The 288358-nt window shown below is 42.0% G+C and overlaps 1 protein-coding gene across 2 annotated transcripts; it reads left to right on the top strand.

Moving 5' to 3' along the window:
- The first annotated feature begins 7654 nt into the window (after positions 1–7654).
- On the top strand, positions 7655–133499 carry LOC124622258 (UDP-glucosyltransferase 2-like). Of its 2 annotated transcripts, none has more exons than XM_047147919.1 (7): positions 7655–7804; positions 36729–36913; positions 49011–49192; positions 53114–53573; positions 63323–63545; positions 102066–102285; positions 132255–133499. In XM_047147919.1, the coding sequence occupies exons 2-7, from the start codon at positions 36731–36733 to the stop codon at positions 132532–132534; spliced, it is 1548 nt and encodes a 515-aa protein (XP_047003875.1). In that variant the 5' UTR covers positions 7655–7804; positions 36729–36730; the 3' UTR covers positions 132535–133499. The 2 variants fall into 2 exon arrangements, with proteins under 2 accessions (XP_047003875.1, XP_047003876.1); XM_047147920.1 differs by having other exon boundaries at positions 7655–7773.
- Positions 133500–288358: the final 154859 nt, after the last annotated feature.

Raw genomic sequence — 288358 nt, forward strand, 5'->3', positions numbered from 1 at the left:
TAAATTGAGACATATGGCCGCTGTAGACATTTTTGGTCCGATTCCCAGAACTAATAGAGGTTTTTGCTACATCTTTGTCGCTGTTGAACTCACTTCAAAATTTGTTACCTTCACTCCGTTACGCAAAGCTACTGCTAAAACTGTTTCGAAAGCATTTGTAAAACATTTTCTATTTCATGTAGGGCATGTGTTGAAAGTAATTTCCGACAATGGATCACAGTTTCTATCTGCTATATGGACACGCATGTTACGAGCTAGAAACATTTCTCCGATCTATATATCCAGGTATCATGCTCCTTCGAACCCTTGTGAACGATTAATGAAAGAAATTGGTAATATGTGTAGAATTTACTGCCACAAAAAACATATTGATTGGGACACACACATACTCTCATTCCAAGATGTAATTAATTCCAAACCAAATGAATCAACTATGCTATCTCCGTCTGTTATACTGAAAAATGTTGAACCACCTAACAAAATTAAAGAATTTGTAAACTTTCCTACATTTCGTCGACTACGACACCATGAAATAATTGACATTGCGCTGAACAACATCAAACGTGCCGCAGAGCGCCGGAGAAGACAACAAAAACAGGTTTGTACACGCCGTGACTTTCACGTTGGACAGAAGATATTAGTACGTACACACTATTTATCCAACAAAATAAAAGGTAGGTGCAGTAAATTTGAACTTCCATACGCAGGTCCATACCGGATTCGCAGCATTCCTCACCCCAATGTTGTACACGTCGAAACTATGAGAACCAGAAAATCGAAAGGAAACCACCACATATCGAATATTAAACCTTTTATTGAATTAAGATACTTTATGATTTAACATGCTGTAGTGCCATTTCCTAATTTTTATGAGCACTTATGCAATTATATTCACATGAATACTTACTGATGATTGTCGTATTTTTCTTGGCAAGTGCCCGGCAAGGTAAGGTTAGCAGGTCGCTTTTCTTGTCGTTACACATCAGACCGTGCACATTTTCCATTTTTTTTATGTATGTATGATTGTTTTCCTGTTTGTTTGTATGCATTATGAAATAGTTAAGATATAGCAAACACCAGTTGACTTTGACATTTTGCCCTATGATATCTCAACATCGTGACTATTTTTACATTTTTTGCTGCTGCATTATGATATTCTGTGTACATTTTTGCATCTGAACACTGTCTATATTTTTTGACATAATACGTTTTCTGTCATGCTATGCTGTATGCTTAATTATATCACTATAAACCAGTTTTTATCTAATGGGTATATGAATTAAATGCAAGACATTAATCTTTGCTCATCATTTTCAGAAAGAAATAATGTGTAAAGGAAATAAATTAAACAGAAATGGGAATTTCACCTACGGAATAAATGAAAGAAGACGCAAAAACCTTATGAGGAAGAGAAAATGGATCAGAATTAACAAGCATTACGAAGAATATACTATACACATCGTAGAATAGCAGTCTTAACTAATTTTTTCTTTCAGAATACGAAGCGATTGATGCAGGCTGTCAGACAGAATTTCACATCTTAGTTTTAGTGAGGAAATATGCTAGAAATAAGGAATAGTTGTGTAATGAATAATGAAGTGTTTTTTTTTTGCAGATGATAATGAATGGTGATGAATAATGATGAAGAATATGCAGCTATGGATAATGAAGTTTTTCTTTACAGGTGATGATAATAATGGAGTTATGATAATATGGATAATGAAGTGATGGATAATGAAGTTTTTTCTTCACAGATGAGGATGGTGTTGAAGTTTGTGTATTTATGCTCTGTAGTTATTTAAGTATTTGTTGCAGTTCGTTTTGACAGTATGTGTTGTATTTTATAGTATGATGACTGAAGGTTTTAGGAAAGGACAGCTTGGGAACACATTTTATACACATTTCACTACCTGTTAATTCGAAGTTCACTACTTTTCAGCATAAAATGCGTTTCTTCTTTCAGTCTAATAATCCATTTTTGTGTATTTTGCAGGAGAAATTATTCATGAAATTAATGTACTATTAGCAGTTGTTCATTAAACCCATGTCATTTATGAATGTTATTACATATACTCTACTTGTTTCATAATCTTGATACAGCTGACTCATGACGAATGATGTTACACATCTTCATTTGCAGCAATAACTCAAAAGCAAATATTGTTATTAATTATCTATCCCAACGCAATGCATTGCTAGCACAAAAATACTTTGTAACTGGCAAATGAATGCCACTGATTAATGTAATAAGATGAACTATGAGGACCATGTTTACTATAATTAGATTAATTATGCCATTTATTAACTCATTTTTAATAATGACTTCTGATGGTTTGTAATTAGGCAATGAATGCCAATGGTCTCTGTAAATGATTTCTGATGGTAATTAGACAATGAGTGTCAATGTTCTCTGTAAATGACTTCTGATGGTTTGTAATTAGTCAATGAGTGCCAATGTTCTCTGTAAATGACTTCTGACGGTTTGTAATTAGACAATGAGTGCCAATGTTCTCTGTAAATGACTTCTGATGGTTTGCAATTAGGCAATGAGTGCTAATGTTCTCTGTAAATGACTTCTGATGGTTTGTAATTAGGCAATGAGTGCCAATGTTCTCTGTAAATGACTTCTGATGGTTTGCAATTAGGCAATGAGTGCCTATGTTCTCTGTAAAAACAATTCATGAATATTATTATGTAAACATTATTCTGTAATACTATGATGACTTCTGATGGTTTGTAATTAGGCAATGAGTGCTAATGTTCTCTGTAAATGACTTCTGATGGTTTGTAATTAGGCAATGAGTGCCAATGTTCTCTGTAAATGACTTCTGATGGTTTGCAATTAGGCAATGAGTGCCTATGTTCTCTGTAAAAACAATTCATGAATATTATTATGTAAACATTATTCCGTAATACTATGATGACTTCTGATGGTTGGTAATTAGGCAATGAGTGCTAGTGTTCTCTGTAAATGATTTCTGATGGTAACTAGACAATGAGTGTCAATGTTCTCTGTAAATGACTTCTGATGGTTTGTAATTAGTCAATGAGTGCCAATGTTGTCTGTAAATGACTTCTGACGGTTTGTAATTAGACAATGAGTGCCAATGTTCTCTGTAAATGACTTCTGATGGTTTGCAATTAGGCAATGAGTGCCAATGTTCTCTGTGAAAACAATTCATGAATATTATTATGTAAACATTATTCTGTAATACTATGATGACTTCTGATGGTTTGTAATTAGACAATGAGTGCCAATGTTCTCTGTAAATGACTTCTGATGGTTTACAATTAGGCAATGAGTGCCAATGTTCTCTGTAAAGTTACTCATGAACATTATTCTGTAATACTACATACATGGTACAGAAATGTTCAATAACTGGACAATGAATGAGTGCCACCCATTACTAGTGTAATTCTCAATGAAGACTAGTATGTGACTTAATGTCCTTCACCTTTTAAACTAATTACCTGGAATTACTGCAATATCCGTTTGTCCTGTATATCCTCATGATCATGGAGCACTATATTTGGTTTTTGCACTAATTCTACGTTGTTGTAACAGACAAGAACGTGGTGTTGACGCGACATGCTGTCCACCACCATGATTGATGAAGATGCTATTATGGTCCCACTGTTTGGTGTACATAATGTACTGCCAAAAGGATAACATGGAATATTACTACGGCATTTCAGTGTCTTGGGTACACTGATTAATACTTTTAGGAAAAGAACGTTAGATTGCCTCACTTGGTGTTGAGCTTCTGTAGAAAGATATGGACTTTCAGTGCAGCTGCGTGCAACCTAAAGTGCTACAACCATGACGCAATCCATCCCTTTCCTATCCTAATTCTTGTGACATAGTGAAAAAAATCATTTTGTTATCATGATTTGTATTTATGGCCTATACATTTTTGTGATTTGCAAATATGTTCTGAACTACAGTGCATCTGCACTTTTGTCATTTTCATAACATGATTTCTACTCATTGCATATACATTTTTTTATGTGTGATTTGCTGATATGTTCTCTACTCATTGTATATATATTTTGTGATCGTCTGATATGTTTTACTTCATGTTCTACACCTATATATCTGTATATTCTGTGATTGTAAAGTTAGTTAGTTAAGAAAAAATTGGTTGCTCATGGCAAGTCCAAATGACTCACCATCGCTGCCACATTTTTGCCCCCCCAGTGGAGGGTTATGAAACGCGTACGTTTCATATGTATTCATTACCAGCGATGGCGAGGCATGACAGAATCTCTGACCAGAGAGTTATTTATCGTTGCTAGTCTGCGCTTGACCGCGTGAGAGTTCAGTTGTGTGTAGCGAGTCGGCAGGAACAGTAGTTGCGAGTTGCACTCTGTCTGCAGTAGTAGTCTCTCAGCAGTAATGTGTGGCGAGTCGACAGAGGGAGTAGACAGTTGGATAGTTGTACTCAGTCAGTGCTAGTGTGTAGCGAGTCGGCATGCGTCCGCGGTGTGCTCTGCCCACGAGTCTGGTCAGGAATGTGGTGCACGATATGTATATTATTGTAGAAGGTAATGAAGCAGCATTGCGCTCAGCTAATAACGTATGTTAATTGTAATTAATTTGTTCAAAATGATGCCCCAATAATAACTTTTTATAAAGTAACTCATTTAAAGAAAAAGATTCATTTCAAGTTAAATAATATTTCCTAAGCATTCCCTCCAAGAATCAAAATTAAATATAAGCCAGCATTGCACGGAGCTATGCTGAAATATAGGAGCAGATATAGATGCAGTTTTACTGAGGTAAGAATTTTGATTTAATTATTTCACAGGGCCGTAGGTCAGCGCTGCTGTCCTTATAAAATTTATCAGGTTTAATTATTTGTGTTGAGATGTTACATTCAGTTCATGGTTCATTATTTAATTAATATTATTATGGGTTAATGAGCAATTATCATTCCTTAATTTTTGTGTGGAGTTTACATTTGGGCCATTATTATTCCTTAATTTTGCAAGCAGGTTACGCTTGGCTCATTTTTATTATTCAGTTTTGTGCGAAGACAACTTCTGGCCCATTTTTATAATCATTGACTATTCTAATTACTTGCGGGGAGGTTACAAGGGTTTATACAAGGGCGATGTACTTGAGGACAATATTATGGAAATGGAGGGGAATGTAGATGAAGATGAAATTGGAGATATGGTACTGCGTGAAGAGCTTGAAAGAGCACTGAAAGACCTGAGTCGAAACAAGGCCCTGGAAGTAGACAACATTCCAATAGAACTACTGAGAGCCTTGGGAGAGTTAGTCCTGACAAAACTCTACCATCTGGTGAGCAATATCTATGAGAAAGGCGAAATACCCTCAGACTTCAAGAAGAATATAATGATTCCAATCCCAAAGAAAGCAGGCGTTGACAGATGTAAAAATTACCGAACTATCAGTTTAATAAGCCACGGCTGCAAAATACGAACACGAATTCTTTACAGACGAATGGAAAAACTGGTAGAAGCCGACCACGGGGAAGATCAGTTTGGATTCCGTAGAAATGTTGAAACACGTGAGGTAATACTGAACCTAAGACTTATCTTGGAAGAAAGATTTAGGAAAGGAAAACCTACGTTTCTAGCATTTGTAGACTTAGAGAAAGCTTTTGACAATGTTGAGTGAAATACTCTCTTTCTAAGTCTAAAGGTGCCAGGGGTAAAATACAGGGAGCGAAAGGATATTCACAGTTTGTACAGAAACCACATGGCAGTTATAAGAGTCGAGGGAAGCAGTGGTTGGGCAGGGAGTGAGACAGGGTTGTAGCCTCTCCCGGATGCTGTTCAATCTGCATATTGAGCAAGCAGTAAAGGAAACAAAAGAAAAATTTGGAGTAGATATTGAAATCCATGGAGAAGAAATAAAAACTTTAAGGTTCGCCGATGACATTGTAATTCTGTCAGAGACAGCAAAGGACTTGGAAGAGCAGTTGAACGTAATAGACAGTGTCTTGAAAGGAAGATATAAGATGAACATCAACAGAAGCAAAACGAGGATAATGGAATGTAGTCGAATTAAGTCGGGTGATGGTGAGGAAACAGCTGATCGTTCCGTTTCTCCTCTTCTACAATTTCCCTTGTGCTCTTCCAAACGTTTAAAAACAATTGAACTGTTTCTAAACGTTTGGAAGAGCACTAGGGAAATTGTAGAAGAACTGTTTCTAAACGTTTGGAAGAGCATAAGGGAAATTGTTGAAGAGGAGAAACGGAACGATCAGCTGTTGCGGAGCATGTTTTCCAGCTGGGGAACCACAATATTCGTTTCGAGGAGACGCAAGTACTAGCGGCCACAAGCGTATACTACGAAAGGCTGTACAGGGAGGCAATCGAAATCGCTAAACACCCATATAATTTCAAACGAAAGGAGGAGGGCGTGAAATTAAACGGTATATGGATGCCGGTGTTAAAGAAGATGTGTACCACCTGTCCACTAGTGGGTGGTGGCAACGGCAATCGACGGCGACGGACAGCGGCCAATTGCACTGACGTTTTCATAACACGTGACGTCACACCGCGGTGCGGGAGCGCGCGGACACGGAATTTAGTGGCAGTCAGTAGCGAGCCAGTGGGTGTGTTGGACCTTCCATCGGCCTACGGGCCCCCTTGAAGATGTCTCCCACAGTCGGAGACGAAACGTTGGGAATTGAGACAAAATTCATCAACCAACCACGGCATAACAGCCCGGATAATTATAATGGACAAAATGTACATTACAAATACATTTCTAAGTAGACGGGGGACCTCATTTACTTTCGTCAAACGAGTGTCCAATGGACTTAATCTGTGGCTTGTGTTGGATAGATCAGGAACCAATGTAAAGGTTGTAAATCAAATCATGGAGAGATCTCTGTGGCAAAACTTGGCTAAGAGAAGGAGTACGTCGGAGAGACATCAGGGAATAGTTAGTTTGGTAAAGGAGGGAGGAGTGTGTGTGTGTGGGGGAGGGGGGGAGGGAATAAAAATTATAGACGAAGACCAGGCTTAGAATGCAGAAAACAACTTCAAATGGACGTAAAGGAGTTTGCAGCCGTTTTACAGGGATGGGTAGACTTGTGCAGCATACACAAGCTTGAAGAGAACGGGCTAACTGCGGCAGGTAAAAACACTGCTGTATATTTCCAGATATGGTTTATTTCTTGGAAAACGATCAGTTCACCTTACTGCTCGACAATCTAAGCGTTTCGAAGGCGTAAGGCCCTGCTGCTATTTTGCAATGATAGTGAATGGTTTGCATAACTAACTGGCATACCAAACACAGTCCATCGTTCCCGAACTAAGCTCCACAACACCGAAATTGTGCATCCCGAACATGTGTTCCCTCTCTAAAAATGACCAGTTCGCCGTCCCGAACAAAATATTACGAATTGTCAGTTTTGTGATCCTCCCTGATCGCAATAGCAAATATACTGGAAGATTAGTAGTATTACCACTCAAATGGTCGAATAGCTGGGTGCTGCAGGAGACACAGAGTTCACGCGTCGCTTGTGACGACATATTGCGTAACGTTAAGTGGCAGCCAGCTGCCGTGTGACGCCTTATCAGTGACTGCCTCGCGATTCGAGGTCGGCGCGACCGCTGAGTCATATATTAAGCTGCGTCGTTGCTCCACGCAGCAGTCACAGCGACCGCGAGGGGTACGGCTAAAGTCGTCACTTCTGCTGTTCCACAGACGTCATCGCAGAGCGCAAAGTGAGGGACACGTATCTTTGCTGTGTTTCTTGTAGGAGTACTATTCTTTGTTGACAACTGACGGCAAGTTCGCACGCGAAGGAGCCAATCTGAGGTTTCTTTCTGCCACATTATCTGATAATATTTCTGTAGTATTTAATTGACTAGTTAGTTCAAACATGTCTGTGTAGTATTGATCGCCTTGGGCTCCACAGCTGAATTATATTAATGTTAATAAAAAACCACTACAGATGTAGTGGTACACATTTATTGTCTAACTATCAATTTCGTTAGTAAGAACGTCATCAGGTTACACTACCAAGAGTTCTTCACAGAAATCCCTACTAGGTTGTGTCTATTGACCTAAGAACTCTAGTTATCTTACGTAAGGTTAAAGGCAAATCGTACAACATGATCATAATTATTATAAACACACCGTCGACCACATGACTGAATCATGGTGAGCAGTGAATGTAGGCAAGTTGGCGTGCTTCTGTCTGCTAGACTCTAATCTAGTAGTGAACACTAGCCTCCAGTCTAGTAGTTTACACTAGACTCTAATCTAGTAGTGTAGACTGCGTGCCAAGTTGCTCGTCGTGTCTCTCCCAGGTGGTCGACGGGATGTTTATAACACGATCGTCATCGTCGGGTTGCAGAATTTGCCTTTAACCCCACAAAAGATAACAAGATTTCTAAGGTCATTACACTGGTACGTGTGGGGATTTCTTACGAGGACTCTTGCCAGTGTAACTTGATGTACTTGCTAACGGAACGAGTCGTGACATAATAAATCTGTATCAAGACAGTTGATGTTGTAGCTTATTAATATCACTGTCTGTGTCCTGTCATAAATGACATAGATGATGATGAACTTTGTCACGTCTTCTGGTGGTATGACTTTTCATCTGCCGAAGTACCTTTCATTAGATTTTTTGGATAAATAATTTTCTTGCAGTTCACACACAACATTAGTTAAAATCTGAACGTTGTGATCTATTTAAAGGTTGTTGGAAGGGGGGACTGAATTACAGTGGTATACTGCCTCTCTTACGTCGCTGAAGTGTGTCACACGTGTGTTAGATTTTTGTGGGTGCTCGTGGTGAGTGTTTGTATAATGGAGTGCTGTATTTGTATGCTGCAAGATGATGGTGAAAAAGAAATGAAGACGGCAGCCTCGGCGTTCATTCAGCTACCACCAAGGACTGCGCCAAGCTTCATGGACGCTACTTGCCCATACTCTCACTCGGTGAGACAGTGAGGAGAATCATGTCTTTTTACATCTAACACTGAGGCAAAGTTTGTTGCTCGGGGACTAAATGCAACAACCTTCTCTCACATCGCCATGTCGACAGTCGTAATCTAAATTTATCGCCACCAGAATAGTGTTCGGATACTTCGGCTTCAGGCACCAATGCACAAGCGTGCCACATCATCCTCAGCCAAAGAGGCAGGCCCCAACATATCTGGGTTACCTAAACGCACCAGTTATCGTGCCATATTCAGCTGCACCATCTTAAAGTCGCGTGACTCTAGGGAGCTTTCGACGCGCAGAAATACTCATCCTGTCAAGTTCTCCGTGTCGTTTATCCAACAATAAACAATACACTATTAATAGTTCCCCAGAGCACATTGATGGTGATGACCACGATTAAAGTCGAGCATCTGTTTTTACGGATTTTCATGTGAGACGGAAACTGTCACGATGAAGAAAAATGAAAGTTTGTAGAAAATTACTAGCGTGTGCGCCAAGGGTCTCAACCAAAGGCTTCGTGATCTTGGCTGCAGATTTCTACATCTGCGTTATCGGTGGGAATTGTAGGACTCCGTTTGATAGGTCAGGTGTGCACTACACAAACGCAACAGCTACTCGGGTTGCAGAGTATTCGTCGAGTGCACATGAGGATTTTTATTTAGACTTGACGGTAGTTTGCCGTCCTCTGATGAACACAGGCCAATCGATATGCTGCAAGGGAAGGCAGACGACGTTCCGAGTAAAGACAGTCCGGCTGTTAAAATTTTATCAGTAAAATGCCGAAGTATTCGTAATAAAGTCCTCGCATTTACTGCCCTCCAGGAATGTTCTCGTACTCAAATTATTCTTGGAACCGAGATCTGGATGAAACCCGCAGTGGAAAGCTCTGGGACATTTTGCGAGACGTGGAAAGTGTATCCCACAAACAGATTAGAGATCGTAGGAGGGTGAGTGTTCGTTGCAGCTGACAAAAATATTGTTTCTATTGAGGTCGAAGTTGAGTGTGGCAGTGAAGTTGTGTGGTCGCGAATAACAGATGTAAGAGAAGCCAAGTATTGTTGGATGTTTTTACCGGCCACCCGATTCCGTTGTGGCAGTTCTAGAGTCATTCAAAGAACACCTACGGTCAGTAGCACGTAAATACCCAGATAAAGCAATACTAGTTGGCTGCGATATTAACCTGCCGTGTTTAGACTGGGATGTCTATGGTACAGAAAGACAGCCATGCGAAATGCTTTAGAACACGTTTTCTAAAAACTGTCTTGAGCAGCTAGCTCGGCAACCCACACGCAATGGAAATATCTCGGACCTTGTAGCTACAAATAGAGGGGACCTAATCTACAATGTCAGTAAAGAAACAGGGATTAGCGATTATGATGTCAGTATAGCAGCTATGGCCAGGAAAGTTAATAAATCAGTCAAGAAGGCTAGGAGACTTTCTGTTAGACAGATAAGCAGTTGTTAGCATCTCAAAAAATGGTGCAAATGGCTCTGAGCACTACGGCACTTAGCATCTGAGGTCATCAGTGCCCTAGAAATTAGAACTACTTAAACCTAACTAACCTAAGAACATCACACACATCCATGCCCAAGGCAGGATTCGAACCTGCGACCGTAGCAGTCGCGCGGTTCCGGACTGAAGCGCCTGGAACCGCTCGGCCATCATGGCCGGCTGTTAGCATCTTACTTAGACAGTAAATTGACATCATCTAATTCCAGTAAGATGGATATAGAGGAATGAGGGCAAGATTAAGCAGATTATACAGGGTGTTACAAAAAGGTACGGCCAAACTTTCAGGAAACATTCCTCACACACAAAGAAAGAAAATATGTTATGTGGACATGTGTCCGGAAACGCTTACTTTCCATGTTAGAGCTCATTTTATTACTTCTCTTCAAATCACATTAATCATGGAATGGAAACACACAGCAACAGAACGTACCAGCGTGACTTCAAACATTTTGTTATAGGAAATGTTCAAAATGTCCTCCGTTAGCGAGGATACATGCATCCACCCTCCGTCGCATGGAATCCCTGATGCGCTAATGCAGCCCTCGAGAATGGCGTATTGTATCACAGCCGTCCACAATACGAGCACGAAGAGTCTCTACATTTGGTACCGAGGTTGCGTAGACAAGAGCTTTCAAATTACCCCATAAATGAAAGTCAAGAGGGTTGAGGTCAGGAGAGCGTGGAGGCCATGGAATTTGTCCGCCACTACCAATACATCGGTCACCGAATCTGTTGTTGAGAAGCGTACGAACACCGACTGAAATGTGCAGGAGCTCCATCGTGCATGAACCACATGTTGTGTCGTACTAGTAAAGGCACATGTTCTAGCAGCACAGGTAGAGTATCCCGTATGAAATCATGATAACGTGCTCCATTGAGCGTAGGTGGAAGAACATGAGGCCCAATTAAGACATCACCATCAATGCCTGCCCAAACGTTCACAGAAAATCTGTGTTGATGACGTGATTGCACAATTGCGTGCGGATTCTCGTCAGCCCACACATGTTGATTGTGAAAATTTACAATTTGATCACGTTGGAATGAAGCCTCATCCGTAAAGAGAACATTTGCACTGAAATGAGGATTGACACATTGTTGGATGAACCATTCGCAGAAGTGTACCCGTGGAGGCCAATCAGCTGCTGATAGTGCCTGCACACGCTGTACATGGTACGGAAACAACTGATTCTCCCGTAGCACTCTCCATACAGTGACGTGGTCAACGTTACCTTGTACAGCAGCAACTTCTCTGACACTGACATTAGTGTTATCGTCAACTGCACGAAGAATTGCCTCGTCCATTGCAGGTGTCCTCGTCGTTCTAGGTCTTCCCCAGTCGCGAGTCATAGGCTGGAATGTTCCGTGCTCCCTAAGATGCCGATCAATTGCTTCGAACGTCTTCCTGTTGGGACACCTTCGTTCTGGAAATCTGTCTCGATATAAACGTACCGCGCCACGGCTATTGCCCCGTGCTACTCCATACATCAAATGGGCATCTGCCAACTCCGCATTTGTAAGCATTGCACTGACTGCAAAACCACGTTCGTGATGAACACTAATCTGTTGATGCTACGTACTGATGTGCTTGATGCTAGTACTGTAGAGCAATGAGTCGCATGTCAACACAAGCACAGAAGTCAACATTACCTTCCTTCAACTGGGCCAACCGGCGGTGAATCGGGGAAGTACAGTACACACTGACGAAACTAAAATGAGCTCTAGCATGGAAATTAAGAATTTCCGGGCACATGTCCACATAACATCTTTTCTTTATTTGTGTGTGAGGAATGTTTCCTGATAGTTGGGCCGTACCTTTCTGTAACACCCTGTATATCGTGACCTGGAGAGTTATGTGTCTAGTAAGTAGATAAATAATAGAAAGGACCCACCATGGTTTCAAAAGAGAACCCACAAATGACGAAAAGCAAAGGTTAACAGCGATTCGTGCGACTGTGAAAAGACCTATGCGCGAAGCGTACAGCAACTGCCACCGTCACACTTTAGCAAAAGATGTGGCAGAGAAGCCGACAAAATTCTAGTCCTGTGTTAAGATCGGTAAGTGGGTCTAAGGCTTCCTTTCAGTCTCTTGTTGACCAGTCTGGTCTGGCAACTGAAGATAACAAAACGAAAACCAAAGTTAGAGTCGTACAAACGTACCGTCATTTGATCACCGGTCAGACTCTCGTGCGGACGACACAGTAATAAGCATACCTGGCGTAGAGAAACAACTGAAAGATTTTAAAGCAAATAAATCACCCTGTCCGGATGGAATCCCAAATAGGTCTTACAAAGAGAACTCTTCGGCATTGGCCCATTGCCTATCGTGAATCTCTCGCCCAGCACGAAGTCGCAAGCGACTGGAAGAAAGCGCAAGTGACTCCAATGTATATGAAGGGTAAAAGAACTTACCGGCAGAATTACAGACCAATACCCCTGACTTCGGCTGGCTGCAGAGTCCTTGAACGTATACTCAGATCAAATATAATAAGCTTTCTTGGGACTGAGACGTTTCTGTCCACGAATCAGCATGGTTTTAGAAAGCATAGCTCGTGCGAAACTCAGTTTGCCATTTCGTCACATGATATACTGCGACCTATGGATGAACGGCATAGGCAGATGCCATCTTTCTGTTTTTCCTGAAGGCATTTGACACGGTGCTCCACTGAGGGCTGTTAACGAAGTGCGATTATGTAGATAAGTTCACGGATCTACATCTACATCTACATTGATACTCCGCAAGCCACCCAACGGTGTGTGGCGGAGGGCACTTTACGTGCCACTGTCATTACCTCCCTTTCCTGTTCCAGTCGCGTATGGTTCGCGGGAAGAACGACTGTCTGAAAGCCTCCGTGCGCGCTCTAATCTCTCTAATTTTACATTCGTGATCTCCTCGGGAGGTATAAGTAGGGGGAAGCAATATATTCGACACCTCATCCAGAAACGCACCCTCTCGAAACCTGGACAGCAAGCTACACCGCGATGCAGAGCGCCTCTCTTGCAGAGTCTGCCACTTGAGTTTATTAAACATCTCCGTAACGCTATCACGGTTACCAAATAACCCGGTGACGAAACGCGCCGCTCTTCTTTGGATCTTTTCTATCTCCTCCGTCAACCCGACCTGGTACGGATCCCACACTGATGAGCAATACTCAAGTATAGGTCGAACGAGTGTTTTGTAAGCCACCTCCTTTGTTGATGGACTACATTTTCTAAGCACTCTCCCAATGAATCTCAACCTGGTACCCGCCTTACCAACAATTAATTTTATATGATCATTCCACTTCAAATCGTTCCGTACGCATACTCCCAGATATTTTACAGAAGTAACTGCTACCAGTGTTTGTTCCGCTATCATATAATCATACAATAAAGGATCCTTCTTTCTATGTATTCGCAATACATTACATTTGTCTATGTTAAGGGTCAGTTGCCACTCCCTGCACCAAGTGCCTATCCGCTGCAGATCTTCCTGTATTTCGCTACAATTTTCTAATGCAGCAACTTCTCTGTATACTACAGCATCATCCGCGAAAAGCCGCATGGAACTTCCGACACTATCTACTAAGTCATTTATATATATTGTGAAAAGCAATGGTCCCATAACACTCCCCTGTGGCACGCCAGAGGTTACTTTAACGTCTGTAGACGTCTCTCCATTGATAACAACATGCTGTGTTCTGTTTGCTAAAAACTCTTCAATCCAGCCACACAGCTGGTCTGATATTCCGTAGGCTCTTACTTTGTTTATCAGGCGACAGTGCGGAACTGTATCGAACGCCTTCCGGAAGTCAAGAAAAATAGCATCTACCTGGGAGCCTGTATCTAATATTTTCTGGGTCTCATGAACAAATAAGGCGAGTTGGGTCTCACACGATCGCTGTTTCCGGAATCCATGTTGATTCCTACATAGTAGATTCTGGGTTTCCAGAAATGACATGATACGCGAGCAAAAAACATGTTCTAAAATTCTACAAGAGATCGACGTAAGAGATATAGGTCTATAGTTTTGCGCATCTGCTCGACGACCCTTCTTGAAGACTGGGACTATCTGTGCTCTTTTCCAATCGTTTGGAACCCTCCGTTCCTCTAGAGACTTGCGGTACACGGCTGTTAGAAGGGGGGCAAGTTCTTTCGCGTACTCTGTGTAGAATCGAATTGGTATCCCGTCAGGTCCAGTGGACTTTCCTCTATTGAGTGATTCCAGTTGCTTTTCTATTCCTTGGACACTTATTTCGATGTCAGCCATTTTTTCGTTTGTGCGAGGATTTAGAGAAGGAACTGCAGTGCGGTCTTCCTCTGTGAAACAGCTTTGGAAAAAGGTGTTTAGTATTTCAGCTTTACGCGTGTCATCCTCTGTTTCAATGCCATCATCATCCCGTAGTGTCTGGATATGCTGTTTCGAGCCACTTACTGATTTAACGTAAGACCAGAACTTCCTAGGATTTTCTGTCAAGTCGCTACATAGAATTTTACTTTCGAATTCAATGAACGCTTCACGCATAGCCCTCCTTACGCTAACTTTGACATCGTTTAGCTTCTGTTTGTCTGAGAGGTTTTGGCTGCGTTTAAACTTGGAGTGGAGCTCTCTTTGCTTTCGCAGTAGTTTCCTAACTTTGTTGTTGTACCACGGTGGGTTTTTCCCGTCCCTCACAGTTTTACTCGGCACGTACCTGTCTAAAACGCATTTTACGATTGCCTTGAACTTTTTCCATAAACACTCAACATTGTCAGTGTCGGAACAGAAATTTTCGTTTTGATCTGTTAGGTAGTCTGAAATCTGCCTTCTATTACTCTTGCTAAACAGATAAACCTTCCTCCCTTTTTTTATATTCCTATTAACTTCCATATTCAGGGATGCTGCAACGGCCTTATGATCACTGATTCCCTGTTCTGTACATACAGAGTCGAAAAGTTCGGGTCTGTTTGTTATCAGTAGGTCCAAGATGTTATCTCCACGAGTCGGTTCTCTGTTTAATTGCTCGAGGTAATTTTCGGATAGTGCACTCAGTATAATGTCACTCGATGCTCTGTCCCTACCACCCGTCCTAAACATCTGAGTGTCCCAGTCTATATCTGGTAAATTGAAATCTCCACCTAAGACTATAACATGCTGAGAAAATTTATGTGAAATGTATTCCAAATTTTCTCTCAGTTGTTCTGCCACTAATGCTGCTGAGTCGGGAGGTCGGTAAAAGGAGCCAATTATTAACCTAGTTCGGTTGTTTAGTGTAACCTCCACCCATAATAATTCACAGGAACTATCCACTTCTACTTCACTACAGGATAAACTACTACTAACAGCGACGAACACTCCACCACCGGTTGCATGCAATCTATCTTTTCTAAACACCGTCTGTACCTTTGTAAAAATTTCGGCAGAATTTATCTCTGGCTTAAGCCAGCTTTCTGTACCTATAACGATTTCAGCTTCGGTGCTTTCTATCAGCGCTTGAAGTTCCGGTACTTTACCAACGCAGCTTCGACAGTTGACAATTACAATACCGATTGCTGCTTGGTCCCCGCATGTCCTGACTTTGCCCCGCACCCGTTGAGGCTGTTGCCCTTTCTGTACTTGCCCAAGGCCATCTAACCTAAAAAACCGCCCAGCCCACGCCACACAACCCCTGCTACCCGTGTAGCCGCTTGTTGCGTGTAGTGGACTCCTGACCTATCCAGCGGAACCCGAAACCCCACCACCCTATGGCGCAAGTCGAGGAATCTGCAGCCCACACGGTCGCAGAACCGTCTCAGCCTCTGATTCAGACCCTCCACTCGGCTCTGTACCAAAGGTCCGCAGTCAGTCCTGTCGACGATGCTGCAGATGGTGAGCTCTGCTTTCATCCCGCTAGCGAGACTGGCAGTCTTCACCAAATCAGATAGCCGCCGGAAGCCAGAGAGGATTTCCTCTGATCCATAGCGACACACATCATTGGTGCCGACATGAGCGACCACCTGCAGATGGGTGCACCCTGTACCCTCCATGGCATCCGGAAGGACCCTTTCCACATCTGGAATGACTCCCCCCGGTATGCACACGGAGTGCACATTGGTTTTCTTCCCCTCTCTTGCTGCCATTTCCCTAAGGGGCCCCATTACGCGCCTGACGTTGGAGCTCCCAACTACCAGTAAGCCCACCCTCTGCGACTGCCCGGATCTTGCAGACTGAGGGGCAACCTCTGGAACATGACAAGCAGCCATGTCAGGCCGAAGATCAGTATCAGCCTGAGACAGAGCCTGAAACCGGTTCGTCAGACAAACTGGAGAGGCTTTCCGTTCAGCCCTCCGGAATGTCTTTCGCCCCCTGCCACACCTTGAAACGACCTCCCACTCTACCACAGGTGAGGGATCAGCCTCAATGCGGGCAGTATCCCGGGCAACCACAGTCTTAGTCCGATCAGGGGATGCGTGGGACGAGCTGGCCGTCCCCGACAAACCCCCATCCGGACCCCCACAGTGATGCCCTGCCTGAAGCTGGGAGCGAAGGGATGCCAACTCAGCCTGCATCCGAACACAGCAGTTGCAGTCCCTATCCATGCTAAAAACTGTTTTGCAAAGAACGTCTGAACTAATCTACAGAGAGCGCAAACAAATCGACAAAATTTAAACGGTTATTAAAATACAAGATTGCCTAGTAAATGCAGTAATGCTGCTACTTGCGCACTGCTGACACTGCTCGGCGGCGGAAGGAGACTAAGCGAAATTACACTATTCAGGTACTAAAACACGATGCTACACTCTCAAATACTATAATACGCCCGAAATTTATGAATTAAACAATGCAAGTACCAAAAACACGCAAAGAAATTAAAAATTAAACTATGTAACAAATGAGTGAGCTAGGAGTATACGACTTGCTGCTCAGCTGCTTATCCAACGGCGGCAGGGAGTATGTGAATGGTTCGAAGACTTCTTAAGTAATAGATCCCAGTATGTTGTCATCGAGGCGAGTGTTCATCGGAAACAAGTGTATCGGCAGGAGTGCCCCAGAGAAGTGTGATAGGGCCGCTGTTGTTCTTTATATATATATAAATAATTTGTTGGCCAGGGTGGGCAGCAATCTGCAGTTTTTGCTGATGATGCTGTGGTAAGCGGTAAGGTGTCGCAGTTGAGTGACAGTAGTTAGATACAAGACGATTTAGACAATGTTTCTAGTTGTTGTGATGAATTGGTGTTAGTTCTAAATGTGGAAAAATGTAAGTTAATGCGGATGAGTCGGAAGAACGAACTTGTAACGTTGGTTTCAGTATCTGGGCGTAACGTTGAAAAGTGGTATGAGGTGGAATGAGCATGTGAGAACTTTGGTGGGAATAGCGCATGGTAGACTTCGGTTTATTGGAAGTGTTTTAGGAAAGAGTGGTTCAGATGTAAAGGAGAACGGTGCGACCTATTCTTGACTACTGCTCGAGCTTTGCGATCCGCCGTATCTGATCGGATTGAAAAACACATTGAAAAAATTCAGAGGCGCGTTGCTACGAAGGTTGGATGAAAAGCAATGCCTCTACCTTCGTTAATTTGGTTTGGATAGGAATATTTTTATAAATGAAAAGCAGAAATAATCCATAGAATGTGATCTTTAATTACCAATATTCACTTTTCCACATAATCACCAGCTAACTGACTATATTTCTCCCAACAATGAACACGTTTTCTGAAGCCGTCACGGAAGAAGTCGACACTCTGTTTCTGCAACCACAGTCTCACCTCTCAACGTCTTCATCAGAAGCATAATGATGTCCCCCCAAATCGTCTTTCATTATTGGGAACAGCTGGAAGTCAGACGGTGCTAAATATGGACTGTATGGAGGAAAATCTGGACTGTATGGAGGATGCCGTATGGTGGTGTGATTCAGTCTCTGAAGTTCTGCTGTGGTGGCACGTGAAGTGTGTGGTTTGGCGTTGTCAAGCTGCAGAAAAACGCTTCCCTTTTCCTTTCGGACCCTTATTAGCCGTCGTTTCAGAGTTCGCAGCGTTGTGATGTAAGGCTCTGAATTTGTTCTTGTTCCACGATCAACGAAATCAACTTGGATAACACCACCTGCTTCCCAGAACACTGCGGCCATGATTTTTCCGGCTGAGGGCTGCGTCTCGAATTTTCTGGAACGAGTCTTTGTTTCGATTTTCCATAGACGGAAGTTTCGTCTCCGGGTCGCAATGGTGTACCCACGTTTCGCCTCCTGTCACAATTGAATGGAGAAAGACGTCACCTTCATTCTCGTAACGCGAGAGGAGTTCCTGGCAAATTTCAGGTCTGTGCACTTTCACTTCAGGAGTCAGCACCCGGGGTACCCATCGTGCACAGATCTTCCGATAGCCAAGAAAAGCAATAATGTGACCCACACGTTCTTGTGAAATACGAATTGTGCTTGCAGTTTCTCTCTGAGTGATATGACGACCAATCTGTCAACATTTTGTTTGTGAAACTAGTTGGTTGCTGTCACAGTACGTCCAACTCTTTGTTTATCACGCTGATTAGATATTCCCGACTCAACATCTTTAAACTTACTCGCCCAACGACGCACAGTACTCACATCAACACAATCGCCATAAACTGTTTTCATTCTCTGATGAATCTCCTTTGGGGATGATACCTTCTGCTGTAAGGAACTCAATGAATGCACAATGCTTAAATCTCATTGACCGACCGTCTGCGCAAGGTTCCATGCTTTACACTGTAACAACACAACCGTTCAATGGTCCTGCCAACTGGAACTATAAAGAAGAGGCTACGGAACAAGCCAGTACCTGCCACATACCAATGCTGCCAACTGTTGAAGAGTTACGAAAGTTGAGGCATTACTTTACAGTCAACCGTCGTATATTTGTTAACAGATGGTTCGAAGAACACCTAAGTGTTACGGAGATGCTCTGGGAACTAATTTGGGAATCTCTGGAGGGAAGACGACATTTTTTTCGAGAGAGAAAATTTAGAAAATAGGCATTTGAAGCTGACTGCAAACCATTTCAGTTCTGTGAACATGCATTGCACTTAAGCAACACGAAGATGAGATTAAATAAAATACGTAGACATGTGGATAGTAGTTTTTCCCTCGCTCTATTTGGAAGTGAAACAGGAAAGGAAATGACTAGTAGTGGTACAGGGTACCCTCCACCACGCACCATACGGTGGCAAGAGGAGTATCTATGTAGATGCAGATGTAGATATGTAACTGGCAAATGCTTGTGGACATATGGCTTCAAAATGTTGGCAGAAAAAAATGTGTGTGAAATCTTATGGGACTTAACTGCTAAGGTCATCAGTCCCTAAGCTTACACACTACTTAACCTAAATTATCCTAAGGACAAACACACACACCCATGCCCGAGGGAGGACTCGAACCTCCGCCGGGACCAGCCGCACAGTCCATGACTGCAGCGCCTTAGACCGCTCGGCTAATCCCTCGCGGCTGTTGGCAGACTGATTCATACTTTCTGCTTGTGCATACTTTCATTTACTTTTTAGTAGTGTAAAAGCTACACTAGAGGACTTATTACTCATATTTTTAAATGAAACCCATGAAAGCGGACTGTCCTGGCACTCTCGCATTTGCCTAAAAAGGACAAAACAGTCTGCTAACATCAATATGAAGTACATATTTACTATGCTACTGTTGTCTTGTATGCGTAGTTTATTTTCTTACACGAATATATACTGAATTATAATGCTGATAATTATTGCTTTGGATCCGTGTAGTCAGTCACAACTGCAAAGTAGTTATTATCAACATAACATTACACACAACTGGGGACGACGGGACAACAAGCAGTTAAAAGTAACGTGATTTGATACTTACAATCTCCACCATGAACAAAATGGTCACAGCTACGAACTTCCTGGAGCGTGTGAGTTACAGGGGCTGGACAGCTTCCACTCTCGCAGGCATACGTTTAATCAGGTCCTGGAAGGTTTCTTGGGGAATGGCAGCCCATTCTTCACGAAGTGCTGCACTGCGGAGAAGTATCGATGTCTGTTGGTGAGGCCTGGTACGAAGTCGGCGTTCCAAAACATCCCAAAGTTGTTCTGTAGGATTCAGGTCACGACTCTGTGCAGACCAGTCCATTACAGGGATGTTATTGTAGTGTAACCACTCCGCCACACGCCATGCATTATGAACATGTGTTCGATCGTGTTGAAAGATCGAAGAAATTGCTCTTAAACAGTGGGAAGCAAGAAGGTGCTTAAAACATCAATGTAAGCCTGTGCTGTGATACTGCAACGCATAACAAGAAGGAATGCAAGCCCCCTCCATGAAAAACACGACCACACCGTAACACCACCGCCTCCGAATTTTACTTTTGGCACTACATACGCTGAAAGATGACGTTCATCGAGCATTCGCCATACCGGCACCCTGCCATCGGATCGCCACATTGGGTACCGTGATTCATCACTTCACACAACTTTTTTGTGGTGTGCGTACTGTAAGACCTTCGGTACACACACCATCAGATTATTTGACTTGTCACTCTAACGAAGTAGGCGAGTGTCAGCAATATGTCTCGTGGTCTTATCGTGCCGTGTTTATCTTCTGCCGTTAGGTCAGACGATAGAAATGCCACTTGCACGCTTAGAGTAGCAGATTGACGGTGACCAACTTTAAACAAAACTTGATTAATTTTCACACACATTTATTTAAATAATAAAAATCATAGATATTACGTAACTTGATTCTGGATGCTGTTTACAATTGACAATTCCTTTGGTCTTGTTACGTTAATCTTATTCTCACATATCTCTGATACTTAACAAAGTGTCTATACATTTATCTTCATGGCTATGTACAGGAATATGGTAATCACATTAGGCGCAGACTGAAACTTGACTACAGGCTGGTACAGACTAATGCAGACTGACTAATCGGAGGTCTGTACCTCGAGAGTTCAGGTATCACTGCGAGAGTGTGATCCGCGAGGAGAAAAGGTTCTACGTTAGCAGCAATCTCACTGGCTGCGTTACATATTTAATACGCGGATCGGCGTAAGCAGAATTTGGTCCGTCTCTAAGACAGCGCCATCTCGTAGTGCGGAGACGGACGAGCGCTGCGCCAGCGCTGTTGTGCTTAGCGGGGTGCGCTCTAGTGGGAAAGTTGTGTACGCGCTGACTACGCGGAACGATGAACGCATTTTTCCACCGTTCAATCGTCCAATGTTTACGCTCCTTACACCAAGCGAGGCGTCGCTTGACATTTACCGGCGTGATGTGTGGCTTATGAACAGCCGCTCAACCATGAAATGCAACTTTTCTCACCTCCCGTCTAACTGTCATAGTACTTGCAGTGGATCCTGATGCAGTTTGGAATTTCTGTGTGATGGTCTGGACAGATGTCCCCCTATTACATATTACGACGCTCTTCAACTGTCGGTGGTCTCTGTCAGTCAACCGACGAGGTCGGCCTGTTCGCTTTTGCGCTCTACGTGTGCCTTCACGTTTCCACTTCACTATAGCATCAGCACCAGTGGACCTAGGGAAGTTTAGGAGTGTGGAAATCTCGCATACAGACGTATGACACAAATGACACCCAATCACCTGACCACGTTCGAAGTCCATCAGTTCTGCGGAACCGCCCATTCTGCTCTCTAACGATGTCTAATGCCTACTGAGGTCTCTGATATGGAGTACCTGGCGGTAGGTGGCAGCACAATGCACCTAATATGAAAACGTATGTTTTGGGTGGGGAGGGGGGGGGGGGCGGGAGGAATCCCGATAGTTTGATCACATAATGTATATCATCCGATGCAAAGTTCAGCCTGTCACGCCTCACGCCTATAACGAGGAGGATGTAGGATTCTCAGAGAACGTAAAAAGTAAAATTATCGACTGAGAACCGTCATCGCGAGAGTTCTTAAACATATGTTACTTATGGTGATCAGAACATATCTACGTCGTGCCAATAGTTCCACCGTAGAAGTCTCGTAAAAATGTCCTGCAATCAGCTGCCCATTACAATCTGCATACAGTACTCGGGGCCCGTTTGGTATCAACACGTGCACCCGATAGCCCAACCTACGGCGTACACACCAGAAGGCTTCCTCAGCAATGTTTCAAAACATAATGCACACTCTGTTCAAACGTGTTTCGTTTCACTTCTCTTTATTCTGTTTGCTTCAATTTCTTTTCAGTCACATTTACGTTCTATGTCTCATCTTTTTATACTGTATTATAGGCTCTATAGGCGTTTAAAATGTCGCCACTTCTATGACTGAGACCAATCACCTATTGCATTCACGCTCCATTTCCTTAAACAGCACCATTAAACACAGTAGCTTATTTTACAACAGCAAGAAAATTTCAAAAGTGGAACGCCAATGTGTTCCTTGCATTTTTCCAATTCTGCAGTGTGCCTTTTTGACACGCAACATTTTGGTCAAATTATCTTCATCTTGACAATTAGTCGCCTTCATTTCATCAAAGTGTTGTAACCATTGTGCCTGATAATCTGCACCAGAATGTCAGTTCTGACGTCACGGTTGATAATGGAAGTAAGACTAAATAAACATCAAGACACATTCATAGGATTTGTCGACCTAGAAAAAGCGTTCGAAACGTCAAACGGTGCAATATATCCGATATTCTGAGAAACATAAGGGTAAGCTATACGTAGAGACGGGTGATAGGTAATATGTACAAGAGCCAAGAGTGAATAATAAGAGTGGACCAAGAATAAAGTGCTCGGATTTAACAGGGTGTAAGACAGGGATGTTGTCTTTCGCCCATGTTGTTCAACCTGTAGATCGAAGAAGCAATGATGGAATTAAAAGAAAGGTTCACGAGTGAAATTAAAATTCATGGTGGGAGGATATCAGTGATACGATTGACTGATGACATTGGCATCCTCAGGGAATGCTGACTGGAATGTACAGTCTAATGAGTACACGATACGGATTGAGAGTAAATCGAAGAAAGACGAAAGCAATGAGAAGAAGAAAAATGAGTCAAGCGAGAAACTTAATATCAGGATTGATAGTCACGATGTGTATGAAGTTACGGAATTCTACTCGCTATGCAGCAAAATAAACAATGACAGACGGAACAAGGAGGACTAGCAAGGAACAGGCTAGCAAACATCGGCCTTAATTTGACGAAGAAAATCCTGAGAATGTACATCTGGAGCACACAGCATTGTATGCTAGTGAAACATGGACTGTGGGCAAACCGGAACTGAACAAAATCCAAGCATTTGAGATTCGATACTACAGACAAACGTTGAAAATTAGGTGGAATGAAAAGGTAAGGAATGCGGAGGTTCTGCGCAGAATCGGAGAGGAAAAAATATTTGGAAAACACTTACAAGACGAAGGGACAGATGGTAGGACTTCTGTTAAGACATCAGGGAATTATCTCCATGGTACTAGAGGCAACTGCAGAGTGTAAAAACTGTAGAGGGAGACAGAAATTGGAACATATCCACCAAGGCATTGAGGACGTAGGTTGCAAGTGCTACTCTGAGATGAAGAGGTTGGCACAAGAGATGAGCCGGCCGTTGTGGCCGAGCGGCTGTAGGCGCTTCAGTCCAGAACCGCGCTGTTACTACGGTCGCAGGTTCGAATCTGCCTCGGGCATGGATGTGTGTGATGTCCATAGGATAGTTAGGTTTCAGTAGTTCTAAATCTAGGGGACTGATGACCTCAGATATAAAGTCCCATAGAGCTCAGAGCCATTTGAACCATTTTGAACCACAGGAGATGAATTCGTGGCGGGACACATCAAACCCGTCAGAAGACTGATGAACAAAAAAAAAAAAAGAAATTTACATGTAGTTCTATAAAAATCGTTGAACTTTAAATTCGACAACGAGAAGACAAATTCGTCACTACGTTGTTACTTCACGCGTCGGCTTTTTTTTTTCCAGGTAGCAGTTCAGTTGATCTCACAAAAGAGCGTACAACCTGAGTAAAACCAGAAAGAGATGGAGTGGCTCTCTGACTCTTACGCGGGAAACCGGGTCCCTAGTTTTATGTGATTAATTTGGTCCATTCGATTGTATTTTATGTAAATGTCAAGTGAATGTACACATAAAATTTGTACATATATGTTATAGTGTTATCTGAAATTGGATCTCTTAAAATAGTACCGAAAGTTATGTAAATTTAGCGACTGGCTCCAACTACCGACAGCCGACCATCCGCGTCTCGTGGCTCGCATGCAGGGCTTTCTGCTGCCACTGTAGTACCAACTGCAGTCGCTACTCACTCATCGCTCTCCAAATGCGTCCTCGACCCGACACACAAGACTTTGGACCCATATCACTGACGTCAATATGTTGCGGAGTTTTGGATCGTGCTTTACGCTCGCGTATTACGACGTCTGTGCAGAACGAAATTCCAGTCTAGAGGAAGCAAAGCGGACGCCGCAAACAATGACCGTGCGAAGCTCGGCTCGCTCTGTTGGTCCACGAGTGCCGGAAGGCTGATGCCGCTCCCCACACTAAGGCCGTGTTCCTTGACTTCCCGAAGGCGTCCGATATAGTTGCGCACTGTCGCCTTACGAAAAAAAAAAAAAAAAAAAAAAAAACACAAGCGTACGACGTATCAGATCCACTTTGTGATTTGACTGAACAGTTATGAGCAAATAGAACACAGACATCAATTCTAATCGAAAAATATTTTCAGAAGTAAAAGTAACTTCCGACATACCTCAGCGGAGAAATATAGCACCATTTATTTTCACAATATATGTAAGTGACCTACTGCGCAACATCGGAGGTTGCATGAGGCTTGTCGCGGACGATGCTGTTATACACGGAGAAGTCACAGCGCTAGGGAACTACCGAGCGAGGTGGCGCAGTGGTTAGCACACTGGACTCGCATTCGGGAGGACAACGGTTCAATCCCGCGTCCGGCCATCCTGATTTAGGTTTTCCGTGATTTCCCTAGATCACTCCAGGCAAATGCCGGGATGGTTCCTTTGAAAGGGCACGGCCGCCTTCCTCCCCCATCCTTCCCTAATCCGAGCTTGTGCTCCGTCTCTAATGACCTCGTTGTCGACGGGACGTTAAACACCAATATCCTCCTCCTCCTCCTCCGCTAGGGAACTGTAGCGAGATGCCATAGTACCTGCAGAGTGTCAGTGCTTGCTGCAACGTCAGTATCAACAAATGCATTGTAATGCGCATGAATAGGCGGAAAGACGCTTTACTGTACGATTACACAATTCCAGAACAATCATTGGAAGTAGCCACGTTCACTAAATACCTGTGAGTGAGAGTACTGAGTGACTTAAAGTGGGAAGACCGTAAAAAACTAATCGCAAATCTGTCAACGCCAGACTGAGGTTCACTGGAATAATTCTCAGGAAGTGTAAACCACCCACGATGTGTTCAAATGTGTGTGAAATCTTATGGGACCTAACTGCTAAGGTCATCAGTCCCTAAGCTAACACACTACTTAACCTAAATATCCTAAGGACAAACTCACACACCCATTGCCAAGCGAGGACTCGAACCTCCGCCGGGACCAGCCGCACAGTCCATGACTGCAGCGCCTAAGACCACTCGGCTAATTCCGCGCAGACCACCCATGAAGGAGGTAACTTGCAAGACCTTCGTTCGACCACTACTTGAATACTGCTTGTCAGCCTGGTTTCCGCAGGCGACTGCATTGATAAAGGAAACACTGAAGATTCAAAGAAGGCAGTGCGTTTCGTAACAGTTCGTTTAGTAAGCGCTAGACCTCATCCAACTCCAATGGCAGTTGCTAGAAGGGTGCCACCTCACCGCGGTGTGGTTACCTGTTAAAATTCAGGTAATGTACGTCCCTAGGAGAGTCAATCAATGCATTGCTTTCTCCTCCTACGTATATCTCGCAGAGAGACAGCGGTGGTAGTACTAGAGAGATTAGAGAGCACACAGAGGTTTACCGCTATACTGTGTACATCATAAGGATGTATTCTTCCGCGTTTGCTTAAATCACCCTGGATTTAGTTTCAATTGGAGCGGAAGCCAAGCTGTGTCCAGTACAGTCAAGAACGATCATGAGAAAACGTTTTATGGTGTGTTACACGCATATAGGCTGAACAACAATGCGGGACAACGGCTTTACCAGAGCATTAAACTTCGGCAGCACTGGCCAGTCACTGGTCCAGCTAACCTGCAATGATGTGTGCAGTTGCAGTTCAGACGTAAGAAGAGAAGAGCGAAGAAACAATATAGCTTCTAATGTCATTTCTTTTTTAACAGAATGAAATAGTATTCGGCAAAACTGTAGCACTACCGCACGCTTCTTAGGTGACCAGACGGAAAGCATAAAATGCTCTCGTTCTCACCTGACACTGTATTATACACTCCTGGAAATGGAAAAAAGAACACATTGACACCGGTGTGTCAGACCCACCATACTTGCTCCGGACACTGCGAGAGGGCTGTACAAGCAATGATCACACGCACGGCACAGCGGACACACCAGGAACCGCGGTGTTGGCCGTCGAATGGCGCTAGCTGCGCAGCATTTGTGCACCGCCGCCGTCGGTGTCAGCCAGTTTGCCGTGGCATACGGAGCTCCATCGCAGTCTTTAACACTGGTAGCATGCCGCGACAGCGTGGACGTGAACCGTATGTGCAGTTGACGGACTTTGAGCGAGGGCGTATAGTGGGCATGCGGGAGGCCGGGTGGACGTACCGCCGAATTGCTCAACACGTGGGGCGTGAGGTCTCCACAGTACATCGATGTTGTCGCCGGTGGTCGGCGGAAGGTGCACGTGCCCGTCGACCTGAGACCGGACCGCAGCGACGCACGGATGCACGCCAAGACCGTAGGATCCTACGCAGTGCCGTAGGGGACCGCACCGCCACTTCCCAGCAAATTAGGGACACTGTTGCTCCTGGGGTATCGGCGAGGACCATTCGCAACCGTATCCATGAAGCTGGGCTACGGTCCCGCACACCGTTAGGCCGTCTTCCGCTCACGCCCCAACATCGTGCAGCCCGCCTCCAGTGGTGTCGCGACAGGCGTGAATGGAGGGACGAATGGAGACGTGTCGTCTTCAGCGATGAGAGTCGCTTCTGCCTTGGTGCCAATGATGGTCGTATGCGTGTTTGGCGCCGTGCAGGTGAGCGCCACAATCAGGACTGCATACGACCGAGGCACACAGGGCCAACACCCGGCATCATGGTGTGGGGAGCGATCTCCTACACTGGCCGTACACCACTGGTGATCGTCGAGGGGACACTGAATAGTGCACGGTACATCCAAACCGTCATCGAACCCATCGTTCTACCATTCCTAGACCGGCAAGGGAACTTGCTGTTCCAACAGGACAATGCACGTCCGCATGTATCCCGTGCCACCCAACGTGCTCTAGAAGGTGTAAGTCAACTACCCTGGCCAGCAAGATCTCCGGATCTGTCCCCCATTGAGCATGTTTGGGACTGGATGAAGCGTCGTCTCACGCGGTCTGCACGTCCAGCACGAACGCTGGTCCAACTGAGGTGCCAGGTGGAAATGGCATGGCAAGCCGTTCCACAGGACTACATCCAGCATCTCTACGATCGTCTCCATGGGAGAATAGCAGCCTGCATTGCTGCGAAAGGTGGATATACACTGTACTAGTGCCGACATTGTGCATGCTCTGTTGCCTGTGTCTATGTGCCTGTGGTTCTGTCAGTGTGATCATGTGATGTATCTGACCCCAGGAATGTGTCAATAAAGTTTCCCCTTCCTGGGACAATGAATTCACGGTGTTCTTATTTCAATTTCCAGGAGTGTTTTTACGAACAAGAGAGATGAAAATTCCTATCTTACACACAGGGTAATTTTTCTGAGGGAGCTATGTCTGATGCAAAAGCGTGCTGCAGCGATTTCACCGTACTGTTGAACACTGAGTATTATTCACAGTCAGTCGTCTTGGCTCTTTCCTCATCCAAATTCGAAAAACACATTTCAGTTCTGGAAGTGTCATTTGCTACATTGATAACGAGTCGATCAACAACAGAATCCGCGAAACCACCTAGGCACCGTATTTTCTCCTTTTATGGCGGTGCTGTTTTATATCCCGCCAGCGTTCGGCAGTGACGTGAAGAATCACCGTGCGTTAGTTCCACTACGTCTGACAGCTTAACAGTCATGTTATTTCTCGGACCAGATCCCTTAACTTGGCTCCACATCAGTTCTGTTGGATTCATAGTGTAATGAAGGGTAAAAATACTTCATTTGTACGGTGTGCTCGATGCTGTTTTTCATGTTTCTACGATACCTTTCACTCTGGTTCGTGTGAGACATGTGTGGTATAAACCAATGGACATAGTCCCAAGTAAAGAGTATTTGATTTTTTCATTATTGCCCTAAAAATTACATTGTTAAGCTTTCTTAATTCAAGCAATCTTTTTTAACAGTCTTTCATTAACTATGGGTAATTAATGCTTAATATTTGAAATGAAAGCAGGAATTTCGCGTGCAATATGCAATTAGAAACAAGAAGACGTGCGTTATTCATAAAAAAATGATAAAGAAGTTTACAATTACGAGATGTAGATATTTCAAATTGTCTAAGGTGAGACCTGTACCAGCGATCCATGAACTGCACACAGTTTAACAGTTACTACTCTACCAATTCCGCTATACATTATAATGGTCGCCTAGTCGTAGATATTGCTGTAATCGCACTATTTCACTCCCATTTACGGAGCTTGTTAGCACCTGATGTTAGGTTGGCTGCTGCTTGCTGGATCGCTGCTGTGTCTCGATGCTAATGCTGGCTCTAAATCTGGTTGTCTAGGGGTAAAAAGATGAGGTCCCGTGTTTTTTATGTGCTTATGATGATAAATAATGAGCGAAACCAACAAATATTTAAACTTCAAATATTTATTACTCTTTTGGCCATCTTAATTCCACTGTCCACCAAAGACAATGACAGAACACAAAGTAGCACTTCTTTTACATGCTCTTTGCAATGTTTATCCACCTCGAACAATAACACGCATACACTTTACCAAAGTGACATTCAGACTCCGCTCCCAACCCTTCTTGCTGCTTGTATTTATAACCTTGTCAAAGAACTTTAAAAAAGAGATATAGTTTATAAGTCACATGTACATCTGTTATCGTAATTTGTGCAGAAAAGTTATTAATTTATATCGAGTGACATAATTTAACAGGTTATTAAAATGACAGACAGATTTGTTGACTTGACAGAATAATTCTTTGTTACAAAAAGGCCGTTTTTTAGAAGTTTGTCAATTGACTTCTCTAATTTGCATAAATAAGTAACATGAATTATTAAGAATTACATTGGTTTTCGTCTAAAATAGGAGTGTTTACGTGAATACTGAGTGAAAACGGTCCCAGTGAACAAATAGGTTTCACTGGGTGATTTTTGTTTAAGGAGATCCAAAATGCGTAAGTTGGCCACTATTTTTCGTACTTCATATTAATTATTTAAGATGAATTTAGTGTTTTTACATGATGACATTTGCTGTATCATTGATCAAGTGATATTAACTTTTGTGTGGGTCAGTTATTCAGTATAGTTTAATGGGTTGACTGTTTATGGAGACATGTTATGCAATCATTGTTAACATACACAAGAACTTTTCTATAATCATAAATACTCTTTAAACTGGTTGAATTTGGAGGGTATCGCATTCTTCGGTAAAGTAAAGCCTTTAATAGGTTCCGTTACAAAATCCAGTGCATGTTTCAACTCAACTGTATCGAATACATTTTCTCGGAAAACTTCAAAGCTGATTTTTTTCTGTAGACTTACGAAAAACATAGAGAACAACCTATTTCTCGGCACTTTTTGAACAGTGTTCCACACGCATGTTTCACTATGGAAGAAGAAGTAGCCTCAGTCATTTTGAACCTGCGCATTAACAGCGCGACAATCGGAGTACAACAGTGCAGTGACTGTAACTGTACACGGTTTTTGAAATAAAAACTAAATAGCTAAAGCGTGATTAAGAAAAACGTTGCTGGCTGTTAATACATTAGAATATCTTAAAGTTTCATTTAACGTAACGTATCAAATACATAAGTAGGACCTACTTCCAAGAGCGTAACAACACCAGTGTGCGTGCGCTGCGGCTTCTGATCAGTCATCGTGTTCGTGTTCGTTTACATCAAGTTTATTCTTATAATGAACGGAGAATGTCATTCGCGACAGCAGCAGAGCGTGACAGCGGTGCGTGCACAGAGGACCCTTCGGCACACGGCATAAGGTGGCTGCCGGAGTTCACGTGCAGAAGCAGAAGTACACTGAAGCGCCAAAGAAACTGGTATAGGTATGCGTATTCACATACAGAGATATGTAAACTGGCAGAAAACGACGCTGCGGTAGGCAATGCCCATACAGTGTGATTCACGAAGATATGCAAATATTTTATTCCACAAATAAAAGAAAAAAGCCGTTACAAACATAATTTAGTTACGGAGTTACGACTAATAAAACATTTTGCCTGAAATTCAGCAAATTCGCTGATATGAAGCCATTGCAAAACTGTACGAGGTGAAAGTAAAGCACGATTTCCACTTATTTTGTTGTTATCGGTCTGCTGAATCTAATAAAGTATGTCCCAGACGTGTATTTGCCGTAGTTTTCCACAATATCCATAGAAGCAAAGATTATTATACAAGTAAATTTGTTTACTTTCGATTAGGAATTTAGAAACGTTTATGTCATTGTTGTCAACCGTTAGTGAATAGTTTCAGTCGTTTCCTAACCTTGACACGAGTTAGCTTTCTGTATTGTTGAGTGAAAGAACGCAATAACAACAGTGTAATAAGTGAAACCACATAGTACTGTGGTAATTTGTAGATTATTTATGAAATAGGGATGCCTTTCAAATTTACGGGAGAGCAATATGCCGATATGGCAAATGTGATGGTAATGCTACGGCTGCAGTTAACGAATATCACGTACGTTATCCAACTCGGAGGATTCCGAGTGCACGAAGCATTAGTGGAGTATTTCGAATGTTACAGGAGACAGGTTCTCTACCTAGCGTTCATAATCAGTACGAGCGCTCGATGCGTGAAAACTATGATGCGGATATTATGGATGACGTTCGACGTAGCCCGGGTACCAGTACACGACGTACCTCTCAATGATTATGCATTTGACAATCTAAGGTATGGCGTACACTGGAGTACAATAATCTGTATCCTTGTTGTTGTGATCTTCAGTACAGAGACTGGTTTGATGCAGCTCTCTATGCTACTCTATCCTGTGCTAGCTTCTTCATCCCTGAGTACCTACTGCAACCTACAACCTTCTGAATCTGCTTAGTGTAGTCATCTCTTCGTCTACCTCTACCATTTTTACCCTCCACGATACCCTCCAATACCAAATTGGTGATCCTTTGATGCCTCAGAATGTGTCCTACGAACTTATGTCCTACTAACTTACGTCCTACTAACTACTTGTAGTCAGGTTGTGCCACAATTTCCTCTTCCCTCCAATTCTATTCAGTACCTCCTCATTATTTACGTGATCTGCCCATCTAATCTTCAGCATGCTTCTGTGGCACCACATTTCAAAAGCTCCTATTCTCTTCTTGTCTAAACTATTCATCGTCCATGTTTCACTTCCACACATGGTTACACTCCATAGAAATACTTTCAGAAAAGAGTTCCTGACGCCTAAATCTATACTCGATGTTAAAAAATTTCTCTTCTTCAGAAATGCTTCCTTGCCGTAGCCAGTCTACATTTTATATCCTCTCTACTTCCACCATAATCAGTTATTTTGCTCCCCAAATAGCAAAACTCCTTTACTACAATGTCTCATTTCCTAATCTAATCCCCTCAGCATCACCAGACTTCATTCGACTACATTCAGTTATCCATCTTTTGCTTTCAAGACACTGTCCATTCCGTTCAACTGCTCTTCCAGGTCCTTTGCTGTCTCTGACAGAATTGCAATGACATCGGCAAACCTCAAGTTTTTATTTCTTCTCCATGGATTTTAATTCCTGCTCCAAATTTTTCATTTGTTTCCTTTACTGTTTGCTCAGTATACAGATTGAATAACATCGGAGATAGGCTACAACCCTGTCTCGCTCCCTTCTCAACCACTGCGTCCCTTTCATGCCCCCTCGACTCTTATAACTGCCACCTGGTTTCTGTATAAATTGTAAATAGCCTTTTGCTCCCTGTATTTTACCTCTGCTACCTTCAGAATTTTAAAGAGAGTATTTCTGTGAACATTGTCGAAAGCTTTCTCCAAGTCTACAAATGCTAGGAACGTAGCTTTGCCTTTCCTTAACCTATCTTCTAAGATAAGTCGTAGGGTCAGTATTGCCTCGCGTGTTCCAACATTTCTACGGAATCCAAACTGATCTTCCCCGACTTTGGTTTCTACCAGTTTTTCCATTCGTCTGTAAAGAATTCGCGTTAGTATTTAGCAGCCGTGACTTATTAAACTGATAGTTCGGTAATTTCACATTTGTCAACACCTGATTTCTTTGGGATTGGGATTATTATATTCTTCTTGAAGTCTGAGAGTATGTCGCCTGTCTCATACATCTTGCTCACCAGATCGTAGAGTTTTGTCATGACTGGCTCTCCCAAGACCGTCAGTAGTTCTTACGGAATGTTGTCTACTCCCGGGGTCTTGTTTCGACACAGGTCTTTCAGTGCTCTGTCAAACTCTTCACACAGTATCGTATCTCCCATCTCATCCTCATCTGTGTCCTCCTCCATTTCCGTAATATTGTCCTCAACTACATCGCCCTTCTATAGACCCTCTATATACTCTTTCCACCTTTCTGCTTTCCCTTCTTTGCTTAGAACTGGATTTCCATCTGAGCTCTTGATATTCATGCAAGTGGTTCTCTTTTCTCCAAAGGCAGTATCTACGTTACCCCTAGTGATATATGCCTCTACATCCTTACATTTGTCCTCTAGCCGTCCTTGCTTAGCCATTTTGCACTTCCTGTCGATTTTATTTTTAAGATATTTGTATTCCTTTTCGCCTGCTTCATTTACTACATTTTTATATTTTCTCCTGTCATCTATTAAAACCAGTATTTCTTCTGTTACCCAAGGATTTCTACTTGCCCTCGTCTTTTTACCTACTTGATCGTCCGCGGCCTTCGCTATTTCATCTCTCAAAGCTACCCATTCTTCTTCTATTGTATTTATTTCCCCTATATTTGTCAATCGTTGCTTAATGCTCTCTCTGAAACTGTCTACAACCTCTGATTCTATCGGTTTATCCAGGTCCCATCGCCTTAAATTCGTACCTTTTTGCAGTTTCTTCAGTTTTAACCTTCAGTTTATAACCAATAAATTGCAGTCAGAGTCCACTTCTGCCCTTGGAAATGTCTTAGAATTAAAAAACTAGTCCCTAAACCTCTGTCTTACCATTATATAATCTATCTGAAATCTTCCAGTGTTTCCAGGCCTCTTCAACGTATACAACCTTCTTAACATGATTCTTATACCAAGTTATGCTCTGCGCAAAATTCTACCAGGCGGCTTCCTCTTTCATTCCTTACCCCCAGTCCACATTCATCTACTACTTACCCTTCTCTTTCTTCCCCTACTATCGAATTCCAGTGCCCCAAGACTATTAAATTTTCATCTCTCTTAACTATCTGAACAATTTCTTTTATCGCATCATATGTTTCTTCGATCTCTTCATCATCTGCGGAGCTAGTGGGCATATAAACTTGTACTACTGCGGTAGGCGTGGGCTTCGTGTCTATCTTGGCTACAATAATGCGTTCACTATGCTGTTCGTAGTAGCTTATCCGTGCTCCTTTTTTTTATTCATTATTAAACCTACTCCTGCTTAGCTGAGTGGATGCCAGCACAGTAGCTCAGTGTGTTCGGTCAGAGAGCTTGCTGGTCTCTGTAAAAAAACTGAGTGAAGAGATCAAAAATGTCGACTGAAATAAGACTCGATCATTTCATTTTTTTTTTTTACTGAAGATGGTATAAACAATTTACATAACGAGCGTGTATGCTATGAAGCAAACCAACATGCACCAGTGCAATGCTATTTCCTACAGCGATTTAGCATAAACGTGTGGTGTCGTGTGGTATAATCAACACAAACTTCATTGGACCATTCATTTAAGACCAGAAAATCTTCGCATCTGAGGCGTATTTTTCATTATATTTGACCATTCATTTTCCCAAGACGTCTAACGGGCAAGACGTACTTACAATTATTTTAAGAACAAAAGTCCCGCTTGCTCGAAGATGTTTCACTTGCTGCGCGATTGCAGATGTATTTTCAGCATGACGTCGCTCCTCCATATTTCACCAACACCATTACTACACAATTAAACGAACATTTTCCCCAGAAATGGATTGGTCGTGGTGCTACACGTCTATGACCACCCAGATCGCCCGGTTTAACACCAATGAATTTTTGTGTGTGGGGATGATTGAAAGACATAGTTTTGAGGAGAAAATCAATACACGTGAGTCATTACTTGCTCGCATTATGAATGCAATAAACGAAACTAGCAACAAAATCTGTCCATACACGTGCAGCTAAATGCATTGAACTCGGTGGAGACGTTTTCGAACTTGTATTGTGAATGCACTGTGAAATTGTGTGTACACTGGACAACTTCCCTAACACTGACCTTTGTTTTTTCCGGTTTAACATGAATTCACGTGTACTATGGTATTAACACAAGCCGATTATCTGACACATCCATACTGTTTCAGTTAACATTATTACCATCACTTTTCCAAAATCAAATTCTCTACATCTTCTGTTGAAAACTTTGCGCAACTTTCTGGAATTTAAAAAACAAATTGGGCCAAGTAGTTAATAAATTAAAAAATTTACGAAATTACTTTGTTGCTTCTCTGGTTGTTCTGGAAAACTACTGCAGATACAAGCCTGGGACAGGTTTTATTAGATTCACCAGAACGATAACAACAAAATAAAAGGAAATGGGGCTTTATTTTCACCTCGTACAGTTTTTCAATGGCTTCATATTAGCGAAATTTCAGGTGAAAATCTTTTATTAGTCGTAACTCCGTAATTAAACATTTGTGAGCCTATGTTAATATGAACTATTTTGTTTAGTTTTACTTGTAGAATAACATATCAAAATATGTACATATCTTCGTGAAACATCCTGTATAAGCCACGTATCTAGCGCAGTTGCTAGATCGGTTACTACTGCTATAATGGCAGGTTATCAAGAGTTTGAACGTGGTGTTATCGTCGGCGCACGAAAGATGGCACACAGCATTCCGAGATAGCGATGAAGTGGGGATTTTCCCGTACGACCATTACACGAGAGTACAGTGAATATCGGGAATCAGATAAATCATCAAATCTCCGACCTTGCTGCGACCGGAAAAAGATCCTGCAAGAACAGAACCAACGACGATTGAAAAGAATCGTTCAACGTGACAGAATTGCAACCCTTCCGCAAATTGTTGCAGATTTCAGCGCTGGGCCATCAAGAAGTGTCAGCGTGCGAACCATTGAACGAAACATCATCGATATGGGCTTTCAGAGCCAAAGGCCCACTCGTGTACCCTTGATGACTGCACGACACAAAGCTTTACGCCTCGCGTGGGGCTGTCGGCACCGACGTTGGACTGTTGATAACTGGAAAAATGTTGCCTGGTCGGACGAGTCTCGTTTCAATTTGTATCGAGTGGATGGACGTGTACGGCTGCGGAGACAACCTCATGAATCCGTGGACCCTGCATGTCAGCAGGGGACTGTCCAGCTGGTGGAGGCTCTGTAATGATGTGGGTCGAGTGCAGTAGGAGTGATATGGGACTCCTGCTACGTCTAGATACGACTCTGACAGGTGACACGTTTGTAAGCATCCTTCTGACTACCTGCATCCATTCATGTCCATTGTGCATTCCGACGGACTTGGAAAATTCCAGCAGGACAATGCGACATCCCACACGTCCGAAATTGCTAGAGAATGGCTCCAGGAACACCCTTCCGAGTTTAAACACTTCCGCTGGTTACCAAGCTCCCCAGACATGAACATTACTGAGAATATCTGGGATGCCTTGCAACGTGCTGTGTAAAAAATGCAGAATTCCTGGTGTCAGTTCCCTCCAGCACTACTTTAGACATTAGTCGAGTCCATGCCACTTCATGTTGCGGCACTTCTGCGTGCTCGTGAGAGCCCTACACAGTATTAGGCAGTGTACCAGTTTCTATGGCTCTTTAGTGTACGATCAGTCACGAAGGATTTCCGTACAAGATCACAATCAACTGCAGTTATCACTGCAAGCTGAACAAAGAGACTATTGTTTGGAGAATATGTTGGTTATACTTTCCGGTATTGTTAAATTCCGTTCTTTTTACATTGGTATTCCTTCTACAGCCACAAATAATTGTTTCAGCAATGGCAACGTTCGGAGCTGTCCTCCTGGCAATCCTGACATTCGCTGGTGGTTCGTCTGCCGCGAAGATTTTGGTTATTTCGCCGACCGCTTCGTTCAGCCACCAGTTGCCGTTTCACATCGTGACCAAAGCACTCCTCGAAAGAGGACACCGCGTCACTTTGATGACAACAGACTCTCCAAAGGTAAGGGAAAAAATGAGACAGGTGGGCATATAGTCTACGTTCTTCATAGTGGCTGTATAACAGTGTAAAATCTGCTTCTTATATGCAGAAGAAGTTACTGCGAACAATCAACAAGTAGTGGTAGGTTCAGCTAATATTAGAGGCAGTTAATACGCTCACATCCTATGGAGTGGATTCTAAAAATACAGTGGACGTATTTTGTCAGTCTTTACAGTGAGAGCCACGTATTGAACTGAGTGTAAATTGTTTCACACTCTTCTTCTGCAATTTCAGTAGTGTTCCTCATAGTCAGGTAACTTCTTAACGGATCAGATTTCACTTTCTCGACACAAATTACATACTGTTTGGTCTAAATGATACGGCTCTTGAGCAATATGTGGCTCATTGCTTCATAAAAATAAATTAGACGATCTTTTGTGGTGCATTAAGGCATGCTAATTTTGCATGTAGTCAGTGCCACAAGAAAGTGTACGCCGTAATAACGTCCGCAGCGACATCTCTGGTAGTCGCGTCGGATCTGCAATCAATGTGCCTTTGCACAGTGTTTAGATAAACAGTGCGAGAGTTGAATGTTTCCTTTTGTCGGTTGCAGTTTAAAATGAGTGCAAAATATCTGAAGCCTCACAAGGCAGTGTTACTTGTAAATCACCCAAAGGGACCAAAGCTTTCATATGGAGCTGCTGCTAAAATTCTTAGAAAGTCAAAGACATTCGTTTGCGAAGTGGGTCCAACGATATTTACAGGTTGGAAACGTGGATGATTTACCGGAGACAGGGCTAAAGTGAGCGACAACAAAAACTCAGGACAATGAGAGCATGCGTCTTTTGAAGCAGAAACCAGATCTTACTTTGAGTCAGGCCCAAATAAAACTACGGCGGATACGATGCGACGCGATCCGAAACATCGCAGGTGTCTCTGTACAGCGTGGAAACATGGCAACGGGGTGTCCACGATGGACTGGCCTGCAATGTCTCCGGATGCAAATCCGATCGAAATGTTTGGTCGTATATTAAGATTGAGCTTCAAGGAAAGCCAATATGTACTTTGAAGCAGCTGTCATAAAATCAGGACGATATGGAGATCGTTACCAAGAGAAAGAATATGCAGAAAAAACTCGTGAAAAGCACGCCAAAGAGGTGCCAAGCTGTAATCTATAATGGTGGCAACTGAATTAAGTATTAGGTAATTGTACGATTAGTAATAACACGTATTTTCATGTAAACTTATATTCATAATAGTGTCTTTTATCTCATACGGATAGCGGCGTAAACTTTCTTGTGTAACTAACTGTATATGATGCACTCAATATATAACAGTTGCAAAGAAATGAAATAAAGCTATGCGCTGAGAGATTACGTGACTGTAGCGAAAAGTAAAGCTCAGAGAACGGACAACATCCTGTAGTCCATCACTAGACTTTTGAAGCCTGCGTGCCTGGTCAGTGCTTCTATGTACGGCTCCCACTGTCACTAGAAGACTGTTAACATCGCTTTACAGTCCTTATAGATACCTCATAGGGTTTAACAGAGGTGACTTTCAAGTCGATGATGCTGCGCTCCTTTATCGGCTTCCTTCATCGGTCGCTGTTGCAGTACAGGCCGTAGAAGGATAAGACCAATATGTGTATTAAACTGGACAAAGAAATTACTGAGCAGTCTGTCCCACCACTAGTTAATACTATTCTACGCACCTGTGTTGAAGTGAAAAAGCTTCGTCTCTGTAAGTATCCCTCTCTCAAACAGTGCTCCGAATACAACGGCGCGTATCGTGTTGCAAGCAAACGCTGGAAAATATTGTAAGATGTACATTTCGTTGTAAGAATAAAGTCGTAACAACCGAAAATTTTTGGTTTTTATTACTGTGGTACTCCAAATTTGGATCTGTCCAATAGAAAATTGCCCCATTTTTACTTTCTACAAACCTCTAGAGAATGCAAACTGATTAACAGACTGAAGTTGCATTCGGGAGGACAACGGTTCAAACTGCTGTCCAGCAATCCAGATTTGGGTGTTTCTCGGCAAATACCGGAGCGGTTCCTTTGAAAAGGACAATGCCGATTCTCTTTTCCAATCCGAGCAGATGCTTCGTCTCCAATTATTTCGTCGTTCACCGGACGTAAATTCTCATCTCCATTTTCTTCCTCTCTTTCCATAAGGTGTTTGATGAGAAGACTGGTGCTCGAATCGCAAAAGAAGTGAATCGGAAATGCTACCAGTAGCAATACGACCATCAAATAGAAGGTTGTTTAAAACCAACGACCAAAGATCCAGAGACAAATTTCTGTTCTTTCTTTATAACGGCAGTACCGCAGTAGACTTATAGAAACCACTACTGACTGTTTAGCCTTCAAAACTCTTGAGCACCATACTAATGAAAGAGTATTTCTATAACTGATGGCTTGTCCAAAATGAAGGTTTCACAGTGTCATTGACCTCGCACGCGTGTAACTCAGAGGTTACCTTCCACAAAATGTTTGGAAGAAATAAGAGAAAGCATTTCGAAATATCATACACGCACTGATTGTAGAGGAAACAACTCAGGAAAAGTACAATCATTAGTAATGCAGAGAAAGAGATTCAAGGTATCTTCCATATGTGTAAGTTACAATTACTGCAAGGGCCAATAAGGCCTAATAACTCATCAATGATTTCCACACTTGTGTGTGGTAGGAACTACCGACATCATTATCTGAATGATTACACTTTACCTGGTAAAATATAATCATTCTGGTAATCTGTTGTGGCTATGGACGCTCTCGCAACCAAAATTCTTCAGCACCAACGAAAAGCCTTCAGCAAAATCAACCGAGTCTAATGGGACACATATGTGGCACCCGAATATGATTTTATAAACGGTGTATGTCTTTGACAGGCTTTATATCGCTGACTATGTAAGACCGGAGATCCAGAGTTACTGCTTCTGCTCTGAGATTATTATAGTGTTGGAGTAAGACAGCGCTTGACGCACAGTTATAGGTAACTCTGTTGCGGGGGGGAGGGGGGGGGAATTTTGGGGGAAGAGACCAAACAGCGAGGTCATCGGTCTCATCGGATTAGGGAAGGTTGGGGAAGGAAGTCGAGCCTGCCCTGTCAAAGGAACCATCCCGGCAATTGCCTGAAGCGATTTGGGGAAATCGCGGAAAACCTAAATCAGCATGGCCGGACGCGGGATTGAACCGTCGTCCTCCCGAATGCGAGTCCAAAGTGCTAACCAATGCGCCACCTCGCTCGGTCTAGCTGTCTGTGGCGGAAATATGATGGAGTAGGCAGTCTTTGTGGTGTGCTGTGTGAAGCCACCACCGCATGTCAGTATTGTTGGACACGAAAGCAGGAGTACATATGTTAAATAATTATGATTTCTGTTTTTGCTAGCGCGTTTGTATAGACGACTTGGCTGATAATTTTTAATTGTCGAGTAACCCCAGAATGTACGTAAACTGGTTTGATAAAAAGGCTAGTTAGATATTTCACTTACGTTATGTTTCTAAGATTTGTTAACAGTTGTTGTTGTTTGGCATATAAACTTTTACTACTGTAGTAGGCGTTGGCTTCGTATTTATCTTGACCACAGTAATGCATTCACTATGCTGTTTGTAGTAGCTTACCCGCATTCCTATTTTCCTATTCATTATTAAACCTACTCCTGCATTACCCCTATTTGATTTTGTGTTTATAACCCTGTAGTCACCTTACCAGAAGTCTTGTTCCTCCTTCCACCGAACTTCACTAATTCCCACTATATCTAAGTCTAATCTATCCATTTCCCTTTTTAAATTTTTTAACCTATTTGCCGATTAAGGAATCTGACATTCCACGCTCCGATCCGTAGAGCGCCAGTTTTCTTTCTCCTGATAACGACGTCCTCTTGAGTAGTCCCCGCCCGGAGGACCGAATGGGTGACTATTTTACCTCCGGAATATTTTACCCAAGAGGACGTCATCATCATTTAACCATACAGTAAAGCTGCATGCCCTCGGGAAAAATTACGGCCGTAGTTTCCCCTTGCTTTCAGCCGTTCGCAGTACCAGCACAGCAAGGTCGTTTTCGTTAGTATTACAAGGTCAGTTCACTCAGTCATCCAGACTGTTGCCCCTGCAACTACTGAAAAGGCTGTTGCCTCTCTTCAGGAACCACACGTTTGTCTGGCCTCTCAACAGATACCCCTCCGTTGTGGTTGCACCTACGGTACGGCTATCTGTATCGCTGAGGCACGCAAGCCTCCCCAGCAACGGCAAGGTCCATGGTCATGGGGGGGGGTTGTTAACAGACCTATATTTAATTTGATGATTTGCATTTATGTTGAATTAGTGAGGTTAGATAATACTTGCTGTTTGAATGTCATTGTTTGTGACTCGGTTGTGTGTAATGTAACTTCACTTGTCAGAACGTTTATGAAGAGACAAACTTATAATGTAATTTTGCTAAAAAAGAAACTCAGAAACTCAGTGGTAGTACCGCTCCCTCCCCCCCCCCCCCCCCCCGCCCCCCACCCACGGCCCGGGTCATATGTTTTCCAAAAAAGTTGGATGTTTTCATTAATGTTTTCATTTATCAGCCAAAACAATTTCATGTGCATTTCTAAGTGTTATGACCAGCGTTGCACACTGCTGAGCCTGTAGGTAGCATATTTATATTTTTCGTGAGAGACCAGTATATTACCGCGTTACTCCGTTGCTGCTTTAGAGGTATGACAATTTAATTTATTTGTTATGTGGACAGGGACCAAAGGTGTCAATTTAACAGGGCCAGATGATTCAGTGCCTAAGAGGCTAAAAGTATTTTGCAGTGGCTGTATTTCTTTATTGGTACTGGGAGTTGCATGGCCCAATCAATTCGTGTGAAAGTTTTGCTAACCACAACACAGAGTAAGCACAGCACTTGCAGTTCCAACACGCTGCACGACGATTCAATACCCAGTCCACAAATCAGACATTCATTCAAGGTCATCGTAAATTCTAAAGTTTTTTTTTTTTTTAATAAAAGAACGTTACAAGATGTAAAATTTAAAAAAATCATGTGAACTTTTACCAAATGAAAAACTTTTTTCAATGTGATTTACTATAGTCTAGTAATAACATAAACTATATACACTCCTGGAAATTGAAATAAGAACACCGTGAATTCATTGTCCCAGGAAGGGGAAACTTTATTGACACATTCCTGGGGTCAGATACATCACATGATCACACTGACAGAACCACAGGCACATAGACACAGGCAACAGAGCATGCACAATGTCGGCACTAGTACAGTGTATATCCACCTTTCGCAGCAATGCAGGCTGCTATTCTCCCATGGAGACGATCGTAGAGATGCTGGATGTAGTCCTGTGGAACGGCTTGCCATGCCATTTCCACCTGGCGCCTCAGTTGGACCAGCGTTCGTGCTGGACGTGCAGACCGCGTGAGACGACGCTTCATCCAGTCCCTAACATGCTCAATGGGGGACAGATCCGGAGATCTTGCTGGCCAGGGTAGTTGACTTACACCTTCTAGAGCACGTTGGGTGGCACGGGATACATGCGGACGTGCATTGTCCTGTTGGAACAGCAAGTTCCCTTGCCGGTCTAGGAATGGTAGAACGATGGGTTCGGTGACGGTTTGGATGTACCGTGCACTATTCAGTGTCCCCTCGACGATCACCAGTGGTGTACGGCCAGTGTAGGAGATCGCTCCCCACACCATGATGCCGGGTGTTGGCCCTGTGTGCCTCGGTCGTATGCAATCCTGATTGTGGCGCTCACCTGCACGGCGCCAAACACGCATACGACCATCATTGGCACCAAGGCAGAAGCGACTCTCATCGCTGAGGACGACACGTCTCCATTCGTCCCTCCATTCACGCCTGACGCGACACCACTGGAGGCGGGCTGCACGATGTTGGGGCGTGAGCGGAAGACGGCCTAACGGTGTGCGGGACCGTAGCCCAGCTTCATGGAGACGGTTGCGAATGGTCCTCGCCGATACCCCAGGAGCAACAGTGTCCCTAATTTGCTGGGAAGTGGCGGTGCAGTCCCCTACGGCACTGCGTAGGAGCCTACGGTCTTGGCGTGCATCCGTGCGTCGCTGCGGTCCGGTCCCAGGTCGACGGGCACGTGCACCTTCCGCCGACCACTGGCGACAACATCGATGTACTGTGGAGACCTCGCGCCCCACGTGTTGAGCAATTCGGCGGTAAGTCCACCCGGCCTCCCGCATGCCCACTATACGCCCTCGCTCAAAGTCCGTCAACTGCACATACGGTTCACGTCCACGCTGTCGCGGCATGCTACCGGTGTTAAAGACTGCGATGGAGCTCCGTATGCCACGGCAAACTGGCTGACACTGACGGTGGCGGTGCAGAAATGCTGCGCAGCTAGCGCCATTCGACGGCCAACACCGCGGTTCCTGGTGTGTCAGCTGTGCCGTGCGTGTGATCATTGCTTGTACAGCCCTCTCGCAGTGTCCGTAGCAAGTATGGTGGGTCTGACACACCGGTGTCAATGTGTTCTTTTTTCCATTTCCAGGAGTGTAATACACTGGCGGAAAACAATCGCAGTACCAAAAACTGATTAATGTAGAGCAATGAAATTTCGAGAAAACGTTTGTCTAGGTAACATATTTAAGCGAGTAACATTGTAATATGACAGGTTAATGTAAACGCGAGACAAGTCATTGCAAATGTGGCATGTAGGTACATTAATAATCGGTGTAAACGAAAGAACGTTGAATGCAAGCATGTAAACGTGCGTGCATCGTGTTGTACAGATGCTGGATGTCAGTTTGTGGGATAAGGGTCCATGCATATTGCGCATGGTTGGCCAGTCAAAACAGGGATGGTTGATGGTGTTTGTGGATGATGCTGGACCTGTCGTCCGACGATGTGCCAAACGTGCTCGACTGGAGACAGATCTGGCGATCAAGCAGGCCAAGACAACACGTCGGCACTGTGTAGAGCATCTTCGATTATAACAGTGGTATGTGGGCGAGCGTTATCCTGTTGGAAAACACCCCCCTGCACTGTCGTTTATGAATGGCTGCACAACAGGTCAGATCACCACACTGATGTACAAATTTGCAGTCAGGGTGCGTGTGCTAACGAGGAGAGCGCTCCTGTGATCACACAAAATCGTGTATCAGACCATAACTCCAGGTTTAGGTCCAGTGTGTCTAGCATGCAGACAAGTTGGTTGCAGGCCCTCAACTGGCCCAAATCTAACAGACACAAGGTCATCACTGGCATCGAGGCAGAACCAGCTTTCATCAGAAGACACTACAGACCTCTCTCGTGCCCTCTAGTGAGCTCTCGCTCGACATCACTGAAGTCGCAAATGGGATCAGTGGAATGTACGGTACATGGCGTCTGTCGGAGCTGTCCTTGAAGTGGCCGATCTGTAACAGTTCATTGTGTCACTGTGGTGCCAACTGGTGCTCAGACTGCTGATGCAGAAGCAGCACGATGCGCCAGATTCACACGCCGAACACGATGCTCTCGGTAGGGCCACGTGGCCGTCCGGAGCACGGTCTCCTTGCGACTGTACGTTCTCGTGACCATCGCCACCAGCAGTCATGCACGTTCCTGCCAGGTCTTTCCGCAACAACACAGAAGGAAAATCAAACATCTAGTAGCCCTGCTACACGACCTCGACCAAACTCAGTGAGGTGTTGATAATGGCGTGTTGTCGCCATAAAGGCATTCTTGACTAACGTCAAGTCACCACGTCCAGTCTCAAAGGTAACTAACGCTCACGGCCGTTATAGCGCGTATTTAAAGCAAATCTGATTTGCATACTCGTAGTGGCGCTACTAGGCCCGCTCTTACGCGACTGGCGCTAAATCTGGATAAATATCACGTTTCAGATGTCGCACAACTTCTTCTTGGTGTTAGGCTTTTTTACCGTCGGTGTATGGTTCAAATGGCTCTGAGCACTATCGCACTTAACATCTGAGGTCATCAGTCCCCTAGACTTAGAACTAATTAAACCTAAACTAACCTAAGGACATCACACTCATCCATGCCCGAGACTGGATTTGAACCTGCGACCGTAGCAGCAGCGCGGTTCCGGACTGAAGCGACTAGAACCGCTCGGCCACAGAGGCACCAATACCGATGAAGATGATATCTTTAAGCGAATGTGAGTCACTGTCACTATTTGTAATTTCAAATAGTGATCAGATCTCATCGTTTTTAAAGCCTTGAAGCACTGGTAAGGAAATGAGAGACTTGATATGAGCTTTACTTGTGTAGAAGAAGACTGTTCGCGATTTGAAAAAGGATTGTATCTGGACGAAAATGGCTCAAAATGGAGTAAATAAAAAGATGTAACCTGTACAAAATCCGAGTGGGGTTCCAACCGTAGACGCTGACTCTGTTGACAGAGCAGCTAGCAATTCGGAGACACCTGAAACACTTTTTGGCCATTTCTGTCGTTTCTTTCTTCTCCTTCTGTGCAGAGGCACGGTTTGGATTGTCGCTGCATACAAAAAGTCACCCTCCTTTCGTTAGTTTCTTCCCCTGTAGAACACGCCTTTCGTGAAGCAGCGGGTAGGGTGTATCGACTAGTGAATTTGCACCTTAAAACTAGTTGTACTTAACGGATCTGCAGGGTGCACAATATATTTTCTAAGCTACTAAATGAGGTAAAGGTTTTGATAGAAAATTCCGATTATCGTCATTCATTGAATACACTTTCAGCTACCAAGTCCACATTAGTTTGTACTTTTGAACAGAACGTTAAAGCCCGCATCTCGTGGTCGTGCGGTAGCGTTCTCGCTTCCCACGCCCGGGTTCCCGGGTTCGATTCCCGGCGGGGTCAGGGATTTTCTCTGCCTCGTGATGGCTGGGTGTTGTGTGATGTCCTTAGGTTAGTTAGGTTTAAGTAGTTCTAAGTTCTAGGGGACTGATGACCATAGATGTTAAGTCCCATAGTGCTCAGAGCCATTTGAACCATTTGAACCAGAACGTTAAAAACATGTAAGCACAATCATTCGCACCAGTCATCTTACGGTATACACCGTAACATGCTATCGGAAGGATACACACAGGTTGTCTGTGGATTGATTGCTCGCGCTGTACTGTACATACTGCTAACTTTGAAGTACTAAATTAACTTTTCACATCTGGAATTCACGGTCATGTAAAATTTTTTGAAAGACATCATGTTTACGCGAGTGACTGTTAGACTTTTTATTTTCACTATTGCAATTTCGGCCGTAGTCCATAATCAAGTGCAGATGTTTTGGCTTTAAGCCATGTCAGATTTATACACGCTGACACTACTTAGCAGCGATACGAATGTGTATAACAGCAAATGACAACGACATATAAATGTGTCAGCATGTGTAAAGTTGACATGGCTTAAAGACAAAACATCTGAGCCTGAAAATGGCCTAAGGCCGAAATTGCAAGAGTGGAAACAAAAACTTTAACAGTCACTGGCGTAAACATGATGTCTTTGAAGTACTAGTTTTAGGTTACAACTTGTACAGTACGCCACACGGATCTAAGTTACTCACTAAAGTCACAGATCATACAAAAAATCTGAAATCTTCACATACGACTTTACAGTTCGACCATTAATATTTTCCGACACTCCACGATTTTTTTAATGCCACGAACGGTCAAAATTATAACATCTTTTCAGTGCTGAGTACTAACACGTCCGACCATAATAATGAGCGATCCCGAATATCGTTAGACTCAAAACTGGTTCAAATGGCTCTGAGCACTATCGGACTTAACATCTGAGGTTATCAGTTCCCTGGAACTTAAAACTACTTAAACCTAACTAACATAAGCACATCACACACATCCATGCCCGAGGCAGGATTCGAATCTGCGACCGTAGCGGTCGCGCGGTTCCAGACTGAAGCGCCTAGAACCGCTCGGCCACACCAGCCGGCCTCAAGAATGCAGCCGCCTCGCGTACAAAACGGGCGTGTAGTCAACCTCTTATGATTGGCTAGGGAGCGTCATAGCAATTCATACTGAAATTACTGTGATTCTCAGTGACTCCATCTTCGCCCGCTCACTGATCACGTAATAAGATATCTTAAAATTTGCTTACTAGATAATTACTTTCTGAGAACCCAAAAATAACAAAATAATCACTGCTTTACATATCTGAACCAATAGAGTAAATTTTTGTTTCCCCAGTATCACAAACTGCCGTATTACAGATCACAAATTTCGCTTCTCATATGGGTCACTCACTCAGTCCAGATACACAGTCCCACAGTCCACATTACACAGTCAGTTATGCACACTTACAAATATTCACAAAACACATACCGGCACATCCCGGTTAGTAAGACGACAAATAAGCAGTCTTACGTAAAATCAAAATAATTTGTTAGCTAACATGCATGCACCTGACAAGAAGTTAGTAGTTCATGTAAGCTTTACATTCTACGTTTTCAGCCGTTTTATCATATCTCTGAAAGTGCAGCAAATATGCTACTGAAATTTACACTACTGTTAGCTATTGAAATACGAATACACGGTATAAAGTTTTATTTCATTTGTTATATGGTAAATGTTGCTTTCAGTTTTACAATATCAGGCATAACAGTTCGTCTCCTGTACGGCAGTGACACATCTAGGCCGACGCCGTAAGCTGTCAGCAGGTAGCCCTGCGACACTAGCATACGTCTGTCACGGTGGACCCCTCACTCACCAGCTGTACGAGCCCAACTTCTGACTTAGGTGACAGAAGTTGTGGGATACGCCCTAAGATCGTGTCGGACCTCCTTTTGCCCGGCGTACAGCAGCAACTCGGCGTGCCTTGGACTCAGCAAGTCGCTGGAAGTCCCCTGCACAGATCTTGAGCCATGCTGCCCATGTAGCTGTCAAAAATTTCCAAAGTGTTGCCACTGCGGGATTTTATGCACGAACCGACCTCTTAATTACGTCCAATAAAGTTTCGACTGGATTCATGTCAGGCAATATGGGTGCTCAAATCATTCGTTAGAATGGGCTAGAATGTTCTTCTAACCAGTCGCGAACAATTTTGGCCTGGTTACATGGAGCACTGTCATCCATAAAAATTCCATCGTTGTTTGGGAACACGAAGTCCATGAATGAGTGCAGATGGTCTTCAAGTAGACGAACATCGCCATTCCCAGTCAATGATGAGTTCAGTTGGACCAGAGGACTCAGTCTATTCCGTGTAAACTCAGCCCACACCACTACAGAGCCACCACCAGCGAACACAGTGCCTTGTTGACAACTTGGGTCCATGAGTTGGTGGTATCTGCGCCGCACTCGAACCCTACTAATAGCTCTTTACCGCTTGGGACTCATGTGACGAAGCCACGGTTCTCCAGTGGTCTAGGATCCAACCGACATGGTCACGAGTCCAGGAGAGGCGCTGCAGTCGATGTCGGGCTGTTAGCAAAGGCACTCTCTCATTGGTTGTCTGCTGCCATAGGCCGTTAACGCCAGATTTTGCCGCACTGTCCTAAAGGATACGTTCATCGTGCGTCCCACATTGATTTCTGTGGTTGTTTCAAGCAGTGTCGCTTGTCTGCCAGCATTGACAACTCCACGGAAACACCGCTGCTCTCAGTCGTTAAATGAAAGCCGTCGGCCATTGCATCGTCCGTGGTGAAACGTAATACCAGAGATATGGTATTCTCGAGGTACTCCTGACACTGTGTCTCGGAATATTGAGTTCCGTAACGATTTCAGAAATGGAATGTCCCATGCGTCTGGCTCCAACTACCATTCCATGTTCAACGCCTGTTAGTTCCCGTCGTGCAGTCGTAACCAGGTCGTAAATCTTTTAACATGAAACACCTGAGTACAAAGAACAGATTAACCAATGCGCTGCCCTTTTATACCTTGTGTACGGGATCTGCATATTTTCAAATCCCTATCCCATGGCTCTTTCACCTCATTGTATTTTATATGTGTGATGCCTGGTGCTACGTTATAAATGCCTAAGTAAAATAGACTCTATTCAGAAATAAAAGGTACTATCACATTCTTTGAACATCGTATATTTGTCTGATGTGTTTATAACTCAGAAGAATCGTCACTCTTTCCGTAGATCCTATCCTGCTCTTTCTCTTGCCTCGCTAGCTGTACAGACTCTGCAGAATAAATTTATTTCTTTGCAGATAAATCATGAAAACTACACAGAAGTGGACCTGTCAATCTCTTACAAGCATATGCGTGGTGACTACGATTTTGTGAAGATGTCCCAAGAACCACCAACGGAGACGGTCAAAATGTTGCGTGACTTTCCAAGAGCTTCAATAGAACTGCAGATGAGTGATCCACAAGTTCAAAAATTCGTAACGTGAGTACTCTTCAGTGAACAGCCATGAGATATTTACATGTGACATTGAGTATAAAATACAATGCACTAGCAGAATGAATTGACAAATAACATATTAAAATTGGCAGATAAAGCCGCTTGGCACGTCTCCAGTTGCTTACATGTTATGGGAACTGACTATAAGAAAGAGCTACCAGTATTCTCCTCCAGAATAAGTTAAACACCCACGAGGAACGAAGATTTTGAGTTTAACATCGCATGGATAACGAAATTCTTAGAGATAGAGCATAAGCTGGGATTTTACAGGGATGTATTAATTCTGGTAGTGACTCAATACAAGAAACTAACTCCGAATAGCTCTTCTCCTTCGGAAAACGATTGTAGTGTCGCAACTACTGCATTAACTCGCTCGATTCCAGTTGTAACCGTGAGACACTAAACACTGAATATCTATGTCATAGTGGTGACCCGCGGTTAGCATCACCAGCTGTTGACAGAAAACCACAAAATAAGTTGATCGATAGGGAGAGGAGGCAAGGCCACTGCGAGGTGCATTTTTGGAGGCTACTGTGAGGACTGGACGATACACATTGGTCTCCACTCGATCAGTGTGGGCTCTTGGTGGCCATGACGAACACAGATACAAAGCCCACGACAGTTTTGTGCGGAGAAGGTGGGCGTGGGAACTAAAATGGAAACCGACGAATGCAGAACTTTCCGTACTCCTGATGATTTTCGATGAAGAGTGTGCATCCAGCTAGCTGCCATTGCCCATCCGACATATGCACTACCACTTGTTCACCAGGATGGTGTGTCATGCAAGCTTTGTTTCGGAATCATGTATGGATTTCAATCGTCTCTCATTGGTATCTAGTGTAATTTGAAGCTCCACAGCATTGGAACAGGATCCTAAAAAAAACTATTGCACAAACCTACGTTCAACACTTCAGCTAAAGTTCGTCTTAGGACAACGCACGTGCTGACTGCGCCCACCTTGCTAACACCTTCCCCCATGAGTCAGGAATCAAATAAATAGAACAGCCTGGTATGAATCCGACTGAGCCTGCTTGGCACCAGTTGAACTGCGTCGCGGCAACCTTCTCACGGACTGAGTGACTTCGGGAGAGCCACAATCGAACACTGGAATACGGTGAGTAGCAATGTATCGACTGCCTCGCTAGACAGCATGGGCTCTATGCTACATTGGACCTCCCCATTTTTCCTGAGCTGTATCACATTGAATGAAAAATGGTTCAAATGGCTCTAAGCACTATGGGACTTAACATCTGAGGTCATCAGTCCCCTATATTTATAACTACTTTAACCTAATTAACCTAAGGACATCACACACACCCATTCCCAAGGCAGGATTCGAACCTGCGACCGTAACAGCAGCTCCGTTCCGGACTGAAGCGCCTAGAACCGCTCGGCCACAGCGGCCGGCCATACTGAGTCGATGAATTCACAATAGACGCAGAGTGTTTACCTGAAACGTGACTTCAACAAACCTCATAGCCGTTGGACACATCTGCAATAGAATTAATGCGAGGAGTATTCCCTTGAGTCAGTCTCATTTAATTGTGAACATCTGATAAGCAGATCCAGTATTTTTGACCGTTATCGGTATCTCACCAGGATTACAGTAACTCAGCGAATCACGAGCGTCTTCATGTTCATATGTTCATTAACGAAAATTCATTGCTTTGGAGATCTTCTACTCAGTAACTGTACAAGCGTAACTGCATCTCTTAAAAATACTCACTCCACCAATTTTAAGATATTTCTAATTGAGACCTGTACTAAACTCGATTAATGAAAGAGACAAAATTCAAAGGTAAAGTGCGAGTTTTATTACGCATTTTCTGAACCAGTGTAAGAGCAAGAAACGCAATAAAGTCCATGGCGAGATTCTATGTACCAGAAACGCTGTGCGTTGCGAAGAGATGTACTCTAAATATTCAGAAAACTCACGTTTTAATGCGAATCAAGAAATTTCGTTCAGCCTGTATCAAACTCAGTGTGAACGTACGAGTAAATAGAAGTACCAACAGTCTTTCTTTCCTCCCAGCACCAGCCGCATATAGTATAGATAACTTGGATGAGAACTTGGGAAAGGGGGGGGGGGGCGAATCGTATGCGTCCTCCGACACAAACGTACGGTGACTTCCGTAGTAAAGACGTAGAGGTACAGTCATTTCCACTTAAATTTAACTTGCATGTCTGTTACCCCATATTCTGAGACAAAAGCGTTATATCTGCTGCACTGTCGTACCTTCTGTTTAAGCGTAACTTACGCATTGAAATATTTCAAAAAGTAGAAGGTAGAAAACCTACATCATTCATTACTCTTTTAGTACCAATAAAACACATGTTGTACTGATCGATTTTGAAAATCAATACGGTGTGTCACATATGTGCCATGAACCTAACTAGGTACATGTCCTCACTAAGATCTAGGACTTTAAAGTTAAATTTTTGTTTGTAGAGAGACTTAGCAGAATGGTAAATATGGAAAACGTGTGATTCAGTACCAGAATACGCTTATTCTCATGAGAATTAAAAACTTAAAATATAGCATACAAATTATCAACACAAAATCTGAAGATGATTTTGAGATATCACACCAATTTTGTTTGCATTACACCAAGTCTGTTGCGACATATGCAGTCCATTATCAATTACGTACACACCAGCAGATTTACTGAGGAGTGTAGTAATCTTTCAAAACGCTGTTTATAATGTGTGGGGAAACACAATTACAGACATTCTTGGAATGAAGAAGACAGTGATATGATTTGATCTGATTTTCGTAAAACAGACACGCCACATCAGCTACACACACACACAAACACACATTCCGCCACTCGATCACCTTGTATATAGGCACGCACTTGGACCGGTTGTACAAACTATGGCTAACAGCCAGTTAAGCACTGTTGCACCAGCACCGAATAAAGCCTAGCCCGAGATTTCAGTATTTTTTTCTTTTTTTACCAAGTTCCGAAAGCTTCTCCCTAGGTGGCAGCACCAGACATTTTTGGGGCACATACCGCCCAACCGTCAGAAGTCAAAACTGTGTATTACTTTAGTGTCGGGATATACAGACTTGCCACTACAGTGGGTCGCAGCCCACCTTACTACGACTACCTAAGGACCGCAACTTCAAAAATATCGTGCTATACCGAATTTGAATCCCTCTGGCCAAATGCTATAGCTAGACTGATCTCGAAAGAACCAAGTTCTACAAGTCCGCCTCTCTTTATTTCGGGATGGAATGGAAGACGATTAAAACAAACGGAAAAATTACAAGAACGGGCTGTGAGACGTTTTAGTGAAACATATGCATCTCATCAATCACGCAGTGGTGTAAGTTTTAAAAAAACCGTACCTCACAACATTTTATTGGAAAAGCTAACTGTGGTGTCACCGCTAGACACCACACTTGGTAGGTGGTAGCCTTTAAATCGGCCGCGGTCCGTTAGTATACATCGGACCCGCGTGTCGCCACTATCAGTGATTGCAGACGCAGCGCCGCCACACGGCAAGTCTAGTCTAGAGAGACTCCCTAGCACTCTCCCCAGTTGTACAGCCGACATTGCTAGCAATGGTTCACTGCCTACATACGCTCTCATTTGCCAAGATGACAGTTTAGCATAGCCTTCAGCTACGTCATTTGCTACGACCTAGCAAGGCGCCATACTCAGTATTCTGAACAGATACTATTGTGAATCATGTACCGTCAAGAGCGACGTTCATCATTAATGGATTAAAGTTAAGTATGAAACTAATTGCGTCCGCTTTCTGAATTCTCATTCCTCGTCATGGTCCAGACCTCACGTCAGTGTAGTTCTTCCCTCCTCACGCCAGCCTGCGTGAGCTCTAGTAAAACGGTGTTGGCTCTTCTGCCAACTACAACACTAACAGTTCATTTTGCTTTGGCAGTTCCGGTGAGAAGTTCGACCTGGTGATCTTCGAGCGCCTCGGCTACCTTGCGTACTACGGCCTGATCCAGAGGGTTGGCGCGCCGCCCGCGGTGGCCTTCATCACGCTGTCGCCGCCGTCGTCCATCTACCACGGCTTCGGGAACCCGATGAACCCTGCCTACATGCCCGATATGTGGCTCGGCTACTCGGATCACATGGACTTCTGGCAGCGCCTCTACAACACCTACTTCTACCTGAGGCTGATGTACATGTGGTTCTACGACCTAATGCCCGCTCAAGAGCAGCTGATGCACAAGTACTTTGGGTCCGATCTTCCACCTATCTACGAGATGGAAAGGAACTTCAGCCTCTTAATCATTAACAACCACTTCTGCATGGAGTATCCCCGGCCACATCTTCCAAATATCATCGAGCTGACCGGCATACACGTTGCGACTGAGCAGAAGCCACTGCCAAAGGTAAGGCTCTCGATACTTTGAAACACCCCCAATTAAATTTCCTTATTGGATTTTGTGTAACTTATCAAAGCCGCCAAACAGTTAATTATTATGATTATATGACCGTGTGCTTAATGGATGAAAGGCTATCGGTTTTTCTGCTGTGGTTTCGGGGGTATTTCAACCGAGTGCGGCTGTTTTGAAACTAAATAGTGGAATGATTGAAAGTTTGTCTATTATTAAGGACCATTAAGGTTGTGATGTACAAACTGATATACATTTCCCACTAACACACAAATTCGGAGGCAGTTGCTACCTTCGCCTTACACATCTAACTACAGTTATATCTTTTTATTGGTTGTTGATTTTCAGTACTTCGTCACACGCAATGCTGATGGTTAACATTCACAACAGTCCTCACTGCAATCCATAGTTATTGCTGGCCGACGCGATTGACGCGAAACACGTAATTCGGCACTTGTCACTTTCTGTTTCATATCACTCGCGAATCGGTATTAGTGAGGGTCAACCCCACGACGATCAGGGGGACGTGCTCACTCCTCATTCTCCGGTGAATTTTACTCGACCACCATTCTTGCCCGTCTTTCCCACACTCCTTTTCACTTGACACTCTCCAGTACTACTCCTCACTCAACACTCGTCTCACTGCCTTCTGCAGCGCTTGACAATCGACTCCTGTCTACTATCGACCTGGGCGTCGGATACTAGCATCTATGTTCGTGGGATCATGGATCCCTTACATCCCCGCCCTAAAAACCTTCTTTGTAGCCACAGGCGAAAAAGAATAATAGGAAAAAATTATCACATTGTATGTAAATGAAAATGAGGAACGTAAGTTCTGGTTCACATACTGAAAATTACAACGTATCACAAATAATACCCTATGGACTCCGGTAGCAAACTGCCCCTACAGAAACATCTTACACTATCAATCTATCTTAATTAGCATAGCATGGTAAATATTTTTACAAACTTATCTTTCATTCAATTACCAAAAATCATCACTTTCAAGGGTTTGCGTGGGCCATTAACTACATATTTGTTACTGGTGAAACTCTTATAATTTGCTACAGCAAAGACAAGAAAACAAGCTAGTTGAATGCCAGTTACCCCTTTGGTATATGCCGTCTTTTCATCGGGGTTCCTGCCATCCATACTAATATCACTCTAACTTATAACTCACTTGGCCAACACACATCAAACTTAAGGAAGAAATTCACAACTTATTCATTTGAGTCTTGAACACAAGCAAAATTGAATATCAAAACAAAATATAGCATTTACACCTTGACTTATGCAATTATTTTACAATCCCTCATATCTCTACAGATTCAATGATATTAAATGCTCCATTATACCACTAAATATGTTATACGTAACTATTTGCATCACTATAACTAATGTGGTCACCCAATGAAAAAGTTTAAATTACTGATCATTTCATTTTGCCAAACATTTACTGCCATCGCTAATGCTCAGATGAAAAATATAATATTTCCTGTTATATTGACATAAACCCAGATTTGCTATATGGATATTTATTAATCATTACACAGTACCAGAATTCTGGTTCGAAAGCTCTGACTCTGATAGCTAATTGGATACATGACTTACTCATTACTCATGAGTTACACATTCTGTTTTATCAGCATACCTCAGATCAACATGTATACCTACAAATAACTTGCAAATAGATGTTGCTCATGTGCTAAATGACATACCTCAAATACTTCAAACATCTCATACTCAATACACTTCATTACACATAACTCCCTCAACATAACACCAACTTCAACTGCAAATAAATATATATGTCTTCAACCTACATCAATCCTCCATATACTTCAATACTTCAAACATCTCGTACTCAATACACTTCATTACACCTAACTCCCTCAACTTAACAGCAACTTCAACTGCAAATAAATATACTTCTTCAAATTACACCAACCCTCCATATTCGCTGCAATAACTACATAAAAATACTACTCCAGGCTCCTTGGCCTCTCCGTTCATCATATTTCACATCATTTCTTCGAACAACTATCTCCTCATGTATTTGTTTCTTTATATGTTCATCTTAATTGTAAGCTGATACATTACTTCAATTTTCTTACAACAGTTTGACCTTTTCATGCCTCACAAAGCAACTCTATAAGATTGCACAAACTCTTGTTTGACCAGTTAGCTTCCCCACCACATTTTATAAACATTAGCTTTCTGATCTGGTTCTCATTTTGTTACTTCTGGCACTAATAATTTTGCAATGTGCTGACACTAAGCTGATTTTTAACTTATTGATTCTCAGACATCTCACACTCTACATCAAAATTAACTACTTATCCTTATTTTAAGTCAACTATACATTTGCACATGGTTCCTGATGGAATTATTTGGACGACCACTATCTATCCTAACTACTACAAACTAACTTTCCTAACCTAAGAATAGAGAAAGATGGTAGAGGAGTGAAACTTGAAACAAGAAATAAAGTCCCACCCAGCTGGGAGTGTACCAGTTGCCACTTGGTATACCAGCAAAAGAGTTGCTGGCTTATCTTGGTTTGCCTTATCCTCATTTTTCTAACTACCTCCTCCACAACCTTTTCTTTCAATTCATGATGCATTCTCAACTATTCACTATGCACAGACAAGAAAAAAAAATAACCTCCTAGTAATTCAAACACTCACTAATTAGCTAATAACGAAATAATCCTTCACTGTATTAGGTTAACCCTGACTGGCAAAATAGACCTCTCCATAGAACAGCATAAATTACAGAAGCCTACCCAGGTCAAACTTTAATGACTGCATTTATACACAAAATTTCAAAGTAACATAAAAACAACTTAAAAGACATATAAACATGTAGTTTATAATAAATAATGCAAATGAGACACTATTCTGTGCTGTACAGCATGAAAACACATGCATAATAGTACACCATGCTTCAGAGCAAATTTGCAAAAAAATGTTAAAAAATATTGTTCTTATAATTTCTGCAATTGTCAAATTTAATTTGAAGTTCCTTGCGCACTGTTAATTAGTCTCGCGCCAACAAATGGGCCTCACTCACCCCTCGACGCTCGTCGATGTCGCGATGTTTCGACGTTTGAAGTCGCGCTACTAAAGTGCGCATCATATATCTTCGCGGCCGAGTTTAGGTTCGTTCTGCGCATCTGACGTCACAAAACACAGTCAGCCAACGAACAGAGAACGACATTGCCAGATCTCGACAGCAGTGCAGAGCACGGGCGAGTGTCTTCAGTTTTAGAAACGTTCAGTCATAAATAAAGTAATAGAACAAAAGCAATGTCTTGATAGCAGACTTTCTTTTACAGAAAGTTTGGAAAAAGCATTCTTTATACCAATTGCTTAATATTCTATTAATTAATTAAACCGAACAAGCAATAAGACTCCTAATTCAGGCGATAGCAAGGAAAGGTGTTTGTTTCAATCTCACGAACTGCTTTTTCGCAATAAAGAATAGCGGTAATTGTTTATTTCCTATTGTACTTCGACGAAGCGTGAGTAATTCATAGTCATACCAACAGTGTTTATAAGTAGTTGCGTGAGGTGTTAGAGTCCTTATGGAGTTACATTGTTCGATGAGATGAGGTAGCGGAACGGTTAAGGTGTTGGGCTGCCAAGTGAAAGGTTATGGAGTTCAAACCTTGTGCGGTGCTTAATATTTTCTTTATTTAAAAACAATATTGGAGTGCCTTACTTCACGAATTTTATTCGTTTGAATGAATTTTCTAGTGCTTTGCCTCTTCATTAACTTTTTCGCTGCTGCAGACACGTGCTCCCCGCATTCCGCGCGATTTTGTCATCACTGCACTTCTCGCCTGTGCAGACACATGGTGTTCCCACTGCTTTGACACACTTATCATTCGATTTCACAAAAACTATTGGGCCAAAAAATTTGATTTTTACACGTCTTCTTGCCTGATACCTTCTCCCCATAAACGACTTAATTTTGTTTTGATGTGCAGCATGAAATGTAGTAAACCGTTGCACGAAATTTTGAAGAGTTTGCAGAGGTAAAAGTCCATAGCGTATACTTCCCGTATGGTCGATTTTATTTGCCACAATGTTGTGGCATGTGTCGCGGCATGTGGAACTTCTTCACTGCCATAGATTCCTTGGCTAGCCGCTCACAGTCTGTGTGATGTCATCCAACAATTACGCCACAGTCAACACTCGCAAACGCAGTAACAGTTTATGGGTCCACATCAAATTGAGCTATTTACACTGTTCAAAAGATAATTTCGGATACAAAGTCACTTGAAAACATTCTCCTGATACTCTTGTAACTGAATTTTAACTGGTTCAGTCGCGATTATGCACAAACGCGTCTTTTCTTAGAATATGAATTTTACTGCAATTAACGCAGGTTCTCGTGTCCATACTTCAATATATTGTTTATTAAGACTGCTCTTGTCATTTCAACTCGTAAAAACAAACTGTTCACTGTTTCTCAGTCACTTTTGCACTGTATTGTCTAAATAATGTGCTTCGTTCCCGCGATTTCTAATTTCACCATAAATACGTTACATTACACTGTTTCTAGTTGGAATACCATAATTATTGTCACGGTAACGACAATACCGAATTATTCTTGCACTAAAATCGTCCGATAATAGCAAATGTCTGTCCACTGAAACCAAAAATGGTGCTTAAGAAATCATTGTTCGGATCCGAAGATTGCAACTGTCCTTTTCACGGGAGCCAAGATGAAACACCCCCGTATAAATTTCCTTCTTGGATTTTGTGTAATTTATCGAAGCCGCCAAACAGTTAATTATTATGATTATATGACCGTGTGCTTAATGGATGAAAGGCTATCGGTTTTTCTGCTGTGGTTTCGGGGGTATTTCGACCGAGTGCGGCTGTTTTGAAACTAAATAGTGGAATGATTGAAAGTTTGTCTATTATTAAGGGCCATTAAGGTTGTGATGTACAAACTGATATATATTTCCTACTAACACACAAATTCGGAGGCAGTTGCTACCTTCGCCTTACACATCTAATTACAGTTACATCTTTTTATTGGTTGTTGATTTTCCGTACTTCGTCACATGCAATCTGATGGTTAACATTCACAACAATCCTCACTGCAGTCCATGGTTGTTGCTGGCCGACGCGGTTGACGCGAAACACGTAATTCGGCACTTGTCACTTTCTGTTTCATATCACTCGCGAATCGGTATTAGTGAGGGTCAACCCCACGACGATCAGGGGGACGTGCTCACTCCTCATACTCCGGTGAATTTTACTCGACCACCATTCTTGCCCGTCTTTCCCGCACTCCTTTTCAATTGACACTCTCCAGTACTACTCCTCACTCGTCTCACTGCCTTCTGCAGCGCTTGACAATCGACTCCTGTCTACTATCGACCTGGGCGTCGGATACTAGCATCTATGTTCGTGGGATCACGGATCCCTTACAACTTCTCAACGATTTTTGCGTAACTTTATGGAGTAGGAGTGTCTAAATTACAGCCATTGAAGTATCACACACTACGAGTATGTATTGCAGAGTAGTTACGCTATGTTATCAAAAGTACACAGACATCTGGCTGAAAATGACTTAACAAGTTCGTGGCGCCTCCAGCGGTAATGTATGGTGCCGGCCCACCCTTAGCCTTAATGACAGCTTGCACTCTCGCAGGCATACGTTCGATCAGGTGTTGTAAAGTTTCTTGGGAAATGGCAGCTCATCCTTCACGGAGTGCTGCACTGAGGAGAGGTATCGATGTCGGTCGGTGAGGCCTGGCACCAAGTCGGCGTACAAAATATCCCACAGGTGTTCCATAGGATTCAGGTCACGACTCTGTGCAGGCCAGTCCATTACAGGGATGTTATTGTCGTGTAACCTTCCGCCATAGGTCGTGCATATGAACAGGTGCTCCAACGTGTTGAAAGATGCAATCACCATCCCGTAAGTGCTCTTTAACACTGGGAAGCAAGAAAGTTCTTAAAATATCAATGTAGGCCTGTGCTGTGATAGCGCCACGCAGAACAACAAGGGGTGCAAGCCCCCTCCATGGAAAACACGACCACACCATAAAACCACCGCCTCCGAATTTTACTGTTCGCACTACACACGCTGGCAGATGACGTTCACCGGACATTCTCCATACCCACACCCTGCCATCGGATCGCCAGGTTGTGTACCGTGATCCGTCACTACACACAACGTTTTTCCACTGTTCAATCGTCCAATGATTACGCTACTTACATCAAGCGAGTCGTCGTTTGGCATTTGCCGGCATGATGTATGGCTTACGAGCAGCCGCTCGACTATGAAATCCAAGTTTTCTCACCTCTCACCTAGCTGTAAAAGTATTTGCAGTGGATCCTGATGTAGTTTGGAATTCCTGTGTGATCAGCAGGATAGATGTCTGCATATTGCACACTACGACCCTCTTCAACGGTCGGCGGTAGCTGTCAGTCAGCCAACAAGGTCGGCCTGTACTTGTGCTGTACGTGTCCCTTCACGCGTCTACTTCACTATCACAACAGAACCAGTGGACCTAGAGGTGTTTAGGAGTGCGGAAATCTCGCGTTCGAGGTCCGCGACTTCCGCGCAGCGCCCTGTTCTGCTCTTTCACGATGTCTAATGACTAATGAGCTCGTTGGTATGGAGTACCTGGCAGTAGGTGGCAGCACAAAACACCTAATATGAAAAATATGTTTTGGGGGGTATCCAGATACTTTTGATCACCTAGTGTATTTTGTTCCTGGTTCCCGATCCTTTACTAAGCTTGGTTTCCACTGAAATTTAGATCACACACTGCATGAGATAGTGAATGGTTTGAAGAGGTCACTTACCTTTCTGTTTAAGATGCATGGAATCCTTTCGCGTTTATTGGCGGTACAGTAATTACAGAAAATACGAGTTCATTGTTATGTTTGCACATCACGTTTCACTCCTTCACAGAGACTAACTTTGTTCTTACTTGAAGTAAAATGTGAATAACGGGTGTGTCTTGCTATTTTTGCCACCTTTGCTCTTTAATGAATTGATGCTATCTAGTTCAGTGACTCAATTTACATTATTTGTGTACAGCATTTATATGGGGATGCTAAATAAAGTGTCTCAGTCAAGACTGGTCCTCTAGTACGCTCCATCTTCCGAGTTACTCATGTCTCTTGAATGTTTGCTTCCTACTTCTTGTGAAAAAGTCTTTCACATTAATTCAAAAAGGCGGAGCCAATTTCTCTCCAATTTCAGTTGAAACAATTCCACACTTCAAGAATATGGATAAAAATGGGTAAACTCCTCCAAATTTTGTGGTCGGTTAGGTTCGCGGAAACTGACACATCAGTTTTCTATCTTATGGATTCGACATTTTTTTAAAAAAAAAAAAGAATGATATATTACAGATTAATTATCTCATAAAAGACAACTAAGGGTTCTCTTGAAGAGAATTTTATTTGATTATCTTGTTCAAGGTGTCACATGGCTACATTAAAAACTAGGAATAGTACGATGGTGTAAATTTCGGCAAAGATAAAATTTTCCAATTTTCCCAAAGTCGCAATAAATGAGGTTACAGACAGAGCAAAAATCTCAGAAACCAATGCCTAGAGCTCCAAGTTGTGTAGAGCACATACAACAGCTTGAGATTTGATCTAAACCTAATATTACACATGACAAACGCAATATAAGAAGGGCAAATGCATGTCAGGTATGTATATATATAAATTTATAATGCACACTTTAAATCTGATTTCTACGCAACAAAGAAATCATAACGATAAAACGACCAAGGGACTATAAAGAAAACCATTGTTTAATGATGTAATACCATTTTGAAACATTCCCGCATATATTTTGTCAGTGAAGTAGTATGTAATATCTAATTCTTTGGTACTAATATATTAATGTGTTATTTTATTGTAAAGCTACAGCCATTTGTTTACATTAGTCTGTTTGGCCTGCTTTGCAATCTAGCATGTACAGGATCATCTGTATTTTTACAGTACTCTGTATCTGTAATAAAAGGTTTTTTTTACCTTGATTTCTGTTTTTCTAGTAAATGCATCAGACGCACCCAGGAACCGTGATACAGCATGCATATTTTAGTACGTCTAGATTTTATGTTCACCTCAATTTGAGCTAGATGGAAAGATGGACTGAGTTTCCTACATCTTCCAGACATTTTACCTTATTCTCTTTACACATAATTAATCTGGGTTTGTTCCTCTGCAGAGGACCACACAACTCCATCCGCACAACACTCCCAAGTCATGTTCACGTCAGTCCAAAACACACTCCTGGAAATGGAAAAAAGAACACATTGACACCGGTGTGTCAGACCCACCATACTTGCTCCGGACACTGCGAGAGGGCTGTACAAGCAATGATCACACGCACAGCACAGCGGACACACCAGGAACCGCGGTGTTGGCCGTCGAATGGCGCTAGCTGCGCAGCATTTGTGCACCGCCGCCGTCAGTGTCAGCCAGTTTGCCGTGGCATACGGAGCTCCATCGCAGTCTTTAACACTGGTAGCATGCCGCGACAGCGTGGACGTGAACCGTATGTGCAGTTGACGGACTTTGAGCGAGTGCGTAGAGTGGGCATGCGGGAGGCCGGGTGGACGTACCGCCGAATTGCTCAACACGTGGGGCGTGAGGTCTCCACAGTACATCGATATTGTCGCCAGTGGTCGGCGGAAGGTGCACGTGCCCGTCGACCTGGGACCGGACCGCAGCGACGCACGGATGCACGCCAAGACCGTAGGATCCTACGCAGTGCCGTAGGGGACCGCACCGCCACTTCCCAGCAAATTAGGGACACTGTTGCTCCTGGGGTATCGGCGAGGACCATTCGCAACCGTCTCCATGAAGCTGGGCTACGGTCCCGCACACCGTTAGGCCGTCTTCCGCTCACGCCCCAACATCGTGCAGCCCGCCTCCAGTGGTGTCGCGACAGGCGTGAATGGAGGGACGAATGGAGATGTGTCGTCTTCAGCGATGAGAGTCGCTTCTGCCTTGGTGCCAATGATGGTCGTATGCGTGTTTGGCGCCGTGCAGGTGAGCGCCACAATCAGGACTGCATACGACCGAGGCACACAGGGCCAACACCCGGCATCATGGTGTGGGGAGCGATCTCCTACACTGGCCGTACACCACTAGTGATCGTCGAGGGGACACTGAATAGTGCACGGTACATCCAAACCGTCATCGAACCCATCGTTCTACCATTCCTAGACCGGCAAGGGAACTTGCTGTTCCAACAGGACAATGCACGTCCGCATGTATCCCGTGCCACCCAACGTGCTCTAGAAGGTGTAAGTCAACTACCCTGGCCAGCAAGATCTCCGGATCTGTCCCCCATTGAGCATGTTTGGGACTGTCTGAAGCGTCGTCTCACGCGGTCTGCACGTCCAGCACGAACGCTGGTCCAACTGAGGCGCCAGGTGGAAATGGCATGGCAAGCCGTTCCACAGGACTACGTCCAGCATCTCTACGATCGTCTCCATGGGAGAATAGCAGCCTGCATTGCTGCGAAAGGTGGATATACACTGTACTAGTGCCGACATTGTGCATGCTCTGTTGCCTGTGTCTATGTGCCTGTGGTTCTGTCAGTGTGATCATGTGATGTATCTGACCCCAGGAATGTGTCAATAAAGTTTCCCCTTCCTGGGACAATGAATTCACGGTGTTCTTATTTCAATTTCCAGGAGTGTATATGTACAGATAGTGTGATTAAAGGAGACGTATTTGTACCCACAGGACGTGAAGAAATTCCTGGACGAAGCAGAGCATGGAGTGATCTACTTCAGCCTGGGCTCTAACGTGCGCAGCAACTCGCTGCCAGACTGGAAGCGACAGGCATTTGTGGAGGCATTCCGCGAGCTGCCACAGCGCGTGCTCTGGAAGTGGGAGAGCGACACACTGCCCGATCAGCCAGCCAACCTTATGGTCAGCAAGTGGCTGCCCCAGCAGGACATTCTGGGTGAGTACCCGAACACCACACACTGTGTGCTCTGGAAGTGAGAGAGTGATACCCTGCCTGACCAGCCATTTAACCTCATGGTCAGCAAGTGGCTGCCCCAGCAGAACATTCTGGGTGAGTACCCGAACTACACACTGTGTGCTCAGGAAGTGAGGAAGCGACACCCTGCCTGATCAGCCAGCCAACCTCATGAGATGTGGCATAATGGTGGTATGAGCGGATTGTGTACATTAAGGGCCAAGGGTATGGATTTATGGCCTCAACCTACTGTTGTGCTAATTGATTTATGACCCCCTAGGGATAATCCGTCCTTCAGAGAAAGCGCACCCCTTACTCCTCCACCTTCCCCACCCATCTGGGATATGCCCAACCCCTCCCCCCTCGCCCTCGCCGATAAAAGCACACTTTTGATATCAAATTAATCGATGAATTAATTGCGTTTATAGAAAAAAATTTGCAGGAATAACCCTTGACCTATTGTGCCACATCCAATATTCTGTCATTGAACATGAGCTGCTTCAGGTGAGGCTTGAGCTATTCGAGCAGTCCCCTTCCCACCACTCAGATTGATTGACTAATTAATTTATATCCTTTTGTGTGGAACGTTTCCGTGGTGGAACTGCCCCCTTCTGAAAATATTGATTGATTCGTGGAAAATCGATTGCAGTGTGTGGAATATTGTTTACTTAAACATTTTATCTGATACAGCGTGTGGAATATTTAAACATTGTCGACTCATTTTTTATTGTGATAGCACAGCTGTCAGATCCTGCATCACCCTGTGAAGGACCGCCGATGTATAGTGATACTAACATGCTTCAAGTGGTTACTTCCCATCACGTACCACAGCTGGTTCCGCAAATGCCGCCAGTCATGGCCAGACCAGACCACAAAAAAAGTAGCGTTCACCTGGTTCAAATGGCTCTGAGCACTATGGGACTTAACATCTGAGGTCACCAGTTCCCTGGAACTTAGAACTACTTAAACCTAACTAACCTAAGGACATCACACACATCCATGCCCGAGGCACGATTCGAACCTGCGACCGTAGCGGTCGTGCGGTTCCAGACTGTAGTGCCTAGAACCCCTTGCCACCCCGGCTGGCTAGCGTTCACCTGGGAAACACCCAAGCCTTCACTTGTTGGGTACTGGCGCAGGCGAGAACTTCTTCAAAGACAAATGAATCGTTGCCAAAGTCAATAAATAGGTTGACTAATTAACTTCCAGTCATGTGATCATGATGTAGGGGATATAAGGTGGACAACGTAGCTCCCTGGTCTCATAGTCAGTCTCTGGAAGAAGAAGAACCATGAAGTCTGAACAGCGGAGATCGTGCAGCTACCCCTAGCATAATAGGATGAAGCAGAGGATTAAGTACTCCTTACTAAATAATAAATCTTGGTCTCTCTGTCTGTAGGTGCTATTATTGGATATAATGGTTCTTCATCTTTTCGACTTCAGCTTCAGCTGACATCCAGCTCGATGGGACCTGCAGTGGTGTGTGATCCTCTAGGAGAACTTGTCAGCATGTTGGAACCAATAAATGTGGCCTCTGGAGGACTGTACTGGGCTCCAAGATACGCATCATCCCAGGACATTCCAGTGTTACTGCAAGGACAGAGCGTTGTGTGGTGGATGAGAAGCTGCCAATTCCCCCAGTGCTCTACTCCTTTTCACTTCAACTTTTTTAACAACTAACAGTTCGAAGCGCTTAGATATTCACATAGAAGCATCAGTAGGCAGTGACTGGCGTGTTGTGTTAGAGACTGAAAATTAATCGAGAAGTGTCAGAGTCTGGTTTACAGAGTTGTAATGGGATGAACTGTGTCATGCACAATACTGCATCAAGCAACAGATGCATTCCGAGTGTTCTCCATCTCTGAACATTTACTTTGGTGGCGTGACCCTATCTATAACATCATTGTACGATGGCGTGACACTCACGGAGAAACCTATACGTTGATTCATTTATCTGCAACACTCCACCATTACAAACCAGTTCAGCCTACAGGTGGTGCTAACCCTTGTGCTGGAAAGACTGAACCGTGGGCTGCTGTATGTTCAAGCTGTTCATGACATCCAGTCTTACAAATTTCAAAACTCCGCCATTTCTCTCCCCACATCCATCACTGCTGGTGGCTCACCTCCAACTGCGCAACGCTACGTGCTGTTCACAGCCAACTGCCCAACACTACAATGGCAGACAACAATGCAAACTAGCCATAGACTGCACACAGCACAGCCAGTGATCTTCATACAGAGCGCTACATGGCGTTAGCAATATAAAAACCTAAACAGCCTACTACACCTGGTAGAGATTATGGTATTGGTGGGCCACCAGAGGTGCAGACCCACTGCAGTCCTTGTAGAAATAATGGTATTGGTGGGCCATCAAAGATGCAGATCCACTGTAGTCCATGTAGAGACGGCCAACAGCCATCTGTTGCGACTGTGCAGGTGCACAATCACCATCGAAGAGTCTTGTACTGTATAGCAAGTCCATAAACCACCACTTGGGCACTCACAAAGATTTTTTTTTGTCTTTAGAACCAGCAATGCTGTTATCCAGTCCCTTGCTGAATTATTAACACACGTGCAAACTCTAACAGTCCCTACTTCTCACATATTGTCCATATACTATGACCAACAGAAACGTGTGCAGTGAAATGGAACTTACAAGTTAATAATATGATGAACTGGTGTCAATTACAATTTTATAACATGAGAATACAATTACAAAGGTACAAAATACATCATCAAAGAACATAACAATACAGATAACATTTGTAGTACAGGCTTTACAAAAGAATCGAAATAACATGTACATCAGTGTTACAGGAATTATGACATGAGTCCATACATAAAAATCAGAATAAATTTTGAAACATCACCTTCACATATGAGCAACAAAACAGAATAAATAATGTCTAAACATCTTTACAAAGTATATAACATATTATCAGAAAAATTCTACAATGTAACTCTCATCAGATAAACACATAAAGACAGGAAGAACACAAATATACAAGAGTACACAAACACATAGCAGAATAACACAGGGGGAAAGGACAGGGTTTGTTGTCAGTGTAACATTTGGTACTGCAGTATTTTGCAAACAAAACCTTTTTTTTCTTGGAGATCTCCCTTCATTCATCATTATTCCCAAAAAGTCCTATCTATACCTGCTTTCTGTACTTGTTTCGTATAACCTCTCAATGCATTTCTTCCAATTCATCGCAGCTCATTCTCTTATATAGTCTACTCCCTCTTAAACTAACTTAAATCTACTGAGCTCAGATACTAAACTAAGGGACAAGGCAATGCAGCAGCACAGAACAATTAACACAAACAGCAATGACAACAACAAAAAATGGAAATTGGCAAAGCAAGCAGCAGCAAATGCAATAACTTATATCTAAACATGACAAAGCTCACGCAGAAAAAATATTACAGTAAAAATGGCCGTGTTTAATACTTATGTCACATCTTAACACTAGAGTGATGCATCACAAGAACTTACGCTAGCAGATAAGTTACCAAATCGTAAAAAAATTATTTATGCCATTCCTGTGATGGGAAATGTCTATTTATGTGCCCTCGTTTTCTTGGAAGTAGATCATAAATTTCTTATTGACTGGATCTGTAGGCATAAAACAACTATATTAGTACATCTATTAAATTTTATTTTAACCAATGCTGCAGTGCAGCTACCAACTAGATATTAAACAAAATGAGTAAATAAATACATAAAGCAAGCCATATGGCATTTCTCTCAACTAACAAGACAATAGCCGTGAAATGTTTCTCATCGTTTCATTAGGCATTTTAGTAAATATCATAAATTAAGAGATCCACAGTATAATCATATGTTTTCAAGTTTGAGCGTGTCGTATTTGCGGTGCTTTCTACAAAGGAATGTCAATAGCACGGATAATGGCCTCCCCCTTTTTTTTTTCTCCACCTGTGCCTCTGAAAGGCACACACTAATGGCTTTTTCCCAGGTGACTATCGCGCAGCTGGGTGCCCACGACTCATTACGTGAAGGTGGTCACTTAACTTTCTCACTGAAATATTTACGACACCAGTTTGCATTACAGTGACAGTCTCATATAAAAAATTTCACAGGTCGAGAATTTGCGTTGCAAATGTGTAGAAACAAAATCCTATGAATATAACAGTGTTCAAAAAGTTTTCGTCGGCATTGTTATACATTCGCGCAGTTACACACATTTCATAGCTCTTAAAGTACGATTCTTGGTTTCCAACATCCTTTTCCACAAACCAGAGTCCCTAACCATCACCCGTTATTCCTTACTTTATTACACATATACATATTCGTCGACACTTCTTCAATATTTCGTCAAAATAAATACGTAGCATAATCAAATTCCTCATTTACGGTAGCATCATCTTATTGATCATAAACATACCTCAACAGCATAATACATATCGTCATCGTAATAATATCATAACATCTCAGTCAATTCTCAAAATCGTCGTAGCTTCCTCCAATAATTTCAAAACCTAAAAAAAATTCTCTGCTCATTTCAATAGTGTCATCTACCTCAAATGTACTTTTAAAATCATGATCCCATACCAAATACATCATTCAAAGCTCTCATAGTATCACAGTGGTTCCAAAAAAATATGAACAGTTCACAAAGTACAGACAAAATACAATTTCGTAAGTGTTAAGTTATCCAACTGCGTAATTACGTAAACATCTGTCACTGATGTAGTAAAATAAATATTTGTCTCTCTCAGTTAAATGATCAGATAGCTGTGTATTTCTGTGTTAGAGAAATATGGTACCGATGTGTAAAGTTGTATAAGCAAATACCATATTAGCTAGGGCTCCTTGTGCTTGCCAAACACATGGTACACAAAGTAAGCGTGTACCCCCCTGAGGATTAATGTAATTATACCCTCAGGTGTTACAGATTACAGCAATGGAATGAAATGTATCACGGAAAACTCTCTTTGTAATTCAAAAATCTTTAAAAATAAATGTTTTACGTACAAAATTAATCACTCAAATACGTGTCCTGTAGCGCTAAATGTGCATCTTGCTGTAAGATAATTCTGTGGAAGTGTCGTAGTTATCGTCCTTTGTAAGCAAAGTTCTAAGTCAATGTACTTACCTCATCATAAACGAAAGTGAAATGCTTTGTATATAGATATCGTAGTTATTACGTACCTTACCGTGATCAAGAAAGTACTATAATGTGACGTATTGTTGTGCTACGAAAAAGGCTGTCTCATTGTAGCTATACCACAAAAGTTGCTACTAAAACATTACTTTCCAGAATAATACAAAAAAACTGTGCAGATACAAAACAGATACGCCGCAAAAGCAACAATGTAAATTGTGTCACATATTAGTAGCATCATGATATAATCGTGTAGCTGTCAAAGAAACCAAATACTAAGTCATCAGTAATCTCATGTAAAGTACTTCAAATAAAGAATGTCTTTTCAAGTAAACCAAAATGTTGCATTAATATCTCATTAACAGTATATGTTCGAAGTATGTAAGCCTTATATTCGTTACGTAATCGTGCAACTAACAAGGAAGAATGTACAAATAACAACACTGTGTCGTCTGTTCACTATAACAATGCATTCGTAATTACTTGTCTAAGTTCCCTAGGTTCTTGACTGGATAGTTAACTTTAAAACATAGTTGCATGTTAACAGTTTGTAAGTGTGCCAAAGAGTACCAGTAACGTGAAGTGAAAAATTTTATAGCAAAGACTAAGTTAAAAAGCAGATTATCATTCAAGAAACGGTTTTACATCTGAAATGTGGTGTAAACCTTTACTCTTTCTAGTACGCAGAGTTTCAACTTTAACGCAATTATCATGTGGTATACGGTACATCGGTAAAGAATGCTCAAATGTTTCTCAAGGTTAGCGTCTATGTTATTTTTCTCTGAGCCAGCCGGCGCACGTGGCTGCCTGCGGTGCGAGTCATTGTCTGCTATCTCTTTGTTGGCGTGCGTCGTTATTGGGATTAGGAGACCTAACTTCTACAAATTCACCTTGCCGAGATGCCCCTGCACTGTTTGAGCCACGCCAATTTTGGTTAAATTCTGTTCTGTTGTTAAGATTATATCGTCTGTCGTCATGTCGGTAGTTCCTGTAGTTTCTTTCTTGTCGGTTAAGTGGTGGAGAATTTCTCCCTGAATTATCACTGCACGGTGGACCGTTGCGTCTGAAGTTATTTTGTCTCCCGTGATAGCAATAGTTCTGGTTGCCATATTGTCTGTTTCTGTGATTGTCTCTGTCATATTCATTACTACGGAAGTGCGATCTTTCTCTGTAACTATTGTTCTGCCAACGGTTGTCATACGGGTGGTGTCTGTTTTGGTCACGATTTGTGTTGTGAGAATAGCCTTGTCGTGTCTAGTTATTATTTCTTTCATCGCGGAATTGCGACGGATGTGACCTGTAATTGTTGTGTTCCTGTTTTCGCTTTCCGCGATTGTCAGTGTCAATTTCTAATTCTTGTAAGAGTCCCTGAGAAGCTTCAATGTCGTCTTTGCAGCGTCCTGCCAAAATAATATGTCGTAAATGTTCAGGTAATTTGATTAAGCAAATGCGGATGAGTTCTGAGGGGCTGTATGGGTTTGACAGGTACTGATTCTTGTGCAACATGTCTTCAAAATATTTCACAAGACTGGAGAATTCAGATTGTTCGAAATGTTTCATCATTATGATGCTATGTTTTACTCGATCTTGTGTAGCTTGAGACCAATATGCTGAGAGGAAGGCATGATAAAGTTCTCCTTCACTGTGGCAATCGTGAATGGCCGATCGCATTCTTACAGCTGGTTCATTCTCTAAATAGCCACACATAAATTCTAATCTGTGCTCTAATGACCATTTGGGAGGAAAACAATGAGAGAATTGATGGAGCCATGCTTGTGGATGAATGTCGTTGCCAGAATTCTTAAATGTTTTGAATTTGCGTGTAGTAATGAACAGCTTATAGTCAAAATCATCATGTCGGCGAGTCGCATGTCGGTCATTGTTACGTCGTTTCGGCGGTTCCATCTCAAAATTCGGTGTACCTTGCCAATTTCTTTCATAATTTCCGAAGTGCCCTGTGTTATTATTTTGTGGCTGTTCCGTATTTCTATGTCCCTCTTCCCGTATTGGAGCGCGAGTGTCCTCTGAAATATGTAATTCCTCTATTACCCGTGTCAACTGATCTTGTACTTCCTGGATTTCTCTTTGGTGTTGCGTATTAATTTGATTCTGATTTTGTTTGAATTTCTTAATTTGTTTGCACTCTTCTGTGTCATTAAAGACTACCGGTTTTGTGTCATTCAGATTATCATCTACCTTCGTAGATAAATTATTTAGCTGATCCGAAAGTTCGGCTACTTTCTCTGATAATGAACTAATTTCCTCCATGTGTTTTTCTGAACCAATTTTCAGAGTATCTACTGTGTCCTTTAAGTGTTCCTGAGTTTTTGCAAGTTGCGTAACCGAATCGGTAGATGCAACTGAGTCAATTTTAGCTTGCAAGGTGTCGTGATTTTCATGAACAATAGTTTGCAGTTCCTTTATGGCTGCATCGTGATTCTGTAATGCATTTTCATGACGCGAAAAAATAGGTTGGAAATGCTCACAAATTTGTGTTTTTACGTCATTACAGACTTTTCGACATTTCGATTCGATTTTATGTAACTCAGTAGTTTAATCTTCACGTGTTTGTTCAAGTGTGGTGTCTAACTTTTGAAGATTTTGTTCCATTGCGTCTAACTGTTGCTGTGTTTGTCTCTTTTGTTGTTCCATTGTGTCTAACTTTTGATGATTTTGTTCCATTGTGTCTAACTTTTGAAGATTTTTGTCCCATTTGTTTCTGATTTTGTTCAAGCGTTGTGTCTAACTTTTGTAGCCTTTGTCCCATTTGTTTCATTAACTGTCATAACAATGCACTGGTGTCTGAAACATGTTCCTCAGTGCTTTTCGGCAGTGAAGTTGCACCGGCAACATTCACATTTTGACAAGCGGAAAATGTGTCTTGACTCATTTGAGAAAATGGTGAGAACCCAAAACCTGAATTTACAGTTTTTGCGAAATTGTGTCCTGTCATTTCGGATTTATGAGGCGAGCTGTTGCCGACCGATCGATCGGTAATGCTTCCCTGTTCACTAATTGTTTCACTGTCTACACCATTATTTGCAGCCCACTCCATTTCCCTATGCACAATTACCAAATTACTTGTTTGAACATTAGTTAATTCATTACACGGTGGCGCTAACACTCTGCTTTCGTCTTCACTGTCATTTCTCAGTTTACTTTGGAGCCTTGTATTGCGTTTTTCACACGCCATTATTGTCACAATATTTCACACGATAACACAGAAAAGCACAATTTGAAGAGAAAAATAAGAAAACACATTAACATAGCATTGAAAATAATATATCGTTAATTGCAAGCGCAGCTGCGAAATACTTGGTGCAAATCTACATGCATGCCACAACTGTTTTACTGTACAACAATGAAAAACTGCAACTACAAAGGAGATTCTCACTACAATTACGCGCTAGCAATAAACAAAAGCTACACTAATTACACAAACTACAAAAAAAAATCAGAAGATTCCAGTGAGGTATCCTCGGCTAAGGGTCGACATATGAAACGTCCCCTTAGAACAATTATACAAGACTGTGCTTAACCTGACACACAATATTTTTGGCGCAACGCAATCTGACTTTCAGTAATCCCTACAAAAGAATGGCCCTGACTAACATTAACCTATACCTTTCACAAATCACTTACCTCACAAAAATCTTCGTTACTCGAACTACTGCAATACAGCGAGCGCCTATACTGCCAGCTAAATAAAAGATTCAAACTACTGAAGGCACTAACTACTGATAGGCATAGTTAGCAAATGAAAGATTTTAATAGAGAACAAACAATGTATTTGCCTTAACTGTGTTGAAAAATCATAATATAGATAGCAGTTCATGACATCCAGTCTTACAAATTTCAAAACTCAGCCATTTCTCTCCCCACATCCATCACTGCTGGCGGCTCACCTCCAACTGCGCAACGCTACGCGCTGTTCACAGCCAACTGCCCAACACTACAATGGCAGACAACAATGCAAACTAGCCACAGACTGCACACAGCACAGTCAGTGATTTTCATACAGAGCGCTACGTGGCGTTACCAATATAAAAACCAAAACAGCCTACTTACGGTGGTTAATAATTCGCACATGGAAAGCACAGGCCAAAAGCTGTTAAAAAGCTCAAATAAACATGGCTGCACAAATCAATCGTTTTCGAGATATAACACATTTTCTGTTGCAGTTCATCAGTGTCTGGGAACACATGGCATCTCTAAACGTTTAATTAGATGTATGATACGTTGTTTGTGCATCTGAATGCAAGATTGAACTCGTCTCTGAAATATGTTACGAAACCTCTGACACAATGCTGGGGAATTCCGTAAATGCTCAAAGGCTGCTTCAGTCCACAAGCATAATTCCTCAAGAGAGTTGACCTCTGTAGCATAGACCAGGCTTTTGAAATGGCCCCACACACAGAAATCCGTGGGATTTCAATCCAGAGACCTTGGAGGCCATAGCAGAGGCTCTCCTCTACCTATCCGATGTGGACTATTGTAGAGGAAGCATGGCAGAGCTTGTTGTTATGAGTGGCTGCTATCCTCTTTCTGCAACAGAAATGCACACGTGGATTATTACAAGTCTTCATTTACATGAACTGGAAACTTGAATAGAGTCCATGTGTTGTGGTACAAGCTCTTCAGTAATAGTCCTCTTGCAGACAATATCGGTAATCTTGCTATTGTAAATTTGAGTCTCACTGCTAGTAAGTAGAAGTAGTGCTACAGTCACTAATCTGGTCTCTATGTACTGTCGTAACCTGTGATGAACTATACCCATTCTGTGAGTATACTGACAGACGCCAACTGCGTGATTGAGTCAGTAAGGCCCTCTGATCAGTGGCAGCGGCGTAAATACATGCTGTCGAGAGAGCGTTGGAGGCGCTTTGCTTGTCGGTGTGTCTCTGGTCTCTCGTGATAGGCACGCTTAATCCAGTGCCTAATACCGATCTTCGCATTCCTTCTTTGCCGATGGTGTGCTGGCAACACCTTACACCAGCACAACCATATGGCCGAGTTAGAAGCTGGCACACTTGTAAATGTAAATGTATTGGAGCTCCTTTATGCATGAACCACATGTTCAGGAGTGGGTCAGTCGGACATATTAATGTACATCTGGAAGTACAGTCCGCAGGAACCGCATGTATTGCTGTCTGGTTAGTCTGAGGGGTTTGAGGCATAGCAAAGTTATGTGGTCTCCAAGCAGTCCTGCCCAGACGTTCAACGAATAATGCTGCTGATGACGTGATGAATGTGTTGCATTAGAATTGACATTGGCCCAAATGTGACAGTAATGGTAGTTAAAAATACTGTCACAGTGAAATCCAGCTTCATTTGTGTATACTGCTTACAAACAGGAGATTTAGGGCACACTGTTGTTGCAGCCATTGGCTGAATTTCTCTCTAGGAGGGAAGTCTGCATTATTGAGGGCATGCACTCGCTGGAGATAATATGGATAGAGTACTTGTCGACGTAAAATCCGCTACACACTGCTGTGACTCATGACACGCTCTTAGGTAGTAATCCTCCTTGGTGATGTACTCGGACATTCATGTACAAAGTGTGTAACTTTTCCCTCAACATCGGGTGTTCTAGATCTGAGTTGACCTTTTTGTATATCGTGTGCAAAACTAGAAGTTTCTTATGACGCTGATGTAGCCAGCTAAATGTATACCTGTCAGGCTGCCTGTGAAGAGGAAAACCTTCTTCATATAATCATGCAAACTCAAGGGCACTGCCATTCGCCTTGCCATAGATGAAGTCACATCTGCATACTCTTCGTAGGTGTAATATCTGCCTTCACATTCGTAGCTGATTGTGAGGCCAGTATGGCACAGCGCATGGAGGGGAAAGGGAAGTAGCTGCGCATGCAACAAACAGATAGTCAATCCAAACCCTGAGATACCAAAGTCAATACTGCAGTATGCAAGGGAATTTACAGTCGTTTCCCAACGCAAATTAATGTTATACCTTGGCAACGGTTGATTTGCTGATCCATGTTTATTGGAGCTTCTTAGTTACTTTTGATCCGTACTTTCCATGTGTGAATTATTGACCATCACTTCTGAAACACCCTGTATACATATATATATATTAACGCAAATCCTGTGAATTATTTCTTAATTCAGAACCCTCTCTTTATAATTTAGTCACGATAGATCAGTTTCTAAGATGATTGCGCTATAGTGGCTACACATACTGTTATCACAAGTGTTCACTTTTTTATAAAGGCCCATTTCCCACCAAAACCTGTTTTAGTGAGCATCATGGATCATGTCAAAGTGGATGGAGTCCTCTTTGAGAATTTATGTGTATTCTAAAAACGCTGTTTTAACCCAAGTACCAGCTACTGCAAAAGATATTGCATGGTGTGGATGGTGAAAAATACACGACATTTAGTCAAAGCATATAAATCTCCCCGCCCCCCGAAATGGTAAAGCGAAACACAGTGTTCGAATTTGACGATGTTGCTGTGGAAAACCGGGATCAAATTCTACAATATTTCTGGTTTGGTCATCATATGGGTGTTGACGTATTTATTTGAGTCAGACATATTCCGGAATCCCAAAACAGTTGATGAGGGATAATGCAAATTTAACTATAGCTTTTAAACGAGACAGTTTGAATTTAAAACACATTTACCAGGCGCATGTAGGTACCGACATGTGAGTCAATGATTTTGTAAAGATGTACACAGATTGTTGCAATCACACACAGCAGGTTTCGCGTTAGTGATGTCAAGAAAACTGAATGATGCTAGGTACAGATGGAACTTCCAGGAGTTTTTATATATATGTAGCTATGACAAAAGTGATGATGGGTTAGTATATGCTGCATCATGGGCAAGTTCGCACATATGTCAGGCACTCAGCCCGAGGGGATAGGTGTGCATAGACAGAGAATGCGTCTGTACATAGAGGGAAAATTTCTGTCTCTTGGGCGTAAATTTAAAGAGCTAAAGATGTCTTCCCAGACTCCTCTCAGGCTTATAAACGAAATAGATGCTAAGGTTAAGGAACTAGACTACACTTACATCATTCTGGGAAAGAAAGTAAACGACTTAGCTCTAAAGGTTGATGGAACTGAAAAGAAAGTACATAACTGTGAATGCCGACAGACTTACTTGCAAGATGAAAGCAGAGCCCACCATTTGCAGTATAGTCGACAGGACCGATTGCGGACCTCTGGTACAGACCCAAGTGGAGGGTCTGAATCAGAGGCACAGACGGTTCTTCGACCGTGCAGGCTGCAGGTTCCTCGACTTGGGCCAAAGGATGGTTGGGTTTTGGTTCCGCTGAATAGGTCAGGTGTCCACTATACGCAGGAGGCGGCTACACGGGTAGCAGGGGCTGTGTGGCGTGGACTGGGCGGTTTTTTAGGTTAGGCGGTCTCGGGAAAACACAAGAAGGGCTTCAGTCACAAAGGGTGCAGGCCGAACACAGGAAGAACGTAGATACAGGAATCATCGGTATAACAGTTGTAAATTGTCGTAGCTGTGTTGGGAAAGTACCAGAGTTCCAAGCGATAATAGAAAGCATTGATGCTCAAATCATTATAGGCACTGAAAGCTGGCTAAAGCTGAATATAAGCTCAGGGGAAATTTTTGCAAGGAACCTAACGGTGTTCCGAAAGGATAGGCTAAATACGATTGGCGCTGGCGTGTTTGCTGCTGTTAGAAGTAGTTTATCTTGTCGCGAAATTGAAGTAAATATTTCCTGTGAGTTAGTTTGGGCAGAGGTCACTGTTGGTAACCGCAACAAAATAATAATTGTATCCTTTTACCGAACTTGCAATTCAGATGATATAATTGCTGAGAGGTTCAAAGAAAATTTGAGTTTTATTTCAGACACGTACCCGACTCATACGATTATAGTAACACATTTTCTCTCGAACAGTTAGTTTAAGAGCCTACGAGAATAGTAAACGGTTGTGAAAACACACTTGACCTCTCAGCAACAAATAATCCTGAGTTAATAACGAGCATCAAAACGGATACAGTGATTAGTAAACACGGGGTTGTCATAGCGAGACTGGATATTGTAACCCACAAATACTCCAAATGGTTCAAATGGCTCTGAGCACTATGGGACATAACATCTGAGGTCATCAGTCCCCTAGAACTTAGAACTACTTAAACCTAACCAAACTAAGGACATCACACACATCCATGCTCGAGGCAGGATTCCAACCTGCGACAGTAGCAGTCGCGCGGTTCCAGACTGAAGCGCCTAGAACCACTCGGTCACCGCGGCCGGCAAAGTCTCCAAAAATAAACAAATATACCTATTTGGAAAAGCAGATAGAAATTCACTTGACGCCTTCCTGAGAGACAATCTCCACTCCTTCCAAATTAATAATATAAGTGTAGACCATATGTGGCTTGAAGTCAAAGAAATAGTATCGGCAGCAATTGAGAGATTTATGCCAAATAAATTAACAAATGACGGAGATGATTCCCCTTGGTACACAAAACGGGTCAGAACACTGTTGCAGAAACAACGAAACAAACACGCCAAATTTAAACAGATGCAAAATCTCCAAGATTGGCGATCTCTTACAAAGACTCACAATTTAGCGCGGACTTCAATGCGAGATGCTTACAACAGTTTCCACAACGAAATCTGGCAGAAAATGCAAAGAGATTATGGTCGTATGTGGAGTATGTTAGCGGCAAGAAACAATCGATGCCTTCTCTGTGCGATAGCAGCGGAGATATTAAAAAAAGGTACAAATGGCTCTAAGCACTATGGAACTTAACATCTGAGGTCATCAATCCCCTAGACTTAGAACTACTTAAAGCTAACTAACCTAAGGGCATCACACACATCCATGCCTGAGGCAGGATTCGAACCTGCGACCGTAGCAGCAGCGCGGTTCCGGACTGAAGCGCCTAGAACCGCTTGGCCACAACGGCTGGCGAGGAGATACTGTCAGAGACAGTGCTGAGAAAGCAGAGTTAGTAAACACAGCCTTCCGAAATGCCTTCGCAAAAGAAGACAAAGTAAATATTCCCGAATTCGAATCAAGAACAGCTACCAACATGAGAACCGTAGAAGTAAATATCCTCGGAGTAGTGAAGCAACTTAAATCACTTAATAAAAGCAAGTCTTCTAGTCTAGACTGTATACCAATAAGGTTCCTTTCTGAGTATGCTGATGCATCAGCTCCATACTTAAGAATCATACACAACCGTTTGCTCCACGAAAGATCCGTACCCAAAGACTGGAAAGTTGTACAGGTCACACCAATATTCAAGAAAAGTAATAGTAGTAATAGTAGTAGTAGTAATCCACTTAATTACAGGCCCATATCGTTAACGTCCGTATGCAGCAGGATTTTGGAACATATATTGTTGTGGATTGGCAAGAGAGCCAACCCACTATGAGAGGAAGCCGAAAGGCACGCGTTTTAGCTCAAGCAGGCTGGCGTGAGGTCTGGAACAGGACAAGGAAGTTAGACTTTAGCAAAAAAGGACGTAGCTGTTGGAATACTTAACTTTAATCCGTAAATGGTGAACATCGCTCTTGACGGTACATGTTTTACAGCATCAATAGTAACTGGTAATGGCGCCTCGCTAGGTCGTAGCAAATGACGTAGCTGAACGCTATGGTAACTATCGTCTCGGCAAATGAGAGCGTAATTTGTCAGTGAACCATCGCTAGCAAAGTCGGCTGCACAACTGGGGCGAGTGCTAGGAAGTCTCTCTAGACCTGCCGTGTGGCGGTGCTCGGTCTGGAATCACTGATAGTGGCGACACGCGGGTCCGACGTATACTAACGGACTGCGGCCGATTTAAAGGCTACCACCTAGCAAGGTGGTGTCTGGCGGTGACACCACATATATTGTGTTCGAACATTATGAATTACCTCGAAGGAAACGGCCTGTTGACACACAGTCAACATCGGTTTAGAAAACATCGTTCTTGTTAAACACAACTAACTCTTTATTCGCATGAAGTGTTGAGTGCTATTGATAGGGGATTTCTAATCGATTCCGTATTTCTCGGTTTCCGGAAGGGTTTTGACACTGTACTACACAAGCGGCTTGTAGTGAAATTGCGTGCTTGTGGAATAGCGACTCAGTTATTGACTGGATTTGTGGTTTCATGTCAGAGAGGTCACAGTTCGTAGTAACTGACGGAAAGTCATCGAGCAAAACAGAAGTGATTTCTGGCGTTCCTCAAGGTAGTGTTATAGGCCCATTGCTGTTCCTTATGTATATAAACTATTTAGGAGACAATCTGAGCAGCCTTCTTACGTTTTTTGCAGATGACGCTGTCGTTTATCGACTAATAAAGTCACCAGAAGATCAAAACAAATCGCAAAACGATTTAAAAAAGATATATGAATGGTACGAAAATTGGTAGTTGACCCTAAATAACGAAAAGAATGAGATCATCCACATGAGTGCTAAAAGGAATTCGTCAAACTTCCGATACACGATAAATCAACACCATAATTCAACTGAATACCTAAGAATTACAATTACAAAGAACTTAAACTGGAAGAAACGCATAGAAAATGTTGTTGGGAAGGCTAACCAAAGACTGCGTTTTATTGGTAGGACACTTAGAAAATGTAATAGATCTACTAAGGAGACTGCCTACACTACGGTTGTCCGTCCTATTCTAGAATACTGCGGCGCAGTGTGGGATCCTCACTAGATAAGACTGACGGAGTACATCGAAAATGGTCAAAGAAGGGCAGTATGTTTTGTATTATCGCGAAATATGGGAAAGAGTGACACTGAAATGATACAGGATTTGGGCTGGACATCATTGAATGAAAGGCGTTTTTCGTTACGAAGGAAACGTCTCACGAAATTCCAATCACCAAGTGTCTCCTCCGAATGCGAAAATATTTTGTTGACACCAACCTACATACGGAGAAACGATCACCAGCATAAAATAAGGGAAATGAGAGCTCGTACGGAGAGAGATAGCTGTTCGTTCTTTCCACGCGCTATACGAGATTGGAATAATAGAGAATTGTGAAGGTGGTTCGATGAACCCTCTGCCAGGCACTTAAATGTGATGATTTGCAGAGTATCCATGCAGATGTAGAAGGTTGAGCGAAATGTGTGTAAGGTGCAGCCTGTGAATCAGCACTCTGAATATACACTCCTGGAAATGGAAAAAAGAACACATTGACACCGGTGTGTCAGACCCACCATACTTGCTCCGGACACTGCGAGAGGGCTGTACAAGCAATGATCACACGCACGGCACAGCGGACACACCAGGAACCGCGGTGTTGGCCGTCGAATGGCGCTAGCTGCGCAGCATTTGTGCACCGCCGCCGTCAGTGTTAGCCAGTTTGCCGTGGCATACGGAGCTCCATCGCAGTCTTTAACACTGGTAGCATGCCGCGACAGCGCGGACGTGAACCGTATGTGCAGTTGACGGACTTTGAGCGAGGGCGTATAGTGGGCATGCGGGAGGCCGGGTGGACGTACCGCCGAATTGCTCAACACGTGGGGCGTGAGGTCTCCACAGTACATCGATGTTGTCGCCAGTGGTCGGCGGAAGGTGCACGTGCCCGTCGACCTGGGACCGGACCGCAGCGACGCACGGATGCACGCCAAGACCGTAGGATCCTACGCAGTGCCGTAGGGAACCGCACCGCCACTTCCCAGCAAATTAGGGACACTGTTGCTCCTGGGGTATCGGCGAGGACCATTCGCAACCGTCTCCATGAAGCTGGGCTACGGTCCCGCACACCGTTAGGCCGTCTTCCGCTCACGCCCCAACATCGTGCAGCCCGCCTCCAGTGGTGTCGCGACAGGCGTGAATGGAGCGACGAATGGAGACGTGTCGTCTTCAGCGATGAGAGTCGCTTCTGCCTTGGTGCCAATGATGGTCGTATGCGTGTTTGGCGCCGTGCAGGTGAGCGCCACAATCAGGACTGCATACGACCGAGGCACACAGGGCCAACACCCGGCATCATGGTGTGGGGAGCGATCTCTTACACTGGCCGTACACTACTGGTGATCGTCGAGGGGACACTGAATAGTGCACGGTACATCCAAACCGTCATCGAACCCCTCGTTCTACCATTCCTAGACCGGCAAGGGAACTTGCTGTTCCAACAGGACAATGCACGTCCGCATGTATCCCGTGCCACCCAACGTGCTCTAGAAGGTGTAAGTCAACTACCCTGGCCAGCAAGATCTCCGGATCTGTCCCCCATTGAGCATGTTTGGGACTGGATGAAGCGTCGTCTCACGCGGTCTGCACGTCCAGCACGAACGCTGGTCCAACTGAGGCGCCAGGTGGAAATGGCATGGCAAGCCGTTCCACAGGACTACATCCAGCATCTCTACGATCGTCTCCATGGGAGAATAGCAGCCTGCATTGCTGCGAAAGGTGGATATACACTGTACTAGTGCCGACATTGTGCATGCTCTGTTGCCTGTGTCTATGTGCCTGTGGTTCTGTCAGTGTGATCATGTGATGTATCTGACCCCAGGAATGTGTCAATAAAGTTTCCCCTTCTACATCTACATCTACATCTATACTCGGCGAGCCACCTTACGGTGTGTGGCGGAGGGTACTTATTGTACCACTATCTGATCCCCCCTTCCCTGTTCCATTCACGAATTGTGCGTGGGAAGAACGACTGCTTGTAAGTCTCCGTATTTGCTCTAATTTCTCGGATCTTTTCGTTGTGATCATTACGCGAGATATATGTGGGCGGTAGTAATATGTTGCCCATCTCTTCCCGGAATGTGCTCTCTCGTAATTTCGATAATAAACCTCTCCGTATTGCGCAACGCCTTTCTTGAAGTGTCCGCCACTGGAGCTTGTTCAGCATCTCCGTAACGCTCTCGCGCTGACTAAATGTCCCCATGACGAATCGCGCTGCTTTTCGCTGGATCATGTCTATCTCTTCTATTAATCCAACCTGGTAAGGGTCCCATACTGATGAGCAATACTCAAGAATCGGACGAACAAGCGTTTTGTAAGCTACTTCTTTCGTCGATGAGTCACATTTTCTTAGAATTCTTCCTATGAATCTCAACCTGGCGCCTGCTTTTCCCACTATTTGTTTTATGTGATCATTCCACTTCAGATCGCTCCTGATAGTAACTCCTAAGTATTTTACGGTCGTTACCGCTTCCAATGATTTACCACCTATGGCATAATCGTACTGGAATGGATTTCTGCCCCTTCCTGGGACAATGAATTCACGGTGTTCTTATTTCAATTTCCAGGAGTGTATAACAAGGTGCCGACTACGCATAATGTAATAGCAGCATGGAAGGTTGTTCGAGTGAAGTTACGGCTACCAAGGTCAGGGCATTTGGAACGAGAGCAGAGATTGAGAGGAACCTTTAAACCAGTCACTGAATCTCACGATGGACTCTCAATGAAATTCCACAACGACGATGACGACGCTGTTGCTAGTTTCATTAACTGTCACAGCGATGCTGGGAGAGACAAAATATGCAGTGTCAGTGGTTAAAAACCATAGATATTGGGAATGCTGCCAATAACTTTAAATGAAAAAACAATACAGATAGGCGAGGGGGAATTTCACAGAACGCCAGGTCTACTGAACTTCATTTTCCCAGAACTCTCAAAAAACAGTAAACTTTTACCCAAAGATCTGGAGATGTGTGATGAAATAATACAACTGACCAATGTACACAGGAAAGCAGGAAACCAATGCAGTGCGAAATACAGACACATTATGAAACCATTATTATTAGAAGGTCGGAACAGCATTGGTGATGGTAATGACATCCAGCATAAAAGAATCAGCTATCAGACCCGTCAATATATACATTATGACGACCCCTATGGCCGCTCGGAGTGGCCGCGTAGTTAGAGGCGCCATGTCACTGGCTGCGCGGACCCTCCCGTCGGAGGTTCGAGTCCCCCCTCGGACTTGAGTGTGTGTTTTGTTCTTTGCATAAGGTAGTTTAAGTAGTTTGTAAGTCTAGACAACGATGACCTCAGCAGTTTGGTCCCTTAAAAATTCATACACATTTGAACATTTCAACGACCCCTATGAGCTAATAGATCAACTACGACTGCTCATGGCATCGGCTGCTGCAAGCAATACCACTCATTCAGATGAGGTTGTCTCAATAATTGATAGTGAGAGGTAATCGAATAAGTCTGACGACAGTATTTGGAGAACTTCACAAACCAGCATGCAAAACATACCCTCGTAGGTATGTTATGATCAAAGGTTTGGATGATTTGTGGTAGGCTGATCTTGTAGGTATGAGGTAATATCCACATGAGAGCAATGAATTCGAATATATTTTAATGATTATTGATAGATACTCCCAATTTACCAGGGCAGTACCTGTTAAAACAAAAACTGTGAGAAACGTTGCGGATGTGTTCGAGCATTTATTGCAGACAGAGATGAATCGATGCCCTGATAATCTCCAAACCGACCATGGTGGAGAGTTTTACGATAGGTATGTGAGGACCGTGACACGGCGGTATCGAATATATCACTACTCAACATTCAACACCTGAAAGCGAGTATCGTGGAACATCTGAACAGAACAATAAAAGGTCGAATGTGGATGCGTTTTAATCTCTGTGCTTCATACAAATGGACAGACATCCTCCCAGAAATAGATCCACAGTATAACCGAACCATAAGACAATGAGAATGAGAGCTATCAATATTCGCGATAATGGACTCATCGATATAGTGTACTATCACATTAAAGTGCTCGATCCACGTAAGCAGAAATTTAATGTAGGTGATTTGGTACATATCTCAAAATACAAGACAGCATTTGAGAATTCATACCTCCCAAAGTAGTCGAGGAAGATATTAACAGCTTCCAGAGTGCAGAGAACAAATCCCAGAACTTATATCTTAAAGGATAGCAGTGGCACTGAAATTTCAGGATGGTTTAACGCCGAAAAAATGCAGCCGATCTCAGAACCACTCTTCTCACAGATTGTGTCATAAGACGTCGAGAGAAAAGAGCAGCAGTTCAATAAATGGCTTGGTTTTCCTGCTACATAAAACAGATGGATTGACGCTAACGATTTGCTATATAATGGGGTGCATAGAGCACAATCATCAAAGTAGCATAACATGCGTGATAGGAGACTTATTATAGGAGATGGAGGCATTCTCGACAAACTTTCTGTCGAATAGCACATTCCAGTGTATAATTACTGCAGACATGGTACAAAACTTGAAAAGCGTTTGTGGTGATAAGAGCATTAACCTGCTTGACGAGGCGTGTTTAGGACCCGACACTCCGTACGCAGAACATAAAGATCGCACAAGACGTCATGCTGCAGAGCCAATTTTAGCTGATGAACCCAAGGCAGTGCGTGAGGGAAAGGATATCGGTATAGGACAGCGCACTGCAGCATTTGTAGGTGATAAAACCATGCGCGGTAAAACTAAGCTTGACTTCGGGGGTGATGATTTCAAACGACTTATGAACGTTGGACGTCTTGCACTGAAGAACGAGAAGAAGAAGCCAGGGCGGGGATGTTTAAACAACTGTATCCTGACAGTGATGTGTGCAGCTAAGAGTGCCCTGAAACATAAAGGACCCGTTAAAGCACCCAGGATTCTACCGATACACAAGACATCAGGTGGGATAATCCCTTTCCTCATTCCAGCCCCAGCAAGTCTCTCAGCGACGGGCTTATTGGCTGGTGGTGCTGCTACTGTTACCAGAACAGGCAAGAATGCACAGAACACCCCGGAGCAACTGGACAAAGCAAGAAGACGTAACTACATGATGGAAGCAGAAGCCATCGGAAAGGACTATGCCGAACACCATACAATAAAGGACTAGGTCTACTCATAAATTAAAAAAAAAGCTTGTTAGTTATCCTACTGGATGGATCTATTATAAATAAAGATCTGCTCAAGTTTATCAGAAAACAATTCAGCACTCCAAGATTCCGTAAGAATTTTATGGGAGATCCATTACCGAAGACTACGTGGAAATCCGGAGAATGTGCAATTATGAATTGAGATGTTGCTGGAGGACCAGGAAACCACTGGGTGACGCATGTTAAGAAAAGTACAAATAACGTCTACTATTTCGGCTCATCCAGGCGCCAGAACTGTTACAACGATATTTCACCGACAGAAGACAAATGTTCTACAATTTTCAGAGCTACCAAGACTTAGATATCTACTTCTGCAGGCACAGCACATTCTTCCTAACGTTTACGAAGAAGCATTAAGCATCCACCCACCAGTCAAGGTTCAGATGCAGTGTCGTATACTCTGACTTTAAAATAACGATCGTCAGTATTACGCGCGAATTTCTTCCTACTGACTGGTTTAAGCAGTGGGGAGTGGAGTATGCGCCGACTGTACTGGAGACTTACAACAATATTTCGAATATCACAGAGGCTAACAATAAATCTCATCTCGAAATTAAAGGTGGAAAAGAAAGTGTGGACATAGAACCTAGTGCATACGATATTGACGAATTAAACGACTGACCGAAGAACGGTCTGGAAAAGGGATAGCGCTCCGTGCAAACACCAATACACTTAAATCTCAAATAAAGACAAGTGCAAAGACTGACTTTAACCAGAAAGGTTCAATATGACAGCTACTCGGTTTTACAGAAGGACAAGTTATGAAGAAGGAGCCTAATAAATTCTACAGATACGATCAGTCAGTGGGTATAGTTCCTGTCAGTATAATATGTGTCAAGTGTAACATTGCAACAAATTCTTATCTCAGTAACAATTTACGGATTCTTCCCATCGGTGGGAACAGAGTATGAGATCGTTGGCAGCCATAACAATGCTATTTACCTCCCAGCAAAAATGGTTCAAAGGGCTGTGAGCACTATGGGACTTAACATCTAGGGTCATCAGTCCCCTAGAACTTAGAACTACTTAAACCTAACTAACCTAAGGACAGCACACAACACCCAGCCATCACGAGGCAGAGAAAATCCCTGACCTCGCCGGGAATCGAACCCGGGAACCCGGGCGTGGGAAGCGAGAACGCTACCGCACGACCACGAGATGCGGGCTTACCTCCCAGCATCATTTCAGATATTTGAGTAACTGAAGCTGCGTATCGTGGACCACGACAATGAGCTTGTCGATTTTTGTGGCGAAGAAATCATTGTACGGCTACATCTAAAGCGGAACCAACAGTGACCTTGAAAGTGTACAGACAATGAAGCGGTAGTAGCCTTCAAGCAGCCCGTACCTGTTGGAGGCACAAGCGTTGTCCACGAAGTTCAACCAGTCAGGAATCGTGGCGTCCCCATATTGTTAACGAAGAGAGGACGGGAGTAAGGCCAAACACACGATGTACACAATGCACAGTACAGCACTTTACAACGGAACTCCAAGGTGATAACACGTGCAAACTACGAGTTCCTTAAATCAGTGGGTCTGAAGCCACGCAGTGACGTCGTTCGGTGTAACTGGCCCAGTGGAATATGACGAGTGTACTATAAGTCAGGAATACTTCTCGCATAAATCTTATGCATCAATCACTTTTAGCAAGAACGACAAATTTAGGATTGTCACCCAATATGAAGTCGCTTTAACCATCACGTGCAGGAGTTCCACATACTCGTACATTGATGGATCATTTACGAAAAGGGATGGTACAGCTACAGTGGCATCGAACCTTACATGTATGCTTCAGCATTCCTGTTTCATGAGGTACAAAATGAACTTAGCAGAGCCGAGACTGATCGTGCATATAACGCAGGCATAACATCAACTCTTAAAACATATGTCTCTGCTTCTCCCTCGTATCTGAACTATTCAGAAAATGTTGGATGGTTCGTAGACGAGGCAGTGGATAGAACAGTGGAAGAGTACAAGTGATTTAGTGCGTGTATACCTTTAAAATTGCTTATGGGATACTTTGACAGCGAACTGTTCTGACTGCTAAACAGAAACTTATTCTCGTACAGAGAGCAATAGATACCAATTCATACATTCAAGGAACTCAAGGGGAGAACGATATCACCATCAACAAAATAATATGGAAAATGCCATACATTACTGTATAGGATGAGCAGGGTTTGAAGCTTTTAAAATTTCTGAATGCCGGTGTATTTATACTGTTATCTTTCCACTCATGGGTGGTTTTCGAGTACCCAGTCCCCCAACAGCAAGCAGACGTAGTCTATTAAAACCTTTCCTTAAATGGAGGTAGCCAGGTTCCTCCTACTTGCGATTCAGACCAACAGAAGAAGGAATGTAGCACATTCATAGAGCGAATTTGATAATTGCAGGTTAACTAATGCCAGAGAGTACCTGAACTCCGAATTATACCCGTATGATAATTTACACCTGCAGTGGGATGAAAATGTGTTCAGTCTGTCATATGACATGTGTGCACAGTTTCATGCTTCGTACTACGAGGAGGAGGGAGTCTACTCAGTCCACGGAAATTCAAGGAGCTGGCGCCAATCATCGTAATAGATTGCTCAAGACTGAACGAGATGATTAAATGTGGATGTATGAATTGAATTTGAATCTTCGGCGGATTTCCCAGAAATCACTAAAAAAATGTAAATGTCGTGTGGCTAGGGCCTCCTGTCGGGTATACTGTTTGCCGGGTCCGAGTCTTTCGACTTCAGCAACTTGATGTTTAGGATAAAAGAACACCCAGTCACTGAGTGGAGAAAATCTGCGAACCAGCTGGGAATCGAACCCAGGCCCTTAGGATTGACATTCTGTCGCGCTGATCACTCAGCCACCCCAGATCTTACTGCAGCATATGCTCTAGTTCTACGTGACTGTGTGATTAACTACTGCGTGCTCACCATTGTCGTGCAATGAGCTGTATAAGTTAACAAGGGCTGCGGCCAAACCCAGAGCATTCCACCATGGTGTCTGAAGGTGTGAACATCATTGCAGACGCTCGCAGTTTCTATGATGATGAGTGTAGACAGTTAATGTTTTAAGATGTTGTATTCACAGAACTCACAGTAGATGCTGGAGTAACAGAGACATACTCAGCAAACACCCGAGGTCTTTCAAGAATGTGAAGCGTGCAAAAACAGGGAGGAGTGCGAAGTGGTTAAGATGTTTCTACCGTGGGCTTCACTGACATGATTGTGGTATACCCTATACGGAAATGGTAAAGTAGTTTTGATTAGTCGACCACACAGATATTACCATCTACATCAGAGACGAGGAGAAGAACACATGGACTCGTCGAATCTTCAAGTTTGCTTCTATTCAAGACCTGCAATTCTGCGGGTGCCCTGATCTAAATCGACTCAGGAAGATGTGTCAAAATAGCGTTGCTGTATCTGCTGATGAAAATGTAAAATTATGTATACTTTTAAGTTGCATGAGAGTAAATGATTTTTTTTTTTTTTTTTTTTTTTTTTTTTACTGCACAGCCAGTGTATGATTTCTCTTTACCCTGTTCCTACTTTGATACAACACAGTTTTATGCAAATACTATGTCGATGGTTTCCTAAAGTACTTGTGCAGTATATCTTTGGAAGGGGACACAGTCACATGCATCATGCTCCCATAAGCCAATTCGTGCTGTACGATAGGCATGCTCCCATGCAACAATTCTATACATTTTTTTACTCTCCACGTTAAACTCCACCTTCAAGTTCAAAACTAATGTCATTTGCGTCCTCCACATCCTTTATATATAAAACTGGGATAGGTTTTTTGTAAATAACAACAGCAAAGACGTATGGCAACGAATTTTTTCATTTATTCAATTCTCACAGATATACACTATTGGCCATTAAAATTGCTGCACCACGAAGATGACGAGTTACAGACGCGAAATTTAACCGACAAGAAGAAGATGCTGTGATATACAAATGATTAGCTTTTCAGAGCAGTTGACCGGCGTTACCTGGTGAAACGTTGTCGTGATGCCTTGCACATCATATATATATATATATATATATATATATATATATATATATATATATATGGTGTGCAAGATACAAGATTTGCATTTGTTGTTTCTCGAACATATATTTGTTCTACAATTGTATACAGTTTTTTTGTTGATCAGCAAATACGTTGTGTGCATCCATACTTACATAGTCTTTTAGTTAGCATACGCAGTGTGCAAATGTATTTACATTGGTGTACACAGTAGACACATAGTGCACATAAATAAAAAAATTTACGTGACACACGCACAGACACTCAGTTACCCACACTATGATAAAATGGTCATACTATTCTGCAGCATTTACACCCAATCTCATTCTCTCGCTTTCACGCAATCAGAGTCCCCCAACCACTTCTTTCACAACAAGTGAATAGTGTGAGGACGTAAGAGTTTCAATCCCATCACCACAACGATTGTTTTATCGTCATGAAGTGACAGGCCGACTTTAGATTGCAACGCAGTGTACACCCCGTGTCGTCTCGATTGGACACTAGTTTGCCACATCATGTGCTGCAGCTGTGTTGGACCATCGCTGTTCAGACATGGCAAACAGTCTTCGCTAGAGAGGGCTCTTGATGCCACAAGGTGCACACCCTTAGCCCGGCTCTGAGTGGCACCTTGCTAAGTGTGATACGCATACATATTTGCTCACACACCTACGAACTCCACAATCGGCAATCCATTCGCCTCGCCTTTCATAAGGCCGATTCCTTCTTGTTCTGTGGAACAGCACTGTAAGGATTATCAATCACATATGAGGAAATGTCGAATTCATTTATTTGGTACCTCATTACTTCATATGGATTGCAGCTCTTCAGCCAATAGATGAATCTACCTGTATTCGTATAATGTAATTTATGATCAGCGAAAGGAGGTTTTGCAAACTCATAACGAAAGCAGTACATGTTGAGTTTCGATCAGTCTAGTACACACATACCCACATAAATAGGTTTCGTAAACTCTACTGCAACTTTTGGCATCTCCACAGCAACAAAGTTCTCATTGAACATTGTAACCTGTTTAAGATTTCGTCTGACGATGCATTTTCTTATGCCCCACCGCCCATCCCATTAGATTCTAATCAAAATTTCACGATAGTCCCCGAATTCTCCATTGTTTTACCGAAAACTGAATGATTCATTAACTCAAAAAAAAAAAAAAAACGTTTCTCAAAGTCGCACATCAGTGCCATATTCAGATCAATATACTCCTTCAACTATGGGGCTTGCTTTAAGGAGATAGTTCTGGTGATTCTAACCACTCCATCCCAAACCTGAGATACTGCTGGAGATTATGACAGTGAATAATGTATCTCCGCTTATCCTCCACCGTTGTCATCAGTTTTGGGGTGGAGCCCCTCGCTGAACTATTTACTCCAGATTCAGCAGCAAATCAGCGTGCACATCTTGCTAACTAATAGGATACGTGAGTCCTGCTTCCACCACATACCGCTCATCAGAATCAGCTGCCATACCCCCAACGTTTTTTCCACCTAATCTCTTGCATTCATCTTTGGGCACCAACCGAAATTCCCCAATCCGCAGTGATTGTTGCATAGCGTGCCCATGTAAGTTATTGACATCCAGGCACATGATGTAACTCGAATCAAGGGATGTGCTGTACCTGTCAGCCATACGTTATTTATTTCTCTTGGCGTGCCTATGGACACATTGACAAAGTCCCCCAAGGATCCCTCGCTCAAAGCAGAGAAGCATGTCAGCATCGGTCAATAATTTGATGCTGCGCTTAGTTTTCTTGAACATAGCGTCCCAGGACAATCCATGTGCTGTGTAACAAAAGATGAGATCCAGAGAATATGTGGTCGAGCATGGACACCGGAATTTCTCGAAAACGTCCATAAGCAAGCCCACGTCTGTGTCCATATAAAGCTGTTTGTACTTTCCTTAAGGGGAGATGTTGAACTATCACATTCATGACATGCTCATATTGTGCATCTGTTATGGCATCGCCTGTAAGGTTGCTAGAGAATGCAGCTATGTCGGGTAGTCTTGTTTCGTTAAGTTTTGCCATACTATCCAGATACTCGTATGGGGAAACCCGCTTCCTAGTCACAAGATGAAACTTTTACTCATCAGGAAATGCAGCTCGGATGATATGCATATCGCCCCTAGGTAGAGTTTCAACGAGTTTCTGGAGTGGTGCCTGCATAAAGCATGGCAAGTTAAGGATGCGAAGCGTAATTCTTGGCATCATTCGTTTGGAGAATGAAATGTATTTCTCAACGGTCTCAAATGGTTCAAATGGCTCTGAGCACTATGGGACTTAACTTCTCAGGTCATCAGTTCCCTAGAACTTAGAACTACTTAAACCTAACTAACCTAAGGACATCACACACATCGATGCCCGAGGCAGGATTCGAACCTGCGACTATAGTGGTCACGCGGTTCCATACTGTAGCGCCTAGAACCGCTCCGCCACCCCGGCCGGCCTCAACGGTCTCAGGTAAGACACTAACTTGATCATTCTTCATGCTGAAATTAGTCAAGTGATCAAGAAGAAAGTGAGCGTCATACCCACTTAGATTATGGAACAAAACGGGTATGCATCTTACGCTCTGCAGCAGATTTTGAGAAATGGAGGTGGGCCAACAACTGTATGCTCGTTCTTGCGTTTTTCCAGGCAATAGACATTAACCGATGTTCCGGTATTCTGAACCTCAAATTTAGATACATCCTGGAGTTCAACGGGGAACTCAATACTGTGAAAGTTATAACATTATGAATGTCATAGTATCTACCTTATCGAGATGCAGGTTTTTCTCCTGATTTCTCTCACAAGCTAGAATTGACCATCCAAAGAAAGCCTGGTTGGTTCTATTTTTAACATTAATGCATGCATGTTGGCGGCTATATCTTCAGATAGCTCTGTATAGCTTGACCCCCATTTACCAGATCATAGACATGCATATGCATGTCCAGGTGTAGTATTCTGCTGAGTGCTTTAGCTGACCCCCAAACTTCCATATCGGAAAATCGAGCCAATATACAACGGTTGGAACTTTAATAGTGGCCACTATTTACTTACAGCTCGTACAAAATAGATACATGTTTCAAAGTTTTACTGACCTTCAAAGTACTCACCAGCATTGTGTATAACCCGTTTCCAGTGATGAAGTCATAGGATACTCTTAGCAGTGCGAGTTGTGTTGACAGTTAGAGTGGCGCGGTCTGTTGCCTGACGAATTTTTAGCAGCTCTGAAGGCTTAAGTCAGGGGGGTGCAGTAGGTGGTATAGCACTTAGCAACCCCATCAGTGAAACAAATCAGTAACAGCTTGCAGTGTACGTGCTTGAGCATTATCCTACAAAATGATGGTCAGGTCCTGCAGAAAGTGTAATCACTTCTGTCTCTAAGCTGGTCGTAGGTTTCGCTCCAAAAATGAACGGAATAGAGACAGAAGTAATGACACTTTCTGCAGGACCTGACCATCATTTTGCAGGGCAATGCTCAAGCATGTACACTGCAAGCTGTTATTGATTTGTTTCACTGATGGGGTTGCTAAGTGCTATACCACCTACTGCACTCCCCTGACTTAAGCCTTCAGAGCTGCTACAAATTCGTCAGGCAACAGACGCGCCACTCTAACTGTCAACACAACTGGCACTGCTAAGAGTTTCCTACGACTTACACATCGCTGGCAATGCGTTAGACACAATGCTGGTGACTACTCTGAAGGTCAGTAAAACCGTATCTGTTTTGTACGAGCTGTAGATAAATAGTTGCCACTATTAAAGTTACAACCCTCATAGTTCTGAAGGTGGACCCATGAAACTGTCCAGTGATTGATGTGCTCCGTGTTATCACGCCATTTTCCCACCAAAAACAATGAATTGTCTCTTTAATGTCAGAGACAGGTTTGGGGGGGGGGGGGGAGGGAGAGGTAGGGGGATACAACCTTGATGAGCTTTGTTTCCAGAACATGAAGACATGCTTTTAGGAATCAACAGGGTCGCAGTACCCTCTGCCAGATTCTCGATCACAATCAACGAGATTCGCTCCTCACCGGCATCTGCAATCACCGAGTATTCCAATTGTGGTATGATGTTGCTATTGGGATATCATTCACTAAAAGGATAGGAGAGAGAGCTACCACTAACCACAGGGCTATTACTGCAATTGCTACAACTAGTTGACGATGGTGATGTGGCTGCTTGTGGAGCAGAGCAGAGAGTCATGTGCTCTACTTTGCGTTGCTGCCAATTCTAGCGAGAACAAGAAGGTGGAGGAGGAGGAGGAGGAGACACAGCAACTTTGCGCCAGTCTGAGCAGCCTGGCTGTGGCTGCTGCTGCTGCTGCTTCAGCCCTGAACCAGTTGCCAAAAGGAGGGTGGCTCATGGATGCCAGGGCAGTGCTAGGTGGGAGCGAGGATTGGAGCAGCAGTGGAAGTGGTGGCTTCTCACACAGTGACTAGCGGTGCCCTTGTTGGAAGGGAATGCCTCATTGGACTCTGCTTTAACAAAACAGTCTTCGCCGACCACCGGTACCTCTGCCATGCTGTTTTGCAAAAAATTGTCTCCCAGATTGACTATTGTTATATGTGAGTTTAACGAGTGCGTGTATATAAATTCCCTATTTCACTCTGGCTCCTTGGCATCTCCCTCAGTCATCCAACACATACTCACACTGTTGAAGGTCCGTCTCCATCTTCTCCACCCACTGTGGCATTTCACCCTCACATGGAATGGGGAAGAGCCATCTATCCATCTCACTGATATTACCTAAAACCGCATATTATTTTTTAATAATAAAAACATATACACATTCAAAAAACTATGATTTTTTGATTAAGTACTCAATTACTTTCATATCAAAAGTGTGCTTCCATTGGCAAGGGCAGGGAAGATGGATTGGAAATTTCCCAGAGGGCTGGGGGAGGTGGAGGGCGAGAGGAGGGATGGGGATTATTCCCAGGGTTAGTAAATCAACCCCCAAGGGGCATAAATCAATTGTCATAGGTTAAAGTCATAAATCAATCAAGTTTGCCTCTGAATGTATGCTGGCCCTTTAATGTACGTAACCTACACAAACGAAATCTGCTCATACCAACATTACCCCACTACTCACGTTGTCATAAAGTGGCTGCCCCAGCATGGCTTTCTGGGTGAGTAAGAAGTGCATCAAATGTATTTCATCTAGTTCCCTATGTTAGTGTATGCATAGATAAGCCTTTCAATTTCCTAGCTGAGATGTAGCATGTGGATGAAGTCATCATGGTCTCCTTTCTCCCTCACGTTAACAACCAGTAGTACAGGAAAAGTGGAGCTATCATCAATCTAAAGGGTGCTCCTATCACCACAGCACATTCATTATTAGCCCTTGAAAGATCTCCGGCCCTCTCCTAATTCGTCGGTGTCAGTCCCTCGGTTTCAGAGCAGCACTTGCACTTAATGCCCACAATTATTTGTTGGTTATTGCAATGTCTCTCTTCTCCTACTGCTTTTACCCTCTGCAAGTCACTCAAATACCATAAAGGTTATTCCTTTATGCCTTAACATATGTCCTATCGTCCCTTCTTCTTGTCAGTTTTTCACAGCTGTTCATCTCCTCGCTGATTTTGTGTAGAACCTCATTTCGTATCTCCTCCACCCACCTAATTTTCACCATCTTTCTGTAGTACTACATCTCCAACACTTTGATTCCCTTCTTTTCCCTTTTTCCCACAGTCCATTCAAATCCAGCCCCTGAAGATTTGTAGTCAGACCGTAACTCCGTTAAAACTTCAGGACCCCTCGTGTCAGTCTTACTTCTTCGAGAGGTTTTTGGTACAATGAAACAAAGAGGACTGTGGGGTCAACTGCGGATCGGCGAACGAGGTCTCAAAGGCTGGACAGAGCGAGGGACAAAATGACCGTGGTCTCTTCAAAGGAACCATCCCATCATCCGCCTTAGTCGAATCAGGGAAACAAGCGGAAAGTTAAAACTGGATGGCTGGACGGGCATTTCCCACTCCTGGCACCAGACACTCCTGGTATAATAGTTCCATATGTTCAATTTTCGTTGGTGAATTTCTCTCTTTTCTTTTTCCCTCACAAGAGCACGCATTCATCCCGAATAGGTCCCGTTCCTTAGGCAATGGAGAGTCATGCAGTCGCTGTGCCCTAGACTTATAAGTAACCCAGACAAATCATCCGAAGCTCTCGGGAGATACTACAGCTTGCTGAACTGTTCACATACATATTTCTAGGAGAGTAACCTTTTTTCCCTTTGGTATCGGTCTATGCTTGTGGAATGGGGTGTCAACAATGCGAGCAATCCAGCTACCGCTGGATAATTCGATATACACTCCTGGAAATGGAAAAAAGAACACATTGACACCGGTGTGTCAGACCCACCATACTTGCTCCGGACACTGCGAGAGGGCTGTACGAGCAATGATCACACGCACGGCACAGCGGACACACCAGGAACCGCGGTGTTGGCCGTCGAATGGCGCTAGCTGCGCAGCATTTGTGCACCGCCGCCGTCAGTGTCAGCCAGTTTGCCGTGGCATACGGAGCTCCATCGCAGTCTTTAACACTGGTAGCATGCCGCGACAGCGTGGACGTGAGCCGTATGTGCAGTTGACGGACTTTGAGCGAGGGCGTATAGTGGGCATGCGGGAGGCCGGGTGGACGTACCGCCGAATTGCTCAACACGTGGGGCGTGAGGTCTCCACAGTACATGGATGTTGTCGCCAGTGGTCGGCGGAAGGTGCACGTGCCCGTCGACCTGGGACCGGACCGCAGCGACGCACGGATGCACGCCAAGACCGTAGGATCCTACGCAGTGCCGTAGGGGACCGCACCGCCACTTCCCAGCAAATTAGGGACACTGTTGCTCCTGGGGTATCGGCGAGGACCATTTGCAACCGTCTCCATGAAGCTGGGCTACGGTCCCGCACACCGTTAGGCCGTCTTCCGCTCACGCCCCAACATCGTGCAGCCCGCCTCCAGTGGTGTCGCGACAGGCGTGAATGGAGGGACGAATGGAGACGTGTCGTCTTCAGCGATGAGAGTCGCTTCTGCCTTGGTGGCAATGATGGTCGTAAGCGTGTTTGGCGCCGTGCAGGTGAGCGCCACAATCAGGACTGCATACGACCGAGGCACACAGGGCCAACACCCGGCATCATGGTGTGGGGAGCGATCTCCTACACTGGCCGTACACCACTGGTGATCGTCGAGGGGACACTGAATAGTGCACGGAACATCCAAACCGTCATCGAACCCATCGTTCTACCATTCCTAGACCGGCAAGGGAACTTGCTGTTCCAACAGGACAATGCACGTCCGCATGTATCCCGTGCCACCCAACGTGCTCTAGGAGGTGTAAGTCAACTACCCTGGCCAGCAAGATCTCCGGATATGTCCCCCATTGAGCATGTTTGGGACTGGATGAAGCGTCGTCTCACGCGGTCTGCACGTCCAGCACGAACGCTGGTCCAACTGAGGCGCCAGGTGGAAATGGCATGGCAAGCCGTTCCACAGGACTACATCCAGCATCTCTACGATCGTCTCCATGGGAGAATAGCAGCCTGCATTGCTGCGAAAGGTGGATATACACTGTACTAGTGCCGACATTGTGCATGCTCTGTTGCCTGTGTCTATGTGCCTGTGGTTCTGTCAGTGTGATCATGTGATGTATCTGACCCCAGGAATGTGTCAATAAAGTTTCCCCTTCCTGGGACAATGAATTCACGGTGTTCTTATTTCAATTTCCAGGAGTGTACAACGCTAACCAATTAGGATGTGCAACAGCACAGAGGTAACAAGTAGTTCTTGGTGCCTAGCTTTCGTACGGTTGCGATCTGCGGTATCGGCCGCTATCCGGTCGACCGCACTTTCAAATAAGTGCGCCAGCAGCTTCGCCGCCGCATTTCGTACAGCCGCCAACGCTGCACGCGGCGTTGCCACGAACGATTACGCCACTGCCACAGACTTGCATTGCGGCCAGGGCTCGACGTCTTCTGAATAGACAGTGTACTGAAGACTGACAGATTTGTAAATCTCTTGTGTCTGTATACGTTTCAACATTCAAAGCTACCATTAGCAACTGCCGCTGTGGCAACAGTAACAAAGTTATGTACTGTATTTACTATTTGACATTAGATGTAGAACAAATTAATATTTGAATTATCTGTTCATGAACAACATCTGTTCCTCGCACCTGTATCCACTGAAGAACCACACAGAGTGCAAAGGAAGTCATAACAGTATCCAGGATTTTTTTGTCAAATGGGATTTTATTCACGTTTCGTGTTCGCTGTTCAAATAGAAAGCTTTAGCATTCATTACGCATATCTTCAAGATGCGTATTGAATAGATCACAGAATTTATTTCTGACAGTGATACTGTCCACGGTTATTAGGACAAGTAATGGGTGTATAGGTGAGTGATTTACAACAGAAGCCTTACGACTTCAGGCTGTATCTCTTGCAGATAATAGCTCCTTCCACACTGTTGCTAGTATCCGTATTATGAAAACCTACAACGTAATATGCAACGGTCATTCAATAATTAAAGAGACAAATTGGTCTCTAGAAAAAAAGCTTTTATTTTTACAAAACAATACTTTTCCTACTTTTCAGCATAACCCCCTCGAACATTTATGCACCTGTTCCAACGGGGTACAAGGTTTTTTATTTCGGGTGCAAATAACTTTTTATCTTTATATTTAAACCAATATCCCACAAACTTTTTCACATCCTTGTTGTCCTGAAACCTCTTCCCACGTAATGCCTCCTTCGGTGCACCAAACAAATGGAAATCACTAAGTGCTAAATCAGGACTGTAAGGGAGATGAGGCAGTACTTCCCAGCCCATTTTGACGATGGTTTCACGGGTTAGTTGGGCAATTTGAGGGCGTGCGTTGTCTTGTTGGAGAATCACACCTGTCCTATGAGATCCACAACGTCTCTCTCTTATGCCTGGCTTCACCTTGTTTAAAAGCGAATCCCAGTAGTATCGGCTGTTCATTGTACTCTGCTCCTCGAGATAATCACAATAAAATGGACCTTCAGGATCCCAAAACACCCTCAACATGACTTTTCCTGCTGATGCTTCGGTTTTGAATTTTTTCTTGAGAGGTGAGTTGCTGTGCTTCCACTCCAAGCTTCGTCTTTTTGATTCTGGCTCATAATAGTGAACCCAAGTTAAGTCACAAAATTTTGTTGAGGAAGTGCTCACTTTCTCTTTCATAATGTTCCTTTAGCTCTCAACTTTGTTTCCTAGTGTAGCCGCGTCGACTCCTTTGGGACCCATCTTGCACATGTTTTGCGGTACTTCAGCTTGTTACAGATAATATACATCTACATCTACATCCATACTCCGCAAGCCACCTGACGGTGTGTGGCGGAGGGTACCTTGAGTACCTCTACCGATTCTCCCTTCTATTCCAGTCTCGTATTGTTCGTGGAAAGAAAGATTGTCGGTATGCCTCTGTGTGGGCTCTAATTTCTCTAATTTTTTCCTCATGGTCTGTTCGCGAAATATGCGTAGGAGGGAGCAATATACTGCTTCACTCCTCGGTGAAGTTATGTTCTCGAAACTTCAAGAAAAGCCCGTACCGAGCTACTGAGCGTCTATCTTGCAGAGACTTCCACTGGAATTTATCTATCATCTCCGTAATGCTTTTGCGATTACTAAATGATCCTGCAACGAAGCGCGCTGCTCTCCGTTGGATCTTCTCTATCTCTTCTATCAACCCTATCTGGTATGGATCCCACACTGGTGAGCAGTATTCAAGCAGTGGGCGAACAAGTGTACTGTAACCTACTTCCTTGGTTTTCGGACTGCATTTTCTTAGGATTCTTCCAATGAATCTCTGTCTGGCATCTGCTTTAGCGACGATTAATTTTATATGGTCATTCCATTTTAAATCACTCCTAATGCCTACTCCCAGATAATTTATGGAACTAACTGCTTCCAGTTGCTGACCTGCTATATTGTAGCTAAATGATAAAGGAAGTTATGAGCTGTACCAGTACTAACTTGAACCTTATAACCTATCATTTCCACAGTCACACGGCGGTCGACAGGAGTAACGTCATCAGTTCAATTTGCAAGTGAGGGTGTTGAAACTGCAACTGGTCGGGCAGAACGGTGTTCGTCAGTCACTGAGTCGCGACTGTTTTTGAACGGCTCTACCCACTTGTAAAAATTTGAACTATTCATACAACCTTCACCATAAACTTTAGACATTCGCTGGTTTCTCGCCTTCAAGTAAAAGCGAATAACAGAACTTTGTTCAACTAATGTGGACGTTTCAAGCGGACTCACCATGTTGAAATGTATATTTGAGGTTATGAACAAAACAATGTTGATACATCAGCTTATCAGGGCTCATCCCAGTGATGCCAACTTAATGCCATAAAAGTATGAAACTTGCCCTACTAACAGTTTTTTCCCCAGACCAGTCTGTCTCTATACTCATTGAATGACCCTCGTAGCTTTAGTCATGGAGTTACCAAGCTGCGTAGCTGTCAGTTGCAGAAGACACAAGCAATATAGGGGAAGGCGGGGCAAGACGGGGAGGTGGGGTAAGACGGGGAAGGGCTGTACGCCATAGTGAGAGTGTTGTCATCCGTGGATAGCTACGTCAACATCATCAGTACACAGGTCCCAGTGTGTTAGCATTGCTGAACCTTAATTTCGAGGCGGTTTCTGAGAGCTTTGCAAAGTACTACAATTGTTATATTGATTTGCAATGTTTTACACCTTTCGAGGTCCTAAAACATGTGTTTCGTGAACATTTGTCCAGACTGTATATATAGCACTGAATAGTATGTCTTATTAACAGTAAACTGCAGTGTCAGTAGTCAATGTTCACTACATAGTGTTCATGTAGGCGTAACATAACCTGACAGCATGGTAGGGGGCAAGACGAGGTGGGGCAAGATGGGGAGCTTCCCCGTCTTGCCCCTACTATTTGTCCAACCATTATCTTCTTATCGTCTCATGTGTTTACCTCACTGCGGGTTTTGAACACGTAAATTATACGTTGAATACAATTGTAAATAGAATGGTATTTGTTATTCCAACGTTTCCTAATTAATTACAAAGTATGCCTGAGGCTATATGGTGAATAAAAATACACAAAACGTGCAGAGTCATTATTCTTGCTATGCTTTAACAACTGACTATTGGAAATATGGTATTTACTATATAATATAGATTACCAGGAATGATCTGACTCAATAGTACGTTCCACGTGTTTTATTTCAGATGGTTCGCAAGAATCGCCGACAAACGTCTAGGCAAGATTGGTCATTGGAGTCAATGGAAGGCGCTGTAAATGCTGTTATAGAAGGTCATTTGGGTCTTTCAGGGCTGCTCGACAGTTCAACATGCCACAGACAATGATTGAACGACGTGTGGCAAAGAAACGTGCTAATCCTGGCTATACAGTTCTCAAAAGGTTAGGACCAATCACTAGTGTGTTTACCACAGAAGAGGCAGATGTTAAAGACTACTTAACACAGATGGAAGGACAGTATTTTGGCCTAACACTTAAAGAACTTTGTGAACTTGTTTTTCAGCTAACTGAACGAAACAACGTCAAACATCCATCTAATACTGCAGCCAAATCTGCTGGAAGAGACTGGTTAAATGGGTTTCTTACACGAAATCCTACCTTAACAATACGAAAACCAAAGGCCACATCAATCGCACGAGCAATGGGGTTTAATCGAGTTGCTGTAGATCAGTTTTTCGATCTGTTAGAAAGTCAATTAGACACTTTCAAGTTTACGGGAGACATAATTTTCAATTGCGATGAGACTGGTTTAACAGTCATTCCAAAAGCTCACACAAAGGTGGTTGCTTTGAAAGGGTGCAGACAGGTGGGAGCAGTTACTTCAGCAGAAAGAGGCCAGACTGTGACTGCAGAAATCTGTGTTTCAGCGCCGGGGTGCTACGTACCACCTATGTTAATTTATCCTCAAAAACGAATGCAACAAGCGTTTGAGACTGGCCTGCCCCTGGTGCCTGGGTAGAAGTCCAAGAAACTGGTTGGATGACGAAAGAACTATTTTTGACTTGGTTTAAGAAGTTTATTGCATTTACTGGAGCGTCAAAGGAAAGACCAATACTTCTCATATTGGACGGCCACAAAACGCACACCAAGAATTTAGAATTGATAGATGTGGCCCGCGAAAATGGGGTTGTCTTGCTGTTTTTGCCACCACACTGCTCACACCGTCTTTAACCATTGGACGTGGCATTTATGAAACCTCTCAGTAAATTTCACGAAGATGAAGTAAGATCGTGGCTTCGCACCCATCCTGGAAAAGTTGTTACGCTGCATCAGATCGCAAGTTTATTCGGCAAAGCCTTCATTCATTCAGCTACAATGACCACAGCAGTGAACGGGTTTCGGAAAACAGGCATTTGGCCTGTAAAGAGAAATGTGTTTCAAGAAAGTGATTACCTTCCCTGTTCAACCACAGACATTCATCATGCTCACGCATCTGAAGTTACAGAAATGGAAGACCAAATACCAGAGATGTTGTCCAGACGTAAAACACCTGAACATTAACAACTGACTATCAAGCCTCTGTTTCCTCTAACTTTCAGGTTACCAGCCCTGAAATGGTGTTAGCTATTCCAAAGGTGGATAAAAAAAAACAAAAGGAAACCATCTAAAAGGTGTGGAAAACTCGTTGTTTTAACCGAATCTCCTTATAGGAGTGAACTATCTGAAGAAATTAAACGAAAAGGAGTCCCCAAACGTGCTGCATGTAAACGAAAACTCTTCTCAAAGACGTTTAATAAACCTGGGATACCACCAAAAGGACATAATGACAACGAAAAAGTGACGAACGTTACTGATGTCTTAACCACACTTTCATGCTCAAGCGATAATAAACTAAGGTCGAATGACAATGAGGAAGAGATTGAAGAACGTTTACACTGCTATGACTTGTCTGAAGGACGCTGGATACGGTGTATTAGCTGCGGACGCTGGGACCACGACACTTGAGCAGGGATAGAAAGTGATGATGACGAGGCTCTCCACACTTGTGAATGTAAGAGGCCTAAATAAAACGTAATACCTGATTCAACAATTCGCAGAACCATGTTTCGATACCTTATCGTCACATGATTTCGTTATTCCAGTCCTTATTTAAGCTTTAGAGATGAATTCATGCTAGTTCCCCAGCTTATCCCGCATATGGGGCAAGACGGGGAATTGGCAGTTTATGTTTCAAATTGAGATATTTCTAACTAAATGTAACAAGTTTCCAGGTTTCTATTGTAATTCAGTGGTTAAGTAAACAAATGATAACCAAACCTACTTGAATTTGTTTATTTTTAACCCTTTTGTAAGGATTTATGATTAGCTTCCCCATCTTGCCCCGCCTTCCCCTACACACACAAAATCTTAGAGTTACGTAACCTGTGTTTAGCGAAAGCAAAACACGTCTCGACTAGGAGTTACTTACTGAGCGTGCCATATCTTCAGCCGCTGCCCACTGCTGACTTGGAGGTAACCTGTTTGTTTCCGCAGCCCACCCTAAGGTGCGGGTGTTCATCAGCCAGGGCGGCCTGCAGAGCCTCAACGAGGCAGCGTACCACGCCGTGCCGCTGCTGGTGGTGCCCTTCTTCTCCGACCAGGCCCACAACGCCGCCAAGGTGCAGCAGGCCCAGGTGGGGCTCTGGCTGGAGTACGCCGACGTCACCAAGGACGCTCTGCTGCGCGACCTCAGGGCTATACTGCAGGACAGCAAGTAAGTAGCGGGCGTGCTCCGTCTCCAAAAGTCGGTTCCAACCGCTATGGGATGGCAAAGAAAGATCTGATGCTCTTCATACTCGGCAGTGTCTGAACAAATCTTCAGCTGTCCAGCCTGATTTATGTTGTGCCTCTCTGTTGTTGTTGTTGTTGTGGTCTTCAGTCCTGACACTGGTTTGATGCAGCTCTTCATGCTACTCTATCCTGTGCAAGCTTTTTCATCTCCCAGTACCTATTGCAACCTACATCCTTCTGAATCTGCTTAGTGTATTCATCTCTTGGTCTCCCTCTACGATTTTTACCCTCCACGCTGCCCTCCAATACTAAATTGGTGATCCCTTGATGCCTCAGAACATGTCCTACCAACCGATCCCTTCTTCTGGTCAAGTTGTGCCACAAACTTCTCTTCTCCCCAATCCTATTCAATACTTCCTCATTAGTTATGTGATCTACCCATCTAATCTTCAGCATTCTTCTGTAGCACCACATTTCGAAAGCTTCTATTCTCTTCTTGTCCAAACTATTTATCGTCCATGTTTCACTTCCATACATGGCTACACTCCATACAAATACTTTCAGAAATGACTTCCTGACACTTAAATCAATACTGGATGTTAACAAATTTCTCTTCTTCAGAAACGCTTTCCTTGCCATTGCCAGCCTACATTTTATATCCTCTCTACTTCGACCATCATCAGTTATTTTGCTCCCCAAATAGCAAAACTCCTTTACTACTTTAAGTGCCTCATTTCCTAATCTAATTCCCTCAGCATCACCCGACTTAATTAGACTACATTCCATTATCCTTGTTTTGCTTTTGTTGATGTTCATCTTATATCCTCCTTTCAAGACACTGTCCATTCCATTCAACTGCTCTTCCAAGTCCTTTGCTGTCTCTGACAGAATTACAATGTCATCGGCGAACCTCAAAGTTTTTATTTCTTCTCCATGAATTTTAATACCTACTCCGAATTTTTCTTTTGTTTCCTTTACTGCTTGCTCAATATACAGATTGAACAACATCGGGGAGAGGCTACAACCCTGTCTTACTCCCTTCCCAACCACTGCTTCCCTTTCATGTCCCTCGACTCTTATAACTGCCATCTGGTTTCTGTACAAATTGTAAATAGCCTTTCGCTCCCTGTATTTTACCCCTGCCACCTTTAGAATTTGAAAGAGAGTATTCCAGTCAACATTGTCAAAAGCTTTCTCTAAGTCTACAAATGCTAGAAACGTAGGTTTGCCTTTCCTTAATCTTTCTTCTAAGATAAGTCGTAAGGTCAGTATTGCCTCACGTGTTCCAGTGTTTCTACGGAATCCAAACTGATCTTCCCCGAGGTTGGCTTCTACTAGTTTTTCCATTCGTCTGTAAAGAATTCGTGTTAGTATTTTGCAGCTGTGGCTTATTAAACTGATTGTTCGGTAATTTTCACATCTGTCAACACCTGCTTTCTTTGGGATTGGAATTATTATATTCTTCTTGAAGTCTGAAGTCTGCCTCTCTAAATCACTGTTAACGAACGCTGACTCGATTCGTCAGAAATGAAGTTTCTAATAGCGTTCCCCACTCTACAGTAATATCTATGTGCAACTTACGAGGCACTAAAAAGCACTCCGTCTTCAGGCCACGAGTGGCCTACCGGGACCATGCGACCGCCGTGTCATCCTCAGTGGAAGATGCGGACAGGAGGGGCGTGTGGTCAGCACACCGCTCTCCCGGTCGTTATGATGGTATTCTTGACCGAAGCCGCAACTATTCGGTCGAGTAGCTCCTCAATTGGCATCACGAGGCTGAGTGCACCCCGAAAAATGGCAACAGCGCATGGCGGTTTGGATGGTCACCCACCCAACTGCCGACAATGCACGACAGCGCCTAACTTCGGTATCTCACGGGAACAATGGAAAAAGAGTAGTGCTCTTTGCTCTTGCTTCCCAAATAATGTGCGCTCGAAACTCTTCAGAATCCTTACTATAACTGTTAACAACTGAATAATGACTATTGAAACCAATAGCTTTATTGTAATCCGACGTCGTTTACTCAAAACATGTTACCAGTTTCTACTCCAAAGACGTCATCTTCAGGCCCCTCCCGTAATCTACCATCAACGTACGAACCAAAACGACAAAGAACAACGAATTCTTCAAATGGAAACAGTACAGTGTATTAAGCATGTTACGGCAGCATGTGTAACCAACATAGTCGAGTGAAGCGGGATCATAATCAACTGGATCCCGTAACTTCCAGTAACAAGCCCACCCAATAGTCAGACGACAATTCCTCGAGTTATTTTGTGAGTCTACCAGAATGCGGCCGCGCGTTATCGTGCAGTAACATCACTTCACACAGTCTTCCTGGTAGTTGTTCACGGACTCCAGGTGCAAGACGCCTCAGTTATTGACAACAGAAGCCGGGAGTGATGGTTACACCTCGGGGAAGTAATTGTTAGTACACCACACCACCGCTGTTCCACCAGATGCACTACATTATCTTTCGTGGATGTGCGCAGGTCTTTGTTTGGGGAGTTGCTGCTTTGCATGGGCTCAACCATTCCATTCTTTTCCTTATGCTAGCATAAAGACACCATTTCTCGTCACCATTAACGATACAGGACAGGAAAGGTCGGTGTTGTTCACTAGCCAATTGATCACTAGCAAGCAGAGACGCATGTATGGCCACTCGCTGAATTTTGTCATCTTGGTTTAGAGCATGCGGTACAAATACACCCGATTTTTGAACCTTCCCCATTAAGTACAAATGTCGCACGATGGTGGAATGATCACAGCTCATGACACTTGCCAGTCCTCGAGTACACTGACGAGGACCATTGTGAATTAATGCGTTTAAACGATCTTCATCAAACCCAGGAGGTCTTCCTGAACGTGGAGAGTCATTAATGTCAAAACGATCTATTTTCTTGCCTTGCTCCGTCCAGTGTCATTATCGCCATACACGGAGCATATGTTTCTGGCTGCCTTCGCTGCTGGCACCTCTCTACCGAACTAGTAGGGGAGAATATGTCGGAGACGTTCCGATTTCTCGACATAGTAGGTCTACAACACTTTCTAGCGTCCACCGCTCCAGTCACTATCTCTAAATGACACTATGTAAACCTAAAGAACAACAGTGAACTACAAACAGGAAATGACAGCCGGTACCCATAGCAACTGGAACACCAAAGTGCAAAACAAAGGCGCTACGAACTTACGCGCCCACCTAATACTGTCTTAGTTGGACCTAATGAGAGCTCCCCATTTTATAAAAAAAGGTAGTCGTCGCTTGGAAACAGACGAGGACATCTCATTCCGAACAATTGACTGCATTTCAGAACCAATTTTTTTTAAGACGTACGTTTTAGCAAAAGCTATCCGTATACAGATAACATAAAATAATCTAAAAATTCCTCGAAAATCAGTTAGTGAAGGAAGTGATATTATGTAGCCTACTGAAGAAAAGAAAAGTCTTTGCAAGAGACAGAAACGCAATGGAACGATAACGGTGAGACACACTTACATTTAAGAAGTCTTCAGTTGGAGAGTGTGGTTGTGTCACCCGCATACTTCGTGTGAGGATGGAGATTCCAATAATGGGAGTTGGATTACCGGACCCAACCCACAGTAAAACAGCACGTTCGTCCTTTTACTGATTCTCCTCTGTATCACTTTCATGTCTGACTTTCAGGAATACAACCTAATGACATATGAAAGATTTTAGACTAACTTGTGAGATTTAAAATCTCTGAACTCGTCACGGTAATAAAAAGAGACTAACAGTGATTTGCGAGAAGATGAGTCACTATCTTTCAGAAACTGTCTGGCAAAAATAGTGAATCACCCAGAAGACAGAGTCCGATGTCAGTGTAATTTCGTATACATACACACCATCGGCGGGAATGTAAACTGTTGGAGTTGCTGTTCTCTGTGTGAACATAGTGCGTTGGTACTGTTCGCGCTGTTGTTACCAGGAGTGGCAGGGTTTACACGGTTTGTGAACAGTGTCAGATCTCGAGCAGTGAGTGTGAAGGACACGCAGATGCGAGACAGACTTTAACTAGTACTAGCACCTGGCAGAGTCCGATTGGAGCGTCATCGCGGAATTATGAAAGGCCCAGAATTGCTGGGCACTCGCATGTGACTGTGGCCCGACGCTGCACTGCACGGGAACGCGTGGGCGTGAGGCACACTCGTCCCCGAGGTTCCCGCTGACCGCCTCTGATCACCGCTAGGATGGATCGTCCTGCTGTTCACCGAGCACGACGTGAGCCCTCCACTGCGCCTCAGAACAAGTAATGCCTCCGCCCTCCGCCCCCCCCCCCCCCCCGCCGCCCCGACGCAACATTCTGTATCGTCCCACACCAATGCTCGGAGACCGGAGACTAACAGAAATCGGAGTAAATAACTGCCCTCCCACACGTACGTTGCCGCTAACAGCGTAATCTCATGTAAGGAAATATTATTATTACAACTAAGCATCAGACTAAGGGGAAGCAACATATACTTGCGTGGCTCCCTTTACCGTTTAGAAAGTGCCGCGTACCATTGTGGAACAGCGAGGCTTTGTGCGAGCGATGTGCGATTTGAGAAGTAAAGTTTGCTAAGAAATTCCCGGACGTCACTCGCACTGAAAATGTACCTAAGGGCCAGTTTAAAACTGAGATTACAACGGGAGAATGTAAGTAGTATGTTGACGTCGGCTTCGACTGTTTCGTCCTCGCCGGCCGGGGTGGCCGAGAGGTTCTAGGGCTACAGTATGGAACCGCGCGATCGCTACGGTCCCAGGTTCGAATCCTGCCTCGGGCGTGGATGTGTGTGATGTATTTAGGTTAGTTAGGTTTAAGTAGTTCTAAGTTCTAGGGGACTGATGACCTCAGAAGTTAAGTCCCATAGTGCTCAGAACCATTTGAACCATATTTTTTTTGTTTTGTCCTCACAATGATGCTTCGGACACTGTTGGCTCTGTGGAAAAGAAGTTGGCACATAGAAAGTAAATGATTAAGGTTGTGCAACTACCAAAGCAAACGTAAATTTAGAGTAATTGACACTATATGTACGAGCTTGGATTAAAAACACATGTAACATGTTAACACTTAAGTCAATAACAATGACAGACCTTGAGTGGTTTGAAAAGTTTAGAAATAACGTAGAAATGTTCATTCATTAACCACTCTGCGTTTTTCACACATACTAGTCTCACATGCAACAAAATAATAGTATATCTCTGTAGATTTAAACGAATTACAAATCTTATAATGACGCCTATGTAAAGGTGCGTCCGTATTATACAGGAGATAAAAAGAGAAATATCGTCCGGCAGTGGACGATAGGTTGCGCTCTTGTTTTTTGTAATATTCAAATGTCTTAAGAGTCTGTCTTTAATACCGATGTTTCTACAGTCGCGCTGAATTAGCCTATAGTTTCTTTGGCGCGTCAGTAGCGCTGGATTGATTTCCCCTTGTAAATCGTCAAACTACATCGTTGCAATGCATAGTTAAATATTATACATTGGCAAATAAATGGCTCTTGGCCTCTTTCATTACTCAAATCAGTATTTTATGTGACGAGATGTGGCGGTGTGAAAATACAACATCTCAGTAGCTCAGTTGACCGAGTTCGGAGTTGTCCCGTGACCGGGAGCCGCGGGTTGCTGGTGAATGGCGCCTCATTGTGTTCACCGACGAGTCGCGCTTCTGCGCTTCTGCACTGGCCAGGGCGACCGCCGCCGGCGAATGTGCCGGCAACCTTGGCAGCGGCACAGCGGTGTTACCTGCCGCCTACCGTCAAGCTGTGTGCGTATCGGTAGGGGGGGTGGGGGAGGGGGGAGCCATCAGATATGATTTCAGGTCACGGCTGATTGTGACTGAGGGATGCACCATACGGTCCCATGCGGAGTACGTAGGTGTAGATGCAGGTGTAGAACTCTGACAGCAGTACGGCACGTCACGGACATCCAGCGTCCTCATGTGTTACTTTTCATACGAGAGTATCGTACTGCCATTTTTCAGCAGAAAAATGCTTGTCCAGACATGTGTCTCTATGGACTGTCTGCGCGATGATGAGGTACTCCTGTGGCAAGCAAGATCCCGATATGTGTTCTTAATAGAAAGAGATTTGACGATGTGTCAGACGACGACAGTTTGGCTTTAGGAAAGGTAAAGCAGCCAGAGAGGCAATTCTGACGTTGCAGCTGATAATAGAAGCACGACAAAGAAAAATCGAGACAAAGTCGTAGGTTTTTTTGACCTGGAAATAGCGTCCGACAATGTCAAATGGTGCAAGAAATTCGAAATTCGGCGAAAAATAGGGGTAAGCTATAGCGAGAGACGGGTAATAGATAATATGTACAAGAGTCAAGAGAGAATAGAGTGGACTAAGAATGAACTGCTCAAATTAAACAGGGTGTAAGACAAGTATGTAGTCTTTCGCCCCTACTGTTCAATCTGTACATCGAAGAAGCAGTGAGGCAAATGAAAGAAAGTTTCGGGAGTGGGATTAAAATTCAAGGTGAAAGAATATCAATGATACGATTCGCTGATGACATTGCTATCCTGAGTGAAAGTGAAGATGAATTATCTGATCTGCGGAATTGAATGAGCAGTGTAATGAGTACAGAATATGAATTGAGAGTAAATATAAATAGGACGAAAGTAATGAGAAGTAGCAGAAATGACGACAGAGAGAAACTTAACATCAGAATTGATGGTAACGAAATAGATGAACTTAAGGAATTCTACTGCCTAGGCAACAGAAGTAACCAATGACGGACCGAGCAAGGAGGACATCGAAAGCAGACTAGTACTTGCAAAAACGGCTTTCGTGGCCAAGAGAAGTCTGCTAGTATCAAAAATAGGCCTTAATTTGAGGAAGAAATTTCTGAGAATGTACGTTTGGAGCACAGCGTTGAATGGTAGTGAAACATGGCAGTTGAGAAACCCGGAAAAGAATCGAAGCATTTGAGATGTCGTGCTGTAGAAGAACGTCCAAAATTAGGTGAGGAACGAGGTAAGAAGTAAGGAGGTTCTGCGCAGAATCGGAGAGGAAAAGAATATAAGGGAAACACTGACAAGGAGAAGGGCGGGATGATATGATATCTGTCAAGGCATCAGGAAATGACTTCCATGATACTAGAGGGAGCTGTAGAGGAAGTCAGAGACTGGAAAACATCCAGCAAATAACTGAGGACGTAGGTTGCAAGAGCTGCTCTGAGATGAGGAGGCTGCCACAGGAGAGGAATTCGTGGCGGGCCGCATCAAACCACTCAGAAGACTCATGACTAAAAATAAGAAAAGGAAAACGAAAACATGTGTGGGATTAATGGGACTAAAGAGATTAGCTATGAGGTCATTTCCGACGAGTGTAGTATCCAGGATATTTAGGGCCAATTACAACACATGTGGGCCAGTTTCCCTCAGGAGAGGATGCAACGACTTTACGACGGTCTTCCAAAGTGAATCACTGCATGCATCCAGTTCAAAGGCAGTGTAAGCTGACAGTGATGAGTTGGCTCACACTGCCAAGTTGTTTGGAACTTTGACTCCATTTTGTAAACACTGAGAAGATATCACATACCATCTCACTTCGTTTGCTCCTCCCCTTGTGGCAGCTTCGCTCTTTCGTCAGCCATTGTATTTCAGTTAATGTCTTCCACGGGCAACATTATAACGCGTATAACCTTACCTGCATCGTTCTTAGTCATGAAAGTCTCCACATACGACAGGATTTTTCATTGATGGAAGAACTAGAACAACGTCCTCCAAAAAAATTAAGATTAGAGTTTAATATCTCGTCAACATAGAGGTATCTGGAGATGGAGGACAGGTTTGAATTCGGTAAAGGATGAAGAAGGAAAAGGCCAATCACGGAAAATCTCAATCTCGACAGCGTTTGAACCGTGGCCCACCAGAGGGAGGAAGACGAAGTACTGGCGGAAGTGAAGCCGTGAGGTCGTTTTTGAGTCGTGCCTGAGTACCTTACTTGGTAAGAGCATCTTTTGCTAAAGGCACGGTTTCGAGTCCCGATCCTGCACGCAGTCTTAATATGCCGGGAAGTTTCGAAACACCGTACCCTCTGCTGCAGAGCAACGTGTTCATTCCTTTAACGGTTCTGATGTCGATGTTAATAACCAGGGTGGTTTTGAATGGTTACATCTCCTTCCATCAGTGCTGTGCAGTGATGCTTTAGATAGAAGAGCCGCAGCAATCGGTAAGCAGACAGGTAGCATGTGCCACGAAGTTACATTCAGATGCTTATAGGATCATATATCTTAGGCTTCCGTAACAGTCTGTAGAAACGGAACCGTCATAGGATCACTTCTTTCTTGTCCATCTGTCTGTCTGTTTTAAACCCTTTTTCTCAGGAACAAGTTGAAATATATGTCACATATTAAGGTTGACGTTCTCTTGGCGATGTAAAACAGGACACAGCCATTTGCGTCACATATTTTGGTACTCGCGAATTCACTCATCAAAAACTACGGGGTACTTCCCGTTGGACCAGAGTCATGAGATTTGGCAATAAGAAAGGATTCACAGTACAAGGACAGGATAAGAATCAGAAATTTGTTAATTTGTAATTACATCACACAAAAAGAATATTTCTTTTGTTATTTGCTATCCAACTTCAAACTCAAAATTAACATGTAAAAAAGTTTCCAAAATAGAAGTATTATTGCCTAGATCACAGCTAATAGACGAATTGGGGTGGCAGTTATTAAAATCAAGGCGTTTCTCGCTGCGGCAGGACCTTGTCATGACACCAAATTTCTCCTCAGACTGTGAAAATATTTTGTTGGCATTGCATAGGGAGAAATGACCATCACAATAAAATAAGAAAATTTAGACCTCGGACGCTGTGCGAGAATGGAATGGTAGTAGATTAAAGGTGGTTCGATGAACCCTCTGCCAGGCACTTTATTTTGAACTGAAGAGTAATAATGTAGATGTACATGATACGTATAGGGTTACTAGTTTCAGCGAAGTTACGTTGGCATCTCCAGATCATCGGATACGTGAATGATAAGACCACTACATGTCGTACACTGTCATCTTGCTATTGAAAACATGGAGGTAAACTCACAGAAAAGAAACTGCCATACAACACTTAAGTACTCGTACACTAACATAAAAGCCATAACCGTATCAGAAAACCATAGAGGTACATCAAATAGATAGTTAGCCTGCTGTCAAGGTGTATGTGTTTTATCTGACGTACTTGACACCTCTGTGCCTTGCCGATACACTTATGACTTTTATTTTCGAGTTCTTCACGTTGCATGGGGAAGTCTTTTCCGTCAGTTCACCTCCATGGCCAGATGACAATGTGCCACATGTAGTGGCTTTATAATTCATGTATCGGATGATCTGAAAGTGACAATATAACATTGCTGAAACTATTTATCAGGATATGTATAAACTGCGATGTGGGCAATAAAACTTCAGTTTTGGGAGCTTTCTTACACTGACATAGAGATTGCTCTCCTTCTGACAATACCGGGCAATTATTGAAATTAAAACATTATTGACAGTGTATGAATGCGTGGTTTCGCGGCGATATGAATTAATAAAATTTTCTGGGGCTTCCAGGCGCATCAGGTGGTTAAAATCCCACGAGCTTTTGAACGAGCTCTCCTCAGTCATTGTCAAGTGGTAGAATGACTGCTGTGTCGCCGTGGCCGCGTCGTTATATAGCCGCACTGCTGGCTGTGAAGTCACTGGTGCTCTCTTCCTCGCCATAAATGGTAATGTTTTCATCCTGCGTCCGTCGCGCCCGTTTTAATCTCTCGATGGCAGGGTCCCAGGCTGTGCTGAGCTGCAGATCTCCGTCCTTGTTGATGGATTTTTCAGACGTTTTTATTTCAATAGCTTCTTTTATGACGCTATCCCAAAATCCCTTCGTCCTCATAACGACAGATGTTTCGTCGAATAGAATTCGGTGTCCATTTTCTAAGGCGTGTTCTGCCACGGCTGATTTTTCTGCATAGCGTAGGCGTAAGCACCTCTCGTGTTCCGTCCGGCGTTGCTCCACAGTGCGTACTGTTTGGCCGACGTAGTAACAGCCACACTGACATGGTATCTTGTACACTCCAGGCGTTCGTCCTTCAAAGGCCTCATGAGCTGTCAAATTTTTGCTGGGGGCCTGAACACCGATGAAATGTTATATCTCTTCAGGAGCCGGCTAATCTTTCCCGACACTGTACCACAGAAAGGCAAAAACACAAGTCTCTTGCTTTCTTCTCCGGTGGTGTTTCTCTTCTCTGTTGGCGTGTTTCTTGCGTGTCACACCAGATATAGCCTGTGACACCTGTCCGTGGCTGTACCCGTTTTCCCTGAAGACTTTTCGGAGGTGGCTCAGCTCTAGTGGCAGACTTTCAGCGTCTGAGACGACTTTGGCACGATGGACGAAGGTATTCAGAACGCCACGTTTTTGTGCCGGATGGTGGTGGCTGAGAGCGTGCAGATACCAATCTGTGTGTGGCGATTTCCTGTAGACACAATGGCTGGGGTGCCCATTGGTTTTCCGTCGAACGAGGACGCCAAGGAAGGGCAATGCACCAACTTGATGTGGCCGTGAATGCTGTTCAGGTGTTCTAAGAATTCTCCCAGTTTTTCACGACCATGGGGCCAGATGATAAAAGTGTCATCGACGTAACGATAAAAGCAACTTGTCTTAGCTGGAGCCGTGTCGAAGGCGATGTTTTCAAATTTTTCCATAAAAAGGTTGGCTCAGGATGGAGCTAATGGGCTTCCCATAGCCACGCCGTTCAACTGGTCGAAATACTGGCCGCCATGTAGGAAATACGACGATGTCAACGTGGCCTTAAATAGTCCCATAATTGTGCTATCAAATAACTGGGAGAGGAGATCTATACAGTCTTTGACCGGAACACACGTAAACAAGGAGACCACATCAAAACTAACCATTACATCTCCTTGACTAAGACGCAGTTGTTTGATTCTGTTGATAAAGTCGTCGGTGTTCTTGATGTGATGCACACAACGCCCCACATGCGGCGCAAGGAGGTTGTCCAGGTGTTTTGCCAGTCTGTAAGTGGGTGACCCAATGGTGTTCACAATGGAACTTGTGGATTTTTGGTGGTCCATAAAGCGTAGGTGGTCTCGGCGCCTGAGGGAGGAAATTCTTAATAATGCCCTCATCCAGTGTTGACTGCTTTAGAAGCTCTGATGTCTTCCTCATTATTCTTGGCGTCGGGTCCCGTGGCAGTTTCCCGTATGTATCCTCTTCAAGAATGAACTGAATTTTGGCGTCGTCGTCAGCTTTATTCAGAGTGACGGATGCATTGCCCTTGTCAGCTGGCAGAATCACGATGAGGGGGTCGTTGCGGAGTGCGTGAATACCACTGCGTTCAGCCCTCGACAAGTTAGACCTCGGTGGTTTAGATTTTGAAATGATACGGCACGTTTCTCGGCGAATTTCGTCTGCACTCTCGCAAGGCGTCTTGCGGATTGCTTGTTCTACCCCACTTATAATATCACAGATAGGGATGCTCCGAGGCGCTAGTGCGAAGTTAAGACCTTTCTTAAGCGCCGAAATGGCACCCGCATCATATTGACAGTCCGTCCTGTTGATTTTCGTTCTGCACCGTGTTGTTGTTGCCGCGTGAACTTATCTTTCTATTTCTGAGTGGTCTTCCTTTGCGATGACACCTGTTGTGCTGAGATGGCCGCTTCGATCAACTCCAAATCTACTTGCGAGAATACCTCTGTCAATTGGTGATGGATAGCCAGCAGTGGTAAGGTGGCTCTGAACACTATGGGACTAAACATCTGAGGTCATCAGTCCCCTAAAGCTTAGAACTACCTAACCTAAGGATGTCACACACATACATGCCCGAGGCAGGATTCGAACCTGCGACCGTAGCGGTCGCGCGGTTCCAGACTGTAGCGCCTAGAACCAGCCAGTAGTGTAACCTTTCCAGCAACAGGGCGAAGCTGACACGACGATAGATTCTTCTGGCTGCCGAGGTGTTGATGTGATGGCTCACCACGGCAAATCGTGGAATCGTGTTCTCATCTCGGCAGCGTAGCAGGAAGGCTAGAGAGCTTAAGAGGCTAGCCTTCTTTTGGGATAGCATCATAGAAGAAGCTATTGAAATAAAAACCTCTGAAAACACCATCAATAAGGACGGCGGTTTGCAGCTCAGCACAGCCCGGGACCCGGCCATCGCAAGATTAAAACGGGCGCGACGGACGCGGGATGAAAACATTATCGCATATGGCGAGGAAGAGAGCACCAGTGACGTCACAGCCAGCTGTCCGGCTATATAATGACGCAGCCACGGCGACACAACAGTCAGTCTTGCCATCTGACAATGACTGAGCAGAGCTCGGTCGATAGCTCGTGGGATTTTAACCATCTGACGCGGCTGGATCCCGAGAAAATTTTGTTAGCCTTGGAATCCTTGGAACAGATTTTTTTCCACTATCAATGTCGATAACTGCCAAAATAGTCTAGATCCTCTATTCCCGAAATACATGAACTGTCTGCATAAATTATTAAGTCTGTACGAAATCCCCAGTGCGCCTGACCTACTCGCACCTGAGCAGTTTCTTTTTTCATAAAAATAATCGAATACAGAAGCTACTTGTAAATCATACGTAGAACATAACGTACAATACAGTCATGATCAGTAAAAAAAGAACACGTTGAGCGACTAGAGGTAGGACGTTCATACTCACAGGACATGTACATTAATGTGTTCTACTCAAATGATAAGCGCTTTAATCTCCTCGGTTCAGCGTGTGCCCTGTTGCCTACTGGACACAGCGGCCGCCATGGCCCCTGGTAACTTGCTTCATGCGCGATGACATCGACGCGTATAAGGCGCGAATTGCGTCCTGCAGTATAGCCATGCATGATGCGTTCACCTGTTTGTTCCAAAGTTCATATGTGGTGGTTGGCAATGGGTCAAAGCGCTGCACCCGTAGTTTCACCACATCCCACACATTTTCGATTGGCGACAAGTCTGCTGATCTGGCGAGCCAGGGCAAAAGGCTGAATTCCTGTGACAGCAAGAAGGCAAGCGTTCGTGCAGAAACATGTGGTCGTGCATTGTCTTGCTGAAAAATGGCGTCTGGGGTGTTGGGCAGAAAGAGTATGGCCACCGGTTGTAGCATGTCATTCACATAGTACACACTGGTCACAGAGACTTGAACACGCACCAGCTGTGATTTGTAGTTGTATCCAATAGCATCCCACACCATAAGGCCTTGAGCTGGCGCTATATGTCTTGTGCGAATGCAGTCACTGTGATGCTGCTTCCCCTATCTGCGCCGAATCAAAATGTGGCAATCATTTTCAAACAAACAGAACCTGGATTCGTCGGAAAACAATATCTGATGCCATTCCTGTTCCGAATGACGTCGCTCCATACACCAATTCTGCACATTCGTCAAAGTGGACGAAGCGCACGTAACCCATGCCATAATAAACTTGGTCAGAGTGTCACCTCTGATAGAGTAGAATGTGTTCCAGTATTCCGCTGTTGCGCCTGAGCCGGGGGTGGGGGGGAAGATCTGTTGTCGTGAAATGCCATTCGGTTGACGTGTCGGTCTTCTCGGTGGGTGGTCTGGGTGGTCAACCAGAGGAATCTCGTCGGGTTCTACGGCCTTCCGTGAACCATTCTGCACCCAGTCGTTGCACTGCTGAAACACTTCGTCCCACACGAGTAGCAATTTCCAGAATGTATGCATCACATTCTCTCATGCCAATAATGCACCCTCTTTCAAATTCACTGACTTGGCGGTGCGGTTCGCAAAAACATCTGCGAGGCATCCTGCACATCTGCTCAAATCACACCGTTGGATTGCCTTCGATTTATGGCGACAACGAGGGCCGTCGGCACCTTTTGCCGGTAGGTGGTGTTCCGCTGCGACATCGACATTGACCCATGGGCCAACATGGTTCAAATGTTAACAATGTCTTGTAACCTCCCCACCGCAATTTTTTTAAAAGAAAATATAGCAATACTTAATAGAAATGGGGGCCAAGTGTAACCTCCGCACAAAGATTTGAAAGAAAAAGGACGATACTAATTAGAAATGCTGATGGACATGGCTCTATGCGTAACCTGCCCACAATGAAATGTACTGACAATGGCAACAAAAATGTGAAATTCGCAATCTGACTCAAATATAACTCCTTCAAAAAATTAAAGTCCATTCAGTGACAAGAAAATTCAATTAAACCGAAATATCGGTCTTTGGCCCTGTGTAAAACAATCAGAATTAATGTCTTACCTCAGAATAAATGGATGTCACATATCTGCTCTTGTTGTTGCGCACCGCTTGGAGGAACTGCATTGCAAATAATAATATTCTCTTTTTTTGTGATTTTAGTGAAATTTTTCTTCAAAAGAAGTGGAATGAAATGGGAAGTGCAACGAAATCTTGAGTTCAATAAAAAATTAAATTTTTGAAAAAATGCTTTTGAAATAAAAAATTATTATTGGGAGACTTGTTGGAGAATAATTACAATAAATAAAATTTTTCATTATCTAATGATTATATTAATTAACAGTATACCTTATTCCTCATCTTGACCAGTGTTGCCGACCGCCTACATCACACAACCGCACTGGGCTGCTACTACTGACCGACCGCTCTGCATGACGACTACCGACTGAGTACTGCTCTCAACTAGACAGAGCTACAGACTCGCAACGACTGACTGACTGCTACTCTGCATAGCGACAACTAACTCGCAAAGACTACTACTGACTGAGAACCGCTCGCAACACTCGCGCGGTCAAGCGCATACTCTCTGGTCACAGATGCTACAATGCCTCGCCATCGCTGCTGCGTTACATACGTGTTTCATAACCCTCCACTCGGGGGGCAAAAATTTGGCAGCGATGGTGAGTCATTTGGACTTGCCAAGCGCGGCAAAATTTTTCTTTAATTAACAAAATCCTACAACTTACAGAATATTTAAATGTTGTGCACACGCACTAAGTACAAAATATATCAGACAAGGACAAAATGTGAATACTAAACATAGTAGCAAATCAGAAAAAAGTATATACAAACTTTTTGACAGATAAAGTGCACAGGCACTGAAAAAATTCTTTAGCATATTCAGAACAAATAAACAGACTGGCAAGAATAATTAGATGTAGTACATAAAGTAAATGTTGTGCACACGCACTAAGTACAAAATATATCAGACAAAGACAAAATGTGAGTACAAAACATAGTAGCAAATCAGAAAAGTATATACAAATTATTTGACAGATAAAGTGCACAGGCACTGAAAAAATTCTTTAGCATATTCAGAACAAATAAACAGACTGGCAAAAAATATTATGTTGACAAGTGTACATGCACTGAAAAATGTCTTTAGCATTTTCACAACAAATAAACATAATGGCAAAAAAAAAATTCATGTCCAAAGTGCACATGCACTGAAAAATGTCTTTAGTATTTTCACAACAAATAAACATAATGGCAAACATCATGTCGACCAGTGACATAAGTGTACTCACACTGGAGTTTAGCGAATCGAAAAATGTATAACCTATGAACATAAATGATGTTACCAAAAAAAATTTTTTTTTTTTATGTGACAAGAATCAGGATAGGAAAGGGAAGGATTGCATCATGGTTGTAGCACTTTAGATTGCACACAGCTGCTCTGAAAGTCCATATCTTTCCACAGTAGTACAACACCAAGTGACACAACTTGAAGTTCTTTTCCCATCAGAATTTATCAGTGTAGCCAAGACACTGAACTGTCGTAGTAATGTTCCATGTTTTCATTTTGGCAGTACATTAGGTACACCAAACAGTGGGACCATAATAATGTCTCCATCGCTCATGGTGGTGGACAGCATGTCGTGTCAACACCACACTCTTACAAGGCACACCATCGTAGAATTAGTGCAAAACCAATATAGTGCTCCATGATCACTGGGATAAACAGGACAAATGGACATTGCAGTAATTCAGGGTAGTCAGCTTATGAGGTGAAGGACATCAAGTCACTTAATATTGACAATTACAGTCTTCATTGATAGTTCGTGGCATTCATAGCCCAGTTATTGAACATTTCTGTACCAAGTATGTAGTATTACAGAAAAATGTTCATTAATTGTTTTACATAGAATCAGTAGCCTTCTTTTCCTGGTTACAAAATATTATGAAATAATCGCATTCTTTTCAGTTACAGAGTAAGAATCATTAACCTTTTCCTAATTACAGTTAATTAATCATTTGTCATTAATTAATCATTTGTCTAATTACAGTTAATTAATCATTTGTATAATTACAGTTAATTAATCATTTGTCGTTAATTAATCATTTGTCTAATTACAGTTAATTAATTAATCATTTGTAGCCTTAATTAATTACAAAGCATTATTAAACAGTACCATAGTTAATTAATTATGTGTCATTCCAATCTATTAAGAATCATTAGTCTTTTCCTAATTACAAAGCATTATGAAACAGTCACATTTATTTCCAATTACAAAGTATGAACATTGAAAACAAGAGTTAATTAATGGCATAATTAATAACAATTTCGTTGATTGACATTAATTATTGGCACTCAGTGGCCATCAAGTATTGAATAGAATAAAACATAGTTCATCATTCAGTATTATTCAGATCATTACAAAGTCATTATTAAAAATCAGTTAATTACAGTCAAATCATTAGTAATCACAGGCATTACAATAAACAGTGGCAGTTATTAGCTAGTGACAAAGCATTATTTTGAATATAGTCTCATTAAGAGGTCATTACTCGAGTGACATGCTATTCAGAGTTGATCAGTATTATTCAGAATTATCATAAACTAGTGACATTATGTGGGACTGGTAATACATTTTTTTTGGTAGCAATGCATTGCGTTGGGATCGATAATTAATTGCTGAGGCACATGATACTTTTTGCTTTTGACCTATTGCTGCAAATGAGGATAGGTAACGTCATTCGTCATGAGTCAGCTGTAGCAAGATTATGTAACAAGGCCGTACATGTGATCACATTTATAAATGATAAACACAAATGGGTAAAAAATATAAAAATGCAAGTACTAGAACAGGTATAATAAGTAACAGGTTTAGTAAGTGTCATGAAAAACTTCTCCTGGAAAAAATACAAAAACGGATTATTAACCTGAAAGAAGAAACGCACACTATGCTGAAAAGTAGTGAACTTCGAATTAACAAGTAGTGAAATGTGTATAAAATGTGTTCCATAGCTGTCCTTTCCAAAACTTTCCGTCATCCTACTATGCAATGTAACACCTGCTGTCAAAGCAAACCGCAACAAATACTTAAATAACTACGTGGCATAAAGAAAAAAAAACTTCATTATCCATATCATCATAACTTCACCATTATCATCACCTGTAAAGAAAAACTTCATTATTCATAATACCATTTCCTTCATCATTATTCATCAGTATTCACTATCATCTGCAAAAAATCACTTCATTACTCATTACATAACTATTCCTTATCTCTAGCATATTTCATCACTAAAACTAAGATGTGTAGTTCAGTCTGACAGCCTGCATCAATCACCTTGTATTCTGAAAGAAAAAATTAGTTAAGACTGCTATTCTGTGATGAGTATAGTATAGTCTTGTTAATGCTTGTTAATCCTGATCCATTTACTCTTCCTCATAAAGTTATTGCATCTCCTTTCGTTTATTCCGTAGGTGAAATTCCCATTTATGTTAAATTTATTTCTTAGAATCATCATTCCTTTCTGAAATTGATGAACAAAGATTAATGTCTTGCATTTAAATCCTATACCCACTAAATAATGACTGGTTTATGGTGACACAATTAACCATACAGCATAACATGACAGAAAACGTAATATGTCCAAGACATTGACAGTGTTCGGATGCGAAAAAATGTACACAGAATAATACAATGCAGTAGCAAAAAAATGTGAAACAGTCACGATGTTGAGATGTCATAAGGCAAAAAAAAAATGTCAAAGTCGACTGGTGTGTGTTATATCTTAACTATTTCATAGTGCATACAAACAAAACTGGAGTACAGTCATATACACAAAAAAATGGAAAATGTGCACGGTCTGATGTGTAACGACAAGAAAAGCGACCTGCTAACCTTACCTTGCCGGGCACTTGCCAAGAAAAAAAAATACGATAATCATCAATAAGTAGTCACATAAATATAATTGCAGAAATAGTCGTAAATGTGTAAATTCATCTGAAAAAGTATGCATGGTCTGATGTGTGACGACAAGAAAAGCGACCTGCTAACCTTACCTTGCCGGGCACTTGCCAAGAAAAAAAAATACGATAATCATCAATAAGTAGTCAGGTGAATTAATTGCATTAGTAAATGGCATCATAGTGTGTTGAATCATACAGTGGTTTCACTCAATAAACGGTTTAATGTTTGAGATATGGTGATTGCCTTTCGATTTTCTGGTTCTCAAAGTTTCGATGTGTACAACATTGGGGTGAGGGATACTGCGAATCCGATATGGACCTGCGTATAGAAGTTCAAATTTACTGCACTTACCTTTTAATTTGCTGGATAAATAATGTGTACGTACTAGTATCTTCTGTCCAACGTGAAAGACGCGGCGTGTACAAACCTGTTTTTGCTGTCTTCTCCGGCGCTCTGCGGCACGTTTGATGTTGTTCAGCGCAATGTCAATTATTTCGTGGTGTCGTAATCGACGAGATGCAGGAAATTTTATTAATTCTTTAATTTTGTTAGGTGGTTCAGCATTTTTCAGTATAACAGTCGGAGATAGCATAGTGGATTCATTTGGAATGGAATTAATTACATCTTGGAATGAGAGTATGTGTGTATCCCAATCAATATGTCTTTTGTGGCAGTATATTCTGCACAGCTTACCAATTTCCTTCATTAATCTTTCACAAGGGTTCGAAGAAGCGTGGTACTTGGATATATAGATCGGAGAAATGTTTCTAGCTCGTAACATGCGTGTCCATACACTACTACGAAATTGAGATCCATTATCAGAAATTACTTTCATTACATGCCCTACATGAGATAGAAAATGTTTTACAAATGCTTTCGAAACAGTTTTAGCAGTAGCTTTGCGTAACGGAGTGAAAGTAACAAATTTTGAAGTGAGCTCAACAGCGACAAAAATGTAGCAAAAACCTCTGTTAGTTCTCGGAATCGGACCAAAAATATCTACTGCGGCCATGTGTCTTAATTTCACAGGTATAATGGGATATAAAGGAGGAATATGTGAAGTGGTGTCTGATTTAGCTTTCTGGCAAATTTTACAAGACGCTAAAACTCGTCGTATACGTTTTTCCATGTTGGTAAAATAACAGTTCTGTCTCAGTATAAGAAAACATTTTCGTGCTCCGTAATGTGCGTAACTTAAATGAGTGTACCAAATTAGTTTGTTAACCAGTTCATCAGGAATGCATAATAACCAAATGTTGCTGTCAGGATGAGAGCGGCGAAACAGAATGTCATTGCGTACAGTGTAGTGGTTCCTAATCGTAACATTTTTCCTATCTTGCCAAAGGTGTTTAATTTCTTTCCACACATTGTCCTTATTTTGTTCTTGTGCTATGTCCTGTAATGACGATGAAATAAAATTTTCAAATGCAACCTGCTGAATGTACATGACACTGAAATTTGCTTTGCAGAAGTTGGTTGCTACGTCTTGCTGATTGTTACTGAGAGAACGCGATAGTGCGTCTGCTATAACATTTTGCGTGCCGGGAATGTGAACTATTGTAAAATTAAATTCCTGTAAATATAGTTTCCATCTGCTTAACCTGTCGTGAGTGAATTTAGCTGAAAGTAAAAATTGTATCGCTCTATGGTCTGTGTAGACGGTGGTATGTCTGCCGTAAAGAAAGTGCCTAAATCTCGTGAAAGCCCATACAACACATAATGTTTCAAGTTCTGTAACAGAATAATTTCGCTCAGCAGGTGACAGAATGCGACTTGCAAATGCGATGTTTTTAATAACTGTTGAACCATCTTCTTCGATTTCCTGGAAAATATGTACGCCTAAAGCGGTGTTGGAACTGTCAGTGGCAATGGAAAAATTTCTGGTGAGATCTGGGTGCGATAATAGTGGTGCATTCAACAGAGCATGTTTCAGGTTCATGAATTCAAAATGTGCTTGCTTATCCCAAGACCAAATACTGTTTTTACCTGTTAAATGGCATAATCTGGGTGTGTCTAAAGCAGAATGATGAATAAATTTACGAAAAAAGTTAATTAAGCCCAAAAAACTGCGTAATTGTTTCTTCGTCGTAGGAACACTAATGTCACGTAGAGCCTGAAGTTTTTCTGGATCAGGCGCAATGCCTTCTGCTGAAATCACGTGTCCAAGAAATTTTATAGAAGTTTTGCCAAAGTGCGATTTACTAAGATTAACTGTAAGTCCTTGTGCATGGAAAGTTTGTAACAGTTGTTCAAGAATCAGATTGTGTTCAGACCAGTTAGCTTCTGCAATAAGAATATCGTCTACATACGTCGTAATTCTGTCCTTAAGTTCTGTCGGAAGTATAGTATTCAAACCGCGAATAAAAGCTGCAGAAGAAATAGTTAAGCCGAACGGTAGTTTGCAAAATTGATAACAGTCGCCAAAACAGAGAAAAGCGGTGTATTTTCTGCAGTTCGGATGAAGTTGAATTTGCCAAAATCCCGATTTCAAATCTAATGTAGAATAAATAGCTGTACCACGAAATTTCTGTAAAAGTTCCTCTAGTGTCTGTACAATGCCTCGCCATCGCTGCTGCGTTACATACGTGTTTCAGTCTGCAGAACATACTAATGTACGTGTCGTGTGGACATGAGTGTCCTGTATCTGGGCAAGGTGTTCTGTTTTTTTCTGAACATGAGTGTATCTTCGTACTGCTGACAGCAAACTTATACAATCACACCTACGTTCTACATCTGTACTCCGCAATCCACTGTGGACTGACTGGCTGACTTTGCTTACCAACATACCCGTTACTAGAGCTTCTTCTCCTTCCATTGTCGTATGGAGTGCGCAAAGAATAATTGTTTAAACACTAGTGTAATCTTATCTCCGCCAGAGCTGCAGGAGGAATATGTTGTAGTATATTCCCATATTGCTTACTTAAAAGCTGATTCTTGAAATTTTGTAAGTACTCTTAGACCTTCGCAGGATAGTTTGCGTCTATATTCGAGCGTCTGCCATTTCAGTTTTTCCAGCACTCCGTGACGGTCTCCCACTGGCCAAAGAAACTTGTAACTATCTGTGCTGCCGTTCTTTGTATAGTTCAGTATCCCGCGTTAGGTCTATTTGGTATGGATTCTATACACTTGAGCAGTATTCTTGGATTGGTTCCACAAGTGTTTTATGAGCAATGTCTTTGTAGGCTGATTGCTTTTTCTATGCTACCCGTGAATGATTCCATCTTATTTGCCTCCGAATGAGACTATGTGACGGTTACATTTCATATCCCTGGATATTTACATCCGGTGCACGCTATATTACATGTGCTGTTAGTGGTGTCTGCTGGTGCTCCATCTCATGTACCGGTCACTTCGTTTCGTCCTCTAAAACGCAACGTATTGAGCCAGGAGCTAGTTCCTGAAACGAAACACGTTAGCTTCTGGCTACTGTTAATAAACACCACTAGACTGTGTCGAAGTAATACACTACCTGACAAAAAGTAAAGCTCCCTGAAGACATGGTCTGATGTCAGTGTAACGTCGTACGCGTACAGACCACCGGCGGGTACGTAAATGATTAAGAGTTACTGTCGTCTGTGACAGAGCGGTCACAGACGGTATTAGTGTTGTCACGCTGCGTGGAAGAGAGCATAAGCGGCGTGAACAGCGTCAGATGTTGAGTGATCACCGTGACGGACTCGAAGACGCCGCGTAGTCGTGTGAGAGAGCGTCGTCAGCACCTGACAGTTTGGGATGATGCTCACTGTAGGTCTCTATTGGGCTTCCTCGTCGAATCGTGCAATATCCAAATCTGTGGGGCATTCGATTGTGACAGTGGCTCGACATGGGACTGCCTGAGATCGCGAGTGCCGGCATACTCTTCGTTAAGGCTCCGGAAGACCACATCTGCCACAGTTAGGGAGGATCTTCATAAACCCCTTTACATTTGTGTCTGCCAGTCGGGAACAGGTAGTTGACTCAATGCATAACTCATTGTCATCCTGCACCATAGTGCGGATAACAGCATCAGCTGAACTGAGCCGTTACCGTCATGTGTGTAGGTTGCCATTAACACCAGATGGCGAGATCTGGAAGCGTGGACTGCCGCTGAAGTGTGTCACATAATGTCCAACAACGAATTGTGCTAAAGCGCTGCCACGGGTATCCATCGTTGGCGAGTACGGTGGCGGTCTGTGGAGATGTCACATTCTTCCACTGTTTTGAAGAGGTCCAGCGGTGTCACTCCTGACGTGGGGACCTATAGGTTATGACTTTAGGTCACGGCTGACAGGAAATTAGGGAACTGTGATGGCGTTACAGTACGTCACGGACATACTGTGTCCTCATGTGTTACCTCTCATGCGACAGTATCGTGTTGCCATTCTTCAGCAGGACAGTGCACTTCTACATGGGGCACGCATCCTTAGCAACACTCTACGTCATCTTGAAGTACTTCCCTTGCCAACAAGATCCCCAAATCTTCCCCCGATAAAACATGGGTGGGACAAGCTCGGACGTCAACACGTTCTCAGCTGACAGTATCAAGGATATCGAGGACCAGAAACAGGAGTTATTGCTTCAGGATACGACACAACGTCTTCCCAACCTAATCTCTGGGCGCATCCATGCCACAGGTGGTGCAACATCATACTGATAAGTGGCCTCATACAGCCTTGTTCTTTGTAAATTTGACTCGATTTTGTAATCACTGAAACATTCCGTGCAGTTTCATTTCGTTTCCTCCTCCGCTTCAGGGCGATTCACATTTTTGGTGAAGCAGTATACTGAAATATTAGCCCTGTCAATGAAGATCAAAAACGATAGAATTGAGGAAAAAACTCCTAAGTTGCAAATTTCTGTACAAAAAAAAAAGAAGAAGAAGAAAACACTGGTGAAAGTGGAGTAGGGGAGTGGGACTTTTGAAGGCTTGAATAACGCGAAAACCCTGACTTCTAAATGAAATATTTCCCAGTACTAAATTAAGATTCCTAAAAAAATTTCCAATTTATTTTTGTCTAGAAGCATTGTACAGAATGGGAAAATTGCGTACTATTAAAAGTAATATTTTAATGGTATAAAATTCATGTTCATTTCTAAATGAAGTGGGTCAAGAACGTCTAAGTGCATTAGACACGCAGTAAGGGATAAATTGTTTTCTCGGGATGTAACAAGGTCCAGGGACGGGAGGTCGAGAGTAGAAGCGCGAGGGAAGGTAAGTCGCCTGATTTTTGTCATGCCTTCCCCTTCTTCAAAGGTCTGCAAGCTACCTACGACAACACGAAAAGCAACTGAAGGACGTTTCGCGAAGTTATGCCGATCCGACAACCTACATTCTCTCGCGCTTTTAACCTCCAAGTCCGCCTCCTTCACCCTGTTGTGCCCCAGAACATAAAAATCCATTAATATGGCTCAAATGAACTTAGACGTGGTATAGATATTTAAAATTTGTTCTTAACCCACTTCATATAACAATAAATATTAATTTTATAATATTAAAAAACTGTTTTTAGTAATATGTCTTTTTTTTCACGTTCTGTAACGCGGAAACTATTAGTCCTGGACGAAGAGTGATCAGACCTTATTTGTACGTAATTTAATGTAGTTCCGGGAAACGTTTTCGCTAGAAGGAAAACGTAAAAAAGTAACATTTAGACGCCCCCCTCCACCACCCCCACCCCATGCTCACACTCCTCCGGTGGGGTTTTGTAGTGTGTTGTTCATGGTGGTCTATTCTATCACTGTGCAGAATTTTGCGACTACATGATCTTTCTTCCCCTAGTTTTCCTTTGTCGACTGGGATATATATATCAGTGAGGCGCCAGGCCCTATCAAAGAAATAAACGGCCAACGAATTTTAGTTACTGTGGATTTGTTCCGCAGAGTAATTACTCGACTTACATCAATCAAGCATACGACACACTCTATTGTAAACGGATCTTAATTAGTTTAAGTCTAAGCTAAACTAATGAAACAAATGATTGTTTCTCTGGTGGCAGAAAGCACGCTACCAAGCACTTACCTTCTACAACGATCCTGTCTCACATCTTACTGACCACATACAGTCTGATAGGTGACTGAAAGCAGACGACTGCGTCCTTGGTCGGTTCTTCTGGGGAGAGAAAGCTTAGGACGTAGTCAACGTTCCCTCCTCTTGTACAAGCTAAAAGATTTGACCAATGTCCCGTCCAGTTCCGTGACGGACGCTCAAACTCCGACAACTCCACGGAATCCGCGTGCTTGTATCGCTCTAGTGGAGAGCAGGGTTGAGATCCCACGCCCTCTTTCCCCAGCAGTGTGTGGAAGACATTGTTTTGTGTGCCAAACGTGTTGTGGCCATTTCCGGCCATGCCGGTGCTTAATGAAAACTTTGCACCTTTCCACCTCATTGCAATTAATAAATTATTTGGATGCTCATAACCACGGTGCGTCCAGCAGACCAATGGCTCCTTTACCGACTAATCCTCGCGACGCTGTCTCGTGGTCTGCTCACTCCAGACTTCAATTGTGCCAATTAATCTGATGTAATAGCCGTTCCCTCTCTGGGTGTATTTGTGTGAACTGACCGATCCCAAGACTCTCGTAAATGAGTAATTAGTGCTGTATTTGCAAAATCAGGGAGTAATAATGGGGAAGACATATCCAGTATTAACAGAAAAAGTCGAGTCAATCCCCTATTTATTTATTCTAATAAACGCACACTTAAAAACTGCATACAAATAAAATTTACATTGGAGTGACATAAATATACAGGGGAAAGTTACATGGATCATACTTTAGACAGGAGTGGGTCGCAAGTTATTAGAAACGAAAATGTTGTCTCCATGGATCACTCTCCACTCCACATTCATAGATACCATATAAATAGTGAGCTGGCCGTCGTGTGAGGGCGGGGAATGGGGAGGGGGTGCTAGGCAATCATCCAAATGAGTCAGTGGCATGCAACCGCCGCTATTGGTTGAACTAAGCAATCGCAGCAAAACAGCACACACTACGCTGGATACGTGTAAACTTTACCGAACCAACGTCCATACTGACGAAACTCTTTGCACCTGTCTCCTCCTAACGCCCCCACAAAAGAAAAAGGCGCGCCTACAACAGCAATGGTCGACGAGGCACGTAACCTACTGGCAGCCTGTGGCGTGAGAGGAAGTTACCGTCGCGAGCCCCTCTCCCCAGAAACGTTGGAAAGTAACCGACCAGGCTCACCCGTGAAAGAAAAAGCGCGCCTAAAAGCTGGTAACTGTCAGTGAGGCGCCGATATGCCGCCATCATAGGAATGTGAGAGGAGGCCGCCCTAGCGAATCACTCTGCCCAGAGAAAACACGGTGTGACCAAAATGAAACACGAATACCTATCCATGCTAAATGGCGGGACATTTATTGTTTTATTAAAATTAAACTTGTGATTCTTGAAGTTTTCCCGGCGTACTGAATATAAAACAAGATTTCTGGATTGCAGCCGGATCATGTTGCCTTCTTGAGACAATATTTCGGTTGGTATCCGTCTAGCCATCTTCAGGTGAGTCTCCGCCACTGACACAGACATTGGAGGACACTCACCTGAAGTTGGCTGGGCGGTCCCCAGCGGAAATATTGTCGCAAGAAGACAATCGAAACCTCTTATAATAATATTAAAATTGCTTGTACATCGCTATAGTAAGAGGTGCATAAAACCACACAGAAAGGAAAGGGATAAGGATACTAGCTATTTGTCAGATCGCAGTTATTTCCGTTATATCTGATACATTCTTGTTCTTGGATACAGTGAGCTGCGGGAAATAATCTTAAAAGGTGGCACAAATTGATCTAGAAGAAACGAGTCATCCAGAAATCTGACTGAGGGGTTTCAGCAGGATACTACTTTTCTCTGATTTTGTGATGTGCACAGTATGACATTTCTGTAAACATATAGCCAGTGCCAGTCTTTGTACCACTTAGAAACCTCATCAAGATTTCACTGAATATATGTGCAGCTTTCGTCAAGTGCTACTCTTTTATACACTTTAAGACAAAAGACCGACTCACGAGGAAGGAATTATCCGAATAGGACGGAAATCGGTAGCCGCAATGTTAAGATACCGATAAACAAACGATTACAATTTCACGAAATTGCATAATTATTCAAGAGAGGGAGCTTCACAAATTGAGCAAGTCAATGAAGCGTTGACCCCCTTCTAGGCCCTTGTGCAAGCAGTTATGCGGCTCAGCGATGGTTGGCAGAGTTCTTCAATGTCCCTGTGAGTGATGTTGTGTCAAATTCTGTCCTATTGGCGGGTTAGATTTTCACAATCCGGAGATTGTTGGAGGGCTTTGCCAGTAGTGCTCCAAACGCTCTCTACTGGGGAAAGGTCTGGTGACCGTGCTGGCCAGCGTAGGGTTTGGCAAGCGCGAGGAGAAGCAGTAGAAATTTTCGCCATAGGCAGGCACTGTCTTGCTGCAGTGTAAGCACACGAAGGCTTGCCATGAAGGTAAACAAAACAAGGTATAGAATATCGTCCTGTGCTACAAGTGTGCCATGGATAACAACCAAAGGGGTCCTGCCACTAGAATAAATGAAGATATGCACCCCAGATCATGACTCCTGGATGTAGAGCTGTATGGCAGGCGATTGTGAGGTTTGTATCCCACCGCTGTTTAGGGCACCTCCAAGGCACGTCTCCCGCCTGGAATCTCATTGACTGGAGTAGAAGCAATGAATACCACTTCGAATTCCCCAGAAACCAGTGTGGAAACCAACCCGAATGTCACCCGCCATAATGGCCAACAACCAGGAGCGACAGTCTGGCGTCACATTTCTTTTCACAGCAGCACCCCTTTGGTTGTCATGCGCGACATCCTTAGAGCACAGCGGTATGTCGCCCCTACTCTACGCATTTTGTTGCCCTGCAGGACAAATCATCGTGGACTCACATTTCTGCAGGATAATGCTCGCCTTTAAGGGAATCTGGAGCCTAAAAATGATGAAAATTTCGGGTTTTCAGTTTATTGTGAAAAAAATACTACAGATCTTCCTCTTTAAAATGACATATTAATCTTACCTGTAGCTCAACTCCAAGTATTGAAAATATTATTTTCAATAATGTGCTGTAGAGGGCATGTCGGGACATTGAATTTCCATGGATACATGTTCATTGAAAACATCGTTTTTCAAAACTTCCGGTCTTTCCAAAGACTTTATATTATGTTGCCAACACGATTTGTCTGCGTATTGGATACTGTTGTTTACATTGAGCATTTGGTGGTTATTGCACGATTTGTGTTGTATTTCTATTGCGTAACTGGAACTTATCAAATATGTCTCGATGTAGTAACAGAGTTTACAAGAGGAAGAAGCCTCCTCCGAGCTACACTAGTGGAACCGTGACAATTTCTCCGACCTTGGGAAATGATTCTAAAAATAGTGAGGTTATTCATTAAGTGAAATCTACTCCTGTCTCGAGCACAAGCAAGAAGTTGCATGGATCAACTGAAAAATACTGCAGTTTATTGGAGAAGTGTAGTGAGGATAATGTGAACGAAACAATTAACATTTCATTGCTCTCAAAGGTGATTGAGAGTTCAGTACTGTTTAAGGAATGTTGCAAATTGAGTATGTCAGTAAATGTAAAGTGACACATAGGACTTGCAGCAGAAATCTGTCTCCATTGTACTAGTTGTCATTACAGTGTTTCATTTTGGAACTCAGAATATGTCGAAATAGGCCAAGGTGAAACTGATAGTGAGAAAAGCAAGTACTATGGTGTAAATATTAGATGTGTTTATGCTCTAAGGTCAATCGGTAAGGGATACTCCGCTGGTCAAATGTTTTGTGGTGTAATGAATCTACCACCACCACCAACGAAATTCTCAAAATATAACTCGGTTGTTGGATCCTGTGTTGAAGATATTGCCCAAGAATCCATGAAAGAAGCAGTGGAGGAGGCTGTGGCGGTGAATGAAGAAATTCCAGATGTTCAGAATCCTCGGGACCTGACTGTAGCACTAGATGGTACGTGGCAGAAGCGCGGGAACACTTCACATAATGGGGTAATAACGGCAACAAGTGCTGGTACTACAAAAGTTATAGATGTTGTAATTAAATCCAAGCACTGTAGGTGTCCTAAAAGAGTGAAGGAAGAGCATGCAGAAAACTGTCGAAGGAATTACGGTGGGTCTAGTGGGGCCATGGAAGTTTCCGGTGTGAAAGACATTTTCAGTCGCTCTCTTCTGTGGAACCTACAGTTCCTGCGTGATGGTGATTCGAAGTCTTTTTCTGCTGTATCTGAGCTGAAACCTTATGGAAATGATGTTACCATTAGTGCATAGCTCACGTTCAGAAACGTATGGGAACAAGGCTGCGTCCACTGAAGGCCACAATGAATGGCCAAGTACTCAGTGATGGAAAACCTTTGGGTGGAGCTAAACGATTGACAGACGAGGTAATCAACAGATTGCAGAGAGGCTATGGACTGGCAATAAGACAAAATACTCACAGTGTTGATGCAATGGAAAAGGCTGTAATGGCACTTCATTACCAACCCTTATCGACTGACGAGGAACCACTACATGGACTATGCCCACAGGGACCCAATTCCTGGTGGAAGTACAACAAATATCAGGGATCTGAACGTGTATACAAGCATCATCACAGTCTACCAGAAACTGTCATGAAGGCTATAAAACCAATTTTCAGAGATCTTTCTGCAACTGAACTTTTGAAGAAATGTCTCCATGGACGTACACAAAATCAAAATGAGATTGTGAATAATGTAATTTGGACCAGAATCCCAAAAAATGTGTTTGTGGAAATTCATACTCTTCATTTTGAAGTATATGATGCCATTGCTACGTACAACAAAGGTAACATTATAAAGTGCAATGTGATGCAGAAGTTGGATGTGATGCCCGGAAAGTACATGGTGAGTGCAATGATGTCGATAGACAATGAGAGGAAACGGGATGCTGAAAGGAAAGAAAAGAAGTGTGAGGAGCAAGCCAGACAAAGAATGAAAGGTGTGAAAAGAAGGCTAGTTGGGGAGATGTCTAGTGACAGTGAAAACCATTCTTATTGTGCTGGACTCCACTAAAATGTTAGCGAAACTTTGATACTCGTTTTCCACAAGTTCACTTTTTTGCCATATAAGAAACATTTTCTCCTAAACTATTAGAGATAAAGACTTAAAATTTTCAAGGAATGTAAACAGTGCCAATATACACCTTGTATCATAACCTTTTTGTGATACATAATTGATAACAGATTTTATTTCAAAGATACTCTGCCAAAAAATGTGTCAATTATTTTCAGTAACAAAATAATTAATATCTTCCCAAAAAAGGACCAATAAATTAAAATCCGTATGGTACGTGGTATTAAATGTATGTAATATTATACTGTAAAAGTTTCATCATTTTGGTGTTAATAGTTCATAAGAAAATGTTCCTTACGTTTAACATTGGAGGTATAGGACGTCGCGGGAGTTTCTACTGCGTGTCGTCCCGCTTGCCAGAACCTACCTTGGCCGGCAAGATCGCCGGATGTCTCCTCGATTCAGAACGTTTGTAGCATTATGGAGCACTATGATCTCACGCTCCAGCTGGACAGAATTTAGCACGATATCTCTCAGGCGAACATCCAACAACTGTATCAATCAATCCCCAAGCAGAGTGACTGCTTGCATAAGGCCAGAAGTGGATGAACGCTTTATTGACTTGCTCTGTCTGTGAAGATATTTGTCTTGGATAACTCATCCAGTTTTTCTGAAAATTTAGTTATTTCTTAGTCTGTAGATGTAGATCTGCTAAAAGTCGGCGGTTCCCTTTAATACTGGTCGCTCTCTGCGGCAGATACAAGGAGAACATGAAGCGGCTGTCAGCGGTGTTCAGGGAGCACAAGGCGGACTCGGTGGAGCGCGCAGTCTGGTGGATCGAGTACGTGCTGCGCCACAGGGGAGCGCCGCACCTGCGCAGCGCCGCCCTGGACCTCCGCTGGTGGCAGCTGCTGCTGGTCGACGTCGTCGCCTTCGTGCTGGCCGCCGCCGCCGCCGCCTCCGCCGCCGCCTACCTGCTGGCGAGGCGTCTCTTCAGCGGGCTCAGCGCCTGGAGGGGCAAAGCCAAAGTCGCCTGAACGCCAGCGTCTCCAGAACCGTGTCATTTGTCCCGTACTAGCTGCAAAGTGGTGTCACAGTGGAGCCTTCTGATAATCCGTCTACTCCACACGCCTCCCTGTGTATTCTTTTCAACGCTGATGGGGCTCTTTTACCGTCACCAATCCAAAAAAATACTGCATATCGTCGTCGTCCAGTATGTGGTGTTGCAACTAAATCATCAGTAGTCAGGTGCTGTCGCGTGAGTCTCGTCCAGAGCATTGCAGTCTGTGGCTGACTTTAGTGCAAAACTTTGCTAATGATAATCCCAAATTGCATTCGTAGTTCATACCCGTAAGAGTTTATTCTGCATCAGTGTGTCAGGTCTCAATGCCAGCCCTACACAGCCGCTGCCTATATCCCTGGGCAGGATGACAGAGCCGACTTGTAACCTGAGACATTCGGGCTGCCGAGTACCGCACGCCCAGCAACAACACGTCACACTGGCTACATTTCGTGTCAAACACAGCGAAAGCTGCCCCACTTTGTTCTGCCAGCTGTCCGACGAGTACAGTAGGGCGCAACAATTACTGTATCTGTTTTGCAAAGTACTCCCGTCGACACACACAAATATTTGCTCACTTAGCTGAAAAGTTGTTATTCTTTTACTAGTTTAGCCGAAGACAGACAAAAACAAACCAGAGGCTGCAACTGAACAAATTGAACATCGCTTGCAAATTGCTTTCCATCGGGAGGAATAACATGTAATCTGCATATACCTAGGATTGGCGACAGGCACCACCTGTTAAAAGAAACGACGTCAAAATACACAGCTACCAAATATATACAGCCTAAAGTGGCAAAAAGAAGTGCTTGAGAAACACATGTCTAGAATTTGTGTATGTATTACTTCCAGTCATGCGTTATTACACAAAAACAAAAGAAATAAACGCACTGCACAAAAGAAAATAGTCTATTTTTTTAATCTAAAAAAAAAAATGGTTCAAATGGCTCTGAGGACTATGGGACTTAACTTCTTAGATCATCACACACATCCACGCCCGAGGCAGGATTCGAACCTGCGACCGTAGCGGCCGCGCGGTTCCAGACTGTAGCGTCTAGAACCGCTCGGCCACTCCGGCCGGCTTTTAATCTAAAATACGGCACATATAGGTAAAGAAAAATCACTCATTCTTGCTGCATCGTGCACAAATCTGCTTTGCTAGGACTCGAACAAAAGTTTGTGGCTACGTATCTCACAATTTTAAACACTGACTTTTCTTACTTTTCATAATCAGGAACAGAATATGATGCTTTTAAAGTAGCCCTTTGAACCTTTCGTGGTATTTCACTGTCATCAACTGCATCGTGACGAATCCAGCACTTTCTTATTTATAAATTCCACCAGGGTTTCAGAAGACGATGCACGTAATGTACAAGACATATAGTAAACAACCACACATAATCGGTGGATGGAACTTCTCTCCAGGTTTGTAACTCACATTACAGATGCTCGGTATTGTCACCGTCTGTGATGCGACACGTGTCCCAACATGGCATGGTCTATATCAACAACCACATTAATTATGCTTTCTTACAACTGTTCCAAAGCCGGCCGGTGTGGCCGTGCGGTTAAAGGCGCTTCAGTCTGGAACCGCGTGACCGCTACGGTCGCAGGTTCGAATTCTGCCTCGGGCATGGATGTGTGTGATGTCCTTAGGTTAGTTAGGTTTAATTAGTTCTGAGTTATAGGCAACTGATGACCTCAGAAGGTAAGTCGCATAGTGCTCAGAACCATTTGAACCATTTTGAACTGTTCCAAAGTGCCAGTGGCGACAGCAACATGTGACATTTGACATAACTCATAACTATATGGGTAACTAAAGAAGAGTCATGATCCGTTGCTCCTCCAGTCCAACGCTGAGGCAGTTTGGTATCCAGGTGATAACGACTGTGGGGAAGAAAGTGTGGTGGAGCACCATCACATTCCAAAATCAAGTCAGCGCTGTCTTGTTGTAATTGTGCCGTAATCAATTTCTCAAGCACGACCACGTACACGAAACCAGTAACAGCTTTCTCTGAAAAAAAAAAAAATTATAATAAAATAAAATAAAAATTCATAAATTTTTTAAGAGAGATGGGAAAAAAGGTGCCTACTTTAGGAAAATCACAAATGTTTGCCACAATCTCGCGTGAACTTTCTTTGCCTGAAACACGCACGTTACGACGATTCACCTTTCCAGACTCATGAAACGTGGCTTGATCACTACAACCAGGTTCTACAAGAAGTCTTTCTGCGGTAGCATTGTAAACGTCAGAACGGAACTAACTGTTCCGAGTGGCCTGAATTCTCAGCAGAGTTTTTACCTGATATTTGGGACAAAATCGTCGCTGAACCGTCACAACCGACTCACATTTAGCGGTTCAAGGACACAAATCGCACGCATCGCTCCATTATACACCATTTTCTGACTCCGCTGCCTTTAGAAGCGCGCTCTGCAATTACGCCACGGCGTGTATTACGAAGCTAAGCTTGGAGAGACGTTCCATCCACTGATGTGTGTCTATTATCTGTATGTCTTGTGGTTTATAAGCAGCCTCCTTCTGAAACCCTGGTGGTACTTACCAGTAACATCGCAGTGGCTGTTTTTAGTAGACTAAACCGTCGTTTCAAAAAAGTTACAGTTTTCAAGACAAAAATGTATTAAAATATTATGGGCTTTTCATGTAATCTTGCTCAATGTTTGTACTCACTATTTTGATGAATGTATACGTTTCTGGAGTGGACCACGTACGTACAGTCCATTACATGTGGTGCAAAACACAACACTGTGCGATTTGCTACTGTATGTTTTACGAACGACTGAGGAATACTTCTTTATAATAAATTATCCTTCATAACCAATGCCATAAATATTTATCACCTTGCATCTCCACAATGAAAATATGTTTATTTGCTTCTAACCGCTGTTATTTATTATAAGAAAATCGAGTAATGAAAATAAAACACACACTTCATGGAGGACAACGTCAGCGTAATACGGTAACATAAATAATGTACCCGCAACAATAGTCGGTTGTTATTGCAGTGAAGGAAATTAGATTGCAATAGACTACCCAGTGTAAGTGGTCATGTCACAATGGAAAACAATTCTGAAGTTCTCTGAGAAATGACTGTTGAAGGTGATTTTACGTAAATACATCGAAGGCGCGAGTGTGTTAGACATATCCAGAGCGAAGCCAACGACTTTCGTGCCTATAGCAAGACTTCAAAGCTAAAAGACCTAAAAGAGTAATCTACGAACAAAATCAGTAACAACTGTGCCAGGTCGAAAGCAATTTATGAAAAGATTTTACCAATTAAAAACTGTACAGATTGTAAGAGGTCTATGACTAAGGAATTTGTTGCTAGCGCACTCGAGCAGGATGTAATTTCAATGAATTGCTCACGCGGTGCCTGCGATATGTAAGCTATAAGAGAATCTCCGACCAGAGAGCAGTGTTGTCAACTGTAGGAACTGTGTAGCAGCAGGAGTAAGTAGTTGCTAGCAGACTGGTGTATCGTGTTGGCTGGGCCGGTCGTGGTGGAGCGATGGCGGAGCCTGAGCGCTGTAGTATAAGGTAAAAGCAGCCTCGCGCGTATGTAGTATTGTTATATCAAGTCCCATGTAAATGTTTTAAAAAAATCTCTGAATAATAATGTTTCTCATAAAAAGTAACTTTTGACAATCATTCATTTCAATTTAAAGAATTTACTAATTTCTCCAATCCTTGGTCATCCCGATTATTGAAAAGAAAAATCAGTTGTTTCTTTTTACACATGACAAATCTATCGGCCAGCATTGCACTGAGCTACGCCAGAAAAATGTCTCATAGGAGCAGATATATACGAGTTATCCGGCGACCTAAGATTTTTCTATTTATTCAGAATGAATTTTCAGGGCTATGACGCAGCACTGCTGAGGTCCAAAATTTACCAGTTTAAATTCACAGTCAATTATTGAAAGGTTATAAGTGAGTCGCAATTTAATTGAGAGGTTAGTCACATTGTACGAGTATTATTGGTAGGTTACGGAATTTATCTGTTGGGAAGTTACACTGAATGAAATAAATAATTATATTGTTTTTACTGTTGGGAGGTTACGCAATTTATTTATTGGGAGGTTACGCTAAATCTCAATGTTATATTTTTTACTGTTGGGAGGTTACGGAACTTATTTTGCGGGGAGGTTACACTAAATGTGAATATTATTCATATTATTTTACTGTGGGGAGGTTACACTTGTCGACAACCGGCCAGGATCGTATTTTTGTGAATTTCTGAGAAGTAGTCATATATCTGCTCTTATTTACACTATTGTTAAATGAAGTTTGCATCTGGCGCCACGCATTTGCTAATCTGTCACTCTTTCTTTCACAGATCGTCGACAATTTATTGCTCTTTGTTGTCAGTGTATTTGTTCCATTTTTGCTTTGTCTTTCTTTGATTTTGTGCTTAACTTTGAGTTGTGAAAATGCCGTGCAAAACTGCTAACAGTACATCGCGATGTGCAATGAGTGAAAAAGCCGACTCGAATAATTTGACCGATAATACTAGCGACACTCAGTGTAATAGTGATAATCCTCTAATTACAGATAATCAGTGCGTGCCGATCACTAGTTATGATTCTGATCTAAATGATGAGCAAACAAAATTCAATTATGTCCACTGGAAATTTAACGACATTTGATGACGCGGCACTTTCCGTTACAATGAACGCTGCCCAGTTTAACACACCAGATTTGCAAAATTTACACAGTGAACAGATAAATATTTCTAACGAAGGTGAACAATATACGCAAAACACGTCAAATTTATTTGATTCCGATGTAGTGACCAACAGTGCACATCCGATTGGCAAACCTTTTTGTGAATCAGACAATGACCAAATGGTTACCGGTACACAAAACGTGACACATGCAGATACACCATCACCCAGCACAGAGAATACAGCAGCTAATATTGGCATGGATCGAGTTATGGCATTGTTGCTACAACTTAATGAAAATCTCAAACAACAAATTAATGAAAATAATGAAAATCTCAGACAACAACTTGATGAAAATCTCAAACAGTCGAATGGAAAACAAGACAACAATTTCAAACAACTTAATGAAAAACATGACAACAATTTCAAACAACTTAATGAAAGTTTCAAACAGTCGAATGAAAAAAACGACAGGTCGATCAAACGAATTAATGAGAACTTTAAACAGATAAATGAACAGATTGCAGCCGTTGCCGTGCAATATCATGATACTAAAGAACAATTAAGTGAGGAAATTAAGGCTTGTGCTAGGAACAGTAGTAAAGAAATTAGATCTGTTGCACAAGAATTAAGAAATACACATGTAGCCACAACGAAATTACTTAGAGATGAAAGTAGTGCAGTCGCTAAAGAATGTTCTGAAAACGCAACACAGCTACGCGACGAGTTTAAATTAATGTCAGCAGAACTTTCACGCACTCTGGATGCGAAAGTCGATAAGAAATTTGAACAACAGAACAGCCAAATTGACGAACGTTTTAAAGTGACAGAGATGAAAAATATTGCAGTCTCTAACATGTCACAGCATACGCCATATTCTGAACATTTGTCGCACTCATACAGCCAGTATAACTTAGGTAATTTACAGAGAGTACGTGACTTACAACCCGAACAGACACAGATAAATAGATTCTCATGCAATCCTGAACCTGCTCAGACATTCAGAGACGATAATATTGATTACAAACACTTTCTATCGCTGGGAAAATTTAAGGTATTTAAGAATGACAGAATACAGATACACTCTTTGGACTGGATACAACAATTAGCTTTTGAATTTTCACCGGTATTGCCTGTAACGCAGAAACTAATATTTATTTGCAGCGCTTATTCAGGGGATTCATTACACTCCGATGAATATGTGCCGTAGCGTGAACAGGCCCCCGAGCTGTAGTAGTGCTATTTCTTCTTTAGTTTTCTGCACTGCTGCCTACTCTTTTACTATCCTTTATATCTATCAAAATAACTCTTCAGCTATCGATCTATCTAGAAGTGGGAATGAGTAAAGAAAACCTGATACGACAAGTTTTACCTGAAAGTGACACTTATCATTATACGCTGCAGAAATGACAACCACGAGAACTTTAATACCAGACAAAAGTTTAATCATCAGTATGTGCAAAATTTTCAGCAGTCGCAGACACATTTAGGCAACAATAGAGGCTTTTCCGCACTACAGCAACCAAACCAACCGGTTAGCATACCTAACCAACAATGTGGTTTGCAAGGTCAACCAAGCTTTAATGTTTCGTCGCCTACACGTATAGCGTCGGCCGCACCAACTAGTAATGCACATCAACAAGGAAATCAGTACGTACAGAATATACATCATTTCAACTCCTACCGCAATGCGCCGTTTAGTAATGATTATCATGACAGACGTGAAAGTAATGAGCACAGTTTTCAGCTTACATTTAATAACAGTCGGTCTAACCAGCAGCAGAATCATCCGTAACAACAGATTATCATGAATGAACCAGACAGTCGGTATCATCCCGAAACTAATACGTCAGGAAGAAATAACAGAACAGTATAAATAGTTGAAATGCCACAGCATCCTCCCGCAAATAACAGTACGTCAGAAAGTATTTGACTACATACAGTACAGGTTGCATCTTCCAGCGACGTAAGCAATACTTTTGACACACAGAATCTTGTTCACGAAAATGTTATTACTTTTGACGACATCCGAGACACTCTTTTGCATGAAAAACCAGTTATTCAAAAATCCATTTCCCACCCTGTCATTGAAGTAAAGATTGGATCATCCACATTTTCTGCAGTAATCGATTCTGGATCACCTATGTCAGATATAAATGAAGAAACTTTCAATGAATGTAACAAAGAGAACACGTATCGTACGTTACCATTAGGCAAAACTAAAGTAAAAGGAGCAGCATCTGGTAAAGGAGTAGATGTAAAATTACAGACACACTTATGATTTTTTATTGCAGGTCATACGTTCCACTCAAATTTTTGGATTGTTCCCTTACTGACAACAGACGTTATTTTAGGTACGGATATTTTTAGTGCAACACGACGCAATTAATGACTTTCAAAATTCCTATTTATTGTTAAAGGATGAAAATGTAAAACTGGCTTTAGAATTTCAGCACTCTTTATCTGCAGAAGAACAAGCAATTAATCGAACAGAGGTCATTTCGACATCGCGTTAACATAGACTGTCATTCCACATTGTTCACAGATACGTACGTACACAACTACAATACACTAGACGAAGCCGACTATGACGTTATGCAAATGATTTCTGATAAAGTTAAACATAGCAGTGCAAATACAGACGACGAACGTACAGACCTACGCAAAATTCATTTACAGCAAGCACCAGATTTTTACAACATCCCTGGTACTATGTCCGGTTTTATATATGAATTTCAAGTTAAACAGTATGACACATTTAAAGTTAAACATTATTCTATTCCGTATATCCGTACACAAAATATTGTAGCAGACGCACCATCCCGTTCTCTCAGCAACAATCAGCAAGACATCGCAACCAACTTCTGCCAAACAAATTTCAGCGTCATGTATATCAACAAGTTGCATTTGAAAATTTTATTTCGTCGTCATTACGAGACATAGCACAAGAGCAGAGCAAAGACAATGTGTGGAAAGAAATTAAACACCTTTTGCAAGATAGGAATAACGTTACCATTAGAAACCATTACAATGTACGCAATAACATTCTGTTTCGCCTCTGTCACCCTGACAGCAACAACTGGTTATTATGTATTCCTGACGAGCTTGTTAACAAATTAATTTGGTATACTCACTTAAGTTACGCACATTACGGAGCCAGAAAATGTTTTCTTATACTGAGACAGAATTTGCCTACATGGAGAAACGTATTGATCGAGTTTTTAGCATCATGTAAACTCTTCCAGAAAGCTAAATCAGACACGACTTCACATATTCCTCCGTTACATCCTATTGTACCCGTTAAATTGAGACACATGGCCGCTGTAGACATTTTTTGTCCGACTCCCAGAACTAATAGAGGTTTTTGCTACATCTTTGTCGCTGTTGAACTCACTTCGAAAGTTGTTACCTTCACTCCGTTACGCAAAGGTACTGCTAAATCTATTTCTAATGCATTTGTAAAAGATTTTTTATTTCATGTAGGGCATGTATTGAAAGTAATTTCCGACAATGGACCGCAATTTCGATCTGCTATGTGGACACGTATGTTACGAGCAAGGAACATTTCTCCAATCTATATATCCAGGTATCACGCTGCTTCGAACCCTTCTGAACAACTAATGAATGAAATTGGTAAACTATGTAGAATATACTGCCATAAAAAACATATTGATTGGGATACACACATACTCTCATTCCAGGATGTAATTAACTCCATACCAAATGAATCTACTATGCTATATCCGACTGTTATATTGAAAAATGTTGAACCACCTAACAAAATTAAAGAATTAGTATCCTTTCCTACATCTCGTCGACTACGCCACCGTGAAATAATTGACATTGCACTCAACAACAACAAACGTGCCGCAGAGCGCCGGAGAAGACAGCGAAAACAGGTTTGTACACGCCTTGACTTTCACATAGGACAGAAGATATTAGTACGTACGCACTATTTATCCAACAGAGGAAAGAGTAGATGCAGTAAATTTGAGCTTCTATACGCAGGTCCATACAGAATTCGCAGCGTTCCTCACCCCAATGTAGTACATGTCGAAATTTTGAGAACCAGAAAAAGTAAGGGCAATCACCATATTTCTAATATTAAACCCTTTATTGAATGAACATACTCCATGATGTATCACACTGTAACGCCATTTCCTGATATTTATATGACCACTTATGCAATTATATCTATGTGACTACTTACTGATGATCGTATTTTTTCTTGGCAAGTTCCCGGCAAGGTAAGGTTAGCAGATCGCTTTTCTTGTCGTTAGACATCAGACCGTGCACATTTTCCATTTTTTTGTGTATGTATGATTGTTTTCCTGTCGTAAGTAGAATTTTTCTCTGTATGCACTATGAAATCTTTAAGATGTAATAAGCGAGTTGACTTTGACATTTTTGCCTTATGATATCTCAATATCTTGACTATTCTACATTTTTTGCTACTACATTATGATACTGTGTGTACATTTTTTGCACTTGAAAATTGTTTATGGTTTTGACCTAATACGTTTTCTGTCATGTTATACTGTATGCTTAGTTATATCACTAGAAACAAGTTTTTATTTAATGAGTATATGATTTAAATGCAAGATATTAATCCATATTCATCGTTTACAGAAGGCAATACCGTGTAAAAGAAATAAATTAATCAAACCACAGTGGTTTACTATGAAATGGAAATTTTACCACCAGAATGAAAGAAAGAAAAAGCAGTACCTTGTCATGAAGAATAAATGGATCAGAATTAACAAGCATTAAGAAGAATATACTATACCCGCCGTATAATAGCAGTCTTAACTAATTATTTTTCTTTCAGAATACGAGGTGATTAATGCAGGCTGTGAGACAGAACTTCACATGATCATTTTAGTGATGAAATATGCTAGAAGTAAGAAACCCTATACTATACGAAATAATGAATGATAATGAATGGTTGTATGAGAAAAATAGTAACATAAATATGAATAATGAAGTGTCTATTTTTTGCAGATGATAATAAATGATGATGAATAGTTATATGAAGTATATGGTAATATGAATAATGTTTTCATTACAGATGATGTTAATGATGAAGTTTGTATATTTACTATTTGTTAAGAAATGCTATGTAGTTATTTAAGTATTTATTGCAGTTTGTTTTGACAGTGTGTCTTATGTCGCATAGTACAATGACTGAATGTTTTGGGAAAGACAGCTAGAGTACATACATATCGAGTACACGTTTCATTACCTGTTAATTCGAAGTTTACTACTTTTCAGCATAATATAATTTTTTTTCTTTTGGGTCAATAACCCATTTTGTATTTTTTCCAGGAGAAACTTTTCGTGATATTAATATGTTATAAGCACTTAGTTATGAAACCTGTTCTAATACTTGCATTTTTTTTACCCAGTTTTGTCTATCATTTATGAATGTGAGCACATATACTCTACTTGTTTCATAACCTTGCTACAGCTGACTCATGACGAATAACGTTATTAATCCTTATTTCCAGCAATAAGTCAAAAGCAAATATTTTCGTGCCCCAGTATCCCCAGGAAGATAACTTCAGATTGTCTCACTTGGTGTTGTACTTCTGTAGAAAGATATGGACTTTCGGTGCAGCTACGTGCAACCCACTGTGCCACAACCATGATGCTATCCTTCCCATTCCTTTCCTAGTTCTTGTAAAAATTCTAAAGACTTCTACATTGCATGTGCACTTTATTTCATCTCTTAATGTACTCAGTTCTTGTAACAAATGCTAAAGGTTTTTACAGTGTGTGTGCACTTTCTTTCATATCTTAAAGTATTCAGTTCTTGTAAAAAAATGCTAAAGACTTCTATAGTGCCTGTGCACTTTATTTCACTCCTTCATATGTCTAATTCATGTAAAAATGCTAAAGAGTTTTAAAGTGCATGTGCACTTTATGTCATTTGTTAATATATTTTGTACTCATTGCGTATACATTTTGTCATTCTTAATATGTTCTGAACTCAGTGCGTGTGCACTCTATTTCATTTCTTAATATATTCTGTACTTACATTATCTATCAATAAAGCTATATATATATACACACACACACACACACACACACACACACACACATATATATATATATATATATATATATATATATATATATATATATTATGTAACTGCAGACTTTGTTAACTAAATAGATTATAGAAAAATTTGTTGCTCATGGCAAGTCCAATTGACTCACCATCGCTGCCAAATTTTTGCCCCCCAGTGGAGGGTTATGTTAAGAGGTCCATGACTAAGGAATTTGTTGCTAGCGCACTCGAGCAGATGTAATTTCGATGAATTGCTCACGCGGTGCCTGCGATATGTAAGCTATAAGAGAATCTCAGACCAGAGAGCACTGTTGTCAGCTGTAGGAACTGTGTAGCAGCAGGAGTAAGTAGTTGCTAGCAGTCTGATGTATCGTGTTGGCTGGACCAGTCGTGGTGGAGCGATGGCGGAGCCTGAGCGTTGTAGAATAAGGTAAAAGCAGCCTCGCGCATATGTGGTATTGTTATATCAAGTACCATGTAAATGTTTTTAAAAATCTCTGAATAATAATCTTTCTCATAAAAAGTAACTTTTGACAATCGTTCATTTCAATTTAAAGAATTTACTAATTTCTCCAATCCTTGGTCATCGCGATAATTGAAAAGGAAAATCAGTTGTTTCTTTTTATACATGACATTGCACTGAGCTGCGCCAGAAAAATTTCTCATAGGAGCAGATATATACGCGTTATCCGGCGACCTAATTGAGGTAAGGTTTTTCAATTTATTCAGAATGAAGTTTCAGGGCCATGACGCAGCACTGCTGAGGTCCAAAATTTACCAGATTACATTCACAGTCAATTATTGAAAGGTTATAAGTGAGTCGCAATTTAATTGAGAGGTTAGTCACATTGTATTATTGGTAGGTTACGGAATTTATCTGTTGGGCAGTTACACTGAATGAAATAAATAATAATATTGTTTCTACTGTTGGGAGGTTACGCAGTTTATTTATTGGGAGGTTACGCTAAATCTCAATGTTATATTTTTTACTGTTGTGAGGTTACGGAGTTTATTTTGTGGGGAGGGAGGTTACAAGGTCTTCATTGGGAAATCATGTCACAGCTGAAACATCAGTTTAAAAGAATTCCGTTTGAACACTCACAGCAGCAAAAACCGAAAAAGATGAAATTGGTGCTCTATTTAAAATGTCGAAATAAAACTGTTTTAATCTATCAACAGCAAACGTATTATGTACACTATATTTATAGAATCACCACTGACCATGCTCTGTAAACGCGCATTGTGTATAACTCTTAAATTCCAATATGTGTAAGACGACAAAATCAAAGCGGCTACTGCATATGATGACTATCCAAACAAACAAGTGATTTATGTAATTCACCTCATTTCAGAGTTTTATGCATATTAAAGCGGACGATGATTACAAATTAGCATCTTTATGCAGCAGTTGTGAACTCTATGCTGTTAACAACATCATAGATTTACACATCGTTCTCCCTTCACGCGGAGAGACAATTGCTTGTCCACCGTTACGTTCTATCCATAGTGTTACCGAAAAACATTTCTCCATTTTCTCTTCCACAATATAGTGCCTTTTGTGAAACACGCCCTAATGATATTTTTCTCAAGAACCTACATCCAAGCAGTTTGTAAACGAGTCCACAGAACATTGACAGTGATCGCTGTAAGGCCTTAACGAACTGCAGCTGAGACACGTTTGAAGAGCGAAATTACAGGCGAGAGGTTCAGTGAGGCAAGCAGTGATAACCGCTGTTCTTAGAGACAGCTTACATAACCTCTCTACATGTCCCCGGTCATTTTCTTTTTGAAATATATACTGAAGCGTCAAAAAACTGGTATAGGCATGCGCATTCAAATACAGAGGCAGAAGACGGCACTTCGATCGGCAAAGCCTATATGAAACAAGTGTGTGGCGCCGTTGTTAGAACGCTTACTGCTGCTACAACGGCAGGTTATCAATACTTAAGTGAGTCTGAACGTTTCGTTATAGTCGGATCACGAGCTATCGGCCACAGCATCACCGAAATATCGATGAAGTGGGGATTTTCCCATACCACCATTTCACGAGCATACTGTGAATATCAAGAATCCGGTAAAACATCAAATCCGACATCGCAGCGACCGGAAAAAGATCCTGCAAGAACGGGACCAACGACGACTGAGAGAATTGTTCAGCCTGACAGAAGTGCAACCGTTCCGCAAATTGCTGCAGATTTCAATACTAGACCATCAACAAGTGTCAGCGTACGAACCATTCAACGAAACATCATCGATATGGGCTTTCGGAGCCGAAGGGCCATTCGTGTACCTTTGATGACTGCACAACACAAAGCTTCAAGTCTCGCCTGGGCCCGTCAAAACCGACGTTGGACTGCTGATGACTGGAAACACGTTGCCTCATCCGACGAGCCTCGTTTCAAATTGTATCGAGCGGATGGACGTGTATGCGTAGGGAGACAACCTAATGAATCCATGGAAACTGCATGTCAGCAGGGGACTGTTCAAGGTGGTGGAGGCTCTGTAATGGTGTGTGGCGTGTGCAGTTGGAGTGATATGGGACCTCTGATACGTCTAGATACGTCTTTGACAGTATGACACGGACGTAAGCATCCTGTCTAATCACCTGCGTCTCTTCATGTCCATCGTGCCTTCCGACAGACTTGGGCAATTCCAGCAGGACAATGTGACACCTCACTCGCGCAGAATTGCTACAGAGGGGCTCCAAAAACACTCTTCTAGGTTTAAACAATTCCGATGGCCACCAAACTCGCCATATCTGGGATGTCTTGCAACTTGCTATTCAGAAGACATCCCCACCCCCCTCGTACTGTTACGGGTTTATGGACAGCCCTGCAGGATTCATTGTGTCAGTTCCCTCCCGCACTATGTCAGACATTAGTAGAGTCCAGGCCACGTCGTGCTGTGGCACTTTTGCGTGCTGGCGGCGACCCTACACTATGTTAGCCAGGTGTACCAGTTTCTTTGGCTCTTCAGTGTAGTATGTGAAAGGAGACCATGCATGGGGGCTTATTTAAATAAATAATTGATTGAAAATATTTTTTTGTAACTGTCTGTCCGATTACGTAAGTCTCGTGATCGGTTGGCCCTGACTAGTATATTTACGCTATCTGACTGCAAAGAACAATGTAAGAAAATTTCCGTAAACACAGTTAATTAATTAAGTCCCCAGCAACTATAAAATCTACAAATCCTGGCACAAATGTAACTGTTCTGTATGTGGGAGTGTGACTCAACGTCCACATCTGGCACGGTTCTTTTCCAACAAGACAAGAATTTTTAAATACCAACTATACTGGCGTGACAAAAAAAATTTAGAAAAACTATAATTACGCAAGAAAACCAAAATTCACTCTAATACAAGAACACGAGCCAGATGCTTTGTTGACTGAACCTGTAGTGACACATTATTTCAGATACACAACTAATAAAAAAAAACATTGTAATTTTTACCTTCATATATTGACGAAATGCACACAATAACATCTGCTATCTCTCCCATCAAATAACTGCATAAAACAAGGAACAACACTTTTTACTACAACATATCCTTCCGATTTCACGACAAGCAGTGCCTGCTACGAACTCCCAACACACACTGTCCTCTACGAGCTCTCTGCTAGCACACTGCCATGAGATCTTAACACGCACTGTGGAGGCGGCTTAATAGTACTCTTTGGCGCACTCTCTGGTGCAGTGGCACAGTGTAGCCACCTTTCATATGCCCCTCCTCCACAGGCCAGAATTTGATGATATTTTTGCCAGCATTGGTGGTGAAAATACCACCAAATTCGTCCACAAAAATACAGACAAAAATAAAGATAATATTAATACCTAAATATCACATAATTAGTTAAAAATTTTGGCTTTGCACTGACCTTTTACTAACCTAATATATGAAATACAGTAAGCAATACAACTTCTTTTCATGCATTTGGCTTTACATAATAGTTTACACAATATACAAAAAAAATCAGTTTATACAAATGTTCACATAAAATGCTTTCAATGATTAGTTTATACAAAAAAGAACACCAACAGGTAACATCTTTTCAGTAGAAGCAGTCCATCAGTTGCACCCAGTAAAGTTTAGCAGGTACACCCAGCAACAAGTCACATTAATTCAGTAGAAACAGTTCATCAGTGGCACCCAGCAATGTTAAGCAGGTGCAGACACCAACAAGTGACATCATTTCAGTAGAAGCAGTCCATCAGTTGCACCCAGCAATGTTGAGCAGGTGCAGACAGCAACAAGTGACATTATTTCAGTAGAAGCAGTCCATCAGAGGCACCCAGCAATGTTGAGCAGGTGCAGACACCAACAAGTGACCATCATTTCAGTAGAAGCAGTCCATCAGTTGCACTCAGTAAGGTTTAGCAGGTACACCCAGCACAAGTCACATTAGTTCAGTAGAGGCAATCCATCAGAGGTACCCAGCAATGTTGAGTAGGTGCAGACAGCAACAAGTGACTTCATTTCAGTAGAAACAGTTCATCAGTTGCACCCAGCAATGTTGAGCATGTGCAGACACCAACAAGTGACATTATTTCAGTAGAAGCAGTCCATCAGTTGCACCCAGCAATGTTGAGCAGGTGCAAACACCAACAAGTGATATCATTTCAGTAGAAACAGTCCATCAGTTGCACCCAGTAATGTTGAGTAGGTGCATACAGCAACAAGTGACTTCATTTCAGTGGAAACAGTTCATTAGATGCACCCAGCAATGTTAAGCAGGTGCAAACACCAACAAGTGATATCATTTCAGTAGAAACAGTCCACCAGTTGCACCCAGCAATGTTGAGAGCAGGTGCAGACAGCAACAAGTGACTTCATTTCAGTAGAAGCAGTCCATCAGTTGCACCCAGCAATGTTGAGCAGGTGCAGACAGCAACAAGTGACATTATTTCAGTAGAAGCAGTTCCATCTGTGGCACCCAGTAAAGTTCAAGAGGTACACACAGCAACAAGTGACTTCATTTCAGTAGAAGCAATCCATCAGAGGTACCCAGCAATGTTGAGTAGGTGCAGACAGCAACAAGTGACTTCATTTCAGTAAAAACAGTTCATCAGTTGCACCCAGCAATGTTGAGTAGGTGCAGACACCAACAAGTGACTTCATTTCAGTAGAAACAGTTCATCAGTTGCACCCAGCAATGTTGAGTGCAGGTGCAGACACCAACAAGTGACACCATTTCAGTAGGAGTAGTCCATCAGTTGCACCCAGCAATGTTGAGCGGGTGCAGACAGCAACAAGTGACACCATTTCAGTAGAAGCAGTCCATCAGAGGTACCCAGCAATGTTGAGTAGGTGCAGACAGCAACAAGTGACTTCATTTCAGTAAAAACAGTTCATCAGTTGCACCCAGCAATGTTGAGTAGGTGCAGACACCAACAAGTGACTTCATTTCAGTAGAAACAGTTCATCAGTTGCACCCAGCAATGTTGAGTGCAGGTGCAGACACCAACAAGTGACACCATTTCAGTAGGAGTAGTCCATCAGTTGCACCCAGCAATGTTGAGTGCAGGTGCAGACACCAACAAGTGACACCATTTCAGTAGGAGTAGTCCATCAGTTGCACCCAGCAATGTTGAGCGGGTGCAGACAGCAACAAGTGACACCATTTCAGTAAAAACAGTCCATTAGTGGCATCAGCAATGTTGATCAGGTGCACACAGCAACAGGGGACATCTTTTCAGTAGAAGCAGTCCATCCGTGGCACCCAGCAATATTGAGTAGGTGCAGACAGCAAAAAGTCACATCTCTCAGCAGAAGCCGTTCCAAAAAATTCACTAGCACTGATCACACAGTTCATCAGCAGAAATTAAACACGACCAAATGTCACACATCATGTTGAAAAGTGCAGGTAACAGTTCAGAATATTTATCTTCACTAATCAGACAGTTCAGGCATGAACAATAGTTTGAATACACATACAGTGCTTTTACAGTAACATACAAATCATAACAAACACACAAATGATATCAGATAATTGTCCTATTAACTATTACAATACACAAATATCAGTAAACCTATAATATTCATGGGTGTCAGTGCAAGCCACTACAAATAAATAAAATAATATTTAGGAGATAGGTGGGTAGGATTAGTAAAGGAAGACACACAAAACACACTCACTCATCTTTCATTCACATTAAATACTACTGTGTAATTAAATAGTGTTAATTGTGTAAATGTAATTCTGTCAAGATCTGATGTTCATCATGTGTATCAAGTAGTACTGGCAGCAATGTATAACAGTCAATAATAGTTAGTCAACGTCATAGTCATCATGTCAAGACCAATGTTTGCCAAGCCAGATCAAAATGTACTGTTGTTGAACAACTGTCAGTGAGCCAAGATATGCAATTACTTCCTCTCTCCAAAAAAATAGTATATACTGCTTAGTTATTTAACAAAGTGTGTGTATAGACTATCTTCCTTCTATTTTAGTGTTCTAGTCTGCTATCTTCATCCTCCTTGTTCCATAAGACCAACAAAAAAAAAATATGCATCTCACTTACTTTACCTCTTATCCACCAAAACTCCAATAATTATCAGCATCACATAATCTCAATAATACCTCAATAATACGTCGATAAATGTAAACCTCAGCACCAATATCACCTTACCTCTTGTCCACAAACAACTTCATATACTCTCAATACCTATAATAATACATCGATAAATATAAACCTCAGCACCAATATCATTTCACTTCAATAACAACTCTTTCCTCTAGTCAGTCTCCTCGAACAAGAACAGATAAAATCCTAATGCAACTTCAATTCAGCATCCCATACAATCCGAAGACACAGTGTCCACACACAACCTCTGTGTAATCCATCTGACCCAAATTTTCTACTCATTATAAATTATAAGATACATTTTGGTTCCTTGTCCATCATTAAATAAAAGAAATGCATACCTGACCTCTAACAGACTTAGTTCGAATAACTCTCAGTAATTAAATACGATTACGGAGTGTGAATGATCATAATATTTCACAGTGAGTACACCACTTCAAGAATCATAGCAGAAGCAAACATGTGGAGTATTTTTTGTGTCAAGTGTCACTTCCTATTTCAATTGCTTACGAAAAATGCAGTCTAATAATTGTTAATGGTCTAAACCTAGTTTCGGTCTGTCATGTCGTTAGCCTCCTTCCTATTTGCATAAATTTATACAGCTTCCATAAAACCTCAGCTCATGTGACTTCAATGACTTTCTTGTACTAATGTCGTTCGTCGAATTATAACAGTGAATTTTCTTATCTTAAAAATATAAGGCACTGAGCGTAAGCAAAACAAGCAATAGCGAGTAAATAGACCAGTAAAGAACAGAATGTCAACAAGTGGATGCAGCACAATTCCTACAACGAGGCTCTGCCAAGCGAACAATCTATAATTAATACAGTAATGTGACCTAAACTCTATGTTCATACACAGTATATCAGCATTTCTATACACCAAATTAAAGAGCAGTTATGGCAACAAAACAGAAATGTGTAAATATGTAATCCATACGCATAGCAGTAAACATATATCTTACGTAATAAACAGGTCATTAGCATCATATCAGCATAAGCAAATAAATATTCATATGTCATCTTAATAAGCAAACATGAAGGCACAAGCAGATAAATCACAAAGTATAACTTACATAACTAAACACATCAGCACAATAAATCAGGTTACAATTATAATTCAAATAAATAAGCACAGCAGGCACATAATAAAAAAATATGACATCAGTGCAAAAGCATAGCACCCAAGCGATGCATAATCTATACAAGTCACAACCCAGTTCATTAATCAATAATTGTCAAAATCAGTAAATGTATACAAGCACGTCGCTTCACAAGTAAATCCATAGAACATGAAATTAGCGCAAAGTATGAATCACGTAATCGCGAGCAGCAATTTACGTCTAAAGTACGTACCTAAGTGGAAATAGGTTACCTGTAAAATGAACTCAATTAATAGTTACCCTTTTTTAGTTTATTAGTTTCTTCTTCGAAATTACGTTCTTCCTGAAAATTTCTCGATAGCAAGTCGTCTTAACGTCGGACACGCACAGAATTTACCTGAAGGTCTTAAATACTTTATACACCGTATCCTGCAAAATACTGAATGTTAATAACACAATTCAACAAGTCCTTATAGCTTTATACAGAATTTAGTCGGAGAAATTAGACTGTGTATTTGTTTACGGCTGTCAGTGCATTCGCACTGAGCGCTCGATCAGCTGTAGGCGCGTGACGTAGGAAGCAATTGTTTGCGGTCAACGACTGCCTTGTGCGGCGCGCAGACTTCACTGTTGCTTTGAGTATGTGCCGCCGCCAAAACACAGCGCGGTATCCTTGTACTCTCCGCATGTTTACATGTAGCTGTTAGTTTCTCACAAGTATGTCATTCCACAAAAATTTTAACGTTGGATATATGATGTATTCCTTTAGAGCGTCGAGATTTAAGAGTTTCTACTTCAACAGTGTTATCATGTATAATTTTGCGAACCCTATATGGACCGTTATAAAGCAGAAAAAATTTGCGACACAAGCCCTTTCCTTTGTGAGACAAACGGTGGGACTTAATTAATACCTTCTGACCAACTGACAAGATTTTTGAACGACCAGGACGTTTGGCTGATTTCTCTCTTCTAGCAGCCGCAGATGCAATATTTCGTAGAGCCAGGTTGACAACTTCAGAATGCCGCAGTTTCCGTGAAGGCGGAAAAGGAACGATTTCAGAAATGCGATTTGTTGGTACTTTATTTTTTAATATCAATAGAGGCGGTAAAGAAGTTGAGTCATTAGGAAGTTCATTCAGAATGTTTTGAAAAATATGAAGATACTGATCCCAAGTTCTGTGATTCTGATGACAATAAAGACGACACAATTTATTGATTTCCTTCATCCATCTCTCTGAAGCGTTCGATTGAGGGTGAAAAAGTGAAATGAAAATTGGTTTAATTTTACGACGCTGTAGAGTACGAAGCCAAATTTTAGAACGAAACTGTGATCCATTATCTGATATAACCTTATCAACGTGACCAACTTCTTTAAGAAAATGTTTGATGAAAGCGTTAGATACTGAACGAGCTGTTGCTTTGCGTAAAGGTGTAAAACACACATATTTTGACGTCAACTCCACTGCTACGAAAATGTACGCAAAACCATTAGTAGATCGAACCACTGGACCAAACAAATCGACTGCAGCCATCTCCTTTAATTTCGCTGGAATGATGGGAAACAACGGTGCTCTGTGAGAAATCGTTGGAGGCTTAGCCATTTGACATAATTTGCATTTGGCAAGAACAGATCGAATACGTTTTTCCATATTACTGAAGTAACAATTTTCTCGTAATTTATGAAAGCATTTTCGGGGACCAAAGTGTGCATAACTGAGATGCGTATACCAAATCAATTTATTGACCCACTCATCAGGAATACAAACTAACCAAACGGAGTTGTCGACCGATTTTCGTTTAAAAAGAATGTCATTGCGAACTAAATAATGCTGTCTAATCGCCACGCTTTCCTTTCTCCTCCACTTCTCCTTAATGTCCTTCCAGATTGGATCCTTATTTTGCTCCTTAGCGATGTCCTGGAGCGAAGACGAAATAAAGTTCTCAAAAGCAACACCTTGAATATACATCAAACAAAAATTGTTTTCCTTGCAGTCCTCTTCAGCACTTTGTTTCAAACCCATAGGTGCACGTGATAAAGCATCGGCAACAATATTTGAAGAACCCTGTATGTAAACAATACTAAAGTCAAATTCCTGTAGGTACAGCGCCCATCGTGACAATCTGCCATGAGTTAATTTCGTTGACATAAGAAATTCCAGAGCTCGATGATCGGTGTAAACCTTAGTATGTCTGCCAAACAAAATTGTGCGAAATTTTGTGAAAGCCCAAACAACCGCCAAAGCTTCAAGTTCAGTAATCGAATAATTCTTTTCTGATTTAGAAAGAACACGACTTCCAAATGCAATCGTCTTCTGTACTACAACGCCGTTTTCTTCTATCTCTTGAAATAAATGTGCACCTAGGCCCTTGTATGATGAGTCCGTTGCTAAACAAAATTCTTTAGATAAATCCGGATGTGAAAGAAGTGGAGCAGCAACTAAAGCATCACGAAGCTGTTCAAATTCTGACTGAGCTTCCTCATCCCAACACCAATTAGATTTCTTTCCAGATAGTTCACATAAACGAGGTGTGGCCAAATCGTCCAATTTAACAAAGCGTCTAAGAAAATTACAGACACCAAGGAAACTACGAACATCACGTTTTGTGGTAGGAACAGCATAATTACGAATAGCGTCTAGTTTCTCTGGATCAGGAAGAATACCTTCTGTAGAAATAATGTGACCGAGAAATTTCACCTGAGAACGACCAAATTCAGATTTTTCCAAGTTCACTGTCATGCCAACTTTTGCAAAGATACGTAATAATGAGTCCAAAATTTTGTTGTGCTCACTCCAAGAACGTTTAGCAATAAGAATGTCGTCAACATAGGAAGTAATGTTGTCACGAAGATAAACAGGTAAAATTGCATTTAAACTACGAATGAATGCTGCTGAAGATACAGTAAGTCCAAACGGTAATTTCCGAAATTGGTAACAGTTACCAAAAGCTAAAAAGGCAGTATATTTTCTACAGTCAGGGTGGAGTTCTATTTGCCAAAAACTTGCGCGCATATCAATCGTGGATAAAACTTTAATTCCATGGAAATGTTGAAGAAGTTCATCTAAATTTTGTGGGCGGTCAGTTTCAGGAATGATGATGTTATTTATCTGTCTGGAATCCAGAACCAAACGAATTGACCCATCCTTTTTAAGAACAACGTGTAATGGGCTAGTATAAGGACTGACTGCAGGCTCAATAATGCCCTGATCTAACATGTACTGAAGTTCATTCTTAACCTTGTCTCTGTAAGCCAAAGGAATAGCGTACGTTTTTCCGCGAAATGGTGTGTGTTCTTTTACTTTAAATAAATATTGTAAGCCTTGTATAGTTCCTGTGTGATGACTAAACACTGTAGCATGTGAAGTTAAAATGTGGTGCAGCTCTTCTCTTGCAACGTCATCTGGCACTTCAGCTTTCTTAACCTTTTCGTTAATTAATTCTTCGCTATTAATTATATCATCCATCGCGTCTCTGTATCTGTTGTCATTATCATGAATAAACACATTGTCGTCATAATGCTCAACGAAAACATCAGAAGTAAGAAACCTTAAACATTTTGTATCTGACTCAGATCTTGTTAAACACTCGAAAAATTTTAAACATTTCGGCATTCCAGCAACAGTCAAATTTACACTTCCTTCTTTAAAGTTCAAAATTGCCTTATGTGCGTTAAGAAACTCCATACCTAATATAATTTGTGTACTGAGTAATGGAACAATAATAAAATTAGCAGAAAATTCGTATCCTTGACAAATGAAATTTAAATTGGTCTGTTGTCTGACCTCCACACTTTTTCCAGAAATCGCACCTCGAATTGTAGTTTTAGAAATAGGTAACACAGGACAGGCAATAGTTCTTTCACATATACGAAAAACTGATTCACTAATGACATTCAGTGGGCTCCCAGAATCTAATACTGCAGTGAACTTATTCTTACCCACACATACTTCAATAACAGGGTGTAAAAATGCGTCTACATTATTTTCCTTTTCATCTAACAGAATGTCTCTCATGTCTTCCAGGCGTACGTAGTGTAAAGTCGTAGTGTCATTACTTTCTGAACCGTCTATATTGCTGCCAGAAGCCGAAGCTGCAAGTCATTGTCGATTGTTTGCGTCACGTCTTTGAGTATTCGCGTCATTTCGCGGATCCATTTCTACGATTTGCACTTGTCTCTCTGAAATTCTGTCACGTGGAGGATGCCAATTAGGTCCCTCCTGTCTGTTAGATACAAATTCTTGGTTGTGTCTGTTATTAAAATTTCTGTTTTCCTGTCTGTCTGCATAACTACTTCTTGTGTAATTTCGACTGTCATCTCTGAAATTATTATTGTATCTACTACCCTGATTATTTCTGTAGTAAGAATTTCTATTACTGTATGAATGATTTCTGTCCTGATGATACCGATTACTGTTTCCGTATGATTGATCATTCCGATACGAATTACCGTTGTTATAGTTGTCTGTGTAATTTCTGTTAGAACGTCTGTTATTGTCATAGGGCTGGTATCTATTGTCGTGTCTGTTACGTCTGTCATTCTCAAAATTACCCATATAACGTCCGTTCCGATCATTATCCCTTCTCTCTGAAAATCTATTGTGATTACCGTTACTGAAAAAATTACAAGAAGTCCCGTCGTCGTTGTCATACTCAAGTTCTTGTAGCAAAGTCTTAAAATTCTCAATGTCATCTTTACATCTTCCGGCCAAAGCAATTTGTTTTATGGATTGTGGCAGCTTAGTTAAACAAATGCGAATTAATTCAGTCGGGCTATACGGGTTGGACAAGAACTGATTCTTTCGAATCATGTCTTCAAAGTACTCTGCCGGCGTGCGGAACTCAGACTGTTTAAAATTACGCTGCATAATCAGACTATGTTTGACTCTGTCTTGTGTGTTTTCGGACCAATATGCCGATAGAAATGCATGATAAAAATCATTTAGATTATTACAATCTCTAATGAGTGCACGCATCCGCGTCGCCGGTTCGTTTTCTAAATATCCACACATGAATTCCAGTTTGTGACTTAGTGGCCAATTTGGTGGAAGTGCGTACATAAATTGATCTAACCATGCACATGGATGTATGTCATTCTTAGAATTGCGGAAGATCTTAAATTTCCGGACAGTCAAAAAGTGTTTATAGTCAAAGTTTTCGCCTCGTGGCGACAAAGACCTACCGCGTCTGTCCCAGTCCGAATGCCGATTATTGTAAAGTTCGCGCGCCTGGCGCTCTCTTGTTGCATCCCGTAAATGAAACAAATTATTTTCTTCAAACCCTTCTGCTACCTGTGATTCCAAATTTCTTCTGCTATCTTTTCCTACAATTTCCCCTTCGATCTGCTTGACTTGCTTTCGTAATGCCTCAAATTCCCTTTTCACGCGTTCATTAAATTTTCCCTGATTTTCAACATGCTTATTTATGTTCTGGTATTCTTCGGTTTCTGCAAATGGTAATGGAGCTGTATCATCCGAATCTCTGTCCCCATGTAAACTAAGATTTGTCAGTTTATCTGAAATTTCCTCAACTCTTTCCGATAAGTCACCTAATTGTTCTTTCTGTTTATTTACGTCTTCCGTAAGTGTCGCGACTCGGGTTTCAGTATTGTCACATTTGGTAGTTAAGTGTTCACACTGTTGCGTTAAGTTATTTATTCTGTCATTTGGTACGGATTCCTCGATTCTTTCAAATATTTCTTTCTTATCGTTTGTACGTTGTAAATTTAACTCTGAAAATTTTTGTACTATCACGCGATCTCTTTCTTCCTGTTCTCTATCCTGTTCCCTTTGTCTGATTTCTACTGCAATTAATCTATTATTGTGAGCATTCAAAATCGGTTGCACTTCTTCTCTGATTTCTTTCTTTAATTCATCTTTCATATTTTTGAAACATGTTCCTATTCGTGAATCTATCCGAGTTTCCATTGTTCCCATCCGTGTTTCCATTGTTCCTATCTCTGTTTTAATTATTCCCATCTGTGATCCCAGTGAGTCTAACTTTGTTCCCATATCAGTTTTAATAGTTCCTATTTGTTTTTCCATATCTGTTTTTAATTCAGATCGTAACTGTGATCCCACATTTAATATAGCACTCATCAACTGCTCCATAGTAACTGTTTCAAAATTCTTTTCACCCCTCACATTTCCCACAAAACCAGCTTCCTTCTGCATGGCTGTAAAGCTATCTGTGTTCGATACTATTCCAGAATCTTCTATCGTTAATCTCGGATTCTGTGGATTATCTGATTGCGAAAAATTTTGAAATGGTTCCGGACTATTTTCCCGACTTATTACATTGTTTTCCACTTCATTATCCACCATACTGTTTTCGGCTCTTCAGTGTAGTATGTGAAAGGAGACCATTACCTTGAGTTCCACGACGTCCCAGGTGTAGAGTTTTCTCTTCAGGTCGTAATATTCGAGACCTCACACTGAATAAATTAGTGCTCCAAAAAGTCTTGGCGTTTGTCCAATATGTCGCTCAAAATGGAAGGTGCAACAGTGAGGCCGCCCTAATAGCGTCTAACGCATATAGACACTCGCATGGCAATGGCCTTTCTGCAGAAGTCGCTACAGACGTTCGTTACTCTAATCGTCTTGAATTATTTGGATTGATTCGTGATGAGTTCGAGTGTAGATCTTCCTATAAGCGCGGTCCGCTATCCTGCTCAGTTCGACGTAAAACGTAAGTATTCAGGGTAACGCGTAAGTAGTTTTTTTTTTTTTTTTTTTTTTTTATTTCCGCTTCGTAAACAGACGCTCTGCTTTTGTAATAGCCCCAGGTACTGACATACAGGGTCTTATGGAAGTAAGCGCAGATATTTTGATCATTGGTACCTTAATATTTACCCACCTCAATGTGTCAGTTGTTTTTCTCTGCGACTAACGGTTGTAACTGACTGCGCCTGCCACTATAGACTAACCGTTTTTCGAAAATATTGTACTGTAGTTATTTACTTTACATTTCAAAATCATAAAAAAAATTGTTTTAACGAATATCTGTATCTGATTCCACAAGTATTTATATTTTTCAATTAAACTTATACCAAAAATTTAAGTCTTAGTAGTTGATGTCACTTTTGCCAATGAGTGTCATATCCAATACTTTCAGACCAAGACCTTACTTAACACATCAGTATCCCTTTTAAAATATGTTGCGAGTAAAAGTCAACACCAGTCGAAGAAATTCGCGTTTTTAATTTTTTATGGTGGACATACATTACCACTCTGCTTGCTAGTAGACGTTATTGAAAGTGCGTTGATGTTCGTAAGAGTGTAGTAAAAGACGATTTCGTGATCTGGATCCTATTAACACATCAGAACCTCTTTAAAAAGTATGTTGTTCTTATAAGTCAACAATAATTACCGAATTTTGTTTGTTTTTAGTTTTTTAAGGGTGAACATAAACTAATCCCCCCCCCCCCCCCCCCGCCGCTATTGTTAATGCGTGTTATGGAACTAACTCCTCCCGAACAGGCCATGAAGGCCCAAAGGTACCGACCGGCCGCCGTGTTATCCTCAGCCCACAGGCGTCACTGGATGCGGATATGGAGGGGCACGTAGTCAGCACACAGCTCTCCTGGCCGTATGTCAGTTGCGTTACGGAAAATCAACCTAAAAACATACTCCTCCTAACAGCTACAATTACACTCCTGGAAATGGAAAAAAGAACACATTGACACCGGTGTGTCAGACCCACCATACTTGCTCCGGACACTGCGAGAGGGCTGTACAAGCAATGATCACACGCACGGCACAGCGGACACACCAGGAACCGCGGTGTTGGCCGTCGAATGGCGCTAGCTGCGCAACATTTGTGCACCGCCGCCGTCAGTGTCAGCCAGTTTGCCGTGGCATACGGAGATCCATCGCAGTCTTTAACACTGGTAGCATGCCGCGACAGCGTGGACGTGAACCGTATGTGCAGTTGACGGACTTTGAGCGAGGGCGTATAGTGGGCATGCGGGAGGCCGGGTGGACGTACCGCCGAGTTGCTCAACACGTGGGGCGTGAGGTCTCCACAGTACATCGATGTTGTCGCCAGTGGTCGGCGGAAGGTGCACGTGCCCGTCGACCTGGGACCGGACCGCAGCGACGCACGGATGCACGCCAAGACCGTAGGATCCTACGCAGTGCCGTAGGGGACCGCACCGCCACTTCCCAGCAAATTAGGGACACTGTTGCTCCTGGGGTATCGGCGAGGACCATTCGCAACCGTCTCCATGAAGCTGGGCTACGGTCCCGCACACCGTTAGGCCGTCTTCCGCTCACGCCCCAACATCGTGCAGCCCGCCTCCAGTGGTGTCGCGACAGGCGTGAATGGAGGGACGAATGGAGACGTGTCGTCTTCAGCGATGAGAGTCGCTTCTGCCTTGGTGCCAATGATGGTCGTATGCGTGTTTGGCACCGTGCAGGTGAGCGCCACAATCAGGACTGCATACGACCGAGGCACACAGGGCCAACACCCGGCATCATGGTGTGGGGAGCGATCTCCTACACTGGCCGTACACCACTGATGATCGTCGAGGGGACACTGAATAGTGCACGGTACATCCAAACCGTCATCGAACCCATCGTTCTACCATTCCTAGACCGGCAAGGGAACTTGCTGTTCCAACAGGACAATGCACGTCCGCATGTATCCCGTGCCACCCAACGTGCTCTAGAAGGTGTAAGTCAACTACCCTGGCCAGCAAGATCTCCGGATCTGTCCCCTATTGAGCATGTTTGGGACTGGATGAAGCGTCGTCTCACGCGGTCTGCACGTCCAGCACGAACGCTGGTCCAACTGAGGCGCCAGGTGGAAATGGCATGGCAAGCCGTTCCACAGGACTACATCCAGCATCTCTACGATCGTCTCCATGGGAGAATAGCAGCCTGCATTGCTGCGAAAGGTGGATATACACTGTACTAGTGCCGACATTGTGCATGCTCTGTTGCCTGTATCTATGTGCCTGTGGTTCTGTCAGTGTGATCATGTGATGTATCTGACCCCAGGAATGTGTCAATAAAGTTTCACCTTCCTGGGACAATGAATTCACGGTGTTCTTATTTCAATTTCCAGGAGTGTATTAGTGCAAATGAAGGAAATACTGATGTCATGTTGTTCAGGTAATTCCTCAGTCAACAGCAAAAGCATCTGGACTTATATCCCTAACACCCCGTATGTTTTAGAACAGCTGTCCACACGTCGAGTTAAGTCTATGGAATTGGACTACTGTTTTGTTAACAGCAGCTCTGCTAATTCTTGTGCGTCATACAAATTTCGTATTTGTATACTACTAGCATATAAAATTGCAATACAATAAAAGGATGACTTAACAAACTTTAGACTGGCATTAATTGTACTTCATGCTTGGTATTTCAGTGCAGCCGAACAATGTAGCTTGTGGTAACGACGCATACATCCTGTGAATAAGGAAATACTACGTAGCGGGTTTGTTATTTAGTAATCGCATTTGAGTCCGCGCTGGAAAGCACACCTACACTTATAATCGAGAGTAACATCGTATGGGATACGAAGTGAAATTTGTCATTGGATTTAGTACTTTTGCCACGGAAGGAAGGTAGGAAGGTTAGGGTTTAGCGCCCAATCCACAACGAGGTCATTGGAGACGTTTCTTGGCGGGGAGGACACAACGCGTTATTCTGAATGCTTGAATGCAGGATCATCTGCAGGGGTAAAAGTAACTTCAGGCGTGTCGTATCGTCATGCGTTGCAACCCTTGCTGTTCATGTTGTATAATAGTGACCTGGCGAACAATATAAATAGTAACATCATATTTATTGCAGATATGTATAACGAACCACTGTCTGAAAAGTCTGCACAAATGTTTAGCCACATCTTCATAAGATTTCTGAATAGTACAGAAACTGGCAACTCGTTTTAAACGTTCATAAATTTAAAATTTTGCACTTTATAGAAGGAAGAAACGTAATAATCTATGACAGAATGTCAATAAGTCTCAAATGGAACCAGCTAACTCATTCTAATACTTGGGAGAGGCAGTCTGCAGAGGTATGAAATAGAACGATCATGTAAGCTTAGTCGTAGGTAAAGTCTGTGGTGAACTTTATAGCTTACAAAACTCTCGTATGACCCATGGTGAATATTACTCAAGTGTGTGGGATTCTTAGCAGAGGATACTGACCGTAAACACAGAAGACCAGCACAAATGGTCACTGGCTTGGTAGACTCGTGGGAGACCATCATGAAGGTGCTGAGAAATCTGGACTTGTGGATGCTCGAAGACAGGAGCATACTGTCCCGTGAGAGAATACGCTAGGAATATGTTGCAACTTCCTACCTATCCATCCCGTATGCATCGCGAAGGCAAAAGAGCGGCGTTTGAGTAGTTATTCTCCCCCTTCTCCGTACATGAATGGACTGGGAAGGAGACCTAATAAAGATATACGGTGGGAAGAACACTCTGCCATGCACTTCACAGTGGGTTTTCAGAGTACAAATGTGGATACTGGCGTATTCAGAAGAGCTACGCATTCGCCACACAGAGAAGGTCATTGGTTTCCAAGAGTCCGCGACGAAACCGTCAACAGCCAATGCAGTTCAAGAACTCTGTCCATAGAGCCGAGGCAGTGTGGAGTGACGTCCACGTAGTTTTGTCACAACTTATTCATTACCTTTTAAATAAAAATATGTTTAATATTATTTTTACTTATTTTACACCAGTGAGGACCATTTCTTTTGGAATCTTAGAAACGCGTATTAGCATGTCTGCTTTTCGTTGTAAGTATTTATTGTGTACTCTTGTTTATCTGACATGTTACACATCCTGGAGTATCTCCTCATTGTGGACCTATTGGAGCGAGAAGTGAGTCTTGTATCTCGGGTGGTCACAATGGTAGTTCGTAGTTAGGAAAGCAGGAGACAGACCAGGATAGATAGCCACACTACAGAATGTCAATGGACGCTGCTACAAATCAAACACATTTACTTATCTTTTGAGAAGCAGTCATGTCGAACATAACAAGCATTTACAATAACTGAATAAACTCTTTACTCGACTCAGCAGTGAACTGCCTCTCTAGCTGCACTGTGTTTCACACACCTAACTAACTACGACGTCGGCAGCCGCTCTCCTGAAGAGCTGAGCTGTCGGCCTAAGGAGGCGACCTCCGCTGACGACCTGGCTCCTGAACGCTGTCGTCGGTTTCCCTTATGCCAGCACCGGAGAGAGTGCTGGTGCCGCGTAGTGTTGCCGGAGAGGGGCAGTGCGATGCCGGATTTGCGTAAGTAGTAGGGCAACAGCGCCATCAGCGCATTTTGTTAATGCATGTTGTTTACATCAAGAGCAGACCTTTGATTGACATCTCCTTAACCTATTGTTCTGAGAAGAGGATTCTGACTCCCTGGGGATAATCGTTCCTTTCGATTGAAAGGTCCATGTCCTATTGCTAACCAACCCCTCCCCTCCCCTCCTGCTCCCAACCTTCGGGAAACTTGCAACCCTCCCCCTCACTGATGAAGGTACACTTTCACGTCTGAGTCATTTGAATAGCCCCTCACACTCTATCAGTTTCATTGATTACTTAATTAAACTGTTCAATTAATTAACTCCACCCTCCCTGGTAAAACCTCCAACCTCCTCCTCCAACTCCCACTCCCTACCTGGAAATTGGCAGCTCCAAGCTGGAGAAGAAGGATCTCACGATAGGAAATTCAATTACATAGCAGACGGTATATGGTTTATTTATAAAAAATTTCTTTGAAGGTGTTGCATCCCTCTTACTCATCATACGTTGCTGTTTTGGAAGATGCAGGTCTTGTAAGATACATTGAAAACACAGCTAGATCGATCGCTTTTTTTATTCCAGATCCGCAAGAAATACCACCGTGAAACACACATAACACGTAATTACACTGTTAAAAATCTTTCGATGCCGAAGCACGCACCGTTCGCCATCCTGTCGTGCCACATACGCAGGCAGCCCGGAGTCCGGGTGCAATGGCGGCCCCGCGAAGCGACTTGTACGTCAGCGCCCCACCACGCGCCGGTGTCCAAGAAGTGTCCGTGTGGGCCCCACAACAGATGGACCAGATTACATGCTCAACATCCGAGAAGTTCCTGTCGAAACAGGTGCGCTCTCTCTCTCTCTCTCTCTCTCTCTCTTACTCCTCCTTTAATGTGTCACTGACGGGCCTGCATCCGCTCTCGGTCGCACTCGGACCGAACTGCAAACAAAGCAGCGTTTACCCAGTAAACCCCTGTAGAATACCGACACTCATTCTCACGGAAATTTCCTGACAGAGGATGGATTCCACCATGGCCTGTAGGCTGCCATCTAAGCTGGAGAGGAAGGATATCACGACTAGAAATACAATTATATAGCATAGGATATACTGTTGCAAGGTCAACAGTCTGGATGATTGACTGATCTGGCCTTGTAACATTAACCAAAACGGTCTTGCTGTGCTGGTACTGCGAACGGCTGAAAGCAAGGGGAAACTACAGCCGTAATTTTTCCCGAGGGCATGAAGCTTTACTGTATGATTAAATGATGATGGCGTTCTCTTGGGTAAAATATCCCGGAGGTAAAATAGTCCCCCATTCGGATCTCCGGGCGGGGACTACTCAAGAGGATGTCGTTATCAGGAGAAAGAAAACTGGCGTTCTACGGATCGGAGCGTGGAATGTCAGATCCCTTAATCCGGCAGGTAGGTTAGAAAATTTAAAAAGGGAAATGGATAGGTTAAATTTAGATATAGTGGGAATTAGTGTAGTTCGGTGGCAGGAGGAACAAGACTTCTGGTCAGGTGACTACAGGGTTATAAACACAAAATCAAATAGGGGTAAAGCAGGAGTAGGTTTAATAATGAATAGGAAAATAGGTATGCGGGTAAGCTACTACAAACAGCATAGTGAACGCATTATTGTGGCCAAGATAGATACGAAGCCCACACCTACTACAGTAGTACAAGTTTATATGCCAACTAGCTCTGCATATGACGAAGAAATTGAAGAAATGTATGATGAAATAAAAGAAATTATTCAGACAGTGAAGGGAGACGAAAATTTAATAGTCATGGGTGACTGGAATTCGAGTGTAGGAGAAGGGAGAGAAGGAAACGTAGTAAGTGAATATGGATTGGGGCTAAGAAATGAAAGAGGAAGCCGCCTGGTAGAATTTTGCACAGAGCACAACATAATCATAGCTAACACTTGGTTTAAGAATCACGAAAGAAGGTTGTATACATGGAAGAACCCTGGAGATACTAAAAGGTATCAGATAGATTATATAATGGTAAGACAGAGATTTAGGAAGCAGGTTTTAAATTGTAAGACATTTCCAGGGGCAGATGTGGACTGTGACCACAATCTACTGGTTATGACCTGTAGATTAAAACTGAAGAAACTGCAAAAAGGTGGGAATTTAAGGAGATGGGACCTGGATAAACTGACTATATCAGAGGTTGTACAGAGTTTCAGGGAGAGCATAAGGGAACAATTGACAGGAATGGGGGAAAGAAATACAGTAGAAGAAGAATGGGTAGCTCTGAGGGATGAAGTAGTGAAGGCAGCAGAGGATCAAGTAGGTAAAAAGACGAGGGCTAGTAGAAATCCTTGGGTAACAGAAGAAATATTGAATTTAATTGATGAAAGGAGAAAATATAAAAATGCAGTAAATGAAGCAGGCAAAAAGGAATACAAACGTCTCAAAAATGAGATCGACAGGAAGTGCACAATGGATAAGCAGGGATGGCTAGAGGATAAATGTAAGGATGTAGAGGCTTATCTCACTAGGGGTAAGATAGATACTGCCTACAGGAAAATTAAAGACACCTTTGGAGATAAGAGAACGACTTGTATGAATATCAAGAGCTCAGATGGAAACCCAGTTCTAAGCAAAGAAGGGAAAGCAGAAAGGTGGAAGGAGTATATAGAGGGTCTATGCAAGGGCGATGTATTTGAGGGCAATATTATGGAAATGGAAGAGGATGTAGATGAAGATGAAATGGGAGATACGATACAGCGTGAAGAGTTTAACAGAGCACTGAAAGACCTGAGTCGAAACAAGGCCCCCGGAGTAGACAACATTCCGTTGGAACTACTGACGGCCCTGGGAGAGCCAGTCCTGACAAAACTCTACCATCTGGTGAGCAAGATGGATGAAACAGGTGAAATACCCTCAGACTTCAAGAAGAATATAATAATTCCAATCCCAAAGAAAGCAGGTGTTGACAGATGTGAAAATTACCGAACTACCAGTTTAATAAGTCACAGCTGCAAAATACTAACACGAATTCTTTACAGACGAATGGAAAAGCTAGTAGAAGCCAACATCGGGGAAGATCAGTTTGGATTCCGTAGAAACACTGGAACACGTGACGCAGTACTGACCTTACGACTTATCTTAGAAGAAAGATTAAGCATAGGAAAACCTAAGTTTCTAGCATTTGTAAACTTAGAGAAAGCTTTTTACAATGTTGACTGGAATACTCTCTTTCAAATTCTAAAGGTGGCAAGGGTAAAATACAGGGAGCGAAAGGCTATTTACAATTTGTACTGAAACCAGATGGCAGTTATAAGAGTCGAGGGACATGAAAGGGAAGCAGTGGTTGGGAAGGGAGTAAGACAGGGTTGTAGCCTCTCCCCGATGTTGTTCAATCTGTATATCGACCAAGCAGTAAAGGAAACAAAAGAAAAATTCGGAGTAGGTATTAAAATCCATGGAGAAGAAATAAAAACTTTGAGGTTCGCCCATGACATTGTAATTCTGTCAGAGACAGCAAAGGAATTGGAAGAACAGTTGAATGGAATGGACAGTGTCTTGAAAGGAGGATATAAGATGAACATCAACAAAAGCAAAACGAGAATAATGGAATGTAGTCGAATTAAGTCGGGTGATGATGAGGGAATTAGATTAGGAAATGAGACACTTAAAGTAGTAAAGGAGTTTTGCTATTTGGGGAGCAAAATAACTGATGATGGTCGAAGTAGAGAGGATATAAAATGTAGACTGGCAATGGTAAGGAAAGCGTTTCTGAAGAAGAGAAATTTGTTAACATCGAGTATAGATTTAAGTGTCAGGAAGTAATTTCTGAAAGTATTTGTATGGAGTGTAGCTATGTATGGAAGCGAAACATGGACGATAGATAGTTTGGACAAGAGGAGAATAGAAGCTTTCGAAATGTGGTGATACAGAAGAATCCTGAAGATTAGATGGGTAGATCACATAACTAATGAGGAGTACTGAATAGGATTGGGGAGAAGAGAAGTTTGTGGCACAACCTGTCCAGAAGAAGGGATCGGATGGTAGGACATGTTCTGAGGCATCAAGAGATCACCAATTTAATATCGGAGGGCAACGTGGAGGGTAAAAATTGTAGAGGGAGACCAAGAGATGAATACACTAAGCAGATTCAGAAGGTACTGAGAGATGAAGAAGCTTGCACAGGATAGAGTAGCATGGAGAGTTGCATCAAACCAGTCTCAGGACTGAAGACCACAACAACAACAATACTGTTTACTTACAATATTCAATTTTCAGGGGCTGGATCTCACTTTTATTTGGTGGTGAAAGCTCACCACCGGCAACTACATGTCCCAGTTACATAATTACAGTGCTGCAGATTGGAGGTGTCTTACTGGAAAGTTTTCATATGTGGGGTCGACTGAGCTAGTGCACAGTGCCACCACCAGAGCACACCACAACCCCCTACTCCTCGCCCCTCCCTCCACACCCCTCCCAGAGAAAACTGGTAGGAAAAAGACTCACTCTATGCAGTAGAGGAAGGATCTCAAGACACGGAATTCAAATCAAAGGAAATAATTATTGCCGTATATTCTTTATTCCATCCGTTTGCAGGAGAGAGGATTCTCCCCACTTTGGTAGACATGATCACTGCACCCCCCCCCCCTTGCTCCCCATGGCATAATAAGGGAATGGAACGAAGTGTGCAGTATAGTAGCCACTGTTTGGGTATCTAGCGTGTGTGTTTATCTTCAGGGCGCTGCAACGAAGGTAAAACAGGCCAATGTTCCTTTCTTGTTTTTTTTTTTTTTTGGTCGTGTGACTAGACCGCTCGCTGGTTTCAGGTCTTTCGATTTGACGCCACTTCGGCGACTTGCGCGTCGATGGGCATGAAATGGTGATGATTAGGACAACACAACATCCAGTCCCTGGGCATAGAAAATCTCCGACCCCGCCGGGAGTCGAACTTGGGCTCTTAGGATTGACAAACTGTTGTGCTGAGCACTCAGCTACCAGGGGTAGACAATGTTCTAATTACAGATTACGTTACTAAATACCACCGACCACGAAACAGATATCGTCCTTCTTTGATGTCGTGGTCCCCAAAACAAAGCATCAAGTGGCAACATTCTCTTGATCATCAAATTCCAGACTCGCTTCCTGTCTCTGTCGCTCTCAAGAGGCCACTCCCTGCTTGTCTGTGTGAACCAACGGCTCCAAACACGAAGCTAGATCTCTCCATCTCTCCTCAGCTGCGCGGAGTGGCCGCGCGGTTTGAGGTTTCATGTCACAGACTGCGCGGCCCCTTCCGCCGGAGGTTCGAATCCTCCCTGGGCCATGGATGTGTGTGTTGTTCTTAGCTTAAGTTAGTTTAAGTAGTGTGTAAGTCTAGGGACCGATGACCTAAGCAGTTTGGTCCCCTAGGAATTCACACACACACATCTCTCCTCAGAATACTGTAATCCTATTGTCTAATACTCGAAACAAAGGTAAAGCTAACACAATTTCCATATCAAGCAAAGAGTGACATAATCCACTCGCACTACACTGTCAAATTAATTGTTTAACAATTTACAGGAGTCACATAGATCGCTCCAAAAACTCACTTTCTCATTACGTTGATCCTTCTTCATAATAATACATATCTTGAACGGTTGATTATAACACACAAACATTATAGAAGTCAAGTAATGAAGGTTCCGTTACAAATAGATCGTAGAGCTAAGTATATCAGAGGTCCTGTGCGCGTCCTCCTCCACCACAACGTTTTGTCTAAACATATCTGGTGTGAAAAAAAATTCTGACGATCTCACAAACTCGCGATCATGAAGTGCGCCATCTGCTGACTACAGGGTAGCCCCATCTGCCAGCCATGCCCACCCGTACCAAATTCATGCAAGCATGCAAAACAACTGTCGGAAACAATAAATTGATCCATCGAAAATTTGACATCGCGCATGGGTTTTTAAAAGTACTATAGACTTCCTAAACAGGTTCTCTCTGCTACATTCGGAAGGAGGGAGGAAGGTTCTACTGCTGATAGAATAAAGACGACAGTAAATACGACTGCGATGTACTGAGAAGCACTAAGCACGACACACGTAAACCACGATCCAGTCTGTAGCAGTAAGCTGCCATGGCTGTCTCTTGGAGACAGCTGAACACACTCGCACATCCCGCCAGCTCATCTCATGAGGTGCATACGCAGTGCGCCCATCCTCCTCATACGCCACCAGCGCCGACGTAAAGAGGTCAGTGAAAATCACTGCCGCAGCTGCAGCCGCAGTCGTCGACGCTCGTGTATGCCAGTGTGCACAACCCCTGACTGTGGAGGTCGTGTGGGGATGACTGGAGTGGTAGGAATTCGGATGTTAGCAATACGTCCAACTCAAACGTCCATCATTTTGAATCTTCTCTCATGCAACACACACACGCCCGCTTCTGTCGCACACACCCAACACATTGATCACTTCAGCAGCCCTGGCTGCTGTGGGGAAGATGAGACATTCTTTGTACACGTCACAGGTTGAGCTGATCCTTTACTTCCGGTTGCCGGGCCCGCATCTCGTGGTCGTGCGGTAGCGTTCTCGCTTCCCACGCCCGGGTTCCCGGGTTCGATTCCCGGCGGGGTCAGGGATTTTCTCTGCCTCGTGATGGCTGGGTGTTGTGTGCTGTCCTTAGGTTAGTTAGGTTTAAGTAGTTCTAAGTTCTAGGGGACTTATGACCACAGCAGTTGAGTCCCATAGTGCTCAGAGCCATTTGAACCATTTGAACCGGTTGCCGGCTCCTCGTGACCGCCCGTGCAGGCAGCCCCAGAGGAGTACGAAACAAGCAGCTGCAGCTTACACGTATACTGCAGTTCTAAACAATTCCACGCCGACACACAGCCACCAGTTTAAAAAATCTACTTTACCTAATCCGAGGCAGTGATCTTGTTGACCATACACCTCGAATTTCTCACAAAACGTACATTCCTCCCATTTGTATGAGTTATTTTCGAAGATAGAAGAAATTAGACAATACAAGTGTTTTCATGACTTTCATCAGATAGAAAAATATCTTTTTTTTATCTGTCACCTCATGTATCACAAGACTAGAATATTGAACTCATGTTTGGTTCATGACAGAGTGCTAAGATCTATCACTGACACAGGACGCCCCGCACTTTTGAACTCGCTCTTTTAAGGTAACCAAATGTCTCGCCACATACGAAGTCTCTTAAGGTAACAGCACAGAGAAACTGTAAATATAAGTTTTATACTATCACTTTATAAATTCCGTAATACATCTAATATTATTAGGATGGTTTTCTCTCCCTGTATAGGAGGAAGATTGAAATATTGTTAAAAGATAGCGCCGCAACGAAAAAATCTCCAAGTAAAGAATTATAACTGGGGTGCTCTAGCTATCGCCTACACCCTCCAGGCAGCATGTCACTGATATCAATGCGATAGGCTAATTAATTAAATTGTTCATGAGAGTCGCTTTGCAAAGCGATAAATTTTTCTTTTTCAGTAGTTGGATTACACTCACCAGAGAGCTCAAACGGGAATACCTTGAGGGAAGACGAAGTCCGCTTCGAGGAATAGTATTAAGGGCCTACATTTGAAAGTAATCACAGGACACCGACACGACACATTACTCATAAGGATCGCGCAATTAAAAACACGATCTGAGCGACTGCGTTACCGTCACTCTACATAAAAAGAGGTCGACATACTACAAGCACACACAAGAATCGCTGATAGTGTGGCGCTTTCTGGTAGAAATGCTCTTTGCCATTTGGAATTAAGTCTCTCCATTCAATCACACACTTGTGTTGTATCCTATGGAGACATCTGTTAATGATTGCAGTCACTGGTAAGTAATATTCGTGCCACACTCATACCTCGAAACGCTTCACTTTTCCGAACCTATCTATTACAACTCCAACGTGGTTTTAGACAGTCCCTCTGCATCTTGTAACTGGTCCTCACTCTCTGCCACGACCAACCTACAGCTACATCCATGTGATAGTCCCAGTTAAGTCGGAAGTGAACGGAAGTTGGAGAGTGCTATATCCACCATCTTCTGCAATCCTTGTAGAAACTGGTTGACACGAGTTAACGCAGTAGGACTGTCTTTTGACCAGTCGGTGGTTCAAAAATGGCTCTGAGCACTATGGGACTTAACATCTATGGTCATCAGTCCCCTAGAACTTAGAACTACTTAAACCTAACTAACCTAAGGACATCACACAACACCCAGTCATCACGAGGCAGAGAAAATCCCTGACCCCGCCGGGAATCGATCCCGGGAACCCGGGCGCGGGAAGCGAGAACGCTACCGCACGACCGCGAGCTGCGGGCCCAGTCGGTGGAAATGGCAACATGTTGTCATAGCTTCGCCAACGACTTACGATGTGTAAGTTCGGTGTTAAAACGAGGCTTTCTCCTGCAACATGAGAAAGTACAAAATACAGTACGAACTGTTACGGTGGTGCTTCTTATAAGGAAAATTAGGAAGATTTCACATCATAGAGGAACTGGAAGAAAGGTAATTTTGCCACTGCACTGTGTTGCATCTCCAAACTACATACAAGTACTACATTCCGAAAGAGATCAGCGTCCCTCAGGGTGCATTCACGTTTGTCACACAAACATTCTATCATCTTTATCTTGTACCATCCACCATAAAAAAACTACGAACTATAAAAGTTCCGCTAACTTCATCCGACAGAGAACTCGATAAGATTTTTACCGCAACTCTCTCCTCCGATGTATTGAAAACGAATACAGTCTGCATACAGGCATTCAGCATGTGCGGCAATTTTTCCGCTTGAGCGGGTGACCAGTGGTCAAAGTCGCTTGCACAGACCAGTGGAAAGTTTAATCGCCTCTGCTGTAGGATGACCATCACCCACACCCTGTCAGTCGCGAGAGAGGGGTCCCTGTTTTCTTGTTTGATACATTGTTTTATTCTGCTGTAACACGCTTTGTATGCCGCCATACATTTTTCTTCCACCACGATATCGAGGTCTGTCAGGATCTAAACTAACATTAACGCGTTTCGATCCATTTTCTCTCACAGAAAACTAGAATAGCATGGTGTAAATCATGTTGCTACTGCTCTTACAATACGTACACTGTATGGCTGAAATAAAAGACAGTCACCGGATCAGGAAACCGGAAGAGTTCTGCAGCATTGTGGAGCGTTTCCAGACTGCTGTGCGAAGGTGACTGACGACCTCTACTTTTAAACTCATCTTTCACAGCGATGGGGTAGCACATGACTCGGTGTTCCGTATCGATTGAATCCTCATGTTGCAGTCATGTATGCGTTCACTGTTTCTATGGCAGCCATTTCCGGGACGTGTGGCCCTTACAACAAGAGTTTTTCTCCAGCTCAAACAAGCGATGTCAGTCAATCATTACGTGGTAATCATCAGCGTTGCAGTGAATGGATCGGGTGGCAAAGAAACCACAGATATAATGTAATTAGCATCATAGCTGACAGTGTGATCAATTTTAGCAATTTTATCCGTTTTTTACAACGCCGACCAGTGACGCGGCAGCATGCTTCCCAATTTTTGAATCATCGCAAGTATCATTGCCAATGTACAAAGTACGTCCATTCATTGTTAATTCTCGAACTTATACGCCAAAGTATAGCAGACAGCGATCCACATATTTCTAGCACTTCAGAGTGCGTAATTTACGATTACGATTGCCCGTATTTCCCTATGTGAATGAAAGTCACAGAGCATTCTCGTTTTCTTAGGATAAAGTTAGAAACTAAAAGATCTCGTCGCATTGTCTTTGACCAAAGTTCCCTCCAACACTGTCACCTATTTAATCTACAGCTGACCAGAAGCAGGCCGGCCGGAGTGGCCGTGCGTTTCTAGGCGCTTCAGTCTGGAACCGCGTGACCGCTACGGTCGCAGGTTCGAATCCTGCCATGGGCATGGATAGGTGTGATGTCCTTAGGTTAGTTAGGTTTAAGTAGTTCTAAGTTCTAGGGGACTGATGACCACAGCAGTTAAGTCCCATAGTGCTCAGAGCCATTTGAACTATTTTTTTTTTTTTACCAGAAGCAGACCTCTACATTCCACGTTTTATGAATGAACAGAGCGAAGCGAGTCCGTAATTGCTTTGCTCCACCCATCCAAGTGCACAAGACTTCTATAGATGCCGAGGAGGTTAGCACACTTTATCGGTCTATAGTAGATATGAAAGTGTTGTGATGATATAACAGACGGTTAAGAACTAGAAACGTGTGGCTTTTATGCATGATGGAGTTCCAGACGGGCGGAGTTTGAACCATTTTATGTAAATCAACTGCTCTATCAATTCTAAAGTATTGTTCTTGTGTGTGGGGTCAGAACCTAAGGCTACATGGTACTGCACTTGAAACGCGCAATAACGTCAGTTCGTTGTGGTTTCTGACCTATTAGTCGTGTGGAATGCAACGCTGTTACAATTACAATGTAAGAAATATATTTCCAGTGCATGACATACATTTTCCTTGCAGGTTTCTCTACGATCAACTGTGGTGACAAACTGTAAAATGAATAAAACAACTTCCTTAAAACATCCAATCTTTGTGATACATGCACAGTTTAGCTTTCCAGAGGTGTATAACGCTCACAGTTCACATTCGATCACGGTTGAGTAACTACACTATGCTCGCATCAGTCCTCTGTAAAATGATCGCTAGTAACAGAGAATGTCCCTTACAAAGATAGAGACAAACGCATAGCAGCGGTGTTTGGCATATGAAATTACACGTCATGCCGCCATTAACTCTGTAAACTGGACATCTGTCAAGCAGATGTATACACGGGGATTGCAGTACCTAACAAACACCTGTCGTTATCTTAGTGTCATCGTCATTATGAGACTAAAGACTCGATTTTACGTCCAAGATACGGGAGAGGAATGGAGAATGTCGCTTAAATCTTCGTTTGTCTAAAGGAATGTCGAAACCGGATGGTCACCTTTCTTTACACGTGAGGTGGAAGTCCTCTGATGACTGAGAGGTCTGGTGTTGATGATAGCAAGCAGACGGTGCTCTGAGTCACACTACATCTCAGTCGATCACTCCATCCATTCTCCGTCAGCAGCTCGTGGTCTCGCGGTCGCGTTCTCGCTTCACGAGCGTGGGGTCCCGGGTTAGATTCCCGGCGGGTTCAGGGATTTTCACCTGTCTCGAGATGACTGGGTGTTTGTGTTGTCCTCATCATTCCATCATCATTCATGAAAGTGGCAGATTGTGCTGAGCAAAGGTTGGGAATTCATACGGGCGCTGATAACCGCGCAGCTGAGCGCCCCACAATCCGAACGTCATCATCTCCATCCATTCTCCGTCGTTCTTTAACACAAATGCAAGTGGATTTAGAGCAGATAGTTCTCTTTTTACCAGGAAAGTATCAGACACAGCAGTCAACTCGCTTGTATTGTTACCTCAATAGACACATAGTAGAATGTTGTCTCCATGAAAAATTACTGTTTCAATGGTTCCCAGTGCTTCCATGTCAACGTTTTCTCGTATATCTCTAACTGTTGCGTACCCTTTTCCGTGAACAAGAATCGTTCTGCACCAAGCAGAAGACATGCAAATAGTTGCTCAAATTTCCCGCATTTCGGCTTATTTTCCCTCAGTTTACGCATATTTTCCCTCTTTTTCGTAATTTTGTCGATTTTATGTCACTTCCACCCATGCAGTCACATCAGTTCTCGTTCCGTATTCTAAGACTGCTTGTAAATGTAGTACAGTTGCCAACACCTAGCCCAAATGCACTCTTTTTCTGCTCGGACAGCGTGGTATAGCATTCTACTCGAATGAATCCAGTCACCTTCAACCACATATTCTACATTTATTTACTATCAAAAACAGTCTTGATCACAATTTGTTTATTAAGGTACAAAGATAGAGACAAACGTAGTAAATAAATTGTGATCAAGACTGTTTTTAATAGTAAATATTTGTAACACATTGATCACTGTCACTCCCATAATGTATTCAAAAGTAACTTATTCTACAGTTGCAGTGCATTTGCTCTGTTTTCTGTATGTCTGTGTCTGTGCACGTGATGCAGATGGTTCCCATAACTCAGAGGAGCATTCGAGAGTGGATCTGATATACACGATATATCCATAGCGGTATTGGGATGCAGATCCACATTATGCCACGTCTGGGATAGGTTTTGGGGGTGCATCCGTCATGCATAATATCCGGAGCGATGTTAGGATGCAGATCCACAATATACAACATCCAGGATAGGGATTGAAGGTGGATCTGCCACACATTATACCCAGAACGATGTTCAGAGGCAGATCCACAACACGTCACGTCGGGGATAGAGTTTGAAGGTGGATCAACTGCGCGTACATCTGGAGATGTGTCCTACGTTCAAACTTGGATCCACCAGCGAGAGGTATACGAGAAAACGTTGACATGGAAGCACCGGAAGGGAACCAGGGAAACAGTCATTTTTTGTCGAGACAACATTGTGCTCTATGTCTACTGAGGCAATGGTGATACACACGTGTTGACTGCTGTGTTTGATACTTTCCTGGAAAAAAAGAGAGCCATCCGCTCTAAACTTACTTGCATCTGTGTTAAAGAACGACGGAGAATGTATGGAGTGATCGGATGAGATGGAATTGTAACGAGGTGAGATTTAATGGTAGACTCATGATGCATTCTAGAGAGAGAAGAAATGTTTCTGCAGGTCATTTGACCATTTTTCTTCCGTTCTTCTGTCAGGATACATCACTTGTGTGACATAATCTGCTTTCGACTCGCATACAACTTCGTGTTCTGAGTGTGACTTAGAGCACTGTCTACTTGTGATCACTAACACCAAACCTCTCAGTCATCAGAGGACTTCCATCTAATATGTGATGAAACTTGCCCATCCTGTTTCGACACATTCCTCTAGACAAACGAAGATTTAAGCGACGTACTCCATTCCCCTCCCATATCTTGGGCATATAATCGAGTCCTCAGTTTCATAATTACGGTGATTCTAAGTTGGCGACAGGTGTTTGTGAGGCACTGCAATCCCTGTGTATACATCTGCTTGGCAGATGGCCTGTTGTGGAGTTAGTGGTGGTATGATGTGTAATTTCATACTATGCAAGCATAGTATAATTACTCAACCGTGATCTAATGTGAACAGTGGGCGCCATACACCTCTGGGAGGATATTGTGCATGTATCACAAAGATTGGATGTTTTAAGGAAGTAGTATTTTATTTTACAGTTTGTCATCATAGTTTATCGTAGAGAAACCTGCAAGGAGAATGTATGTCATGCACTGGAAATATATTTCTTACATTGGAATTGTAACGGCGTTGCATTCCAGAGACTAATAGGGCAGAAACAACAACGATCTAACATTATAACTTGTCTTATGTGCGGACCCCTGTAGCCTTAGGAGTGCATGTGATTATGTGCTATCTTACCAATACCTTGTTGGTACTGACCCCAGACACAGGAACAATACTTTAGAATTAATAGAGCAGTTGATTTACGTAAAATGCTTCAAACTCAGTCCGTCTGGAGCTCCATCATGCATAAAAGCCACACGTCTTGCTGTAATAGATAGGTTCGACAAAGGTGTCGCGTTTCGAGATATGAGAGTGGCACGAATATTACTTACCAGTGGCTGCAATCGTTAAAAGACGTCTCCATAGGATCCAACGCAAGTGTGTAGTTGAATGGAGAGACTTCATTCCAAATGGCAAACAGCATTTCTACCAGAAAGCGCCACACTATCAGCGATTCTTGTGTGTGCTTGTAGTATGTAGACCGCTTTTTATGTAGAGTGACGGTAACGCAGTCGCTCAGATCGCGTTTTTAATTGCGCGATCCTTATGGGTAAAGTGTCGTGTCGGTGTCCTGTGATTACTTTCAAATGTAGGCTCTTAATACTATTCCTCGAAGCGGACTTCATCTTCCCTCAAGGTATTGCCATTTGAACTCTCTGGTGAGTGTAATCCAACTACTGAAAAAGAAAAATTTATCGCTTTGCAAAGCGACTCTCATGATCAATTTAATTAATTAGCCTATCACATTGATATCAGTGACATGCTGCCTGGAGGGTGTAGGCGATGGCTAGAGCACCACAGGTATAGTTCTTTACTTGGAGGTTTTTTCGTTGCGGCACTATCTTTTAACAATATTTCAATCTTCCTCCTATACAGGGAGAGAAAACCATCCTAATAATATCAGATGCATTAAGGAATTTATAAAGTTATACGTACTATAAAACTTACATTTACAACTTCTGTGTGCTGTTACCTTAAGAGACTTCGTATGTGGCGAGACACTTGGTTACCTCAAGAGCGAGTTCGAAAGTGCGGGGCGTCCTGTGTCAGTGATAGATCTTAGCACTCTGTCATGAACCAGAAATGAGTTTAATATTCTAGTCCTGTGATACATGAGGTGACAGATAAAGAAAAGATATTTTTCTGTCTGATGCAAGTCATGAAAACACGTGTATTGTCCTATTTCTTCTATCTTCGAAAATAACTCATACAAATGGGAGGAATGTGCGTTTTGTCGGAAATTCGTGGTGTATGGTCAACAAGATCACTGCCTCGGATTAGGTAAAGTAGATTTTTTAAACTGGTGGCTGTGTGTCGGCATGGAATTGTTTAGAACTGCAGTATACGTGTAAGCTGCAGCTGCGTGTTTCGTAGTCCTCTGGGGCTGCCTGCACGGGCGGTCACGAGGAGCCGGCAACCGGAAGTAAAGGATCAGCTCAACCTGTGACGTGTACAAAGAATGTCTCATCTTCCCCACAGCAGCACGGGCTGCTGTAGTCATCATTGTGCTGGGTGTGTGCGACAGAAGCGGGCGTATGTGTGTTGTTCGAGAGAAGATTCAAAATGATGGACGTTTGAGTTGGACGTATTGATAACATCCGAATTCCTACCACTCCAGTCATCCTCACACGACCTCCACAGTCAGGGGTTGTGCACACTGGCATACACGAGCGTCGACGACTGCGGCTGCAGCCGCGGCAGTGATTTTCACTGACCTCTTTACGTCAGCGCTGGCGATGCATGAGGGGGATGGGCTCACTGCGTATGCACATCATGACATGAGCTGGCGGGATGTGCGAGTGTGTTCAGCTGTCTCCAAGAGATAGCCATGACAGCTTACTGCTACAGACTGGATCGTGGTTTACGTGTGCCGTGCTTAGTGCTTCTCAGTACATCGCAGTCGTATTTACTGTCGTCTCTATTGTATCAGCAGTACAACCTTCCTCCCTCCTTCCGAATGTAGCAGAGAGAACCAATTTAGGAAGTCTACAGTACTTTTAAAAACCCATTCGCGATGTCAAATTTCCGATAGATCAATTTATTGTTTCCGACAGTTGTTTTGCATGCTTGGATGCATTTGGTAAGGGAGGGGATGTCTGGCACGGTGTGGGTCTCCCTCTCCCAGCCGGCGCATATGGGGCTACCCTGTAGTCGGCAGATGGCGCACTTCATGATCGCGAGTTTGTGAGATCGTCAGGATTTTTTTCCCCCACCAGATATGTTTAGACAAAACGTTGTGGTGGAGGAGGACGCGTACAGGACCTCTGATATATTTAGCTCTACGATCTATTTGTAACGGAACCTTCATTACTTGACTTCTATAATGTTTGCTTGTTATAATCAAACGTTCAAGATATATATTATTATGAAGAAGGATCAACATAATGAGAAAGTGAGTGTTTTGAGCGATCTATGTGAATCCTGTAAATTGTTAAACAATTAATTTGACAGTGTAGTGCCAGTGGATTATGTCACTCTTTGTTTGATATCGAAATTGTGTTAGCTTTACCTTTGTTTCGAGCATTAGGTAATAGGATTACAGTATTCTGAGGAGAGATGGAGAGATCTAGCTTCGTGTTTGGAGCCGTTGGTTCACACAGACAAGCAGGGAGTGGCCTCTTGAGAGCAACAGAGATAGGAAGCGTGTCTGGAATTTGACGATCAAGAGAATGTTGCCACTTGATGCTTTGTTTTGGGGACCGCGGCATCAAAGGACGATATCTGTTTCGTAGTCAGTGGTATTTAGTAACGTAATCTGTAATTAGAACATTGTCTGCCCCTGGTAGCTGAGTGCTCAGCACAACAGTTTGTCAATCCTAAGAGCCCGGGTTCGATTCCCGGCTGGGTCGGAGATTTTCTCCACCCAGGGATTGGATGTTGTGTTGTCCTAATTATCATCATTTCATGCCCATCGACGCGTTAGTTGCCGAAGTGGCGTCAAATCGAAAGACTTGCACCCGGCGAGTGGTCTAGTCACACGAAAAAAAAAAAAAAAAAAAAAAAATTAAAAAGAAAAATTAAAAAAAACATTGGCCTGTTTTATCTTCATTGGAGCGCCCTGAAGATAGACACACACGCTAGATACCACAAACAGTGGCTACTATACTGCACTTCGTTCCATTCCCTTATTATGCCATGGGGAGCAAGGGCGGGGGGGGGGGGGGGGTGCAGTGATGATGTCTACCAAAGTGGGGAGAATCCTCTGTCCTGCAAACGGATGGAATAAAGAATATATGGCAATAATTATTTCCTTTGATTTGAATTCCGTGTCTTGAGATCCTGCATAGAGTGAGTCTTTTTCCTACCAGTTTTCTCTGGGAGGGGTGTGGAGGGAGGGGCGAGGAGTAGGGGGTTGTGGTGTGCTCTGGTGGTGGCACTGTGCACTAGCTCAGTCGACCCCTGCACGTCAAGGTGAGCACACATATGAAAACTTTCCAGTGAGACACCTTCAATCTGCAGCACTGTAATTATGTAACTGGGGCATGTAGTTGCTGGAGGTGAGCTTTCTCCACCACAAAAAAGTGAGATCCAGCTCCTGCAAATTGGATTTTGTAAGGAAACATTATATCCTATGCTGTATAATTGTATTTCTAGTCGTGAGATCCTTCATCTCCAGCTTAGATGTTAGCCTAGAGGTCCTGGTGGAATCCAATCTCTGTCAGGAATTTGCCGTGAGAGGAGCTGTCGTGTGTGTCGGTTTTCCGCAGGGGTTTACTGGGTAAACGCTGCATGTTTGTAGTTCAGTCCGAGTGCGACCGACAGCGCTTGCAGGCCCGTCAGTGGCACATTTCAGGAGGAGAAAAAGAGAGAAAGAGAGAGGAAGAGAGAGAGAGAGAGCGTGCACCTGTTTCGACAGGAAGTTCTCGGGTGTTTCTGTTCCGCGATGAGCATGTCACCTGGTCCGTCACTCGCGGGGCCCACGCGGACATTCGTCGGACACGGGCGTGTGGTGTGGCCGCTGACAGACACGTCGCTTTGCGGGGCTGCCATTCCACCCGGACTCCGGGCAGCCTGCGCAGGCGGCACGACTGAATGGCAGACGGTATGTGCTTCGCCATCGAAAGATTTTTAACAGTGGAATTACGTGTTAAGAGTGTTTCATGGTGGTATTGCTTGCGCAACTGGAATAAAAAGCGATCGACCTAATTTCTGTTTTCGATGTATTGTACAAGACCTGCATCTTCCAAAACTAGCAAAGGATGATGAGGAAGAGAGATACAACCCCTGCAAACTGAATTTTTTATAAATAAACAATATACCCTCTGCTATGTAATTGAATTTCCTATTGTGAGATATTTCTCCAGCTTGGAGCCGCCAGTTTCCAGGTAGGGGGTGGGGGTGGGAGGGGCAGGTTGGGGATTTTACCAGAGAGGGAGGGGTTAATTAATTTATTAATTTAATTATGCAGTCAATGTAACTAATAGAGTGTGAGGAGCTATTCGAATAACTCAGATGTGTACCTGTATCAGCGAGGTGGAGACTGGAGGTTGCAGATTTCCTGAGGGTTCGGTGGAGAAGGGTGAGGGGGAGGGGTGGAGGAACCTGTTCGGAAATGGACGGTGTGCGTGCAACAACAAATCATCCAGGAACACAGTGCAGAGCTGCCTTGCATCCACGTCACAACAGTGGCCTCCGTGGGGTGCAATACACGAGGACACATGTCGCACCTTGGATTCCGCACTCTTTCGCACGTTCCGGCCTCTCTCCGAGTAGTGTCACAGGTATCGCGAAGGAGCTGTTGCAGGCTCTGCGCATCAGGAGCTGGTTCAGCACACACAACGCTTTTCAGATCTGCTGATGTAGCAGATAATGCTACAAGGCCTCCACTTCCTATCCAATGCCCGGCTAAGATGATGTTGCGGTGTCAGCGAAGTAGTGGGGTGGTGTTCCATAATGCAGAAGCTATATAACCTGTCGTATTGTCAGACGCACGTTCTCTAGCATCCCAAGCAAAGTATTCCGCAGGAAGTCAGGTACGTTCCTCCGACGAGGCGTTGTGGAGTAGTAACCGGTCCAAGTATGCGGCTGCAAAGAATTCCTGCTCTTTGTCAATAGTACGGTGTGCAAGACTTGTCCGCACCTGGTCTATTCGGTGGTCTCTCTCTGTTGTCGCCGAATATCATTGTATTGCAGGATGACACTAACGCTAACCAGGCAATACTGTTACGAAGTGACGTAGCAGTGAACTACAGTCCTTCATTTGCTTTAAAAAATCACACATTTATCTACCAGATGTATGAAATGATAAGAGAAAAAGGAAATTATATACAATAAAAATAAAAAGTAGCTGATCTGCTGCCTGTGACTTCATAATATGCCGTTATATGTTTGTAGCCCTTAAACCCGACAAATTAACACGAAATACAGAATTCTTCAACTTCAGTTTTCACCCTTCAGCACTATTCGTAATGCCCATACAGTGGTATGATTCACTAATGACAATACGATTTTCGACCATAGTTTCAAAAAACTGTAATCAATAGGAGAACACTGATTATTTTTTGTGCTATTCAACCACGTATCACTTTCCGCCCAGCCCCCTCCCCCATGAACCGTGGATCTTGCCGTTGGTGGGGAGGCTTGCATGCCTCAGCGATACAGATAGCCGAACCGTAGGTGCAACCACAACGGAGGGGTATCTGCTGAAAGACCAGACAAACGTGTGGTTCCTGAAGAGGGGCAGCAGCCTCTCCAGTAGTTGCAGGGGCAACAGTTTGAATGATTGACTTGTCTGGCCTTATAACATCAGCCAAAACGCCCTTGCTGTGCTGGTACTGCAAACGGCTGAAAGCAAGGGGAAGCTACAGCCGCAATTTTTCCCGAGGCGATTCAGGTTTACTGTATAGTTAAATGATGATGGCGTCCTCTTGGGTAAAATATTCCGGAGGTAAAATAGTCCTCCACTTGGATCTCCTGAAGGGGACTACTAAGGAGGACGTCATCAGGAAAACAAAACTGGCGTTTTACGGATCGAAGCGTGGAATGTCAGATCCGTTAATCGGGCAGGTAGGTTAGAAAATTTAAAAAGGGAAATAGATAGGTTAAAGTTAGATATAGTGGGAATTAGTGACGTTCGGTGGCAGGAGGAACAAGACTTTTGGTCAGGTGAATACAGGGTTATACACTACCGGCCATTAAAATTGCTACACCAGGAAGATGACGTGCTACAGACGCGAAATTTAACCGACAGGAAGAAGATGCTGTGATATGCAAATGATTAGCTTTACAGAGCATTCACACAATGTTGGCGCCGGTGGCGACACCGACAACGTGCTGACATGAGGAAAGTTTCCAACCGATTTCTCATACACAAACAGCAGTGACCGTCGTTGCCTGGTGAAACATTGTTGTGATGCCTCGTGTAAGGAGGACAAATGCGTACCATCACGTTTCCGACTTTGATAAAGGTCGGATTGTAGCCTATCGCGATTGCGGTTTATCGTATCGCTACATAGCTGCTCGCGTTGGTCGAGATCCAATGACTGTTAGCAGAATATGGGATCGGTTGGTTCGGGAGGATAATACGGAACGCCGTGCTGGATCCCAACTGCCTCGTATCACAAGCAGTCGAGATGACAGGCATCTTATCCACATGGCTGTAACGGATCGTGCAGCCACGTTTCGATCCATTGCACGAGGATAACATACCAACAGGAACAGAGGTTCAGAACAGAGAGAAAGAAAGTATTTCTGACAATAATGATTACTGCCTGACTGATTTAGACGAGTAATTCGTGCTATTAAAATACACAGATCTGAAGCGAACAAGTGCTTAGAAAAACAAACGCAAAGAATGCGGTAGTGTTTAATCGATGCTTTCCAACAGATGAAAAGGGCTGCACTGCGAGAGTTCCACTTCCCGACTTCGACAGAGGAACACGAGATACTAGGTTGATCTTGGGTGTCTTCCTCGAGACAACGGCCGACAGCTTTTGCCATATCGGGACGAGAGAAGGTGTGCTGAACGGTAATAAATCGTTTGTTTTTATATAATTATGGAAGGGATGATATGATATGCCACTGCGGCTACACCTACAACATTTTGTTTCAGGTCCCTGTTCACTACTTGCTCTCTAAGAATAACCTCAGAGGAGGAAGTTGCAGCGGAGAAAACTCTTGCCCTGAGGACAGTTGTAACGTCGCACTAGATGGGAAGCGGCCAGGGATTCTTCAAATGCAACTGCCAGCAAAAATATCAGACCCTGAGATGCTTTTGCAAAAACAAAAATGTGTTGTGCATCTCAAGGTGCCGTGTCGCATGTCCCTGCTACAATAAATGAATTTTACATAATATCACTATGTTTTCACACTACAGATGATAAATGCAACTTTCGAAGTACGACTGTTTTGTTATTACAGCCACGGTTCACATTCCTTGCCTCTTGCCAGTGAAGGTAATTCACTAGTGATAGAGAACTATCCATAGTCAATGTGTATTGTTTGACAGAACTGGAATCCGTAATCCACCTTCACTAAATAGGCTAGTTAAGGTGCACTATCACCAGTGATGGTGTACTTTCCCTGAAACTTCCACTATAACATACACTAAGTGATCAAAAGTATCCAGACACCCCAAAAACATACTTTTTCATATGAAGTGCATTGTGCTGCCACCTACTGCCAGGTACTCCACATCAGCAACCTCAGTAGTCATTAGACATTGTGAGAGAGCACACTGAGGCGCTCCGCGGAACTCACAGACTTCGAACGTGGTCAGGTGATTGGGTGCCACTTGTGTCATATGTCTGTACGCGAGATTTCCACACTCCGAAACATCCCTAGGTCCACTGTTTCCCATGTGATAGTGAAGTGGAAACGTGAAGGGACACGCACAGCACAAAAGCGTACAGGCCGACCTCGTCTGTTGACTGACAGAGACCGCCGACAGTTGAAGAGAGTCGTAATGTATAATAGGCAGACATCTATCCAGACCATCACATAAGAATTCCAAACTGCATCAGGATTCACTGCAAGTATTGTGACAGTTAGGCGGGAGGTGAGAAAACTTGGATTTCATGGTCGAGCGGCTGCTCATAAGCCATATATCACGTCGGTAAATGCCAAGCGTCGCCCCACTTGGTGTAAGTAGCGTAAGCATTGGACGATTGAGCAGTGGAAAAACGTTGTGTGGATTGACGAATCGCGGTACACAACGTGACGATCCGATGGCAGGGTGTGAGTATGGCGAATGCCCAATGAACGTCATCTGCCAGCGTGTGTGGTGACAACAGTAAAATTCGGAGGCGGTGGTGTTATGGTGTGGTCGTGTTTTTCAGGGGGGCGTCTTGCAGCCCTTGTTGTTTTGCCTGACACTATCACAGCACAGGCCTACACTGATATTTTAAGCACCTTCTTGCTTCCCACTGTTGAAGAGCAATTCGGGGATGGCGATTGCATTATTCAACACGATCGAGCACTTGTTCATAATGCACGGCCTGTGGCTGAGTGGTTACACGACAAAAACATCCCTGTAATGGACTGTCCTGCACAAAGTCGTGACCTGAATCCTATAAAACACATTTGGGATATTTTGGAACGCCGACTTCGTGCCAGGCTTCACCGCACGACATCGATACCTCTCCTCAGTGCAGCACTCCGTGAAGAATGGGCTGCCATTCCCCAAGAAATCTTCCAGCACCTGATTGAACGTATGCCTGCGACAGTGGAAGCTCTCATCAAGGCTAATGGTGGGCCAACACCATACTGAATTCCCGCATTACCGATGGAGGGCGCTATGAACTTGTAAGTCATTTTCACCCAGGTGTCCGGATACTTCTGATCACATAGTGTATGTATTATGAATGTGAACTGCAAATGCCGACACGTCGTGCAAAGACAGCTAATCTGAAACTGAAAGAAATTTTAAATGCAGTACTGTCCATGAGAGACAATGACCAATAATGAAATGTATTTTGCTTTGACATATGTACTAGTTTTAAGATTATTGTACTTGTTTTAGATGTTAGTGCATGCATCATGGAATGTCCTGTCACAGTGATGTCTTGCGCACATGCACATACGAACTGTATACAAAGTGTGATGACCGTGTCGCGAGTTCAACTAACACTGTAACGCCCATTGTGACATTTAAATACACGCGACTGCGCATGCGTGGCAGCCGCAATACCAACACTGAAATGTTCTGGGCGCACGTGCCTCATTCAGATATTGTATACCATGAATTGTATTTGAATATGAACTGAATGTGCTTTACAGTGAATTGCCCGCTTGCAGGTGTGTCCTTTCGCCTCGCAATTCTGGGGGAAATTTAAAGCCACATTTGCAGGATGGGCGTTGGTGTATTGCAAAACTGTAGATGAGTTGACAATACAAATAAAGAATTACTTAAGATATTAATTAGTATAAGCGAATTGTTTCGATTGCGGCGTGCAACGGCTGAAACATTAGAATAATTACTCAGTTCAGTTGTCCTGCCGAGAAGACGGCACCTTTTTTGTTCTTGTAGCGACCCAGATCGGACGCATATCTGCCATATCTGTTTTATTGAGATGCAATCTCACTGGGCGTACTCACAGTTGCACACAGCAACAGAATTAACATATGTGCCTATATAATTTGATTTAGTGTAATATCTTGTGAATACAGTGATATTATTTAATCTTGTGTTTCATTTATGTTACAAGCTATTGCTCCAATTAAACAGCGTCTTGGCATACCTAAAGATTCCATGTTGCAAGTCTTATAAATGGTGCAGCACGAGCCAATGCTTTGGACTACAAAATCCAATAAAAAAATATTTTCAGAAGAGTCACTCACAGTCAAACTTAAAAGGAACAGGTCCTAAGCAAAAAGCGATTGTCAAGAGCCTAAAGTTTGTATTAAGCACCATTATTTTATTTATTTTTTTATTTATAGTCCTCTGAATCAATACTGTACATGAAATGCACATGGTGATGCACAAACATACATTTGATGTTGGACATTGTGATAATTTGCTGGCATGAGGTAATATGCCAAAAGTTTACACAAACATGAGCTTACATACATATTTTCTGAAAAGTTATGGGCACACAAATTTATGGACACAGACATTACATAGTCAGTTACACATTTGTATTTTAGTGCTATGTTCATCTAACACATATACACAACAGTACCTGGTTGGATAGTCTTTCTGCATTTAATTTGCTTAGTAGCAGATGATGTAGATGCAAGATTTTTGCACATACTTGCATTAATGTTTTATTCTTTACAAAATTCTTTGCTGCCATTTGTTTCATGTTTCTTTCCACACATGTGGAGCAGAAATTCACTTGCACTGTAGAAACAATGATCAAGTAGTAATTATTTTAATTTTTTATTAAATACAGTAAGGGTCTTACTGTTTTTTATTTCTGATGGCAGGCTATTGTATATTTTAATGCCTTTGTTGAAGGGAGAGTTTTTAAAGGCAGAGGTGCGCATTTCTTTAACATGGAGTTGAATTTTCTGTCTAGTGCCATAGTCATGGACATTAACATTTTTATTAAATTTTGTAATATTACTTTTTACAAATTTGCCTAGATCTGGTATATACAGGCTGCCAAGGGGTAGGATGAGCAACTTTTGGAAGAGAGGTCTGCAGCTATCAGTGCCTTGTTCGTTATTCTTATAGCTCTCTTTTGGGCGAGGAGAATGTTTGGGCCATGTGTAGAGTCTCCCCAGAATATAACACCATACTGCATACAGTCGTTTCTGAAAGTATTTGTATGGAGTGTAGCCATGTATGGAAGTGAAATATGGACGATAACTAGTTTGGACAAGAAGAGAATTGAAGCTTTCGAAATGTGGTGCTACAGAAGAATGCTGAAGATCAGATGGGTAGATCACATAACTAATGAGGAGGTATTGAACAGGATTGGGGAGAAGAGAAGTTTGTGGCACAACTTGACTAGAAGAAGGGATCGGTTGGTGGGACATGTTTTGAGGCATCAAGGGATCACAAATTTAGCATTGGAGGGCAGCATGGAGGGTAAAAATCGTAGAGGGAGACCAAGAGATGAATACACTAAGCAGATTCAGAAGGATGTAGGTTGCAGAAGGTACTGGGAGATGAAGAAGCTTGCACAGGATAGAGTAGCATGGAGAGCTGCATCAAACCAGTCTCAGGACTGAAGACCACAACAACAACAACAACTGCATTACACTGTGGAATTGTGCAAGTAGGCTGTGTGAACAGTTTCTGGGCTTGTGCATTATGCGAGGATACGTAGGGCATAGCACACTTGGTTTAGCTTACTATTAGTTTTATTAATGTGTGTTTGCCATTTTAGATTATCCTGAATCCATAGGCTTAGAAATCTTGTTTCTGTATTTGGGGATATTTGGGAACCATGTAATTTCATATCAGGAATAATTTTATTTGATCTTAGGTGGAAGTTTAGGTAAGCAGTTTTCTTTGTGTTAACTATGAGCTTGTTTTCCTCAAACCAATCACCAAGTTCGTATGTATTTCCATTTATGGCCTCTTGGAGTTCATGTTCATTTTTGCTTGTTGTGAGGATACTGGTATCGTCTGCAAAAAGTGTACAGGTGCTGGCATTGATGTTTGATGGTAGGTCGTTCATGTACACAAGGAAGAGCACTGGTCCAAGTACTGAGCCTTGGGGCATACCTTGTGTAATATTGCAACAGCCAGAGTAGTACACTCCTGGAAATTGAAATAAGAACACCGTGAATTCATTGTCCCAGGAAGGGGAAACTTTATTGACACATTCCTGGGGTCAGATACATCACATGATCACATTGACAGAACCACAGGCACATAGACACAGGCAACAGAGCATGCACAATGTCGGCACTAGTACAGTGTATATCCACCTTTCGCAGCAATGCAGGCTGCTATTCTCCCATGGAGACGATCGTAGAGATGCTGGATGTAGTCCTGTGGAACGGCTTGCCATGCCATTTCCACCTGGCACCTCAGTTGGACCAGCGTTCGTGCTGGACGTGCAGACCGCGTGAGACGACGCTTCATCCAGTCCCAAACATGCTCAATGGGGGACAGATCCGGAGATCTTGCTGGCCAGGGTAGTTGACTTACACCTTCTAGAGCACGTTGGGTGGCACGGGATACATACGGACGTGCATTGTCCTGTTGGAACAGCAAGTTCCCTTGCCGGTCTAGGAATGGTAGAACGATGGGTTCGATGACGGTTTGGATGTACCGTGCACTATTCAGTGTCCCCTCGACGATCACCAGTGGTGTACGGCCAGTGTAGGAGATCGCTCCCCACACCATGATGCCGGGTGTTGGCCCTGTGTGCCTCGGTCGTATGCAGTCCTGATTGTGGCGCTCATCTGCACGGCGCCAAACACGCATACGACCATCATTGGCACCAAGGCAGAAGCGACTCTCATCGCTGAAGACGACACGTCTCCATTCGTCCCTCCATTCACGCCTTTCGCGACACCACTGGAGGCGGGCTGCACGATGTTGGGGCGTGAGCGGAAGACGGCCTAACGGTGTGCGGGACCGTAGCCCAGCTTCATGGAGACGGTTGCGAATGGTCCTCGCCGATACCCCAGGAGCAACAGTGTCCCTAATTTGCTGGGAAGTGGCGGTGCGGTCCCCTACGGCACTGCGTAGGATCCTACGGTCTTGGCGTGCATCCGTGCGTCGCTGCGGTCCGGTCCCAGGTCGACGGGCACGTGCACCTTCCGCCGACCACTGGCGACAACATCGATGTACTGTGGAGACCTCACGCCCCACGTGTTGAGCAATTTGGCGGTACGTCCACCCGGCCTCCCGCATGCCCACTATACGCCCTCGCTCAAAGTCCGTCAACTGCACATACGGTTCACGTCCACGCTGTCGCGGCATGCTACCAGTGTTAAAGACTGCGATGGAGCTCCGTATGCCACGGCAAACTGGCTGACACCGACGGCGGCGGTGCACAAATGCTGCGCAGCTAGCGCCATTCGACGGCCAACACCGCGGTTCCTGGTGTGTCCGCTGTGCCGTGCGCGTGATCATTGCTTGTACAGCCCTCTCGCAGTGTCCGGAGCAAGTATGGTGGGTCTGACACACCGGTGTCAATGTGTTCTTTTTTCCATTTCCAGGAGTGTATGTTTCGATACGTCCTTGGTTGTTACGTTTTATTGACACTTTTTGTTTCCTATTTGTCAGGTATGAGCTGAACCAGTTTAGTCGGTTGCCTCTGATGCCGTATGACTCCAGTTTCTTGTGAAGAATCTTGTGGTCTATGACATCAAATGCCTTGGACAGATCTAGGAAGATCCCAACTGCTTTTTGTTTTTTGTCTAGAGCATCTAGGATGGAGTGTAAATACTCATATATGGCAGTTGTCATGGATTTGTTTTTTTCTAAAACCGTGCTGGGCATCAGATAGTATCTGGTTCTTATCAAGAAAATTTATTAGTCTTTGGTGAACCAATCTCTCCAAAAGTTTACCAAACACGGGTAACAGCGATATGGGTCTGTAATTTTCTGCGTTGAGTTTTTCACCTTTCTTAAAGACTGGGATGACTTTAGCCACTTTCATGCATTTTGGAAATATACCTGCCATCAACGATGAGTTGTACACATTTGAGAGTGGGAGAGCTATTTTGTTTATGCAGTTTTTGATGATAAAATCTGGGATGTCATCGATTCCAAATGAGAATTTATTCTTGAGGTACTTTGCACTTTGTACAATTCCTTCAGGAGTTAGAAACTTATACTGTGATGACATGATGTTATCATTCCCTATTTTCATTTTTCGGTTGTCTGATATTCTCAAAGCAGACCGGAAACGTCTATAAATAAAAAGGTACCATGTGGTGAACCCGTCACCTGCGAATCAGACGAGTGAAAATCCAAAAAACCATACGTCTTTAGGTTTTTGGATCAATACTCGGTAATTTCTTTGGAAGCTACCATAGTTTGATGTTACCTCGGTACTAATAAATATGTTGCTAGTGGATCTGTTGGCAAGTGCAGTTTGTCTCCAGATTAGCAGTATTTCAGTTTTGTAGTTAAAGTTTGGGGGCAAATCAGCATTTTTACATTAGTTTTCTATTCGATGCGCATGTATTTGCTGCACCTTAGACTTTGTAGTTTAAAAGTCTAACCGAACGCTTGAGAAATAGAACGTAAACGCTATAATTGTTTCCAAAGTAATTCAACGTTTCTGTAAAGAAAGTACTAGGACTTACGACAAAATGAAGTAAATACTTACTGCCAATATAAAAATGTTGTTTTGCTAACAATGTATCATACAAATTAGATTATAATACTGTAAAATTAGTATGTGAAGAAAGTAAAATGCGCTCAATTAACTTCCCACTCGTGACGTCTGATGGTACTGTTTCCATACCGGGTCTTGGCGCCGTAACTCTTTCTCGAGATAAAATAAGTAGCTCAGTTACAATATGTCTCGATCGTTCGGCATTTGATTCTTGGCAAATTTTGTTGATTCATCTGAATGTTGTCTTATTCTGAAACTGATTAAAACAGAGTAACGTTTTTACTTATTATAACACACGAACAGGGACTAAACTGCTTATCTGCGATCTACTACATTACATTCTCTTATAAACAAAGACAGTATTGTACTGGCTTCAGACGAGGAATACTTTTTGGATCACACTTTCGTGGTCTTACTGTAAATTTGTTGAAACGCAATAGCGGTTGTGCGATGATAGGGACTAATGTAATTTCCTCCACTGTGTTAGAAATTGTCAAATTTTAGATCTTGAGCAAAGCTGTAGCTTATTTTTATGTCTAGTTAGTAGTTCCCTGTGTATCCCTTGCACTCGCGAGTCAAATCTCACGTGATTCTTAGAACGAGCTCGATATTGTATCGAATGCTGTGGCGTACATGGAAATCTACAGCCCGTCCGAATGCGAGTATAGTCCGCCCAGCCCTAGTAAATCGAGTAACAGCTTTTGCTGTCTGCCTGCAACTTCAGCTAGTTAGTCTGAAATGCGTCAAACTACACCAATAAATCGCGAGTACAGCAGCTACGGCCTGCTGGGGAGAAAGAACTGCGTGTTTATCGTGCTGTCGCGACAACCCGATAGCAGCGACAAATGCGAAATACGTGTCAGTTTTGACAGCGGTGCCACCTAATAGAAGCGGTGGCGCCGTCAGATGTGGGCAAACGGTTCTAGGCGCTTCCGTCTGGAACCGCGCGATCGCTACGGTCGCAGGTTAGAATCCTGCCTCGGGCATGGATGTGTGTGATGTCCTTAGGTTAGTTAGGTTTAAGTAGTTCTAAGTTCTAGGGGACTGATGACCATAGCAGTTAAGTCCCATAGTGCTCAGAGCCATTTGAACCCAACGGCCGTGTGCTATGTATGCTGCTCGGTATCCTGGACGACATCATCCAAGTGTCCGGACCGTTCACCGGACGGGTACGTTATTTAAGAAAACAGGAAGTGTTCAGCCACATGTGAAACGTCAACCACGACCTGCAACGAATGATGATGCCCAAGTAGGTGTTCTAGTTGCTGTCGCGGCTGATCCGCACATCAGTAGCAGACAAATTGCACGAGAATCGGGAATCTCAAAAACGTCGGTGTTGAGAATGCTACATCAACATCGATTGCACACTTACCATATTTCTATGCACCAGCAATTATATGGCGACGACTTTGAACGTCGTGTACAGTTCTCCAACTGGGCACAAGAGAAATTACGGGACGATGGCAGATTTTTTGTACGCGTTCTATTTAGCGACGAAGCGTCATTCGCCAACAGCAGTAACGTAAACCGGCATTATATGCACTATTGGGCAACGGAAAATCCACGATGGCTGCGACGAGTGGAACATCAGTAAGCTTGGCGTGTTAATCTATGGTGCGGCATTATGGGAGGAAGGATAATTGGCCCCCATTTTATCGATGGAATTCCAAATGGTGCAATGTATACTGATTTCCTGCGTAATGCTCTACCGATGTTACTACAAGATGTTTCACTGCATGACAGAATGGTGATGTACTTCCAACATGATGGATGTCCGGTACATAGCTCGCGTGCGGTTGAAGCGGTTCTGAATAGCATATTTCATGACAGGTGTATTGGTCGTCGAAGCACCATACCATGGCCCGCACGTTCACCGGATCTGACGTCCCCGGATTTCTTTCTGTGGGGAAAGTTGAAGGATATCTGCTATCGTGATCCACCGACAACGCCTGACAACATGCGTCAGCGCATTTTCAATGTATGTGCGAACATGACGGAAGACGAACTACTCGCTGTTGAGAGGAATGTCGTTACACGTATTGCGAAATGCATTGAGGTTGACGGACATCATTTTGAGCATTTGTTGCATTAATGTGGTATTTACAGGTAATCACGCTGTAACAGTAAGCATTCGCAGGTATGATAAGTTCACAAAGGTACATATATCACATTGGAACAACCGAAATAAAATGTTCAAACGTACCTACGCTCTGTATTTTAATTTAAAAATCCCTACCTGTTACCAACTGTTAGTCTAAAATTGAGAGCCATATGTTTGTGACTATTACAGCGCCATCCATCACAAAGCGAAAAAAGTAGTCCAATTAAAACATTCATACACTCCTGGAAATGGAAAAAAGAACACATTGACACCGGTGTGTCAGACCCACCATACTTGCTCCGGACACTGCGAGAGGGCTGTACAAGCAATGATCACACGCACGGCACAGCGGACACACCAGGAACCGCGGTGTTGGCCGTCGAGTGGCGCTAGCTGCGCAGCATTTGTGCACCGCCGCCGTCAGTATCAGCCAGTTTGCCGTGGCATGCGGAGCTCCATCGCAGTCTTTAACACTGGTAGCATGCCGCGACAGCGTGGACGTGAACCGTATGTGCAGTTGACGGACTTTGAGCGAGGGCGTATAGTGGGCATGCGGGAGGCCGGGTGGACGTACCGCCGAATTGCTCAACACGTGGGGCGTGAGGTCTCCACAGTACATCGTTGTGGTCGCCAGTGGTCGGCGGAAGGTGCACGTGCCCGTCGACCTGGGACCGGACCGCAGCGACGCACGGATGCACGCCAAGACGGTAGGATCCTACGCAGTGCCGTAGGGGACCGCACCGCCACTTCCCAGCAAATTAGGGACACTGTTGCTCCTGGGGTATCGGCGAGGACCATTCGCAACCGTCTCCATGAAGCTGGGCCACGGTCCCGCACACCGTTAGGCCGTCTTCCGCTCACGCCCCAACATCGTGCAGCCCGCCTCCAGTGGTGTCGCGACAGGCGTGAATGGAGGGACGAATGGAGACGTGTCGTCTTCAGCGATGAGAGTCGCTTCTGCCTTGGTGCCAATGATGGTCGTATGCGTGTTTGGCGCCGTGCAGGTGAGCGCCACAATCAGGACTGCATACGACCGAGGCACACAGGGCCAACACCCGGCATCATGGTGCGGGGAGCGATCTCCTACACTGGCCGTACACCACTGGTGATCGTCGAGGGGACACTGAATAGTGCACGGTACATCCAAACCGTCATCGAACCCATCGTTCTACCATTCCTAGACCGGCAAGGGAACTTGCTGTTCCAACAGGACAATGCACGTCCGCATGTATCCCGTGCCACCCAACGTGCTCTAGAAGGTGTAAGTCAACTACCCTGGCCAGCAAGATCTCCGGATCTGTCCCCCATTGAGCATGTTTGGGACTGGATGAAGCGTCGTCTCACGCGGTCTGCACGTCCAGCACGAACGCTGGTCCAACTGAGGCGCCAGGTGGAAATGGCATGGCAAGCCGCTCCACAGGACTACATCCAGCATCTCTACGATCGTCTCCATGGGAGAATAGCAGCCTGCATTGCTGCGAAAGGTGGATATACACTGTACTAGTGCCGACATTGTGCATGCTCTGTTGCCTGTGTCTATGTGCCTGTGGTTCTGTCACTGTGATCATGTGATGTATCTGACCCCAGGAATGTGTCAATAAAGTTTCCCCTTCCTGGGACAATGAATTCACGGTGTTCTTATTTCAATTTCCAGGAGTGTATTTCTTTAAGTACTACACGAATATGTAATAAAAATGGGGGTTCCTATTTTAAAAAACGCAGTTGATATCCGTTTGACCTATGACAGCGCCATCTAGCTGGGCAACCATAGCGCCATCTGGTTTCCCCCTTCAAGCTAGACAAGTTTCGTTCTTGGTAGTTTTTTCGTTTGACGCTTATTTCGTGAGATATTTGGCCCGGTCACGATCGATGGACCACCCTGTATAAAACGTTTTTAAAATGGACTAAAGGGTATAACATTTCTTCTAGCCTTAGTTACCTAATCCCCCTATAGATGGTTCTTAAAATTCGTCCTTGTGAATTTAATAGCTGTAACAATAGTACCAAAATTTGAAACGAAATACGTGTGTGTCGACATGCGTGTGAGTAGTGCACTCAAGTGACCAACAGTGTTGCTGCACAGCAGGTTGGAACTGTTCCCACTCCTCTCTGACACCTACTCTCTACTGTCGTATCTATTGCATGCTTCCCACGTTTTCCGTTTTACTTTTTAAAAGTTGTCATGGCTATCAAAAATTCAGAAGTGCACATTTTCAGGACTATCTATACATGGTTAACAATGTGCATAGGCTAAAAAATGTACTTTCTGAATGTGATAAAAGTATATTGGTTTTGTAAATACAAGCAATTGAACTTACCTCGAGACATTCGTGATAGGAACTTGAAAAGGGGAAAACGTTAGCGATACAAAAAGTACACCCGGCCACACACAGGTATTAATGCATTGCCACCCAGTTCTCGGCAATGTGGAGTGTAGTCTTTAATACATCGAGAATTGAGTCTGAAATTGCAAAATTTTAACCGAACATACAACAAAGTGACCTAATAAAGAAAAATTAAAAATAGTTCGTATTAAGATTTTGCTGCTGTTCTCTAATATTATGCCTACTTGACACTGACAGGCATACAGCTGAAAAGAAAAAATATGAAAGTATATCGTGAGCATGTCAATAAAATGAAAAGACAATATTTGCTTCGAAAGCAAATCAGAGATTTGAAACAGAAGAACTGCAAATAGAGCTGTCTAAGAATCTGATTTTCTTTCTTTTTTTTCGCCCCTCTTCCAGTGTGCGCATAATGTCCGCCTGGATTATTTGAATGCAGTAACGGCACCTGCTCACGGGAAGTAAAGCACTGTAACCGTATGAGAGACTGCCCAGATGGAATCGACGAGCTGCACTGTGGTAAGTACAGCTGCTCACTTTGATACTGTAAGTCAGAGAACATTGAGTCCGTGTAGGTGAACCATTGAATTATAAACTGACGAGCTGCGACTCTGCTCCAATTTATCTTGTGCTGCAAACTACATACTTTCTGAAATTTGTTTTGCTAGCGGCGAAAATTAGATTTGAAGCTACCAGAAAATTAAACAGGTTTAAGTCAGATAAACTGACAAGTATACAGGGCGTTACAAAAAGGTACGGCCAAACTTTCAGGAAACATTCCTCACACACAAATAAAGAAAAGATGTTACGTAGACATGTGTCCCGAAACGCTTAATTTCCATGTTAGAGCTCATTTTCGCCGGTCGAAGTGGCCGTGCGGTTCTAGGCGCTACAGTCTGGAGCCGAGCGACCGCTACGGTCGCAGGTTCGAATCCTGCCTCGGGCATGGATGTGTGTGATGTCCTTAGGTTAGTTAGGTTTGATTAGTTCTAAGTTCTACACGACTGATGACATCCGAAGTTAAGTCGCATAGTGCTCAGAGCCATTTGAACCATTAGAGCTCATTTTAGTTTCGTCAGTATGTACTGTACTTCCTGGATTCACCGCCAGTTGGCCCAATTGAAAGAAGCTAATGTTGAATTCGGCGCTTGTGTTGACATGCGACTCATTGCTCTACAGTACTAGCATCAAGCACATCAGTACGTAGCATCAACAGGTTAGTGTTCATCACGAATGTGGTTCTGCAGTCAGTGCAATGTTTACAAATGCGGAGTTGGCAGATGCCCATTTGATGTATGGATTAGCACGGGGCAATAGCCGTGGCGCGGTACGTTTTATCGAGACAGATTTCCAGAACGAAGGCGTCCCGACAAGAAAACGTTCGAAGCAATTGATCGGCGTTTAGGGAGCAAGGAACATTCCAGCCTATGACTCGCGACTGGGGAAGACCTAGAACGACGAGGACACCTGCAATTGACGAGGCAATTCTTCGTGCAGTTGATGATAACCCTAATGTCAGCGTCAGAGAAGTTGCTGGTGTACAAAGTAACGTTGACCACGTCACTGTATGGAGAGTGCTACGGGAGAACCAGTTGTTTCCGTACCATGTACAGCGTGTGCAGGCACTATCAGCAGCTGATTGGCCTCCACGGGTACACTTCTGCGAATGATTCATCCAACAATGTGTCAATCCTCATTTCAGTGCAAATGTTCTCTTTACGGATGAGGCTTCGTTCCGACGTGATCAAATTGTAAATTTTCACAATCAACATGTGTGGGCTGACGAGAATCCGCACGCAATTGTGCAATCACGTCATCAACACAGATTTTCTGTGAACGTTTGGGCAGGCATTGTTGGTGATGTCTTGATTGGGCCCCATGTTCTTCCACCTACGCTCAATGGAGCACGTTATCATGATTTCATACGGGATACTCTACCTGTGCTGCTAGAACATGTGCATTTACAAGTACGACACAACATGTGGTTCATGCACGATGGAGCTCCTGCACATTTCAGTCGAAGTGTTCGTACGCTTCTCAACAACAGATTCGGTGACCGATGGATTGGTAGAGGCGGACCAATTCCATGGCCTCCACGCTCTCCTGACCTCAACCCTCTTGACTTTCATTTATGGGGGCATTTGAAAGCTCTTGCCTACGCAACCCGGTACCAAATGTAGAGACTCTTCGTGCTCGTATTGTGGACGGTTGTTATACAATACGCCATTCTCCAGGGCTGCATCATCACATCAGGGATTCCATACGACGGAGGGTGGATGCATGTATCCTCGCTAACGGAGGACATTTTGAACATTTCCTGTAACAAAGTGTTTGAGGTCACGCTGGTACGTTCTGTTGCTGTGTGTTTCCATTCCATGATTAATGTGATTTGAAGAGAAGTGATAAAATGAGCTCTAACATGGAAAGTAAGCGTTTCCGGACACATGTCCACATAACATATTTTCTTTCTTTGTGTGTGAGGAATGTTTCCTGAAAGTTTGGCCGTACATTTTTGTAACACACTGTAGGCAAACGACCTCAAATTTAGCACCACGATTGTGAAATCTCGGAGTTTCATGGTAGCGTCGCTGTCTCCTCTTACAGCTGTACAATATGCCACCAAATTTTCGCCTCACAGGGCGACGTCACCAGCTACACAACTGGCAGGACAGAAAGAACAGAAGGAATACTCTCGTGAAGACTTTCTACGTCCCTCCAGCCAGCCACCCTCAGGGTCTTCCTGTGCTAACCGGAAAGGCTTCATGAAGTCAAACAAAGGCAAACAGTCCTCTTCTTTTCCAAACCGAAGATACTCTTTGACGGTGTTGCCACGTGATACCCTCGCCCAGCCGACTTCCATGTCGCCTGTGTGCACTGCCAACTGTTTTGCTGCACTGGACTCCACAGGCCGACAGCAGAAGAATGTCGATGCTCCTGTAGACCTCGTGGAGCAGGAGCCCCCTGCCTCTGCCCTGTAGCAGCGAGTCTTCAAAGGCTGGCACACGGCAGCGGCCGAAGTGACACCCCTTCATTTTTTCCTCGTCTACCCTCTTCCAATGGAACGTTCGTGGCCTTTGATCCAACAAAAAGAATTTACAGCTGCTCTTAGCATTGCACTGTTCGCTTCTTCTCTGCCTTCGTGAAACAAAACTGCAGCCTGACGACTGCTTTGAGCTCTCGCATTTCTCCCCGGTCCGGTTTGACCTTCCCCTCACCCCTCCCCCTCTGCTGACGGCATTCCATCTCAAGAGGGAATCACGCTGCTCATACAGAGTGTCGTTCATAGTCAACCCATCTCCCTGACTACCCGCCTTCGAGCTGTTGTAGTTTGCCTTTTCCTTCCTTACTTGACCTTTCCCCTTTGTACCGTTTACATCCCTCCATCATTCGACGTCACCAGGGCATACTTTCTCCAGCTTATTAGGCAGCTACCTCGCCCATTTCTGCTACTCGGTGACATTAATGCGCACCATCCGTTTTGGGGTTCTCCCAGAACCTGTCAGAGACGTACCCTCTTGGCTGACCTTCTTAATTAACTTAATATCTTCTGCCTTAACACTAGAGAACCCACGCTCCTTTAAGACTCCACGCACACCTATTCATATTTGAGCCTATTCTTCTGCACTGCCCAGTTTGCCGATCGTCTCAAGTGGTCCGTTCTCTCTGACGCATACTCGAGCAACCATTTTCCGTGTGCTATCCATCTCTGACTCATACCCCACCTACGTGCACACCCAAACTGCAGCTTTCCAAGTCCGACTGCAGGCTTTACTCCCCCCTGGCGACCTTCGACGAACAACATATCGCCAGTTGTGACGACCAGGTGAAATATCTTACAAATGTTATCCTTAGTGCTACAGAACGTTCATTTCCTCGTACTTCCTCTTTACCACGCCGTGTCCCGGTCCCTTGGTGGACTGAGGTGCGTCGCGACACATTTCTCGAACGGAGACGTGCTCTCTGCATTTTTAACAGTCATTCTACGATGGCAAACTGCATTCATTATAAACAGTTGCGTGCAGTGTCGTTACGTTCTTCGGGATAGCAAAAAAGAGCTACCTGGATGTCATTCACTAGTTCTTTTAACAGTTACACTCCCTCTTCCGTCGCGTGGGTCAACCTCCGACGGCTCTTTGGAACCAAGATCCATTCCTCTATTACTGGCCTGACTGTAGCACACAACGTCGTTGAGGACCCTATTGCTATCGCCAATACTTTGGGCCACCGTTTTTTGGAGATTTCTAGCTACTCTCACTATTATCCTGCCTTCCTCCATTGGAAACGTGCGGCGGAGGCTGGGGTGATACCCTTCTCTTCTCAGAATCGTGGCTGCTACAGTGCCGCCTTTACTACAGGGTGTTACAAAAAGGTACGGCCAAACTTTCAGGAAACATTCCTCACACACAAATAAGGAAAAGAAGTTATGTGGACATGTGTCCGCAAAACGCTTAATTTGCATGTTGGAGCTCATTTTAGTTTCGTTCTTCCACCTACGCTCAATGGAACACGTTATCGTGATTTCATACGGGATACTCTACCTGTGCTGCTAGAACATGTGCCTTTACAAGTACGACACAACATGTGGTTCATGCACGATGGAGCTCCTGCACATTTCAGTCGAAGTGTTCGTACGCTTCTCAACAACAGATTCGGTGACCGATGGATTGGTAGAGGCGGACCAATTCCATGGCCTCCACGCTCTCCTGACCTCAACCCTCTTGACTTTCATTTATGGGGGCATTTGAAAGCTCTTGCCTACGCAACCCCCGTACCAAATGTAGAGACTCTTCGTGCTCGTATTGTGGACGGCTGTGATACAATACGCCATTCTCCAGGGCTGCATCAGCGCATCAGGGATTCCATGCGACGGAGGGTGGATGCATGTATCCTCGCTAACGGAGGACATTTTGAACATTTCCTGTAACAAAGTGTTTGAAGTCACGCTGGTACGTTCTGTTGCTGTGTTTTTTCCATTCCATGATTAATGTGATTTGAAGAGAAGTAATAAAATGAGCTCTAACATGGAAAGTAAGCGTTTCCGGACACATGTCCACATAACATTTTCTTTCTTTGTGTGTGAGGAATGTTTCCTGAAAGTTTGGCCGTACCTTTTTGTAACACCCTGTAAAAAGGAGCTAGATGATGCTCTTACTTCATTCTGATCGTTGCATGGGAGCTTAATTAAATATATATGATTGAAAATGATTTTTAGTTTTAGTATGTCTGTCCGATTACGCAGTGTCTCGTAAACGGTTGGCCCTGACTAGTATTATTACGCAATCTGACTGCAACAAACAATGAAAGAAAATTTTCGTAAACACAGTTAATTAATTAAGTCCCCAGCAACTATAAAACCTACAAAACCAATAAGCACAAAAGTAACTGTTCTGTATGTGGGAGTGTGACTCAACGTACGCATCTGGCACGGTTCTTCTTCAATAACACAAGAATTTTTAATTAACATTTATACTGAATTAATTAAAGAAAGTAAAAATACCATAATTACTCAAGAGAATCACAATTACACTCTAATGCAAGAACACAAACCAGATGCTTTGTTGACTGAACCTGTAGTGATGCATTATTTCAGATACACAATTAATAAAAGAACATTGTGATTTTTACCTTTATATATATTCACGAAATGCACTCTGATCATTACAATAACATCTGCTATCTCTCCCATCAAATAACTGCATAAAACATTGAACAAACACTCCTTACTACAACATCTCGCTCCAACTTCACGACAACCACGAGCTCTGCCCACGCACACACTGCTACGAGCTCTCGACAAGCGCTCTCTATGAGTTCTCAACACACACTGACTGCTACGAACTCCCAACAAGCACTGTGGAGGCGGCTTAATAGTACTCTTTGGCGCAATCTCTGGCGCAGTGGCACAGTGTAGCCACCTTTCATATGCCCCTCCTCCACAGGCCAGAATTTGATGGTATTTTTGCCAGCATTGGTGGTGAAAATACCACCAAATTCGTCCAGAAAAATACAGACAAAAATAAAAGATAATATTAATACCTAAATATCACATAATTAGTTAAAATTTTGGCTTTGCACTGACCTTTCACTAACCTAATATATGAAATACAGTAAGCAATACAACTTCTTTTCATACATGTGACTTTACATAATAGTTTACACAATATACAAAAAATCAGTTTATACAAATGTTCACATAAAATGCTTTCAATGATTAGTTTATACAAAAAAGAACACCAACAGGTAACATCTTTTCAGTAAAAGCAGTCCATCAGTTGCACCCAGTAAAGTTTAGCAGGTACACCCAGCAACAAGTCACATTATTTCAGTAGAACCAGTCCATCAGAGGTACCCAGCAATGTTGAGTAGGTGCAGACACCAACAAGTGACATCATTTCAGTAGAAGCAGTCCATCAGTTGCACCCAGCAAAGTTTAGCAGGTACACCCAGCAACAAGTGACATTATTTCAGTAGAAGCAGTTCCATCTGTGGCACCCAGTAAAGTTGCAGAGGTACACACAGCAACAAGTCACATTAGTTCAGTAGAAGCAGTTCATCAGTGGCACCCAGCAATGTTGAGTTGGTGCAGACAGCAACAAGTGACATCATTTCAGTAGAAACAGTTCATAAGTAACATCATTTCAGTAGAAGCAGTCAATCAGTTGCACCCAGCAATGTTGAGCAGGTGCAGACACCAACAAGTGACATCATTTCAGTAGAAGCAGTCCATCAGTTGCACCCAGCAATGTTGAGCAGGTGCAGACAGCAACAAGTGACTTCATTTCAGTAGAGGCAGTCCATCAGTTTCACCCAGCAATGTTGAGAGCGGGTGCAGACACCAACAAGTGACACCATTTCAGTAGAAGCAGTCCATTAGTGGCATCAGCAATGTTGATCAGGTGCACACAGCAACAGGGGACATCTTTTCAGTAGAAGCAGTCCATCAGTGGCACCCAGCAATATTGAGTAGGTGCAGACAGCAACAAGTCACATCTCTCAGCAGAAGCAGTTCCATAAAATTCACTCGCACTGATCACACTGTTCATCAGAGTTTATGAGCAGAAATTAAACATGTCCTAGTGGCACCAATCATGAAGAAAGGGTACAAGTAACAGTCCATAATTTTTTTTTTTTTACAATCACTGATCACACAGTTCATCAGCAGAAATTAAACACGACCAAATGTCACACATCATGTTGAAAAGTGCCGGTAACAGTTCAGAATATTTATCTTCACTAATAAGACAGTTCAGGCATGAACAATAGTTTGAATACACATACAAATGCTTTTACAATGCTCTTACACTAAACATACAAATTCTAATAAACACACAAATGATATCAGATAATTGTCGTAGTAACTATTACAATACACAAATACCAGTAAACCTATAATATTCATGGGTGTCAGTGCAAGCCACTACAAACAAATAAAATAATATTTAGGAGATAGGTGGGTAGGATTAGTAAAGGAAGACACACAGAACACACTCACTCATCTTTCATTCACATTAAATACTACTGTGTAATTGAATAGTGTTAATTGTGTAAATGAAATTCTGTCTAAATCTGATGTTCATCATGTGTATCAAGTAGTACTGGCAGCAATGTATAACAGTCAATAATAGTTAGTCAACGTCATAGTCATCATGTCAAGACCAATGTTTGCCAAGCCAGATCAAAATGTACTGTTGTTGAACAACTGTCAGTGAGCCAAGATATGCAATTACTTCCTCTCTCCAAAAAAAAGTATATACTGCTTAGTTATTTAACAAAGTGTGTGTATAGACTATCTTCCTTCTATTTTAGTGTTCTAGTCTGCTCTCTTCATCCTCCTTGTTCCATAAGACCAACAAAAAAATATGCTCCTCACTTACTTTACCTCTTATACACCAAAACTCCAATAATCATCAGCTTCACACAATCTCAATACGTCACTAATACTTCTTCAATACGTCGATACATATAACTCTTATCATCAACATCATTTACCTTACCTCTTATCCACAAAAACTCCAATAATCATCTACTTCACATACTCTCAATACCTCAATAATACGTCGCTACATATAAACCTCAGCACCAATATCATTACACTTCCATAACAACTCTTTCCTCTAGTCAGTCTCCTCGAACAAGTACAGATAAAATCCTAGTGCAACTTCAATTCAGCATCCCATACAATCCGAAGACACAGTGTCCACACACAACCTCTGTGTAATCCATCTGAGCCCAATCTTCTACTCATTATAAATTATAAACAAAGAAATGCATACATGACCTCTAACAGACTTAGTTCAAATAACTCTCAGTAATTAAGTACGATTACGGAATGTGAATGATCATAATATTTCACAGTGTGTACACCACTTCAAGAATTATGGCAGAAGCAAACACGTGGAGTATTTTTTGTGTCAAGTGTCACTTCCTATTTCAATTGCTCACGAAAATGCAGTGTAATAACTGTCAATGGTCTAAACCTAGTTTTGGTCTGTCATGTCGTTAGCTTCCTTCCTATTAGCATAAATTTATACAGCTTCCATAAAACTTTAGCTCATGTGACTTCAATGACTTTCTTGTACTAATGTCGTTCGTCGAATTATAGCAGTTAATTTTCTTATCTTAAAAATATAAGGCACTGAGCGTAAGCGAAACAAGCAATAGCGAGTAAATATACCAGTAGAGAACCGAATGTCAACAAGTGGATGCAGCACAATTCCTACAACGAGGCTCTGCCAAGCGAACAATCTATAATTAATACCATAGTGTGACCTAAACTCTATGTTTGTACACCTTATATCAGCATTTCTATATACCAAATTAAAGAGCAGTTATGGCAACAAAACAGAAATGTGTAAATATGTAATCCATACAAAAAGCAGCAAACATATATCTTACGTAATAAACAGGTCATTAGCATCATATCAGCATAAGCAAATAAATGTTCATATGTCATCTTAATAAGTAAACATGAAGGCGCAAGCAGATAAATGACAAAGTATAACTTACATACCTAAACACATCAGCACAATAAATCAGGTTACAATTATAATTTAAATAAATAAGCACAGCAGGCACATAATTAAAAAAAATATGACATCAGTGGAAAAGCAGTGTAGCCAAGCGATGCATAATACACACAAGTTACAACCCAGTTCATTAATAATTATTGTCAAAATCAGTTAACGTACGCAAGCACGTCGCTTCACAAGTAATTTCATAGAACATGAAATTAGCACAAAGTATGAATCACGTAATCGCGAGCAGCAAATTACGTCTAAAGTACGTACCTAAGTGGAAATTTGTTACCTGAAAATGAACTCAATTAATAGTTACCCTTTTTTAGTTTATTAGTTTCTTCTTCGAAATTACATTCTTCCTGAAATTTTCTCGATAGCAAGTCGTCTTAACGTCGGACACGCACAGAATTTACCTGAAGTTCTTAAATATTTTATACAACCGTATCCTGCAAAATACTGAATGTTAATAACACAATTCAACAAGTCCTTATAGCTTTATACAGAATTTAGTCGGAGAAATTAGACTGTGTATTTGTTTACGGCTGTCAGTGCATTCGCACTGAGCGCTCGATCAGCTGTAGGCGCGTGACGTAGGAAGCTATTGTTCGCGGTCAACGACTGCCTTGTGCGGCGCGCAGACTTGACTGTTGCTTTGAGTATGTGCCGCCGCCAAAACACAGCGCGGTATCCTTGTACTCTCCGCATGTTTACATCTAGCTGTCAGTTTCTCAAAAGTATGTCATTCCACAAAAAAAAATTTTTCAAAAGTATATCATTCCACAAAAATTTTGGAAACTGCGAACCTCACGTTTTGTGGTAGGTACAGCATAATTACGAACAGCGTCTAATTTTTTTTTTTTTTGATCAGGAAGAATACCTTCTGTAGAAATAATGTGACCGAGAAATTTCACCTGAGAACGACCAAATTCAGATTTTTCTAAGTTCACTGTAATACCAACTCTTGCAAAGATACGTAACAATGAATCCAAAATTTTGTTGTGCTCACTACACGAATGTTTAGCAATAAGAATGTCGTCAACATATGAAATAAATTTGTCACGAATATAAACAGGTAAAATTTCGTTTAAGCTAAGAATGAATGCTGCTGACGGTACAGTAAGTCCAATCGGTAATTTCCAAAGTCACTTTTGGGTACATTAGTCAAATCCGGTTATTGTTTAATTACTCACTAGATAGATTGATAGTCGAAGAGTTGTTTTGACAGATGCAAAGAATAGTAAAAGAGTAGGCAGCGGTCCAGAAAACTAAAAGAGAAATAGCACCACTACAGCTCGGGGCCCTATGCTCGCTACGGCACATATTCACTTAGAGTAGTGAATCCCCTGAGGACATTAATAACTGCACATAATTTCTAGTTTGTGACTTTGTGGCAAATTTGGCGGAAGTGCGTACGTAAATTGATCTAGCCATGAACATGGATGTATGTCATTCTTAGAATTGCGGAAGATCTTAAATTTCCGGACAGTCAAAAAGTGTTTATGGTCAAAGTTTTCGCCTCGTGGCGACAAAGACCTACCGCGTCTGTCCCAGTCCGAATGTCGATTATTGTTAAATTCACGCGCCTGGCGCTCTCTTGTTGCATTCCGTAAATGAAACAAACTATTTTCTTCAAACCCTTCTGCTAAACTAACACTTGTCAATTTATCTGAGATCTCTTCAACTCTTTCTGATGAGTCACTTAATTGTTCTTTCTGTTTATTTACGTCTTCTGTAAGTGTCGCGACTCGGGTTTCGGTATTGTCACATTTAGTAGTGAACTGGTCATACTGTTGCGTTAAGTTATTTATTCTGTCGTTTGGTACGGATTCCTCGATTCTCTCAAGTATTTCCTCCTTATCGTGTGCACATTGTAAATTTAACTCTGAAAATTTCTGTACTATCACGCGATCTTTTCCTTCCCGTTCTCTGTCCTGTTCCTCTTGTCTGATTTCTGTTGAAATTAAGCTATTATTGTGAGCCTTCAAAATCGGTTGTACTTCTTCTCTAATTTCTTTATTTGATTCGTCATTCGTGTATTTGAAAAATGTCCCTGTTCGTGAGCCTAACTGAGTTTCCATTGTTCCCCTATCAGTTTCTAATTCAGATCGTAACTGTGATCCCACTGCTTTCATCTCGGTTTTAGTTGTTCCTATTTCTGTTTCAATTGTTCCTATTTTTGAGCAAAAACGTGTTGTCATTGCTTTCATCTCAGTTCTAATTGTTCCCATCTCTGTTTTAATTGTTCCCATCTCTGTTTTAATAGTTCCTATATCAGTTTTAATAGTTCCTATTTGTGTTTCCATAACTGTTTTTAATTCAGATCGTAACTGTGATCCCACATTTAATATAGCACTCATCAACTGCTCCATAGTAACTGTTTCAAAATTCTTTTCACCCCTCACATTTCCCACAAAACCAGCTTCCTTCTGCATGGCTATAAAGCTATCTGTGTTCGATACTATTCCAGAATCTTCTATCGTTGATCTCGTGTTCTGTGAATTTTCTGATTGAGAAAAATCTTGAAATGGTTCCGGACTATTTTCCCGACTTATTACATTGTTTTCCACTACATTATTCATGACACTGTTTTCCTCTGTTGGCGAGTTCGCCATGTTAACAATTTCGTTATTCTGACTATTCATCATTTTTGCCTGTTTCATTGACCGCGTAATCATTTACAAAATATACGAAAGATTCGTCACTGTACGAAAATTACACACAATGACTCTTTAATCTCCAACAATACTATTCACATGAAATGTCTCCCTCAGACACGATCAATCGAACAATTGAAATAATTGCACTAATTTGTCAAACGCGTATACAAGGCAATAATTTAAATTCTGAGAAAAAAATATCATTAGAAGAATGCCAATTACCAAATCTACACATGCAATATAACCTACAACTACTAAACTACAAATTACTACAACAATACTACAGTCTACAATTTTCACAATCAGAAGAATCCAAGGGACGATCCGAAGCAGCGGTCGCCACGTGCATGGGGGCTTAATTAAATATATAGATTGAAAATATTTTTTAGTTTTAGTATGTCTGTCCGATTACGCAGTGTCTCGTAAACGGTTGGCCCTGACTAGTATTATTACGCAATCTGACTGCAACAAACAATGAAAGAAAATTTTCGTAAACACAGTTAATTAATTAAGTCCCCAGCAACTATAAAACCTACAAAACCAATAAGCACAAAAGTAACTGTTCTGTATGTGGGAGTGTGACTCAACGTACGCATCTGGCACGGTTCTTCTTCAATAACACAAGAATTTTTAATTAACATTTATACTGAATTAATTAAAGAAAGTAAAAATACCATAATTACTCAAGAGAATCACAATTACACTCTAATGCAAGAACACAAACCAGATGCTTTGTTGACTGAACCTGTAGTGATGCATTATTTCAGATACACAATTAATAAAAGAACATTGTGGTTTTTACCTTTATATATATTCACGAAATGCACTCTGATCATTACAATAACATCTGCTATCTCTCCCATCAAATAACTGCATAAAACATTGAACAAACACTCCTTACTACAACATCTCGCTCCAACTTCACGACAACCACGAGCTCTGCCCACGCACACACTGCTACGAGCTCTCGACAAGCCCTCTCTATGAGTTCTCAACACACACTGACTGCTACGAACTCCCAACAAGCACTGTGGAGGCGGCTTAATAGTACTCTTTGGCGCAATCTCTGGCGCAGTGGCACAGTGTAGCCACCTTTCATCGTCCACCCCAGGGCCAGATGATGTTAAGATTCAGATGTTGCGGCACCTTTCTTTTGAGGGCAAACTCTTTCTGCTTAACACGTACAACCACATCTGGACAGAGGGCACGTTTCACAGACACTGGTGTGAAGCCACTGTCATACCCATACCTAAACCTAGTCCTAGTAAGGACAAATACCTTCTTTCTAGCTACAGCCCGATTTCTCTCACCAGCTGTGTTTGCAAGGTGTTGGATCGTATGATTTATGCCCGGCTGATATGCTGGCTAGAATCCTGCAATTTCCTAATCACTGCACAGTGCGGCTTTTGAGCGCGGCGTTCTGCAGTTGATCATCTCGTCACTTCGTCCACCCGTGTGATGAATTGTTTTCTGCGGAAATCCCGGACTGTGGCCATGTTCTCCGATTTGGAAAAACCCTACGACACATGCTGGAGGACCAGTATTTTCCATACTTACAGGTGTACAAAGCTCTACAATTTTCCAAATCTATTAAAAACTGTGCTAAAAGTTGAGATAATTAACTATAAAATTTGAGCTTTTTCTAAACACGAAGTTTAAAATGTAACAGCTCATTCATTTTTCATAAATTAAATAAATTCTGGGCTTTCATACACCTGTAAGTATGGTTTCATCGAAGAATCTCTCTTACTTATGAAGAAAATTGTACCTACAGCAACAAACTGCAGCCAATAGTAAGTGAAAAAATGACGAAATTTCACATGTAAAAAAATTTATTTTGTTCTGTTTTTGAACTTCCTCTGCTATGAGTGTGATCCCTGAATCCTTCGTGGTTATTCTGAAAAAGTTTCATGAATTTATTTGTAAAACTACAGACAGTGGAAACTAAAATGTCCTGTGGTGCCTCTCCTGCTCCAAGTCGGCCCATTTAACGTCCTACGCCTCCAAGCAAACTTGCGGCACATTGAGATTTTTACTCTGCAGCGGAGTGTGCGCTGATATGAAACTTCCTGGCAGATTAAAACTGTGTGCCAGACCGAGACTCGAACTCGGGATCTTTGCCTTTCACAGGCAAGTGCTCTACCAACTGAGCTACCCAAGCATGACTCACACGCGGTTCTCACAGCTTTACTTCTGCCAGTACCTCGTCTCCTACTTTCCAAACTTTACAGAAGCTTTCCTGCGAACCTCGCAGGAAAGAAAGGATATGGGTAGACATGGCTTAGCCACAGCCTAGGGGATGTTTCCGGAATGAGATTTTCTCTCTGCAGCGGAGTGTGCGCTGATATGAAACTTCCTGGCAGATTAAACGTTACGTCCAAGTTCTCTAGAGCACTTGCCCGCGAAAGGCAAAGGTCCCAAGTTTGAGTCTCGGTCCAGCACACAGTTTTAATCTGCCAGGAAGTTTCAGACTTGTGATAATTTGGCTGCCCTTCTCTGTAAAGATTCAGTATCTCATTAGCCCTATTTGGTACAGGTCTCACACACTTAACAGATATTCTAGAATCGCCTGCATGAATGATTTATAAGCAACCTCCTTTGTAGACTGATTACACTTCACCAGTGTTCCACCGATAAACCGAAGTCTACACCTGCTTAATCCACGACTGAACCTAGGTGATCATTCTGTTTTATATCCCTACAGTGTTACTTCCAGGTATTTGTATGAGGTGGCTTATTTCAACAGTAACTAATTTATGTTATAGTCATAAGATACTTTTTTTCGTTTCGTCAAGTGCGTAATTTAACATTTCTGAGCATTTAAAGCAAGTAGCCAATTTTTTACAGCACTTAGAAATCTTACAAAATCTGACAGAATATTTATGCTGCTTCTCTCAGGTATTATAGATAACTGCATTTAATTATGATTGGGAAACTTACGTACCATTAGACCCAGAAGAAGCCCGCTGCAATCGTGGCCGAAACGTTGGTTTTTCTATAGCAGCAGTAGTTTTTACATTATCAAGCGGTACCAAACCCAGAAAACTTTTATGTCGACAGACTCTGGCCGTGGAAGCCTACGCAATTATGTAAGTTCTCTAAAGTTTTCGGTTACATCAAGGAAAATGTCTGCTGGACTGTAGAAGGATCCAATTATTTTATGCCCATCCCTGATGCTGAGTGTCATCCAAACAATCTCACATGCAGCTTCAATTTCTATCTCAGTATTAGTACCTGAGTAGTAGCCTCTGACGCGAAGTGCACACCTGACTCATTTCGGGGGCCCTACAGTTCTCAATCCTATGGCGCAAGTCACAACCTAGCGCCTTACAAAACCTTCGAAGTATCTGCTCCAGTCCATCCACTCAACTAGGACGTACGAACTGTGAACTTCATTGAAGCTCCATGCACAAGGTTGGTCTTCTCAATCTTCTCTGCCAGTCGTTGGAATGACCCAAATATTACGTCAGATCCCAGACGAGCATCATGTGTTCCAACGTGCGCCACAATCAGTAGTTGACTGCACCCTGTTCCCTGAATGGCAGCCAGAATAGCCTATTCAACAAGACTTCCAGGCATATGCATTGAGCGCACCTGGTGTCCTTTCGTGTCCATTACTGCCATTTTCCTAAAGGGTACCATCATTCGTCATGTGTTTGAAATACTGACGATTCATAGCCCCTACCCCTTTGCGTGTGTCGCCTTCTGACACCAGACAAGACCTGTTCCCCAAAACTGATGGATTCCCACTGGATAAGTTTGTTTCAGTGTAAGACAGCACCTCAAACTTGTAGGTTAGGGGGATCAAGACAACAGCGCTCCCTCTTCCCCGTCCACACTGACAGGATACCAAGATCTACCACTGACACACCACTCGCAGTCGAGTGGATGGGTAGTGACAGGAGTCTGTGCTTTCTGCAGAGGAGACAAGATCCACAGGAAAGAACAGTGGTTGAGGTACCTCTGGTACAGGTATCACAGGTACACGGCTCTCGGGACTTCTTCCAATACACTCGCAGCAGCTGCCAATCGATCGAAGATTGCCAGGGCGATTGCCAGCTGCTTACGAACGTCTACCAACTCGCCCTGTGTTTGAGAACAGCATCAAATTAAGCTCTCTGATGATATTTTAGTCTGCTGAGCTAAAACGTTGCTAATTCCTTACAAGAATGGAAGCATATACACAAAACCAGGTTTCTATTAAGACACCTAGTAAAAACTATTGGTTTCCTAAAATGTTTTGATATTATAGTTATTAGCAAACTCTTTTCGAATAAACTTACGATAAATGCAGATAACATATAGGTCTACCCTTCTTTTAGGGAAAACTAAACGTACCGGTAACACAATATGTTCATTAGAAAATCTGCAACAGTAACTAAATCACAAACACCGATTTGCTACAACTTGCTCGTAGATTATGCAAACGGCAATGGCACCTTCCGAAAATTATCAAACTCTCATTTGCGTTGATACACAATGAAATTCTGGTAATATATTTGGATGAACTGTGAACCACCAATGCTGATTTGCATTACTGCCATTTTCGTAAAGGGTACCATCATCTGTCATATGTTTGAACTACTGACGATTCATAGCCCCTACCCCTTTGCGTGTGTCGCCTTCTGACACCAGACAATATCTGTCCCCAAAACAATCGTACAGGAAACGTATGAAAATACAGTTTTGTATTTATGAAATTAAGAAAGGTTGTTTTGAACGAGGGTAGGTCTACTATTCACAAAATTTTAAGAGCGCTATTAAGTTTGTCTAAAATTGGCGATGACAACAGGAGTTTATCGTGGCAATCGCGCATGTTCCAAATTTCACAGTATATCACAATACAAACGGATATCGATACAATCAATGAAATATTACGAAGAAGCCACGCGAACAATATGGCAAAATATGCGCATCTATAAGTCGTACATGCGGTCTCACACAAACGAAAATTCAGAAGTTGGCTTTTATATATAATAAACGTTCATATTGCACGGATTTTCCACGTAGGTGATTCTGTGCAAACTTCTGTCCTGGCGTGCCGAAGAACAACACTGCAGCGTGAGTTTATTTCGATCAAAATCGCTAAAATGTGGCACACTAACAGAGCACTTCTTCTGCTTGTTGCAACTAACAATGCTAACAAGTCTCCTGTCGTCTTCCAAAATCAAATGCTCCCACCGCCTATCATCCATACGTCTCTACAAACTTTGCGGCTCTGCTGACGTAACAGGTTAAAATTTAGCGTGGTGCAGTTGTGAAAAGTACGAGTGCAATAAAACTTGTTAAGTTGGCATTACATTTGTTTAAAAGCCCAATCAGATAATACTGTTGTGATTGGCTGGCTGGTATCATCACGGCATTACAGTAGTGTTAATTTAATAAAAATATGGCAAGAGGTTAGCTATTTTAAGAAATTGGTTAATTTTTACAAACAATAAAAAGGAAGCAGCCACTGTTCATAAACTACTGTATAAAACAGCGGAGTTACCGGTTACGAGCCGGAATGTTATTCACACAGCAGTTCACATTTGTCATTTTTCTTGTTGTCCATTGTTTTTTTTATAAAAATGTGGCGAAAGGTGATTGATGTTTGAATTTTTGGATTGCAGTACTAATCTGTACTAAGTGGCAAGTTGCAGCTTTAATTTTAAAAATTAACGCCCGTTCTTAGTCTTCTGTAAAAGCCTCGGAAGTCAATTATCACCTAGAGCATTGAAACAGGGATAGAACATCGTTACAGAAGAAACTGCTCAAGTACAAAGCGAACAAGTTGAACTACAGTACAATGAGGATGAGTGGATAGTAGTTTTAGAATCTGCAGCACAGCTCTTTTCTATAATCGTCAGTGAAAACTGCGTTTATAGGAATTCGTCTATTCCTTCCCAGCCACACTTCACTTGGCATAATGGACACTGCTTGTATGTTGAAACTGGAGTAAATATCGGTGCTAGGAATTGGTTTGTGAATAAACATGCACAGTAAAAAGATCGATAGGAATCGGAGATAGCACTACTGACTCTTGATATACCCTGCAGGTGACATTGTTCGTAAAGATATTGAGATAATTTGTTTTATGCATACAATCCATATTTTTTCTTATGGTGGCAAGGAAATGGAGTCCACTCATTCAACACGTAATAGCATGAAATTAAAGCGTCTTTAGGAGAGTTCTGCGGTGTATATCAGTAACTTCAGTTAGGATTAAATATACTGAACTGTTCATTGTTCTTCTCACCTACCTCTGACAGTTGGAATCACTTTGTTTGCAATAATTCAGAAAGACTGCCAGATTCAATTGAGCAGTTAATTAAGTGACTTCATCAAGCTATTGGTTTCATAATTTTACTTAGCATCTAGCAGCCGCTTTGTACAACAGAGGTTACATGTACAGATTCTGTTTGTTCAGTTCTGCACACAGTCAACAGGAATACGTCCTGTTTGGGAAAGGAACATGTCTTGATAAAGTGAGTCATTATTAGTTGCTAGATATGTGTTGGTCTACATAAACTTCAGTTCCTGGTATTTTGGAAAGTAAAAATAAGTATTTCTCCAGTTATTTTGGAATGTAATAATAAATATTTGTTGTAATACTTGTCAGTGTCTATGCATGTTAATTCTCCAAATTCTAACAGCTTTTGACTGTTGGGAGGATAAGGCTTCAGTGAGACACAGTATATTCCAAGAGGAACTGCTCGTCACTGTAGATGCGATGGCCACGGGTGGGTAGGCTGTACGGAAGAGACTTCTTGACATGGAATGGGTGGCAGCTGTAAAGTGGAAGTATTACTTGTGCAAAGCTTGGGAAGACAAAATGCTGCTAAGGTTTTAAATTGGTTTACAATAGGCTTAATCCCTAGTGTAATCACGTGGAAGGTTCTTCACTAGATCAGTTCATAGCTTAACAGTACAAGTTTAGTATTCTCAGAAGCCGAAGTAACAGAAAATTTTTTATGGTGTAGCAAAAATTTTGTGAAGACTCCCAAGAGGAAAAACAGGCTGCAAAATATTTCTTGGTTTATTTTATAAAAATTATGCAAATGTTTGTATTCTCACTGAAATTTTTCAGAGTTGAACAAGTGCAAGATGTTCAACATGTGGTCCCAGAAGGGCAGAAACACATGTGGCAGCTGTGAGTGTTTCTGTGACCAGGGCTGTACCTTGCAAAGTGATAACCACACTTGCACTGTCAATGAAAAGTGCTTCCATAAACTACACATTTTGATTTCTCCAGTGAGATTTGACTGTGAGCAATTTCTTGACAATACATGTCCTACCTGAAGTTTTTCCTCTCTCTTTATATTATTATTAATTTTCTCTTAGTGCCAAAAGTATTTTCTTGTTCATCATTTTCAGTCCATTATCTTCATACCCACATTTGAAAACTGTATGCACCCCACACTGTCAGTGAACCTTAGACCTCATAAAAAGCTGATTTTTTTTCCAACGTAACTTCTTAAGTCCCTGAGATTATTACTTGTTCAAAGAATTTACCTTCCAGTGAAACTCTCCTCAAACCTTCCAGGTTGATTTTCTTCACTTCTTACCTTCGAAATTCATTCTGTATATTCTTGTTTTCCTCTTCTAATCCTCTCCATCATAAACTGTTTGATTGATTATGCAAACACTGCTAAATCTCTGTACTTATCTCCCTCACTTCTAGTGTTAACCGTCCAGCTCCTAATGTCCTGTTAATCAGACAAAGGCACTGAAACTTCCTAGCAGATTAACTGTGTGCTGGAGTGAGACATAAACTTGAGGTTTCTGCCTTTAGCAAGCAAGTTAATGAAGTGCATTGTAAAATAATTAGACGTTTTACTTCCACATCTTTCTGTCAAAAAATGTAATTTTGATGTTTGTTGTGGTAATTTGCAGTCCTTGCTAAGCAAAAATATTTTCATACATCTTTATTTTAAACACCTTTAGCCATTGACACTGTAACAGCCTTAGGATCACTCATTTTTTAGTGAAACAAAAGGTTTCAGTCTCAAATTTGCCGGGTCCAAAGCTTAGCCATAGAGTGGCAGTTGTTGAAATATTTATGATCAAATTTTAGAAAAGACATTAAATGGTTATAAAATGAAGCTACTCAGAGGTCCATTGTGGGCTGCAGTTATCATATGGCAGTGAAATTGGTAGTTGTTTTAATGTTAATGTGGAACCCATTTATGCTAAAAAAACATTAGTTCAATTTTTGGCCAGCAGATGTAAACGTGGCACTGTGAATCCAAGAAAGATGCACAGAAATGTTTAGGATTAGGAATGAATTGTAAGCAAAAAGGTCAAACAAGTAAGAAAAGCATAACATTGCCACTTGCACAATTTGTTCTATGAGCACCAGAGATGTCAAGATGCCATACAGTGCCAGACCTAGTGGACAAAATAGGAATTAATTTGTCAAATCAAAATTGGTTTCACTTTAACATATCTACCATGTTTCACTGCCATACGATAATTGCAGCCCACACTGGACCTCCAGGAGTAGCCGCACTTAAATTATAATCACCCGTTAACTTTACTGAGTACATCCAACCACCACTTTGACCTGCCTTACTGAATTCATTACTATCACATCTGAAAGAAGTATTGTGTGAATGTATAAAACAAAAAGTTGTTTGCGGTTATGTAACTTGGGGAAATGATCACTCGTAGAAAACATCTAGCTTCATAATTTCTTCATGTTATCATGCAGATGTCAAGTTTTTGCTGTTGGTGGTAACTGAATGTACACACCCGATGCTTACTCCTGTCTTGACTACAAGATGTTGCACAATGATACAATGAACTTTAATGACCATAGCTCACAGTTGTCAGTGCCATTCATTTCATTGGTGTGTCTGCCATAATGTTGTTCTGTCTTGTGATCTTTGCCCATCTTTGAGGCTGTTGTGCCACACCTTTACCCATGAGTTGATCATGCCACTTTAATTGAAACCACATTCATGCTTCAGATTCATTCTTACTTGGGTGTTGCCAGGCTTTTGGCAAAACTTGATGCAGTATTACTGCTCAGTTTTGTCATTTTAAAACTTACTGCAATCAGACGAGCACTTTTGACACACCCTGTCACTGGTAGTTTGCATACAACTGATCTCATACTAACAGGGAGGAAAATCCACAGCCGCACATCAGCCTTCCGCCCCCCCCCCCCCCCCCCTCTTCACTATAATGGCTATGAATGTCTGCAGGCTTGAAGTCTTATGTCAAGGTATATGTACTTGGCCTGGCATCACACTCTTATTGTGCAGTGTACCAAACAGTTGCTAGCCAGTACATTACTATGTTGTCATCCTGTCTTTTGCTTGGTTAAGTCACTGATCACTTAGTGAAATTATCTTTAAGAATTGTAATACACTTCCTTATAACGTAAAGGGTTGCTTTCCTTCCTCTGCAGTGACTAACCCCACAGTAGTCACTGGTTTTCCATATCAAGTTCATCAGGTACTTGACCCCTTATAGTCCACTGTGGTATTGCTCAGAATTTCCCAAAAGACTGTAAATTGAGTTGTCACCAATCTGGTTTGTATGGTGACTTCATGTTAATTTGGATTAAGTGAACAGTCTGGTACTAAAATTTCAAGACAGCTTCAAAGATTGAGATTTACGTAACCAGTTATGCAAAGTCTTAAGCTGCCAACCAATACTTCCATGGCATTATGTCTGTGGTATGTCCAAAAAATTTCAAAGGCTTGATTAGTTTGTCAAAAAATAATTATCTTGTCTCTTACGTTATGCAAACAGTACGATCATAGCTTGAAGTTAAAGAACTTTCCAAACTTTCTCCCTTTTGTTGGGTTTCAGTGATGAAACCGTTGTTTACAGCTTAGTGATATCCAACACTGAACACATTGAATTTGTCAAAACTGTGCTGTCGACTTCTGTATTAGATCGATCTTCACATAAAAAATAACTGCAAGTTTGAAATTTGTGTAACTATGCTCATTGTAAAGGTTCGTTGTGTTTCTTCTGATCTTGACACCCAGTGGTTAAGGCTAAATTTAACCAACTAGTTCCAGAGAAACTGTACCTACCCTGTCATGTGAAATAACTGATCACATTAGTCAATATCAAAATGAAATTACAAAGATGATTCCATCTTTACATCATGTACAATTTCCAGGTACAGTTAGCATTGTTTCTCCATTTCTAAGAAATGAGCACCAGTTTGCTGTGCAAAAACATACCAGTATCACAAAGATAAGAAACTCTTTGTGGACAAATTTTGGGGAGAAAGGGCAGCTTGTATGGGCCAGTGCCATGTGAAATTAAAAGTAGTATATACAAGGTGGTCCATTGATAGTAACCGGGCCAAATATCTGACAAAGTAAGCATCAAATGAAAAAACTACAAAGAACGAAACTCGTCTAGCTTGAAGGGGGAAACCAGATGGCGCTATGGTTGGCCTGCTAGGTGGCACTGCCATAGGTCAAACAGATATCAAATGCATTTTTTAAATAGGAACCCCCATTTTTTATAACATATTCGCGTAGTATGTAAAGAAATATGAATGTTTTATTTGGACCATTTTTTTTGCTTTGTGATAGATGGCACTGTAATAGTCACAAACGTATAAGTACATGGTATCACGTAATGTTCCGCCAGTGCGGACGGTATTTGGTTTGTGATACATTACCCGTGTTAAAATGGACCGTTTACCAATTGCGGAAAAGGTTGATATCGTGTTGATTTATGGCTATGGCCCAACGGGCGTATGCTATGTATGGTGCTTGGTGTCCTGGATGACTTCATCCAAGTGACCGGACCGGTCATTGGATAGTTATGTTATTTAAGGAAACACGAAGTGTTCAGCCACATGTGAAATGTCAACCATGAACTGCAACAAATGATGATGCCCAAGTAGGTGTTTTAGCTGCTGTCCCAGCTAATCCGCACATCAGTAGCAGACAAATTACACGAGAATTGGTCGGTGTTGAGAATACTACATCAACATCGATTGCACCCGTACCATATTTCTATGCATCAGGAATTGTGTGGCGACGACTTTGAACGTCGTGTACAGTTCTGCCACTGGGTACAAGAGAAATTACAGGATGATGACAGATTTTTTGCAAGCATTCTATTTAGCAACGAAGCATCATTCACCAACAGCTGTAATGCAAACCAGCATAATATGCACTATTGGGCAACGGAAAATCCATGATGGCTGTGACAAGTGGAACATCAGCGACCTTGGAGGGTTAATGTATGGTGCGGCATTATGGGAGGAAGGATAATTGGCCCCCATTTTATCGATGGCAATCCAAATGGTGCAATGTATGCTGATTTCCTACATAATTTTCTACCGATGTTATTACAAGATGTTTCCTGCATGACAGAATGGCGATGTACTTCCAATATGATGGATGTCCGGCACATATCTCGCATGCAGTTGAAGTGGTATTGAATAGCATATTTCGTGACAGGTGGATTGGTCATCGAAGCACCATACCATGGCCCACACATTCACCAGATCTGACGCCCCCAGATTTCTTTCTGTGGGGAAAGTTGAAGGATATTTGCTATCGCGATCCACCGACAACGCCTGACAACATGCGTCAGCCCATTGTCAATGCATGTGCGAAGATTATGGAAAGCGAACTACTCGCTGTTGAGAGGAATGCCATTACACGTATTGCCAAATGCATTGAGGTTGACGGACATCATTTTGAGCATTTATTGCATTAGTGTGGTATTTACAGGTAATGACACTGTAACAGCATGCGTTCTCAGAAATGATAAGTTCATATAGGTACATGTATCACATTGGCACAACCAAAATAAAATGTTCAAACATATCTATGTTCTGTATTTTAATTTAAAAAACCTACCTGTTACCAACTGTTAGTCTAAAATTTTGAGCCATATGTTTGTGACTATTACAGCGCCATCTATCACAAAGCAAGAAAAGTAGTCCAACTAAAACATTCATATTTCTTTACGTACTACACGAATATGTAATAAAAAATGGGGGTTCCTACTTTTTAAAAATGCAGTTGATATCTGTTTGACCTACGGCAGCGCCATCTAGCGGGCCACCCATAGCGCCATCTGGTTTCCCCCTTCAAGCTAGACGAGTTTCGTTCTTTGTAGTTTTCTCGTTTGACACTTATTTCAGGAGGTACTTGGCCTGGTCACGATCAATGGACCACCCTGTATACACATAATGTGGCATCAAATCTGGACCCTAATTATAAGGGAGGAAAGAGGTATCAGCTTTAATTTGTGTTATTTATAGAAATTTTTTAAAAAAGATTCTATTCATAATCAGTAGTGAAGAATCATTGTCACCATCTTCCCACAGAGTGTAGTTCTCAGTTCCATCTAGTTAATATGTGATAAATTTTATGGGTTTTCTACCAGTGCTAATGGAATATGGACTCCCATTCACATTTCATCTACTCACAAATCTGGGATAAATCTTGGTGTTTGGCTTTCCACTCGGTGTGAACTTGGCGTTTTCTTCAACCATCCATTGTGCATAATGCTATTTAAGAGCAGCTTTGAATGACTGATTACATGTATTGGTTACAGGACATGTAGTAGGCCTCTGGGATAATGATAGTCAGTTTTCACTTTCCACAACATATCTTGGACATCTTCAGTTCAAAGTCCATGGAAGCTGTCCAGGACAAATATGTTCCGTAAATTAACTCACTAGGGTAACATTGCCAAACATGAGTCATCAAGTTGACCACAAGCTCATTGTCCATGCACCCTTCCAGATTTGCTCTCACCAATATGCCTTTCACTGATGTTTTTGGAATAGGTTTCCTCTAAAATTCCAAGTAAGGTGATACTTTTATCTATCACCAGCTACACACATGTTTGCTTTTCATTGCCAGCAGTTCATATTATGATGCTGGATTCCCCTTTCTGTTGAGTGTTGTAGAGCGGCAAATCAGAATAGACTGGCATTTGATCCATGTTACCAGGTTGCAATAATATATAGGAATGTTTGCAGTGAAAATTTATCAAGTAGTGATGAAAAATCCCTACTTTTTCCTATAATCACCTGAAATCCATTAATGGTAGTTTTTCTCCAGAAGTGTAGTCCATTTCATTGATCTGATGGAATTAAGATTTCTTCCATGAATTTCTACTTTGTCTTTGATGATGATAGAAACTGAAAATATCAATCAAGATTTGTGCCACAGCTGGGACTTGAACCCTTGTCTCCTGCTTACTAAGAAGTACTATCACAGTAGAAGTATGGCTAAAACAGGTGCACAGAGTGCCCTAGGCCAATGTCCTCCGTAACATAAACTTCAGTTCACACCAAGAGGAAAAATGGGCTGAGGGTGTGAATAGAACTCTGTGTTAGGGAGAGCATTGTAGTAGAATAGGCCGTGCAGCTGTGTTAGCCATACTGCTACTGTGATGTAATGGTTAGCGCATCTGCCTAGTGAGCAGGAGAACCAGGGTAAAGTACTGGCCACAACACAAACTTTTATTTCTTCAGCTTCTATCATAAATTTCAATTGAAAAATCTTCATAGCCAGCCCTGGCTAGTTTGGAAACCCGTGATGCCTAGTTCTTTGGCTAAAGCGAGTGCTAGAGTACACACATTTCATTAGTAACCATGCATTCACAATTGCAGAATCTCTCTGTCTGTCTCTCTCTCTCTCTCTGTCTCTCTCAGCTGGTGGTTACCCTTAGTTTCTTCAAGCTGCATTCTTTTTTTTTTTTTTTTTTTTTTTGCCAGTTGTGAATACAACACTTATTCACATTGTACTGTTTCCAATGTCCTCTTCTTCACTTTTAGTATGCTCCTGACATGTCGGGCTGAGGCTCCAACAATATAGTACAGTAGGATGTACTGTTGGTGGTGCAGTACCAGTCTTATTACAATTACTTCAACACACCACAGTTTTTCGTCCTTAAAGGCAGGAAAAAGTATGTGCAGGTAATTCATGTATATACAGTATGTTGAAAAATATGTACAGTACAGGTTATTCTAAACAGTAATAAGGTAGCATGTAGACTATATTTTGAGATATAATTGTACTATTTCTTGCTGTTGTGTGCAGAGGGAGTAGCTGTCTTGCTGTTTACAATAAAGACTGAAGTTCGAGTGTACTTCACATGGAAGACTGGCAGCAACACGTGGCAGGCGGGCTTTATATCTACTGGACAAACATCCGCAAAGGAGAGGTGGCCCTTATCTGGAGCAATGACGACAGCTCCATCACTGATGTGCTTGTGTCCTCATGCAAGTGTGGCAGACAGATCTGCCTGCTAGTTTTCTACTTCCCATGTTGGATTTTTGTTGATGAGATGCTCAGTGATGCAGAGGATTTTGGAAAAATACGTACAGGGGAACTCTCATTCCCCTCCACAAATTCTGAACAAGATGGTTCTTAAGGATATGAAGCAAAATGTGAATGTAAACATACCAAAGTGTGTGAAATTCAGAGGCTGTAGTGAAGTAAAACAAGTTGCAGGCCTTACTTGTTGGTTACGTTACTGCATTGCAGTCTAAAATTATTTAGCACTCCTGTTGTAACCTACTTAATAGGTAAAAGAATTTTTCAGTTCCTGGAAAGGCCTTGGGCACTGATAAACCCTTTTGTTGGCATAGTACCAACTACTTCTGATGTGCAGTCATACAAAGACCGAACCACCTACAAGTGTTCAAAGTCCACATAATAGGAGAATTTTAGGAAAGCATGGTTTACCAGTAAATGGGACTGCTTATAGGATCCAGAATGAGATTTTCACTCTGCAGCGGAGTGTGCGCTGATATGAAACTTCCTGGAAGATTAAAACTGTGTGCCCGACCAAGACTCGAACTCTCCTGCGAACCTTGCAGAACTAGCACTCCTGAAAGAAAGGATATTGCGGAGACATGGCTTAGCCACAACCTGGGGGATGTTTCCAGAATGAGATTTTCACTCTGCAGCGGAGTGTGCACTGATATGAGGAAGTTTCATATCAGCCCACACTCCGCTGCAGAGTGAAAATCTCATTCTGGAAACATCCTCCAGGCTGTGGCTAAGCCATGTCTCCACAATATCCTTTCTTTCAGGAGTGCTAGTTCTGCAATGTTCACAGGAGAGCTTCTGTAAAGTTTGGAAGGTAGGAGACGAGATACTGGCAGAAGTAAAGCAGGCGTGAGTCGTGCTTCGATAGCTCAGATGGTAGAGCACTTGCCCGCGAAAGGCAAAGGTCCCGAGTTCGAGTCTCGGTCGGGCACACAGTTTTAATCTGCCAGGAAGTTTCACTGCTTATAGGATGCTCATATGACCTGTTCTTGAATACTGTTCGTACTTTAGTCCTCCCCGGATCAGGTTAAAGGAAGTTGAAGCTGACTGCAGAATGATCCTACTGCCCTAATGTAAATTCTGTCTAAGGACCATTACGACAGGAGAAATTAGGGCTCATATGGAGGCATATTGAAAATCGTTTCTCTCTTGCTCTGTTTGTGAGTGGAACAGGAAAGGAAATGAGTAGTCGTGGTACAGTGTACCCTCTGCCATGCACTGTATGGTAGCTTGTGGAGTATGTATGTGGATGTAGAAACTGAAGTCAAAGAAATTAAAGTATAATGAGCAGGGTGACAAAGTTCAGTTTGTCAGTAAATGTTGAGATGAGGGAGGAGGGAAACAATTAACTATCTTCCCTATAAAAGCCATTGCATTCCAGTTTTACTATATCTAATCTATCTTTAACTCTTTTTTATCTTTTCTTGTACCTTCCTTTCTTATCCGTGGGACTGTAATATTTCTTCAAACACCGTTGCATCGTTCCAGGAAAATATTAACACCAACCACAGCTTAGATTGATCAGTAAATAATTTCTGAAACAGGAAAATAAGTAAAATTTGATTCATACATATGTGGTTGGTAGTATTTATATGAACTCTCCTATTTATTCAGAGGTGAATTTTCAGTTAAGAATATGATGCAGCAGTGCCTCAAAATATGCATAATGTGCCCTTCTGCTATATTGGTGTGAAAAGGGACTCATCTCCAAGAAATAAAAAAAGCACTGACACAGCTGCTGTCATTTTGTTTCTTGTATTTTAATGATTCTCATTATAACTCAGTTGCAAAACTCCTACAGCTAAGAGCTAAGAATGTTGTGCAGACATACTTGATTTACTTTATACTTATATTTAAACCTGTAACTAGTGGAAAAGTAAATTAACATGTATCAACAATACATTAAGCATAATAGATATCTGGGGAAAGTGGATTGTTCCCTTACTTAGCTTTTTACATTGAATTAGTGCTTGTTTCCATTGTGTATGAATTGTGAAGACAATTTAGTCTTATGCTAAGAACTTGACGGCTCAAATTTTCTTCTAAAGTAAGATTTATGCAACAGTACAGATTTGATTATATAGTCAGTTTGCAGTGAGTTGGGGAAAAGTTTTTTATTTTGTCCACTCTTCACAGGAAACTGACTGAAATGTCTGGAGCCTAATAAATGGCCGACGTCTGGATGTTGAGTATGATTAATCTCATTGGAGTGTTAGTGATGTTCCTTTAAGACAGTCTTCGTCAGTAATCAACCTCTCACATGAACACCAAACAAGTTCATACAATTAGCATAAACACATTTAAAAAAATGCTACTAAACACTGACTGTCAGTAGTAATATTATTAAATTGTACAGTGTCAAAAAATTTAAGACTGTAACCAACTAGGTTCAATACTGCTCCCAGGGTTTCTTATCGTTTAAGATCACAATGAAGGAGAAAGGTGACAATACACTGCACTGTTTCATAGCACTTGTTTGCTGGAACCACTTTTACACAACTCAGACTTCCTCAGTACATCTCCATTTTGCTTCTGATAAATCAAATATTAACCATTTACTCCCTACATTTTGAAAGCCATAAGCTTAAAGATTCTTCAAAAGATCGTGATGCCATGGACACATTACACAAATCCTGATAAATGAAATACTGTAATTCATAGTCTAAAATGCTGTCAGTGGAGAGGTCCTTCTGGAGTACAAACTGTGACTGGCTCAGAATCTAGTTGCAGATGTGCTTACTCATTCTTCAATAGATTAAATTTTCTTTCCGAAAGCGTTAGTTCATAAGTCAGTTACCTTTCTGACATTTGAGGTGTTCCAACAATAATGTACTTAAGTCTGGAGAGACACACTGTGATAGTGATGAGTTAGCTATGTGTAGCTGCAACAGCACAATGCAGTTTAATATTTAGCTTGTGGTTCAATTGTCTAGTGGGTATTTTTGCTTTTAGGAGAGCTGATCGTAGTAATCTCACTGGAAGAGGCTAGAGTGATCCTGAATTGATTGGATGTGTGTGGCATTGTGTAGCATGTACAATAATTCTTTATATTTTGAACTGTGTTGTGTTTCTTAGTTTTCTCTAGAAAGTGATTGTTAGAAGCTTGCTATGTGTTTGAAGCTGTAAACCATTGCATGTGTATCAGAACAAGATAATCTTTTAATTTCCTGTTTTTTTTTTAATTTCACGCCCCTTTGTTTCAATTTTATTTTCCAAATTGTTAATCTGACATGACATGTAAGCTAATGGTCATTGTTGTGCAGGTCAGTGTTCTAGTCTGACTGGGGCAAGAATCCACCGATTGTGACAGCTGGCATGGACGGATCCTCACCACAGCTTTTTGTGGTTGATGTGCACTGGCCCAATGGAATAAACATAGACACTGGCCAAGAGTGCATGTACTGGGTGGGTGCCAATCTGTAGTCAGCTTGTATGGCAGCGATCACAGAGTATACAGGAACACGCATTTGAAAGCAGTTGTTGTGGAAAACTTCCTTGTAATTTTTGGGCAAGTATTTATCAGAAAACAAATAAATAAGCAGAGATAGATCGTGCGCTGGGACCAGGAAGCATCAACTGTGTTTCTTGGCTACTGTGGTTTAATCCAATCATCACTAAGCTGGGAAGTACAGAGATATAAAAGTTCCAAAGCACGAACTTCTTTAACAGAAGTAGAGAACGGAATTTAGACAAATGGTGTGCTGTAATGTTGAGTAAAATAGACACCAACTCTTTCCCACTAGACGATTCATAATGCAAATTTGTGGGACTCTGACCTTAAGTAGTGGCCTGACGTCACTAACACTATTGCATGTCTACAGATAATAACCCCTTAACATTTTTTTCAAGTAGTTCCAAAGAATACTTTTTATAAATGAAAATCGTGACTGACATTGCACAGAGACACATAAAGACACCTTTTTAAGTTCAAAATACTTTTTAAAATTGTGAATGTCGCCACTAATACAATCAAGAGTGTGTTTGTGTACAGGACTTTGAAATATCCTGAAACCTGAAATTATTTTTATTTTGTGTGTAGCAATGAAGTCTAACCATGTATCTCCCAAGTTTCCTGTGAACATAAATCTTGGATGTAACTGGAGCACAGTAGGTGTATTTATCTTGTACCACTGATGAGGTCATCACTTCCATTACACTCTTCACTTTCTGGGCCCCAAATTCAGTGTCGCTCAGGTCCACTGAGAGATCTTTTTCTGAAAGCATTGCTTAAACAATACAGGAGAGTCTGAAGGTACACAGTTTGAGTGTCCAGAGCTGCACACAGTAAAGATATCTACTGGTAACCTCTGCAACTGAAAGACAGCCATGCTACAAATGTAGTACCAGATGCTTTCTAGCAGCTGAACAATTGACAATCAGTGCTGAAACAGATGTAAGGAGGGTTTTATGTTTTTGAAGGTCTGTTATTAAGTTGCGTAGTATATCAGGATTTTAAGTTTCTGTCAAAACACTAGAAACAAGAATTTGGGTTTTTATGTTAATGAGTTTAACTTATTGAGCTTGAGTTTTTTACGGCTTAGATATTGAAATCTATGAAGTCAGCAGCATTGGAAATATGTCTTGAAACACAGCCCAATGCCCATAACAGAATTCACAAAGTATGCAAACAACAGATATGATAGCCTGCATTTTACGATTAATGGGTTTCTCAGGTAACAAATCTGCAAGATTGACATTTAAGAAGTATTCAGTTGCAAAACTTGTTTATAAAAACACTTAAATTTATAAAGCAACATGAATTAACCTTTCAGTCATACTTTAAATGATTGTATTTATTCAAACACAATATTACAAGTATAATAAATGTCAGCTTGATCAAATGATAAAAACATAACTAAGATATGGGAATATAATTATGAAATTCTAGTTACAAAACTAATGCTACTGTTCATTCACGTATAAGGTCGCTACACACTAAACACATCCTTCCAGCTGACATCAGGGGCTCAGTGATGCCTCTCCTTTACACCGTTTGTGTGTTTAATTTAGTCTCAAATTCTAAGCCATCACCCTCAATATTGTAAGAGTTGTGTAATTAAGATACATTAGCATTATTTATCATAGGTAATGGGTATAAATTTTTTGGTAACATGAATTTTATGCTGCAAGTGTAACGTGGAAAGGTTGCTTTGAAACTTTTGACAATCCTAACATTTACTACCCCTTGTTTTGCGTAAGAAATAATTAGCATCATATGTCGTATTAAAGATGTATGCTTTCTTTTAGGACATCTAGCTTGTACTTTCCTACCATAGACTGCAAAACGGGTGTGTCAGTGAGAAGTTTTGAAATTGTACATAAGCTTTACTGAAAACCATTAAGTACTTTTCTCAAGTTGTCGATGAAAGAAGTCCAGGTATTTGTGCACTGGCAATTAAATGGCCTCAAGACAATTTCTAGCTGTAATACATCTTTGTTACTTAAACATGAGATTGTACCTCTTAGTAAGCAGATTATGATGCCATTATAATTTTACAATTCGACGAATAATTGCATGAAATATTGAAAATCAAACTCTTGTTGCCACTATGCTGCAGGTGGTACCAGATAATGTAACTGATTGGTATGTATGTTCAGATGGTGCTGTTGGTTGCAAAATGTGGAGGTGATGATTCTTGTAGACCTCTCGTGTATATTGTGGCCATATTCTGTGCACATATCCCCCAAAAGTATCATAACTGAGGATACACAGGAATAATGTGAAACTGAAATGGATATTTGATTTGGTGAAGTTTTGCTGGTGTAAAGAAATACATTTTCCAAAGCAGGACTCTGAAACGAGCTACCACTGTTACTTGGGGGACCATATGTTACCAATGTGGGGGGAAACTTCTGTTAAGACGTAAGTTAGTTAAAAATACATACTTCTTTCACACCTCTGTTTGCATCATGATACAAAGCATGAAGGAATATTGTTAAAAGTTTGGTCTATGAGAACTGCGTAGAGCTGGGTTTAAAAGCGATGATTTGCCTTCCAGGTAATTCCTTCAAGAACACCTTGTACTGGTCAGACTGGGAAAATGGCAGACCATCTCATGTCACAGGTTTACAGGGAAGAAGTACAGTCACCTTGCCATCGCTCAAAAGCCACATTTACAGAATAAAGGTCTACCACCCTGCCCTCCATCCCTCGGTAAGTCACTGGCAGAAGCTGTTTTTTCCTACTTATGTTATTTTAGTGATGGGTAAATTAGTCATTAGTCAATTGCAGAATTTTTGTAGTTCAATATTTCGAAGTACATGAAACATATTTATTAATGACCACATTTCTTGCACTGAAAGGATCTTGTTTATCAGTGCCCCTTTAACTGTGGATTATCTCTTCTCAGTGGACTTGTCCTTTTGCGTTGAAAAGTGCTCAAAGAGATTTAGTTACTGGAATAACATGCAGTTTGTTTGAACTCAATATACTGCCTGTAAGATACAAGTCTATATAACAGGCTACATCTGCATGTATTCCTGTCAGGCAAGTGTATGTCTGTCAGAGTCCTCAAAAGCAATTTGCACAAATATAAACATTTTTTTCTGTGAATTTTTTTGGCAACATGGAGATCTTTCTCTCCCTGATCCACAGCATCAAAGAGTAGATGACTCTGAGCATGTATAGGTGCCTGTCTATGGCTCAGCTCCCTGATAGCATGGGATCAGTAAAACTCTGATCTGCACAGACCATAAAACCTCTCAAAAGTGGGATGCTTCCCACTAACTACCTTAACACGCAAACATCTTCGGTCGGCCAAAGCAAAACAGGGAATTGGGACATCTGATTCCAGAATGCCACACTTCAAGGAAGAAGCTTGGAGCTTCAATATTTTATGCTCACACCAGATTATGTAATCCGGATAGTAAACACACACACACACACACACACACACACACACACACACACACACACACAAAACAGACTTTGTGAATATGCAAAGCAAATGGTAATATCAGCTATGATGACAAAACTGTTCTGTCAGTTGTCTATAAAGTCTGACCATAATTGGAATTAAACCTATTGTACCATTACAATGTATATCTTGGTTGCAACTATTGTGGTTCTACATTACATAAGGTAACTGCAACTTCTCAAAATCGAAAGTTTTTTCTCAAATTTGCTGATAAATGCAGATTGAAAAGTTCAGGATTAACTTTACCTTGTATTGGGCACTTTGTATATTGCTGGATTAAGGCCCTTCTGGAGTTAACTTAGTGCACTTACAAAAGACATGCAAGAGACACTTTGTGGCTTGTGCTCCACATATATTCCATCAGACCACCCTTCCCAACCCTTACAGAGCAAATCAAGCAGATAACATTGCTCCGTGTACCACTCACCTGGCTAAACTTTATTTCCATTGAATTCAAAATGTTTTTCCACTTAAATCTCTTACCTGATCCATTTGTTCTCTTAGTGATTACTCCCCCCCCCCCCTTCCGCACACACACAGTGTTTTCTCAACATCACAAAATATGCATCACAGTTTTTATCTGGGCACAAAATCCAGTTACTGTTTCCTGTCCCAAGACAATTGCCTTGCTCTTTCTGCTGAAATTATATGGCATTCTCTGGTTGGCAACAATGTGCATCACCATTTCATTGACTGTTGTCTGTTTACAAGAGTAGTGACTGGCTTCTCTCTCTCTTTTTTTTTTTTTTTTTTTTTCCATCAGTCTACTGACTGGCTTGACGCGGCCCGCCACGAATTCCTTTCCTGTGCTAACCTCTTAATCTCAGAGTAGCACTTGCAACCTACGTCCTCAATTATTTGCTTGACGTATTCCAATCTCTGTCTTCCTCTACAGTTTTTGCCCTCTACAGCTCCCTCTAGTACCATGGAAGTCATTCCCTCATGTCTTAGCAGATGTCCTATCATCCTGTCCCTTCTCCTTATCAGTGTTTTCCACATATTCCTTTCCTCTCCGATTCTGCGTAGAACCTCCTCATTCCTTACCTTATCAGTCCACCTAATTTTCAACATTCGTCTATAGCACCACATCTCAAATGCTTCAATTCTCTTCTGTTCCAGTTTTCCCACAGTCCATGTTTCACTACCATACAATGCTGTACTCCAGACGTACATCCTCAGAAATTTCTTCCTCAAATTAAGGCCGGTATTTGATATTAGTAGACTTCTCTTGGCCAGAAACGCTTTTTTTGCCATAGCGAGTCTGCTTTTGATGTCCTCCTTGCTCCGTCTGTCATTGGTTATTTTACTGCCTAGGTAGCAGAATTCCTTAACTTCTTTGACTTCGTGACCATCAATCCTGATGTTAAGTTTCTCGCTGTTCTCATTTCTACTACTTCTCATTACCTTCGTCTTTCTCTGATTTACTCTCAAACCATACTGTGTACTCATTAGACTGTTCATTCCGTTCAGCAGATCATTTAATTCTTCTCCACTTTCACTCAGGATAGCAATGTCATCAGCAAATCGTATCATTGATATCCTTTCACCTTGTATTTTAATTTCACTCCTGAACCTTTCTTTTATTTCCATCATTGCTTCCTCAATGTACAGATTGAAGAGTAGGGGCGAAAGGCTACAGCCTTGTCTTACACCCTTCTTAATACGAGCACTTCGTTCTTGATCGTCCACTCTTATTATTCCCTCTTGGTTGTTGTACATGTTGTATATGACCCGTCTCTCCCTATAGCTTACCCCTACTTTTTTCAGAAACTCGAACAGCTTGCACCATTTTATATTGTCGAACGCTTTTTCCAGGTTGACAAATCCTATGAAAGTGTCTTGATTTTTCTTTAGCCTCGCTTCCATTATTAGCCGTAACGTCCCTTTACTTTTCCTAAAGCCAAACTGATCATCACCTAGCGCATTCTCAATTTTCATTTCCATTCTTCTGTATATTATTCTTGTAAGCAGCTTCGATGCATGAGCTGTTAAGCTGATTGTGCGATAATTCTTGCACTTGTCAGCTCTTTCCGTCTTCGGAATTGTGTGGATGATGCTTTTCTGGAAGTCAGATGGTATATCGCCAGACTCATATATTCTACACACCAACGTGAATAGTCGTTTTGTTGCCACTTCCCCCAATGATTTTAGAAATTCTGATGGAATGTTATCCATCCCTTCTGCCTTATTTGACCATAAGTCCTCCAAAGCTCTTTTAAATTCTGATTCTAATACTGGATCCCCTATCTCTTCTAAATCAACTCCTGTTTCTTCTTCTATCACATCAGACAAATCTTCACCCTCATAGAGGCTTTCAATGTATTCTTTCCACCTATCTGCTCTCTCCTCTGCATTTAACAGTGGAATTCCCGTTGCACTCTTAATGTTACCACCATTGCTTTTAATGTCACCGAAGGTTGTTTTGACTTTCCTGTATGCTGAGTCTGTCCTTCCGACAATCATATCTTTCCGACAATCATATCCGACAATCATATCATAGGACATCTGCTAAGACATTTCGTCTTAGCTTCCCTGCACTTCCTATTTATTTCATTCCTCAGCGACTTGTATTTCTGTATTCCTGATTTTCCCGGAACGTGTTTGTACTTCCTCCTTTCATCAATCAACTCAAGTATTTCTTCTGTTACCCATGGTTTTTTCACAGCTACCTTCTTTGTACCTATGTTTTCCTTCCCAACTTCTGTGATGGCCCTTTTTAGAGATGTCCATTCATCTTCAACTGTACTGCCTACTGCGCTATTCCTTATTGCTGTATCTATAGCGTTAGAGAACTTCAAACGTATCTCGTCATTCCTTAGTGTGGTGTCACCGCCAGACACCACACTTGCTAGGTGGTAGATTAAATCGGCCGCGGTCCATTTAGTACATGTCGGACCCGCGTGTCGCCACTGTGTAATCGCAGACCTAGCGCCACCACAAGGCAGGTCTCGTGATACGAACAAGCACTCGCCCCAGTTGTACGGACGACCTAGCTAGCGACTAGATGTACGAAGCCTTTCTCTCTCATTAGCCGAGAGACAGAATAGCCTTCAGCTAAGTTAATGGCTACCAACTAGCAAGGCGCCATTAGCCTTACAGTGATTGTAATTAAAGTCTCCTGTGTATAGTCAAGAGCGATGTACCACAATGATTGATTAAAGATAAGTATTAATCCAGCTACGTACTTTTCTTCATAGCATTAATTACGTAGCCTGTTCCAGTGCTTCACGCCCGTCTGCGTTAGTCTAGCGTGCATTTTCAGCCATCTCTAGCTACAAGGTGTTGGCCCAGCAGCCGACACATCACATGGCGACGACTCTACAAAGGATCTTGTGTTTTACTTTGCCCTAATTTACTTGTGTCATGGCTTCGCCACATTCTCCAGATGTACTGTCCGAATTTTATCGCTTGCAGAATCAGCAGACGCAGGCGTTATTGGATGCCCTTGGACAGCTCGTCCAGGGTCAACGTGCCATTCAAACCGATGCGGCCGCCGCCGCTTCACCGCTACCGCAGCCACAACCTGCCGTTGCACCACCATTTCGAAGTTTTGATGAAACCCACGAGACTTGGCGGGAATGGTCCCGCCAGTTTGCCTTCCACCTCGCCGCCTACAGAATTCAAGGTAATGAGCGGCAGCCGTTTTTGCTTTCTTGTGTCGTGTCTACCTACCGTGTGATAGTGAAATTGTTTCCCCGACGCGACGTAGCAACTCTGTCCTACGAGGAAATTTTGTCTGCTTTAGATGCCTATTTCAAAGAAACAGTTAATGTGGTTGCAAAACGGTATACGTTCTTTCGTACAAAACGTACGGCCAGTCAAACTAATCGGGAGTGGGTTGCAACTTTGCAAGGACTTAATAGGGAGTGTTCTTTTGACTGTGACTGTGGTCTTTCTTATTCAGATACAATGGTACGTGATGCAATTGCACAGAACGTTTCTGATGTTCGCATACGGGAGCAAATATTGAAACTAGTTAATCCCTCCTTTCCACAAGTGATCGACATATTAGATAGACAAGACACTCTTGACTGTGCTCAGGAATCTTTTGAAACTTCGCCAGCAGTGTGTAACATTAACCGGCCCGCCGTGCGAGCTGCGCGGCCCGGTCAACTGCCCTCGCGCAAACAAACGCAGCTGCCGCCGCGTTATAAACCAGGTGTGCCGCGCCAGCCCACAAATGCAGTGAAATCATGCCCGCGGTGTGCTACTAGACATTCGCGTGGACATTGCCCGTCACGCCAAGCTATTTGCTTTTTCTGCAATAGGATAGGACATGTTCAAAGTGTTTGCCAGAAAAAGCTCCGATCAGACAATCACAATCATTCCAGGCCCTTTGCTTCGCGCCGGAATCGAACCAAGGACACTCAGGATCGTGGACCTTCGCCCATGGACATTCATGTAGTTAATTCCGATTCGTCCAGTGCCACTTTCTCTAACAGTGACAGTGTTCGTCCCACAAAAACTGTGCGTCGACGTCGCCGGAAATCACGTCAATTAGCAAGTGATTCTGTCCCAGTGTCTATTCCTATTGCACAAAACAGTCGCTCTTGTCGTCAGCAGAACAATAAACTTTTTTTGGACTTAGACTTTGAAGGCAAAGTGATACCATTCCAGCTCGATACCGGAGCTGCAGTTTCATTGCTCAATCACGACACGTACAAACAACTGGGCGCCCCTCCATTGCGTGCCGCAAATGTTCAATTAAAAAGTTATTCCGGACAGACAATACCTGTGTTAGGACAGTGCACTCTTCTTGCAACATATAGGGGACAATCAAAACTTGTGTCATTTTACGTTCTTCGTTCTTCTTCTGCAGTGAACTTGTTTGGTCTAGATTTGTTTCAGTTGTTTAACATGTCTATTGTAAATCAGGTCCTATCAGTGAATCAAACTGTGCCTTCAGACAGTGTTTCTCGTCTGTGTGACGAATTTGCAGACATTTTTGCACCGGGCTTAGGTTGCGCTAAAAACTATGAAGCACATTTGGAACTGAAGGTCAACGCGCAACTGAAATTTTTCAGAGCGCGCAATGTTCCCCACGCATTGCGTGATGAGGTCGCAGGAACATTAAACGATCTAGAATCACAGGGTGTAATTGAACGTGTGCAAGCTTCTCTCTGGGCCTCACCCTTAGTAATTTTGCCAAAACCTTCCGGCAACTTGAGACTTTGCGTGGACTTCAAGGCCACAGTGAATCCACAACTAGTGACTGCTACTTTTCCTTTGCCCCGCCCGGAAGATCTTTTTGCTAAACTGTGCCCGGGTAAATATTTTTCGAAGTTGGATCTAGCCGATGCGTACTTTCAAATACCTGTGGACGACGAATCCCAGCGCGTATTGGTGGTTAACACGCATCTTGGATTGTACAGGTTCAAAAGACTGCCGTTCGGGTGTGCATCCGCCCCTGCATTGTTTCAGCAGTATTTACAAACTATTTGTGCGTCGGTCCCTACTGCAGCAAGCTATCTGGACGATATAGTGATCTCCGGACAGACAGAAGAAGATCATCTTGCGAACCTACGAACGTTATTTCAGGTCTTGCGACACAATGGTCTTCGCTTGAGGAAGGACAAATGTGTGTTTTTTGCTCGTGACTTACCATACCTGGGCCATGTCATCAATGCCCAAGGCATACATCCGAGTCCAGAGCACCTCCGTGCCATACAAGAATTACCTTCCCCTCCCAATATGAAACAGCTACAGAGTGTGTTGGGTAAAATTAACTATTATCACAAATATATGCGCAATGCCTCTTCCCTTTCAGCTCCGCTTCATCGCTTACGCCGTAAAGGTGTTCCGTTCGTCTGGACGACGGAATGCGAACGCGCCTTTCGCCAGTTGAAATCGACGTTGCTTTCTAATACTTGCCTCACGCCTTTCGATCCCCAGAAACCCCTTTTGTTGATGGTAGATGCATCGGATTTCGGGATCGGTGCTGTGCTTGCGCACAAAGTTGGCTCCCATGATCGCCCTATTGCCTTTGCGTCCAAATTGCTCTCGTCTGCGCAAAGAAATTACTCGCAGATAGAGAAAGAAGCTTTGGCTCTCGTGTTTGGTGTTACTAAGTTCCATGATTTCTTGTATGGTCGTCACTTCACCATCATCACAGACCACAAACCTTTGACATCGCTTTTTCATCCGAACAAGCCTGTACCTCCGCGTACAGCGCAGAAATTCATTCGCTGGTCTATTTTCCTCTCGCAGTACCGCTACGATATCTTGTATCGGTCCACTGCTAAGCACGGAAACGCCGATGCGTTGTCCCGTTTGCCGGTTGCTGCGGATACAGCATTCGATTCTTCCGAACTTGCTTGCCTGTTCATTGATTCGGAAACCGATGAAGTGGTCGAATCGTTTCCGATTGATTTTCGTCGTGTAGCTACAGCCACCGCTGCTGACCCTGTCCTTGCTACTGTTTTGCGTTTTGTTGCTACGCAATGGCCTTTGTCAAAGTCTCGGATTGCGGATCCGTTGGTTCGCCGATTTTTTGCTCACAGGGAGAGACTTTTTGTTCGACGTGGTGTTTTGTTGTTGCGTTCTGATAATGATCAGTCCCGAGTCGTGGTCCCACGTTCGTTACAGTCCTCTGTCTTACGGCTTCTTCACCAAGGACATTGGAGTATAGTGCGAACGAAACAACTAGCTCGTCAGCACTGCACTTGGTTCGGAATCGATGCTGCGATTACGAATATGTGTTCTTCTTGCATGGCGTGTGCCGAACAACACTCCGCACCGCCGCGGAAAGTCTTTGCATGGCCAAAAGCTACTTCCCCTTGGCAACGCTTGCACATTGATTTTGCTGGTCCATTCTGGAATGCTCGATGGTTGGTTCTGGTCGACGCCTTCAGTAATTTTCCATTTGTTGTCCGGATGTCTTCCACGACGTCCTCCGCCACCATCCAAGCATTGTCTGCTATCTTTTGCATTGAAGGTCTTCCGCAGACTATTGTTTCCGACAATGGCCCACAGTTCATGTCCGCAGAATTTGTCATTCTGCCAGGCCAATGGTATTCAACATCTGACATCCGCGCCGTTTTCGCCTCAGTCAAACGGTGCCGCTGAACGATTGGTCCGGACTTTCAAGTCACAGATGTTGAAATTGAAAGAGTCGCATTCTCGGGAGGACGCATTGTTGCTCTTTTTGTCTTCGTATCGCTCTCAGCCCCGAGATGGTCGCTCGCCGGCTGAGTTGCTCCATGGTCGTCCTCATCGCACCTTGATGTCTTTGCTGCATCCGCCGCATCAGGTTCCTGTGCAGCGGCAGACTCCTGCTTTTGCTCCAGGCAACGTTGTATTCTATCGCAACTATCGCGGTTCACGGCGTTTGCTCGCAGGGCGCATTCTTCGCTGCCTCGGCCGCGCGATGTATTTGGTTTTGGGGGCCTCTGGTGAGGTGCGTCGGCATCTCAATCAGCTGCGCCTCTGTCGTCGCACGGATTCTGCCGCTCCCCGTCTGCTTTCAGCGACGGTGCCGTCCGGTCAGCGCCCTGGGGACCCATCTACTGGCTCGCTTATCCCCAGGTGTTACCGACGATGCCTTCCATTTTGCCCCATGGTGGCGCGCCGCCGCAGCAGCCGCCGCCGCCGCCGCAGCCACCGGTACTCCCGCCGGCGCCGCCCGCATTCGACGCTTCGCTGCAGCCGCCATGCGCCTCCCAGGGTCACGCGCCGCCGATCGCTTCCCGTGACCAGCTGTCCTCCGCCATGGAACTCCCGCCCGCTCCGGACCACATGACGTCATCGCGCGTCGGCTACCCCGACGCAATGGAGGTCGACCCTTCGGCCCCTCCTGTTTCTTTACGGGCGCATACACCGCATGTTGACGTGCACCCTGGACTAGGTTTTCAGGCGTTTCCTAGCTCCCCTCGGACCGAATGGCCAGGTGCGGGTGGCACAGCCTCGCCTGTTGTTAGGCTCCCCACCTCATCGCATACGTCAACATGGGGTCCTCCCCACGGCGGGCGGAAGCCTTCTCACGACCGCTCGCCGATTTGCGGGGGAGGAATGTGGTGTCACCGCCAGACACCACACTTGCTAGGTGGTAGATTAAATCGGCCGCGGTCCATTTAGTACATGTCGGACCCGCGTGTCGCCACTGTGTAATCGCAGACCTAGCGCCACCACAAGGCAGGTCTCGTGATACGAACAAGCACTCGCCCCAGTTGTACGGACGACCTAGCTAGCGACTAGATGTACGAAGCCTTTCTCTCTCATTAGCCGAAAGACAGAATAGCCTTCAGCTAAGTTAATGGCTACCAACTAGCAAGGCGCCATTAGCCTTACAGTGATTGTAATTAAAGTCTCCTGTGTATAGTCAAGAGCGATGTACCACAATGATTGATTAAAGATAAGTATTAATCCAGCTACGTACTTTTCTTCATAGCATTAATTACGTAGCCTGTTCCAGTACTTCACGCCCGTCTGCGTTAGTCTAGCGTGCATTTTCACCCATCTCTAGCTACAAGGTGTTGGCCCAGCTGCCGACACATCACTTAGTACTTCCGTATCCCGCTTCTTTGCGTATTGATTCTTCCTGACTAATGTCTTGAACTTCAGCCTACTCTTCGTCACTACTGTATTGTGATCTGAGTCTATATCTGCACCTGGGTACACCTTACAATCCAGTACCTGATTTCAGAATCTCTGTCTGACCATGATGTAATCTAATTGAAATCTTCCCGTATCTCCCAGCCTTTTCCAAGTATACCTCCTCCTCTTGTGATTCTTGAACAGGGTATTCGCTATTACTAGCTGAAACTTGTTACAGAACTCAATTAGTCTTTCTCCTCTTTCATTCCTTGTCCCAAGCCCTTATTCTCCTGTAACCTTTTCTTCTACTCCTTCCCCTACAACTGCATTCCAGTCGCCCATGACTATTAGATTTTTGTCCCCCTTTACATACTGCATTACCCTTTCAATATCCTCATACACTTTCTTTATCTGTTCATCTTCAGCTTGCGACGTCGGCATGTATACCTGAACTATCGTTGTCGGTGTTGGTCTGCTGTCGATTCTGATTAGAACAACCCGGTCACTGAACTGTTCACAGTAACACACCCTCTGCCCTACCTTCCTATTCATAACGAATCCTACACCTGTTATACCATTTTCTGCTGCTGTTGATATTACCCGATACTCATCTGACCAGAAATCCTTGTCTTCCTTCCACTTCACTTCACTGACCCCTACTATATCTAGATTGAGCCTTTGCATTTCCCTTTTCAGATTTTCTAGTTTCCCTACCATGTTCAAGCTTCTGACATTCCACGTCCCGACTCAGAGAATGTTATCCTTTTGTTGATTATTCTGTCCTTTTCTCATGGTAACCTCCCCCTTGGCTGACTGGCCTCATATAACTAAGGTCCAAGAATTTCATCTCATTCCTGTTTTTATGTAAAGTTAAAAACAACAAAGTACAGTCCAGTCTGTTTGCTGTTAGAACCCATCAGGAACTGAATTTTCTGAAATTCATTTCCTCTGAAACAGTGTTGTACAAAATTGTTCCCATCACAGACCAAATCTTGATAATTCAGAGGCGGTTCACCAGGGCAAATATGCACAGCTGCTAAGCGCTCAACTATATTAAAGATAGTACCTCACATTTGACAAGTGACTCAATTATCTTAGATGCTATAAACTTCAAAAACTTGGCGCATAAATGATACTGCTGCAGATGGTGTCTAAATGTGTTCATAACATGCTGGAAGTAGACAAGCATTCTCAGTACTGTGATTACATGACATTCTCACTTTCACAAGTAGGCCTTCATTTAAAAAAATAAAAAAAGTTCCTTGACAGTGGCTTTAATGCAAAAGGGGGAATGCATCTGCAAAGTAAAAAAAAATTGAATTGTATTGCAGCAAAAAGTTAAAATTATAAAAGGAATTTGAAGAAATGGATAGTCTCCTCCTCTGACAAGCAAATGTAGCATGCTTTTCATTGTGTGAACATATTTCTGCAACCTTGACCTTATTGAAAATGTTTCCTAATTTCCTTAGGTGATTACTTGCATTTGGCAAATGTAACCTAATTAGAGGGCTCGCCGAACATTTTGTGAAACCTGACCTTTAACTGGGAACTTACTTGTTTCCAGCTGAAAAACCCCAACAAAGATGCCAACTTCAGTAATTTTTGTATGCTAGTCCCTAACAACACTTACACCTGTGCCTACCCTGTGGACAAGGAACTTGGTTTTGATCAGCATTCATGCAGGGGTGAGATACAAAAATGTTAAAAGGCAATTCCTACTGTAGTTACATCTGCAATTTTAAATTACAGTGGAACCACTGACAACTTTAAGCTTGCATTTAAACTAACTTAGTGTATGCTGCTTTGCTTCTGCAGACTGTATAGCCTGCACAGACTTTGTTTTTTCTTAATTGTATTTTTGTTTATAAATTGTAATACCTTCTAAACTGTTCACACTGATAAGGCCATAGAAGCATAGTATTTTCTCACTGTACTTCTGACCTAAAGATTCTGGTAGCTGAATCTTAAGTTCTTGTTAATCATGGATTTTGCATTCTTGTAGAGATATTTCCATAGAAACTTCAATCCTCAGCACTGATTTATTTATATCTGAAAAGTTAAATAACAATTTTCATAGATTTAACTTCCAAAATTGTTCAATATAACCATTTTCTTACTATGGAAAATCCTATCTGTGATTCAATTTTTGTGCTGTATGGTGAGTAGCAACTATCCCTTTAATATTGTTAAATATTTTCATAGATTTTCATCCCCTATTTAAATGTGTTAGGGGATGAATTTCCAAAAACAGTGACAAATATTTTTTATTTGTAATTGGAGTCAAATACCACTTTCCATAGATGTAAATTTAAAAATACTTGTGTAGTTTTTAATTATTTAAAAACTTTCAGCCACAATATCATTCTCATAGGTGCTATATTTTGAAAAAAGCTAAAAAACATATTTCCTAATTTCTGACTGATGAACCAAATACGAATTTTCATAGGTCATCTTGAGAACTGCCACGATAGTGACATTTTCAAAAATCTTTTATGCAATCTTAAAGTTTGTCTTTAGTGGTTTGAACTGGGCAGTCAGTCGGAACATTGCCTTCATATATACACATAATGGCTATAGTATGATTAAGCCACTGTGCACTACCTGGTGCTTACAACAGCTGGTAACTGTTACATCTGTGCTGACCAGCTCACTGCAGCCATGTCTTCGATTCAGTGCGTCTCTATTTTCTTATCTAATCTTATGAAGGAACCTTATGGGCTCCCTCTTTAGATTTACTTCATGTGTGGATATCAGTATCCTAGAGCAGTGCGATGGAATTAAATACTTGACAGATTTAACTAAAATGAAATTTTTTATACTTAACATCACTGAAAAGCCTAAAAAGTAGATTTTTACTGTACCTGAGTGGTGTCACACTGCATTAGGAAACTTGCGCCCACACACTGAATATCAAATCCTGTAAGTATGAATATGCAGGCCAGTCCATGAAGTGCCCTTCTTAAAAGGAGAGGTCATGACATTCAGATTACAGATTTTCTTCAGATCTTGTGCTCTTGTATTAGTCAATTAGGAAAACATAATGTGAAAGTAGTAAGGCATGCTATGTAGATGTTAAGAAAATTGCAAGAGAAATTTAACATGTCAGTGATGCACAAGTGCATGGAGACCATGAGCGTGAGCTGGCAGAGTGTGTGTGTGTGTGTGTGTGTGTGTGTGTGTGTGTGTTTTCCCAACACTAGTCATACTATTTCATATATAAGATTTATCAAAGGCCTTTGACTTTATTGATCATAAACTACTGCTCGAAAAACTTTGTTGCTATGGAGTCTGTGGTACCGCTCATGTGTGGTTTTAAGTCATACTTATCTGGCAGATGCCAGAAAGTAGAAATATTTCATGATGGAAAGTCATACTTTTCTGGTTATAAGGTAGTTAGTTATGGAGCCTCCAAGGTTTGGTGTTGGGACTCCTGTTGTTCTTGATTATATAAATGACTTGCCAAACTATTTAACACAAACTGATTGTGTGCTTTTTGCTGATGATAAAAGTCTCTTTATTAAAGCTCAGAATGAGACTGACCTTTACAGGAAAATTGAAACAACAGTTAAAGCAAGTAAATGGTTCAGGGACAACAGTTTACTTGTGAATGAGGAAAAAAAAAACATTATGGATGAATTACAGACATGTGTCAAATAATGTGAAGCCCAATACAACTGTCAAACTAGGCCAACAGAATATACTACAAATGCCAAATACAAAATTCTTAGGAATTTGGTTAGATGAGCATCTAAAGTGGGACAAGCATATAGATGTGCTCAATAAAAAAATAAGTAAATGTTGCTATGTATTTAGAATGCTCAAAAATTGTTGCAGTGATCAAATGGTATTGTGTACATATTATGCATTTATGCATAGTATTTTGTGATATGGTGTCATATTTTGGGGCAATTCAAGTCAGGCAAAACGCTGTTTTATTATTCAAAAATGAGTGATAAGGATCATAAAAGGAGCTGCACCTAGAGATCCACGTAGGGAATTTTTCAAGGAATATAAAATCATGGCTCTTCCATCCATTTACATCTATGAAAGTATATGCTTTCTGAAGTCTCACCCCCAGTTTTCTTCTTTAAACAGTGAGTTCCATGACTGTACAACAAGACAGAGTAATGACTTTCACAGAGAAGTGCATAAGAAAGCCCAGTACAACAAGAGTTCAATATACCACACAAAAATTCTCTATAGTGCTTTTCCCTTAAAAATTAAAAGGATTCAGATGCTGAGCAGTTTTAAAAGTGAACTCAAAAGAATGTTAATTAGAAATAGTTTTTACAGTGTTAGTGAATACATGAATTCTTCAGAAAGATAGCGTGCCTTCACCTATCTTATAATTCACTCATATACAAACTTGTGTCGTGGAGTAGAATCTTTTATGTACACACAAAAATTAATTTGTCAGTATGGAGTGTTATAATAATTGTTTCTTGTTGCTGTCCATTATACACAGAATATATGTAACTTATTTGTGTCTTACATTGTTACAAATTTATATCATGTAAGCTATAATTATTTTTACCTATATATTTAATTCAGATTTGTTCACAGATATTTTTTACATAATATGTTGTTAGCCATATTTTTTCTGTATGTAACACATGACAAACCCCATATCATTGTACATGATAAAACGGGTGCTCAATAAATCAAATCAAATCAGATAATATGATGACATAAGTATCTGTATGAACATACCAGTGAATTTTCAATGTCTTTTCTCATTTGATGATTTTTATCACAGCAAATATCAACTATCAACAAGTAAACAACCATAGTGTTTCTGAAAATGTATGCCTGTTGTGATTTACGAGACCATACACCTGTAATCTGGGTAAGGTACTAAGAACTGCTTTGCACCTATACCCAGCTGCAAAAACGTTTCAAGGATGGACTGGTTTGGAAAACCAGTTAAAGATTAATAAATAAAGGTGCAAATTACTTTATTCGATAATACAGTGCTACAATATTCCAGAATATGACAATAATGAAAGATTGATCATCAGATGTGCTTTTGACATGGTTTTCATACATGGAAAACAGCAGCTAATACATCAAAAAATGTAATTTGTCAACATGCAAAGTGAATCTTTGAAGTATATAAGGAAAAACAAAGCTTGTTGAAATTTTGAAAAATTTCTCTCCAAAAAAATGATAGAATACCATTCATAATGCAATATTTTTGTAAATATAGTGCCAAAAATTAGTGATGCGCAATTCAGTGTATTTTAATAGCATCTTCATGAGAAGAAATTTTTCATTTGTCAATTGAATATAAAGTTTGAAGGCACTTGATAATATTTAACTTGCCTGTAGAAACGTCACAGTTACTTGTAATAATAAAAATTAGTATACAGCTGAATAACACTGAAAATTCAATAAAATTTCATGCAAGTTCGTCTTCATCATATTACATTTCAAATTTAATAGGTATGAAATGAGTACCTTTTTAAGAAACATTAAAAAAAAGGAATGGGTGGGATTCAGTCCAATGATCCAGATTTTAGAGCCCATGCTCAGGGGCAGTGCACCAATACACCACTGACGCATAAAGCTTTTCTTCAATTTTCCTGCAATTGCCTCAGTAGTACTATGCCTTACTACTTGAGCATTGTCCTAATAAATCATTACCACATTTCAAAAGCTTCCCATTCTCCTCCTGTAATTTTTTACTTATGTACTGTATAGGGCTACACTGCAAATACTTTCAGAGAAACTTTCCTAACACTTAAATTTGTTTGTATCACCATTTCAGAAATTAAGATCTTGTTACTGTGAGCCTCCATTATATATTACAGGCATTCATTTTGCCCCCAAATAGAAAAAGCTCATCCACTATTTTCTATGTCTCATTTACAAATTCCTTCAGAATCACCTAATTCAATAACACTCTATTATCCCAGTTTAACTTTGTTTGATGTCCATGTTACAACTTATTTCCAGGAGGCTATCCATTCTGTTCAACTCAAACTTCAGAATTGCAGAGTGTGACAAACATAGTTAAAACATTTTCTAACTCAAAATTTTCTGCTGGTAGCTAATTTGTCTAATAATACTAGCAATAAATTAAACCTAAAGAGTTGCTCTTAACTGAAGTAACTTAATATGTAATAGCACTGTAATCGAGTTCTGACTTGAATGAATACTGAATGACCTAGTGCCAGGAATACAGATTATGTGTTTATACACTACCACTTCAGTTGACTAATTAGTGAGGCCAGGTACAGCCACTTTCTGTGGTCCACATGAGGTCCTGGTTCAGAAATCCCAGATGAAAAAAAAAAATCATTTATTCACATTATTCCACCTCCTCATAGATGCTGCTTCATAGTGGGATTTATAGAACAAATTGCATACTTTAAATTGGAAGTGGCCACTATAGGCTGTCCATGAAAAATATTAACAACCAATTAGACATGTTATTCATATCTTCAGCGGTAACTAAGGAAATTATTTCCAAATCACTTTCTCTATTTGTGTGCATGGAAGGAGAAAACCAGCTACGCTGGAAACACAAAACCGTGTGCTTGTCACCTCAGCAATTTCCTTGTGTAAGAGGTATTTATCAATGGAAATTGGCTTTGCACAGAACACTGCCCTGTAGTCCAAATTTGATTACTTTAAGGATTAATAGCTAATACAGTATTCTTACCGGTTCTTCTGGATATCTGGGAATTTTGTCTGATCTACTGGGTAGCTTTTCCTTCTCTGCACTGCATTAGAAATCTCCACTGCCTATTCTGGTTTGGAGTGCAGATGTATGAAAATTACTTCCCCCTCGTAAGAGGGTTCACAGTAATTGCCTTGGCCATGGGATTGAAACCTGACAGTTGAACCCTCACTCGCAAGTTAACCATCCCTAATATTAATCAATTGATTAAGGAATAAATTTCTCAAAAGCAATCAATTTATTGTTTGGGTACTAAGAGTTATCAGAGCAAACTTGTAATTGGACAAGGTCTGATCAACACCACTTGCTGCTTTGCTGTCCAACACCTCAGCTCTTCATTCTTCGGAAGCCCAGTAAAATGGAACTTTACACAGGAGGAACTCCATGGCAACACACACTCAGACACTTGCGATGATGTAAGCACATCAGTTAGTAGTCTCGTGGTGAAACATAACGTCCCTGGAGCACATTGGACTCAAAAGAACAAAAACCAAGTGCAGAATAGCATTAAGTAAATAACTAAATCAGTCTAACAAATCCTATGTGTCGCTAAGCATGATTACTCAGTTATTTAAAATGTCTGTCATGCAAGCATTCTACCTATCCATGCCAAAAATCTGGTTCTTGCCCTTACACTCCAATACAATGGTTGTCAACTTCTGAGTTCATCCCTAAGTCCATTGTTAATCACATAATGTTAGGAAGTATGTATTGGCATTAAAGTGTTAAGAATCTAAAGATCCCTGAGGAGGCTACTGCAAGATGTTTGGTTATCAACCTTAAGAGGCTACTGCAAGATGTTTGGTTATCAACCTTCAGGAAATAAGAATTAATGCAATAACACTGAAAAACATGATTGGGAGGAAGTATGAGAAAATAACCATGCCATATAATATTGGTGTTTTGAAGCAGCTTACATATTTGGCTAAGTTTCCTCTTAACTCCTTATAAATTGTAAAAGTAAGCATTTTCATGAGATGTTAATATGGAACGAATGCAACACTTTAGACATCAATGTCTCTTTTTGATGCAGCAAAGAGTAACACTTCCATAATACAATTTTGTCATGTGATAATAGGGTTTACTATAGTGTTGCACAAATCAGTGTGAAAGCAGCCTTAGCATCTTGAATGGTTGGGCAAGATTTATGCTGTTAATTTTCAACTCTTAGATGTAATTTTTTAGGTGTTATTGATAATGATTAGACTTTAAGTTCAGAGGTTGTTTTATTCCTGTGGTTTTATGATAGTTCTTAAAATAATGGACCAGGAATGCCCAGACTTAGCCTGATAAAGTTTGTTGTTTTGAAAATGTATACATGCTCACTGTTTGTGTGTCCTGGCAGGTCTATTGACTGTTGGCCATATTTTGATATGTAGCTTATTTCATTAACCTAATGTGTGGACCCTACCTAAACTTAACTATACAGTTGCCAAAACTGAGTGGATAGGTTCCTGATTGAACTTGTGTTGCAAGAAATATCTGAATCCTTCCTGTTAACCTAGCACAGAAATATTGAAAGTGAATGCACAAAATTTAACCTTAACATTACTGCTTCTAGACATGCTGATAATGAGTGGGAGTGAAGAGAAGAATTGTTTTTGATGGTGATGTCTACTAATGTAATTAGACCACTTCTCGAGAAAGGAATTAGGAAGATCATGAGCTTGTCATATGGTGAGTAGTGTGGACTGTTTCATTGTGATACTATAAGTAAATGGAAATTTTTTTTGACTAACAAGTGACATATGCAGAGCTGATTGTTAAAAATGTGTACTACAGTGATGCTGTGCCTGCAACAGTGAAGGGGTTGTGCCTTCAATATGAAGACAGTGGCTGCGTTGTTGAGAAGCATGGGGGCTGAACCACCAATGAGTGTAACTGTTGTCCCAGATCAGGGGTATGTGTCAGCTATGGGTCTGTAAGGCATAACCTGTCTCAGTATAAAGGGCTCTCTCCACAAGGCAATTTACTTTGTCTGCTTTAAATGTAAATTGGACTAGTAACATGAATTGATGGCCAGTATGGAGTTGCATTTAGTGTGCATTTATATATGTGGATTTGGGCAGTTCTGATTTCCTCCTAGAAGCCAGTTTCTGGTCAGCAGTTAGTAACAACTTTATTCTTACCTTGAATGGATTTTTCTTTTTATTCATTTAGTAATAGTAAGATTTTGTGACTGGTTGTGCACAACTGGTAGAATACTTCTTTGCCACTTTGAATTCTGACTTAACAGGGATTTACCATCATAGAACCAGAACACTGTTAATGGAGCACACAAGTACATATTCTCAGAGCTGTAGAGGTTTTTTTCCTGAAGTTCTGTGTTTTACTGTTCACCAATTATACTAATTCCAGGGATTCGTTATAATGATAGCAGTCTATTAGTCCGCATTACTATAGAAGCCCCTAATTCAGAGCTCCCAAATATTCTTCAAAGCTGATATTAATTCAGTCTGGTGTTAATTTTTCCAGTTTACATTATTTACTTTCTGGTGTATCCCCTCTGTGCAACTTTTATCACAGATGTTGCTCCATCACCATTGTAAAGTTTCCCCCTACATAATGCTACACTATTAATGATTTGCATTCTTTGGATTACTAGTTACTCCAGAAATATGAATTGACATGACTTGGCTTACTTCCAGGACATTCCTTTATGGGAAACGACAGTCACAGCATTAAAGTTGTTAATTAATTTTATGTACCTGCAGTGACAGTGTTACAGTGCTCTAATTTTATGTGCCTGCAGTGACAGTGTTACAGTGCTCTCAATCATAAATGCTATAATGGCCTAAAATACTAGTCTGCTATAGATTTGAATTTATATGCTTGACAATGACTCAGGCAACTTAAAGCCTCACTAGCTTTGTGTTTGTTCTGTAGCTTACCACAGGAATGGGTGACGTGTTTTTTGTAGAATGTATTCTTATGTCTGGAGTTTGTGCAGTTGTTTTAAATACTGCAACTGTGGCTTTACTATGCCAGTTTTCCTCCTATTATGCAGAAATATATGTGGCACTTGAGATATAGTACACACTAAAATAACAATCTGTTGTTTGTTCACATACAACACATGAAAATGAAAGCTAACACACAGCTATAGATGTAGAGATGTTGTACTCTCATTTCTCAGTTCATGTTTAAATAACAGGATTACTTCTGCTCAATTAAATTAAGATATGTAAAATCCCATGTACAGTCCTCATCTGACTCAAAATTTGCGACTGAGGTTAACAGCACATGATCCGACTCCATCATACTAGAAATCCTCACTAACAAATGTCATTACTACCGAGATCTGTATGTTCATGTGGCGTGTCAGCTGGTATCTACCACATTCGTTTGCCCAGTGAATCACTCCATGTCACATGAATTAAGAGTGGTGATTAACAGATGGAGATTAATTTTGTTCACAGTTACTTATTATTCCATTTGAGGGTTTACATCTTTTTCAAAGTACTCCCCTCCTACTGAAATGCACTTTTTGTAGTACCTCTGGCAGTGCTTGTATACACAATGCTGGCCATTTTTCACTTCTTGAACATGGCTCTGAGTTCTCAAATAAAATGCCCCAAAGTTTTGCTTTTAGTGATAGGAACTAAAATAAAATAAAATAAAATCAGAGGGTGCCATATTGGGGCTATGAGGTTGGTGCAGTACACAGGTAATGCTAAACTGAATGAGAACCTGCAAAACTTGATTTGTGATGTGAGGCTGTGCATGATCATGAAGTTGCCATCCAGTCCAAGAAACTTCTGGTCTTTCCTTGCAATGTGCTTCATCAGTGTAGCCAATACTTATGTGGAGTATGCTGCATAATAGTAATGTGAGGGAACTGCATACTGGTAAATCACTTCTGGACAGTAAAAGAATGTCATCACCGTCACTTTCCCTACAGATGGAAAAACTTTCGCATTTCTGTTGGTATTAGAAACTGAGCAATTTCCACACTGTGCTGGCCTGTTTCCCTTCAGGATCATATTCAGGATCATATAGATGTGTCCCAGCCATCACTCGTGACTGGTGATAGTAGATTCCAGAGAAATAGCCCCTCCATTAGCAAAGAGATGCAGCACCTCATGGCTTGTCTCTACTGGTACAGTGTTTTGTTTGGAATGCATGACTCTCATCAGCTACAACCATGGGTCATGGGAAATGATCGTGCATAATTGTAAAAACACTGCCATATGAAATTTTCAAAACTGCATTGAGGTTACATAATGTTACCTGCTGATTCTTACAGACATTCACAGCACTATGGTGATGTTGATTTCAGTCACAGCTGAAGCCAAAACAAGAAGCCCAACTTGTTTAACACAGACAAGCTGGCCTTCTTTAAGTCTCTGAACTATTTAAATCTTTTTGCACAAAGTAATGCATCTTCACTGAAGGTTGCTGAAGCTTTGTGTACATTTTGGTGGCTATGTGGTTCAAACATTTTATTGCACCATACTGCTCCTCTTCCTTCACCTCTGTTATTTGGTGTGTGTGGAATGCAAAGAGTGTCTACAAAATGGAACACTACTACCAACCTACTGTTAAGTGTTACTGCCACCTATGAGCATTATTCATAAAAACCCACTCTTTGCAATTCATGGTGCAGATAGCAAACTATCAGAGAAGCAACAGGAATAAATGTTTGTGTTGATCAGCCCTTGTAGAAAACTCACAACTGTTGTACACCAAGTAGGAGAACTAATCTAATACTCTTAAATGTGGAAAAGGAAAATTATAAGTGCTGAAGTCTGAAACCATGTAGCACCGGGAACTATTTTGCACTTTCATTGGCTTTGGTAGTAAATGTTGGTAGCAACTTCCTATTTTGTGAACAGGAGCTTGCACAGCTGCTCTTGCGTAGATTGAATATGATCCTAAACTATAGCTGAACCAATCACCTGATTCCCGTTGTGTGGTTTCATCCACACAAACAGAAATTGGACAGATCCCTGATGAAAATTTTCCTCCATTATTTTGTGCAATGGAGGTGGCGGTGATAATTCTGTGGCATGGGCCAATGTCTGCTTCATATTAACAGGTGACAATTTGGTTAGCACTTCATGAAGTAAACTATTAGGTCACGAGCTTAAATAAAATTCTCATAGTGTCTGTTTTATGCATATTGGAATTCCAAGAAGTTAATGTCTGCCATTTTGAAGTGGATCAGAGAGAACAGGATATTGGTTGGTGCAGCATTTCCTCTTCTAGCATTTTGGTTTGTACTGAGCTAGCACATCCAATAAGAATAAGCCACTTCATTACTCAGTGTTTCAGGTCTTAACCATGTTGTTACCCAGCAGTCTGTTCTGAAGTATTTTGAAATACTGTAGAAGCCAAATGATTTGGCAGACAGTGATTGTAAAAATTTGAAGCAGACTGCCTTAAGAGATTTGTAGGTTTTAAATGTGCTGTAAAGCTCACTAGCTTTTGTGATAATCTAGTACATTCTATAAAAACAAGGAATTGACTTGAATAACATGAACTGGCTGGCATTTTGCTGCAGGTACATGTTTGTGCCATTCAATTCATCTCCACATGTGCATGTGCACAAGATCATGATGGACAGTTGGACAGCGTGTCCATGTGCTTGAGGAAGTGTCGGGGGCCATATGTGTCTCTCTGGTACAACAGCAGCCTGGACAGAGTCTTTGTGGCAGAGTCAGAGATGAACATCATAGGAAGTGTTGTCTCTGATGGTAATAATAGTTGAAATGTTAATTTAGCTGCATAAATTAGTGACAAAACTATTCTACTGGTGTAAAAGGTTTTTGACCCTCTATGGCATTCAGATGCAGCAACCAGTATGTAGAATGAGAGGAGTCTTGTTTGTAGCGTTAAAATTACTGGTTGCTTATTCATCAGTGATGTGTGTGTCCTTAATTCAAGGCATTTTCAGATTTGCCACTAAATGTTAGGTTATGGGTATCAATAAGACATCCACATGAAGGAAATTTACGTTTTGTTGATGTTTTATCACAGATCTCCGTAACTTGCTTATCACCATCAGCCAGTCTGAAGACGCTTGAATTATGCATGACGTGTGTCATTGATGAATAAATAAATAGTAATTTCAACATCACAGTCAAGACAACTTTTTTTTTCCTTATTCTACAGCTGTAAAGCTGAGCATATCTTCACTGTAAATATCGGGCAGTGAGGCTACAAGATATTAAAAATTTGTGGGTGTTTCCTGTGACAACTTCAGTCATATTTACATCCATGGCCTGCAAACTATTGTTAGTAAATGCAGGGTAGAAAGTATGTCGCATTGCACAACTCTGAATTCTTACTGTAGCATTTTCATGCAGTGTTTGGATGGATGATTACTTTAGCACCTCTGTACATGTTGCAATAACTAATCCTGTTCTTGTGGCCATCACTGGAGAAATATATTAAGGACTGTCATAAATTCTTAAATTTGTCAGTGCTTGTTCTTGAAATTTTTCAATCAAGGTTTTGTGGGGTAGTTGGTCTCTCAAGGCTCTGACAGTCTGCCATCATCTTTGGGATGCTGTCGGATGATAAAAGTAAACATGTAACTGTTCATGCTTCCCTTCTTTCTATTATATTAATAAGCTGCTAGTGTTGTTTACTATGGGTCCAAAACTGTTGTGCAATACTGTAAATGTTTCCCCAAGTATTCATAAGCAGTCACCAAGTGAGACATGCCCAGTTGTAATGTCATGGAAAGCAGTGTGTGTTAATACCATTCTGTGTCCCAAAAAACAGTTTACACTCAATATCTGAAAGAGTGGGCTTGTTAAAATTGTCACACTGACATTGCAATTGAGAGAGATCGCATTTGCACTTCTACACAAACTACATAAATATTTCACTGTTACTATAAAAATGTGTGATAAAGGAATTTGCTATTTTAAGTACCATAGTGCTGCTAATCTGAAAGTTGAAGGAGTTTCAACTTGTACATAATTCTTTTGTATGCTCATATGTATAATAGATGGTTAAAAGGCTTTCAGTTGTTCAATAGGAAATGAAAATTAAATTCAAGGGACAGCTGCCAGTTATTATTTACACAACCAGCTCTGGTGTTCCTAATGCCATCTTTGGGGCCCTTGACCAATGTAAATTGGGAGGAATGCAGTCTTGTGTACAGTCCTAATAGGAGCCATAACTAATAACTGGTTGCCATAGATATCTAGTTTACAAACTCTATGCCTCGTTCATCAACCAACAACTAACATTCAGGTTTGAATGTTGTCCTTCCCTTGATTTTTGTAAACCAGAGACACGTGGATTATTTAGTACTGGCTACTGTTGTTACTGCACACAAGATTGGATTCCTCCCAATTTACTTTGGTCAAGGGACCTGAAGTTCATGTAAAGAAGTTCATGTAAAGAAACACAAGAACTGGTTGTATACATTACATGCAAAACAAATGGCTGCAGGCATTTTAATTTTCATTTTGTAAGTTAATTTGTTCGCAGTACCAGTTGTTGTGTGGCCTGATCAAGCACCGCATATCTGCATGGTATTATAAATCTTTCTACCACAGTATACAGTACTACAGTTGTTACATAAAAATGCTGTATATGCAGTGGATCTGTATGGGCACAATTGTGCTTTAGGTACCTGTGCATCTCCTTGTCATTCTTGACAGTTTGGAGAAAATCCTTTACGCTGTGAAAGTTGTACACTTTGATGCAGTTCTTAGTATTTTGAATTAATGTTGGGCTGGGTAACACTTAATTGTTTCCCATAATGAAGTGTTTGATGTGGCAGGGCCCAGGCTTATGGTGCTCATTTGAATGGAGTTGGAGAGTCAATACATAGGCCTAAAAACTGTTCCACAGAGAAACTCTTGTACCTGAATAGCAAAGTGTGCTGTTGTAATCATCACCCATGGCTCCTTTGTCATTAGCCTGTGATGTCAAGAATGTTGCCATCATATGTGAATGAAAATTTCTATCAATGTAGACTTCAAAATTAGAAGTATGGTGACATCCGGGTCCATATCATGTCAGGTGAATTATTTTCTGTCTCCTGCACGTAATGAAGGTTGTCCTGCAGCCAGAAAACATCATTCCTCCCGTTTGAACTGCAATAGGTCCACATTTGTCAGAAAATAACACTATTGAGCAAGGCATGGAATTCAGAATTTATACCAAAAAGCATTGCAGGCTGTAGCTTGCTGCTGTCAGTTAAGTAAAACACATCTCAGTATCCTTAGTTTTCAAATATTTAATGTCACTTGCATGTTGGTCTCAGTACTGTTTCAGCTGACATAGTGTGGATCGATTTCATTGGCAACTGCTCAGTTAGTTGAGCAATGGTAGCATTTGTTTCCTCTCCTACGTCCCCCACATGAGCTGTTTGACACTGCCTGAAACAAAAGCAGGTTTATCCAAATCGAGTAAGAGTATTTCCATGTGGTCCTGCCAGAGCAGTAGATATAAGCATTTGCATTTCTTTAATTACTTATGCACTTACACACATGGCACTAGTGACTTCTAAGGAGTGTAACTGTATTGGCCCAGTGTAAATGTGTTGGCTTCATAATTTAAACCATGAAATAATCTACATTACAATAAAGCTGAAAATGATTCTCCTAAACTTTAGTTTGGGTATAGCTGTGAAAGAGCTATTTATTTGCGCATTTGCAAAAGCCCAGGAGGGGACAGGGACTTCAGATACGCCTAAACTGATTATGTGTAAGTCATCTGTGTTGCAGTAGCTAGGAAGATTTAAGTGCACATTCCTTGTGAATGCAGGTGGACAACTATGGTAAAGAAACAGTAGTATTAGACTTTGGGACTGTAGTTCATATGTCATAATATTTCCCAAAGGCTTACATTCAGTGAGCACAAGCTTACTAATACCAGGAAACTGGGACACGTCACACACAGAAAGCTGGCAGAATGTGTGATTCCTGCTGTGCTCAGACCTGTACCAGTTCTTAACGTTAATTTAGTACCTTATCTGCAGTGCTATATTCCTAACAAAATAGGACTTGCTTAAATATCCCTTGACTTGATGTATCTATCACTGCTGCACACGTAGATTAGCCTTTTTGCATTGATTATCCTCAGTATGCCCTTCTTCATCCCTACTTTGGTGTAATTTTTGGAGTTACATATATGTAGTAGGGGTTCAACAACTGACGTAAACATTAGAGCAGAGTGCAAAAAATATATTACACAGTGTTGCAGTAACTCTGTAGAAGGATTAGATTAGATTAGATTAGATTAATACTAGTTCCATGGATCATGAATACGATATTTCGTAATGATGTGGAACGAGTCGAATTTTCCAATACATGACATAATTAGGTTAATTTAACAACATACTTAAGTTAATATAACAACTTTATTTTTTGTGTTTTTTGTTTTTCTTTATTTTTTATTTTATTTTTTAATTTTTTTTTCTTAATTTATATCTAAAAATTCCTCTATGGAGTAGAAGGAGTTGTCATTCAGAAATTCTTTTAATTTCTTCTTAAATACTTGTTGGTTATCTGTCAGACTTTTGATACTATTTGGTAAGTGACCAAAGACTTTAGTGCCAGTATAATTCACCCCTTTCTGTGCCAAAGTTAGATTTAATCTTGAGTAGTGAAGATCATCCTTTCTCCTAGTATTGTAGTTATGCACACTGCTATCACTTTTGAATTGGGTTAGGTTGTTAATAACAAATTTCATAAGAGAGTATATATACTGAGAAGCTACTGTGAATATCCCTAGATCCTTAAATAAATGTCTGCAGGATGATCTTGGGTGGACTCCAGCTATTATTCTGATTACACGCTTTTGTGCAATAAATACTTTATTCCTCAGTGATGAATTCCCCCGAAATATGATGCCATATGAAAGCAATGAGTGAAAATAGGCGTAGTAAGCTAATTTACTAAGATGTTTATCACCAAAATTTGCAATGACCCTTATTGCATAAGTAGCTGAACTCAAACGTTTCAGCAGATCATCAATGTGTTTCTTCCAATTTAATCTCTCATCAATGGACACACCTAAAAATTTGGAATATTCTACCTTAGCTATATGCTTCTGATTAAGGTCTATATTTATTAATGGCGTCATACCATTCCCTGTACGGAACTGTATGTACTGTGTCTTATCAAAATTCAGTGAGAGTCCGTTTACAAGGAACCACTTAGTAATTTTCTGAAAGACAGTATTGACAATTTCATCAGTTAATTCTTGTTTGTCAGGTGTGATTACTATACTTGTATCATCAGCAAAGAGAACTAACTTTGCCTCTTCATGAATAGAGAATGGCAAGTCATTAATATATAATAAGAACAACAAAGGACCCAAGACTGACCCTTGTGGAACCCCATTCTTGATAGTTCCCCAGTTTGAGGAATGTGCTGATCTTTGCGTGTTACGAGAACTACTTATTTCAACTTTCTGCACTCTTCCAGTTAGGTACGAATTAAACCATTTGTGCACTGTCCCACTCATGCCACAATACTTGAGCTTGTCTAGCAGAATTTCATGATTTACACAATCAAAAGCCTTTGAGAGATCACAAAAAATCCCAATGGGTGGTGTTCGGTTATTCAGATCATTAAAATTTGACTGGTGAAAGCATATATGCCATTTCCTGTTGAAAAACCTTTCTGGAAACCAAACTGACATTTTGTTAGTACTTCATTTTTACAGATATGTGAAGCTACTCTTGAATACATTAATTTCTCAAAAATTTTGGATAAAGCTGTTAGAAGGGAGATTGGACGGTAATTGTTGACATCAGATCTATCCCCCTTTTTATGCAAAGGTATAACAATAGCATATTTCAGTCTATCAGGGAAAATGCCCTGTTCTAGAGAGCTATTACACAGGTGGCTGAGAATCTTACTTATCTGTTGAGAACAAGCTTTTAGTATTTTTCTGGAAATGCCATCAATTCCATGTGAGTTTTTGCTTTTAAGCAAGTTTATTATTTTCCTAATTTCAGAGGGAGAAGTGGGTGAGATTTCAATTGTATCAAATTGCATAGGTATGGCCTCTTCCATTAACAGCCTAGCATCTTCTAATGAACACCTGGATCCTACTATATCCACAACATTTAGAAAATGATTATTAAAAATATTTTCAACTTCTGACTTTTTGTTCGTAAAGTTTTCATTCAATTTGATCGTAATACTGTCTTCCTCTGCTCTTGGTTGACCTGTTTCTCTTTTAATAATATTCCAAATTGTTTTAATTTTATTATCAGAGTTGCTGATTTCAGACATGATACACATACTCCTGGATTTTTTAATAACTTTTCTTAATATAACACAGTAGTTTTTATAATTTTTGATAGTTTCTGGGTCACTACTCTTTCTTGCTGTCAGATACATTTCCCTTTTCCGGTTACAAGATATTTTTATACCCTTAGTAAGCCATGGTTTGTTACAAGGTTTCTTACGAGTATATTTAACTATTTTCTTGGGGAAGCAGTTTTCAAATGCATTTACAAAAATGTATTTACAAAAGGGTCTTCTTCTGATGTACTACAGGAAGTGCATCACCACAATGTGGTTTCAAGTTTTCAGGAATGTCCTTAGCACTGTTCACACAGTATCTACAACCTTCACTTACATTTAAAAATTCTCACACATTCTTAGATTTTCTTGCCTTTCTAGCAACGGGCTCGCAGTGTCACTGGGCCATTTCTTACTGTACAGAATACAGATCCTTCATGAAGCATTTCAACTTGTCATTTGAAATTAGTCTTTGCCTCATTGTCACTAATGGACTGATAGAACTGTTTCCTATTAATTTGGGAAGTCATTTTGCTTGATTCTGTTCTAGGAACCAGTGAAATGTTATTGAAATGTCCTCAAATAGCTTTCTCTGTTCCCTTCATTCATCCACCTGTCATTTCCTTAAATTATTCAATCGTTCTTATTGAGCTCATAATTCCTCTTTACGAGGGGGGATCCAAAAATAATCGGAATTTCTTTCTAGAAAGCATATACTTTATTGTTTTCAAATACAACCTTAATCTCCTTTGAAGTACTCTCCATTAGCATTAATCTTCTTCTTCTTTCTTGGCTCTGCAGCTTCTTTGCCAATACTCTCCAGTTTCTATAGCCATCTTCCTAAGATCTTCGATACACCATCTTCCCATCTGACTCTTGGTCGACCACGTCCTCTCTGCCCTCCTGGCTATCCTTGTAATATTCTTTTTGGTACTTCTGTATCATTCATGCAAGCCACGTGTCCTGCCCACCTCAGTCTGAATGATTTCACTATCCTTCTGATGGGTTGGTCTTTGTATGTGATATACAATTCATGCTTGTATCTCCTCCTCCATCTTCCTCTTTCACAGATTGGGCTGATAATTTGTCTAAGTACCTTTCTTTCAAATGCATGCAGTGTTTCAATTTCATTAGTTGTTAATGTCCAGGCTTCAGAGGCATATGTAAGCACTGGTCGTATAAGTGATTTATACATAGCTATTTTCATGGTACGAGGCAGGAGCCTTGAGGATAGAAGTCTTGTTAGGGCAAAATAGGCTCTGTTGGCTAGTGTTAATCTGTGCGTAATTTTATAGGAGGTATCATTTAGATGTGTAAGTGTCAAACCCAGGTACTTGAAATGTTCAACTCTTTAAAATGTATAATTGCCCATTGTTATTGCATTTGGCATATTTTCTCTATGTGCTTTTCCAGCTGCCATATATTTTGTTTTTTGTTTATTAATGATTAACCCCATGTTCCTACTGGCCTGTTCAAGAGCTGTAAACGTCTCTTCCATTGCTTTTTGGGTTCTTGCTATTATATCTATGTCATCTGCGTAGGCCAGTATCTGCACTGATTTATAGAAGGTCGTTCCCCTATTCAGAAGGTTTGCGTTTCTCATCACCTTCTCCAGGGCGGCATTAAAGAGAAGGCATGCCAATTTATTTATTATTTATTTATTTATTTATTTCATGTTCCGTGGATCCTGGAAGCGAGTGAATCGCAAGGAATGGAACATGTCAAATTGTACATAGTTCAAGCATAACTTGTAAATGAAAGAGGAAGCCACCTGGTAGAATTTTGCACAGAGCATAACTTAATCATAGCTAACACTTGGTTCAAGAATCATGAAAGAAGGTTGTATACATGGAAGAACCCTGGAGATACTAAAAGGTTTCAAATAGATTATATAATGGTAAGACAGAGATTTAGGAACCAGGTTTTAAATTGTAAGGCATTTCCAGGGGCAGATGTGGACTATGACCAGAATCTATTGGTTATGAACTGTAGATTAAAACTGAAGAAACTGCAAAAAGGTGGGAATTTAAGGAGATGGGACCCGGATAAACTGAAAGAACCAGAGGTTGTACAGAGTTTCAGGGAGAGCATAAATAAGGGAACAATTGACAGGAATGGGGGAAAGAAATGCAGTAGAAGAAGAATGGGTAGCTTTGAGGAATGAAATAGTGAAGGCAGCAGAGGATCAAGTAGGTAAAAAGACGAGGGTTAGTAGAAATCCTTGGGTCAACAGAAGAGATACTGAATTTAATTGATGAAAGGAGAAAATACAAAAATGCAGTAAGTGAAGCAGGCAAAAAGGAATACAAACGTCTCAAAAATGAGATTGACAGGAAGTGCAAAATGGCTAAGCCGGGATGGCTAGAGGACAAATGTAGGATGTAGGTAAGATAGATACTGCCTACAGGAAAATTAAAGAGACCTTTGGAGAAAAGAGAACCACTTGCATGAATATCAAGAGCTCAGATGGAAACCCATTTCTAAGCAAAGAAGGGAAAGCAGAAAGGTGGAAGGAGTATATAGAGGGTCTATACAGGGGCGATGTTCTTGAGGACAATATCATGGAAATGGAAGAGGATGTAGATGAAGATGAAATGGGAGATATGATACTGCGTGAAGAGTTTGACAGAGCACTGAAAGACCTAAGTCGAAACAAGGCCCCGGTAGTAGACAACATCCCATTAGAACTACTGACAGCCTTGGGAGAGCCAGTCCTGGCAAAACCCTACCATCTGGTGAGCAAGATGTATGAGACAGGTGAAATACCCTCAGACTTCAAGAAGAATATAATAATTCCAATCCCAAAGGAAGCAGGTGTTGACAAGTGAGAAAATTACCAAACTATCAGTTTAATAAGCCACGACTGCAAAGTACTATCACGAATTCTTTACAGACAAATCGAAAAACTGGTAGAAGCGGACCTCGGGGAAGATCAGTTTGGATTCCCTAGAAATGTTGGAACACGTGAGGCAATACGGACCCTGCGAATTATCTTAGAAGATCGGTTAAGGAAAGGCAAACCTACATTTCTAGCATTTGTAGCAATGACTGGAATACTCTCTTTCAAATCCTGAAGGTGGCTCGGGTAAAGTACAGGGAGAGAAAGGCTATTTACAATTTGTACAGAAACCAGATGGCAATAAGAGTCAAGGGACATGAAAAGGGAAGCAGTGGTTGGGAAGGGAGTGAGACAGGGTTGTAGCCTCTCCCCAATGCTATTCAATCTGTATTTGAGAAAGCACTAAAGGAAACAAAAGATAAGTTTGGAGTAGGTATTAAAATCCATGGGGGAGAAATAAAAACTTTGAGGTTCGCCAATGACATTGTAATTCTGTCAGAAACAGCAAAGGACTTGGAAGAGCAGTTGAACGGAATGGACAGTGTCTTGAAAGGAGGATATAAGATGAACATCAACAAAAGCAAAATGAGGATAATGGAATGTAGTCGAGTTAAGATGGGTGATGCTGAGGGAATTAGATTAGGAAATGAGACACTTAAAGTAGTAAAAGAGTTTTGCTATTTGGGGAGCAAAATAACTGATGATGGTCGAAGTAGAGAGGATATAAAATGTAGACTGGCAATGGCAAGGAAAGCGTTTCTGAGGAAGAGAAATTTGTTAGCATCGAGTATTGATTTAAGTGTTAGGAAGTCGTTTCTGAAAGTATTTGCATGGAATGTAGCCATGTATGGAAGTGAAACTTGCCGATTAATAGTTTAGACAAAAAGAGAATAGAAGCTTTCGAAATGTGGTGCTACAGAAGAATGCTGAAGATTAGATGGGTATATCACATAACTAATGAGGAGGTATTGAATAGAATTGGGGAGGAGTTTGTGGCACAACTTGACTACAACTGCACAGTCACTTATAGTAATTTCTACATCACATATTTCTATATCTTGTTCAATACAGTGACTCTTTAAATCTAATGTGGTAATGGTATGTTATTTTTTAAGTATATTACTACTACACCATTCTTCATGGTAGATCTACAGTAATGTGCTGCTAGACAGACAATGCATCCCCTTGTCACACTTCATTTTTAATACTCAATGTATTGGACATCATTGTTCCTATTCTTACACTACCTTGTGTTTCGCTCATTGTCATTCTCACCATCCTTACCAACTTTCTAGAGATCCCCAGTTCATCTAGAGCTTGATATAACTGCACTCTATTTATGCTATCATAAGCTGCTTTGAAATCTATAAAGAGGTGACGCGTGCCAACTCCGTATTCGTTTGTTTTTTTCCAGGATTTGTCTTAAGGTGAATATTTGATCTATAGTTGACTTCCCAGGAAGGAGTCCGCATTGGTACGACCCCGTCTCCCTCTGTATGATCGGGAATATTCTGTCGAATAGTGTATTAGAGAGTATTTTCTATTCCAAATTAAGTAATGTGAGCCCTCTGTTAAGTGCCACACTCCATCTTATCTCCTTTCTTATATATGGGACATGTGATACCCTCTTTCCATTGCTGGGGCATTTTCTCCTCTTCCCATATTCTGGTGACCATTTTCAGAAGGCTTTGTTCCAGCTCTCTGCCTCCTTGCTTAAACAGTTCTGCTGGGATACCATCTGTCCCTGCCGCCTTGTTGTTTTTCAGTTTCTTCATGGCAGTTTTCACTTTTTCTATATTTGGTGGGGTAGCGTTGTTGTCTGGGTCCTCTTTCTCATTCATGTCTGTTGGGTTCTCTGGTAGTTATTCTAGGGTTGAGGAAACTGTCAAAATACCTGCGCCATCTCTCGCATATTCCCTTCCTTTCACTTATTATATTCCCTGTCTCATCTTTTATTAAGCTTGTTTTGCTACCAAAAGGCTTCTGTGCCGCGTTCACCTCTTGTTTCATTTTTGCTTCTCATGAGCTTCATTTCTTTGACACTTGCTTTCATCCATTCTCTCTTTTTTCTTTGGTGAGTCCTCTTTTCAATCCTCTGTTTTTCTTTGTATTCTTCTACTATCCTCCTCGTACAGTGTGATCGCAGTGTCCTTCTACATGCTTTGTTCTTTTCTTCAGTTACTATTTTGCATTCAGTATCAAACCATGATGGTCTTACTTGTCTTGTCCCAATTCCAAGTATCTCTCTTGCTGATGTCTCCACTGTCGTTTTTATGGCTTCCCACTGATCTTCAATATTGTTATATTCTCCAGCATTTTCCAAAATACAAGTTATCTTCTCCTGGTACTGTTCTCTAACTTCCACTGATTCTAAAGTTGTTATATTTCTGTGCCCTGGGTCTGGCTCCTTTTGCTGCATTAGATATCCTTGCCCTCACCTGTGCCCCTACCAGAAAATGATCTGTATCTATGTTTGGGCCTCTGAGACTCCTTATGTCTGATAGGTCCGATTTGTGTCTCAGATCTATCAACACATGGTCGATCTGGTTTACTGTGTTTCCATCCGGTGAGTTCCATGTTCCCTTATGTATTTCTTTATGTGGGAACAGTGTTGATCCTATTACCAAATTTCTAGATGCTGTGAACAGTATAAGCCTTGTTCCGTTCTCATTACTTGTTGCGTGTTGCGTGTTTGCTGTGAGGGCCAATTATTGGTCTATAAATCTGTTCTTTCCTCACCTGAGTGTTTAGATCTCTGGCTATTATTTTAATATCATGCCCTGGGCACCAATCATATACTCTTTCCAAAGATTCATAGAATACTTCTTTCTCTTCTTCTTCGGATTCTTCTGTTGGTGCATGGGCATTAATTATGGCGTAGTTAAAGAATTTCCCCTTTATCCTGAGTGTTGATAATCTTGGACTAATAGGTGTAAACCCTATTACCAAATGCTTTAATTGATGGTGTACAACAAATCCTGTCCGCAGTTGATGACTTCTTTCACTGCAGCTATAGAATATATTCGCCTCTTTCTTTTCTAAAATTCCACTCCCTGTCCATCTAATTTCTTGTAGTGCTATTATACTTTGCTTCAGATGCATTATTTGATCCAGCATTACTTTCAGTGCTCCTGGTCGATATAAGGATCTCACATTCCAAGTATCAATATATAGATCTGATCTACACCTTATACTTCTCTTCATCCTAATTTTCCCTCCTTCATTTACTTGTATTTCATCCTCTTTGTCCTTTTCCATGCCAGGTCTGTCTTCCTTCATCCGTCCTACTTTACTTTGTAGAAGTTTCGCAACAGTTGTTTTTTTACAGAGCGGTCTGTCAACCCTGCGTCCAACCCTCAGCAGGGGACGGGTGATTCTTAATCAGGGTTTTCTTCCCTTAACCTTTGGAGACCCAACTCCCAACTGCAAGGCAGCAGTTATTGTTTTGCTAATTTTGGTCCACCCCGGGTATTTTATTTCCCCAGTGTCCACCATATTTGGTGAACATTCCCCAATCTGCCACCTGGGGAGGCGCCCGATGGGAGACTAGCAACTCCACACGGGCCATTAGCATTAATACACTTGTCCAAATGTTCATTCCAGTGTTCGAAGCACCTTTTAAATTCGTCCTCTTTGATACCTGCTAGCACTCTCATGACATTGCGTTTTATGTCTTCCATAATCGCAAAACACTTCCCTCTCAAGTCTCTTTTCATCCTCGGGAATAGGAAGAAGTCCAAGGGTGCTAAATCCAGCGAATAGGGCACATGGGTCAAGGTAGTCGTCTTTGTTGAGGCCAAAAACTGGCGAACGCTGAGATCCGTGTGCGTGGGAGCATTGTCATGATGCAGGAAGCACACGCCAGAATCCCACAAAGCCAGACGTTTTCTTGACAAACATCTGCGAAGCTGTTTCATAACCTCCAAATAGAATTGTTGGTTTACTGTCTGGTTTTCGGCGACAAATTCAGATCAACATCGTTTTCACATTCGATTTCACTTGTCGAGCTTTTTTTGGCCGAGGTGAGCCAGGTGACTTGCATTGTGATGACTGTTGTTTACTTTCTGGATCATACCCATAACACCATGACTCATCGCCTGTAATGATTTTGTTGAAAAAATGTAGATCATCTTTGAACACGTCCTTCATTTCGAGACAGGCTTGAATGTGACGATCTTCGGTAAGAAGCTTCTGCATGAATTTTGCTGCCACTACTCGCATCCCCAAATCGATGGTCAAGATGCATTGAATTGAGCTCCAGAAAACGTGGAAAAGTTCTCGAGTTGGTTGATTGTCCTGCATCGATCTTCACAGATGAGATCAAGGATTTTGTCGATGTTGTCTTCGCTTTGAGCAGTTGAAGGTCGACCGGAACGGGGCTGATCTTCAACCACCATTTCTCCCTTTTTAAATTGAGAAAACCATAAGTCCACTTGCGTTTTACTAAGAGCATTGTCTCTGTAGGCTGTCTGAATCATCGCAACAGTTTCTGGTGCGTTCTTGCCGAGCAAGAAACAAAACTTCACTGCCACACGTTGTTCATAAGAACTAGCCATTTCCTCGTGTCACGTCTGCACTGTACGCACACTCAAAGAACTGCCAAAGAAACCACACTTCTCACTGTTGGGTGACGCCACGTGGCAGAATGACTCAGCAGAGCTCCTGCTACAACCCTCTGGCGGCACAACCTGCTACTACAAGTACACGATGTGCAGCATTATGATTCTGCTTACTTTTGGGTCCCCACTCGTATGATGGTATACAATAGAATACAGCAATGTCGTTTCAGAGGTACTGAGAAAATACTTATCTCCAAAACAAAAAAAAACACCAGAAAGCAGTGCATTTTTGCACACAAATTGGGGCTTGATATGGATTTCTGCAAGCTGTTGAACTCTTTCGTTACACTTAATTTCTACTCATCTTATTTGAGCATCTGCTAAAATCAGTGTACAAGCCTTGGATAATACTGGATGGGATGTAACAATATTATGGAAGGGAAACAATAGATGCAGACACCTCCCCCCCCCCCCCCCCACACACACACACACATACACACACACAAATGCAACTCACACACATCGCAGACAACTGAAACTACAAACCTTGGTAAGACTCCCTACTTCTTGCACTGCTCTAAAGCTTGAGGCCACCCAACACACTGAGAATACTTTAGATATCTTCATATGCTCTGCACCTATGGCCCTTGCAACAGCTGGCAGTTCATGTTAACTCTTTGGAGATTGATGGTCTGTTGCATACAGCTTGTTGAAAATGTGATTCACTTAAGGCACTTAAAATGCATGAGTCATCAACTCAATGCATTGGCACAGTGTCAATTGAAAAGTTTATTGTACTTGTGGTTGAATAGTTAAAAAATAGCTAAATTCTTACCTAGCATTATACTAACACCATCACCACATGCTCCAAATACACTGAGCAAAAACCACACTTATTTAGAAGTTGTAAAAGTTCACCTTCTATTGTTTCTGCATATGTTTTTTGAAGTTCAGCGAATTACATACATTGCCACATACTGGAATTGTTAGATATTATGAACAGAGCCTCTTCCTTAGTTTCCGCAAGTAGTAAACTGTTGAGCCATCAGTGTTTTGCCCTTGTGGAGACTATTTTGAATTTGCAAATCTACAAGGTTGGGAAGTCGAAATATGTTAAGCTTTTGGCTACAAAATATGCTGTGTGAAACTTCCATTGGACTTTATAAAAATGTTTTTCTGTTGTTCAGCTACAAGGTTCTTTAAAACATTTTTTCTTTGTCTGCATGCAATTAAATAGCTCTGGAACTCCTATGTCTATGAATCTTCATCATTGATGTTAACTGAGCTTGTTTATGTTTACCTCCGCAGATTGGACCAACCTACATATGGTACGCTTTAGACAGGGACACTATCTGTGATTTACTCATTCTTATATTCTACACATCTTTCCACACTGAGCACCCCAGCTTGCCTTCCTTACACAACCACTCATATTTTGTAATTATGTGTGTACTGGTGTTCCAAGAAATTGGATAGTTATAACAACAAAAAACAGAAGGCAACACAGAGTATCATGATGTACTATATCATAGTCATGACCTTGGTGCCTGTTTCAGCACGCGCGCCATCTGTATTGTTGCCCCAGACACCAGTTTCTCAGAACTCTGCAGGTGCTAGCACTACAACATGTCCTTGGTTTTCGCCAGCCAGATGCCCTTAATTTTCGTTAATTCCTTCTGTCGCTGTTCCACCCCCCACCCCCACCATCACCTTCGTTACATACAATGCACTTAGGTTTTCACTCTTACTCATGCACAGTGTTTTAGTAGCTCTGTCTTGCATGTTACCCTGTCTTCCACCTTTAAGCTCTCAGGTTTTCAAATCTTGTCTGGTGCAGTCCCCAACATTTAGTCTTTCCTTCTCGTCCCATCTGGTAAGTCTCCACTCACCCGGGGAACTGGGTGACTTTTCTGAACTGTACCCCCTTTCCTAAACCTCTCCAGTCCTTTCCCCTCGCCCCTCTTCCTTCCCCTTCAACCCTTCTGCCAGAGCCGGCCGGTGTGGCCAAGCAGTTCTTGGCGCTACAGTCTGGAACCGCGCTACCGCAACGGTCGCAGGTTCGAATCCTGCCTTGGGCATGGATGTGTGTGATGTCCTTAGGTTAGTTAGGTTTAAGTAGTTCTAAGTTCTAGGGGACTGATGACCTCAGGAGTTAAGTCTCATAGTGCTCAGAGCCATTTGAACCAACCTTCTGCCAGAAGAGGGAACCACTGGCTCCAAAACCTTGTAAAAGTTAAATCCTTTTGTATGTCTTTGTTCCCCTGGTGTCACTTGGTGTGTTGATTTTTTATCTATCGATTTACATCAAATGGGATAGTCAGATGTTTGAGACTCCAAATAACAAGGAATTACTTCATATGATTAGCTTGTATCTTCAACACTACATGTTCCGGTGGTACTGTTCGTATATGATGCAGATGTGCTGTCACCATTTTAATGTTATTTGGACCATTCAGTTAATCTTCTGCAGCTGAGACTCTGGAACGCACTGAAGTAATCTGCTCTACTGTTTCATACTGAAGAGACACCTTTCAATTACTAGTCCTATTAATTTTGTACACTTACAACTTTAAAATACAGGGTGATTCAAAAAGAATACCACAACTTTAGAAATTTAAAACTCTGCAACGACAAAAGGCAGAGCTAAGCACTATCTGTCGGCGAATTAAGGGAGCTATAAAGTTTCATTTAGTTGTACATTTGTTCGCTTGAGGCGCTGTTGACTAGGCGTCAGCGTCAGTTGATGCTAAGATGGTGACCGCTCAACAGAAAGCTTTTTGTGTTATTGAGTACGGCAGAAGTGAATCGACGACAGTTGTTCAGCGTGCATTTCGAACGAAGTATGGTGTTAAACCTCCTGATAGGTGGTGTATTAAACGTTGGTATAAACAGGTTACAGAGAATGGGTGTTTGTGCAAAGGGAAAAGTTCTGGACGGCCGAGAACAAGTGATGAAAATGTAGCACGCTTCCAGCAAGCATTTGTTCGCAGCCCAGGAAAATCAACTCGCAGAGCTAGCAGAGAGCTGCAAATTCCACAATCAACTGTATGGAGAGTCCTACGAAAAAGGTCAACTACCCGAGGCGATGGATCGGCCGCCAGGCAGCCCGTGACAGAGCACTTCATCACTGGCCTCCAAGAAGCCCTGATCTTACCCCCTGCGATTTTTCTTATGGGGGTATGTTAAGGATATGGTGTTTCGGCCACCTCTCCCAGCCACCATTGATGATTTGAAACGAGAAATAACAGCAGCTATCCAAACTGTTACGCCTGATATGCTACAGAGAGTGTGGAACGAGTTGGAGTATCGGGTTGATATTGCTCGAGTGTCTGGAGAGGGCCATATTGAACATCTCTGAACTTGTTTTTGAGTGAAAAAAAAAACCTTTTTAAATACTCTTTGTAATGATGTATAACAGAAGGTTATATTATGTTTCTTTCATTAAATACACATTTTTAAAGTTGTGGTATTCTTTTTGAATCACTCTGTAAAATATGTCTGGACTGAAAACAGGTAAGTTACACAAAGAACCACAGAAGTAAACAGAACTGTTTGCTACAGTCCCTATCTCTTTACTGACAAGAAAATTGGAACACAATACTCGTCCTTTCCTGCCATGCAGTGACTAATGATTAAAGCTGTTAATGGAACTGTAAATACACAAATGAAAGAATGAAAGACACAAGGACTGAAAATAAATAACTGTACTGCTTACTGCATATCATAGTAGAGGATTAACATGTTACATTCAGTGTTCTGTAATTAAAGAATGCAATATCAGCATAAGGAAGCAAGAAATAGTTTTAGTTTACTAATGTCTTCTTATAGTTTAGGTTTCAGACAAGAGTGAAGTTAGATTACATAATTAAAGAATGCAACATCAGTGTGAGGAAACACTAAAAAGGGAGCTGTCATGCATATTTCATGTATCGTCTTACAGGATGATTATCTAAAGTGGCAATGTACACGAGCTTGGCATATACCTGATACTGTGTGCCTTGTGTTCATAATTTGTTGTGTATCTAGGCCATTTACCAGTGTGAAATTGACTCAACAGTTAATGTTCTAAGAGTTATAACTCACCATTCAGAATGTTTAATCAAGAGAGAATGGAAGTAAATTACTGTAGTGAGAAAATGTTCTCCATATAAAGTAGCAAAGGGATGGTGTACTTATTGGTAAAAGTGGGAGACAGCATCCATCTATACATCCCCTCCAGTATGGTCCTGCTAATATGATTCTAAAGTATTAAGGAAACTTACTGGCTCTTGTGCAGTACCCATTCCATTCATTTGCTTGAACAATGTTGAGTAAATCCCATCATAAAGCAGAGACTTATATCGTCCCTCTCTCTTCTTTGGTATTAAAAGGTTTTGATCTTAATGTAAGATGTTGTCGGGATTGTTGGGAAAAAAGTAAAGGATATTTAATACACTGCTGGCATCACATATCTTCAGCATGCTCTTAAATGTTGGTCTACGAGAGGAAAGATTCTCTCAGTGGAGGCACAGTAACTGGCCACAATGTGGTGTCCTGGGTGGTTATGTTTATAGACTTTAGGAGGCATGTAGAAGGTAGGAGTACAGGGAGTGGTAGGGGTGAGTAGAGAGATGGACTCCAGGGAGAGGTTCTGGGATGGGCCTAAGATTTTTAGTAGTGACTGGAGATCCTGCTGGATTTCTAGAATGGGGTCACTGTGGCAAGGTTTGTAGGTGGAAGTATCTGACAGCTGGCAGAATCCTTCTGCCAGGTAATCCTTGCAGTTCAAAACAACAGTGGTGCAGCCTTTGTCCACAGGTAGTATTATAAGGTCGGGATCAATTTTTAGATGATGGACTGCGGTTCTTTCTGCAGGTACAAGGTTGTTTGCATGTTGAGGGATTTGGGGAATGATGGCGAGGCAAGGTTTGAGGTTAAGAAATTCTGGGAAGTTAACAGGGGCCACTTTGGGGGCAGTGGGGGTGGATCATGGTTGAAAGGAGGAGTGAATTGAGTTAGGAAAGGTTCAGCATTGGTATTTGGTTGAGTCCGATTGGTAGGGTTGGTGGCAAAAAAGTGTTTCAACTGTAGGGACTGGGAGGAAGTCCTGCATGACTGAATTTGGAAGTGGGGCAAAAAGTGAGGCCTTTGGAATGGACTGATATTTGTGTGGGGCTAAGGCTTTTGGAGGATAGGTTCTTGACTGTGTTACATGTCGGTTTAGGTTCTGGATTCTGTGTGGTGGTGGGAGGGGGTTTTGGAGGGTGAGGTAAATGTAGTAGGTGTGTGTGACAGGGTTTGTCAGCTATGAGGGGATGTTGGGGAGGTTTGGAGGTTGTTGTAGAGGTTGTGGACGGTGGTAGTCCAGGGCAGGTATCTCTGCTCTCTTAGGCCATCACCTTCAGCCTATTACCCGGAACCTACCCTCCTATATAAAAGTTACCAACCATTGCCTCCACCGACTCTCCGCAGTTCCTTTCCCTTTACCACATGGTGCCCTGCTCGTCGCTAATGATGCCACCTCCCTGTACACTAACATTCCTAATGACCATAGCCTTACCGTTATTGAACACTACCTTTCCCAATGCCAAATGGATTTCAAACTCACAACCTCCTTCCTTCTCACCACGACCAACTATATCCTCACCCACAATTACTTCTCCTTAGAAGGCATTACCTACAAACAAATCAGGGGTACGGCTATAGCTACATGCATGGCACCATCCTATACCAACCTATCCATGGACCATCTAGAGGAATCCTTCCTAAAAACCCAGAATCCTAAACCCCTCACCTGCTTCAGATTCATTAATGACATTTTTGCTATCTGGATCGAAGGTGAGGACACCCTATCCACATTCCTCCAGAACCTCAACAGCTTCTCTTCCATGTGCTTCACCTGGTCCTACTCAACCCAACAAGCCACCTTCCTAGATGTTGAACTCCACCCCAAAGATGGCAACATCAGTATCTCCGTCCATATCAAACCTACTAATCACCAGCAATACTTCCACTTCAACAGGTTCCACCCATTCCATACCAAGAACTCCCTTCTGTACAGTCTAGCCATCCCTGGTCACCACATCTGCAGTGATAAGCAGTCCCTCTCGAAAATTCTGAGAGCCTCACTGAAGCCTTCACTGACTTTTAATTATCCTCCCAGCCTTGTACAAAAATATGTCTCCCATGCCTTATCTTTCCAGTCTCCCACCATCCCCCAAAGTCCCACAATCCGGCCACAGAGGAGCATTCCCTCCATAACTCAGTACCACCCAGGACTGGAGCAACTGAATTACATTCTCCACCAGGGTTTTGATTACCTCTCATTGTGCCCTGAAATGAGAAATGTTTTGCCCACTAAAATTTAGTAGATGAGTGTTTTGCATATTCATAGTTTTTGTATTTCCAGCAGGATCTCCAGCCATTACTCAAATTCTTAGGCCCATCCTAGAACCTCTCCCTGGAGTCCATCTCTCTACTCACCCCTACAACTCCCTGCACTCTGTAATCTTACCCTTCCACACATCACTATTAAATTCCTCTTAATCTGTTCATTATTTTCAAAAGCTTCGAGAGGTGTAAGATACACAAAAGAAAAACTTTTTACTTATCTTCATTATCTTATTGTTGTTGGCTCCAAGTCTTGTGTCTTGGGCACATTCTTGAGGATGTAATTTTTATAAAGTTTGGGGTTCTGAAGAACTGATGAAGATTTGCCTGTTCCTATGAATATCTTTTTATTTTATCTCATTCCTTTATACCACACTGACGTTACAATTCCACTTGAAAACATGAAGTCACATTGTTGTTGACAAGATTAGAAATTCGTCTACTTCCATGAGAGGCATGCCCATTACTACTTACATTTTGTGGTGATTTGATTTGATTTGATTTGATTTGATTTTAACAGGAGAGCTAAAACAGCTTAGGTCTAACCCACCACTGCCCACACCGAAACTAGGTTTATTGTACCGTATCGCTCCCTGTATATCTAGTAAAGCCAACCAGTGCCCTTAAATAGTGCAAGGAGTCCCTCTACCAGTTTTTTGTTAGACACAATTTCTTCAGGTCTAGTTGTCCCGAAGATTCTGTATCTTTTACTCTCCAATGCAATGCATTCAAAGATTAGGTGTGATGTAGTTTCTTCACCCTCATCACAGATCCTACATTTAGGGTCCTCTTCCATTATAGTCATTGTGTGTAGGTGTTTTTTGAAGTTCCCATTGCCAGCCATCAGTCCAGTCATAAGTTTGATCTCTTTCCTGTTCAATCCCAGGATTACAGAGATTATTTTAAAACATGGTTTTGGCATCATTATCTTACCGTGTTTTTGTTTATGGACCTTGGTCCAATATCCTACGTCCTGTTTCCTAAGCCAGGTCCGTAGTTCTAATTTGATCATAGCCTTGGTAATTGTCAAGACAGGTTCCGGTCCAATAAATGGAGTTGTTGCCCCCATCATAGCCAATCTATCAGCTTGTTCATTGCCACAGATCCCTGAGTGGCCAGGGACCCACACTAGGTACACCCTATTGCTTCCTCCTAGCTCCACCAGAGCCCTGTGGCAATCTGCAACAATCTTAGATCTGATTTCAGCACTGCCTGGCTGTCTGAATAAATGTAGATGCTACGATCATTTTAGCTCCTACTCATAGTCTCCTCCACACATGCCCTGATTGCAGTAATTTCGTATTGGAATACAGAGGCCATATTCCCTAGAGAGATGCTGCTCTCCAGTCTTTGCTGAACCCCGTACAACCCTGCCCCAATGCCTTGATCTGTTTTCGACCTATCGGTGAACCAAACGATGTCCCCCGTACGGTGTCGAACTGTTTTCTCCCACTGCTCCCTATTTCCAATTATTATGTTGTAAGGCTTGTCGAAGCAGTTAGGAGTTATTATATAGTCAGCGGGCATTTCCCCAGCCATACCTATATTTACCTCACTCACTATGTTAGTGTGTGTTTCTGGATATCCGAATGAGACCCAGTTTTGGCTAGTTTTAAGTCTGTATGCCCCAGCTGCTGCCTCCATCTTAACCCGAAGGTTAAGTAGAGGCATGTCCAGCATGGCTTCCATTCCAGCAGTTGGTGTGCTGCTAATTCCGCCCGTTATGGCAAAGCAGGCCAGTCTCTGCACCTTAGCAAGCTCTTTCACAACAACCCGTCTGTTCTACCTTCTTCCACCACACTATGGCCCCATAGGAAATCCTAGGTCTAACCACTGTGGTGTATATCCAGTGCATACCCCTGGGGCTTAGGCCCCAGGTTTTGCCACAAGCCCTCCTAGTACTCACAAAAGTGCTTTTTTCCTTGTAGAAGATACTCTTAATGTGAGGGGTTCAAGTTAGCTTCTCATCCAAGGTTACCCCTAGATATTTCACTGTCCCCTTCACAGGTAGAGTTTCATCGAAGAGCTTTAGATTCCAACTTGCATGCTGAATATGTCTCTTCATAAATAGCACCACAACAGTTTTCTTAGGTTTAACTCTCAGATCCTGTTTAATGCACCATTTTTGCACAATGTCCAACCCTCCTTGTGCCATATTCCTGACTGTGTCAGTGAATTTGCCAAGTATTACTATGACAAGGTCATCTGCGTATCCTTGGCTGAAGCATTGTCTGGAATTTAGTTCAAAAATGGTTCAAATGGCTCTGAGCACTATGGGACTTAACATCTCAGGTCATCAGTCCCCTAGAACTGAACTACTTAAACCTAACTAACCTAAGAACAGCACACACATCCATGTCCGAGGCAGGATTCGAACCTGCGACCGTAGTGGTTGCGCGGTTCCAGACTGTAGCGCCTAGAACCGCTCGGCCATCAGTGGCCGGCTGGAATTTAGTTCCTCAATGAGTTCGTTCACCACTAGATTCCACAATATAGAAGACAAAACTCCTCCTTGTGGGCAGCCTCTAGTGGTCTTAATTACCATCTTTTCATTCATCATGGTAGCCTCTACCTTCCTTCCACTAAGCATGGCTCTGGTCCACCTACATATAGTGGTCCCCAGGTCATGCACCTCTGCTGCCCTTACCATGGAATCGAAGGTCGTATTACTAAAGGCCCCTTCGATATCCAGGAAGATGCAGAGGGCAGTTTCTTGGAAGTGAAGTGCTTTTTCCACCTTCCGGAAGAGGTGGTTGAGAGCTGTTTCACATGATTTACCTGGTTGGTATGCGTATTGGTTCAGGCGTAGAGGGACCCTAGATAGCCTCCTCTCCCCAACGTATACATTAACCAGTTTTTTCAGTGTTTTGAGAATGAAGGAGGACAGACTGATTGGTCTCATATCTTTGGCCTTGGTATGATCAATTCTCCCTGGCTTTGGAATGAAGACAACCTTCACTGCCCTCCAAACATTGGGAATGATTCCTACTGCTAAGCTAATCCTAAATAGCCTGCATAGGATTCTTATAAGCTTTCCTCCTGCCTGTTGCAGGAGAGCTGGAAAAATTCCATCTGGGCCAGGTGACTTGAACGGCTGGAATGTTCCCACTGCCCACTGGATTTTGTTGAAGTTCACACACTCCTTGGCCGCATCCCAGACCCGAGTCCTCTCTTCGAGTGTCTGAGAACCGTTGTCTGTCTGGGGTCACATACTGGTCTGTGTTATCCGGAAGAGCATATTGAGGAAAGTGAGTTTTGAGGAGCAATTCCAATGTCTCATGTCCTGTCTTTGTATATTCCCCATTTTCCTTCCTCAACGTACCTCCTGGATTAGTTGGTACTCTAGTGAGAATCTTGTGAAGCCTGGCTTGTGCAGCCGTGCCTTCCACTTCCTCACAGAATTCCTTCCAGGATGCCTCCTTTGCTTGTCTTATTGCAAGGTTGTAACTGACAAGGGCCTCATGATATTTAGCCCATTGTCCTTTGCGTCTCGCAATATTAAACAGTCTCCATACCTGTTTTCTTTGCATTTCCAATTTGTTATTCCACCAAGGAACACTCCTATTTGTGCACTTCCTGATGATTGTGCAGCTGTCCTGATATGACGTCACTATGGTAGAAGTAACAGCCTCTACTACTTCCTCAAATTCTACTGGCTTTCTTACCGTGGTTTTAATTTCCGATAAGCCTAAGTCAAGGTCCCTCCTATATGTCTCCCAGTCTGTTTTCCTGGGATTTCTGTAAGTCATGGTCCGTTTGATTCCCATTTCAACCTTGAATTTAATGTATATGTCATCCAATGGGGATGGCTCCAACATGCCCTTGTTTGACATAGCTATCCATCATCATGGAACCAAATGTTATGTCAATTACTTCTTCCCTTCTGTTATTCCTGAATGTAGGTTCATTGCCCCTATTCAGTACCTCTAGTTGTTAGCTAAGAGGAATTCAAGAAGGTACTCACCTCTACTGTTGGTGTCCTTGCTGCCCCACACTAGGTTGTGGGCATTGGCATCTCACCCCACCAGCAGTTGGTCACCTTGCTGATGGCAAGTCTCTACCAGTCTCCTCACCTCCAAGGGAGGGGGAGAACTGCCTTCGTAAGGAAGGTGTGCTGAGGCCAAGACAATTTCCCTCGTGATACCTTCCTCACATTGCTGCATTTTGATGGTCACTAAGTCCCTAGAGCAGAAATCCATCTTTGGCATGAAAGAAATTCTGTTTCTAACATAGATGCGTATTCTAAAGTTTCTTAGATTTCTAGCATAAATCAGCTTACCTCCAGTGCCTCCGAGGCCCGATACACCCCCTTTGTATAAATAGGGATCTTGTATCAGGGCCACGTCCACTTCTTGTCTCCCCAGGCAGCGGCTCAGGCAGCAGAGGCTCCTTTACTGTGCTGCAGATTAATGTGCAGCACCTCTAGGCTCTGTCTTACTGCCATCTTTGAGGCCTTTGAGAACCCTGATGGTGACCTGCAAGAACCCTAAAAACAGTTTCAGATCCTGCCCCCGCATCGCCTTCAGGGACTTCTCACCAGCCTCCACCACCAGTGTTCATCCTTCCGGAGCAACCTTTTGGTTAATCACTCTCCAGTCTTCTGTCGGGACTTTTGGGTTCTGGGCCCCTATTTTCCTGAACAGAGTCTTGGGACAAACTTCTTTAAGGATCTTGGGTACCCATAATGATATCTGCGGTCTTAAGAAGCTCCGCTGCTGTCTTGACCAGCAGCTTCGCATCTTCCCACGGGGATATCATGGACACCTTGTCCTTGAGCCATTCTACTGAGTGCACCACAGTCTACATAGACCCTCCTGAAGTTGGGACCTGGGCCAGCACCCCCCCCCCCCCCCCAATCTTTTCAAAGAGGGCCATCTGTACCTCTGTACTATAGTTCCTCCTGCTGCGAGGTCATGGCCACCAGTGGATAACATTCCTGAATAACTGCCATCCTAAAAACCGAGACTGCAGTACTATAGGTCTGTGTCCCTATTTCTTGCCTCGGTTTTTCCTGGGCTCGCTTATCCAGGGAGGAGGGAGTCTTTGATTCCTCCCTTATCTGCTTACTACCTGTCTTTGACGTTGTGGGGGTCTGCGTGTCCCATTCAACCTGACACAGTTTTTTTCCTGGGGGTCTTGGGTTCTAGTCCCTTTACTTCCCTCTATTTGTGTTTAGGAAGCCATTCTTTTCCTTCCTTTTCCCTCCGTTCCCTGAGTAGCTTCCCCCTTTGGGCCCCAGACAAGCCTTTGGTCTTAATCTGGTATAGCTTCTCGGTTACCATTCCCACTTCTGGCTCAGGTCTAGACCTTGATTCAGTAGTGGAAGTGCCTTCCATCGGTTCAGTCCCTGATGTTTGGGTATCTGAGGTCTCAATTTGCCCCTCAGTTTCTTTCTCTGTAATTGTGTCCATGTTGGTCCCACGAGATTTGGGGATCTAGAAGGTCTACACCATGAATACCCCGCAGAGTAAGGCTAATTACTCAGGGAGGTCGCCCGGTATCCCTGAGGCTCTGTTTGCGACAAATCTTCCCATGTGCCATGCACCCCTCAGCACGGATCGCATCACACCTTGGGTTGGGTCAGGGAATAGGGTAAGACTGGGAGTGGATAGGGAAGAGGGGACGTTGTGGTACACTCTTAGTTTGATCCATCGGCTGAGGCCTTTCCGGCAGTAGGTCCTCTACCTTCCGCATAGCCCTCAGCTTCCCATGGATATGCAAGCCTCTCCACCCGCACGGTCAGTGCTTCGTCAAGGTGGTGTCTCCCGGAGTACATTCTGCAGTACTCACAATATTCCAAGGAGTTTACAAAGCAAAAGAATTCACAAACGTTCTTTACCAAAGAAGAATCTTTACTGAGGCACATAATTATTTTATAAATGAGTCTGGAAATAAATTTAATAATTTGCATTAGATTGTACAATTAATAATATGAATTTTAAATGTGCTAGAAATTTTGTAATTTAAAAGAACAATAATTTTAACCATACATACAGAGTGTAACAAATTAAGGAAGGTAGGATGTCAAACAGGCTGACTTGGAGCAGGAGAGGCACTAAAGGACATTTTAATTTCCACTGTCTATACTTTTACAAATAAATTTATAAAACTTTTTCAGCATGACCAGGAAGGATTCAGGATTCACACCCATAGAAGTGGAAGTTCAAAAACGTAACAAAATAATTTTTTCTTACATCTGAAATTTCATCAGTTTTTCACTTATTATTGGCTGCATTTGTTCCTATAGGTACACTTTTCTTCACAACTAGGAGAGATTTTTCGATGAATTTTGCACAGCATACGAACCATAGTTACAGGTGTATGAAATTCTAGAATTTTCCAAATCTATAAAAAACTGTGGTAAAAATTGAGATAATTAACTATAAAATTTGAGTTTTTTCTAAACATGAAGTTTAAAATGTAACAGATTATTCATTTTTACATAAATTAAATAAATTCTACAGTTTCATACACCTATAACTATGGTTTCTTTGCTGTGCAAAATTCATCGAAGAGTCTCTCCTACTTATGGAGAAAAGTGTACGTATAGCATCAAATTCTGCCAACAGTAACTGAAAAAATGATGAAATTTCACATGTCAAAAAATTATTTTGTCATGTTTGTGAACTTCCACTGCTGACAAAGCTTTATAAATTTGTTTGTAAAAGTATAGACAGTGGAAATTAAAATGTCCTGTGATGGCTTTCCTGCTTCAAGTCGGCCCATTTGATGTCCTACCCCCCGTAATTTCTTTCTATCATTTTAGTGTGAAATATAATACATTGTATGCCAAATCATTCATTCAGTTAAACAGCTGATATAATGTTCACCTATACTGGAATTGATAGTATGAATGGTGTCGGTTATTTCTATAAAAAAAAGATGATGTTAGAGTAGGGTATCCATTACAATATATCCATCACAAAAATTTGGAAACAGTGTTTACATTATTTTGTGACAAACTATAAGGTTTACCAAATGGTGTACAAAATGATGCCCAGGATAGCAGAAGGATGTATGGAAGTATCTGATACATAACATATTACAAAGAACATAAGAAAAATATCTACTATACAAACCATAATCTATTCATATATCAAGATATGGCATTCAGATTTTCAGATCTGTGGAACACACTGTCACAAGACAAATAATTCAAGGTCAAAACTACAACATTACACCACTAAATTATACAAATATTTACAGAGACAATGTTAATTACTAGAATTTATAAATTTTAAGTTAAGATCTATATAATCAAACCTTCAAAATCTTCAAAAGAGAAGAGAAAAATTTCAGAGCCTAAGTGTTCAATTTGTGAGCTGACTCGAAAAACTCACAACGATGGGTACAGATCAGAAGAATATATTTAATCATAAGTACAAATCAATCAGCCATATAAACAATAGTATTTATGGATATGTTGACTCATGAAAGAACAAACTAATGGAAAAATATTAGGTCCTGAGTTTATGATGTGGGGACCGATCCATGAATCCAAACCACACTGGGTACAAACCAGCAAAAAGTTTTGACACAACAAAATGAATAAAGCTCATAATCAAATCAATAAGTTCAATTGTATGCAAAGAGTAACTGTAAGAAGCATCTACTCTCAATGAAAGGTTGTCCGCTCTTCTTGAGTACACACACACACAGTCATGATGACCAGGGGTACCCGAAACAGTGTTAAGCATGAGTCTGTCCACAACTCAAGATGCATTCAGGTAGAGTAGTAATATACTCAGGATAGATTCAAGTAAACAGAGTCATAGTTATCTTTGAAGGATGACACAATCCAGTAGCTTGAGAACCAAAAGCAGAGCTGACCATTTGCAGCATAGTTGACAGCACCGGTTGCAGACCTCTGGTACAGAGCCGAGAAGAGGGTCTGAATCAGAGGCTCAGACAGTTCTGCGACCATGTAGGCTGCAGATTCCTCGACTTGTGCCAAAGTGTGGTTGGGTTTTGGGTTCCACTGAATAGGTCAGGTGTCCACTATACGCAGGAGGTGGCTACACGGGTAGCAGGGGCTGTGTGGCATTGACTGGGCAGTTTTTTAGGTTAGAGGGTCTCGGGAAAACACAAGAAGGGCTTCAGTTGAACACAGGAAGAACATAGATAACAGGAACCATTGGTATAACAGTTCTAAATTGTCCTAACTGTGTTGGGAAAGTACCAGAGCTCCAAGTGCTAATAGAAAGCACTCATGCTCAAATCTTTATAGGCACTGAAAGCTGGCCAAAGCCAGATATAAGCTCAGCCAAAATTTTTGCGAAGAACCTAACGGTGTTCCAAAAGACTAGGCTAAACATGGTTGGCGGTAGCGTGTTTGTTGCAGTTAGAAGTAGTTTAATTTGTCGCAAAATTGAAGTAGATACTTCGAATGGTTCAAATGGCTCTGAGCACTATAGGACTTAACTTCTGAGGTCATCAGTCCACTAGAACTTAGAACTACTTAAACCTAACTAACCTAAGGACATCACACACATCTATGCCTGAGGCAGGATTCGAACCTGCGACTGTAGCAGTCGCGCGGTTCCAGACTGTAGCACCTAGAACCACTGGGCCACACCAGCCGGCTAAGTAGATACTTCCTGTGAGTTAGAATGGGCAGAGGTCATTGTTGGCAACTGGAATAAAATAATAATTGGATCCTTTTACGGACCTCCCAATTCAGATGATACAGTTGCTGAAAGGTTCAAAGAAAACTTGAGTTTGATTTCAAACATGTACCTGACTCATACGCTAATAGTTGGTGGTGACTTTGATTTACCCTCGATATGTTGGCGAAAATACATGTTCAATTCTGGAGCTACACATAAAATATCATCCAAAGTTGTGCTAGACTTATTCTCTGAAAATTACTTCAAGCAGTTTGTTCATGAGCCTACGCAAATGGTAAATGGTTGTGAAAACACACTTGACCTCTTAGCAGCAAATAATCCAGAGTTAATAACGAGCGTCAAAACCAATTCAGGGATTAGTGAACACAGGGTTGTTGTAGCGAGATTGAATATTGTAATTCCCAAATCCTCGAGAAATAAGCGAAAAATATACCTATTCAAAAAAGCAGATAAAAATTCACTTGACGCCTTCCTGAGAGACCATCTCCACTCCTTCCAAATTAGTAATATAAGTGTAGACCAGATGTGGCTTGAATTCAGAGAAATAGTATTGGCAGAAATTGAGAGATTTATTCTAAATAAATTAACAAACAATGGAGCTGATCCTCCTTGGTACACAAAACGGGTCTGAACACTGTTGCAGAAACAACAAAAGAAACATGACAAATTTAAACAGATGCAATATCCCCAAGATTGACGATCTTTTACAGAAGCTTGAAATTTAGTGCAGACTTCAATGAGAGATGCTTATAACAGTTTCCACAACGAGGCTTTGTCTCAAAACCTGGCAGAAAATTCAAAGAGATTCTGGTCAAATGTGGAGCATGTTAGCGGCAAGAAACAATCAATGCCTTCTCTGCATGATAGCAACGGAGATACTGTCGAAGACAGTGCTGCCAAAGCAGAGTTACTCACACAGCATTCCAAAATGCTGTCACAAAAGAAGACAAAGTAAATATTCCAGAATTCGAATCAAGAACAGCTGCCAGCATGAGTAACATAGGAGTAAATATCCTCGGATTAGTGAAGCAACTTAAATCACTTAATAAAAGCAAGTCTTCTGGTCCAAACTGTATACCAGTTAGGTCCCTTTCGGAGTATGCTCATGCATTAGATCAATACTTAACAATCATATACAACCGTTTGCTCGACGAAAGATCCGTACCCAAAGACTGGAAAGTTGCACAGGTCACACCAATATTCAAGAAAGATAGTAGGAGTAATCCACTAAATTACAGGCCCATATCATTAACGTCGATATACAAGATTTTGGAACATATATTGTGTTTGAACATTATGAATTACCTCGATGAAAACGATCTATTGACACAGTCAACATGGGTTTAGAAAACATCGTTCCTATGAAACACAACTAGCTCTTTATTCACATGAAGTGTTGAGTGCTATTGACAAGGGATTTCAAATCGATTCCATATTTCTGGATTTCCAGAAGGCTTTTCACACTGTACTACACAAGTGGCTTGTAGTGAAATTGCTTGCTTATGGATAGCATCTCAGTTATGTGAGTGGATTTGTGATTTCCTGTCAGAGAGATCGAAGTTCATAGTAATTGTTTAAAAGTCATCAAGTGAAACAGAAGTGATTGCTGGCGTTCCCCAAGGTAGTGTTATAGGCCTTTTGCTGTTCCTTATCTATATAAACGATTTGGGAGACAATCTGAGCAGCCGTCTTTGGTTGTTTGCAGATGATGCTGTCGTTTATCGACTAATAAAGTCATCAGAAGATCAAAACAAACTGCAAAATGATTTAGAAAAGATATGTGAATGGTGCGAAAAGTGGCAGTTGACCCTAAATAACAAAAAGTGTGAGGTCATCCACATGAGTGTTAAAAGGAACTCGCTAAACTTCAGTTACACGATAAATCAGTCTAATCTAAAAGCCGTGAATTCATCTAAGTACCCAGGTATTACAATTACGAACAACTTAAATTGGAAGGAACACACAGAAAATGTTGTGGGGAAGGCTAACTAAAGACTGTATTTTATTGGCAGGACACTTAGAAAATGTAACAGACCTACTAAGGAGACTGCCTACACTATGCTTGCCTGTCCTCTTTTAGAATACTGCTGCGTGGTGTGGGATCCTTACCAAATAGGACTGATGGAGTACATCAAAAAAGTTCTAAGAAATGCAGCACATTTTGTATTATCGCAAAATATGGGAGAGAGTGTCAAAGAAATGATACAGGGTTTGGGGTGGACTTCATAAAAAGAAAGGCGTTTTTCACTGTGACGGAATCTTCTCACGAAAGTCCAACCACCAACTTTCTCTTCCGAATGCGAAAATATTTTATTGACACCGAACTACATAGCGAAAAACGATCACCACGATAAAATAAGTGAAATGAGAGCTCATATGGAAAAAAGTAGGTGTTCATTCTTTCCACACGCTATACGAGATTGGAATAATAGAGAATTGTGAAGGTGGTTTGATGAACCCTCTGCCAGGCACTTAAATGTGATTTGCTGAATACCCATGTAGATGTAGATGAAAGCAGACATGTATACATCTTGTTATATAGTCTACACTATTAAATGTTTTCCACGCTATTTGCTGACTGTCCATACAAACTAATATCTGTACACAAAGACCTAGAACAATGATTTGCAATTGATAAAAAAAAAAGTACATACTGATTTAAAGTTACATAATGTATTGGAAGGTCAATCCCCCTACCTGCATTTACACTGAATAACAATGCATTTAGCTGTCTTAGCCAACAATTCACAAATGTCAGTAGTTATTGTGAATAAATGCTGAGACAGAAGGAATGAACATAAATTAAGGCCAGTTGGCTGGCAAAAACCTAGGACATGCTGTAGTGCTATTTTCCACCTGCAGAGTTCTGAGAAACTGGTGTCTGGGGCAACAATACAGATGGCGCGTGTGCTGAAACAGGCACCGAGGTCATGACTGTGATATTGTACATCATGATATTGTGTGTTGCCTTTTGTTTTTTGTTGTTATAACTATCAAATTTCTTGGAACAACAGTACACACATAATTACAAAATATGAGTAAATCACATGTAGTGTCCCTGTCTAAAGTGTATCGTATTTAGGTTGGTCCAATCTGTGGAGGTAATCAAGCTCCGTTAACATCAATGATGAAGATTCATAGACATAGGAATTCCAAAGCCATTTAATTGCATGCAGACAAAGAAAAAATGTTTTAAAGAACCTTGAATAGCAGAAAGACATTTTTATGAAGTCCAATGGAAGTTTCACACAGCATATTTTGTAGCAAAAAGCTTAACATATTTCGACTTCCCAACCTTGTAGATTTGCAAATTCAAAATAGTCTCCACAAGGACAAAACACTGATGGCTCAACAGTTTACTACTTGCGGAAACTAAGGAAGAGGCTCTGTTCATAATATCAAACAATTCCTGTATGTGGCAATGTATGTAATTCACTGAACTTCAAAAAACATATGCAGAAACAATAGAAGGTGAACTTTTACAACTTCTAAATAAGTGTGGTTTTTGCTCAGTGTATTTGGAGCATGTGGAGATGGTGTTAGTATAATGCTAGGTAAGAATTTAGCTATTTTTTAACTATTCAACCACAAGTACAATAAACTTTTCAATTGACACTGTGCCAATGCATTGAGCTGATGACTCATGCATTTTAAATGCCTTAAGTGAATCATATTTTCAACAAGCTGTATGCAACAGACCATCAATCTCCAAAGAGTTAACATGAACTGCCAGCTGTTGCAAGGGCCGTAGGTGCAGAGCATATGAAGATATCTAAAGTATTCTCAGTGTGTTGGGTGGCCTCAAGCTTTAGAGCAGTGCAAGAAGTAGGGAGTCTTACGAAGGTTTGTGGTTCCAGTTGCCTAAGACTGCAGCCATGTGTGTAAGTTGCTTTTGTGTGTGTGTGTGTGTGTGTGTGTGTGTGTGTGTGTGTGTGTGTGTGTGTGTGTGTGTTGGGGGGGGGGGGGGGCATGTCTGCGTCAATTGTTGATGAAGGCCTGAATAGCTGAAAGCTTTATCTGTGACAGTCTTTTGTTGTGCCTATCTGCAACTTAGCATCTTTGCTGTATGGTGAGTACCTACTTTTCCTTTCATAATATTGTTACACTCCATCCTGGATTTTTCAAGGTTTCAATACTGATTTTAACAGATGCTCAAATAAGATGAGTAAAAATTGAGTATATGGAAATAGTTCAACAGCTTGCAGAAAACCCTATCGAGCCCCAAGTTTGTGAGCAACAATGCACTGCTTTCTTTTGGTTATTTTTTGGACATCAGTATTTTCTCAGTACCTCTGAAAGGACATTGCTATATTCCATTGTACAGAGGAATTATGAGGTCAATAAGAGCCATTGAACAATTTAAGGAAATGCCAGGTGGTTGAATGAAGGAAACAGAGAAAGCTATTTGAGGACATTTCAGTAACATTTCACTGGTTCCTAGAACAGAATCAAGCAAAATGACTTCCCAAATTAATAGGAAACAGTTCTGTCAGTGCATTAGTGGCAATGAGGCAAAGACTAATTTCAAAAGACAATTTCATATGCTTCATGAAGGATCTATATTCTGTACAGTAGTAAATGGCCCTGTGACATTGTGAGCCCATTGCTAGAAAGGCAAGAAAATCTAAGAATGTGTGAGAATTTTTAAATGTAAGTGAAGGTTGTAGATACTGTGTGAACAGTGCTAAGGACATTCCTGAAAACCTGAAACTACTTTGTGGTGTACGCCCTGTAGTACATCAGAAGAAGATCCTTCTGCAGAGTTATTACAACCCTGTGTAATATATTTTTTACAGTGTACTCTAATGTTTACTTCACTTGTGGGACCCCTAATACATATATGTATCTCCCAGAATTACACCAAAGTAGGGATGAAGCAGGGCATGCTTAGGGTAATCAATGCAAAAAGGCTAAACTACATGTGCAGCAGTGAGAGATACATCAAATCATGGGATATTTAAGCAAGTCCTATTTTGTTAGGAATATAGCACTGCAGATAAGGTACTAAATTAATGTTAAGAACTGGTACAGGTCTGAGCACAGCAGGAATCACACATTCTGCCAGCTTTCTGTGTATGAAGTGTCCCAGTTTCCTGGTATTAGCAAGCTTGTGCTCACTGAATGTAAGCTTTAGGGAAATATTAAGGCAGACAAACCACAGTCACAAAGTCTAATTCTACTGTTTCGTTACCATAGTTGTCCATATGCTGTCACATGGAAAGTGCACTTAAGTATTCCCAGCAACTGCAAAACACACAGCTTATACATAATCAGTTTAGGCGTATCTGAAGTCCCTGTCCCCTCCTGGGCTTTTGCAAACATGCAAATAAAAAGCTCTTTCACAGCTATACCCACACTAAAGTCTAGGAGAATCATTTTCAGCTTTATTGTAATGTAGACTATTTCACCGTTTAACTTATGAAGCCAACACATTTACACTGAGCTGATACAGTTACACTCCGTAGAAGTCACAGGTGCCTTGTGTGTGAGTGCACAAGTAATTACAAAATGACAAATGGAGATAAATGCTTATAGCTACTGCTTTGGCAGGACCACATGGAAGTACTCCTACTCGATGTGGATAAACCTGCTTTTGTTTCAGGCAGTGTCAAACAGTTCATGTGGTGGACATAGGAGAGAAAACAATTGCTACCATTGCTCAACAAACTGAGCAGTTGCCAGTGAAATCCATCCACACTATGTCAGCTGAAACAGTACTGACTCCAGCAATGCAAGTGACATTAAATATTTGAAAACTAAGGACACTGAGATGTGTTTTACTTAACTGACAGCAGCAAGCTGCAGCCTGCAATGCTTTTTGGCATAAATTCTGAATTCCATGCCTTGCTCAATAGTGTTATTTTCTGACAAATGTGGACCTATTGCAGTTCACACGGGAGGAATGATGTTTTCTGGCTGCAGGACAACCTTCATTATGTGCAGCACACAGAATGTAATTCACCTGACATGATATGGACCCGGATGTCATCATACATCGAATTTGGAAGTCTACATTGATGGAAAATTTCATTCACATATGATGGAAACATTGTTGACACCTCAGGCCAATGACAATGGAGCCATGGGTGATGATTACAATAGCACACTTCGCTATTCAGGTACAAGAGTTTCTCCAAGGAACAGTTTTTAGGCCCGTGTATTGACTCTCCAACTCCATTAAAATGAGCACCATAAGCCTGGACCCTGCCACATCAAACACTACTGTGAACAAATTAACTTACAAAATGAAAATTAAAATGCCTGCAGCCATTTGTTTTGCATGTAATGTATACAACCAGTTCTTGTGTTTCATTACACGAACTTTAGGTCCCTTGACCAAAGTAAATTGGGAGGAATCCAATCTTGTGTGCAGTAACAACAGTAGCCAATACTAAATAATCCATGTGTCTCTGGTTTACACAAACCCCCTTCATTCATCAAGGGTAGGACAACATTCAAATCTGAATGTCAGTTGTTGGTTGATGAACGAGGCATAGTGTTTGTAAACTAGAGATCTATGGCAACCAGTTATTAGTTATGGCTCCTATTGGGACTGTAAGCAAGACTGCATTCCTCCCAATTTACATTGGTCAAGGACCCCAAAGATGGCATTAGGAACAACAGAGCTGGTTGTGTAAATATTAACTGGCAGCTGTCCCTTGAATTTAATTTTCATTTCCTATTGAACAACTGAAAGCCTTTTAACCATTTGTTATACATATGAGCATACAAAAGAATTATGTACAAGTTGAAACTCCTTCAACTTTCAGATTAGCAGCACTATGGCACTTAAAATAGCAAACTCCTTTATCACACATTTTTATAGTAACAGTGAAATATTTATGTAGTTTGTGCAAAAGTGCAAATGCAATCTCTCTCAATTGCAATGTCAGTGTGATACTTTTAACAAGCCCACTCTTTCAGATATTGGGTGTAAACTGTTTTTTGGGACACAGAATGGTATTAACACACACTGCTTTCCCTGACATTACAACTGGGCATGTCTCACTTGGTGGCTGCTTATGAATACTTGGGAAATATTCTACAGTATTGCACAGGAGTTTTGGACCCATAGTAAACAACACTAGCAGCTTATTAATATAATAGAAAGAAGGGAAGCATGAACAGTTACATGTTTACTTTTATCATCCAACAGCATCCCAAAGATGATGGCAGACTGGCAGAGCCTTGAGAGACCAACTACCCCACAAAACCTTGATAGCAAAATTTCAAGAACAAGCCCTAACAAATTTAAGAATTTATCACGGTCCTCTATGTATTTCTCAAGTGATGGCCACTAGAACTAGATTAGTTATTGCAACATGCACAATTTAACTATTATTACCATCAGAGGCAATATTTCCAATGGTGTTCATCTCTGAATCTGCCACAAAGACTGTCCATGCTGCCGTTGTACCAGAGAGACACATAAGGCCCCGATACTTCCTTCAGCACATGGACACACTGTCCAGAACTGTCCATCATGATCTTGTCCACGTGCTCATGTGGAGATGAACTGAATGCCACAAACATGTACGCACAGCAAAATACCAGCCACTTCATATTACTTAAGTCAATTTCTTATTTTTATAGTATATACAGCATTCGCACAAAAGCTAGAGAGGTTTTCAACACATTTAAAACCCACAAATCATTTAAGGCAGTCTGCTTCAAATTTTTGCAATCACTGCCTGCTAAATTATTTGGCTTCTACAGTATTTAAAAAAAACTGCAAAACAGACTGCTGGGTAACAACACAGTTAAGACCTGAAACACTGAGTAAAGAAGTGGCTTATTCTTATTGGATGTGCTAACATAGTACAAACCAAAATGCTAGAAGAGATAATGCTGAACCAACCAATACCCTGTTATCTTTGATTCACATCAAAATGGCAGACATTAACTTCTAATGGAATTCCTGTATGCATAAAATAGACACTATGAGAATCTTATCTAAGCTCATGACCTAACAGTTTGCTTCATGAAGTGATAAGCAAATTGTCATCTGTTAATATGAAGGAGACATTGGCCCATGCCACAGATTTATCACTTCCACCTCCATTCCACAAAATACAGGAGGAAAATATTTATCAGGAATCTGTCCAATTTTTGTTTGTGTGGATGAAGCCACACAACAGAAATCAGGTGATTGGTTCAGCTATAGTTTAGTATCATGTTCACTCTATGCAAGAACAGTTGTGCAAGCTCCTGTTGACAAAATAGGAAGTTCCTGTCAACATTTACTGCCAAACCCAATAAAAGCACAAAATAGTTCCTCGTGCCACATGGTTTCAGACTTCAGCACTTATATTTTCCTTTTCCACTTTTATGATTGCTACATTAGTTCTCCTACTTGGTGTATAAAAGTTGTGAGTTTTCTATAAGGGCTGATCAACACAAACATTCATTCCTTTTGCTTCTCTGACTGATTGCTATCTGTACCATGAATTGCAAAGAGTTGGTTTTTAAGAATAATGCTCTTAGTAGGTTCGTAGTAATGTTCCATTTTGTAGACACTCTTTGCATTTCACACACACCAAATAATGGAGGTGATGGAAGAGGAGCAGTAGGGTGCAATAAAATGTTTGAACCACACAGCCACCAAAACGTACACAAAGCCTCAGCAACATTCAGTGAAGATAGATAACTTTGTGCAAAAATATTTAAATTATTCAGAGACTTAAAGAAGGCCAGCTTGTTTGTGTTAAACAAGCTGGGCTTTTTGCTTTGGGTTGGGTTGTTTGGGAAAGGAGACCAGACAGCGAGGTCATCGGTCTCATCAGATGAGGGAAGGATGGGGAAGGAAGTCGGCTGTGCCCTTTGAAAGGAACTATCCCAGCATTTGCCTGGAGCGATTTAGGGAAATCATGGAAAACCTAAATCAGGATGGCCGGACGCGGGATTGAACCGTCGTCCTCCCGAATGCGAGTCCAGTGCCTAACCACTGTGCCACCTCGCTCAGTTCTTGCTTTGGCTTCAGCTGTGACTGAAATCAACATCACCAGAGTGCTGCGAATGTCCGTAAGAATCAGCAGGTAACATTATGTACCCTCAATGCAGTGTCAAAAATTTCATATGGCAGTGTATTTACAGTTATGCAGGATCATATCCCTATGACCCATGGTTGTACCTGTTTGTTCCAAACAAAATGCTGTACCAGTAGAGACAAGCCATGAGATGCTGTATTTCTTTGCTAATGGAGGGGCTGCGTCTCTGGAATCTAATATCACCAGTGACGAGTGATGGCTGGGACGCATCATTATGATCCTGAAGGGAAACAAGCCAGCACAGTGTGGAAATTGCTCAGTTTTCAGTGCCAATAGAAATGTGAAAGTTGTTCCGTCTGTTGGGAAAGTGATGGTGGTGGCATTCTTTTACTGTCCAGGAGTGATTTACCAGCATGCAGTTCCCTCACATTACTGTTACAGCCGCGTACTGCACGTAAGTCTTGGCACACTGCAAGGGAAGACCAGAAGTTTCTTGAACTGGATGGCAACTTCATGATCATGCGCAGCCTCATGTCACAAATAAAGTCTTACAGTTTCTGGTTCAGTTTAACATTACCTGTGTACTACACCCACCTTATAGCCCCAGTCTGGTACCCTGTGATTTTTTAAAAATTCCTATCACTAAAAGCAAAACTTTGGAGCATTTTATTTGAGAACTCAGAGCCGTGCTCAAGAAGTGAAAAATGGCCTACGTTGTGTATTCAAGCACTGGCAGAGATACTGTAAAAAGTGCATTTCAGTAGGAGGTGAGTACTTTGAAAAAGATGTAAACCCTGAAATGGAATAATAAACAACTGTTAACAAAATTAATCTCCATCTGTTAATCACCCCTCTTAATTAATGTGACATGGAGTGATTCACTGGGCAAACAAATGTGGTAGATACCAGCTGACACGCCACATGAACACACAGATATCTGTAGTAATGACATTTGTTAATGAGCAGTACTAGTATGATGGAATCGAACCACGTACTGTTAACCTCAGTCGCAAATTTTGAGTCAGGTGAGGACTGTACATGATATTTTACATATCTTAATTTAATCGAGCAGAAGTAATTATGAAACTTCCTGGCAGATTAAAACTGTGTGCCTGACCGAGACTTGAACTCGGGACCTTTGCCTTTCGTGGGCAAGTGCTCTACCATCTGAGATACTTGCCCGCGAAAGGCAAAGGTCCCGAGTTCAAGTCTCGGTCGGGCACACAGTTTTAATCTGCCAGGAAGTTTCATATCAGCGCACTCTCTGCTGCAGAGTGAAAATCTCATTCTAGAAGTAACTATGTTATTTAAACATGAACTGAGAAATAAGAGTACAACACCTTTACACCTATAGCTGTGTGTTAGCTTTTATTTTGAATGTGTTATATGTGAACAAACAACAGTTCGTTATTTTGGTGTGTGCTACGTATATTTCTATACAGTAGGACACAAACTGGCGTAGTAAAGCCACAGTCACAGTATTTAAAACAATTGTACAAACTCCAGACCTAAGAATACATTCTACAAAAAAACCGTCACACATTCCTGTGGTAAGCTGCAGAACAAACACAAAGCTAGTGAGGCTTTAAGTTGCCTGAGTCATTGTCAAGCTTATAAATTAAAATCTATAGCAGACTATTATGTTAGGCCATTATAGCACTTACGATTGAGAGCACTGTAACACTGTCACTGCAAGCACATAAAATTCATTAATAACTTAAATGCTGTGACTGTCATTTCCCACAAAGGAATGTCCTGGAAGTAAGACAAGTCATGTTGATTCATGTCTCTGGAGTAACTAGTAATCAAAAGAATGCAAATCATTAATAGTGTAGCATTATTTATGGGGAAACATTATAATGGTGAGTTAACAACATTTGAGATACAAGTTACATGGAGAGGATACACCAGAAAATGCATAATGTAAACCAGAAAAACTAACACCATGCTGATTAATGTCAGCTTTGAAGAATATTTGGGAGCTCTGGATTAGGGGCTTCTATAGTAACACGGACTAATAGACTGCTGTCATTATAACGAATCCCTGGAATTAGTATAACTGCTGAACTGTAAAACACAGAACTTCAGAAACACCTCTACAGCTCTGAGAATATGTACTTGTGAGTCCATAAACAGTGTTCTGGTTCTATGATGGTAAAACCTTGTTAAGTCAGAAATCAAAGTGGCAAAGAAGTATTCTACCAGTTGTGCACAATCAGTCACAAGATATTGCTATAGATAAAAAGAAAAATTTTCTCAAGGTAAGAATAAATTAATTACCAACCGCTGACCGGAAATTGGCTTCTAGGAGGCAATCAGAACTGCCCATAGCCATATATATAAATGCACACTAAGTAAAGGTTCATTCTGACCAACAATTCATATTACTAGTCACATTTACGTTTACAAGCGGACAAAGCAAACTGCTTTGTGGAGAGCCCTGTATACTGAGACTCGTTATGCCTTAAAGCCCCACATGATAATTGCGCCATTAATGGTGAAGCTCCATCTTGAAGTGATAAATTTGATCATGTTGCCATTGTAAAGGTTAAACCTTTATTTGTAGAGATTAAATCTAGTTCACTAATCTGCCATATTAGAATGTTGAATGTAATGGTAGTTCTAGCTGATACATACCCCTGCTCTGGGACAACGGCTACACTGTTTGGTGGTGTGGCCCCCATGCCTCTCAAAAACATAGCCACTGTCTTCATCTTCATGCTCACAGCCTTCACTGCTGTGGGCTCAGCATCACTCTAGTGCACAATGTTACCAATCGTTCTGCATATATTACTTGTTAGTAAGAAGAAATTGTCATTTACTCAAAATACCACAATGAAACAGTGCACCCTACCCACCATATGACAAGTTCATGATCTTCCAAATTCCTGTCTCAAGAAGTGGACTAATTACATTAGTGCACATCACCATCAAGAACAATGACTTCACTCTTTCTCATTATCAGTGTGTCTAGAAGCAGTAATGTTAAGGTTAAATTTTGCATATTCACTTTCAGTATTTCTGTGCTGTGTTAACCGGTAAGATTCAGATATTTCTTGCAACACAAGTTCATTAAAAGGTACGTATCAAAATATGGCAAATAGTCAGTAGAGCTGCCAGGGTGCACAAACAAAGAGCATGTTTACTTCACTTTCAAAACAATGAACTTTATCAGGCTAAATCTGTGCATTTGAGGTCCAAAATTTTAAGGAACAAAACAACCTCTGAATCTAAAGTCTAATCATTTTCAACAACACCTACAAATTACATCTAAGGGTTGAAAATTAACATCATGAATCTTGCCCAACCATTCAAGATGCTAAGGCTGCTTTCACACTGATTTGTGCAACACTATAGTAAATCCTATTGCCACATGACAAAATTTTATTATGGAGGTGTTGCTCTTTGGTACATCAAAAAAGAGACATTGATGTCTACAGTCTTGCATTCGTTCCATGTTAACATCTCATGAAGCTGCTTACTTTTACAATTTATAATGAGTTAAGAGGAAACTTGGCCAAATATGTAAGC

The sequence above is a fragment of the Schistocerca americana genome, chromosome 7 (genome assembly GCF_021461395.2).
Source record: "Schistocerca americana isolate TAMUIC-IGC-003095 chromosome 7, iqSchAmer2.1, whole genome shotgun sequence".
Lineage (NCBI taxonomy): Eukaryota > Metazoa > Arthropoda > Insecta > Orthoptera > Acrididae > Schistocerca > Schistocerca americana.

What these genes read in the sequence shown, in the direction of transcription:
- LOC124622258 (XM_047147919.1), top strand. Translation starts at nt 36,731, where the DNA reads ATGGCAACGTTCGGAGCTGTCCTCCTGGCAATCCTGACATTCGCTGGT. An exon ending in AGCAGAAGCCACTGCCAAAG is followed by an intron (nt 53,574 to 63,322) that starts GTAAGGCTCTCG and finishes TTGTACCCACAG; the next exon opens with GACGTGAAGAAATTCCTGGA. An exon ending in GCCCCAGCAGGACATTCTGG is followed by an intron (nt 63,546 to 102,065) that starts GTGAGTACCCGA and finishes TTGTTTCCGCAG; the next exon opens with CCCACCCTAAGGTGCGGGTG.